At 47.8% G+C, this 241532-nt stretch overlaps 11 protein-coding genes across 21 annotated transcripts in view; 9 read left to right on the top strand and 2 right to left on the bottom strand.

Moving 5' to 3' along the window:
- Positions 1 to 3195: 3195 nt before the first annotated feature.
- On the top strand, positions 3196 to 28490 carry FBXO31 (F-box protein 31). Of its 2 annotated transcripts, XM_082229584.1 has the most exons (10): positions 3196 to 3600; positions 14980 to 15051; positions 15740 to 15826; positions 21074 to 21150; positions 21258 to 21425; positions 21578 to 21652; positions 23463 to 23572; positions 24464 to 24617; positions 25149 to 25519; positions 26296 to 28490. In XM_082229584.1, exons 1-10 carry the CDS (start codon positions 3228 to 3230, stop codon positions 26516 to 26518), a joined length of 1710 nt encoding a protein of 569 aa, XP_082085710.1. In that variant the 5' UTR covers positions 3196 to 3227; the 3' UTR covers positions 26519 to 28490. The 2 variants fall into 2 exon arrangements, with proteins under 2 accessions (XP_082085710.1, XP_082085711.1); XM_082229585.1 differs by lacking the exon at positions 15740 to 15826.
- Positions 28491 to 32850: 4360 nt separating this feature from the next.
- On the top strand, positions 32851 to 40161 carry LOC309535788 (farnesol dehydrogenase-like). Its single transcript, XM_082229171.1, has 6 exons — positions 32851 to 33651; positions 34162 to 34269; positions 35746 to 35885; positions 36943 to 37039; positions 37794 to 37918; positions 39095 to 40161. Exons 1-6 carry the CDS (start codon positions 33567 to 33569, stop codon positions 39269 to 39271), a joined length of 732 nt encoding a protein of 243 aa, XP_082085297.1. The 5' UTR covers positions 32851 to 33566; the 3' UTR covers positions 39272 to 40161.
- Positions 40162 to 42348: 2187 nt separating this feature from the next.
- On the bottom strand, positions 42349 to 66108 carry VPS9D1 (VPS9 domain containing 1). The gene is made up of 15 exons (XM_082229235.1): positions 65894 to 66108; positions 63812 to 63887; positions 63022 to 63114; positions 62583 to 62745; positions 62304 to 62415; positions 61198 to 61260; positions 58780 to 58832; positions 58570 to 58657; positions 57799 to 57884; positions 55160 to 55668; positions 48956 to 49085; positions 48541 to 48749; positions 47948 to 48032; positions 46331 to 46435; positions 42349 to 44057 (listed from the first exon to the last, which is right to left on the bottom strand). Exons 1-15 carry the CDS (start codon positions 66005 to 66007, stop codon positions 43964 to 43966), a joined length of 1980 nt encoding a protein of 659 aa, XP_082085361.1. The 5' UTR covers positions 66008 to 66108; the 3' UTR covers positions 42349 to 43963.
- Positions 66109 to 67695: 1587 nt separating this feature from the next.
- On the top strand, positions 67696 to 81355 carry ZNF276 (zinc finger protein 276). 4 transcript variants are annotated; one of them, XM_082229195.1, is made up of 11 exons: positions 67696 to 68175; positions 71498 to 71807; positions 72170 to 72225; positions 73515 to 74024; positions 75153 to 75231; positions 76406 to 76483; positions 77117 to 77230; positions 77326 to 77401; positions 77899 to 78016; positions 78985 to 79084; positions 80555 to 81355. In XM_082229195.1, exons 1-11 carry the CDS (start codon positions 67797 to 67799, stop codon positions 80850 to 80852), a joined length of 2118 nt encoding a protein of 705 aa, XP_082085321.1. In that variant the 5' UTR covers positions 67696 to 67796; the 3' UTR covers positions 80853 to 81355. The 4 variants fall into 4 exon arrangements, with proteins under 4 accessions (XP_082085321.1, XP_082085322.1, XP_082085324.1 ...); XM_082229196.1 differs by having other exon boundaries at positions 67697 to 68175; positions 73518 to 74024; XM_082229198.1 differs by lacking the exon at positions 67696 to 68175 and adding an exon at positions 68733 to 68993.
- FANCA (FA complementation group A) lies at positions 81278 to 122066 on the bottom strand. Of its 3 annotated transcripts, none has more exons than XM_082229182.1 (43): positions 121497 to 121656; positions 120126 to 120235; positions 118982 to 119060; positions 117967 to 118100; positions 117104 to 117199; positions 116369 to 116442; positions 116002 to 116114; positions 115064 to 115146; positions 114263 to 114296; positions 113154 to 113220; positions 111202 to 111314; positions 109581 to 109657; positions 108545 to 108686; positions 107230 to 107363; positions 106170 to 106280; positions 105816 to 105911; positions 105491 to 105550; positions 102956 to 103044; positions 101900 to 101960; positions 101626 to 101675; positions 100887 to 100963; positions 98823 to 98933; positions 97824 to 97966; positions 97486 to 97556; positions 97277 to 97376; positions 95062 to 95261; positions 94804 to 94900; positions 94164 to 94340; positions 93649 to 93722; positions 92417 to 92545; positions 91818 to 91908; positions 90604 to 90776; positions 89474 to 89579; positions 88855 to 88914; positions 86517 to 86621; positions 85681 to 85793; positions 85267 to 85408; positions 85056 to 85118; positions 84469 to 84574; positions 84185 to 84260; positions 83678 to 83819; positions 82586 to 82678; positions 81278 to 81553 (listed from the first exon to the last, which is right to left on the bottom strand). In XM_082229182.1, exons 1-43 carry the CDS (start codon positions 121531 to 121533, stop codon positions 81452 to 81454), a joined length of 4311 nt encoding a protein of 1436 aa, XP_082085308.1. In that variant the 5' UTR covers positions 121534 to 121656; the 3' UTR covers positions 81278 to 81451. The 3 variants fall into 3 exon arrangements, with proteins under 3 accessions (XP_082085308.1, XP_082085309.1, XP_082085310.1); XM_082229183.1 differs by having other exon boundaries at positions 98823 to 98930; positions 121497 to 121654; XM_082229184.1 differs by lacking the exons at positions 81278 to 81553; positions 82586 to 82678; positions 84469 to 84574 and having other exon boundaries at positions 83697 to 83819; positions 121497 to 122066.
- A 12234-nt stretch (positions 122067 to 134300) lies between these two features.
- SPIRE2 (spire type actin nucleation factor 2) lies at positions 134301 to 162830 on the top strand. Of its 3 annotated transcripts, none has more exons than XM_082229165.1 (15): positions 134301 to 134864; positions 145871 to 145908; positions 147476 to 147838; positions 150656 to 150739; positions 151169 to 151333; positions 151930 to 152016; positions 152783 to 152906; positions 154141 to 154313; positions 155165 to 155378; positions 155650 to 155792; positions 157077 to 157214; positions 157343 to 157410; positions 157520 to 157547; positions 157920 to 158035; positions 159134 to 162830. In XM_082229165.1, exons 1-15 carry the CDS (start codon positions 134516 to 134518, stop codon positions 159336 to 159338), a joined length of 2295 nt encoding a protein of 764 aa, XP_082085291.1. In that variant the 5' UTR covers positions 134301 to 134515; the 3' UTR covers positions 159339 to 162830. The 3 variants fall into 3 exon arrangements, with proteins under 3 accessions (XP_082085291.1, XP_082085290.1, XP_082085289.1); XM_082229164.1 differs by having other exon boundaries at positions 134395 to 134864; positions 155165 to 155339; XM_082229163.1 differs by having other exon boundaries at positions 134395 to 134864; positions 157080 to 157214.
- A 1350-nt stretch (positions 162831 to 164180) lies between these two features.
- On the top strand, positions 164181 to 183818 carry TCF25 (TCF25 ribosome quality control complex subunit). The gene is made up of 18 exons (XM_082229170.1): positions 164181 to 164456; positions 165968 to 166117; positions 166560 to 166634; positions 167045 to 167178; positions 169724 to 169789; positions 171418 to 171500; positions 172776 to 172906; positions 175786 to 175885; positions 177172 to 177265; positions 177520 to 177612; positions 177906 to 178011; positions 178410 to 178569; positions 179245 to 179332; positions 179986 to 180144; positions 180579 to 180669; positions 181959 to 182038; positions 183039 to 183111; positions 183578 to 183818. The coding sequence occupies exons 1-18, from the start codon at positions 164238 to 164240 to the stop codon at positions 183740 to 183742; spliced, it is 2067 nt and encodes a 688-aa protein (XP_082085296.1). The 5' UTR covers positions 164181 to 164237; the 3' UTR covers positions 183743 to 183818.
- Positions 183819 to 192065: 8247 nt separating this feature from the next.
- MC1R (melanocortin 1 receptor) lies at positions 192066 to 198591 on the top strand. Its single transcript, XM_082232450.1, has 2 exons — positions 192066 to 192687; positions 192778 to 198591. Exon 2 carries the CDS (start codon positions 192799 to 192801, stop codon positions 193741 to 193743), a length of 945 nt encoding a protein of 314 aa, XP_082088576.1. The 5' UTR covers positions 192066 to 192687; positions 192778 to 192798; the 3' UTR covers positions 193744 to 198591.
- A 2297-nt stretch (positions 198592 to 200888) lies between these two features.
- On the top strand, positions 200889 to 208954 carry TUBB3 (tubulin beta 3 class III). Its single transcript, XM_082230809.1, has 4 exons — positions 200889 to 201044; positions 205632 to 205740; positions 206645 to 206755; positions 207502 to 208954. Exons 1-4 carry the CDS (start codon positions 200988 to 200990, stop codon positions 208575 to 208577), a joined length of 1353 nt encoding a protein of 450 aa, XP_082086935.1. The 5' UTR covers positions 200889 to 200987; the 3' UTR covers positions 208578 to 208954.
- Positions 208955 to 218575: 9621 nt separating this feature from the next.
- Positions 218576 to 230396, top strand: DEF8 (differentially expressed in FDCP 8 homolog). 2 transcript variants are annotated; one of them, XM_082233320.1, is made up of 12 exons: positions 218577 to 218712; positions 222123 to 222257; positions 223221 to 223321; positions 223650 to 223799; positions 224562 to 224703; positions 225498 to 225662; positions 226883 to 227010; positions 227156 to 227269; positions 227472 to 227552; positions 227988 to 228128; positions 229242 to 229351; positions 229482 to 230396. In XM_082233320.1, the coding sequence occupies exons 2-12, from the start codon at positions 222134 to 222136 to the stop codon at positions 229582 to 229584; spliced, it is 1359 nt and encodes a 452-aa protein (XP_082089446.1). In that variant the 5' UTR covers positions 218577 to 218712; positions 222123 to 222133; the 3' UTR covers positions 229585 to 230396. The 2 variants fall into 2 exon arrangements, with proteins under 2 accessions (XP_082089447.1, XP_082089446.1); XM_082233321.1 differs by lacking the exon at positions 227156 to 227269 and having other exon boundaries at positions 218576 to 218712.
- A 1927-nt stretch (positions 230397 to 232323) lies between these two features.
- LOC309538066 (mitochondrial inner membrane m-AAA protease component AFG3L1-like) overlaps positions 232324 to 241532 on the top strand; it is a 17901-nt gene continuing 8692 nt past the window's right edge. For both annotated transcript variants that reach the window (XM_082233315.1, XM_082233314.1), the window contains exons 1-12: positions 232324 to 232472; positions 233352 to 233418; positions 233885 to 233944; positions 234324 to 234439; positions 234586 to 234735; positions 235142 to 235210; positions 235602 to 235726; positions 235823 to 236093; positions 236418 to 236555; positions 236933 to 237086; positions 237771 to 237878; positions 240704 to 240829. In XM_082233315.1, coding sequence (XP_082089441.1) covers positions 232341 to 232472; positions 233352 to 233418; positions 233885 to 233944; positions 234324 to 234439; positions 234586 to 234735; positions 235142 to 235210; positions 235602 to 235726; positions 235823 to 236093; positions 236418 to 236555; positions 236933 to 237086; positions 237771 to 237878; positions 240704 to 240829 — 1516 coding nt within the window. In that variant the 5' untranslated portion in view covers positions 232324 to 232340. The remainder of the gene's footprint in view (positions 232473 to 233351; positions 233419 to 233884; positions 233945 to 234323; positions 234440 to 234585; positions 234736 to 235141; positions 235211 to 235601; positions 235727 to 235822; positions 236094 to 236417; positions 236556 to 236932; positions 237087 to 237770; positions 237879 to 240703; positions 240830 to 241532) is intronic.

Genomic DNA, 241532 nt, shown 5'->3' with positions numbered 1-241532 from the left:
GTGTCTTCGGACAGCGCTGGCCCCCGGCCAATAGATGTGAGATGGGCGCACAAACCCCAGAGTCTGTCAAGACTGGCCCGTTCGGGCAGGGGTACCTTTACCTTTAAGCAAGTAATGATGAGTAAAGCTACCATCCAAGAGAATGAGTGTGATTATGACTGTCTCCCATGTGGTAAATTTTTAAAGAATATTGATTTTTTAAATGCTTTGACTCAGAGCCATTGGCTTGTGGATTGCTGGCTGCTTGTGCAACTAGATAGTATCAGCAACATTGCAGTGCAATTTTACTCAGAAGTAAGTCCTACTGAATTCAGTGCAACATACTTTCAGGTAAATGTGCATAGGATTGCAGTGTTAGATATTTCCAATGTTGTACTCCTTTGCACTGATACCTAGGAACAAGCACCCTGGATTACAGTAGGACCTACTTCTGAGTATACAGTCATATAGAACCACACTGTATAATATTGTTGCCTGCCACTCAATCGCCAAGTGGTGCGATGTTCCAGGGTTTCCAGGCACAGTGTTTCCTTTTGGAAAGGTGACACAGTGGAGACTGTGGTGTTTTTATGATATATGGCTTATTTACACATATAACCTGAGCCTACAATGGAGTGGTTCACAACATTAACACTCCATGAGGGTCTTGCTTTTCCCATATGTGCAGCCCTGGATTCAAACAGACAATAGCCATGGCTCTGCCTGTTGCTTAGCATCTTGCTCACATAACTGCTAACTCTCTCTTAGCTGTGTGGCTTTATCTGTAGGGGGAGGGAGAGGCATCATTCATTTGCCTTTTTCTGTGGTCCTTTTTTGTTCTTAACGGCACATCCCCAGGCTATTGCCTCATGAGGAAGTTGTTGTTGTTGTTTAGTCGTGTCCAACTCTTTGTGACCCCATGGACCAGAGCACACCAGGCACTCCTGTCTTCCACTGCCTCCCACAGTGGAGGGGCTTGAATAACTCAGAGAAGCTATGAGCTATGCCGTGCAGGGCCACCCGAGATGGACAGGTCATAGTGGAGAGTTTTGACCAAATGTGATCCACCTAGAGCAGGAACCGGCAAATCACTCCAGTATCCCTGCCAAGAAAACTCCATCGACTAAGACAACAGGCATGAGGAAGTTAGCCTTGCTTAATTAGCTTTTAACACTTGCTGATTCAAAGTATTGTCTACCACACAGCTTAATACACATGGATCTGGCGTAATACGCATGAGTCCTGGTTTTAACACTCCAAGCATTGATTAATTTCTAACACTAGTTTATTCAAGAGATTATAATGGGCTAGCACCCACAAACTCATAACAATATCTCTGACAGGACACCTGCGCCTTGAACCTTAATAAATGACTGTTTAATTTTGTATCAGATATAGACAGACAGACAGACAGACATATGATAGAGATACAGTTATATATCAGAGATTAGATATATATCTATATAGTTTATTTTGTTTGTGTGTGTTCACACACACACACACACACACACACACAGTTTGCATTATTTATCGTGGTGTGCTGGTTCTTCCCAGAGGAAACCTGTTAGAATTGTACCGCACCAAGCTAGTCAATTTTTGAAAAGTCTTATAACTAATCTTTCTAAAGTGGAGGTTTTTTTAAAAAAAAGAAAAAATATATTATTTATATGCAGATATGTATTATAAATATAAACTTTTATAATTTACCATTGAGCCATGTCGCCATGTAAGAAGAAAATGGTGATTATTTGCCTGGTCAGGGATTTCGTAACGGTTTTCAAACCACAAAGTTATTTGCAATGACAACTGTTTTGTAGTGTAGAGCTGTGAATCCGGATACCGCTTTTACATGCCTTGGAGTTTCGGGGGAGAGGTTTGACGAAATCCATACGAGCTACACAAGGATTAAAACTCACCCATATTTTATTTTTGCTGGTGGCTATCAAGAAGGTTCTGCCGAGCCGCTTTTCGCAGGAGCCTCGTTGGCGCAGTAGGCAGCGCGTCAGTCTCATAATCTGAAGGTCGTGAGTTCGAGCCTCACACGGGGCAAGCCTACATTTTTATTCTCCCTTTATTTCTGCCCCGTAACATCTACTCGTTCAGTTTACCGTTAGCCACCAATGCTGGGGGTTTCGGGGGTGGCAAACGCTGCCGTCCATGCATGGTAAGAAGTAACTATGGAGGAGAGTCGTAAAAAGGAGAAGTATGCGACATTTTAACTGTTTGCCTCTATATTGCCCCACCCCTTGTAGCGCGCAACTGCAAAGGAGAATTTACTGTTCCACGAAGACAACAAGCACACATATCCTTAGCACGGATGCTTAACTCTAATTCCTGCTCCTCCCGATCAAGTAAATCAATAAAAATACATAACAGACGTTCTGGCCCCCACCCCCACCCCGCTACGCCCATCCTTCCAACTCGACAATTCGATGCGCCTATGATTCTATGTATACGATGTGGCGCAAAGGTGCAAAACAGGCTTCACTGGGGCTGTGCCATTTTGCGTAGAAAGATGCTACTCGGACATCAACTTATTTAACCATGCTCTGGATTTAGGTAAGTGCAGAAATATTAACTCCGAGTTTATTTTTAATTCCACCTCCCCCCGCCCTTCAACCATTTGGCCATCTTTTCCGCTTCAAAAACAGGCTAGCACTGGATCACTAAATGAAAGGTTTTAATGATCCAAAGTAGATTATTTACAGGGCCTTCTCTCCCTCTCGGCTTTTTCACTTTCTGCCTCTCGGGCAAAAAAATTAAAAAAACTCCACTGATGATAAGAACAGGACTAGCAGTATGAGTAAACAAAGAAGGCGGAGCTACAAGGCCAAAGAGGCGGGGCTTTTCGATTCCCTTCTTGCGGGCGTATTCTGCAGTGCATTCATCACGGCCGGGTGGGCGTAGCCAGGCGGGCCTACGTTTCATCCAATAGCAGCTCGGGAGGGCGTGGTCACCTTGACAGCCAACAACCGAGTAGGGAGGTTGAGGGAAAGGGAAAAGGGCTGGGACGGCCTTGTCCGGGCTGGAGCCTGAAGGATAGGGAAGAACGCGGCCCTGATTGGCGAAACGCCCCAGCCAATGAGGGCGCGGGGAGCGCGCGCTGGATTGGCGGAGGACTGCAGGCCACGGGGCGGATCCCGCCTGCGATTGGCCGGGAGGCGGGGCCCGACGCGTGCCGGCGACCCCCGACTGTCAGCGCGAGCGAGGAGAAAGCGCAGCTGAGGCGCTCGCCCCGTCGGTCCGTCATGGCGGTCTGCGCTCGGCTTTGCGGCGTGGGCCCGGCGCGGGGCTGCCGGCGGAGGGGGGCTCAGCAAAAGGGGACGGCGGGCGACAGCAGCGAGCCAGACACGGACCCTGAGGAGGGAGGCGGCGGCGGCTGCGGGGAGGCGGCGGCGGCGGACGACGACGCTGCCGAGGAGCGCATCGAGGGGGCGGCCTTGGCCGAGAGCAGCCCTCGCGGCCGGGCTCCGCTCTCGCTCCTCGACCTCCCTCCGGAGCTGCTGGTGCAGATATTCGGCTCGTTACCCGGCACCGACCTGCCCAACCTGGCCCTCGTCTGCAGCGCCTTCAGGCGCATCCTCCGCACCGACACCATCTGGCGCCGGAGGTGCAAAGAAGGTGAGCTTCCCTCCGTGTGTAGGTAGCAACCCATTTCTGAGGCGACCCGAAACCTCGCTCCCCATCTCTCCTCCCCCCCCCCAATATAGTACAGGAGTAGAAGGGGAGCTTTGTCCATGCCCACAGACAGATGCGCAGACCTGGCTCTCTGCAAGGCTTGGAATGAAGAAGTTTAAGGTGGGAGGAGGAAGCAGTAATGAAGAGAGCTGATTTGGGTGGAGGAGCTGCAGAAGGGGTGCAGGTTAAAGGAAGGAGGCAAAGCCTCAAAATATAGGAAAATAAGGCTCAAGTTGCAGAGAGTTGGAAGCCTTAAATCTGGTGAGTTCATTTATCTCGCTAAACAATGGTGGGGGTCATGGGTTGCATACACACTATGCCTTTAAAGCAAATTCCACCACTCCAGAGAATCCTGAGAAGTGTAGTTAACCCCTCACAGATCTTCAAATATCAATACCCGGCCTTAACAGTCCCCAGGATTCTTAGAGGGAGGAACTTTGAATGTGATTTAAATATATGGTATGTTCACAGCCTGGGTAGGTCAGATGATGCCAGCAGAAGAGGATACCATGTGGCACTGGTGTTTTTGCTTTGGAAATGAATGCTGGTAGTTCAGATGGAAAAAACAGCAAAGGGTTGGCTGGTGGCACCTTAAAGACAGATTTTTACTGTGGCAAAAGCTTTCATGGGCTACAGGTGAATTCATCAGATCAAAAGCCTGATACTCACAAATGCTTCTGCCACAGTAAATCTGTTAGTTTTTAAAGTACTGCCTCTTGCAGTGCAAACAACAGGCAGAGCTACTTTTTCTGAAGTTCTTACTATCCAGACAAAAAGGCATTCTGAAAGAAAGGGACTATCTGTATCTTGGGAAACCCATAAAATCAAAGCTTTAAAAACATCAGGGTAATTGAATTAGAAGCAGGGGAGCAGAAACTTGCTTAAAAGACTTGAGGCATAGGAGTGCCTTGCACTGTGACCTTTTATCTTTTAAAGTACCAGAGCTTTGTTTGTTTGTTTGTTTGTTTGTAGCCTAACTTGAAACTTGTGAAGGGATATTTAGAAATTTACTCCACCCCTTCAACAGAAGGTTGCAAGACAGTTTACAGCTGTGCAACACACAAACTTAAAAGGATAATGGAGCTGAGGCATGGAGGATTCTGCCTTGACATAGTAGATTGATTTATGACCTCCTGGTCTTTCCCTATCCTGTGATTCTGTAATTCTTGCAATACCATTCACATCTATGTTTCGAGATTGAGCATATCAGCAGCATGGCACATACCTAAAAATGGGCAGCCTAAATTAGACAAGAGCGAAGAGAGCAGGAATGGAAACATAGGTGGATTTGGGAAGATTTAGTGGAAGTACAGTTAAGACAGAATTCAGGAAGTTCAGGAGAAGCTCTTCTCAAAAACATGGATCTCAAATCCTATGAGCCACTGGGAAAGAAAGTAGTCTAGAAACTTAGGCTTCAGTACAAAGTGAAGTAGACCAGAGGAAGGCTCTGCTGTATCTAGCTTGTAAACTGAGGTACAAGAAAAATTGCTGATAAAAAAATACTGATAGAATACTGAGTTATCTAGAAAATAGGTAGAGACTAGTTTTGACATCAACTCTTTTATAGACTGCTCTATTAATGTAAAATGCTGGCATTTATAGAACTCCACTTCAGTCTTATGAGGTATAAAGGTAAAGGTAAAGGTACCCCTGCCCGAACGGGCCAGTCTTGACAGACTGTGGGGTTTGTGCGCCCATCTCACATTTATTGGCCGGGGGCCAGCGCTGTCCGGGGACACTTCCGGGTCACGTGGCCAGCGTGACATCGCTGCTCTGGCGAGCCAGAGCCGCACACGGAACGCCGTTTACCTTCCCGCTGGTAAGCGGTACCTATTTATCTACTTGCACCCGGGGGTGCTTTCGAACTGCTAGGTGGGCAGGCGCTGGGACCGAACAGCGGGAGCGCACCCCGTCGCGGGGATTCGAACCGCCGACCTTTCGATCGGCAAGCCCTAGGCGTTGAGGCTTTAGCCCACAGCGCCACCCGCGTCCCATTCTTATGAGGTATGAATACAAGTAAATCACAAACCAATGACATAAACTAGGTCTGTACAACTGTGTCGCAGCAAGCTAAGAACAGTCCAGCAACTATGTACTGTGAACTGTTGGGTACTTGTCCATCTCCCCAATTATAATTTTTTTTATTATAGGTGGCAAATAATAATAATAATAATAATAATTTATACCCCGCCCATCTGGCTGGGTTTCCCCAGCCACTCTGGGCGGCTTCCAAAAGAATATTAAAATACTATGATACATCAAACATTAAAAGCTTCCCTAAACAGGGCTGCCTTCAGATGTCTTCTAAAAGTCTGGTAGTTGTTGTTCTCTTTGACATCTGGTGGGAGGGCGTTCCACAGGGAGGGCGCCACTACCGAGAAGGCCCTCTGCCTGGTTCCCTGTAACTTGGCCTCTCGCAGTGAGGGAACCGCCAGAAGGCCCTCGGTGCTGGACCTCAGTGTCCGGGTAGAACGATGGAGGTGGAGACGCTCCTTCAGGTATACTGGACCGAGGCCGTTTAGGGCTTTAAAGGTCAGCACCAACACTTTGAATTGTGCTCGGAAACGTGCTGGGAGCCAATGTAGGTCTTTCAAGACCAGTGTTATATGGTCTCGGCGGCCATTCCCAGTCACCAGTCTGGCTGCTGCATTCTGGATTAGTTGTAGTTTCCGGGTCACCTTCAAAGGTAGCCCCACGTAGAGCGCATTGCAGTAGTCCAAGCGGGAGATAACCAGAGCATGCACCACTCTGGCGAGGCAGTCCGCGGGCAGATAGGGTCTCAGCCTACGTACCAGATGGAGCTGGTACACAGCTGCTCTGGACACGGATTTAACCTGTGCCTCCATGGACAGGTGTGAGTCCAAAATGACTCCCAGGCTGCGCACCTGGTCCTTCAGGGGCACGGTTACCCCATTCAGGACCAGGGAATCCTCCACACCTGCCCGCCTCCTGTCCCCCAGAAACAGTACTTCTGTCTTGTCAGGATTCAATCTCAATCTGTTTGCCGCCATCCATCCTCCAACCGCCTCCAGACACTCACACAGGACCGTCACTGCCTTCACTGGTTCTGATTTGAAAGAAAGGTAGAGCTGGGTATCATCTGCATACTGATGAACACCCAGCCCAAACCCCCTGATGATCCCTCCCAGCGGTTGCATGTAGATGATAAAAAGCATGGGGGAGAGGACAGAACCCTGAGGCACCCCACAAGTGAGAGCCCAGGGGTCTGAACACTCATCCCCCCCACCACTTTCTGAACACGGCCCAGGAGGAAGGAGCGGAACCACTGTATGACAGTACCCCCAGCTCCCAGCCCTCAAGACAGTCCAGAAGGATGTTATGGTCGATGGTATCAAATGCCGCTGAGAGATCCAGCAGAACTAGGAAACAGCTCTCACCTTTGTCCCTAGCCTGCCGGAGATCATCAACCAGTGCAAATAACACAAGGAAGCAACCCTTCAGTAGCTTCAGGGCCAACCTGCCCAAGAGGCAGTTTTCTCAGGGTGGCAAACTCCAGCTGCTGCCTCCTCCCCTGTGTGCCTGCTGCTGCACACCCACCCAGTGGCACAGGGTGGTAGTGGGTACTCAGGTGGGTCACAACAGGCATGCAGTGGAGAAGGTGAAGGTGGCAGCATTTTCTGTTTTGCCTCTAGTGGCAAAATGTCCTGGGCTGTCCCTGGATGGGAGTCATTTGGCTTGGTGAGTTGCAAGTTGGCAAAACATGAGGCAACTATACATGTTATTTACATGTTAAAGAGTCCATCCCATCAGCTTTTATTTATAAGATGATTAGCCAGCAATCTTAGCTTGCTATTGGATTGAGAGTGATGAACCCAGGCATGGAGGTATCCCTTAGTAGCTCCTGTTCCTCAGTTTTCTCAAATCAACCCTTGGGATGAAGAGTGCTGCTGTGCTCACCTGGGAAATATGAGGGCCAAGATGATATTGAGAGTTCAAAGAATAGGGTTTGTGGTATGAAGGATACATTGATGGCAGGTGTCATTCATGCATCTTGTACCCGCACTGCTAAATTTGGGAACCCCAACCACAATACATTTAAGGGGATTGCTTGCCTGCTTCAATTGGTGCGCTATTGAACATTTCCCAGCAAGATCACATCCTGCCATGCACTTTTCATTCCTCTTCTTCATATTGCAAATGGATTCATGCCCTCTGGCCCATTAGTGAGGACCCACACCAGCCGTATCTGTTGCCAGCTATGAAGTCATGCTTTTTGGCCTTGCCAAGAAGAACTTTGGGGTTGGACATCTGAGTGCAGCCAGCAACTGCATTTGGGTGAGCTGGAGACTTTGGGTACATTAAGAATGCTGTCTGCAGCTGCAAGAACTTATTTCTAATTTGTTTGATAGCCTCATTTGAGGATATTTGCCAACATTGACTCATCCTTGTGGATAGGCTTGGAACACACTTTAAATGGATTTTGCATCATGTTGCCTCAGCTTGCTGCATTCTTTCTTGCCTGGCATGATTTTGGGCAAGTGCCATCTTAGTTCCATCACAGTTATTGGGAAAAATAAAGGGGTGGCATCTTTCTTTGTGCCACTGAATGTCATGGCAGTTGTACACAGAGGCCTCATCAGTTTTCTAAATTGGGTACAAAGCTCTGTTTTCCTTAAGCCTTTTCTATAGCTGGAAGGGATATTCCTGGTTATCTAAATCTAATATAGCCCCCATCCATAAAATAGAATATCCGAATCTTCAAGGGTCTTAATGTCTGCCCTGCCAAGACAGATTATTATCTAATGACCTGCTTGTATGGAGCTAGGAAAAAAATAGATAACAAAAACCATAACCTAATTTATGGTTAAATATGGATTGTCTGTTCTTGGATATAATTTTATACCCTTTTTTGGAATTAATCAGCCATTTTCTTTTATGAGAAAGGCTTGGATCGTTGTATGTTTTTCCCAATGTAGAAAATAATGAAGAAAGCAGCAAATAAACATAAACAGACCATGCTTGGCAGACCCAAACCAGAGGTACAGCTAGAGAGTTTTGATATTGCACAGTTGTTGTTGGTAGTGGTGGAGTTGGTGTTTTTAACTTCTGGTTTGAGTTGATGTCAGAGCTAAGATGCCAGACAGTGGGATAATAGGTTTTGGGTTACTAGCATGCAAGCTGCTGGAGTCAGATAAGACATGGTTGCCATCCAGTGTGGTGCATGTTTATTTATTTGTTTATTTTCCATTCAGAAACACATATTTGAGTGTGAGATGATCAAACTCAATATTTTAGCCACAAAGAATGTGATTTTACCATCTTCACAGCCATTCAATACAGCATTTTGTATTGCTGTATTATGGCACTAATATAAGTGCTTATATAGAAGCAACATGTTGCAGTTGCTGCCTAATTCTGCTTCTTATGACAGAATCCCATTCATGCAGGTAGCATTGTCTCTGAAGCCCCCTAATTGCCTTGCAGTCAGGTTTGCAATCATCACCAAGACAGAAATATTTATTTCTTTTTCACCACCACCCACTATTAAATGTGCCAGCATCTTAAAGGTAAAGGTAAAGGTACCCCTGCCCGAACGGGCCAGTCTTGACAGACTCTGGGGTTTGTGCGCCCATCTCACATCTATTGGCCGGGGGCCAGCGCTGTCCGCAGACACTTCCGGGTCACGTGGCCAGCGTGACAACGCTGCTCTGGCGAGCCAGAGCCGCACACGGAACGCCGTTTACCTTCCCGCTGGTAAGCGGTACCTATTTATCTACTTGCACCCGGGGGTGCTTTCGAACTGCTAGGTGGGCAGGCGCTGGGACCGAGCAGCGGGAGCGCACCCCGCTGCGGGGATTCGAACCGCCGACCTTTCGATCGGCAAGCCCTAGGCGCTGAGGCTTTAGCCCACAGCGCCAGCATCTTATTATGGCCTTATTTTGTTCTCTCCTTAAAAACCCAAGCACTGCCGTGTGTCAGAAATTACAAGTTTTTTTAACGGCCTTTCTCTCTTTTAGATACAGTATCTGAAGAAGTGTGCATGCACACGAACGCTCATACCAATGACAAACTTAGTTGGCCTCTAAGGTGCTACTGGAAGGAATTTTTAAATTTTGTTTCTCTCTTGTAGTTCATCAAGAAGAGAGACATTTCCCCGAGCATGTCCAACTTAGCCTGCATAGCTCAGTTGGTTAGAGTATGATGCTGATAACCACCAAAGTTGCAGGTTTGATTTCCATATGGAACAGCTATCTATTCCTGCATTGCAGGGAATTGGACTAGATGATTCATAGCACATGTGGGCAACTAGACCATGGCAGTTGGCACTCAATGCAGCAATTCCAGAGCGGCTTGGAGTACACTTGTGGGTCATGCTGGTAACTGCCTACTTTGTGTTGTCTGTATGTTTGTTCCCTTTTACTTTTTTGGAGTTTGCGAGTAAGTAGATTCTGCGATTTTTGTGGAGCTGTGGATTTCAATTCACTTTTTGGGCAAAGTTATAAATAGGTGGTACTGACTGTTCCCCAGGCGTAGAAGCAAATTGGCACCTCTCTCTCCTCCCTGTAGCTCAGCTTACCTTGATTAATCAACAGTTTCCATGCTCCATTTGTTTGTTTTTAAATGCTAAGTGATTTGACCTTTGTCTTTAAAAGAAAGTGTCCAGGGTGTGGCAGTGAGCCCTCCTGGCAAAGTGAATAGTGGCTTGAGTTCAACAGAGGGCATGAATGGCTAACAAACAACTTGCTTTGCAGATTCCTGTAGCTTTAGAATGCAAGACAGGGTGACTGAAGCTATTAGGATTAGACTGCAGTTGAACCAGCTGTTCCACCCTGACCGCAAGCACTTTGCTGTTCATTGAAATGGAGGGAACAAGCCTGGCCCACACCTGATAGCTAATAGGGAAGTCCTAGTGCAGGGGTCAGCAAACTTTTTCAGCAGGGGGCCGGTCCACTGTCCCTCAGATCTTGTGGGGGACTGGACTATATTTTGGAAAAAATAATGAATGAATTCCTATGCCCCACAAATAACCCAGAGATGCATTTTAAATAAAAGCATTCTACTCATGTAAAAACACGCTGAATCCCGGATGATCCGTGGGCCAGATTTAGAAGGGATTGGGCCGGATCCGGCCTCCGGGCCTTAGTTTGCCTACCCATGCCCTAGTGAGTTAGACCTTTGCTCATGTAGAGTAGATAAGCAAAGGTGTTTCCTCACACCAAGAAGGAATTTACTCCAGATCAGACTAGCAGTGACTTTGGATGTGTTCTGCCCATCCCATCCAAGTATGCAGTGTTCACTTTGACTTATCTGGAGCTACTTGTTGAGCAAGTATCTCTGTTGGGCACCTGCTTGTGGCAGAGGAGGGTCCGGACTAGGGCAGGAGTAGTGGGTAACCTTGCCTTTGAACAGGGAGTTAAACTACATGGTGTTTTCAGCCTTTCCTGCTAGTACAGACTTAAAGCATGGCTATTTTCTCTAATTTTGTTAATTTAATCAGATTTTTGCCATCCAAGTTGCTCAGGAAGAGGGTATTTGTCTCCTCTCCAAGGTCACCCAGTGATCTTCTTTGCAAAACGGGGATTTGAACCCTAATCTCCCCGGAAGATGTCCAGATTATAGTATGTGGTTTCTGTTTGTTGCTAGGAGTATACATTTCTATCTGCATAGAACAGCTTTATTAATATTTAATTTTCTCTGGTGATTTGCAGCAGCGAGAGTGGTTGTTTGTGTGTTTTAATAGCCTTAAGGGTAACAGTGCAGTATTTCTCACAGAAAAAAGCAACAGCCTATTATAGGAAGCAAAAAGGATTTTGATTTTCTAGAGGTCTGTAGCTATATCAAATACACTGAGGTTTTTTACCCCAGTATCCAGTCCCCACCCCACCCCACCCCCGTATCCAGAATAAATGACTATTATACTTGGCTTTACAGTATTCAGAGCACTTAACATACATTATCTCACTAAAACCTTACAACAATCCTGCATAGCAGAAAAACAGTAATGGTCACCAGATTGGAAAGGGCTGCTTTAACATGTTTAAAACTGCTATGTGCCGTACATTGATTAAGGCTGCAATCCTGTACACACAGCTGGAAGCCGCATTGCTCAGTTAAACTTCTGACTACTCTAAAAATAAAATAGGGCTGGGTTAACAATACTGGTGGCCCTTGTAGCTATTGAATTATCAGAGCAAATCTGAATCATGAGAAAGCAAGACTGGCAAAGCCTGAGGACTGTTGTCTTGGTACTGGATAGCTTACTCTTACACAAGAGGCTTTGTTTTTTGTTCTTTTAATCTGGTGTGAGTTAAAGAAGTAACTTTTCATATATAAGGGTGATCTGTGTGCATTTGAGCCTATTGAGAGATCTTTGATTGGATCAGCTTCTTGGTACAATTTTTTAAAAATTGACCTTTTCCACTTCATATTGTTCCTCTCGCCAGCCATTGCTAAGGGACCTACTCACTAATGCCCAGAGTGCTTGCCTTAACCTGCACCCAGATCTAAAAGTCTTTTGCCCCTTATACTGGAAACCTATTTGTTGTGTTATAGTTCTGTTCAGTGTTTGAAACTCCCATTGTTCTAGGCGCATTTTGCGACAGGGAATTTCATTAGTGCGAGCAGTTTCTGAGCTCTGGGCACAGTACTGCCCCTATGATTTTAGATTAAAACTGCAGAGTGGAAGGAAAGGAGGACCTTTTTCTGCCTCCCCACTTCCAGCTACTCTCTCAAGACTGGAGAAGAGACCCCCCCTTAAGAATATTAGGGGGTGAGCAGGGGAAGGACTAGACCATGTGAAAAATGGACATAATATTTTAGCTGCAATTCATTCATTTTGAGCTTTGTATTACGAAGAGTCGGACACGACTAAACGACTAAACAACAACAACAACATTACAGGTATTGTTATAAAAAAGGTGCGCCTAGATATTCCGTTGTTGTTCCCATAACGTAGGTTTAAGGTGCCATTTAGCTCTTAGCTTTCATATCTCCGTTTCTAACCCAGGTTCTCTTTAAAATAGTGTGTGACAGTCTCTCTTAGAGGTATGTGCAAATAAACACATCATATGGTGTACCCTGAAATGGCTTCTGCAAGTCAGAGTCTATGATCACTAATTTAGAAATGGGTAAACCCTCAGCCGCTGTAGTTATGGATGAGCTTTGTGTCAGAAGATCTTTGGTGTCTGATGTCTAGCAGGTGCTAGAAGTGTAAAACTGCAGTTTAAATCTTCTACTTTAGAAAGCTGGTCTGATTTTAACTAGTACATCAAAGGCCTGGAACAAATAGAGTCTTGGTACTGGTAGACGGGCATGTGGTCTGTAGTGGCTGTGGGTGCCTTCCGTTTTGTCATTTATTTCCTCCCAAGGGTGGTTGTAGCAGTTTTGTAAATTGACCTAACTCCTGTGAATTGTTTTTCTTTTTCAAAATGTAGCAAAAGCCATTTGTGTGTGTTTATAGTTAGAAACATCCAGCAATACGCAGAGCAATGAACTGAGAGGGTGCCATTGCCGTGGCATCGATTGGCAAGGGAGCAGGCTGCACTGTGCCCATGTTCCAAAACACTCAGGGATCCCTTACATGGGATTGGTGGGGACCAATCCTGCTGAATGCTTAGAATTTTGATGCTGGGGGTTAGAAATGTGATCATGCACCCCCCGCAACAAGTTCTATTTAAATTTGTAGTAAAGAGCAGCTGCCACAATGTGTTACCTTGGAAGTCAACTGCAGCTCACTAGCCATGTGTTGTGGCCTAACATTCTCATCCGCTGCTATGCCATGATTTTGTTTTGTTTTTTGCAAATCTTGGCAGCCATAGTAAAACAAGACATATTAAGCCATATAAACGTGGAGTCAGTAGCATGGCGAGGTAGGCGGGTGGGCGGGCAGAGTCTCTACCAAATGCACTGGTATGCCATTAATGTCATTTTATAGAAGTGGAAATGGAAGCTGAATAACCCAGTTTTAAAAGCTTTTTCCCCCAATGAGTTTTATTAAGTTACAATATTTTTAATCTATAAAATCAAGATGCAATTTATTTTTCTCTTTATTTTTATCAACATCCCACCCCGTTTTCCTTTTCCTTTTTGTTTCCTTTTCTTATTAGTTTCCCCAATTTTTAATAAATCAGTGCCAAATTACATCAAATTTAATTCAATTTCCCCAAAAACTTGACTTCCCACTCTTTGTCCTAGGTGTGACCTCTTCCCCCCCCATTGCTGCTTGTGTGTTTTTTTTCTTTCCTGTGAAGGCTTCAAGTGGAGATAACCACCAGGGTTATCCCATATTTATCCCATACACCATATAGTGATTTCCTTAACACGTGATTCAAAAAACCATTGTGAACCCTTACTTTCTCATAACAACAAAGACAAGCCGCTTTCCTTTCTTTTCATCTTGCGTGTGCTGCCATCTGTGTCTATCTTCTCCACCATCCATCACCTTTCAGTCATTATTCATCTTCACTTTTCCAGTCTACACTCCTCTAAGCCAGTGTCCATTTCTTGTTCGGTTCCATATTGATTTCCTGTTCGGTTCCATATTGTTTTGCAATTCATGTTGTCTCCACAGCATTTGCACCACCCCGTTTTCCATGGAGTTGTTGTTTCTCCCCTTCTGCTGCACCCTATCTTCTATATATTAAATCACAATATTATAATCTAATTACTTCTGTTGCTTATAGCTCAAATCCTACTCGCAAGTTCATCATATTATAATATTTATTTAAATAGTCCAAAAAAGGCATCCATTCTTCCATAGAACACTCATCATTAGATTCTCTTAATTTTGCTGTTAATTTTACCGGTTCTGCATGGTCCGTTATCTTACTTATCCATTCTTCTTTGGTTGGAACGTCTTCTGTTTCTGCACATATAGAATCCTAGCTGCTGATAAACAACTTTAACATTTTTTGGGATTTCTGCCCCTATGATTCCTGACAGAAATGTTTTGGGCTTTTTATATATATATATACTCATTTTAAACATCTTTTTAATTTTGTCATGTATCACTTCCCAATATACCCTCGCTTTCTTGCAAGTGCCTCACATATGAAAAAAAATCCATCTACCTGTTTACACTTTCAGCAATTATTAGGAAACATTTTTAAAAGTGGAATTTATATTCTGGACTTAAAACAACAAATATGACTTCTAGGACAGAGAAAAACACATGGAGATGATGGGCTTTTTGTTGCTTTTTGACTGTATTCTAGAGCTGATAGTGCCAGTGTGATTAAAAATCAAGGTGGAAGCTTGCAAGGGCTTTCTTAAGTGGAAGCTCCAAGGATTCTAATGGAAAAGGCTGCTGGACATCCTTACCTCTGGACAGCAGATGGTATGACCTGACCTATTTAATTGCAGAATATGGTGTCTGCGAGAACCTGCGAAAGATGGAGATCACAGGAGTGTCCTGTCGAGATGTATATGCCAAACGTAAGTGTCAAGCGCTTGGGATCCTTTTTGAGTTTCATTGTTGAAAGTGAATTTGTAAGTGAATTTTTAACTTGAGCAACTCAATAGTCTAGACCGCAGCAGAGCTGTGTGTCAACAGCAATGTTTCTCTTATCTGTAAATCCATATTGAGATTAGTTCATTTAGCACTTACATGCACTCCAGAAATGTCAAGATTTAGAACAGCATTACCTCTATTTCCCATCTCTCTAAACTTAAATACATTTTTAAAAGGCATCAGCACTCTGTGTGACTCTTTTATATATAAGTGTTTATGATTAGCAGGCTTAGCAGCTCCCCATTTCCCAGTGATGTATAAGTCTGGTGCTTCTATTGTAGGGACACACACTGAATTTACTGTCTGGAGGATAGATCCTTGAATATCCCCAACCCTTCAACTGGCAGCATGAGCTGAAGGAGTCAATCCCATGAGCCATATTTTGCTTATTTAAAGAGAATTCCTTAAAAGTATTTCCTGTTATTTCATTTTAAAAAAAACAACAACCCTGCAAGAGATCATCCCTGATGCCCCTTATTTCAGACCAGCCTCTCCCACCCTCCATTTCTACAATAGTATGCCAAGTTTGAAAACATCTGGTGGTGTGGTGGTAAGAAGAGGTGGTAAAAAGAGGACCAGAGTTCTCATACTCACCCTGCTGTGTCTGCTCAGGTATAAACCCACGAGTGAAATCAGGGCGTTTTATGAAAATCCTTCCCGACTACGAGCACATGGAATACAGAGATGTTTACACCTGCCGTATGTACCTTCCATTGGCAAATGTTTTTTGCGTTGTGTTAGCATGGAGTGTGCCTGCTTCACCACTTAATTGACAAGCTAAGCTTCCCAGGGCCATTTGGGGGACGGATATGTTTTGAGAGCAGCGGGTGCCAAATCCAGCAGACTAAGAAAGAATGCTAACCACCACTGCTATGTCAAGGTATAGGAGTAAGCAGTGCTACAAACAAATAAGGTAGCAGTAGCTGTGGGTCTCTAGAGCTATAAAAGTGCATTGAGGAGCAGATGGGACCGTCTTGAGGGTGGATAGAGTTTGGGTAGAGCCTTGTAGTCCCACTCACAGAGTTTTGTATCAACACTAGGGGAAGGGGATGAGACCCAGGAAGATGAACTGTTGGCATCTCAAAAGAAACTGCTGGAAAGTTGAAGTTTTCAGGAAGCATCAAGTCAGAAGCTGTTTGATAGAATTACATGCCAGGTTATTGCAGGGAAAGGCATCCACAAATCTACTCACGAGGGGCAAGGTTGCCCACCTCTCTGGCAAGGTGGACACCTAACATCCTGTAGATCCCTACCTCAGAGAGCTCACTCCATTGCATTTTTCAAGCAGGTAAGATATAGTAGGAGCCTTTTCTGAGCAGTGAAAAAGGAGTCTTGCTGCTGATTTTGACCTTCTCCCTACCTTGCACAATTGAGAGAAGACCTGGCCTGTCTCCCAAACCCCCTTTCCTTGCCAGGGGATGGGACCAGAAGTAAGAGCCTACCTAAGTAAGCTAAGCCAGTATCTGAGGACCCCTGACTGGGAAGTCCCTCCCAGTTGCTTCCTGGCTGTAGCAAGAATACTGCTGTCTTTAAGCCAAGTGAGAAAACTTCTTGCCTCTGATCAGGTCTCCAATACAGTGGTACCTCGGGTTGCAGATGCTTCAGGTTACAGACTCCACTAATCCAGAAATAGTACCTCGGGTTAAGAACTTTGCTTCAGGATGAGAACAGAAATCACGCAGCAGCGGTGCGGCGGCAGTGGAAGGCCCCATTAGCTAAAGTGGTACCTCAGGTTAAGAACAGTTTCAGGTTAAGAACAGACCTCCAGAACGAAGTTCTTAACCCGAGGTACCACTGTAGTTCAGAGGAAAGAGCCATTGCCTCTAGCGTGATACCCTTTTGAATTGGGTCCCAAAGCAGTTCCTTTCTGACAAAGCATCTCTGCCATCCCAAAAAGAGATTCAAGGGAATGTAGATCAGTAACTCAGGATCCTCTAGAGCAGCAGAGAAAGCTCTGGGAAATTGTGACATCCATGCTGGGAAGCCAGAAACCTATGGTCTTCCCATGTAAGTGTGTGCTTTTTTCCATTTCAGCAAGGGTAGCAGTCCCTAAAACATAAACTGGAATTCTGAATTTGAATCCCAATCTGCTAATTGGCCACCCCTGTTCTAGTGGAAATAATGTAGCTTTTTTTTTTTTAACCAAAGAACAGAAGGAAAAAAATATTGAGCAGCAACTCTGTATTCCTAGCCCTTGGTAAGCTGCTTTCATTCAGTGAGTTCTTCATTGAGTCATCTGGTTCTTGTGTGAGTTTGATTGGAAAATAAATCAGTGGGTTTTTGAGAGTCACTGCTGGTGCATTCATTTTGGTCCAAAATGGATCTTGAGGCTGCTTATTACATATTCAGCTCTGTAAAATAATAGTGAAAGGAAAGAAGCACAGTCTAAACAGTCTGAAGATTTTAGACACTGTGAAATAGGAACTTTATTTTATGAAAACAAGTCTTTCTGTCTGAGCTCAGAAATCCACATTATATTCACACTGCTCCATCCATGTGATGCTCACATGCTTCTAGGTCATGGGTTCCTCAAAATGCCAATTAACCCTCAGGATGAATAGTCTGTGGTTTTGCTTTGGGTAACGACGAGCTGCAAGCCAGGCAACCATTTAACATACACAGCTGCCCCCAGATTGGAAATGCAGTGTTGGAAAAGGCTGCATCTCTGGAATTGTTGCCTCTTAAAGAAATAAACACTGCCAGTAAGATTGAAATGCATCAGAGCTGTGCAGAGGGACAGATGTGCTCTTGTAAAAAGTCCCATTTAGAAGCGCACACGCTCCTAAACCTTTATTCTGCCATTTATCCCCCTGACCACATTATTTTATTTTATTTTGCCTTCCCTTGTCTTATTTATTAAATTTGTATGCCGCCCTATACTCGTAGGTCTCAGGGCAGTTACAACATGAAATCACAATATAAAAACACGAAATATATAATAAAAACAAAAACAACCCAATAACACTCCCACTCCGCAACACATTTTAAAAGGGCATTGGATGTCAGTCAGCTCTAAAGGCCTGGTTAAAGAGGAACGTTTTTGGCTGGTGCCTAAAAGTGTATAATGAAGACGCCAGACAAACCTTCCTGGGGAGAGCATTCCATAAATGAGAAGCAACTGCAGAAAAGGCCCATTCTCGTGCTGCCACCCGCTGGACCTCTTGTGGAGGAGGCACACAAAGAAGGGCTTCAGAAGATGATCTCAGAGTCCAGGTAGGTTCATATGGAAATAGGCGATCCTTGAGGTACTGCGGTCCTGAGCTGTTTAAGGCTCTACAGGTATAATTGCAAAAGTATATCTGAAACTTGGGTTGCTCAGTGCATTAGTTCTGTGTGAAGCAGATTCCTGACATTGGCTGAGCCTAAAGCTTTGTTTCAGGGTACCACCTTTGCATGCCAAAGAGCCCAGGTTCAAACCCTGCCATATTCAGTAAAAAAAAAAAAGATTAGGAAAGCAGATGAGGGCAAGACCTCTGCCAGAGGCAGCTGCCAGTCAGAGTGGACAACAGTGAGCTAGATGGAAAAACAGTTTGACCTGGTATAAGGCAACTTCCTATGTTTCTAGAATGGGAGCTATTCCAATGGCACAGTGGGCTTTTTACTTTATGACATAAGCTAAACTGCTGTGTGCATGACAGGAACATATTTGGAATGCTGTTTTCTGAGGTGAGCCTGCTTTTGGCTTGATGATAGCCTCTGAACTGGGCTGTAAAGCAGGTGGGCTTTACTGGGAACCTGTGGCAACCTTGTCCTGTGAGGGCCTTGAGAAGCAATGGGATGGATGAGCTTGGGTGTGCTACAGGAGACTCTCTTTGGTGTTCCTTTTGCTTAGTGACTGGTTTACGTGGGTAGTTTTTGATTTCTTTAAAAGTGCTAAGGCTCAGTCTTGCTTAGTTCCCCCTGATCCCAGTCGTATGGGGATATGAACTATGCTGACTCAGTGGGTAGCATCCAGTAGTAACTCTGCCGAGAATAGGCCAGTTGAAGTTAATAGACATGACTAACTTAGGTTCATTAGTTTCAGTGGGTCTTCTCTGAATAGACTTACATTCCAGTGACTCTTCAGTCACACTTCCTGCAAGGAATTGGAAAGTGAGGCTAGTCACCATTCAGAAATATAGAAAGCTGCCTTATACCAAATCAGATCATTAGTCTCACTTATTACTGTCTACACCAATTGGCAGTGGTTCTTCAGGGTTTCCCAGCTCTACCTGGAGATGAACCTAGGATCTTTTGCATGCAAAGTGGATGCTTTGTAGCAGTTGGGGCCTGCCTCTGTTTGACCAATGAGCATTACAGATGCTAGAAGCAAAGCTTTTAGTATTTGACAGCTGCTTCTTCCAGGTTGGGAATCCCAAATAAAAACAGAAAGAAGAGCCTTGCCCAGATGATTGCTGACCTATTGAAACAGAGTGCTCATCAAAATAATGCATTGTCTCATTCACTTTATTATTTTTATTTTGAAATTGTGCTTCTGATTTCCACAGCTACAACTGTGTTCTGTCCTGTGTTCAGCTGCCTCTCATTCCTCCCTAACTTTAGGCAGAATAGCCCCAGATAACCCCTTCCTTCTTAACTCCATTCTGCTGTGAGAGGGAGAGTTTCAGTGAAGTGTCTCAAAAGTTCAGGGGGACCTTGATACTCACAGTGGTATGTTTGCATGACTTAACGTATTGTCTTGAGCAAACCCTCTCTATGAGGATTGTCAGTTTTCTTAGAAAGCAGCTCATAAACATCCCTTTGGTGACAGCCTTTTCCTTTGCAGAGGCCTCCCTTGCAAAGGGCATGGTGGCATTAAGTGTCCCTTATTTTGACCAAGGCACTGCTTTAACTGGCGTCTCCCTTGAGTAGTATAATGTTAACACCCTGACTTCTTTAATGCAGAATATGTTTCTGATGACTGCAGTGGTGGTGAAAGAGCCTTCTCTACTTTTTAACTTTTACTTTAGTTAGAGATTTCTCCCTTGGGGGTGGAAGCATAGTTTGAAGGCCCTTTAAACTCCTAGGGGAGGAGCCCATTTCCTCTTCTCAGTGTTGGCTCTCTGTGGAGCCTCCCCCAGCTTGCAGGACAGGCAGGCAAGAGATGATTTGGACAAGGATCAAGTGCCAGCACCCTTCTCCCCGCCTGAGACATGGCTGAGGGCGAAAGAGCAGCAGTCAGCACCACTGAAGAGGGCAGTGCTATAAGCTGTGAATTTGGGGCAAAGAGGGAAAAGCAGGAAGGTTCCCTGGTGCAACATTTCTCTCCCATTGCCAGAGCTGAAGAAGCCAAAGGAGGGGCTAAAAAAAGAAAAGCGTGAAGTTGGGAAATCCAGGACCATATCTTTGGATGGCTTTTCTCAAAGCTTAAAAGCAGTGGTAGGGGAAGGGGCTTAGTTAGGTAAAGGCAGGAGCACAGTGGGGGGGGGGATGTTCCCTGATCAAACACACACACCCAACTGCTATTTACCATACTGAAGAGAAATCTGTATTTTTCTCTTACACACCCAGCAAAATTATTAGCAGAGGGAAGGGTTAACCAGGGAAATGACATAGAGGGATGGGCTTTAAGAAATCATCTTCCCCACCACTACACTACACTCTGCTGCTCTGATCCAGTTTGTTCCCCAAGCTGCTTCTCAGTTCTCATTTTAAATTGAGAGATATGGCTTTTTTATCTCTGAGATTCCCATTAATGTTGAAGGGAGGTCTTGACTGTCCTGCAGTCCTTCCTCTTCCCTGTGTTTTGCAGAAGTAGAATAAATTGTACAAAATAAGTAGAATAGGTGCATGATACACCCAGGGCATAGAATCTTGGTGTCTGGATTTATTGCCAAGTACACACAGCCCTGCTGTACAGGGAGCTCTTTGACACCACTGAAACTCTCCCTTTGCTTCAGTATTTCCCCTCCCTTTAGCTTTCTGTGTACCATTTGATTATCTCTTGCTTTTTCCTCAATTCTCCAGTTCTCCACAGATACCGGCACATCTTGGGACTCTGGCAGCCAGACATCGGACCGTATGGGGGGCTGTTGAACGTAGTGGTGAGTATAGAGGCTTTGCCATGTTGCATAGAGCAGGGGTTTGTTCAAGGTGCTACAGTGACTGAAAAGAAAGCAGGTTTTTACTCTCCTTACTTTGTCTGGGACAGGTAGATGGCTTGTTCATTATTGGCTGGATGTACTTGCCCCCACATGACCCTCATGTGGATGATCCAATGAGAGTCAAGCCGCTCTTCAGGATCCACTTAATGGAAAGAAAGAGTGCCACAGTGGAGTGCATGTATGGCCACAAGGGACCCCACAGTGGGCATATTCAGGTGAGCTACCTATCCACTCTGCCGCAGATGCAAAATAAACACTTGTTTTTTAAGGCCTTCTGTGCCAGGGTAATTTTTAGCCTGTTTGTGGGTCTGTTTTCATTGAGGATTTATGCCCTGTAATGCTTAATACTGCTGTTTAATATCTACAGATTGTGAAAAAGGATGAGTTTTCAACAAAGTGCAACCAGACGGATCACCACCGAATGTCAGGAGGAAGGCAAGAGGTAGGCCCTGTGTAATGAAGATACCCTGAGCTGCTTTTCAGCCTGTTGGATGATTACTACTTTAAAGCAGGGGTTGTCAACTTGTTGTGCCCCCCCCCATATAGTGTTCTCTAATGCCCATTAGCCCCAGCAGGGATAGGATTCAGGGTTTCTTGTGTAAACTTCCCATGGCTTAGATTTCTTCCCCCAGCACCTGGAAGCCAAAGGTCACTTTTTGGTTCAACTGTCAGCTGCTGTCCAGGTGCTTCAGTGCCATTCAGTGTGGTCTATGCTTTGCATTGCTAGCCAGGGAGTGACTTATAGCTTCCTTGAGTTGGGCTCTTAAAGAACTGAAACTTGTATTGCTCTGGACACGATCCAAATGATTGTGCAGCTAACAGAAAGCTATGTTCCATGTGCATTTCTCCCCATACTGCCTGGCAAACAACTTTCAAAGCTTATGGGAGAAACGCACATGGAACATAACTATCTGTTTGCAAGGAGTGGTGGTGGTATGCCTTGACCCCACCTCATTTAATAATATAAGGCTGCTTCTGAAAATGGAGCAGAGGAATGAGAGAGAGATTGCATACAACCTCTGGTGTGACCTTTGGGCACTCCTGTTTAAAATAGAGAAGACAGGAAAATGCTGTTCCGCCTTTCCCAGGAAAACCTTGAGACGAAGGTTCCAAGAAAAGGGAGACCTGCTCTAAGACCAGTTTCCGATGTTGTCTTTGTATAAACATTGTTGATGTAAGCACTGAAAACTTGGCCTTTAGCAAAGGTTACCACCAGCAACTGTTAATCTGAGATAGTGCTTTTTCAACATATGTGGTAATTTAGTGCCACTGGGAATGAAGTTAGCTCACAGAATGTTTTATTTCAGTCTTTATAGCACATGTGCAGGCCTAGGCATGTTCACAGGCACACAGAGAGGCTTGATGAATTAGGCTCTGTTGCCCTGTATTGACTAGGGAGGAAGAGACAGTTATCTGCGGTTGGGGATTAAAGTCACAGTTGGCAATGCAGAGTTAAGGCTGAAATGCTGCTGCTGTGCTCTGGCACGAATATGCCTCATGATCGAGCAGCTCATTGTCAAGAAGCAAGCAGGGCTGGGAATTTGTGGGGGTGGGATGATAAATACTTTTCCACGGCTGACAAGTAATCATGCTGTCTGCAGCAAGATCATTAGGATGAATTAGGCTATCTGTATCCTCTGAGGGTTCAATGTATATTGTAACACTAAAGCGACACCATCCTTGCAGAAGCAGATTCTTTTTTATTCTTCCATCTTAAAGCAAATGCTTGAAACAAAGCTTTGGAAATGTGTGTAAGAGATGGCTTCTCCACAGTTCAGTGTTTTCTACTGCGACTCCACATGATGGTGTCATTCTTTTGAAAATACTGTGTGCCTTTTCCTCTACCTGTCTGTTCCACCACCTGAAACATAGAAAATCTAACAAACAAACGAAACAGTTGTTGGGGGCAAGGGATTCATTTACAATAGTCTGGAAGATCTGTGGTTTCACAGTCAACAAACAATGGCATTAAGAGGGCTTGTGTCTGGAAGTACCCAGTTATTGTGTTTAAATGAGTGAAATCATTCTGCCTTTGGCTCTGCAAGCAGATCAGTTTATGGATCATCTGTTTGGAATTCTAGAATTTGTAGTCCAGTAACAGGAAGGGGCATTTAATGCGTGAGCAGCTTGATGAAAGCAGAGGAAAGCAATTGCCTCTTGTCCATATCTACCTGTGCTTTCTTATTGGAGGAAGGGGTCCCAGGCAATTGCAACTCATTGACTTTGCTTCTCTCTTTGGGGTGCTGTTGTAGGAGTTCCGGACATGGCTGCGAGAGGAGTGGGGGCGGACTCTGGAAGACATCTTCCATGAGCACATGCAAGAGCTCATCTTGATGAAGTTCATCTATACCAGTCAATATGAGTAAGGGGCGGGGAAGGACCCTTCTTTCATCCTCCTGCTTCTGCAGTCAGAAAGAGAGAGAAAAATCAGTATTTTTAGAATAACTTGTTCAAGTAAAGTAGTACAGTTGCAAACTCCCCAAACAGTGATAACATTTGAAAGGGAAGGGGTGCACTATCTAGGTGTGGTTGCTTTTTGCTTCAGAGAACAGTGGAGACTTACGATGCCTTTGTAATCATCGTAATTCCTTCTAGTTCCAATGTTCTGGTTTACGTGCCATTGTTTATGTACCCTAAACCGTACCATCCATTCACAAGATTAGGAGGTATCAGCAGACTTGGGCAAGCCCAAATGTTTGCAGAAGTATTCATATTATTATTATCATTATTATTACCTCACCTTTTTACCTAGTGGGACTCAAGGCAGCTTACAAATAAATAAATGCTAGAACCATGAATTGGTTTGTTTTGGCAAATTCTGTTCCCCATCTTCAAAAAGCTGTAGATGCCTTTGGCAAGAACTGGAATGGTGCAAGGGAATGACAGTGAATGGAGACCATAACAATGAGGAATGGAGGGAGCAGATGGGTCTTGAGTCTAAGAAATAGTAGCTATGGTGGGTACAGAGGGAAGGCCAAAGGTGCACAGCAACATGGTTTTCAATCATCTCCCTACCAGAAACTCACTCTGCTAATTTGAGTCCCTTTCAGATTCTGCTCATGCATGGCAAAGCTGCATTCAACATGCAAGAGAGCTAGAGTTTTGATTTTTGAAGGCATCATTGCTTTTAAAACAGGGAAGGTGATCTAGTCAGATGCCAAACTGTATGCCTTGTCAGTGATTCAGAGATTGCACCAAACAGGTTGTGGCCTACCTGCATTATATCAAGCTGTGGTTCTTTTTAATATTCCAGCAACTGCTTGACATACAGACGCATCTACCTCCCTCCACGGAGTGCCATTGATCTCATCAAGCCAGGCCTTTTCAAGGGGACATATGGGAGCCATGGTCTTGAAATAGTCATGCTCAGCTTCCATGGAAAAAAGGCCAAAGGAACTAAAATCACAGTGAGCATCTGGCTTTCTCTGTTCAAGTATGTATTGTCACTGTTGCCATGCCAAACAAAATGATCAAGGGAATGGAGCAACTCCCATTTGAGGAAAAGGGTTGCATCGTTTGGGACTTTTTAGTTGAGGGAAAAGTGAGTAAGAGGTGGCAAGATAGAAATTTATAAAATTATGTACAGCATGGCTCCCCAAGTTCTAGATCATAACTAAACACTACTTCACACCAGCTCTCAATGAGTAAACAAATAGTACAGCTACTTAGACTAGCAGGGCAAAGGAAGTGGGCAAGACCTACTGAAAGTGATGAACAGAGTGGAGAAGAGAGATTTGCTAGTACCACAATATACAGGCAAGGCACAGTAGTTCAGGGTGTGTTCTGTTTCAAATAAGGGTCTGGGGAAGGGAACGAGGAGAAACTGGTTTGGCAAGGATGAGGAGGCTGTTCGAGGCACTGGAATGGGATGGAGTCAGTGGCCATTAGCATTCATAGCAAAGTCATTCCGCTCTCTTTCCTTCCTGCCTATCCTCCAGGGTGACCCTAACATCCCAGCAGGCCAGCAGACAGTGGAGATTGACCTGGCGCATCCCATCCAGCTGCCTGATATTGAAAACCTGAGCAATTTCAGCGAACTCTCCCGCATTGTCCTGGAAGTGCAGGAGCAGGTGCGGCGAGAGCAGCAGCAGCAGGAGGAGGGTAGCCTTGAAAAGGAGCACCAGCCGCAGGCCCAGGAAGAGGAAGAGGAGGAGGAGGAGCCACAGCCAGGCCCCTCTCAGCAGGAAGCAGGCAGAGGAGCAGAAGAGGAAGCCGTGGCCCAGGGCTCTCCCCCAGCCTCACGCCCCTTTGTGCTGCCTGGTGGCATTGCATCCAGGAATGAGGATTACCCTCGGACCTGCAGAGCATGGTAAATATGAAAAGCCAAGAGTTGTGTTTCAAGGGGCATCGCTGGAGGGTTTGGAGCAAATTGCCCATGAATATCCTTTGGGCTTCTGTCCAGTTCAACCACACCCAATATTTTATGAAGTATTTGCTCCCAGAAAAGAAAATATTCTCTCCCCCCCCCCTCATTTATTTAATTCAATGTATGGCAGTAGCCCCAATTATTATGATTTCTGTTCTTCCCTTTAAAAAGAAATTTTACCCAAGGTGACTTAATAATGCATTTATAAGACAATTCCTAAACTCTGCCAGTTCATAAAATACGATGAAAGCATTACCAGATCATAACATTATAACACAAGAAAATAACAAAGCAATAATAAAGCACAATTTAAAATATATATATTTTTAAAAAAATCTGGTGGAAATAAAAACTGTTTAATGCAGCAAATACAATATTATTGAAAAGAGAGAAAGAGAAACACAAAATAACCCCACCTCCAGCCCTTTCCAGGAGATCCAATCTTTCCAAGAAAAGAGCTGCTGCTCTATCAGGGTGTGAAGCAGGGAGGAGCTTCTGGTTGGAGCTATTAGCATATATTGGATTAATGCTTTTTAGAGGAGACAGGGAGCTTGAAACTCTGGAAGTCACATAGCATAGGACATGTTAATTCTTGGAAATCTCTGTCAACATGAAAGCCAGGTAACCTGGCAGTTCTGTTTGATGGGGCAAGGTGTGGGATGCCTGGATTTTCCTGTGGAAGGTATATCACTGCATCCTTTATTTTCTTTTGTTCTTAGTTTCTACGGCACAGGGCTCATAGCTGGCCATGGCTTCACCAGCCCTGAGCGAACACCTGGCGTCTTTGTTTTGTTTGATGACGACCGTTTTGGCTTCATCTGGCTGGAGCTGCAGTCTTTTAGTCTCTACAGCCGCATCAAGGACTCCTTCCAGAACGCAGATGCTCCCTCGCAGGAGGCTTTCGATGAAATGTTGAAGAACATCCAGTTACTTACATCATGATGGCGGCTTCTTCTGGCAGCTGGAAGGGGGAGGGATTCACGTTTTCCATCTTGAGGGGCAAAGCACTCATCCTTGGAGCCACGAGAGCTCCAGACGGCATGCACTTATCAAGGAGGCCTTTTTACCAAAATGAACACACACACACACACACACACACACACACACACACACTGCTTAACACACAAATGAAACTTCCACAGTATGTTATGCATAGTTTGAAACATAGGTCTGTATATTTGGAGGACAGCTGGCCAAGGTAGTAGCAGCTTAGCATGCTTGCTTTTCCTTCCCTGCCCCCCTGAAGTTTAGTGTTTGAGTGGGGACAAACCAAAACCAGCACTTTGCAGACAGTGTAAATAATTGTGTGTGTGTGTGTGTGTGTGTGTGTGTGACACGAGCAGCAGCCACTCGGTATCCTCCATGAGCCAGGAAGCTGTTCTCCAACACGGCTCTGTTGCCCTGGGCTTATTTTCTGAACATGCCTCTCTCACTTAAGAATCATGTTAAAAATTGTGATCTGTGGCTAACTGCCATGAGATTCAGATCCAGGAAGCTTTCCTTTAAATGTGAGAGTTCTGACTGGGCAACTCTGTCTGTGGAGTATGCGGGGAAAGGGAGAGAGACCATGCAACAAACACAGCCTGGTTGCCTCTTTCCTAACCTTTTCACAGGCTCCTTTGCATTCTTTTCTTTTCCACCTGCTGTAGCAGGAAATTAGGGTACGCAAAGAGACCTCTGGAGCAGTTGAGTAGGAGGTACCCTTGCTGTATATTCTCTTATTTCCCCCCATGTCTCTGAGCCCATCATGTGACTTGGATAAGAACTTTATAGCATTATGTGGCTGCAGGTTCAGGCCTGTTGATATGATGATGATTATTTATTTTATTTCTTGAAAAATTGTAAGTTCCACAACACACTAGATGCTCTCTCCTGTTCTCTCCCTTTCCATGCCGTTCAGCCACTGTGCCTCTTGTGTGAGGGTTTGAAACTGGTGCCCTGGCCTCCTTCTCCTGCTGCTCAGCATTTGCTTAAGGAGTAGATCCTGTTGACAGAAATCAAGATTGCTGCCACCTTTGGGCACTTTAAGTGGGTCTTGCCAAGTTCTGGCCTTACTTGGGCCCAAGCCACCTATTCTTGGGAGCTGTAACGTTTTCCCCTTCATGCCATGTATGCACTACAAAATGCAACTAATACCCGGTGCCCTCATTCCGGTTTGCACCCTCTACAAGCCTTATGAGAAGCTGTGTGATTCTCGTGCAATTCTAGGATTTGTTCTGTAATTTCCCTTTACTCTACCTAGGGATCCTTCATGGGAACAACCTCCTTTTAAGCAGCTGGAGCTTGCAAATATATGTCTAATTTGCAGAATCTTTGTATTTCTTGCTTTCTTTCTCCTTTGCCCTCTGCCCCACCACTACAGTTTTGGAAAGCTTTTCAGCTCTTCTTAACACCCATCCTCTGCAAAATATTCAAGTCCTTCAGCCGCCTGGAAGGGAAGCTGAGAAAGAAGAATGACCAACCACCATATTCCCATGAAATCACCACTGAGAGTGTCCAAAACGGACAACTCAGACCTTGAAGGAGCAATACATCAACCACTGCACTCTCTTACCATACCACTTATTCTGGAGTCCTCTTGGGTATCTTTGGAAGATGCTCCAGCAGAAATCCCTTGGGTATCCCTAATCATAGGATTACAGGAACTATAACATGAACAACAAAAACTATCTTTCCATGCCCATTGTTGAGGTTTATCCACTGGGAGGGAAGAATCTGCTCTTAGCTTTTTTTGCAGCATTGTAATCACTGTATATAATGCATGTCTAATTGCTGTAGCATTACAAAGGGAGAATTGTAATCTTTCTGTATGAGCAAGGAGAGTGCTTGGGCAGGTCTAACATAGCCCTTTCTCGGGGGAGATGCGTCTTCATTTCCTACAGCACCAACAGCAATAAATCCATTATTTGTAGTATCAGGGTCTCAAAGCTACACTGGAGCCATATTTAAACTCATGAATTCAATCCACTGATGAGAAGAGGATGAAAGGGATGTTGAGGTCTGGACCGTGGGGGGGGGGGGGTCGCAAGTGGTAAGGAGAGAAGAGAAAGCCAGATCTTGCTGGAAACAGGTAAAAGCTTTCATGGACAATGCATGAAGCAGGTAGCCAGGTCTGGGGAAACACAAGAGGAAGGTGAAAGCCTCAAGGGACAAGGCTAGAATTCTTGAGATCTTCATATCAGTGCAGAAGGGAATCTGCATGCAGATTAGAGACCGCTGAACATGCAGGTTGGCTGCAAGAGGTTTTTATATACTTTGTGCAGGCTTGGTAGGGAGCAGGCATTGGCTGTAGAGACAGAAACATGTGCTCTGCGAGGGCGTGGGGGGAAAAACCTCTGTCTTCTTCCATAGGCCGAATTGCCCATGAGTCCTGGTTTCTTGTAAACTTTCTTCACTCCTTTTCAACATTCTGTCCTCTGCACTTCTTTAGAGGTTTGCTTGTGCAAAAGGAACAGGACTGGGTAATGTGAAGCACAAGACGAGATTACTGGGAGGTGTGAAAATGATTTGCTTGAAACCAGAAAGTGTCTTCCAAACTTTGTAGCAGAAATACAAATTGGTTGAATTTCAGCAAGTTGTACAAGTGGTGAGGAAGGTGTGGGTGTGTTTGCTTGCCTCCCGTAGCTGCCCTGTTAATTCACATTATAAATGAGCACCAATCCTGATTAAGGATTGTTAATGATGTGTTGCAGTTGTGTTGTTATTGATCAACCCAGGCATGACTACTAAGATGCTCTTACAGTATGTGTGCAGTTGGCGTCGACTCTTCAGTCCTTGCCTGAACCTTTTGCAAATGGAGCATTTTACGTAGCTTGGTCTTTCTGTGAGAGCTGATGTGTGGATAAAGGAGGCTGATTCTGCAGTTTCACATGTCAGGAAATGGGAGGAGCATACAGCTCCATATATCTAGGCCCACAGGTGGGTCAGGTAGGACCATGAGCTAGCAACAATAAAGTGAAATTCAGATGTAATGTTTATCTTTGTTAAATGGGTACAATGAGAGCAGGGGGTGCTAAATCCTTTCTCTTCATTGTTTTTTTGGAAAGTAACTGTCACTTCTATAGCCCACCCCTGATTATCACCTCTGGATTTGGCCACAGGTGGGAGTAGGTAAGTTACTGGAGGAAAGGGGTAACTTTGGACTCTGCCACTCCTGCTCCTCCTGCTCCCATTTGACTATTTTGTTCTAGCAGGGCAATGGCCACACTCACATGTGGGTTTTGGGGCCCAGGGTGCTCAGCTGGCTGTGACTGATGTCAAAATAGGGAAATATTCCTCAAACTGGCCTTAGTTGTGGGAATCTGCCTTAAGTGGAATCTGACCATTGATCTTCTGAACCCAGTAATATGAATTTTCTTCAAGCATTTGGGCAGAAGGAAAGGCATTTCCCAGCCCTCCTACCTGAAGTCATTTTACTGGAGGTGCCAGAGAGTGTAGCCACGCTATCTGAGTGCAGAGCAGGCACCTTTCCCCCTAAATCATGGCCAGTTTCCCTTTTAATTACTATTTTTATTCACTTACCACATTAGTATGGTAGGGGCAGTTTATGAGAGGGCTAAGTGTGTAGGTTTACAGCTGTGTGTAGACACGTGTGCATGCTTGCAACTCTGTGGTGCAGCATCGACAGGAGTTAGGTCTGGATTTGCCCACACCATTACAGGTCCTCCAGGTACAACACTCTCTTTTGCACTGACATGGGCTGGAGACTGAATCTGCTCCCTGCCCCCAGCTGATTGCAGCCATGCAGAATCTTGCCCGTTTCTCCCTGCCCAGGCCCGGCCTGTGTTTTGTTTCCGGGTCACAACAGAACATTGGCAGCTGCCTCTTCTGCAGAGTGCCCACCTGTGTCCTTGGCCCATTGCAGAGTACCGTAATAGGAGTGACAAGACACAGGTCCCTGCCCCAAGGACCTCACAGTTATGCTTCGGTAGGCAAGGAAGTGACACACAAATGAGGTACAAGCGCAGCAAGAGAGGAATACAGTAGATGCCATGATGCAGTTAGGTAACTTCAGACTCTGGACTTTGTGGGGGCACTTTAGATAGCAGGGTATATTATTCCACTCAGCCCTTCTGCATTTGGGGGTCCTCCTGCCCCGAGAGCATTACTGAACACATGCACAATTACAGTCCTGGATGTTTAGGCTTTGTTTCAGTTACTAATGAGTTCTGGATCTTCTTTCAGGCACTATTCTGTGTCCTTCAGCTGCCTGTACTAATAGATGCTGTTGTTTTATCCCCTTTGGAAAATGGCCATTGCTCTAAAGCAGTTGGTCCTTCAACCTCCTGAGGCCACAGCTGTTTCTGTGCTGAATGTGTGTGGGGGGATTCATTTTGCCATAGGCTGTGGCATGGCGTAGTATGCCTGCTGGAGTTAGCGGGGCCTTGTGTGTGTGTGACCCATGCCCTTGGTACTTCTTGGGCAGGCTGGAGGATTCTGCAGCTGTCTGTGCAGAGGTTGATGTGCCAAGGAGCCTCCCTGCTCTGGGCGGGTGAATGGAAGAATAATGAAAACTTCTTTTTCATCCCTTCCAGCCATGTACAAAAAGTTGGGCCTGGCACCTTATCCTCTAGGGGTGGCATCCCACTTTTATTTCCCATCCCTTCCATGCTGTGGGGATGAAGCTTCAGTGGCACAGCCTGCACTGCTTTCTGGGTGGCAGATATGCAAGCTCCATGTCTACATATTCCTTTTCAACCTCCTTATTGTTTCCCAAGGAGCCTTTTCCAATTTCAGATGGCAATAAAAAGAGATTTTGCGAATGTGAGACTCGTGTTCTCTGATACTGCGAATTCAAAACCTCAGGCCAGGTCAAACCATTTCTCCATTCAGACCAATATTGTGTACTTTTGACAGGCACCACCAGCTCTGCCAGGGCTTTAGCTGAGACTTTTCCCATCACTCCATCCCTGAAGCCAGCAGGACCTGCCAGGATTTTAGGTGTGATATTCTGCCTGCAAAGCATGACTATATGGAAACCCACTGTGTTCGATTAGGCAGTGCAACTCCCTAGCAACTCTGCATTTAAACCCTATCTAGTTACTGAGATCCAACAGCAGGTCACCTGTTAATAGGAGCAAAACCTCCACACTTGTTTCCCATTGGCTTCAGTCTAATTTAAGGAACCTACAGCAGGAGCCCCACCCCACCCAGTGACATTAAGAAATGTGCCCCCCTTGCTTTTGCAAACTCCAAAACAAGGAACAAAGGAACCTTTTTTTTTTTTTTACAATTCAGGCTGTAGAGAGGTGGGTGTGGCCAGTGATTTGATGGTTTTGGAGATTTGGTTTTAATTTCCTGGATCCAACTTTTACCCTCTTTCTGGCACCTCTAGCCGGCAGCCTCTGCCTCCCTCTTCTTCCCCCTACAATGACTCCTCACCTTCCCTACAGTCTTGTCCTGCAGTTCTGGCCCCCACAGTGGTGTTGCTTCAAACTAAGAACACAAGGTGGCACTCTTGAGCCACAGGCCCAGGGAGGGAAGCAGGGATGCTGCCACCAGATTACGTTGCCCAACCAGGAACTTCCCATCCCAGGAAACGGGAACACAGGAAATTGCTTTATACTGAGTCAGGCCGCTGGTCAGTCTAGCTCAGTTTGTCAACAATAATTGGCAGCACCTCTCCAGGGTTTCAGCCGTGGGTCTCTCCCAGGTCTACCTGAAGAGGATTGAACCTGAGACCTTCTGCATGCAAAGCAGCTGCTCTGCCACGGATACCTTTCCCAGCTCACATTTCCTGTCGCTCCACTGCAGTTCAACTCAAACCACAAAAACATCTGGCCAGGCCAGGACTGGTGCTCTTCATTTTGCGAATCCTCATGAGCAAAGTGCTTTCTTCCAATGTACCCCAACCTTACCCCATACCTCTTCTGGTCAGCCCCTCAGAGAGAGGCTGTTCTGTGCATTCACTTATAAGCTTATCTTCATTTACTGCAATACACGTGGCCTGGTGCTTCGCTTTGGGCCAATAATTCAGCGTCTGCAATGCTTAGCTTGGTTCCACTCTGCCAGAGGGCCAGCAGGAATGAGGGGTGTCTAGTGCAATGAATAGCCTCTGCATGCACTGCAGAACCATGGAGTTTCCCAAATCATGAGCGAGCTGGAGTTAGAGGGAAGGATCAAAACTCCTTCCTCCCTGCAATAAACACAGTGGTACCTTGGGTTACATACACTTCAGGTTACATACGCTTCAGGTTACAGACTCCGCTAACCCAGAAATAGTGCTTCAGGTTAAGAATTTTGCTTCAGGATGAGAACAGAAATTGTTCTCCAGCGGTGCGGCAGCAGCAGGAGGTCCCCATTAGCTAAAGTGGTGCATCAGGTTGAGAACAGTTTCAGGTTAAGTACGGACCTCCGGAACGAATTAAGTACTTAATCCGAGGTACCACTGTATCTGGATGGTTATTGAACACAATCTGTGGCTCTCTTCACTGCGTAGATTGACACTGCAAGAGGGCAGTGATGTACTTGTCTGTTTTGTAGCATGTCTCTCCACTGATATCAACATTTGCCTGTCCACATGGTCCCCATTCTCTTCCATTCTTTGAACTCAAGTCAAAGACGACATATGTAGCCAGCTGAGCCCTCCATCAGAGACTCAGGAAAGTTCGTTGCACCTTAGCTTGCCATAATCTTGAGGACGGAGACCACAGCACCCCACAAGCCACGTGCTGAGCCCATCACCTACGTAACAAGCCAAGACTGCAGCCAAAGGGACTTCAGTTTACGCGGGGCATTGGGAGGCCGGCAATCACTTTCATCAAGACCATCTCGGGGAAGGATCTATTGCCTGCCAGGTTGTGGGACCCGAGGCTCAAGATGTGCAGCATGAACAGGACCAGGAGGTGGAGATACAGGGTGGTGGGCTGGGCTCTGCTTCCTTGGAGGTGGGACTCTTAGGTGCTGCTTTCCCTGCTTATTCTCCTGCGTGGAAACCGCAGCCCCACTTGTCGTTTGGCGACTCTCCTCTGAACAGCCTCTCGTTGCCAGGATGTCTGCATCGGACCGGGTAGTGGTGGTGCTTGGCGGAGCTGGCACGGTGGGCTCTGGCATTGTCAAGGCGCTGCTGGAGAAAGGTAAGGCTTACATTGACGTGCCTTCCATCTTGCAGGAGCCTGGGTCAAGATTCATTGACTGTGTCTGTGTGTGTCTGCCTGAATGCATATACTTGGGGCTGTCTGAGTCCAGCAGCTGCACATTCAACTATCTTTCCATAGTGTTCTGATCTGTTTGACTCCTGCTACCAATTGTTTGTTTCTACCAAGCGGTGATGAGCCCCAAATATACCACGGAAGTTCTAATATTCTAATATCAGGCATGTGTGTGTGTTGAGGGGGACAGTATCTGTGACTACTGTGCTTTTTGGAAGCACTTTGCACACACCCAGAAGCCACTTGTGTCTCTCTCATTAACTCATGTACCTGAGGCCTGAGCTCTGGCATTAAAAACAGTTGCCAAGACCAGGCTGAGCTCCGTTTCATCAGCTGTTCCGCCATCAATCAAACCTAGGAACTGATACAATGGCATCCATGCCCCCTCCTTGTGCCCAGGGCGTTGCCTCCTCTGATCCTTTGTCATCTGTGCAGGCTTCCAGGTTGCTGTCATTTCTCGAGACAGAAGCAGATTGGAGAAGCTGAAACAGTTTCTGCCTCCATCAGCCTGCCAGCGGCTGCACACCCTAGTTGGGGACGTAGGTAAGACTTTGTGTGAGAGACCTCGGCTGCAGTGCTTCTGAGGGCCATGAGTGTGGGGCTGCTGTGGGGAAATACTGGGCAGGGGGAGTGGGGGCTGAAATGTATGGATGGTGGAGAAATTCATTTTAGTTTGTATCTAAAGGTGATTTTTGTCAAATCTGCACTTTCCAAACTAATATGCGAACCAAAACACAACTGTTCTTCGAAGCTGATATTTATCCAAATGCAGCTCTCCAACCACCTGTGTTTACAAAAATGCATATATGAGGGGAAAGTGTGCATTAGAATGCAGAAAACAAGATGCTAAAAATAAATTATATTGAGGGGAAACTGCTTGCAAAAAAAGTGTACATTATTCAAAACTGCGTATAAAAATGTGTTTATTAGGAGAACTTAACACTAAAATGCTGGTGAATTTTCATAAGGGTTTTTTAAAAACCCTCAAATTTCTGCAAAAATGTGGAGAATTGAATTTAAGTTTAGACAAATGAGAAACTGAGAGAAGCGAAACAGACAGGTCCTTCCATCCCTGCTGGAACGGTATCTCCATACCGCTGGGTATGAATGGTGGAGGGGGCACAAATTTATTGAGGTGTCCAGAGCTAGGAAAAGGGAAGGCAGAAGGCGCCCAGCAGACAGGCGGCCTTCAAGCTGCAGGCGGTTGTACGGCCCCCTCCAGCAAAGAGCTGATCGAGGCTGCCTTCAGAAAAGCAGAGCCAAAGGCAGCCTTTGCGTGAATCTGGGAAAGTATTTCATGATTTGCATTTTGACTGCCAGCATCGAAAGATATTGTGATAAAATTAAGGCAGCAATGAGCACCACTGCAGTAAACACCCTCATACAATCCTATAGCCTTTAGAATTCAAGGTACTTTATAAATAAAAAGAGGAAGGTGATGGTCCATAACTGGGAGCATTGAAGAAGAAGAAAAGAAATAGGAGAAAGTACCTGAATTCTCTTGGGAAAATACAAATTCAAATTGTTGCAAGGAAACTCAAGCCTACTTTTTCTTTTCTTTTTAAGGAAGCCCTGACAGTTGAGGGCAATTCTCTCTCTTTTTTGAGGTTTGAAGATGAATCCCCAGCATGCTCAGTGGAGCTTTAGTTGAGCCAAGTATGCTGTCATTTTGCCACCAAATAACTGGGGTCCGTTGGCCAACTGCACCTGCACAGGATGTCACAGTTGCCGTGGGATGCACCAGCCTGTAATCTGGGTCACTGATGCTGCAATCCTTATGGACCATTTACACCTGCAAGGCAGCCATAGCATCCTATCTGCAGGATACAGGCATCATGCTGTTATTGGCAGGCCACCTGTAGGTGAAGACCCTTCGGTGGCCTTGCTTTTTTTCTTCCTCCATGAGTTTGGCAGGAGGGGAAAGGCTCTGGGCTGTTTGGGAGTACAGATTGATAATGCTGGGGGATGCAGCCACCTGGTCTCACTATCTCTGCTCCTAAATTTATCCCATCCATCCAGGTTCTGAGGAAGGTGCAGAGGCAGCCAAGGAGGCTCTGCTGAAGAGCATTGGGAAGGTGACGGACGTGGTGTCCTCCTTGGGCTTCAGCTGGTGGCAAGGGGGTCCCCCTCTCACTCAGACCCTGAAGGAGCTGCACCGGGTGAGCAGGGAAATAGATCAGAAACAGGGGTGCCCCTAGATTGTCTCTGTTTTGCAGGAAGGATTCTAGTGCATACCAGGAATGTAGGTTTGTGCAATTGGCTCTGTCACCCTAAGACAACAAATCCACTTTTTTAAATTTAGAAAACTGGCTTTTTTTGCAGTAAATTAAGTGATGGGGAAATGCATTCAAAAGTGTGGGATGAACAAATCATTAATGGGAACAGGGGTACCAACTTGAATGAAATATTGTAGGGGCCCAAGTAAGCCCCTGCCCTGCATAATTAATCACATGATGCAGTGTACACACCATTTGAAAGGGAATGCCCATCAACTTTGTGGGGGCCTGGCCCCCTCAAATATTTTATTGTGGGGACCAAAGCCCCCATGGCCCCTAGGAGTTGGCTCCTATGAATGGGAAGATGCATAAAGACCCCACAAGGACATCAAGTTCAATGCTCATATATGACCTGTCTGCAAGAAAATCAGATAGGACACTGTATAACTTCTGTGTAAGCTTTGTGCAAGCAAAACAGATTGTCTGGAGGAACCCAAAGTTATCCAGATCAACCCTCTCCCATTCTCTTTCCTTCTCCCTCTCTCTGATGGATAGATTCTGTTTGCTGGCTTTTGGGGCCATTTCTATGATAATGGTACTCTTCCCCTGAGTTGGTCTTGTTGCCACTCTGCAATTATATACTGGAAAGTGCTATAGCATTTTTAATAAAAACACATCTCTGCCCATTGAAGCAGCACTTCCTCCTTGATGCTGGCCAAGCCAGGGTTGAGGGCTTTGGGGTAAGGCCAGCCATCAGGTAGAATGTTGATAGAAACACCGGAAGTGGCAGCGGTGCTTTTAAGCAATGCAAAAAGCTGGGACAGGAATAACTGGCCCACAGATCATGGTTTGTAGTGGCAGAGAGGCGGATTCCTAATTTTAAGAAAACTGTAACTGGATCACATTTGCAGAAGAGGTGTGATTGTGTGGATCTCGAGACTCTTGGGATACTTCAGCTGGGACAATGAACACGGGTGTCCCTCTGTTTCCTCTCCCACAGGTCCTGGACACCCTCCTTCTCAGCACCTTCACTGCCTGGAAGGCCTTCTTCCCCCTCGTGAAGGACAACGCAGATGGGACCTACACTTTCATCACTGGTGAGATGAGCTGGGTTGGTCTGCAGAAGATAACTTTGGGGAGAGAACTTTTACTGGGGCTTCAGCCAGCCTCTCTTGCCCAGTAGCAATAGAAATGCACCTTTCGTTTGAGTTCGCAGGCCCTCATTGCTTTTCTACCCTTCCATACCCTCTCTCCAATTAAGTCCTGCATGCCTGAGCATGTGGGCAGATGACCAGCATTTGTGGGGCAGCAGCTTGTGCCTTGTGGGGCTAGGTTGACAGGGACTGAGCCATCATTGGCAAAAAAGCTGCCCTATTGAGAGCTACCCAGGCACATGGGAAGAAGACGACTTGTTAGCTCAGTGTTGCCTTCTCAGGCTAGCAGTTGCTGGAGTCTCAAGGCGCTTCCAGGCTGTTTCCAGGTGGGATTCAATCACATACCAACAAATTCAGGCTGCACAATTATAGTTGGCCAGGAAGTCTTGCACAACAAACCTGCTCCGCCCACAAAGACTGGACTTTCTGCAATAAGGGAATTGATGGGGAAATGCACTGGAAAATGTCTCATCAAAGCATATATTTGATGATGTAGACATCATCAAAGTTCCCTACAAACAAATCGGGATGAATATTCAAAAAGCAGGTTGTCTGGGAGGTCTCCCATTGGCTGCAAACATATCCTCTTAGATGGAAAGAGTGAGGACTGAACCCTGGACCTTCTGACTCAGCCACTGGTGGTGATGGCAGCTCCTTCCTTCCTTCCGTCCTGGCTAAACCAGCTTCTCTGTTTCAGGAGGGGCTGGGGAGCGCCTCCTCATGCCAGGCACAGGCTTCCTGACACTGGGGGCAGCGGGGGCCTTGGCCTTTTCCCTCATGGTCCGTGAGGAGTACCCAGACGTTCCCTGCAAGCTGAATGAGGTCAGTGCTGGGTTTGTTGGTGGGTCAGCCAGCTCCCTACCCACGTGGGGAGTAATTTTGCCCTCCCAGGGCTGTAATTAGTGGGGTGTTCAGCATCTAAGAACATAAGAAGAGCCTGCTGGATCAGGCCCACCGGCCCACCTAGTCCAGCATCCTGTTCTCACAGCTGCCCCAATTGGAAACCCACAAGCAGCAGCTGAGCACAAGAGCACACTCCTGTCCTGTGGTTGCCATTCAGAAGGATACTGCCTCCAGCCATAGAGGCAGAGCATAGCCAGCATGGCTAGTAGCCAGATCAACAGCAGGAGTAGCCATTGTGGCACCCAGGAGATGCTGTTGGGTCCTGACTCCCATCAGTCCCAGCATGGCTCAGTAATAAGGGAAGATGGGGATGTAGTCCATGTTGGCTACTGATCTGTGGGGTTGGTTTTCCTTGCTGGAGAGAGAGCTCCTTCTTTGGAGGTCTTTAAGCAGAGGCTTGACAACCATATGTCAGGAGTGCTCTGATGGTGTTTCCTGCTTGGCAGGGGGTTGGACTCGATGGCCCTTGTGGTCTCTTCCAACTCTATGATTCTATGATTCTATGACTTTGAGGTTTCTCTGTGAAATGTGTGTGTGTGAGGAGAATAGTCCCCAGGCAGACTCAACCCTGATGCTCAGCGCTCCCCCTACAGCTCCTTCCAAGCCTCTTCCTAGTACCAAACCCAGCAGATCTTCCGCGGAACCTTTAACTCACGCAGAACTTTGGGAAAAACCTTCTGAATGACTGAGATCAAAGCAATCCATTAGGCAGGGTGTTGCTGGCATCCGTCTGCCTCAGTAGACAATGGTGGACTGCAAGTGGGGCAGTTGAAGGTGCCCAGTTGTGCTGCTAGAGGTTCACCATGGGTCTGGGATAAATAAAATGGCCACTGTGCTGACTTTAATTGATCCCAGTGAGCCGCAAGTCTCTGACGGGCAGGGTCCATCCAGCAGGGATGGGGAAATCAGTCGCCCTCCAAATGTGGCTGCGCTACAACTCCCATCATCCCTGACCACTGGCTGTGTTGGGTGCTGGGAGTCTGAATCCAACAATGTCTGGGGGGCTTCCCAATTGTGTGTGGATCAGTGGATGGCTGGCGCAGCCTCCCCCCCTCCCAATGTCTCTTCTGGCACTGTCTTGGCTTTCCCTGGCAGGTGAAAATCAACATGGGTGTGACGACGCCAGAGCGCCTGGGCCCCGGGTATGTGAGCCACCTGGAGGTGGGAGAGGCCGTCGCTTCCCTGGTGGACAAGAGGATCGTCTCACATACGGTGTTGAGCGCCAGCTTGCCTGCTGACCTTAAGACCCTGGCGCTGGAAGGGAAGCTTTGAGGCGCCGGCTAGGAGACTTGCCAGCCATACCCACCCATAGTCCCTCCCCTTTGCCACCTCCCGTGTCTCTCCTTGGTGCCTGACTGGTAGGGAAAGGGTGCTTTTCAGCCCTGAGGCTCCTTCTCTCCTGCTCTGGCCCTTCTTCAGAGCCAGATGGGCACAGAAAGGGAGCATCAACATCACACATAGAAACTGGCATGAGCCACTTCAGGGAGGTAGTGGATCATCTGGTGGTGGATCTGGCTGAGAGAGGGAGAAGCTCCTCTGAGCAACCAAACCTGACCTTGTCCAGGGAAGCTTTGGTCCTCTAGCTGGTTGCACATCAACAGCCTGCCCAGGAGTCTTGTGGTGGGTGGGCTTGCAAGATTGGGCAGGGATAAGGAGAAACATCAAGTCCCAGTGGTCGCGAAAGAGGGTTTAAGGAGGCCAGCGGGGATGCTGGGCATTTGTGGCTTGGTTCAGAGGGGCCCCTCTTATTCCAGAAACAATATGGGTTGTGTTAGATTTGCCTTTAAAGAAAACAACCATTGCAAAATTATGAGCAGCTTTGGGAGTTGCCTACCAAGCAACCCCTGCTTTGGGGACTCGCTGTGTGTCCCACCCAACCCTTTTGGACTACCTTGACGATATCCTGTCTTCCAGGCAGATGGTTCCAGCCTCCAAGGCACCAGTTTCCTTGCTCTAAAGACACCCTGCCCTTGAGTCTCTCTATCTCCCCCACCACCCCATCCTAAGTGCAGCCCAGCATTTGGAAATGGCCTGTGGCCCACCTAGCCTGGAGAGGAGGGTGCAGGAGAGAGACAGAGATGCCAACAGCCAAGCACTTGCCGCACATTCCTGTCCCCGTCTTGCCATGTTCATTTGCGCCTTCCACTAAACATTGTATTATATTTAATAAACCCTTAATACTGTCTATTGTGCTTTCCTTTCCTTTCTCTCGCTCTCCCTCTTTAAGTGCCTTTTGGAGGAGGTCTTTTTGGGGGGGGTTGCTGGTTGGGCATCTGCCTTCTGGGGTGGATGACTACAGGGTAGCAATGAACAGCAGCCCCAGTTGATATTTGCAAGGGTTAACACTGAGGAGAAGGGGGTGTTGCAAGGACCCTTTTGAATTTGGGCAGAAATCAGGCACCATTTCAGACCCCTCCCCTAGATGAAGGAAAGCACGTTTTCAATCCACACGAACCAACCCATTCCAAAGCAAGGATTTTGCAGCAATGCAATCATATTTGGGATAGCTCAGCACCGAAGGTCCCTGCCTGGCTCCCACTAGCTGTTTTCCAAGGCCCCCTCCTTTCCAGAGAAAGTACGTGCCTTTCTGCAAGGAAAGAAAAAAGAATGAGAAGCATCTCATCTCCCTTTCTGGTGGGCAGGAGTTTTTGTGTTAAACGATTTCTATCGAAGAACAAAGGGACCATACATGCAGAAGTTGGAGGGGAGTGGGGAAAACCCCACCCAGAGGGCAGATTGTTGTCTTTGAAAACACATTCCTCTTGTTAAGATACCACAAGATGTTTGTTAAAGTCCTTCTCACAGGCCTGGGAAGAGATAGATCTTAAATGAATATAAACTTCTCTTTGAGACTCACTGTAAATTGCCTCTATCCCCTGCCCTGGTCCAGCTCAATGGTAGCAGAACCATTCAAATCACACTTACATTCAAGAGGACCATGTGGCTTTGTTTCAGTTGCTGCAAAAAAGAACTCTTATAGGGTTTTTTTTTGGGGGGGTTCAGTCTGAATGACACCCATGGGTCCATTCCAAACCTGTGATTCTGTGTCTGTGGGGTAAGAGAAAGGTGACAGCTCCTTCATTAAGGCAATGGCCTTAACTGGCTAGTTAAGTACTGCCATTTACATGCCCAAATTGGTTGTCTTGATGCCATAGAGTCAAATGGGTGGGCTTTTTCTCACCTCACCTGGCTGGATGCCAAGTCATCCTAGGAGGGAGAAAGGTGTGGGGTGGGGCTGGGTGTGTGTTTCGGCTGATATTGGAAGCTGGAGACATAGAGGCTTGTCTTGCTCTGTGTTGGACCCAAAGTTGTGGTTTGGGGCTTCTCTGGAAACCAAATGGGGAAGAAAGACCTGCTGGAGTGTTAAATAAAACCACATTTCCTGAAAAACACTGCAGCCTCCACTGACCTTCATTCAAAGGAAACAGAACCCTAGGTAAGCACAGGAACCCCCTGGAGTCTTTTGCTGCTTGGAGATTTGGGCGCATGCAACAGAACTTTTGTTACCATTTTAACTCAGTGGGTTTTAACTCTCTTTTGGCCCATTTTTCATCTCTGAACCCCCAAACACACCTCGCCTACACCTCCTCTTCCTCTAGACCAGTGCTCTTCAAACTTGAGTCCCCAGCTTTTGTTGCACTACAACACCCATCATCCCCTGCCGGCTTAGTCAGGGATGATGGGAATTGTAGTTCAACACCTGAGGGAGGACCCAAGGTTGATGAACACTGCCCTTTCTCCTTGCATATTCTCTCTCAGCCCTGCTGGGCTCCCTCTCCCCAACAACTCAGGGCTGAAGCCAGGACCATCCTCTGATCTCTCCACATGCCCTAATTCAGTTTTCTCCCCACTCTTTGCTGGGTTCCACAGAAATGGCATATCCTCACGACAACTCTCACATGGAAGAGGAAGTGGTTAGCATAGCATGGTTGCATGGGCAGCTGCAACAGGCTTGGGAGATTGGCACCAACCCCTGCCCCAACCCAGTGCTATTTAATCCAGGGAGAGGGAGAGCAGTACAGAAGATAAAAGTTGCACACTGTTGACGAGCCTGGGATTGGTCTTCACATCTTCCTGCAAAGAGGTGGGAGGGGGTGAAAATAGGCCCTGCTTAGAATACCTCCAGTGAGCCACAAACAGCCCATCACCCCTCCGCTCCTCTGTAGGTCTGGTCTATTGCCGTCTCCCCAAAGTGCGTGGCCAACTAAATTCATCCGATGATCAGGCAAGCTGGCTTTATGATTCCCCAAACTGATGCTATGTTGAGTGGAGGGGAAGAACTCATAAAAGCATGTCTTCACCCAACCATTAATGCTCCCTCCCCGCTTTAAAAAAAAAACACGACTTGCTGAGCAGCCAGAAGACAGTGTGTTTATTACAGCCCACCAAGAGCAAAGCTGGACAAGTGGAAAGGGAAGGAACCAGCAATTTAGGCTCAAGGAGTCATGGCTGGCCAGGCAGGGGCACTGCAGGAGGAGGCAGCGCTGAGCATGAACAGCAGCAGCTGGACCCCCGTTGCTTTACAATGTTCGCTGCTCCTTGCCTTTAACAGCAGCCAATGTGTCTTTGCAGCAGAGGGGCTAGCCAACCTCGCAGGGCTGTTGTGAGGCTCACATGGAAGAAGCATGTAAGCCAGCTTGAGCTCCTTGGAGGAAAGAGTGAGGAGTGTGATCATAAATAAATATTCACAATAATAATAACAGTAGGAGGAAGGAGGAAGATCACCCCCATCAGACCCGTTGCTCCCCATTCTGCTCTTTGAAACCTCCCCCCAGCTTGGAAGGGCTTACAGCGCAGGTGTGGCTCAGGCAGGTATCACAGGGCCTCCCTTCTCAAAGTCCCGTTTGACTCCTCCGGAAAATGTAGCAGAGGGAAGTCCTGCCAGTGCGTGGCTCAACTGCAACTCAGGCAACACACCTGCAGGGGCTTTGTGCAAATTCATCCAGAGGCCTCAAAATGCTCATGGTCCAGGGCTTTGCTTCCACTCTGGCCCAAAGCTTATCTTCAGTAGATCGTGCAAATTCTGACACACGCACACACAAACACTCTCTCACACACAATCACTCCTTTCTGAAATCCATGCACTTGGGAGGCAGTGCAAACAGCCTCTAAAAACTGCACCGATCCCATGATTTCAGTGAGTGGGAGTGGATAAGAACCAGTCTTACCCTGCTTCACCAAGCATACATGCACGTAACATCCATACGCCTCTCTCTCTCTCTCACACACACACACAACATCAGACTCCCCTCTCTTACCTCACAGTATGAATCCCAGCAGGATCTCTGCCCCCTGCCCCCTTTTTCCTGATTCCCCACCGCAGACCACCCATGTAGCAAAAGCAAGGACGCAAGAGGGAGCATGCAGGCCGGGTGGTGGTGGAAGTAGTGGCAGGAGATGCTGGCCTAGGCAGGTGCCCATCACTGCTCTTGCAGATGCTAAAAGGAGTTCCTGCATTGCGATGGGCAGAGGGGCTTGGCTTCCTTGGACCCAGCAGCACATACAATGGATCTGGGGAGGGACAGGGACAGAGGATTCTCCTTAGCCAAGGGAAACAGCCTGATTCTCGTTGTCCCCCCCCCCCCCCAGTGCATCCAGGCAGAAAGTCAGCAGCAAATTGAGGCTCGGGAGAGGCACCCCCCCCCACAAAGCCAGGGTAGTGTCAGATACCACCCCCTTCCCACATCCAGTCCACGCTGCAAGGCAGGGACCCCCTTCCAACATTTCAGGCTAATACAAAAGGCTATGAAGACGTCCCCTGCCAATATTGCACAGAGTCCAGGGAGGGGCAGGGGTCCTCCTCAGCAGGTTTGTTTTCTGCAGGCAGGGGGGAAGTTGGGCCCCTCTGGAGAACACCGCAAGCTGTCACCTCACAGAGTGGAGGAGGAGGGCAGGAGTGTCCCCACCCGAGGGAGAAGGAAAGAGGGGGAGGCCGTCGCCTTGGCACCCCAGGGCAGAGCTCAGCTACTTCTGCAGGATGGGACGGCGAAGGGATTCCACGTAGGAGAGGGCGCTCTGCAGGGAGGTCAGGCAGTACCCCTCCTCACCAATCAGATACCTGGCAAGGAAACGAGAGGGTCAGAGAAAGATCTGCTCAGCATCGGCAGGGAGAGACATTAGGCAGATGGCAATGTCCAAGTGAGAAGCTGAAACTCTCAGGGCCTTAAAGCCAACAGGCAACACCTGTAGTAGAGGGTATGCAAGCAAGAAAATGAGATGTAATTTTTCCCTCTCCCATCATATTAGAACTCAGGACGGGGAAGAACCCTGCATTAATGTATGGAATTGGGCGACTTTAAATGAACATATGAAGAGAACCAAACTATGCATGTTTTGTTTTTATATTCTTGTTGCAGTCTGTTACGTTTCTTGACTAAATAAGGTAATATGAGAAAAGACAATGAAAGTGTCAACAACAACAAAAAAAGAGCCTTGTTGCTGGATCAGGCTAATGGCCCATCGGGTACAGCATCCTGTTCTCACAGTGACCCCCAGGCCACCCAATGGGAAGCCTGCAACCTGAACCTGAGCACAACAGCCCTCTCCTCTCCTGGGGTTCTGGCAACTGGCATTCAGAGGCAGATGGCTCTGACGGTGGAGGGAGAGGATAGCCATCGTGTGGAGAAGCCGCATCCTTTATGAATTGGTCTATTCCTCTTTTGGAGCCCCACAACGTGGTGGCCATCACTGCCTCATGTGGGAGCAAATATAATCATGCACTGCATGGAGAGGTACTTTCGTTTGTCTGTCCTGAATGTACTGCCCAATTTCATGGAGGATGCTGTGTCAACGCTGGCCAGGTGGAGCCTCCAGGTTCAGAGGCAGTCTGACTCTGAATGATGGATGCTGGAAATGCTCAGGGAAGAAGGCCTACTGTCCTCCTCTCTGTGTGGGCTTCCCATGGGGACGTCTGGCTGGCCACTGCAGGACAGGGTACGATGAACTAGATGGCGATCTTAGTCTCAGCCACCTGCAGGACTCGTCTACTGAAGGCAGCAGGAAAGAGCAAAGCTTTTTTAAGGAGTGGAAAAAAGATGGAAGATGGATTCATAATTAAGATGCTTGGAGGAAGCTTTGGAGTCAGCCAGATCTCTTTTGCACTCAGGGCAAATGTTCAAAGCTTAAACAGAGCAGAAATGAGACAATGGCGGTAAAGTTATGCTGGCTGGGTGCTGTTCTCAGTGCTCATCCCTGCAGTCTTTTGAGACAAAACAGCATAAACCAAAAAGACAGTCAATCAGATAATGAACAAGCTCAGCTAGAAAGGCTTTGGGTCCCTCCAGGGACAAAAAACAAGTCACAGAAGTATCTACTGAAAACAGAGAAGTTAGAAAAACAAAGAGAGCTTTTTGGAGTTTGCAATTGGCTGCATGCCTGGCTGTGACCGGGCCACTAGGCAGCTTCTGGGTTATCTGTGGAGGCCTCCGGGCTCGAAATGGGGACATTTCCCAGTCAAAACAGAGCAAGGTTGGAGAGGAGAGGCTCCAGAGCCGAGCCGCGATCCCCATGCGCCTGTCCAGTCTGATTATGCCTTGGCTGCTTCACCCACATGCTGGCTGCGTCTTGCTCAGACTCCAAAGCTGGCAGGCCATGTAAGCAGAGCTGACAGCCTGAGGTGGTGGTGGAGGGACTCCTTCCCCATGCGGAGGCGGGCGGCACAGAGATTGTGGGTGGGCAGAGCTAGACTCGGCCAGATTTAGGCAATGGTGTCTGTGTCTGTCGCCAGCCAGATTGTATTGCCTTGGGTGGGCCTGTGGGTGAAGGCTCATGGCTCCAGAAATTTGGAGAAGGGGATGGAGTGAGGCACTAGATCCCCTCTGGAGCAAAGGAATCCATCCCAAACCACCCAGGAAATGCCCTCAACTATTCTCAGTGGCTGAGCACTCACTCTGCATGCAGCTTTAGTCCTCAACATCTGCAGGATGGGCTGAGAAAATATTTATACAAACACGCATGATCTGAAACCTGTAGAGAACTGCCCTGCCAGTCTGTGCAGACAACACTGAGCTAGCTGGACCAGTGGTCTGGCTTGCAGAGTATGCATTTAGCACCTAAAAACATACAGGAACGGACATGACTTCTGAATCAGCCAACCATTAAATTACACCCCAAACCACATCTTTTCTGGTTACAAAGCCTGATGCAGAAAGTTCCAACGGGGATTTTGTCCAGGAGAGCTCCAAACTTGGTTCTCTGGCTCTTAAGATTTAAGTGCAGGTTTCAACTGGGATATGCTTTTGATATGCTTGCCTGCCTGCCTTCTCTTCAAGAGAGAGGTCGGCCCCTGCTTGTCACAGTGGCCAACAGAGGCGCTTCTTCCCTGCTGCCTACCCTTCGTGGATGAACTCCTCCAGCGCAGCACACTCCGAGACCAGCTGAGGCAGGTTGCTCTTGAGGACCACGTAGGAAAGGATGGGAAGGAGATCATCAGCACCACTGCAAGACAAAATTCCACATCAGCTTTGTGGCCCACACTGCAGGGAGGGCTGGCTCAGGGGTCCCACAGGTGGCAGTTTTAGCACAAGAAGTGCCCAGAGGTGCTTGGTCTGGCTCAGCAAGAGGCAGCTAGGGAGTACCCAGCACACTAGTGATGGCCAAAGCATTGCGGGGGGGGGGGGAGTGCATTTCCAAAATGCATGAGAGTCCCCTGAAATGCACTGCAAGTCCATAGTTGTCTGGCCTTGGCTGTGTCGAAAGACACCTGTCAGGGAATGGATAAGGCAGCCCTTCTTGCTGGGGGCCTCTGCAGAGAAGGCTCTGCTCATGGGCACAGCTTCTCCTTGCTAAAGGTGGACAGAATGCATTTGGCACAACTTAAGGGATGCAATCCGACCTCACATCTTTGGAAAGCGTGGAAAGTTGGGCTTTTGTTCTACTACTGCTTCTTGCTTTGCCATTTTAGCTGGGATTCCTGCATGGAAGGCGGCTGGACTAGGGTCCCTTCCAACTCTACAATTCTATAAAAATTCTATAAGAAAACAATAAAGCAAACTTTTAAAAAAAACTAGAATGCATTTTAGCAAACAACACCGTGGGGTGGAAATGAGGAAGGGTGTGACCAAGAGGGCAAGGAAGCAAGCCAACCCAACAAGCTACTCATACAACCTAAGAAGACTTTTTTTTTTTTTGCACAATTGTAACTCTTGTGGGAGAGAGAGAGGCTGGTCACTTTGCCAGCTGTTCCCCAGATGCCAGGCCCTTTCCCCAGCAGCCGGTGGTCGGAGGCGCTCTGACGCAAGTCAGCCAGGGGAGAGGAAGCAGCTCCCCACTTGTCTAGCCCTGGAATGTGGGGAACAGGCGAGACAAAGCATCCCTGGAGGCAGGCCCCAGCCTCCCTTGCATTCCTTCTCCTTGCTCAGCGGGGAGCCTGGCAGATTTGTCCCAAGACTCAGGGCCCCTCCTGCCTGGCCTGGAGCTCTGCCTCTGAAGCCCTTGGGCTGCCTTGCCCTCGCCCACTTTAATTCTTTTGACAGTCCTCCCTCCCCCTTTGCCTGGCTAAGCGCTGCTTGGCTGGGAAGCCGCTCCCCCCTCCCTCCCTCCCCGCTGCCCTTCTGCAGCTCGCGGTCTAAGTCCCTCTGACAGATCCAAGCTCCTTAATTGGCAGACTCGGGCTCGGTCCACAGGCGCGGGGACCGGCACTCAGGCTGGGCACAGCGGGGAGCCCCGCTGTCGGAAGGGATCCATCACGGCCGAGCCCCCTTGCTGGGTGCGTGTCTGGGCAGCGGAAAGCCTGGAGCCAGCGAGAGTGAGTCAATGGCAGCGCCGGGAGCTCCAGACAGCAGAGGAGGGGAGGGCCTGTGCAAAGGAACGAAGGAAGAAGCAGCAGCCCACACCTCGAGGAAGGGGCAGGCTCCAAGACAGAGGAAGCCTCTTGCAACCCAGGGCCAACCCAGGGCTCGGTTTCTGCCTGCTTCTCCCCACAGGAAGGACTTGGGCTGCAGTACTTACATGGCAGACGATGCCGGCTGGGGCCGGCCCTCCCGGCCCCCACAGTACTCCTCAGCACATTCACAGATGACACGCAACGTCCGCACTGTGCAGGGAACGGCAGCCAAAAGACAGTGGGCGTGTTAAAAAGCGGTGCCATAGGAACACAATACAAAGTCAGTTATCAAGTCCATGCAGCTCACCAACTTAGATGGCTTTAAAAAGAGGAATGGACTGATTCGTAGAGGAGAGGGCTCTCAGTGGCTACTAGCCACAAAAGCTGTGCTCTGTCTCCACGGCTGGAGGCAGGGATGCTTCCGCAGGCCAGTCACTGGAAACCACAGGAGGGGAGAGTGCTGTGATACTCGGATTCAGACCCCAGTGGGGGAGTATTCCCTTCCTAAAACTCTGGAGAACTGTTGCCAGTCAGTGTAAGACAGCATGAAGCTGGATGGGCCAAAGGCCCGTCTCTGTTCCTAGGTTTCTTCCCCACCAGCACTCTAGATAGACAGACATGTAGTCTGCCAAGTGTTTAATGAACCAATGGTTCTGGATTCTGCACAGGTCTCCAGTGCTTGGGTGCTCAGCACCTCACTTGCATCAGGTAGCCTCACCTATGCATTCCAGCTTCTTCTGAGGGCAGCTGCCCAGTGGAATCAGCATCAGCTCCTGCACAGCGGCGCAGTATGGGTAGGATCCAATGCCCCAGGTGGTGTTCCCCTGGGGGAGCAGCTTGGAAGAGATCCCCATTTCAGAGGGGGGCGTATTTCTCTGCAGCTCCATGATCTTGGAAAGGGCTGATTCCCGGGCTTTGTAGACATTCCTGTGTGGATGTGGGGTGGGGGGCAAAGGGAGAGAGAAAGGAACAGCCTGAATGGATGTTGTGGGGTTTCCCAAACTCACAGGCCCCCGAGTGGAAGCAACTGTCCACAAGGCAGGGCTTTTCAACTGGTGGCTCTCGCCCCACCTGCTGTGCTGCAAAAAGTCCCGCCACGAGGATCTCTGCCAGAAAAGGCATGGCCCCCTTACCTGTACACAGCCAGGAGAGGCCCCCAGAGTGGGGCAAAGAAGGCCTCCTCCAAACGTGCCACACACTGGTCCTTGGAGGCTGCTGTGTTCAGGCCCTCAAAGGCCAGCAAAGTCAGGGAGAGCAGCCTGTCTGGGGAGAGAAACAATTCAGGCAGAGCAAGCCAGAAAGGCTCCAGAGAGCGACTGGCGCAGGACACTTCCAGAAGGCAGCCCAGGAGGTGGACTGACAGGGTGGTGAGCAAATGAAACCAACACAGTGAAGGCCGGTCCTGTAAGGAAGCGCTCAATTAGCCAATAAGGCAGACTGAGCACACCCTTGGGACACCAGCAAAGCAGGGACACTAAAAATAATGATTTTTCTTTAAAAAATTGACATTTGGTAATAATAATAATAATAATAATAATAATAATAATAATAATAATAATAGCACTCATGGGGAAAGTCAGAACTTTCTTACACTGCACTCCACACTCTCCTATTTTATTGTTCTCTTTTTGCTAACTTAGATTACAGGAACGCAAGAAGCTGCCTTATACCAAGTCAGACCATTGGTCCATGTAGCTCAGTATCCTACAGACTGATTGGCTCTCCATGATTTCAGGCAGGGGTCTCTCCCAGCCCTAGCTGGAGATGATACTGGGGATTGAACCTGTGACCTTCTGCTTTCAAGGCAAATATCAAATATCAGAATAATGCAAGGAAATGAGATCCTGTTATGTGTAGCAGCAAATCCATGTTATTCTATATATATATATATATATGCAGGTTTTGGTGTCTTCGGGTGTCTTCCCGTGTAAGAGTCGGGGTGTCTGTGCGACGTTTCGACGAGGTCTCACTCGTCATCTTCAGGCTGGTGCTTTCGGCTTCTTGTTACTGGAACAGAGCAGAGTCTGGTGTTTGAGTTCCTATAAATACTGTTGAGGGGTGTGGTGTATAGCCTCCAACGTTCTGGGCAGAGAGGAAGTTCCTAGATTAGTGTGCCTTTTCTTCTTTTGTTCCTTAATTACTTGAGGGATATCTTGAGTGATTTCATGAGTGATATTCTGAATACCACTGGGTGGGTCATTAAGTGTAGATTAGTTGCTAAAGCTTTTGTGTCTTGACCTCTTGAGCTTGTGAAGAGTTTTTCTGAGAAGATGGCTGTGCTGCATTTAGTTGTGCTCTGGCTTGGCTTCGTGTATAGGGGCGAGCTGTGGTTTTGTGCCTTGTGCCAGCCAGATCTGTGTAGGGATTGCAGGGGGGTGCAGCATCCGGAGGTGCCACTATAGTTTGGCTACTGGATGGAGTCTGTAATATGTCTGTGGAGAGGGTCTGGGTTTGGGTCTGGTGTGGTTGATTGGTGACGGCGTTCTGTGTGCCTCTGGTTCTGGTGTCGGTTTTTGTGGGGAGGGCTAATTTCCAGATGTCTGGCAGGCGGGACGTGTCGTCACGCTTGTTCATGTTGTGAGGGTGTTTCTCTATCTCGATGGCTTCCATGATTATTCTCTTGTGGTGATGTTCCATGTTAAAGAGCAATTTGGAATCTGCAAAATTAATTTCGTGTCCTGTTTCTTTCATGTGTTGGAAAAGAGAGGAAGTTTTTTCTTCTTTTTTGACGGCATTCTTGTGTTCTGCGATACGTGCATTTATTCGTCTGTTTGTTTGTCCAATGTACGTGGCTGGGCAGACTTTGCAGGGTATTTCATAGACCCCTTGGTTTTCCAGCTGGATTTTGTCTTTTGGGTTTCTGAGGATATTGGCTATTTTTTGGTTGGTGCAGAAGGCTGTTTTGATATTGTGTTTATGGAGGATTTTGCTGATTTTGTCTGTAGTGCCCTTGATATAAGGAAGGAGGGCCATGCCATTGTTTTCTTCTGTGTCTTGGTTTTTGGGGGGTGTTTCTTTTTGGATTAGCTTCGTAACCCTGTTTTTCTGGTATCCATTGGCGATTAACACATTTGAGAGATTCTGTAACTCAGTTGTCAAGTGGTCTTTGTCAGCCAGGCGTTTGGTTCTGGAGATGAGAGTCTTGGCTACGGAGTTTATTTGTGCAGGGTGGTGGTGTGATTGTGCATGTAAGTAGCGGTTGGTGTGTGTTTTTTTCCGGTAGATAGTGTGTCCTAGGGAGCCATCAGGTTTTTTGTAGATTAGGACGTCAAGAAAGGGGAGTTGGTTGTTGTCTTCTATTTCCATAGTGAATTGTATTTTGGGGTGTAGGCTGTTGAGATGTTTGAGGAAGCTATCTAGTTTTTCTTTCCCGTGTGGCCAAATTACAAAGGTGTCGTCAACATATCTGAGCCAAAGTTTGGGTTTGTGTTCTGACTTGTCTAAAGCATTGGTTTCAAAGTGTTCCATGTACAAATTTGCGATGACCGGTGAGAGGGGTGATCCCATGGGTGCTCCTTCTATCTGTTTGTATCTTTGTCCATTGTGGATGAAGTACGTGTTGGTTAGGCAGTGGTTGGTCAGGTCCAGGATGTATTTGGGGGGGTTGTATTTGTTTTGAATGGCTGTCAAGGCTTCATTAATGGGCACTTGAGTGAAGAGAGATACAACATCGAAGCTCACAAGTAGGTCATCGGGATGTAGGTATTGTTTCTTTATTGTTTCTATGAACTGGAAGGAGTTAGTAACGTGTGAAGCGATGGATTCTGCATAGGGCTGAAGTTGCTTAGCGAGAAATTTAGCGAGATTTTGTAGAGGTGAGCCTATGGAGCTGACTATTGGTCTGAGTGGTGTTCCTTCTTTGTGTATCTTGGGGAGACCGTAGAGTTTGGGGCATCTGGATGATTTTTCTCTGGGGATGATTCTTAGCTGGATTTCTTCACTGATAGGAGAGGCTTTTATTTTGGATTTGGTGGTTTTTTCCAGATAGGTGGTGGGATCTGTTTTTATAGGTTGGTAGGTAGGGTCTTGGAGTAGATTTGATAGTTTTGCTTGGTAGTCCGATGTGTTCATCACAACAGTGGCGTTGCCTTTGTCTGCTGGGAGAATGATTATGTTGTTGTCTTTCCTCAGGTTGGTGAGTGCTTTCTGTTCTTCTTTGTGTAAATTGCTTCTGGGTGGTTTGCTGGAGCAGAGGATGTTGGTGACTTCAAGTCTGATTTTATTGGCTTCATCTGGGTCGATTTTGGTCAGGCTAGCTTCGACTCCGCATATGATGTTTTCCGTGGGGATGCGTCTCGGGGCGACTGCAAAGTTGAAACCTTTGGAGAGTACTTTGGTTTCAGTTGGTTTCAGTTGGGGTGAGGATCCTGTTTGATATGTTATGTACTGTTTGTTTCATGGGTTGTTGTGGAGGGTGGCTGGGCTTCTGGCGTTTCTCTAGTTTGTAGAGTTTGTTGGTGTGAAAGAAAAACTAGATAGCTTCCTCAAACATCTCAACAGCCTACACCCCAAAATACAATTCACTATGGAAATAGAAGACAACAACCAACTCCCCTTTCTTGACGTCCTAATCTACAAAAAACCTGATGGCTCCCTAGGACACACTATCTACCGGAAAAAAACACACACCAACCGCTACTTACATGCACAATCACACCACCACCCTGCACAAATAAACTCCGTAGCCAAGACTCTCATCTCCAGAACCAAACGCCTGGCTGACAAAGACCACTTGACAACTGAGTTACAGAATCTCTCAAATGTGTTAATCGCCAATGGATACCAGAAAAACAGGGTTACGAAGCTAATCCAAAAAGAAACACCCCCCAAAAACCAAGACACAGAAGAAAACAATGGCATGGCCCTCCTTCCTTATATCAAGGGCACTACAGACAAAATCAGCAAAATCCTCCATAAACACAATATCAAAACAGCCTTCTGCACCAACCAAAAAATAGCCAATATCCTCAGAAACCCAAAAGACAAAATCCAGCTGGAAAACCAAGGGGTCTATGAAATACCCTGCAAAGTCTGCCCAGCCACGTACATTGGACAAACAAACAGACGAATAAATGCACGTATCGCAGAACACAAGAATGCCGTCAAAAAAGAAGAAAAAACTTCCTCTCTTTTCCAACACATGAAAGAAACAGGACACGAAATTAATTTTGCAGATTCCAAATTGCTCTTTAACATGGAACATCACCACAAGAGAATAATCATGGAAGCCATCGAGATAGAGAAACACCCTCACAACATGAACAAGCGTGACGACACGTCCCGCCTGCCAGACATCTGGAAATTAGCCCTCCCCACAAAAACCGACACCAGAACCAGAGGCACACAGAACGCCGTCACCAATCAACCACACCAGACCCAAACCCAGACCCTCTCCACAGACATATTACAGACTCCATCCAGTAGCCAAACTATAGTGGCACCTCCGGATGCTGCACCCCCCTGCAATCCCTACACAGATCTGGCTGGCACAAGGCACAAAACCACAGCTCGCCCCTATACACGAAGCCAAGCCAGAGCACAACTAAATGCAGCACAGCCATCTTCTCAGAAAAACTCTTCACAAGCTCAAGAGGTCAAGACACAAAAGCTTTAGCAACTAATCTACACTTAATGACCCACCCAGTGGTATTCAGAATATCACTCATGAAATCACTCAAGATATCCCTCAAGTAATTAAGGAACAAAAGAAGAAAAGGCACACTAATCTAGGAACTTCCTCTCTGCCCAGAACGTTGGAGGCTATACACCACACCCCTCAACAGTATTTATAGGAACTCAAACACCAGACTCTGCTCTGTTCCAGTAACAAGAAGCCGAAAGCACCAGCCTGAAGATGACGAGTGAGACCTCGTCGAAACGTCGCACAGACACCCCGACTCTTACACGGGAAGACACCCGAAGACACCAAAACCTGCATTCCTGTACCCGTGAAAATCTACGAAAGCAAATATATATATATATATATATATATATATATATATATTGCTGAGCTCTAAAAAAACCCAAAACATTGGGGGGCACCATATGGGGCACTGCCCCAAAAACCTCTGTCTGCCCTCAGCCAGCTCCTGCCTGTGTGAACTGGCTGGCAGGTTCCTCCTGCTCCATCTCAAGTCTTGCCTGTGTAGAAGGAGGAAGCTTCCTGGCTCTGGCATTCTATCGGTCTCCCTGCCTCCCGTCCCAATGGGCAACAGCCACCAGTGAACCAACATTTTCAGCACATGTGTGTGGATTTTTCTCTATTCTCCCACCCAAGACTGTAGGTTCTGTGTACCAGTAAGCTAATGAAAGCGAGATGGTGGAGGTCAAGACTGCAGGAAGCCCCTTTTAAGGGGAAAGGTACAGAGTCAGCAACCTTACAGCCTTCGGAGACAAGGATTCCAAGGAGGCAGTGCTGCCCCCTTCTGGTGGTGCCCAGGGAGCCACAGAAGATGAATCTTTCAAAGCAGCCTTCGACAACTCAGTGCCCTTCATCTGTTTTGGACTACGACTCCCATCAGCCCCTGTCAGTATGGTCATATGATGCTGGGGCTGATGGGAGTTTTAGTCCAAAACAACTGGAAGGCAATAGGCCGCTAGGCAGAGCGGGGAGGCTGATTGATGGAATCTGCCAACACAGGACGTGGGGATGGTGCCTGCTTGCTTGGACGGTTTCAGAAGAGGACTTGCGGGGCTCTGCTGATGTTCTCGGCAGAGACGGGATAGCGTCCCAAGGTTCGCTTGCTGGTTTTGATTTTTAAAAAATCAAAAGAGCATGATGAAGCGGGTGGGTGAAGCTGAAGGCAAATCCTCGACTTTGAATTCTCACATACTTGTCCACTGCAACTTTGTAGGATTTGACACATCTTTACTACTTTCACAGCACTCCTCCCCCCCCCCCAGGTCAGTGGTCACCCCTCCCTGCCATGGCCGCCTGCCCTGTGTCCGATGCAAAAGACTTGGTGGTGGTTTTTATTGTGAAAATCTTTTGTAAGCTGCTCTGAGCTTATAGATAGAAGGTATTCTACGTTAAAAAAAAACCTGAACCAAGAGACAGGATTTATTTATTTTTAAAGTTATGAGTGTTAACTGGTGTACTGATGCCAGGATGTCTGCATCGTCCAAAACAGATTTGTGAACCACCACTGCTGATTTGCTCTGTGTTTCATTTCCCTCTTACTTTGCTTTTTACAGCCTCAATCTATATAATATGTGTTCGCAACACGAGACAAAACTGCATGCATTGGACGAAACGGACACCTAACGCACAAAAGCCTTACTCCATAATAAATGCAAAAGGCTCTTTCGTTCTTGCAAACAAATTAAGCTGCTCTCACCAATGGAGTTGTGAATGTCCTTCACGACTGCTTTGAGCTGCTCTTGCTGGCTCGACAGCTTCCTCCCGGCCGGCGGGCCCTGGGGCTCTCTCAGGGGCCCTGAAGGCCAGGCTTCGGAGGCAGACAAGAACTGCTCCAGGTCTTCGAAGGAACTCTCCTTCTCTGCCAGGGCAGGTGCTGGCTCCTCACGGGGCAGGCTCCGCTCCGGGGTGCTCAGGCTGGGGTCCTCGATGAGGGGGCTGCTGGAAACGCTGTGCCGCAGGTTGAGCTTGTTGTTTTCCTGGACGGAGAACATGGAGTGCATGCTTTGGGAGGACCGCAGCCTCCGTCCCTCGGGGGCTGGCGAGAGGAAGGCCTCGGCGTCCAGAGAGGAGGAGAGGGAAAGGCCTCGGGAGACCTTCCCAGCGGCTCGAGCATCTGCTCTGCCCCAGCTCACAAGTGGATAGACGCGGCTGTAGGCCGAGCACTGCAGCTTCCGCAGCAGCTGGCAGATGGGGTGATCCGCAAAGCTGGAGGCAAGGAAACGAGGGACTTGTTAGAGAATCATGGCAGGAAGGACCCGCACCCACGGACCCACTCCCTTTGGGGACTGCACCACTTTCTCTCTCGCTCTCTTGGGGCAGAACAAAACAAGGAGGCCACCTTTGACCAACAGGTGCAGCGACATCAGCTGCCCAAGAGCTGACATGGACTATAACTGAGAAGGGTTTAAGGTTCCTAGATCTCATGACAGCATAAAATGAACACAAGACCCTCAGGCGAGAGGAGGGATGACCTCAGGGGAGTCTGTGCAGGGTCACGTCCTTACCTTTGTTTATCTAAGCTTTGCAGCAGCTGCCTCCTGAAAGGTTTGGGGTCTGTTGGTGTAAGAGATTTGCAGCAGCACCCTTGACACAGCAGGGGCAGGGAAGATCTGTGGGGGCCTCCAGATGTTGCTGGACTCCAGTTCCATTCAGTCCTGACCATTGGCCATGCCAGATGCTGGGGCAGAGGGGAGTGGGAGCCCACCAACCTCTGGGGGCCCCCCCAGATGCTCTTCCACCACTGTTGGCAAGTTCATTTGGAAGCAAGTAAGCATGCACAGCCAACCAAAATGATTTGTGTTGTATCTACTGTTAGCGAAGCTCAGTGCAGATCCACTGAAATTAATGGGCATTACTGTGTTAGGTCTTTTAATTTCAGTGGGTCTACTCTCGGTAGAAGTTAGGTGGTGACAACTCTGCCTATATTTCTCCAGCTTTCCTCCAAGGAGCTCAGGGTGCCCCTGGTTTATTTCCACAACGATTCTGTAAGGCATATTGGGAGGAGAGCAGATGTCTGATTATCTGCTAGAAGCCAAAATATTAGCTGACTGAAAATCCAGGCGACACAACAACTTAACTATGCACCTCATAAGTCATTCCTGAAAAGTCCTTCCAAAGCTTCTGACAGATGCTCAGGCAATGACTTGTCTGAAGACAGTCACAGGGCAGGGAGTTCCCCAGCAGCTGGTGAATGTTTTTCCCTTGTCGTCTCTTATGGCAGGAGCATGGGCAATGCTGAGAAGGGCACTCACAGGCAGCCTCAAGGCCACCACCCCTACTTGGGCCACAATAACCTACCACCATTTAAAAAAGATCATTTATTAAATTTCTATACCACCTTTCATCAGAGGGTCACAGAGCAGTTTACAATGTAAATATTGCAGTTGTTGTATAAGGGATTATTATGACCAGAATGTAATTGAAATTAATAAGATTTTGGAACACACACAAAAAAAATATCATCAAACCATCAATTCTAGTATGAAGGGGGCCCCCTTATCTAAATTATATAATTCAGTATTTGAACAATTGGCATTAGTAATTATATTATAAATTGATATTGTTATAATGAGGCTATTATTGGATTGTAATTGAAAACTAATAAAACTATCATCCAAAAATGCAATGTAAAAACACAGGAATACAGACATAGTGACAAATGAAAACAATACCCCCCCCACCTGCCAAACACAGTTTAAAAGGCCACAGATTGTTTAATTAGCCAAAGACCTGAGAGAAAAGGAATGTTTTTGCCTGGCGCCTAAAGGTGTAAAATGAAGACGCCAGGCAAACCTCCCTGGGGGAGAGTATTCCATAGACGGGGAGCCACTGCAGAGAAGGCCCGTTCTTGTGTTGCCACCCCGGCACCTAAAGATATGTAATGGAGTTGTCAGGTGAATCTCCCTGAGGAGAATACTCCACAAGCACGGAGCCACTGCAGAGAAGGCCCGTTCTCGTGTTGCCACCCTCTGGACCTCTCAGAGAGGATGTACACGAAGGGCCTAAGAAGGTGATCTTGGGGTCTGGGTAGGTTCATATGGAGAGAGGTAGTCCTTGAGGTATTGTGGTCCTGAGCTGTTTAAGGTTTTATAGGTCAAAACCAGCACTTTGAATTAGGCCTGGAAACTGACTGGCAGCCAGTGTAGTTGGGTCAGGATTGGCATTATATGCTCAAACCATGTTGTCCCAGTGAGCAACCTGCCCACCAAATTCTGCACCAGCTGAAGTTTCTGTACCATCTTCAGAAGCAGTCTCACATATTACACGCTGCAGTAATTTATCCTGCCCAAGGCCTCCTAGCAAGGCCCACACAGGTTACAGCCATTTGCTCCTTACCTGAGGAGGTGGGAGATGAGCTTGGGCACCAGGGACAGATCGTTGGGGCTCTTCCTCAGCTGGGCTTTCCACAATCTTGGCCACTCCTGTGGGAGCAGAGAACACCATTGCCTTGTGTCAGCCACCCTTTCCACTTGCAGAACAGTCCCCAATTCCCATCTGGCAAACACCAAAAGCTGCAAACATGGTGCTGGTTGATGCCTCCATTCCCCCCCCCCTCTGCTGTGTGTGTGCTGGGGGGGGTGTCCCTCAGGGGCCTGACCCGCCTAGGCAAGGGGATAAGTAGTCTAGCCTTCAGCCAGGGTGAGGGGGGAGACTTCCCATTAAGGGACCTTAGATTCCCTTCCTGTTATGATTCTGGATTTGCAAAGAGAAGGCTTAGCACAGAGCACAGGAAGGTGCCTTTGGCCAAGTCAACCCGGCTCAGTATTGCCAACACTGACCAGAAGCAGCTCTCCAGGTTTTTCCAGGCAGTGGATCCTTTCCCAGCCCCAAATACAACCCCAGGAGCTGAACCTGGGCCCTTCTGCATGCCAAGCTGCAGCTCTCCCCTTTAAATCCCCCCAAGCACAACCAAGGATGCTGGTGGATTTAGCCTCTCCGCCCCATTTCCAGGCTCAGGCCCCCCACGGTGGCTCTCTGTCACCCCTGCCCTTTCCAGTAAAGGACCAGATCCTTTCAGAGCTGGACCTTGAGAGGCACCAGGTAGAGGACACTCGGTTTTGTGCTGTCGCAACCAACTGCACCACCCATTGCTGGCCTCGCACGTACATGGTCCTGCTCGTACTCCAGGATCGCGGCGTAAATGGCCCTCTGCTCCTGCTCTTCTGGGGTCAGCACCGCATTGCTTGAAAACCTCCTAAGGAGATGCAAGCACAAGGCTCAGAGTCAGTGGGGGAGCAGAGCACCCAGGCCTCCCTTTCCAAGCCACGATCTGGGGGCACAAGGAGGCTTTGCTTGGCCCCCACAGGGCAGACTCGCCTGTTGGCTGCTTCCTGCAGCCGCAGCCGACGCTCCTCCATCTTCCTCTGGAGCTGGAGGGAAGCAGAGTTAAGGTTTCACAATGCAACACTCCCTCCTCCTCTGCCTCTGCCAGAGTGACCACATCTCCCCAGAGGCCAACAGGGGGCCTGTTCCTCCATTTGCAAGCATCACAAGCTCACGGGCAGGTAAACATAGAAGGCATCCGGTAACTCCAGTCCTCCTGGTCAGTTGGGGGGAGAAGGGAGCCACTGGAGGGGAAGAGAGGAGCCCAGCCACCAGCATCTGACCTCACAGACATCCATACAAAGTGCCCCGGGGGGGGGGGGGGAGATTCCAAAGTCTACCAAGAGAAGGAAACAGTGTTGGGGTAAATCCAAGGAGGGGAGTCTGGGTGAAGTGTGCATGCCTAGCCTGGAACAGGGGGCAGGGAAAGACACGAGGACAATGGCAGGATTGTCCAACTGCTTTCAGTTTTAAAAAAAGAAGACCAGGGGCAGAGGTTTGCAACCCACTAGCAAGACAAATCCATGGAGGAGAATGTGATGGTCTGTCCCTGGTTATTAACAGAAGGGTGGGATTTGACCTACAGGGTCAGAGCCACTAAATCTCAGTTGCTGGGTATGAAGAAGAAGAGGAGTTTGGATTTGATATCCCGCTTTATCACTACCTGAAGGAGTCTCAAAGTGGCTAACAATCCCCTTTCCCTTCCTCCCCCCCCAACAAACACTCTGTGAGGTGAGTGAGGCTGAAAGACTTCAGAGAAGTGTGACTGGCTCAGGGCCACCCAGCAGCTGCATGTGGAGGAGCGGGGAATCAAACCCGGTTCACCAGATTACTAGTCCACCACTCTTAACCACTACACAAAGAAACAGGCGAGGCTGCTGCTTCTGGGTCCTGACTGTGATCTTCCCAGAGGCATCTGCCTGGCTCACTGCGGGAGATGTGACACTAGACTTGGCCAGCCTTTGGTGCCCTCCAGCTGTTTTGGACTACAACTCCCATCAGGCCTGTCACTGTACGGCCATGCTAGCTGGGCAACCTGGCTCCCCCACAACATATGCAGGCAGAGGTTCTTCCCTGAACGTAAGAAAGAGAGCTTTGTTCAGGCAGGTGGCGGGAAAGGCTCAGCAGGAGAATGAGGGCTCATAAGTAATGATTCAGGAGTTCAGGAGCAAGGCAAGAAGTTCAGCAGCAAGTGTAAGCAGCAAAGATGTCCCAACGAGTTTGCCCGCCCCTCTTGCCACACTTTTAAAGCCAAGGCATGCGCACTCAGGAGATGCTCTCGCCTCAAGGGAAGGTCAAGAATGCAAGTGCATGCTCCGAGGGGCAGCTGGGTCTGCTCTCATCTGCGTAGGAGGGGCCTGGTTCTGACTCCTGTTCAGTCATTCTGCCCCCTTCCTTGGCTGATTAAAGCCCTTCCCAGCTTCCACTGAGGCTCTCTGCTTCGCAGGAAGGTCAAGAGAGAAGAGATGGCATCCCTGCTCTCCCTTCCAATGTGACTGAAATCGGGGTGGAAAGGGAAGGTTCCTGCCTCCTCCAACCCATTCCCACAATTCAGCTCTCCACCCTTTACTTCCCCTTTCTTCCTTCCCCGATCCCAACAGTGCTGTGGCGTCCATGACCTCAGGCTTCATGCGAGTTGTAGTCCAAAGCAGCTGGAGGGCACCAAGTTGGTGAGAGCTGGCCAGCCCTGCTTCCTGGCTTGCTCTCTGGCCATTCTGCTCAAGAAGTGGCTCACCTTCCCAATTCCTTTTTCAAGGCTTGGACTATTCTGCGTACCCTTAGGCCCAGGAACAGCCACCTCCTCCTTCTCTGCACCCAGACTTCTCCAGCTAGTTGTCATTTTACAGTTTGCCCTGCAGCTCGCTCCTGGAGGCATTCCAGTTTGCCAGCATTCTTCTCCCACCTTGACAATCTCAGTAAAGCAGAGATGCAAAAGCTGATCTCCCAGTAATAATCATCATCTCCCGCACAAAAACCCAGAGTAGAGCCACAGAATAAGTAGGGCAGGGGAAGTCTAGACAGTGCCCTCCATGTATTGTGGACTCAGCTCCAGCCAACACGGACAGCAGTTAGGAGTGATGAGGGAGGCAATGCATCTTTGCATGCAGAAGGTGTCCCAGGGTTAATTCCCAGTGGCTTCTCCAGGTAGGGCTGGGAGAGTCTTCCTGCCTGAAATCCTGGAGAACCATTGCTGTCAGTCATCTGTTTCTATGAGAGTTGTAGTCAACACCTGGAGGGAATCAGGGTTGGCTACCCCTGAAAAATTAGGCAGGTATGATTTAATCCCATTCACAGATCTGAGAACCTGCAAGGACCTGTCCCTGCCAAACTTCTTAATGTCATGGCCTCCTGAGTTGGTCATCTCCAAGGATGGTTGAAGAGCAATCAAGCATCTTCCCCAGAAAAGGATACTGTCTCTTCTCGTGCTTTTGCAATCACCAAGTTCTCCATCATCTGGCGCTGAAGGGAAAGCGTCTGTAGGGTAAAGAAATGGCACTGAGGCTACACTTCACAGAACTGTTTGGACCAGGAGTGGGGAAAGAAGAAGGACAAGGACACCAAAAACATTTCTTCCACAAAGCAAGCACAGAAACTGTGGGGGCCCGAATCCCCCACCTCTGTAGCCTGGAGCTTCACATGAATGTTGTCACTGCTGGTACAATTTGTCAATGGATGGTGTTGTGTACTCATTATGTACAACTGCACCACCATCACTACTTTTAGGAAATTGCTATGGTGGCAGGTGGGTCGTTCCCTTGAAATTAGCTTCTTAAAAAACAGGAGATGGCAGAGGCACAGCCTGCTGGATACCAGAAGACAACTAAGCACCTCCAGGGGAGTAGCCCACAGTCATGGCCAGAGTGGGGGAGCCAGACGGACAATGTAGGGGTCTGCTCTGCATTGTGCTGCACTTAGGGATCAGCCAGGAAGAGGAGCTGCAACTTCCCCTTCCACCACCAACCCAGTGCTACATTTTCAAGGCTGTGCAAGGAGGTCCCCACTCCCCAAATCTCTATGCTGCTCCATTCCCAGGGCTCTTGAAAAGCAAGCAGTTGGGCAGTGGGGAGCAGGGAGGAGAGGCAGGCTGCCCCTTCAAGGTTTGCTTTTCCAACACTTTCCCCGCAGGGAATCCCCTTGCAAAGCAGCACCCAGCAGGGCTGAACTCTCCACTGACCAGCTGGTGAGCAGAAGGTTCAGTCCTGCTCTCTGCAGGAGTCTGCTTCACCAGCACTTCCCTGCAGGGAACACTCTGGCGAAGCAGCCCCCAGCAGGACTGAAGGAAGCGCCTCCTTTTTCCTCTTTCAGACCACATGTTTAATTAAACATGTGGGCTGACCCCCAAATCAATTCAGGGCCCAGATGTGGGTCAGCTTGGCCCCAGATTGTCCTGGGCAGGACCAGGATGGATTCAAAGTGCCAGAAGGGGCCCCAGATCGGATTGTGGCGTGGGGTGTTGCACTCAGCCCTACTGGGACCCATCCTCCAGGCCACCCACTGCACCCACAAGCCCCACTTGCCAGCGATGTCTTCTGCATGGTTTGACTGGGGTTGAGGCGGGCCAGCCGAGCCTCGTAGGTGGCCTTCAGCTTCTGGTTCTGCAGCGATGCCTCCTCCAGAGGGGTGAGCTCCCTGCATAGGAAGCAGAAATGCTTCAAAGGGTCAGCAGAAACAGAGGAAACTCTCAGCCCAGAACCGGTTATCCCAGGAACCTCCAGCAGAAGGCTGGGAGCTTCAGCCACCACCCTTCTCTTACCCCCCAAGTCAAGCCACCAGCCCATCAAGAAGGCTCCCCTTACTTTTTCGCACACTGCACTTCCGTAATTTGCAGCTTCTGGAACATCTCGGGCGGCAGGAAAGGTGACAGCTTCCCGCCTTCATCCGAGAAGACCCTGCGGTGGCGGGAGACAGGAGCAGGGCCCAAAATCCTCTCCGCTGCTGCCAGCTTCAGCTTAGTTTTTCCTGGTGTTGGGGAGAAAAGACAACAGCTGAGCATTGGGCAAAGCAAGGAACCACAGAGTCTCCCTGGCCCATCCCTGGAAGGATTTGTGATGAGCTGTTATAACTTGTTATGCAATTTACGAACAATTCACTGATGTGAATATTAAACATGCAGCCCCCTCCTTAGCTTTCATCCTGGAATTTCAGCCCAAAGTCACATTTTAACAACAACAAAATTAATAACAGAAATGAAGCAAGAGAGAGAGAGAGAGAGAGAGAGAGAGGAACATCCTTCACCGATTTTGGCAATGCTGCTTTTGGCTCTTTCCAGGCACTGCTCTGCCACTTTCAGCATCTTGGGAGTGTCGGGTGTCATGTCGTTTCCATCCGCTGTAAGGGAAGAACAGAAAAAGTGCAATGCCTCAGCCCCGTCACATTTGGAAGTCAAATATCCTCAGGCTCGCTATCATCAACCACAAGGTCACCTTCCCTACCCCCATCTTGCCAGAAAGTCTACGTTCTCCAAACTTGCTCCACAACAACTGGCCCATCTTGCAGGAACCGCATCAGGAAAGAGCAGCCCCAAAGCCTTCCACAAACACACTCAAGAACTGCAGCAATTGGCAATGTGCCTCCAGCCAACAGCAGCTTAACAAAGGGCCTTCTCAGGAGTCCCCCCACTTTGACATTCTGAAGGCTCCATGCCAGATGGAGCCATAAAATCTGCCCAGTTTTGTCCAGCCAGCTTCACTATCCAGGAGAGGAAGGATGTTATTGACTAGTAGGAAAACTTGGTGGGGTGGGGCACAGCAGAGTTCACAACTCCCTAAGCAAATACACTGTTTGTTGCCTCTGACCTCTACAAATATTTGTTATGGTCCCGAGTATCCAGACATGTTTGCTTATTTCTAACAGTCCTCCTAGTCTCCTGTAGAACCCATTCTTAAGAGCCACGGAGGCAGCCTAAGGGCTCAGCAATCCACACGAGCCCATCGCCACCTCGGGAAGTGGCACCTTCTAGCCACGAGAAACATAAACCAGCCAGCAGAGCAACCACTTAAGCTGCAAAGCAAAACCCTAGACACACCATTGCCTGCTGCCGCCTCTTCCAACAGGACCTGGGAAATGTAGCTGATGCTCTTCAGATATTCCACGTAGGCTTCCTGCCAAACAGAGGGAGACAGGAGAGAAATTCAGTTCAGCAGGGCATGTCCCCAGTATCGGTACACAGCTCCTCCTCTTCCTATCCTCAAGACCAGTCCCAGATGCTTGGCTGCAGTGCAACAATTTGGGAAGCATAAGTCAGAATCCTGTCCCAGAGGATGTTGTGACAGCTCTCTCAGGCAGTGTGCTATTTGCATTGTCAGCCCTGAAAATATTGCCACTTGGGGTGCTATAGAGCAGAGGTAATAATATAAGAAGAGCCTGCTGGATCAGGCCAAAGATCCATCTAGATTAGCATCCGATTCTCACAGTGGCCAACCAGATGCCTATGGAAACCTGCAAGCAGGATTCAAACGCAATAATTTTTATTTTGTCTCTTAGGCCTACAAGTTCATCTCTTGTCACCGGTATCTGCCTCAGCTTCTCATACTCCCCTCTTACAGAAGTTAGTTCAGGCCATGGGGTCTGCCCTATATCTTCCATAGTGAAGACAAGACCCACATCTCATTTGCTTTCTCTGCAATTTCTTCTCCTTTAGCACACCTTTGACTTCCTCGTGTGCCAAAGGGACCAACCACCTACTAAGAAAGTCTCCTGCTACTAATGCATTTAAAGAACTACTTTGTAGTTGTCTTAATGTTTTTAGCAATGTGCTCAATATATATTTTTAGCATTCCTTGCTGTCTGCAGCCACTTTTTGTGCAAAGGTTTGTGCTTTTTTTTGTTCCCTTCATTTGGACAAGACTTCCACTTTTTAAAGGAAGCCTCCTTGCCTGTAACAGCACTGGCATCTTCTTGGAACTCGTGGTACCTTCCTGATCTGCAGCATACACTCCAGTGGAATTTCTAATATTATGTTTTTAAACATCTCCCAAGCGTTTTGGAATGATTTGAATCTTTGAATTGAATTTGAATTGAATCTTGACTTTGCCTTTCAAATTTCTTTTTACCAATCCCATTTGGGGGAAGTTTCCTTTTTTGAAATAAAATGTGGCCATGTCGGCTTTTCTTGGCAATTGGCCATTTACAGGAACATTTAATGTAATTACGCCACATCTGTTGCTCTGCTCAGTTTTGCCTCTGGCCATGCCCACCTCTGACATGCAACCCCTGAAAAGTTGGCCACAAATAAATGCTACTCTTGGCCCTGAAAGGGGTGCGGCAGGCTCTAATCCTAACTTGAAGCCAAATAAATGAGTGTTCGTGAAAGGGCAAGGCCTAGCTTGATCCAACATGGTACCCACGGTTGGAGGCAGCTATGTTCTTGAATAGTAGTTGCTAGAAAACACTTTGCTGAGAGTGTTCTTGAACTCAGACTCTGCTTTCCCACAGGCATCTGGTTGGCCACAGGATGCTGGACTAGATGGGTCATTGGTCTGATCCAGCAGGATAGTCTTATGAACTACAGCTCCCATCAGCCCCTAACAAAGGCTGATGGGAGTTGTAGTCCAAAACATCTGGAGGGCACCAGCCTAGTGCATTTAAATCCTCCTAAGGAAACCAGTAAAGGAAACCCACTGAAGGCACCACATGAATAATCGTTTTTGTGTTGTTGTTTTTTAAGACAGCAATCTAGTCGTGGAACAAAGCAACGGCCGCAGACGGCATTTGCATTACGGAGCTTGAAGCGATGCGAGGCGTGTGCAAGGGCGCTTCCGAAGCAAGGGTAGGGGGCCGGACGCCAAGGCCGAGGAAAGTGGGGAGCTGGGCAGCGCTGACCACTGGATGGGCCGCTGGCGCAGAAGGAGCGGGATGCCCCGCAGGGTCTTTGTCCGCCGCAGAGGAAAGAGCCCCACCCCACCCGGGCCCGTGGACGTCGGGCAGAGAGGGGCTTGGGGAATCCAAAGGCACCTCAATTCCTCCCCTCTCTTCAAAGCCACGCCAAACCCCCAGCAGCAGCTAACACGGAATGCGCATCCACACGTACTCCGACCCGAGCAAAACCTCCCCTCTCCTGTAAAGCCGGAGGGGAGCTGTTCGCCGCCCCTCCCCCATCCCGTCTCACCCGCGGCCGGTCTCCGGCGTCCAGCTCGAGGGCGCCCCTGGCCAGCTTCATGGCGCCCTGTAGCGGCTTCGCCGCTGGCTCCGGGGTTGCCGGGGCGGGTGCCGAGGCGGCCATGGCTGGGCCGGAACCTTTCCTCTAGGGAGCACCGCCCGGACGGGAAAAATAGAGAGCGGGCAGAACCGGATGAGTTAGAGCACCGGAGCCGGGGCAGATGAGGTCAGAAGTGGGCGGAGCTGCTGCCAGCAGCTCTCTCCGTCTGCTTTGCCATTGGCCGGCAGCGCGCAGGGAGGCTCGTCGCTTTTCCCGAGCGCGACCTTTGGGCTCGCAAGACGCTCCGAAAGACCCTTTGGGGCCTTGGTTGTTAACGATTTTGCTAGGGTTGCCATATTTCAAAAAGTAAAATTCCTGACACCCGCAAAGTTGAACCCCAACATTGCTGAGCTTTTGAAACTGTTTCCGCTGTTTTTTTCCATCGCGTTGCCATACATCTAGGTTTTCCCTGACATTTTGCCGATTCGGCAAAATTCCCCCATAATACCATTTTTACACCCGAACACTAGGACATGTCAGGAATTTTCCTGACGTATGGCAAGCCTAATTTTGCATTGGCTCACCACATTAGCATTATGGTCATTTGAGCAAGAATATCGCAGGCTGGTCCCCTTGCAGTGGGGGTGCTACATGAGAATATTTGGGAGGAGAGCACAAAAGGAGCAAAGGGTATTTTGGGGGTAGTAGCGTACTTTTTGGCTGCATACACAAGATACATTTTAAAAATATAGTTTCCCCCAAGGAATCCTGGAAACTAGTTTGTTAAGGGTGCTGGGAATTGAAGCTTTGCAAGGAGTAAACTACAGTTCCCAGGATTCTTTGTGAGAAGTCATGCGTAATGTTTGGTGTGTGCAGCCTTAGTCTTACAAGTACTGTAACACACATGCAAGCCCATAGCAAATGTGCTTATGCACCTACAAAACACACAATTTTCGCAATATGTTCGAAAATTATCCTTTGCACTTCTCAGGTTCCTTATTACCCCCTAAGCATGCATAGAACACACTCCGAGGCACCTTTATTATGCCACCAATGCTTTAATCCCCCCCCCCCGGATTTGGGGGCAAAATTGCCCAGTTTAGAAGGTACACTATTTATGTAGTAAATTAAATATTTATTATACAGTGGTGATAATAAACAACATTACCTATGCAAAGAGGCTTTTCTTCAAGTAACAGCGGGGGTCTAGTGGTAAAGGATGGGTTGCTTGTCTTGAGGAGTGTCTGTCAGTCTGTTTGTTTGTTTGTTTGTTTGTTTGTTTGTTTCCTTTCCAGCACCACAAAGGCATCTACTTTCTGTAGATCCAAGATCTACTCTCTACACAGGACTCTGCCCGTCTTCAGAGCCTCCTCACCTCATGTGCTCACTGTCGTAAGTGAACTACAGTAGGTGCTGAACACCATCTTTCTCTCTGGAATGCTCTCCTCAGGAAAGCTCAGAAAGTGGATAGAGAAAACTTTTTGTCCCTCTTTCATAACACCAGAACTTTGCGCCCATCGCAGGAGCCAACTGGGGTCCCCCAAAGTTGATGGGCACTGCTATTCAAATGGTGTGCGCGTGCCATGTCGTGTGATCAGTTGTGCGGGATAGGTCCTACCTGCCCCAACCCCAATATTTTAATCAAGTTGGCGCTCGTTATTTGCCCTGATGCCAAACAGCCTTTTGACTTAAAAGGCAAAACTCTTCCGGTGCCCGCCCCTGCCAGCAGTCTTTCTCCAGCCGCACCGGCGCCCTCCCTACCCTGCGGACGCATCCGTCCAAGGGCAGCGGAGACGGCGCGGCTCCGACTAAGCGGCTTTCAGCCCGTCTCTAGGCCCGCGGCAGACCCGTTCCGGGCGAGAAGAGGCGGCTCATGCAGCAGGTCCGCCACCCGCTGGCAGGCGAGCGGGAGCCCCTCGCCGGGCGGAGCTCCTGCCCGGGCAGGCTCCTCCGTCCGCCAGGGGCGCTGCGGGCCGGAACCGAGCCAAGGCGCTGCCGGAGCCGCAGCCAGAGCCTGCCGAGCGGGGGCCGGGCCGGGCTCTGCACGGCCATGAAGCGGGATCGGCGCGGCCGGTTCTTACCCGCGGGCGCGGCGGCCAGGGGCGCTCCAGAACCGCCGCCGCCACCAGCCGAGGCCAAGAGTGTTCGGGCCCGCCGGGGGCGCCCCACCGCCACCTCCCGGGAGCAGGAACAGCAGCCCGAGCCGGAGCCCGAGCAGTGGGCCTCGCCAGCCTCGGAGGCGGCGGCAGCGGGTGAGCGCAGGCGGACAGGGGCACCCCGGCAGCGCGCTCTTCCGGGGACCCGGCGGGCGGCGGCGGGCGGCCCGATCCTCCGCGTGCGCGCTCGGAAGGAAGCCGCGCTCCCCCGCGGGAAGTGCGCCGGGCAGGGATCGGACGGGGCGCGCGCGCTCGGGAGGCGTCTTGGCACCGGGGCTGGACTGGCCAGCGGGTGGCGGCGGAGCTGGGCTAGGCTGGCCCTGTTTCCAGTGCCGGGGCTGGGCCTTAAGATGTGAAAAGCAGTGAACAGAGCGCGTGCAGAATGCCTTTTCCTGTTCGTTGGGTCAGCACATCCGTCGCTGATGTGCGCCAAGCAGGCAGGCAGGCAGGCGCGAGCGCGCAAACAGCCAACGCTCTCCTCTCCCAATCGGTCACGTTTGAAATGCTAACTGCAGGAGCCCGTGCCTTTTGCCACCCGGAGCTCTCCAGTGGGCAGCTTTGGAGTCCAGTCACGTGGGTTTCTTGTAGAGCTTCCATGCACAGCCTAGGTTAGCTGCTCCGCCACCCAAAACTTTTCACCATCCCGGGTAGCTGTAGTCGCAAGCATCGTGCAACTGCCGAGATGTAGAGGGCGCTGGGGCAGCTGGTTGAGCTGGGCCTCCTTAAATCTCATTGCTTAGGCTGTCCGTGAAGTGGGTATGCCCTGGCCATTGAGCTGACAAGTACCTAGCAGGGGTAACAGAGGCTCTGGCCTCCCACTTTGAAGCCATCAGTGCCCATCAGAGGCATGGAGAGGTGCCAGTTGGATGAACCAGGAAGAGGACTTGACACGAACCTCTGGCCTTCCTCCAGAGGTTGATGGACTTCAGCTCCCAGATTCCTTAGCAGCAAATGGTTGCTCATCCATTTTCATATATTGTTCCTCCCTGTATCATGATTTAGTTGTACGGGGTTCACTCACAATTTTGCAGTCTTAGAACAGGAACTTGCATTTTTTATATTTATCTTTTGCTGATAATTCTGTGGAAGACGATACATAGTTGATGCTGCTAGATAGACAACGATGGTGTTGCTCCCCAACACCAGGGAAGCAAGGAATCAACCAGCTTTTCCCTACCTAGTAGCCACATGCTCTGGTCTTCCCCACCCCCTTGCAGAGGAGTGCAACCTGAGGCCTTATGGGGAGCTATAAATCATAGATCTGTCCTGTTACATTCTTATACCAGGTGTGATGTGGGGTAATAGTTTCTACAGATGTAATAACCTGGGCACCATCATGTTCCACATTTGCTGAACTGATTTGGCATGGAGATAGTCCCACACTCACTGACAGTTCATATGCCAACATGTGGGTCATGGGTTGCAATTGCACCTCCATAACCATAGCAAAAACACCTGTGTACTTAATGTACTTGTTGAAACGTTGGACGGTTTTGTGTCGTGTTAATCTGTAACCCTTGTTCTTGGCCTCAGATCAGGTAAATGTACCTGTTTAAATTTTCCATTGCCTTCATTAACCGGGCACAGCCTAGCTGTCTTTTGACTCCAGTTCCCAGCAGTCTCAAGCTGCCAGCATGGCCAGTAGTCAGGGATGATGGGAGTGGTAGTCTAAGCAACATCTGGAGAACTGCAGGCTCCCCTACTTTCCTTATTGTTATTGAGGGAAGGAATTCTGGGCACTGTTGTCTACCCTCCCAGAGTTACAATTCCCAGCAACCCTTAAACTACAATGCCTGGAAAGATGTTTTGAATGTGCTTTGAAAGTATAGTGTGTTTACTATTACATGGGAAAGCTGATTGGTGAATGGATTTTTTTATGTAGCTTAGCAGAGACGGTTCTGGGGAAGTCTAGGCTGAGGGTTTGAGGAGAAAACCTTTGTGCTGCTTGGAGGGCTTTTTGCAGGGATAAAAAGAAATCACAGGTAGCTTGGTACCCTGGAAAATATGCAGAATAGCGCCAAAACAGAAAGCTGATGCTTTATGTTTTCTAGGCCTGATTTGCGGCACCTTAGTTTCATTTGTCTGCCTTCTCTACTTTAAAATATTCAGCTCTGCTCTCTCATAGAATTGGTAGCGGGGGAGGGAGGAGTCCTGGATGAGAAAGGGTCCTGGGTGCTAAGCTGGGGCCACCACCCATGATCAAGAGGAGACTTGCTATGCCTCTGAGACAATGAGTCGCCTGATTGGCCAGTGCCACAGTAAAGACTGCTGACATCATCTCTGCGGCTCCTCCAAGTCAGGAAGTGCTGCAGAGGGGCTGTGGGCAGTTTGCAAACCAGGTCCCTGCACAGACAGCAGAACTTGCTTGAAAGCAAACAGGAAAACAAAAGAAATTGGTTCCTGTTTCTCTCACAGTTCTTGGCAAAGCAGGAGCTGGATGGTTCAAAGCAAGGACTGCTCTCTGAGCCGAAGACAAAAAAGGCGAAGGGATCCCAGAAGGTAGGGCTGGAGTGGGGGGCAGTGACAATATGACCAGGGCTGCCTTTCTTGGTTGCAACAGCAGGGGTGAACACTCAGCTTGATGCTTTACTCCAGCTCAGGTTGCTCCTGTGTTCACTAACACAGTTTATGTTTTCATCCATGAGGACTAGGACCTTGGGTGTGTTTGAAGAAACTCCTAATTTTTAGGATGCTGAGTTATGCATTTGATGCAGAATGCCACGCTTTTACGTGTTGTGATTATGGAAAGTTTTATTGATGGAATTGGAAGACAAATACATTAAATTCAACCCCCCATGCCCCAAAAGGATGTTCCTGGGTGTTTGGCAAGGACCATTTAATAGTGTTTCTCTGGTTGCCACCCACTTATATGCTCTGGGAGTTAGTTCACACAACGGTTGGGCTTGTTTCTCCTCTGTCCTGCCTCCTGCCATCCTGCTCTGCCCAGGAGTCTTTTAAGGGCTGTAGTTCAGTGGCAGGACACCTGATTTGCATGCAGAAGGCACCTGGTTCAATCCCCAATGCATCTCCAGTCAAGCCTGGGAAAGCTGCCTGCCCAATACCCCAGAGGTCTGCTGCCAGTTACTGTAGATGATACAGAGGCAGGTAGACCAATGGTAGTAGTAAAAATAATAATATTGATTCCCCTGCCCATCTGGCTGGGTTTCCTCAGCCACTCTGGGCGACTTACAGCATATCTAAAAACATCAAACATTAAAAACTTCCCTAAACAGGGCTGCCTTCAGATGTCTTCTAAAAGTTTGGTAATTCTTTATCTCCTTGCCATGTGGAGGGAGGACATTCCTCAGGGAGGACGCCACTACCGAGAACGCCCTCTGCCTGCCTTGTACCTTCATTATGCTTCTAAAGGCAATGCTAGTCTCCGAGTGACCTCCTTTCTTTCCTGAAATCCTTGCAGGATTCGGCCGGGGTGTGAGCACCGCTTACTGCCGGCTTTGCCACGGGAAGTTTTCCTCTCGGAGCCTGCGGAACGCCTTTGGAAAGGTCCCTGTGGTGGGGGAGAGCTCCGAGAAGCAGCGGCGCATGGACCAGGTCTTCTTCACGGACTTCCAGCGGCTGGTGGGGGTGGCTGTCCGGCAAGACCCGGCCCTCCCCCAGTTTGTCTGCAAGAAGTGCCACGCCCAGTTTTACAAGTGCCGCAGCATCCTCAAGGCCTTCATCCAGAAGGTGAACCTGTCTCCCACTGGCCACCTCAAGCCACACGGAAAGTAGGTTGATCGGATTTCTCCACTCGCGGGAGGCTGGGCTGCTTGTGGCTTGTCTCAGTAGCCACCAAGACTTGGCCCCCAAGCAGGGAAACATTTATGAGCTGCATACATAATACTTTGTTAGGCTGCTGATGTCCCACTAATGACTTGCACTTCGTACAGAGGGCTAGGGAAATACTTTATGGGTTCGTAATGTATGTGGCCTTATTTGCAAGGCCAAAAGTCCAGTTTCCAGCAGCTGGAAATGGCCTGTGCACGTTTTTTGTTTGTGAAACTGCCACTATGAGACCAGAGCACGTGCTGCCTGGGTCTGTCCTCCCTAGAAGGCATCTGATTTGCTCTGCCGTCTGTTTTGTGTACAGGGACAACCTTGCCCAACCTCCTCTTCCTGCTGCAAAAGGAGATGCTCCCTCTCTAGGTAAGTAGGATTGTTTTGGCTCCTCTGAATTTTCTCCTTGGTGTCAGTTGTGGCTGCCCTGTTGCTTCCGCAGATTAAGGGCAGTTTCCACTTTGCCTATGCTTATAGCTGATGTGGGGCTCAGTCTCTGGCAATTTCCCTATGACTAGTGGGGACCAGGGTGGACTCTGCACTCTAGGGCCAGCTCCAGCGTCCGCCTGGGAAGGCCGTATTTTTATTTATCTAAAACATCTGTTAGCAGCCCTTCATGAGAAGTCCCAAGGCAGGATACAATCAGTATGAAAGCACAAAGATATCTAAAATAAAAACAGTGCAAAACACCGATCCAAAAATAAAATAACTCAGCATCAGCTACAGAAAGGGAAAACTCAACTTTTGAGTGCCAACGAGCCAGCCATGTGCAATTCTAGCTAGGGCTTCCCAGCTTCTTTTGCCAGATCACAGATTCAGGCAAACTCTTTTTCTCTTTCTTGAATTTTATTTCCAAGATACAAAGACAAAATCGACAAAAAAAAATAATAATAGACACTGTTGCATCTTGCAATTACTAACCGAAAACAATGTGTGCAACATTCAAGAGGAAGGGTGGAATATGAATAAACAAAGTAAATAATGTTTTTCCTTTTTAAGTGTAGGCAAGCATATTTCTAAGATCTGTTGGGAACATGGATCTTTTCTGTATACTTTAAAATAATATGACAGTTTGTACTTGGTCTCTGATCCATCATCTGAAGAAAGGCTTTGATCAACGTTGCAGTACACACCCCTGATTTGTGTATGAGACAAAGTCACGGCACAGTAAATAATCCCTTCTGCACAAGGAGCCCCACACAACTGTTTGCCACTGTCAGTCTCTCTGCAAACCAAGTATAAGGCAGGATGATACTCAAGTGGGTTTTCCTTCTTCCAAGCTCAGTATAAAGAAGCAGTAGCTCATCATTCCATGCCTTCAGCAGATGCAAAGCTGCATGTATTTAGCATGGCTTTATTGTTTATCTATTACACTTCTTTCCTCCAAGGAGCTGAAGGTGGTGTAATTTCAAGAGGTAACTCTGCCTAACAGAAAGCATTGTGTTCAGGAGGAGGGGTGGACTATAAATTCCATAAATAAAATACAACAACCTTGATTGATTGATTGATTGATTGTGTGTGTGTGTGTGTGTGTGTTACCACCTAGCACAGGTGCCATAGTCCATGCCAGCCAGTTATTCTGGGGCTTATGGTGTGGGGCAGGGGTTTCAGTGTCATGCCTGGTCTCTGCTACCCTCTGTCTTTCTCCCTGCCAACAGCAGACCTGATCACATCCAGCCCCCAGTGCCTCCACAGCTTAGTGATGTGGACCCACAACCACGCCGAAAGCTGCCAGATTGCTCCGAGCCTGCAAGGCGTCTTGTCCTCAGAGTACTGCGGGATCATCCAGGCCGTGTGGGGCTGCGAAGAGGGTCATGATTATGTCATGAGCACAGATTCAGACTGCAGCACCTTGCTGGTGGACAACGCCCTGTCCGTCAAGTGGGAACTGAACAAGGACCCTGCCCCACAACAGACGCACGTGACGGGCAACGGGGTGGGGGCTGACTGTACTGTGGCTGCGGCAGCACCGCCGGAACCCCAGTGTGGCGCCACTCATACGGCAGCCAGCCAGCAACCTGCAAAAAGTGGGACTCCTCCGCCTGTGCTTAGCACAGAAAGCTGGGTGTCGGAGAGCCAGGATTTGCCTTCCTTCCAAGATGCCTCGGAAGCTCCTTTGCAGGAGGAAAGCCTGCCGCAGCCAGACTGCCCTCTGAATGGCAGTCCAGGTAAGTGGCATGCCAAGGATGTATCTCCAGGATGTTGTGGGGGTGCGGGTCACAACTCCACAGGTCTTTGCACATTTCTTTGCACAATATACACATACACATATACACAATATACACATAAATGGCCTGGGCCCAGTATACCTGAAGAAGCGTCTCCACCCCCATCATTCTGCCCGGACACTGAGGTTCAGCGCCCAGGGCCTTCTGGCAGTTCCCTCACTGTGAGAAGTGAGGTTACAGGGAACCAGGCAGAGGGCCTTCTCAGTAGTGGCGCCTGCCCTGTGGAACGCCCTCTCACCAGATGTTAAAGAGATAAGCAACTACCTGACATTTAGAAGACATCTGCCAGATTGCTCCGAGCCTGCAAGGCGTCTTGTCCTCAGAGTACTGCGGGATCATCCAGGCCGTGTGGGGCTGCGAAGAGGGTCATGATTATGTCATGAGCACAGATTCAGACTGCAGCACCTTGCTGGTGGACAACGCCCTGTCCGTCAAGTGGGAACTGAACAAGGACCCTGCCCCACAACAGACGCACGTGACGGGCAACGGGGTGGGGGCTGACTGTACTGACTGTTCAGGGCAGTTTTTAATGTGTGACATTTTAATTATTTTTAATCTTTGTTGGAAGCCACCCAGAATGGCTGGGGAAATGCAGCCAGATGGGCGGGGTACAAATAAATAATAATAATAATAATAATAATAATTATTATTATTATTATTATTATTATTTCTGAGTGTTCAGCTGTTGAAGCCTGTGTGGAAGCAGTGCGTTCACAGAGCTGAGTGCCAGCATTTCTGATTTGTAGCTCAGCTGTCTGGGACCAGGCGTGCCCTTTGCATTCTTGTTGCTTTTTAATTTCCGCCCCGTTAACTTGGCTTTCCCTCCAGCCAGTGTGCCCAGACACTCACATCTTCTCATAGTGAAGCAGGCTCTTGCCAAGGTGAGCTCAGGCCCACATCCTTTGGCTGACCACCGCGAGAAGTGGATGCTGGGCTGGGTGGGCCTGACCCGGCAGACAGGCTCTCCTTATGTTCTGTTGGGTCGGGTGCCGCAGGACTGTTGTGCCTTGACGACTGTTGTGCCTTCCTTTGCGCCCTTTGCAACATGCATTATTCTCCGTCTTCTAGGGCCACTGAGTGAGAAGCCGGTTCCCTCTGCAGCCTCGGATGAGCGGGTAAAAGACGAGTTCAGTGACCTTTTTGAGGGGTGAGAGAAGAAGAGCGGGATTCAAATGTCACCTTTGCAAACATGAACAATGATTGTGGGGCGGGAGTGGATCTCATTCCTCACTGGAGGGTCCAGTCACTGGAGACGGCTTTTTTAGGGGGTGGAGGAAGGGGTCAGGACAGCACAAAGAGTGGTTTTTGTGGCCTTTATTAGAAGCAATGCAGTCCAATAGTAAAAATACAAAATTATTAACTGTAACAACAACTCCTTAATACTACCTTAAGTTTAGTTCAAATTAATTGTTGCAGTTACTATCTCTGTTTATAACCTTTGTTCTTCACAAAGGTTATAAATAATGTCCAAGTATTGAAGGTTTTTGTTATGATACTGGATATATTATTCTCACTGATGGGCCAGAACGTGAACAGATACAAATCCATACTGCCTATGGCAGTGATTCCAAAGGATGTCACTTGGGGCAGTCTTATGATTTTACTTATTTAATAGAATGTATATACCACTTGATGGTTTTGGGGTTTTTTGTTTTTTTAAAAAAAGCACCTCTAAATGATTTACAAAAATGTAGCTGGCAAAAAAGTGGGCAGGTAAGGTGCCTAGACAGAGAACTGGGGGGAGTCTTAGCAAGTGATCTTGTGGGGGAAGGCTATAGCTCAGTGGTAGAGCCTCTGCCTTGCATTCAGAAGGTCCCAGGTTCAATGCTCAGCACCTCCTGGTAGGGCTGGGAATGCCCCCTGCCTAAAACTCTGCAGAGCTGCTACTGCCAGTCAGTGTATAATACCAACCTGGATGGATCATTGGTCTGACTTGGTGTAAGGCAGCTCCCTACATTACTTTGGTCTGAAACCTTTTGCAGGCACCAGCTTCAGCTTTTAAGCATGGAATTGGTTGGAGCTGGACACTTGTTTTTCAAAAGACTCCAAAGGCTGGGCTTCCAATTATTTGATGCCCAGGAACCCACATGGCAGGGCAGTTTCTCTGCTCGCCTTTTTGTAGCATAGCGGCCTTTACATTGAGTGGTTCTGGGCCACTGTCTGGAGTGTGTTGTTTTCTTGAAGAAGGAAAGGTCACTTTGGGGCAGCCGGACTTGCAGCAGTTTTCTTGAGCTTCCCCCCCACCCCCGCTGTCAACATAAAGGCCCAATGAGGCTTCACCTGCCTTCTGCTTTAGTGAAAGGGCCTGTTTACTTTCTCAGGTACTCCTTGAGTGACGACGAGAACGACAAGAGAGCGCAGTCTTCAGACGACTACTTTGAGCCTTACCCAGAAAAGAGGTGAGGGCTTTTTCTTGTCCTTTTGCTGCGGCAAAAGACAGGAGTGGTAGCTTCTTTCTCTTGAAGGCATTTTACCTTTTGCAACCTCTTCCACTCTCAGTGGGCAAAGTCCCACATCCATTCTTCGCACATTCTCTCTTTTCTTAGGAGTGAGCAGGTTTCTTTTCAGCCTCCTCACAAATGCGTTCATTTGTTTAGGATTGTATTTTAAGTAGAGCTATGCAAACGCTCTGTCAGTGCAAGGGTTTGTACAATGGAATATTCTCCTGACCCCTAAAAGCCCCTTCAATCTGTTTTAGGGGCTCCCTCAACCCTCCGAACAGATTTGTGGAGAGCGCAGGGGAAGGATAGGGTGGGAATATTCCATTGTGCAAATCCTTGTGCTGTTGAAACGAGTGATGTGTATACTTCCCTTTATTTCAGCAATTTAGTCTCTATGTAAGGCTTTCAAATGTTTGCGTTTATTAATGGGTGGCCAGCCTGAGAGCCTTGCACTGGCCTAATTTCATGTAGGCATTGGGGAGGGGGGCAGAAATAGGGAGATGCAGCCCTCAACAGGGGTAGGGAGGTCGTTCACCCATTTTATAACCTCAGTTGACATGTAGCAACAGTTCCCTGTTCCTCCTCTGTTAGGGTATCCAACAACAGGAAAGTTGAAAGCAGAGAAGCAAAGAAGCTTGAAGAGCCCAAAATAAGGAAGAAGCCAGGACCCAAACCTGGCTGGAAAAAGAAAATAAAATGTGAAAGGTATCATATACCCAAAGCTTCCAAGGTGTGAGATTCCCACCCGCAAGAATGGACCAACCTACTCACCAGTTACTCTTTCCTCTGCTTTTTTTAAGGGAAGAGCTGCCCACTATTTACAAGTGTCCTTATCAGGGCTGTACAGCTGTGTACAGAGGTGCAGATGGCATGAAGGTATGTGGATAATTACTAGCTACGGCGGGACTTTCTGGAACAAGTGTCTCTCTCTCCCTGCCACCACCTTCCCCCAGTTCCTTTGGGTGGAAGCGAACCAATCAAAAGCCAGATTGTAATGATTGACAGCCCTGCTTAACGGGAGGGAGTAACCCTAGCTTACAAGAGAAAAACAAGGAGAAAAGCTTATGACTTTAAAAGTGTTTAATCCAGATTTTGCTGCCAGTTTGAGGAAATGGATGCAGCGTCCTCCTTTCTCATTCTGTTCACGTGATCGCTGCCATGGAGTAGCTTTGGCCAACCAGTTGCCCTTAGGACGTTTTGGACTACAATCCCCATCAGCCTCAGCCAGCACATGGACTTGTACTTCAAAACCTCTGGAGGGCCCCCAGTTAGCCAAGCCTGCCATAGGTGATCAGATTGTCACTGCCTGCAAACCTGCATGGACTGAAAGGGTGGCTCTGTGTGAAGATCTTGCTCTCTCTTCTTTCATTTAGAAGCACATCAAAGAGCATCATGAGGAGGTCAGAGAAAGGCCCTGCCCGCATCCAGGTTGCAACAAGGTGTTCATGATTGACCGGTACCTTCAGCGCCATGTGAAGCTCATTCATACAGGTATGTTGTGCTTATGAGAGAATGACGGAGGATTTGCATGGAAGAGAAAGAAATGCCCTGGGCAGAATCAGGCATCACACACGGCACAGGAGAACAGGCTTTTTCAGTGGTGGCCCCCCATCTGGAATGCTCTCCCCAGGGAGACATGCCTGGCACCATCATTGTAAGACGTTTTTATTTACCCCAGGCTTCTGGTGGTTAAGTTAGCCTCTACTCTGGTGCTCATCTTTTAGCTGGATAGGACAAAAATTGTCCTTCTTCCTGTATTGCTGGAATAAATGTTTAGGAATTTTGAAATGCAGATTTGTTGTTTTTAATTTGACTGTTAATTAATTTTATCTGTTTTTTATTTTGTTAAGTTAGGTCGTTTGCAGGCTGTTCTGTATGAAGCAACTTAAGAAACTAAAAAATAAAAATAATGTTGATATTCATGGATCTGCGGTTAACCTGCCCACAAACTGTGCAGACCTCTGTATCATCACAGAGAAAGCACTGGAAAAGTGCTCTAGTTCCTTTTGGGGGGAAACATTGCCATCTTATTCCCCTCCGCCGCCGCCATTCTTCTCATTCATTTCATTTTCATTACTTATTTACTGCTTAATGTAATAAAGTCTCTTTAAGAGGTTCACACAAAATGCAATCATAAACCCCTAAGCAAAGTCTTCCAAGAGTGTCAATGATGGAGACAGTCCCAGTAACATAAGAAGAGGCTGGGTTGCTGGTGTCAGGCCAGAGGGGCATCCCCACCTCGCAGCTCCCACAATGGCCAGCCAGATACCTAGGGGAAGCCTGCATCAGACTTCTCCAGCTGCTAGTATTGAGGTAGACTGCCTTTGATGCTGGGGCTGGGGGGTTAGTACTGCACTCGCTGTTGATAGCCTTTTCCTCCATGAATTCTCCTAAACCCCTTTTTTTACAGCTACCCAAGTCATTGTGATTTTCAACCCTGTTCCCTTCTCCCATTGCAGAGGTGCGGAACTATATCTGTGACGAATGTGGCCAGACATTCAAGCAACGCAAACACCTCTCCGTTCACCAGATGCGCCACTCAGGAGCAAAGCCTCTCCAGTAAGCACACTTTTCGCCTATGGCCTTTTAGAGATAAGCTTGTGTTGCCTTTAGGGGGCATCTTAAGATTACTCAAAGATGAATTTGAAAACTAGTATGCCCTAACTGGACGCGGGTGGTACTGTGGGTTAAACCACTGAGCCTAGGACTTGCTGATCAGAAGGTTGGCAGTTCGAATCTCCGTGACAGGGTAAGCTCCCGTTGCTCGGTCCCTGCTCCTGCCAACCTAGCAGTTTGAAAGCACGTCAAAGTGCAAGTAGATAAATAGGTACCGCTCCGGCGGGAAGGTAAACAGCGTTTGCGTGCGCTGCTCTGGTTCACCAGAAGTGGCTTAGTCATGCTGGCCACATGACCTGGAAGCTGTACGCCGGCTCCCTTGGCCAATAAAGCGAGATGAGCGCTGCAACCCCAGAGTCGTCCACGACTGGACCTAATGGTCAGGGGTCCCTTTACCTTTACTATTCCCTAACTAACAAGGTTGAAGAAAGGTCATCTCCCTTGCAGATGTGCCAATAATGACACTTCCAAATTAAGATGTGGCACACAAGCACACACACACATTTTGGGTCCTCGGATTGGTTTTTTGGTTCATACGTCCAGTAGTGTGGGAAATGATGATTTTAGGGCTGGTTTGGGAAACATTTCCTGCAAAACCATCTTGTCTCAATGCAGAATTACAGTCGTACCTTGGAAGCCAAATGGAATCCGTTCCGGAAGTTCATTTGCCTTCCAGTGCACAGCTTCTGATTGGCTGCAGGAGCTTTCTGCAGCCAATTGGAAGCCCTGTCGGACATTCAGCTTCCAAAAGAATGTTCACAAACTGGAACACTCGCTTCTGGGTTTGCGGTGTTTGGGAGCCAAAAAGTTTGACTGCTAAGGTGTTCATCAACCAAGGTACGACTGTACATGTGACTGATCATTTTGCCATAGTGGAGAGCAGCACTCAGATTTCTTTTGGTGGACTGTGGCCTCTCCTGCAGTTCAGAATGAAGGAGTGCTGCTGCTGGTGAGATGTTCAAAAACACCTATGCAGGTTAGTGATGGAGAAAAATGCCATACAAGTCTGTCTTGTTAAAGCACCAGTCCCTAACAGAGGGCTGACCGCTCTGTAAGAGGAACAAGGTTGCAGTGTCTGACTAGCGAGAGCTAAGCTTCCACTTCTCCTATAGGATATTCCATTCCCACAGAGAGCGAGGACACAGTGCCCACCAGCATCCTGGATTTTTGATCGGGACATCCAAACTAAAATCTGGAAGCATGTTTCCCGCCCCAGCAATAGTCTCAAGTACAGCTCGGTATTCAGGGTTCTTGGTAGATAAAATACATATGGTTATTGGAAGCATCCTCTCACCTGTCTGAGAGCAGCTGATATATTTCTTCCAAGGCTGAGCTGTGCTGCTGCTCCCCCTCCTTCATGGGGATGAGACCGTGTGGCTGGTCTGAGGTCCGCTTTCTGCTTTCTCCCTGCAGGTGTGAAATCTGTGGCTTCCAGTGCAGGCAGCGAGCATCCCTCAAGTACCACATGACCAAACACAAAGCAGAGACTGAGCTGGAGTTTGCCTGCGACCAATGTGGGAAGCGCTTTGAAAAGGCCCACAACCTCAACGTCCACATGTCCATGGTGCATCCCCTCACCCAGACTCAGGACAAAGCCAAGGCTGCTGAGCTGGAGCAAGAGGCTCTGCCAGAGGCTCTGTCGGAGGCTTCAGAGACTGCGGAGAACCATCCTGTGAAATTGGAACCGAGTGTGCAGCAGGAGCCCACCTGAAAGAGCCCTGGATGGGAGCCCTGATCCAGCTTTGCATAAAGCAACACTGAGTGGGAGTTTTAAACGTACGTTTTAACGGATCCTCCAAAAAACAGAAAGGGGTGGGGACTCGCTTCTGCTTGCTGGTGAAAAGCTTTCCATTGCTGTGACTATTCTCCGTATGTGTGTTTGTGTCCAAGACCGTAGCAGTGTCTTACAGAGCCATATCCATCTCGCCAAAGGAAGCAGGCTGTCCTGCCTTCCCTCTGATGTGGCGATTGGTTGAGCTCAGAAAAGGTATCGCACCTGTTATAAAGGTGTGTCGGCCATAGGCACAGGCTCATTTTTAGAGGCTCTCAAGCTGACGGAAAGCCCAGTTTAAGCCCGAGACAACTTGTTTTAAATTAAATTCCAAAGCCAATCTGAAAAAGAAAGACGAACCAGAATATTTGTAACATGGTTTTTATTGTTACAAAGTCATGGTCATGCTTGTAATAAATTATTTACACCGTACTTTGAACAGATTAAGCCTTTGCAGGTCTGTCCACTTTTTCCTATCCGTGCATTTTGTCTGGGTGGGCAGGGAATCACCCCATGCCTGCCTGCCTGGACTTCCGCTGTCAGAAAAGGAGAAGTTCTTCATCAAGCAGATCCCCATCATCACTGGAGTTCACAAGGGCAGCCTTCATCTCTGGGTCCAAGTCTTCACAGAGACTCATCAACTAAGAAGGAAAAGAGTCTGGTGTCAAGTGTTGCTACCTCTCTGAAGCTAAATCCTTGGGCAGACTGTCCACAGACAGCACGATGACATCAAGTTTGTAAAGAAAGGCTGCCACCGGTTCAGCCTCGCTGCAGTCAGCCAGCAGCACTCTGAAAAGACAGATCTCTGGCCTGGCCATGTCATTTCTAGGAGTGCACAGGTCACAGTACTTGGTAATCCACCACACCTGTGGACAGCAGGAGCCAAAGGTGTGCAAAGAGTCAAGGCACAGCTGCTTCCTGCTTGGAGCGCACGGGCGGCAAGGCTAGGAGCAGAGGAAGCTGCCGGATACCAGGTCAGACTGGCTGGCAGTTCTTGGGCAGAAAAGGGCCTTTCTCAGCTCTATTCTTGGGAGTTGCCAAGGATGCAAAGCATGTGCTCTACCACTGAGCTAGGGTTCCTACCCACTACAACTGTTAAGTTTTAAAAGGCACAGTCTTCCTTGCCCTTCTTTTGCCAGTTACACGAGGTTGGAAGCAACCACAGGACTGGAGAATGGGAAATAACTGCTCGAGAGCCTTGGAGGATCCTACTCAGGGGCTTGTGCTTCAGGTATAGAGCCAGACATACAAAGCATTAAGGCCTGGGTTCAATCACAGCATTTCCAGTGAATGGAACCCACAGACAGGCTGGAAAACACCTCCACTTTAAGTAGGCCTTTAGGAGATACAGAGCAAGGGCCAGACTTCGGGTGCAGCCAGACCAATATTGGGCACATTTCAGCTTTTCCTTCCCCTAAACTGGCAAAGTTGAGTTTCTGTCCCCTTCTCCTAGAATAAATGCTGGATATGACCTCTGTACAAAGCCATATCCAAATAAAATAAAATAGGAAGAGCTTTGCAAAGGAAGTGTGAAGTAGAGGGCTGAAAGACTGAGCCAGTCGCCATTGTCTTTGTTGAACTGATTGCTGGATGGATCAACAGGACAATCCACAGTGTTGCCAGCAGCCCTGGATTTCCCAAGTTTTGAGGTAGCAGAAAGACCTTTCACCCACCTGCTGGAGGCTGGAAAAGCTCCCTTGAGGACACTGGGGGACTGCACGTAGCAGGAACTGCCGTGCTCTTCTTATCAGCGCCAGTGACTCCTCCTGGGGAAGACAGGCACCGTTCAAATAATGTTGCAACTAAGCCACAGCTTAAGAGTTGCAGGAACCAGAAGGGATGCAGCTGGCGACTCATCTCATCCAAGGGCAGGGAAGTCAGCCCCAGCTAGCATGGCATGGGATGAGGGGAGCTGGAATTCAACCACATCTTGAGGACTACAGAGATCTAGATTAAATATTTGTATTCTGCTTTCCCAACAACAGGGTTGAGCTCAAAACAGCTGAGAGATGTTCCCCATCCCTGTTCTAACCTCTGGTTGGTGTAGCTTTTCTCAAATGGATTCTCGCCCATGGGCAGTTTTCGCTGGTACTGAAATGCATCAGCTGTTAGAAACATCTTCCTGGTATCTAAGCTAAATCTGCTTCTACTTTGAACACATTTTCAGAATGGAAACAGTGAATAATACTTCTGTAGACTGATCTTACTCAGACTTTTATTTATTGCATTTATATCCCACCTTTTTTCTCCAAGGGGTGCAAGGTGGTATCGGTGGTTCCCCAACTCATTTAATCCCCACCATAAGCCTGTGAAGTAGGTTGGGCTTAGAGGCAGTGACTGGCCCGAGGTCACCCAGTGTGCTTCATGGCAGATTGGGGATTTGAATCCTGGTTTTTCCAGGTTCCAGTCCGACGCACTAACCGCTACACCACACTGGTTTTCCTTGAGTGACTTTGCTTGGAGGTAAAACTATATATACTGCAAGAAGCCAGCAAAGACAGAAATGCAAAGCTGACTGACATGGCTGTTTATCCGAACTGCAGTCTCTCTCTCACATACATCCCCCTTTCATCACTGAGCCCTAATCTGTTCCAGGTGCTCCCAGGTACGAGGTGGGTGCTGCCCAAATAATGACTCATAGAGTCAACACAATATGCAAATAAAGGCTGTGGCTAGCCAAAAAGGGAACAGGATGGTTCTGTACTTTGGAAGGAAGCAGAGGGGCTGATCTAAACAAATGGAAGGGAAGGGGATGAGATGCTCACAGGCTCAGTGGAATGCAGGCTTGGTCCCACTGCTGTTGTTCCATCCATGAAGAGCTGCAGCAACTGTGTGTACATGTCAATGGCAACATACAGGAATGTTTGCTCCTTAACCAGGTGTCCTGGTTCAAAGGTGACGACGAGGCTACAGAAGAAAGAACAAGTTAGCAGACCAAGCAAGCAACAAGTGTGACCAGGTCAGGCTCCCTCCTCGCTTTGCATAGATGTACGTCTGCAGGCAGACTTGCAGCCGAGTCACTCGGCCGTGTCTTTTGACTTGAAAATTCAAAACAAGTTTAGAAGGGTTTTGTGGTAATGATGATTTATCTACATGTATCAAGTCACTTCAACACAATGAAAACTCTGGTGCTTCTTTCTTAACTTGGGGTTACTGGGTGGCTGGATGTATCAGTTAAGCAAGTGCATAAAGTGGCCCTGTCAAGTTTCTGGTACCCTTGATTTTCTCAGCAAGTATATACATTACACGCAGAATACATTTGTGAAATTTACCTATAGAAAGCAACTGGCAACAGCCTCAAGTGTTGATGTGATACAGTACCATGCAGGATTTGGTAAGGGTTGTGGTCTGCAATGCCAAAAGAGACAGATCTTAGCTGGGCTCCAGCTTTCAATCAAACATTTCTCACAGTTGTTTTCTTGGGGGTTGTATCCAACTCATTTCCACTAGATCCATTGAAAGTAACGGAAGTTCTGTCTGTTAATGGTCTAGCCTGAGCAGTACTTAGCTGGCTACAACCCTCAGATGGCTGCAGCTTATGAAGGAGCGTTCGTACCTTTCACTGCTGAACTGAAGATGGCCAGCCAGGATGCACCTCGTTCTTCCAAACCCTGAAGCAGCTTTGAGCTCCAATCCAAGGCTTTGTGAGCATCCATGCCCTCCTGCAAGTTACAGGGGAAAAGCACACACGTACCTCCCCTCTTTGGTACACCCTGGAGGCATTACCAGAGCCACTGGGAACAGCCATTGGGTCACTTTGAGCAAACCCCACTACCTTTCTCCATGAGTTTACCCATCTATACAGAACAGGTTTATAGGAGCTTCCTACTTCTCAGGCTTCCTTTCAGGATAAGCAGCAGACAGGCAAAGGTTGTAACAATCATCACATACTTAAAAGTACAGGAATTTTATGACTTGTAGAATCAGAGTTGGAAGGGACCCTGAGGATCATCTAGTCCCACCCCCTGCAATACAGGCATACGCAGCTGTCCCTTGCGGGTATCGAACCTGCAACCTTGGCATTGTCAGCACCATGCTCTAACCAACTGAGCTACCCACTCCACCTTTGCAAGTTTATGTGACAGTTGAACAGTGACAAATGAAGGCCCTGGGTCTACCAGGCAGTTTGAGAAATCTACTTACCTGTGGGGTTACTCTCGCTGAGATGAAATCCACGACTGAAAAGAAGAAGAGGTTCACCAAGAGCTGTCAGGTAAAAGAAAAAAAATAAATGCATGTATCGCACAAAGTGAGTTTCTCAAGCCTGACGTCGACCCACTGGTCTAGTCTGCAGAAGCCAGTGTCACCCTCTATGCCATCATGGTAAAGCAAAATGCAAAATGTAATCTCTTACTTGCTCTGCTTCAGACCCCAGCCTTTTCAGCCCTTCAGCCATCTTTTCATGCACCATTTGCCGTTGCACAGTGAAATGTAGAAAGGCAGCAGAGATCCATGGAATGTCAGAGACCAGGGAAGCTGCTTCCAGTGAGAGGAACCTAAGTGGTAAAGACAAAACAGTTGTCAGTTAAAAGGCCAGGGGGCTCCTTTTCATAAGATGACAGCCCTCCTTAATCAGGTGTGTGACATGGCTGAGAAGAGATGATGCAGAGACACCTGGAAGCCCAAAACCAAGTTTTTCAAGGTGAGAGCTAAAAAGGTAATAGGAATGCAACCCCTCCCCATCTCTTCTCATGGCTGGAGTGGGAGACAGGAAGGGAACACAGAAGCTCAACAGCTTCTCAGGTGTGAGCTGCTTCCTTGGAATTACCTGCTGACAGAGGTCTGCAACTCCTTGAGGCTCTGCAATCCCGGTGCGACTGGAGCGCTGAAGAGTCTGTTCCACTCCGAGAAAAGCACGGGCTCCAGCCTCTGCCACCAGCACTTCATGGAGTCGAGACAGAGAGCACAAATCAGCCACTTCTTAAAACTGCATCAATGCCATGTGTTTACATGCCACTCTTACATAGGGTTTCCTCACCGACTTTATTTGAGCAGTGTTGCAGAATCAAGTGTCGTCGTCCCCCCGCCCCATACTCTGGGCCCCAACTAGCTACTTTTCTAAGGATGCATCTGAAGTCATTAGAATCATCAAGTGGAATATTCATGAGGCATAACAGAAAAAACTTTATTGTTATTAATACAGAAAGCTCTTGTGTGACCTAAATATCTGCAGGCAGAATTAGGACTGATGCTTTAAAAAACCAAACACACCTGTTTACCTGTTTTAATATGGCTATTTTAAACCAAGAATTTATTTTGAGTAGTTCGGCATAATATTTGCTCAGGATGGGCTATTATGGTGTTAGAAACGCCCCACCTTCCCCCAAAAAGTGTACCTCTATGATCCCCAAAACCACCCTGATCAAGCTCCTGCTTAAGAGAACTTGCATCATATTATCATAGAATCATAGAATTGTATGTAGAGTTGGAAGGGACCCATGAGGGTTATCTGGTCCCCCTGCAATGCAGGAATCTTTTGCCCAACGTGAGACTCGAACACATGACCCTGAGATTAAGAGTCTTGTGCTCTACCAGCTGAGCTAAGAGCTTTTGGAACTGCAAGGAGACATATAGAAAGGTAAATCAACAGCACGGGCCTCTTACCGCTGCAGAACACAGGATTATAGGGCACGTGGTTTGACACAAGGTGAGAACGGCAGTCACCTCCTGCGCAGGTTTGTGACACTCCAAACTGGCGCTCAGCAAGCCCTGAAGGACAGCAAGGACAGTCACTAAGGCAGATTTCAGAGCACTAAGGCAGTGTTTCCCAACCTTTTTTGGGCAAAGGCACACTTGTTTCATGAAAAAAATCTCGAGGCACACCACCATTACAGCCCTGTGATGTCAGCGCGCAGTGTCACGCCGGGAGGGACATGAATTGCTAGCAAATTACATAATCACCTCCTTGAGGGCTGGCTCATCTTCTCCGAAGGCAGAACCCCATTAATTAACAGCACAGACTCACACCATAGCCAAGACGATTGTGGAAACCTCAGTCATGCACAGTCATGCACATGTGGGGGCTAAATGAGGACGAAGACCGGGCAGAGAGCAGGGTTCAAATCACCCCACCTGGCCAGGACAATCCCTGGGTGCTCCCTTGGGCCACTCGCCTGACCCACCTCGCAGGGCTGTTGTTGCGAGGATAACACGGGGAGAATCACGCGCGCCCCCGGGAGCTCCTTGGAGGAGAAAGCGGGCGATGAATGCAATGCACGAAATATATGAGAGGCGACCAGGTTTTGCAGGTGAGGGGCCCCCGCCAGCCTCCGCTTCCAACACCCGGCGCAACGACGCCGAAGTTTCCCCCCGGGCTCGGCTCGGGGAGCAGCACTGCTCCCCCCGGCTCCCCTTCGCCCTCCCGGCTCTCTCTGCCGCCCACTGGGGACCCCCCTCACCTGCCAAGTCCGGAGCGCCGGTGGAAGTTGCATGCATGCATGCAGGGCGCCGCGTTGCCATTGCATTGCACTGCACTCCATGCAACGTCTGCACGCATGCATTGCCTTGCACACCCACCAAGGGGTCTCCCCGCGGTCCGATGCGTCCCCTCCGGCGCGGATGCAGCATTGCAAAAATAAACACCCCCCCGACGCAGCCCTACCTGGGGGGCAGCCTCCGCCGCTCCGCCTCCGCGGAGATCCCCGGGCTCCATCCTGCCGCCCAATCTCCGCGGGGGCGCAGGCAGCCTGCGCGGGGTCTGCGCGGAAGAGCCCCTGCCCGCCCGGCCGCCGCTGCTGCGCTCATTCCATGGCCGGGAGAAGAGCGCTTCAAACAAAACGCCCGCCCCGCCAGGCCATGCTGGGAAACGTAGTCCGCGCACCCCGCGCGGGCGCGGAGCCCAAGGGCGAGGGGACTACGGATCCCGGCAGCCCCCGCGCCGGGGACGGAGGGGGAGCGGCTGGGTGCAGGGATGGAGGGACGGGTGGGCGAGCGAGTGAGTGAGTGGCAGCCGCCAAGCCTTGGCCGAGAGCCAGGAAGGGCCTCCCCGGAGGAGGAGGAGGAGGGAGGCGCAGAGCGGGAGGGAGGGAACCCCAGGGGTCATCTAGTGACGGCGCCCCAATCGAAAATTTGACTTTAAAAAAAATATCTTTCAAATTTTTTAATTTTTCCCGCGACACACCAGGCAACATCTCGCGACACACTAGTGTGCCGCGGAACAGTGGTTGGGAAACACTGCACTAAGGTAGCAAAGGGGCGCGGGTGGCGCTGTGGGTTAAACCACAGAGCCTAGGACTTGCCGATCAGAAGGTTGGCGGTTCGAATCCCTGCGACGGGGCGAGCTCCCATTGCTCGGTCCCTGCTCCTGCCAACCTAGCAGTTCGAAAGCACGTCAAAGTGCAAGTAGATAAATAGGTACCGCTCCAGCAGGAAGGTAAACGGCGTTTCCATGCGCTGCTCTGGTTCGTCAGAAGCAGCTTTGTCATGCTGGCCACATGACCTGGAAGCTGTACGCCGGCTCCCTCGGCCAATAAAGCGAGATGAGCCCCGCAACCCCAGAGTCAGTCACGACTGGACCTAATGGTCAGAGGTCCCTTTACCTTTAAGGTAGCAAAGGCACGTCACTAAGGCAGCCTAAGCCAACCTGGTCCCCTGCTTTGGACTACAGCTCTCATCAGCCTGATACAGAGGGCTGCTGTGAAAAACCACTGGGGGGGGGGAATCAGGCTGTGGTAGGCAGCACAAAGGCCATGTCCCTCAGGTGTTCCACTGGCATGAGTGGGAGCAGTGGAGAAACAACACTTGGGAGGATTTTTAAAAATGTACTCCAAGCCGACATTCAGCCCTCATAGGAAACTGTCTCGTTACCCATTCTAAATGGATCACACAGCACTCACACACAGAGAGACTACATAAGATGGCCAGGGGACTAAATTCCTTCCCTGCAACCCCAAATTGTCGGGGGAAATTCAGAAGACAAGAGGTGAGTTTGCAGTTACATTACCCTGAAGAAATGAGATGTGATGTCGTAGGAGAGCACACAACCTCTGGAGCAGATATTCCTCTGTAAAAATGTGAGTAAGGAATTTCAGAGAGTGAGGAAAGCATTCCCAAGAAATCTGGATAATAACTCCAAAATCAGCACATAAATGTAGGTGTGCCCTGACTCAATGGTGCCCCCCACCCAAGACTGTGATGGTTTTATTCTGGCTGCTGGCGGCACAGGTTGTTTGGGGTTTGCTCCTCCTCTCAAGTTAGCAGGCAGGAGATCAGAGTGATATCACAGAGAGAGGGGATCAGGTCCCTTTCCAAGGGAAGCGATCTTCCCCAAAACAACAAGCGAGCATAAGGGCCGCATTCTTTAAAAAGCGGTAGACCAGCCTTCTCTAATGTGGTTCAATCCGAAGTTTTGGGCGCAGCTCCTATCATCATGAAACTGTGCTGTGTAGTCAAAAAAACATCTGGCGAGTAGCAGGCTGAGGATGGCTGAAGCAGACTGCTCTCTCACTGAGGCTGCTTTAAGCCCCAGAAGGAAGATTCAGCAACAGCACACCCAGAGAGCAAAACACACAGCCAGGAACAGTTATCAAGAGCACTGCAGTTCTTTGGGACAGGATACACACCAGTTCTGTGTTTGCAAAACAGAAGAAGTCTTCGCAATCCAGAGCAATTTTATTTCCTCTCTTCTGTGTTGCTATGAGAACCGATGGAGGGAGACCTAAAAGAATCCTGAACAAGAAGCAGTTTGTTTCAGGGTAAAAACCATATCCATTCTGGCTTTAAGAATAGTGTCTGATTTGCTGTGGACAGAAGAAGAAGAAGAAGAAGAAGAAGAAGAGTTTGGATTTGATATCCCGCCTTTCACTCCCCTTCAGGAGTCTCAAAGCGGCTAACATTCTCCTTTCCCTTCCTCCCCCACAACAAACACTCTGTGAGGTGAGTGGGGCTGAGAGACTTCACAGAAGTGTGACTGGCCCAAGGTCACCCAGCAGCTGCATGTGGAGGAGCGGAGACGCGAACCCGGTTTCCCAGATTACGTGACTACCGCTCTTAACCACTACACCACACTGGCTCTCAATTTCAGATTGCCAATGAAAGCAATGAACAGAAGCGTTAGCAAAACTGGGGCCAAGATCAGCCTATTCCTAGCCCTCCCTCTGCCCCTCACGAGAGCAGAGAAGGCTGTAGCTCTGTGACAGAACACCAGCTCTGCATGCAAAATGCCCGAGGTTCATTCCCCACTGACATCACCAGGGAGGCCTGAAAACACCACCACCCCCACTCCAAAACCCCCGGAGAGCCACTGCCAGTCACTTTCAACAATGCTGAGACAGATGGAGCAATGGCCTCACTCCGTATCTTTATTATTTTGAATGTTTGGCCAACGTTCCTTCCCAAAGGGAGCCTAGAGGGTCTCAAAACATAGTAAAATTAGATACAAACCCATTTAAAAACACCACTGTAACATATTGAGGCAACAGTTAAAACCAGCAGTGTGAAAAATCTGATAGCCAGAGGCCTGGAAACAGTGTCTTTCCAAGCTTCCTGAATGCAAGTCTTCCTTCGGAGGGACTTTCGTAGCTGGGGTGCCACCACTGGGAATGCCCTGTCTTGGGTATCTACAGCTTCCTATGTCCCATAACCCAGGAGGAAGCAGGAAGGGAAAATCTTGCCTTCCATTGGCCTCTATGCAGCTGTGTTTTTAATTATCCCCAAAGCCACTTGGACTCATTGGCAGCCATGGTGCATTTACCTGGTTTGAAGCAGCAGCTCCTGCTGCCGAAGTAGCCTTTCACCCACAGAGGACCCATTGCCCAGAGCTTTTTGCCGCTCCTGGAAAACCCTGAATAGGAAGTGCTCCTCCCTTCTGGGGCAGGAGTCAGGTGGGGCTTTCTTGCGCTCCAGCTCCAGCTCCAGTAGCATCTCCTGAAATTGAGACAGCAGCCAGTTAGTAGAGGGCAGGAGATGGCGTTTCAACTCCTGTTTGTTTATTCATTTATTAAATTTCCATCCCACTCTTCTTCCCAAAGGAGCCCTGGGCAGAAAACATCAAAAATTTAAAACAATTACATTCAAAACAACAACAACAACATATTTTTAAAAAATTCTAAACCACCTAAAACATTTCAAACTGTTCAGAATGTATAAAAACATATTGCAGTAACCTGCAGTTTTATAAGAGTATATATTTAAAGTAGGTGAATAAACAGGTAAGTTAAGTTAATTTGGAATATACAGAAAATATTAAAAATAAATTTAAGGAAAGAGGGGGAAGAAAGTTGAGTTTCGAAATGTTGAAATGATTGAAGTGTATAAATTTGAAAATAATAAATAAAATTTAAAAAAGAATGTCTGAAAACATGAATATCTTCATAGCAGTGGATCAAAGATCAAAATAGTGGTATTCCATAGCAATAAATGTCCAGCACTTATTATATAGTCATTTTCCCTCACAAGCATTTGACATACGTCCCTTATCCTTAAAACAGCTTTGCAGATAGGCAGGCCACTATCATAAAGCTACCATAAGCTCAGTCTAGAGCAGTCTTCTCCAACTCAGTGCCCTCCATATGCTTAGGTCTACAATTCCCACCTGCCCTTGAAGACCATTATACTAAGTGCAGAATGCAGTGGCCTGTGGCGGCCTCAAGCATTCAGGCCCAAGCAGCGGTATTTAGCAACAATGCTGTACAGGAGAACATCCATGTGCATGTTCTATTATCAGCATGGTACCTAAGACTGGGTCATCGTTAGCCATCACTACAAGCCAATGCACAAGACGGCCAGCCACAAGACCGGCTGACTCTCCAGCAATTTAACTGAATGTTGCTTTACGGGTTAGAAAGCACCTTTGCACTTGTCATATCATTCCTAGCATCAGAAGACCAACCCCAGCAAGCGGCAAAATCTTTGAGCAAAAGAAGACAAGTACAAACAGAAAACACATAACATGCACATTTGCATCACCTGCAACCGGCAGTAGATATCGGGGCTTCCTCTCCCATGGGATATGGAGCATTTCGAATCATTTGGGTGGTTGGGCTTGTCCAGCTCAGACCTGGAACCAAAAGCAGTGGAGGAGCAGCTACTGCAGGACCCAGAAATATCTGAACACACAGAGAAGCATTTGCCAGAGAAACTGGGAGAGGGGAACGTGAAAGTCCTAAAGCTGCTAATTTTGCATCTTTACCTGCTTTAACATGCCATGGAAACACACTATTGATAAACCAGAACTATTTTAATAGAGTGCATTCCTGGGCAGGGGGAAGGAACAATCTCAATTAAGGCAGATGTTTATCAGCATTGCGTAGGTTATAGGAGCAACACACCCTTTCACCCAGCTGATCACAGGCAGAGGGAAAAGGCAGAATTTGGGTGGGAAAGATAATGGGTGTTTTGTTCATCTGTAGAAGCAATTTAACCAGCACCTTTAATCAAAGGGAACCAGCCGTTGTGCTCAGGTTCTGGTAGCAGGCTTCCCAGAAGGAGTACCTGGCTGGCAGGAAAAGGACAGTGGACTAGACGGGCCTTGGCTTGATCCAGTAAGGCTCTTCTGACGTTCTTACCTCTGGCGGAAATCCAGGATGGTGCCAATAAGAACAGCACACATCTCTCTCAGGTCTCCATCACAGCCTCCAGCAGCAGCAGGCACAGGAAGAAAGTGCTGATACAAAGCCCAGTAATGGAATTCCTGCCTGCATGTAGGAGAGACAGGCAGAAAAAGCTCAGATCTTCTGCCAGCAAATCAAAAGGCAAAAGAGAGAAGGGGGGGTGAAAGACCTTGGGCCAAATCTTCTTACGGTTATCATCAGTGCGCAAGGCTGGACATAGAAGTGAAGGCTTTTACGCTCAGACTCAAAGGGACAGACAGAGGGTGAGAGTTTTGCAAGACCATTTCAGAGACTAAACCATGAATTGTTTTAGTTAATTATCCTTCTCTGGACTTTAGCTTTAGGAACGAGGGTGTCAGGATCTTGTGCTCTGCCTTTGGAAGGATTAAGGGGCTATTTTATTTATTTATTAAAATATTTCTATAATGCTTTTCAGAAAACGTAGCTACACACATCACACAGTAGACCAAGAATAAGCAACAAAAGGTGCTTGAGAAAGGATGATTTTTCACACACAAATCACTGTTTTTCACATCATAAACACCTGCACTATGATTCTTTAAAAAAAAACCCTTCTAAAACAACTGCCTCCCCCGCCTAAAGTTCCAACTTGTGAAAAACCAGCCTCAGTGCTTCATTTTCACTTTCTGGGCTCATTTGCAGGGGACCCAAAGTACTTCTTCACATGGATGGAAATCAGCCTTAGCCATGTTCAAATATATAAAAGGATGTCACATAGAGGAGGGAGAAAGGTTGTTTTCTGCTGCTCCAGAGAAGCGGACAGGGAGCAATGGATCCAAACTACAAGAAAGAAGATTCCACCTGAACATTAGGAAGAACTTCCTGACAGTAAGAGCTGTTCAACAGTGGAATTTGCTGCCAAGGAGTGTGGTGGAGTCTCCTCTTTTGGAGGTCTTTAAGCAGAGGCTTGACAACCATATGTCAGGAGTGCTCTGATGGTGTTTCCTGCTTGGCAGGGGGTTGGACTCGATGGCCCTTGTGGTCTCTTCCAACTCTATGATTCTATGATTCTATGATCTTGGTGCCCTCCAGATGTTTCGGACTACAATTGCCATCAGCACAGCCACATGAGGCTGCTGGAGGTTGTAGTCCAAAACATCTGATGAGCATCAGGTGGGTGAAGGCTGAACCTTGAACTAAAGTTAAAGCCAGCCTGCAGCACTCACCTCTCACAAGGAGAAAGAACGTCTTCATCAGGCTGGACGCCTAACTCCATCAGCAGCCACTCTTGGAGGGTCAGCTACAAGAAAGATAAATTTTTGTGCGGGAGACACAAAACAGCAACAGGAGCTCCCCAGACACCTTAGCCTGTTCCTCCGTGCTAAGCATTAGGTCATTTGCTCTGGCCCTCAGGCATAAACTGAAGTGCTAATAGCATTGAATTTCTTAAATCAGGGCGAAATCAGGATTTACCAGCAGAGCTCTCAATGATTTGAAGTAGACTGGCAAGGATTTTTGACTCCCCGTTGCTTAACAGCAGCAACAATAACCTATCCTACCACTACCACAAGGCCTTCATGCGTAATGGACTAAGAGCTCTTCTACACTGGCTGAACGGAGCCCAGCAGCTTATGCCTGCTTAACTGGCACCCCAATAGTGAAGCCTCAACCTGCTACAGATAACCTTGAGACATGGTTGCCAGAGGGCAAGGGAAGAACCTGGCACAGTCACTGAATTTACCTGGAACTCTTTCTCCTGCAAGAGCTCTTTGAGCTGGGTTTGCTTCCACAAGCAGAGGGCAGCTTTCTGGTAACAGATAGCGGGGTGAGATAAAGTTTTCCAAGGAATCTCAGCTGGGTCTCCGTCATAGCCTCTTCCTCGAGCCTCTAAGCTGAGCCGTGGAACAACATATTGAAGCTACAAAACAGGGGGGGGGGAAACACCTGTTAATATAAATAGCACTGAGCTAGATGGACTACTGGTCTGACTCTGTATAAGGCAAATTTCTATATTCCATATACAAATCCACAAGTTGACTTTATAGAATAACAAGCTTTTCATATTTGCTGACATTATTGATTTCATCACAAATATGACCCCAAATTATTAAACATCCCCCCCCCCAAAAAAAATATGTTGGAGCATAACAATAATAAAATCTGGAACCACAAGTTTTGAGAAAAGCAGGCTGGAAAACGCTGCACTCACAGAATGCTGAGCAATCAATCTAGAGAGAATCCTGGACAAACATGCAGGTTAGCACACTATGGAGTAACTGAGCAGAAATAACTGCAGTGGAAAGATGCATTCGTGTTCGGATTTTGACTTCTGAGTGCAGGATAACTGTCGTTTGCTTTAAATATATATTTTATAAAGTTACCTTTTTTACAAAACCAGAATGAAGTAAGGAGCACAGACAAGCACGGGAAAGGGAAGTAAACTTGCAGAAGTAGTAAGAGAGAGCAGCTGTACAAAACCTACAGAGAGAGAGATAAAAAGTATTATTTTGTTTGGCCATTCACTGGTCCCCTTTCAAATACTATCTATTGTATTTTTATCCCACCCTCCAAGAGAAATATACCCACCACCTATTTTACTCTCACAACAGATGAAACCTTTGATGGAGAAAGAAGTTTACCTCATGCAGAAGACAATGGACTCTCCTGTCCGGCACACCAATAAATAATCCCAGAGCTCAGTTATTGAAAGACATCTTTTGGATACAGAGTGAGGAAGCCAAGAGCAGATGTCCACCTCAGGAATTAAGGACTTGGCTTCATTTAAGTGGACTGCAAAGACAGCCAGGCCAATGATATGAGCATCACTCAGAGAAGGCCCCTGCAAACAGACAAAACATACCCCAATCAAAACACATGAAAATACATTTTGTATACATTCATTGCAATGGTAAAAATGAGTATGCTCCCAAAAATGTTGTTTTTATTTCAATCAATACCAATAATTAAAGGTGTTACGATATTTAAAGAATGGCAAAGAGCATTATCAAGGTATGTCTGGCAGGGCAAGAAGCCTAGAATAAAATTTAAGATTTTAACAGATGCAAAAGATAGAGGAGGCTTTGCCCTGCCAGACCTAAAGTTATATTTCGAGGCTGCATGTCTTTGCTGGGTGAAAGAATGGATAAAGTTGGAAAACTCAGAACTTCTGGATTTAGAAGGATATGATAATAGATTTGGTTGGCACGCATATTTATGGTATGAAAAAAAAGAGTGCATAAAGGTTTTGAAAATCACATTTTCCGAGGTCCCCTGATTGAAGTATGGAATAGGTACAAAAATTTATTAGAGTTTAAAACCCCACTCTGGCTGTCGCCATTGGAGGTAATGAGTGTCAAGAAGATCAATATGATGGGGAGTTGGATTACATATGAGAACTTAATTATAAAAGAAGGAAATAAATGGAAACTGAAACCATATGACGAAGTTAAAGAATATGTGTTTGATTGGTTACACTATTTCCAACTGAATGCGATGTTTAAAAAAGAGATGCTGGAAAGAGGTTTTCAAGATGAAAAATCTAGATTTCAAAAAGAAATAGTGAATAATGATGTTAAAATTTTATAAAAATGTATAAATTACTACTTGAGTGGCATACTAAGGATGAAGAGGTTAAAGTTGTAATGATTCAGTGGGCCAAAGACTTTGGTTATAATATTCAATTTGATGATTGGATAAGATTGTGGAAAGAAGGAATGAAATTTACTGCATGTACTACAATAAAAGAAAATGTTATGAAAATGTTATATAGGTGGTATGTTACACCAGTAAAACTTGGAAAGATGTATAAAGTGAGTAATAAATGTTGGAAATGTCAGGAGAAAGAAGGAACATTCTACCATATGTGGTGGGAATGTAAAAAAATGAAAGGTTTCTGGGAAATGATTTATAATGAATTGAAAAAAATGTTGAACTATACCTTTGTTTAAAAACCAGAAACTTTTCTGTTAGGAATACTAAGAAATGACATAAAAAAGAAGGATGAGAAGTTGTTTTTATATGCAATAACAGCGGCAAGAATTTTGGTGGCACAAAAATGGAAACAGGAAGAAATCCCGACGAAAGAAGAATGGAGAATGAAGTTGATGGAATACGAAGAATTAGACAAGCTAACGGGGAGAATTCGGAACCGGCGAGACCAGAGATTTACCGAGGACTGGAATAAATTTACAGAGTATATTAAGAATATATGTGAAGGTCAATTAACGTTTGTAGGTTTTCAAGAAGCTCTGTGATAATAATGGAAAGAAACATTGTTTTATAATAATTGTTAAGATCAATTTGGTTAAAAAAAACCAAAACAATATAGATCCAAGAAATGTGAATAACTGTGATAACATGAAAATTTCCAGATAGACTGAAGGAAGTCCGAAAGTGGAAAAAATAGAATTGGATGTATAATTCTAATGGAATGTTTTTTTGTGTGTGTGTGTGTTTTTACTGTTAAATTTGAAAATTTTAAAAATAAAAAAATTGAAAAAAAGAAAAAAAGAAAATACATTTTGTATCCATGGCTACCAGTTTCAGTAAACCAGGAGTGGCTAACTTGCAGGCCATCAGTTGTTGGACTACAGTTCCCATAATCCCATTGGAATACAGTTCCTATAATCCCTGACCATTGGGCCATTCTGGTTGTGTCTGATGGGAGCTGGAATTTAGCAGCATCTGACAGGTCACAGGTTATCCCTGCAGTAAAGCCCATAACTCCAAGGAGCCTATCTCAGGACCTCAAGCAGACCGACACTCTGTGATGGCAACAGAAGGAGCCAGTTCAATTCCGGTTCTTCAGAGGGGTGCATGCATTAAGACATCAGCTCATCGCATTGGGAAACCCACCTGATGGTAGATAAGCTGGCAGAGCCTGCCCAACAAGGATGGCAAGAGTCGGCGGTGCCCACAAACCATTTTCACAAAGAGGGAGGGCCAGGCCCCTTGTCTGTAAGGAATACAAGCCATGCCATCATATTGCTGCCAGGATGAAAAATTATTTATCCCTGTTTAACTACATTCCAGAAACTTTAAGAACCTAGCAATGGTATTTTTACCTGTCTGGAGGGAGGGAGGAGGAGGCAGCCATTACACTCTGGCAGAACGATGTCAGAAGAAGATCGATAGCCTGAAAGAGAGAGGCTGGCTGTTGATTTCTACCCCAGGGCCTTTGTATCTGGTGTTGGTATCTAGCAGGCAGAGATACAAGCTCCTACCACGCAATTATGAAGAACTGAGAACTACAATTCTCATATTTTGTCTGACAGGACCGCAACAAATACTGAAAATATGGCTTATTGGTTGGATGGGTTCCCAACATTTTATCTCTGTAAAATGATTCTGTCTCAGGGATGTTTCAGTGCAACAACTTAGAGCAAAGCACCTCTGTACACACCCCTTGATCCCGCTGTTCAACTTCAGGAATGGAAAGGTTTAGCTTGATCCTAAGACTCAGGGATGCGGCTTCATCCTCGTCTTTCATACGTCCCAGAACGCCCACCAGTTTATCAGAGACCACAGCAATCTGAGCTGGCACCTCTGCAACAGAGAACAACATGACAGAACAGCCAACAAAGGAGGCAAGGGTATATCCAGCTGCTGAAGTTCCTTAGGAATTTATTTGAAAACCTCATACGCAAATTGTTCTGCCACCCTGAACACACAGTGCCACCGGCATATGTGGCGTTTGATTCCATCTGAAGGAAGCAGGAAGTTTTAACAAGCAATAATGTTAACAAGGGAGCAACCAGGTTTAAGTGATGCACTTGAGAACTAGAAACAGACCTCAAGCCATCTAAAGCAGATTAGGCCAGGCTTGCATCTAGCAAGCCAAAAAAGTGGGCGGGTCTTTTTCAGCCAAGAAAAAGCACAACATTTGCCAAATACTAGATGCTCGAAATTAAAGTGAATCAGACAACTTATGTGCGCACACACACACCCCGGTCCAAGATGCAACTCCAACCTGCTTCTCCCAATGGCTTTGCTTTGGCCCACTGACCAAAACAAGCCATGTTAAGTCGAAGGGGATGACATAATATCCTGCTGGAGCCCTCACACCACCTCTTCCCACTGTGGCCACTTGGAGCTGCGTGACAGTTTCCACCACAGCAGTTCCATTTGCCCTTTGGCCACCCCCTGAGTAGGCCAGGTTGCACCTGCTGGACTGTCATGCCTGGTTCATCTCCCCTTGCCCAACCAGCTACCCCAGGGATCTGCAGTCTCCCCCTTGGGGTTGTCTTTTACCCCTGAAGTTGGCTGATGATGCGTGAGGCCCACAAACATATCACACGTCTGACACAGGCTCAAGTCATCTGCCAAAGCAGCTTTGCAGACACGTTCTGTGCTGTTTCGTCCCCATTCTCTCCCCGTTTGCCACCCGATTGCCTTCACTTACCATCATGCTTATTCTGGTCTGTAATAAGCAGCCTCAGTGTGTCAAGTTCAGCTTTTAGAAGTTCCAAGGGCTCTCTGAGATCACTTGCCTCAATTTCCATTGATTCATCTGCTGAACACAAGAAGCTGCTGCTGTCTTATGCCAGGATCAAGCTATTTGTAAAGTTAGCCCAGAATGTTCTATTGTGTTTAAAATGTTTCTTACCTGCCCTTCAGAAGGTTCTAGGGCAGCGTACAAAATGGTGCAAGCTATTTACCCAACATACAAACTGCTATATATGAATGGCCAAGACTGCTTACAGGAGCAGGCTGACGGGAACTCCTCTGCTGAGAGAGCTACACTGGTTGCCAATTTGCTGCAGGACCAGGTTCATGGTTCTTGTGCTAATTCACAAAGTCCTGAAGAACTTGGGCCCCAAGTACCTTAAGAACAATCTGATCCCTTATGCTCCACCTCAGTCACAGAGATCTTCTGATGGGCCACTTCCTGGGGTTCCCCACACCCCAGAGGTTTGGTCAGCCTCTGTTAGGGACTGAGCCTTTAGTGCAGCAAGCCCTGCCTTTGTGGAACTCCTTGCCACTAGAGGTTTGGCAGGAATCATTCCTGCCAACTTACAGAGATCTCCTAAAAATTATGTTATTCGGACAAGCCATGTGAATTTCTTTTTGCCAACCAGTATTTTAGTGATGTTTTTATTATTCTTACTATAATTTTGAATGGTGTTTGCCACCTGGCTGTAATTTTATGCAAGTTGAGTTTTAAAATGTTTAAATAAATATAAATGCAATATAAAAGCAACAGCAAAATGAAAAAGCAGATTAAAAACTCATGTTTACAAACTATGGACAACAAGAAGAAAGCAGCAGCTCCAATTACAATTCCATCCAAAATGCCTGGGCCAATATAAAAGTCCTTAGCCTTACACACCCCTAGGGTCCCAGGCAGATAAATGTCTTTCATCAGCATTTGCAAACAGATCCCATTTTAACCACAGATGCCTGGGAGTTGAACCTGGGATGTTCTGTATGCAAAGTGTGTGCTCTCCACCAATGAGTTATAGTCTCGCTACCCCTCCTCCCAATGGGAAGTGCATTTTAGTTCAGCCTGTAATATAAACACTGTCAACTTGAAGCCCCACTAATTTGATGGAGCAACCTCAAAAGATCATTTGCAAGAGTAACAGCCCACATTTTTAACGAGGTTCTTAGACAGTATGCAGACTATTGACCTACAGCGACTCACAGCACCACCTCTCTAGGTCTGGTTTAGGGCACTCAACCTAAAGAATGGACTGGAATTTGTTCAATTGAACAAATTTATCTCCACATACGTATCAGTATTAAGCCAGCTCAGCACATCGAAGTCTCCAGGCTAATTTAGCAGCACCGTTCATTAATCCTGCTTCACTGGCGTGATGCCCCAAGGCTACATATAACAGACAGTGATCGTTTTAGAGCTAACAGGCAATGCAATTCCATCGATATCAAGCCAGCTGCATTAAAGGACAAAAGCAGGCTAAATCGTTTTATTCACTTCTGCTACAGCACCAGAAATTTAATGGAAAAGCCACTAGGGGCCAGTGTCCCCACTTTATCTGGAACACAAATCATTCCTTTTGATTGCTGCAAGCTGCTAAAAATCTTCACTTCACCCTAGATTTCTGGCACTCAGGACCTCAAGCTGCCCAAGCCTGAGAGCAGCATCTGAGTTTTCACATTAAGTAGAAAGGTCCAGAGTTCTTTAGAGGCAGCAGCAGGACGCATCAGCTCCAGTTCATCTTTTGTCAGAATTGTACCAGAAAACACAGGGAGCTTCTTGCACAGCCCACATTGCAGATTAACAGGCATGGAAGCTCCACACTGAATCACTTTTGTGGTTCAGCAGCAGTATTCCCCCCTTTCTCTTTGCAGCAAGGAAAATGCCAGCACCTCCATAATGCATTTCCCCATTACACAACCACAAAAGAGGCACTATCGTATTTGTTTTAATACCTGGGAGGAGGTGAGCAAAGAAGCAGCATTTGTTTTGCTTCATTCTTACCACTAGCAAATAGATCTTTCTCACCCTGCAAGAGCTTCTCTTTAACAGCTTTGCATTCTTCAATATAAGTGGTGTACATGTTCACGGGAATTTTCTCAGCCCTGTTTTAGGAGACAGAAACGTTTTTATGCCACCACCGAACCAGCCTCCAGTTACCATCATGACGCAGTTGGCATGTCACATGCAAACTATGTTTTAAAGTGAGCCAGGGCATGCAGGTGGCGGCCCCTTTTACTGGCTGACCAAGTAAGCAATAGAATGGGCCAGAGCTGCAAACAGGAAGCTTTCAATTAACATCGGGGGGGGGGGGACTTTTTGTTGAACAGAACTTAATCATGATTATGTAAACGGATGTTGGCCATAGGAAAAGGCATTGCTGGTTATAAAGCACTGTCTGGAACCTCTCCTGTCACCCCACTTCTCAATAAGTGCAGAAAAGAACAGCCGAAAAGAAGTGTAAAACAGCTCCAGTATGGAAGCAACCAAAGAGATAAAGACCATTTTGTGCCACACGGGAATATTTTTTTGCACATGCAGTTAATCAAAGGAAACCTGGAGACCAGGAACAGTGGACCCAAGAGGCAGAGAGGTCTGTGGGGTATTCAGAAGTGTGGTAAGACCATAACACCACTGCATTACGTGGCTGCAGGCGCAGAGATAACGCAGCATCGTGGAAAGTCGCATCAGGTGATGTCAAACGTCCCCCGTATGAAGCCTCTAATATCAGAAAGCAATTGCAGCTTTTCAGAATCCACTTCCTTACCTCTTAAGGGAGTCTATCAAAGCCATGCGGGAGTCGGGTGTTTCAGGAAGCTGCAATTAAAATTTTTTTTAAAAAAAAGTGTTTTAATATCTGTTTCGACATTGATGATTTAGATGCACATTTTTTTATGCTGCAGCTCATTCTGAGTGTTAATGTGCTTAATAGAACAGTAACCTAAAAGTTTAGGAATACATAAAACAGAAAAGCAACCAAAACTTTCAAAAAATTTCATTCGCCGCCCAAAATTGGAGGAAACAAAAAGAAGGATGCTCACCACACGGGGCGCAAGTAAAGCAGGAATAAAACGCGATGTGTAATAGGACCGTCTGAAGATGCTGAAACACAGGAAGGCAGATGCGGTAGAAATTAATCACATCTGGAACACAAAGTGCATCTTGACATTTTTAGGAATGCCTTAAAACAAACCTACTGGTTTTTATTTCAAAAAATCAGACAGAAAAACAGTACTTCAAAAACGCAGCATGTGGGCCTGTCGTTATGATAACCCATTGATATGATTAGCTATAGGGCAGTTCCACCACAGGAAGGACTACACAACACAAAGCAGCCTTTGCAGAACCCAGTGAATAAGAATCTAAGAAGAGCCCAGCAGCAGCTGGATCAAACTAAAAAGGGTCCATCTTACTCCAGCAACCTGCTCTCACAGTGGGCAGCCAGGAGCCCCCAAGGGAGACTACAACCAGGACCCGAGAGCAACAACATTTTTTACTTTATTGGGACATTCACAGGGAGCCAGGCACCCCCTCAGCTGCAGCCCATGGCAGCTTCCTCAAGGCAAGAGGACAACAAGGGCAACAGAACAAGCAAGTTCTGGGCTGAAATCTGAGGGCCACATGCCCCACAATTTCCCCCCTGCCCTGAGCGAGCTACACTGAAACAAAAGAGGAAATGCACAAGAGGGGGACTGTGCCAGACCAATTGCTGGAAACTTCAAGAGAGGAGAATCCTGCTTGCGGGTTTCCCCACAGGCATCTGGTTGGCCACTGTGAGAACAGGATGCTGGACTAGATGGGCCACTGGCCTCATCCTGCAGGGCTCTTCTTATGTTCCTGGGGGGATGTTTCCAAAGGATGCCTTTTTAACCGGAGTTGGGGAACCACCATTCATGGGTGTTCGGCTCTTTTCCTCCTTCCACATTCTTTCCACATGCAGCCGCAAACACTAGACAAACAGCTACCAACAGGTTTTATTATTATTTTAGACAGCAATTCCGGCTCTTCTTCTTCTAAAGCCTTTTTTCCTGACTATATTGTTTGATATGTTCCTGGAACAGAATATTTGGGGGAGCTGGGAGATGAAGATATCATACCTGGCTTCCATCACACTAGTTGGGATCTTTCCGGTGTTTTCAAATATCTGAATGGCCTTTTCAACATCATGAAGTGCCTGGCAGTGTGGCTGGCATACACAGAGAGAGAGAGGCAACAGAGGAGAGAAGAAATGTTTTTTATCTCTTTTTGCACAACTGATCCAAGTCTTCCTTTCCTGCTCTATTGTGCTTTGTGACTGCTTTTTCTGTCCCATGGGAGATATGGCCAGTTCAGCTGCATAACAAATACTTGGTGATGGGGAACTAAGACAGCATAACAGGAGCAGAATAAGATCACAGTCAGGTAAAAGATACTCAAGTGTATCTTCCAAATTTCATATATTTTATGCCTTGGGACTTAAAGATTCTGCTGTTAAGTGTAAATGGCTGCTCTGGGTAAAGTCAGGCAGAAATAATGCTGTTTTGGGTCTGGTACAAATAAGCAGCCACAATAAAAACTGCAAACAGCAAGAGCCAAGGAAATCAATTCTGTGACATTCAACAGGGCCCAACAGAGACATAAGAGGAATGAAAAGCAACCTTTCCTGCAGGATACACTGATAAATTGAAATAAGAACTCCCTGAAAACAAACATAGCTATAGCAAACAGCTTTTATGTATCACACTTAAAAGAAAAAGACCAAATTTGTTATGCTGCATTTCCACCAGCAAGTTCCAGCATCTCTGATCAGACTGCAGACAAAGTTGTAGAAATAAATGAATAGAATAATGCTGGTCCAAACTAAACGAACCGGAATGTCATGGTTCGTTTTTGTCATGGAGATTAAAATTGGACCCACTTACATTTTTCTGTCTGCCTTGTACATAACTGCGCAAAAGTTACCAGTCTGCAAACATTTTACATGCCTCATTCATCTGCCAGCTGTATTTCCATACTAGGTTTCCTTCCTCTGTTTCAATGCTGAGTGCTGAGGAAGTGCTGAGCACTGCAGATCACCTGCATGCAGAGCCTACCCACCTACAGCTACCAAGCAAATGCTCAAACACAAGGCTGTTTTTTCCCCCTGACCGTGTGTAATTAAAGCTTTTAAAACAAACAAACCCTGAGCTCTGATTAGTAAAAGGGTTTGCCTGCTTCAACATTTGGTAATTGCTCATCAGATATGAAGCTGAAGAAGGGCATTGATAATGCAAGGTAGTTTTCATGGTGCTCAGAGAGACCCCATTCTTGGCTTAGCTCCCGGCTACCTGAAGGGCCGCCTCACTCCCTCTGAGCAACTTCTTTCTGACCACATTTAAATCGTGCAATTCCCTTCCTCTTCAGGAGGACTGCTGGCCCCTCTCACTCTCTCAATTTTCTGCTCCCAAGTTAAGACCTTCCTTTTTCAGATAGGCTTTTAATTTGCCTGGTTAGTGCAAAATGGCTGATCCTGCTGCTTTGTGCCAGTCCTATCTACAGCAATGCATAATTTGTTTGTGTTTGATGTCATTTAAACACCAGCCAAAGTCCTTTTTCTTTTCTCAGGCCTTTTAATCCTTGACTCATTTATGTTTTTGTGCTGCTTCGTGTCTGTTTTAAATTACACTGGCTCCTTTTATATTACGGTGCCCTAATGTTTTTGCTTTAATTTTTATCTAAATTGCAATTTTAACTTTTTTTAAGCTGCCCCAAGAACCCATGAAAGTGCAGGGTTACAGAGCAACCAAGCAATAATATAAATAAAATGATAATAGAACTTGAGGTAAGCCACCCTGAATATCAGCTTTTAAAATAGTGGAAGGGTGGAACAGAAATTCTCCAAGTCAATACATGCCCACTTTACCCTTCAACAGAGCCTTTTTACTCCCCTCTCCACCCCCAAGTCCAGCATGCATGTTGCAGTGCTAGTGTTGCAGTTCAGAAGCAACCAATGTGGTGCCTTTCAGATGCTACCCAATTCCAACTACCATCAGTCCCAGCCAGCATGGCCAATAGCCAGGGAGGATGATGGGAGTTGTAGTCCAGCAACATCTGCCTACCCTCACATTGGTTCTCCATGTTATAACCTTAAGATGCATCACGGTAGCAGCTGTAAGCCTTAAGAAACATTGTACAGTGGTGCCCCGCAAGACGAATGCCTCGCAAGACGAAAAACTCGCTAGACGAAAGGGTTTTGCGTTTTTTGAGCTGCTTCGCAAGACGAATTTCCCTATGGGCTTGCTTCGCAAGACGAAAACGTCTTGCAAGTTTGTTTCCTTTTTCTTAACACCGTTAATACAGTTGCGACTTGACTTCGAGGAACAACTCATAGAACGTGGTGTGGTAGCCTTTTTTGAGGTTTTTGAAGACTTTGGTATTTTTGCTTTTCCAAAACTTTCCCGACACCGTGCTTTGCAAGATGAAAAATTCGCTAGACGAAAAAACTCGCGGAACGAATTAATTTCGTCTTGCGAGGCACGACTGTAAAGTCATATTGTTAATGTTCTCCCCATGTAACCAATTATTAAGGTCAAGTCTACACTTGAGAGAAGTTACCACAGCAGCAAGTCATAGAAATTATACTTATGGGGTCAGTCCAGGTGGTTCTTGTGTACCTGCACAGCTTCCTTGACAGAAGACAAATCCTCATAGAGACCCATGTCTTCTATTGCTACCTGGAAAGAGTTGAAAGAAAAAGGAGCACAGCTGAAGGCATGGTGGTGGAAAAGGGCAGGGAGCTTAGTGCAAAACAAGACTCATCCCTAGAACTGGTTTCCGACAGCTCCGGGGCTAATCTTACCTTTCGTACCCTGCACAAATGCTGCCAGCATCCCCTGCACATCTGCAAGCAAGGAGGCAGGTTCCAGGTAGCTGACTGAGCCCCTGCACCTCCCTCTTTAAGAGGCTGAGCCCCAGAAATGGAAGAAGCCCTTCACTGACCTTGAAATCAGCCAGTCGGGTTTTCGCGAGAGTGATATATTCCAGAAGAAAGGGGCGGTATTTGATGGGTACGAACGGCGGGTGCATGATGTGGACCTAGAGAGACAGTTCAAATCAAGGTTAGGCCAACAGTCATCATGCCCATTGGATGCCCCTAGCAGTTTTGCACATTCCCTCCCAAGGTATGGGCTACAGAGAACAGATGCAAGATTTATTGTACACATGTACACTGATGCTGCCTTTTTGTATGAATATGAACAAAACAAAAAAAGCATAGAGCACTTTACACTTCCTAGAAGTTCAAGCTTCAGTTAAAATCTAAAAATAGGTGGCAAGATCCTGTCCATGTCTCACCTTCAGGTATTGAGGGGCTTCCAAGGGCACCAGCTCCGACAGGAACTTGAAGAGGAAGACTAAGGCCTTCTTACTGCTACTGTGGAAGCCACTGCTGCTCCCAAAGGCAGTCTGGAAAGCAACAGCAACACACAGAAGACTGTTAAACTATGCCCATCACTGAGACAAGGGAATTCATTACTGCAAGATGTAGTGACGGTCACCAACTTAGACAGCTTTAAAAGGAGAAAAGGCAAATGCATGGCGGAAAAGGTGTCGATGACTCTGTTACCTGTAGGACTAGAGCTACTGCACACCACCTAGGAAACTGCCTTATACCAAGTCACCCCGTTGGTCCATCTTGCTCAGCATTGTCTACACTGACTGGCAGAGGCTCTCCAGGATTTCAGGCGGGAGTCTCTTCCAGCCCTAACCTGGAGATGCTGGGAACTGAACCTGGAACCTTCTGCTTGCAAGGCAGATACTTTACCACTGAGCTATGGCCCTTCTCCAACTGGATGGGGAGAGAGCAAGAGAGGGCTTGTGCTCTTATGCCCTGTTTGTGGGCTTAAAAATAATCTGGAGGGCCATTGTAGGAAACTTGCAATCGGCTATAGCGGGGGGTGTGAACCTGTGGCCCACCAGATGTTGCTGGACTCAAAATGCATCATAGTCCAAGAAGAGTTAGAGCCCAACATCTTCTGTGGGGCCACAGGTCCGTCCCCCCCCCCCCAGCACTCTTGGGATTCTTCTATGGAGCTGGTCCAGCCACTTTTCACTCCAAGTTTGATTTATAATGTTTTTACATTTTGAGTTTTCTGTTCCGCATTCCCTTTGCCATTTGGATAAATGAAGGTGTGGGTTGAACAGCAATGCCAAATTCCTGCTGTGCTAATGCAGCCTTGCTCCGTTTTGATTTCAGACCCATCCCAGCCAAATGCAAAGCACCTTCAAATCCTAGTTTCTGGTACAGTAGCTCACTCCTGTAGAAGCTTGGATACCCTTCAAGACACACACTCACACCGTCCTTGTGTCTGGCATTAACAAGTTTATTTGGGAAGTGTCTTCCATTTGCTCTTACCTTAAACCATTCTGCATAAGACATGAATATTGCAGGGCCTTCCAAGGCTGCTTGGCGGACTATTATGAATGCAGTGATCATGTTTTCCAGGTCATAGTCCTCAAAGGCTTTTCTCAACAGGCGGTCCAGGAGGTCTAGAAGAAGCACAACAAGATCTCCAAAATATTACATACCTATGGGGAAACCTGGATGCTAATAAAAAAAAACAAAAAGGCAACCCTCTGTTAAAAGATCAAACAAGACATTGAATACCCTTGTATTATAATTTTTTTGCAATTAAAAAATGCCAAGGAAATTGCTGTAGACAATAACAGACAACCCTGTTGTCTCAGTTCACAGGCCACAGTAGCAAATGTGCTACTCTTTCCCACTGGCCCAAAACAACCCAATGAGCTTCATGGTTGTATGGGGATCTGAAGGTAGGTCTCCCTTCTAGTCCAATGATCAACACCAGAGCTCCTGTGTCATATCCCTCAGCTGACAGATGTGTGGAGGGTGTGTAAGAAAGGTCATTTTTTTGCTGTGATATGGCTATTGTGGAATAATTGCTTATCACCATCATTAAACACGTTTAGCTGCCTGGTAAAAATGCAGCTCTCTCAGGAGAGTAGTTACTGATTTCTGCTGATGCTGCTACTACAATATGGGGAAGTCCTTTTCTTCTTCTTCTTGCAGACTCCTATTGCATCTACTGCTACAGTGTTGTTGCTTTTTAGTTTAAATCTTCACTGAGCATTTTGATTTGATTGTTTTTACTGTTTGCTAACTTTAGTTTGGGATCGGTTTTCAGAAGAAGAGCCGGATATGTGTATTTTCTTTAAAAGTAAGCAAACACATACAGTACTGATCTCATAACCACTTAAAGGGTTTTAAAGCTCCAACATTATACAACCACATTTAAATCTCTATATATTAATGCTCATACCTGAGCATGCACTTCCAGCCTTCCAAAGGTAATGGAAAAAAGCCGTTTTCTGCAGAATGGGGCCTGGCACAGTACTGCAAACATATGAGCATATGCCCCCTCCAGGTGGCAGTTTAAGCCGCAATAAATAGCACTTTAAATAGTCTCAACATAATGACCCACAGCTAAATTAAAAATTCAGAGAGAGAGAAAGAGAGAGAAGAGACTTGGCAAAGCCATCCAAGTCAAACTGATAATATTTGGCAGAGAAGGCAATATTATTTGCGAATAATTCTAAAACACCAAACAAGCAGCTGTGAGCATTGGATCACACCAGCCATTTTCCTCTCATGTCTGTTGGTTCTGCGCTTGAAAGACCAGCAGCAGCCCAGACATCTTCTCCAAACATACCTTTAATCAAGTGTTGTGCTTGAGGATGACAGACTAACAATGTAGAGACACAGGAAAGGACATGGTGCCAATTCACTTCGCTTGTCTCTAAGACCAACTGCAAATGATGCGTCAGCTCCTCTGCTTTGAACACCACAAACAACTAGAAGGGAAGGAAGCGAAAATCCTTTTGGAATCAAAGGACGCTGGGGCAGAGCACCCAAGAACACATTCATGGTTCCCTCCTGACCATCACACTGCTGATCAGTGTTAGACAGTATTAAACAAAGTGGAATAATTGGCTCATCCTAAGGCAGCTTCCTATATTTCAGACCTGAAACCCAACCCAGAGGAGCAGGGGAGACAGGAACTCCCACTTCCACCAAGAGATCTCTATACTGCCAGTGCCCCTGAAGAGCCACTGGATCCAGACTTCCCTGCCCAGGACTGTAATTCTCCACACCAACCGCCTGGTTTCCTGGTCAGTGTCACTCTGCATCTCTCCCATAAGATGGTGAGTCAGGCAGGACCTTCAAAGCTAGCTGCCCGTGAGGCTATTTAGCAGAAGGGAAGTGTCTATATATAAGCAGAACTGAGAAAAGAACTCTTATCCAAGCTTTCTGCCCTGGAGAGATGAATCCTCTCTAAGGCCAGAGCCAAATGGCTTCCCTTCCTTGCAAGCAAGCAAGCAAACACAGATGAACACCCTGGATGCTTCTCCTTGCTTGCACATTCCCTTTTGATATCCCCATTCTGTTTTGCAAGCCTCTTGGCACAAACAGCATTTCCCCAATGCATTGTTTGGTTTCCTGGCCTCAGCTTACAAAGCTATTGGCTTTTATTTTTTTTGTTCCGTGAAAGAGAGCAGGCTCCAATTTTGCTATAATTGAAGCATGCTACTTCTGAAAAGCCCAGACGCAGCACATATCATGTTACAGGGACTGTACCAAAGAGTACAGTTCCAGTAAGCTGCACGAGCTTCAGGAAATAATAATAAACAAGAGTTGTGCTAAAATGTGTGGTATTCCTGGTCAGATCCCACAAGGAAGAGACATACTTTGCGGTACAGCATGGTGAGCACCGAGCTGGTTCTTGCAAAGCTCCAGTCTCTCTGTAGATGAATGGCTTCGAAAGCTGTGTTCAGAGAAGACAAAGGGAAGGGGGGAAATCTAACTTTACAAACCAGTAAGAGCAATTCTGCCAAAGGATAACAAAATATGAAAGGCTTCCCTTGCTTATGCCTCACCAAATAGGTCAATTGTTTCTAGCAACTCCTAAAACCATCAAGCCCAGGGCCTCTTTCACTTGTTCCCCTTCACACGCTGCTCGCTGCATTGCTAAGGCACTGAGTGAAAAGCTGTGAGTTCACGGTGATGGAGGTGTTTGCATTCCCATAGGGCAATGCAGGGTTGCCTTTCAGGAAATACATGACATAGGATGAGTGAAAAGCAAGTTATCCGCAGGATGCTCCGAGGGCAGACTTGTGGCTTAGTAAACGTTCAGGTGACTCCTGAAATTCTCCTATCTTCCAGAAGAGCTAAATGGTGACAACCTCCCTGGCTGATTAATAGCCAGCTATTCTACTGGAGGCTGTAACATACTGTAACATTTACAGTATGTGAAAAGTAATTGTTAGCATGAGAGCAATGTGCATTTTGCTTTTGGCAGCCAGTTGGTTATAAGCTTATTTAGCTGAAAAGTGGTTTTAAAAAAAGAAGTCTGAAATACAATTTTTAAAGACTAAGGAGCAGGAGTGAGAGCATTCAAGCCTAAGCTGTTCTTTTTCCAACTTCCACCGGAGTCCCGACTTCTCCCACGTGCCCCTGGCTTCATGTTTTCTGGCCTGGACCTCTCCACTTCCAAGGGCTACACTGCCTTTAGGACAATTTGTCAGGGGATGAAAGCTGGCAGTGGGTGGGGTCAGAGCCCAAAGTGGAGGGAGCCAGCCTTCCTTTTCGCTCTCTCCTCCTTCCCCCGCCCAATGAGCTTGGGCAGAGGGGTTCTGAAACCAAGCTGAGGGCCACATGAACTTAGGCAAGGAGCGGCATGGCCACCCCTGCCTTAAGCCTATCTCTGAAGGCCACATTAAATAGGGGTGGCATTTTAGAGACAGTAGCAGGACCTGGGTCAAAGAGTGGGGGCTTTTCAGGAGTTGCTGTTTGCATGGCAGGAAGGAAAAGCAGACCCTCCTGAAATCACCACCCAGCTCTACATCAGGTATATAAAGAGTTATGCCCAGTATAATTAACTCCTCTCTTATCCCTGGAGTCCTAGCATTTTTTATTAAAAAAAAAAAACTAAACTAAAATCATTCTAAAACCAGTAATACATCACCAAACACATCAACAATACATATTATCATTACATCATTTAATTATTACTCCCAACATACATAATATGTAACCAGTCATATATTGTATACTGGTCAACATTAACTTCCAGTATTCCCTAATTTTGTGGCATTTCTAACAAATGAGACAGACAAAATTACAATGCCAGTACTACTGCCATTAACTCATGGAGAAATCTGGCGTAATCTTAAGGGAAGGGTGCGTGTCTAAACATCCATTTATAAAAGCTTTGATTTAAATTCACACTCAGTGCTAACTGGGGCACTGACTTCCAAACCCATCTTCTCTACAGGTCTGTTTCCCATTTCCCTTGATAGGAAACCCCACCTGTTAGCTGAGCGTTGTAAGTAAGAACCTGGGTCAAGGTGTGACTAAAGAACTGATGCAGAGACTCCGGAGGGACTGTGCCTTGGGATGCCGTCATGCCAAATACGCAGAGCCTGGAAATGGAAAGGGTACCTCTAAGTCTCAGTGCTCAAGAACAATGACTCATCAGAGGTGAACTGCTGATAATGGCTCCAATTTTCTCAGTATAAAGACATTCACTAGGAGGGCTGTCAAAATGAATGTAAATATTTATCCATTTTAACATATGCAGAAAAAATACACTAGATTCCCCCCTTGTGAGAGTTCAATCCAAACCCCTTAGAGCTCTCCTACAAGTCCCCAGATGCATTTCAAACGCATGGGTTAGACTAGAAACGGGGATGATGAAAGTGGAGACTTATATCTACAAGTGGCTGACATTGAATCTGCTCCCCCGAGGAATAGCCCCACTGATCCTCTGTGACCAGTTCCAGTAAGGCTGGCAGACAGCAGTCCTGAACACCCTTCAGAAACTGGGTTTTGCCCCTCAAGCCCTTCTAAGTCTGGGGTTGGGCCAAGCAAAAGCTATGGTTAGGCAAAGAATCATAGACACCAAGAGACAACAGGACTGCTCAAGGTGCCCCGACTATAAAATTGGAGAAATCGAGAGAGATATAGCCGCACCAGCAGCATATCTCTTCTTTCTCATACCCAAAAATGCAAGAAGGGCTTTTACACTCTCCAGAAGCTTGGCTCTGCCCTTGCCGGTCCTGGAAGGATCCTTTTAAAAAGTCCCATATGCTCAGAGACTTTGCACCTGTTCATTGGGGGATATAGGAAGCCCAGAGCACTTATTCTTTAGATGTCCCTTTTATGAAGAGGCACATAGTGAGACCATTGATCCCCTGCTGGTGAGCCTCGCTGACCTCCCAGAAAAGCAAAAATTCGACCTTTTCCTGTTAGGCAAAGATCGTAAGATGACCTAGATGGTCGTCAGATTCTGTGTACAGATCTGTAGGCGCAGACCATCCCCCAATTCAAACTAGTTTGTTAAGAAAATCCGCAAACTCGATTCTGTGGGTGTATTCTGGGTCATCTCTCTGCGGTAGCTTATCTTAAAGTTTTATCGCATTTATAATATAAATTTTAAATTTACTATTGTACATTGTTTTAAATGTTTGTTTTCCTTCTGGGATTGTACCCCCAAGTGTGTTTTATAAGCTGGTCTCTGACCGTAATAAATTATCTTTCTATCTACACTAGATTCCCTCACCACATACACACAAACCCTGTTGCACAAAAGCAAGCAATGGGTGTTGGGGGAGGAACTCAGAAGGAATGCAGATGACCAGGAAAAGGTTTAAACATACCAACTTCCAGGAACTGAACTAATTGGGTGCTATAAATAGGCAGATAAGGAGAGAAAGCAGGTGGCATCTGCAGTTTGCATCCTGCAGAGTAACTCTGGCATAGGAAGCTCAAGGTAAAACATCACCAGTCACAACTGCTTCAATGATTTGTGGACTTTAAAAACAATGCCTAGGATTTCCTTTGCAAGTTGCACATTGGCCAGGACTGACAGATAAAGAACATAAGCACTAGGACACTGCACCAAAACAGTGGACCATCTATGGAGTTTACAGAGAATGGCTGCTGGACACTGAGGTTATCACACAACACAAATGACTTCTGTATCTTTAGGGTGAGAAGGGAACTGAAACTGCAGGCCACATTCCAGGAAACCTAGGGTGGGGGACCTCTGGCCTTCCAGATATTGTTGGAGTACAAAACCCACCATCCCCGACCACTTGCCATGGTGTCTGGGGCTTCTGGACCACCAGTTCCCTAGCCCTGTATTAAACGATGTGCTTGCATAGTTAAGAAGTGCTCCCCCTGACCATTTCACCGCTCTCATAGCCATGCATAACCCGCTGTTCTTTGCAAAACCTCTAGAGTGGGGCATGGCCCCTTACCAGCACTTCACTGCCTTCAGTGTGGAGGCCTCTTCCTGCTTTTTTTCAGCCGCAGCATCGAGCACCCCTAAAGAGAAACAAAAACAAAGTAGCCTCAGTGGGAAACACAGCTGGAAAGGACCACCCACAATATGGAAGAAGCCGTTTGGGAGGCACACATTTAAGGAGATGACCTCATTAGGAGAGTGGTGGAAAGGAACAATTCTTCTCACGTTGAAGCTATTATGAACAATTTCTTAAGAGGCAAAGACTTGGAAACAATTAACCCTGACCTTGAACCACTCTAAAAGGTTTGACGTGCACAGATTTAGCTCTGAAAGGTTGCCCTAATGTTTATACTCCAGAAGTAACTGGGGCAGGAAGATTTGTTGTGCCAAGCGCCTCTAAAATGAACATGGGCTGCACATGAACAGAGGGGGAAAGGCAATCAGAACAAACAAAAGCACCAGGTGACCTGGAACCCAAAGATTTACAGGTTTTCCTGCCTTCCTGTTGCCGTGCAAAGAAACAGCTAAAGCACATGGCAACAAATAACAGATGCAGTGTAGTCGCTAACTTAAAACTCACTTAGTGGTACACCTGCTCAGGTAGCCAAATGTTTCATACCAGCAAAACATTGTTGCACAAGAAAATTGCTGGTAATTTCATTGCACAACAGATTGTGCAACGAGTTTCCGCCAGCACAAATGCTGCATTGGATTACCCTGTTGCAGGACATTGGAATTCACCTCCATCCACAAGCACATGAAACCCTGGTCCCAGGGGTGTTACTACAGCTCAGAGAAATGTGCAACATGATGATTTGCGGTTCATTCTCAAACTCCAGCAGATAATAAATGCTCATTTAGAAAAGAATTAGTGCCAACTACGAGGCAGCAGTCAAAACATGAGATCATTCCAGCTACTCCTCTTTCACATTACAGCTCGTTTTTATTAGCAATCCCCAGCTCTCTTCAAATGCAGTGGTATCTGGAAAGGGTAATTACATACACAGCACATTCCAGCATGTCAACAACACCCCCAGCCGTCAGAACAAGGAGAAGTATCTCTACTGAGGTGTAATTATAATTTAGATCCCAATGCAATTTACTTCTACAGGCACCACTTACATGTCAACATTCTCTCAAGTACAGCACAGCAGACCTGTTTTTTTTAAAAAAAAAAAACACAACACAAAAATATAATAATATAATTATTAGCTTTTCATCAGATATGTTCACATAACAGACTCTAAGATGCTCTGGCTCTTTCAAATGTAAAGGGAAATAAATCTGTCAATCAGTTAAGTGCACAGGCTTCAATGCAGTGCTGCCCCCTTCCTTGATGGAAGGCATCAGTCAGTAGAACAGGGGATGAGGTCATTTTCCCCGTAGGCCCTCCTCCTTTCCCTAACGCTACTTGAGAGGTCTGGGGAACCCTCTTGGGAAGACATGGGGGCAGAGGCAGAGGAATTGCCAAAACTGACTTCCTCTCCTTTCCACCTCTTTGGTGGAAAGAAACAAGGATGAGGAAGCAAGTGCAGGCTTTTGAACAGAAGGCAGTGACTCTGGGAGAGCATCGTCTTGCATCCTGAGGCTTGCATGAGCTTTCAGAAAAATTCCCAAGGTCCACAGATTCACTGTTGAGGGCTAGGACTGCTGACTTGCCTTGTCTATGGGCTGCAAGCTAGCAACACAGGAAGCTGCCTCATATGTACCAATCAGAGCAGTGATCCACCCAGCTCAGTACTGTTTACACTGATTGGCAACCTATCTCCAGAAATTCAGACATGGGTGTGTCCCAGTCTTACCTGAAGATGAAGGGAGAACTAAGCTCTTGCTGCTGAGACTCTAGTTTCATTCATCTCACTGGTGTGCCAAAAACCATTTTATTAAGAGCCACAACACTTAGTGATTATGCACTATCCTTACTTTGGAGATTTTCTGCAACTGCAGCTTCTTTCCCATCTCAAATGTTTTCTGAAATCCATTATGAAGGAGCACAGTCACAAAGTCTACAAATTAAGAGCAAAGCCACTGTCAGCATACCAAAAGGGAAAGGAAGATAATCTAAAAGGGCAGCTCCTTGCCCATCTTCCCTGAGGGCTGCTGAAGACCTGCATGCCCTGAAGGAAGGCAAAAGCAAGGGAGCTCAGGCCAGGGAGCACATATACCATCAGTTCCCAGTTGGCAGGAGAGGACTCTCTTCATTTCACAAAATGCATTTGTTTTAGTGCTTAAATTGTAAACCACATTAAGTGCCTCGGCAGAAAGGTGGTGTATAAATCCAATGAATAAATAAATAGAGGGAAGTTAGGAGGGAACAAAGGAAGACTGAAGGCAACAAATGGTGTCTGGAAATCCCTTCTGTACAGAACAGGGTTCACCTTTGGTTTATTAGTTTAATCACTAAAGAAATAAAAATTAAATTGTTAATGAGGAGAATCATCAGACCCTGAATCGTCTTAGTCAGGATATTCTGGGTCAAAGACCAGCTGAGCTAGGGAAGGTTCTGTTTAATTCCCAGGCAATTAAAGGACTATGCAGGGAAGGAATGAAAATCAAGAATAGAGATGGGTAACTTTTCTCCCTCCAGATGTTGCTGGAGTACAACTCCCAACTACTGGCCATATTCCTGGGGCTGATGAGAGCTGGAATTCAACATCTCGAGGGCCACAAGCCATCCCAACCCTGACCTAGAACACCCAACAGAAGGCAGAGATGGACTGGCATCTTCCAGCCCTCAGAAGGATTCCTAGGCTTACCAATGTGCAATGGCCACTGCCTTCAATCCCCACAGAAGCCAACATCTAACAACCCCCCGCCCCACCAACTGCCCCATACCAACTGTGTTCCAAGTCAGAGCTTGCCTGTAAGCATGGACCCCAGTGTCTCTGTGTCCAAGGAAGGATCTTGTGTTTGATGGCAAAGACGACAGAGACAACTGCACAACCACTCCTCCAACGCAGGAGCATCTGGATTACTGAGAAGAGACAATACCAACTGCAGTTCCCAATATTATCTTTTTCTAGGGACTGTTTCCCTGACCCACAAGTCCCCCCCCCACCCTAAAGCTACAAATCTTTTGGGTCACTGCAAATCTTGCTTAGTGCTCTGTGTGCAGCCTTTATCTTATGAGTGTAAAATACAAGCTGCCACAGACGAGGAGGCCAAAGAGCTGACCATATTTCATTGTCAAGCCTGAAATCCTAGCGAGTCTTGGCAGCCTCTACTTACTTCTCCAGCAGCTCTTCCAGGCTGACAATGTTCTCTCTGTGTAACTGCCATGCAACTTCCAGAATGAGTGGGCTCTGGGGGAAATAACGGTACCATGAAGTTCAGGACCCACAAAGAAGTATGGCCAAGCACCCACAACCAAATAACTCAGCCACTTGGCTAAGGCTCAACAGCTGAATAGTGTGGCCCACGTAGTTGCTGAAGGCCCACATCTAACCACAACCCATTTGCTGCCTCAGCTGTGGCAAGCTATGAAGACATTGTCCTCGCATTTTGTGAGAGATCCGTATATAAATACTTTGCATGAATAAATAAAAATAAATAAAGCTCAGAGGCAATAGGATAGCTGGCAAGGGCCAAGTATTATTTAAGTACTACAATGCTAAGAGTTTATTAAGAGGCCTGCGCTCTTAAGTTTGCTACTTAAATTGTTTGCTGGCATCAGAAGAGGAATCCTGCATTTCTCCCCAACAATGTAAAGGCGCCTGTCAGCATTAAGGCATCAAAGAGGAGTGAAGCTATATGAGGAATGTTTTTTCCAGCACGTGTCTATAGATGGAGTGGGGAATCTGTGGCCCTCCCAGATGTGGCGGGGTTACAGCTCCCATCATTCCTGACCACTGGTTGGGGCTGATGGAAGTTGGAGTCCCACTAACGTCCAGAAGGTCGCAGGTTCCCCATCCCTGGTATGTAGCATTTCTCTCTCAACACCCCATATTTCTAAAGCATTCTTACTTGCAACTTCCAGGTTTCTTGAGCAAACCGCAAACGGCAGAAAGCATTGTGCGTTAACAAATCCTTCAGAGACTGAAGCAAGCATGACAACTTTTTCTGTAATTGAAGAAAAAAGTGCAGTTAACTTAAAAAATGATAATAAGTAGCCAGCAGCTTTCAAGGGTGTAGACTCTTTATCTCCCTCCTTCCCCTCTCCTTGCAGCAGCTTGTACCAGACAGGTAAAGTGAAGGGGAAAGGGATTTGGGGCAATGAAGTAAATGGACTATAAGAGGGCAGCGTACAAGGAAAGCAGTGCAGCGAGGCTCATGGAGGTTTCAGGACATTTGAAATGTCTTAGATATGAGCTGAGCTATTTCTCAATTTCAGGGAGGGGGTGAAATCCCATATAAACTGCAGGGAGAGCTCACCTACTGTAATTCCCAGAGGCCAATCAGACATCAGTAGGTCACAGAAACCTCAGAAGGAAGTTGCCAAGCTGCCCCCAACAGCCTTCCCCAACATGATACCCTCCAGATGTTTTAAACTACAGTTCACATCACCCCCAGGCAGCATAGATGTAAGATGCTGATGGGAGTTGTAGTCCAAAACATCTGGACATGACCACAGCAAATGAAGCATGAGCTAATATTTCACTTTCATCACAGAGGAACTGCAGGTAAACCCAAATGAATGCCATAATTCCTGTTTGCAGACCCTCTAATTGAGGTGGTATTCTGTGTAAGGGAATAGGTTACCAACCTCAGCCTTTAGTTCCTCTGATAAACATTTACTGTTTATACTTAGAGACAATAGCAGCAAGATGGGGGTGTGAACTTCTCTCCCACTCTTGCCATGCCCAGAAATTGAATTCCTTCCTGCTTACTCTCTGCTCTGCATTCAGCATCACAGCTGGACCAGACTCAGCAGAGATCTTCTCAATGTTTCCAGCAGCTATTCTGGCTGACAGGATTTCCACTGGCACACCCAACATGAAGGCCTGATCCTGCAATGCTGAGACTAGAATGTAATATCAGAGATAGAAATGTGAAAAGAGAGGGGAAACAGGGTTAGCAGGGACAGGTTGTGCAACATAAGCCTATCCATTCTTGCACCTGAACCTTAACAATAACACCCAAAACAGAAAGTGGGAGGGGATATATTTCAAGGGAGAAAACACATCTTGTTCTTAAAAGTTCCCAGGATAAATTTCCAGCATTTCTAGCTAAAAAAAAGAGGCTCAGGCTACAAGGTTAGGAAAGGTCATTGTCCCCAAACTTGGCAAATTGTTGCTCCCAGTTGCTGTTGATAGTACCAGACTAGACAGAATGTTGATCTGAATATTTTTATTTTTCTGAACGGATTACCATATTTTTCACTCTATAAGATGCACATTTCCCCGTCCAAAAATCAAGGGGAAATGTGTGTGCGTCTTATGGAGCAAATGCAGGCTTCTTGGCTTCAGTGATAGCAACGCGAAGCCTCCGAAGCGCAGTGGGAGAGGTCCTGCTGCGCTCCGGAGGCTTCGCGTTGCTTTTGCTGAAGCCTGGAGAGCAAGAGGGGTCAGTGCGCACTGACCCCTCTCGCTCTCCAAGCTTCAAATATAGCCGCCTGAAGCCTCCGGAGCGTGGCGGGAGCTCCCACCGCGCTCTGGAGACTTCGGGTTCCTTTCGCTCAAGGGTAGGTGCCCCTTCAGCTAAGGCACAGCGCCCCTTCAGCTAAGCGGGAGGAGATATGGAAGGGGCTCCGTTTCTCCTGCCGCTTCGCTGAAGGGGTGCTGCGCAGAGAGGGGGAGATTTTTTTTTCTTGTTCTCCCCCTCTAAAACAAGGTGCGTGAAAAATACGGTTAACTTGATTTTCAGCAGCTCCCTCTGGCAAAACAGATAATCTCTTGCACCCACCCACAAATTGTTCTGGAACGGAAGCTTCATTGGCTGGACTAAAGGAAAGTATCTGCTTGTTCCACTCTGAACTTTCCACCTGTAAAAATAACACACAGAGAGACATGTTCATCTTGTTTATTACTTATGCTATCAAATATAACCTAGCCTGTTCCAGATGCAACCGCAAAATGCTTCGGCATGCTTGCACAGCAAACATTTGGGAGTCCAGAAGGAAATGCCAAAATTCTCTGAAATGGAAGAAGGAAACCTTTACTCATCTGTTGCCCTCCAGGTGCCTTGGACTACAACTCCCATCAGCCCTAGCCAATGCTGGCCCGGGCTGATGGGAGTTGTAGTCCAAAACATTAGGAGGGCAAACAGGTCGGTGAAGAGAAAGGGAGAACATTCCATAGATAGGGGACTTACTCGGTCGACAAATCTGCACATTTCTTTATTCAAATAATTTCTCCCGTTTCATAGAATAAGATGATGTCCAAAGGAAGCAGAATGCAGGAACAACACCCAGTGGCCTCAGCAGGTTTCAGATATTTATCCACACATTTTCTTTTTTAAAGGACAATCATTTTATGATTAAAGGAAACTTAACAGGTAGTAGGGTAGAAAATGTTCATAAGAAATTAAGGCTGCAATCCTAAACATACTTTCCTCTAGGGAATTTATATTTTTACTACTGAGTTTAGAGAAGGTATCTTATGGAGCTGTTTTTTGTTTTTGTATCTGGCTTTTATGCAACCGTTTGTATTTTAAGATGATTGTAGGTTTTTATTGAAGTATGGTTTCATTGCTGTTTTTATTTCTTGTACAATGCCTAAAGAGTTTATTTTCTGAGGCATCTCATAAAATACAAACAATAAATAGGCAGTAAGCTCCACTCAGCTCAGTGGGACTTACTTCTGAGTAAGGATGCTTAGGCCTGCCACTGTAAGGCAATTTTGCTCCCCATGGACTTACTATTCTCTCTCCAATAAGAATCAACTCCAGATATTTATTTTTAGTCATCTGTATTTACCCCCCAGTGCATACTGAGGACTCCTGTCCAGAAGCACAATTTAAACCAGGAACATAAACACAACACGGAAGTTCAATGGGAGCAAAGCAGGCACCAGGAAGCTGTTGGAAGTCAACACTGCTACTTTCTTACCTCAAGCAACAGGTCACCCAAATTGTGATGGCAACTCAAAATATGAAGAGCTGCCTCCTTCAGCTTCTGTTCATTTTTACGTTCACATTTCTGTTTCTTGGATCTTCCAGCTTTTTTGGGAGGGGTAGGGAGGGTGGATTGAGAGAAACAAAGAAATCTTAGCCCAAGAAGGCATGCCACTAAATTTTGCTAAGGTGGTATGGTATGGTAATTGGTTCAAGCTGAGTTGAACTCTGTGCATCCTGATGGAGAATGGGAAAATATTTCCATTTCCAGTAGCCACTTTTAAATACGAGGGATGGGATCCTCAGATAACCTAAGGAAGTTCATAGAAGGAAAGTTTGCCATTCTCTCTTTCCCTCTGTAGTCCCCAATGCCCCCTGAAAAGCCTCTCCAGAGATCCAGGGGCCCTCCTGAACAACATGGGTGTTGTAGAAGCTGATGGAGCAAGGAAGAAACAGAGAACTTTTCATCTATAATTTTTTTAAAGTTAACTTTTCTGAGGATCCAAGTCCCATTTTGGGCAAGCCTCCCTCTTCCAGCACTCCCCTGACCTCTACTCAACATTGTTAGGACCTTAGAGATCAACTAAGTTTGTTCTGGGTATAAGCTTTCGTGTACATGCATTCTTCAGATACCTTTTCGTGCATGCACATGAAAGCTTATACCCAGAACAAATTTAGTTGGTCTCTAAGGTGCTACTGGACAATTTTTTAATTTTTTAATTTATTTTGACTGCTTCAGACCAACACAGCTACCTACCTGAATCCAACATTATTAGGGAGAGCCTTACTAACCCTGGGGAGGGCATTCCATAGGTGAGTAGCAATCACTGCAGAGGCATGTCCACAAAGAGCTTAGGATGCAGCATCAATGTAATGATCAGGGATGATGGATGATGGGATCTGTAGTCCAACTAACATCTGGAGAACCACACATTCCCTATTTTTGGAATAGACAGTACTGGGCTACATGAACAAACTGTCAAACCTTTTATAACGATACAGCTTCCTATGCTCACCTTACAGGTTAATACACCTCTCAGGGTGGCTGTGAGAAGACTCTGAGCTGTTGGAGGGTTGCATAACAAGCGTTAAACTTTAGTTTGCTCTCCGGTTCAGCCCCCAAATCAGCTTTCTGTGCCAGAGGCTCAACACAGTACCTCTTCTATAATAGTCAACAGAGCCCCTGAACATGCACAAAGTACTTCTCCCTACACAGAGCAGGGCTCATTCCACACTGCCGCCCTAGTAAAGAGAGCTTCTGGGCATATACAATGTACAACAAGAGAGACAAACACACTGGGCAAGAGCTGCACCCCTTCTAAGGAGAGCTTCTGAGCATACACAGAGTGCAACTACTACGACCTACCCAGGAGCGCAGAAAGGGCTCTCTCTCCCGCAGACATCGCTTCCTTCCCTTCGGCTCTCCGAGCGCGCGCGCGCGCACCAACCAACCAGCGCGCCCTATGCCCTCATTGGCCGCCAGCAGGGCGCCTTTGCCCAATAGGAAGAAGAACTGGAGGCATGCCCTTTGCCGTTTCCTAAAGCAGAGCTGCGGCCATTTTGAGAGTGGCGGTGAGGAAGGGAGGGGAGGGGAGCCGCCATCTTTGTGGTGGCGGCACAGAAGAGTTAGGCCGCGCCCGTCCCGCTGTCATTGCTGAGCGAGCCGTGGAAGGGGCGGGGCGGGTAGAAGACAGACGCCTTGGGATAGCAGAAGGCTCACTAATTCCGGCATGGGAGGAGGATTGCTCCTCTTCCCACCCACCCACCCCGGTTATGGTTTAGCTGAGAGTTCTGCCTATAAATCTGTTGCAAAGATCTGTTGCATCTTTGGGAATTGGAGCTGCATTTATCAAAAGGGCGGCCACCGCTGCGTTATTAGGGGTGGGTGCAAATATTTGAACGCCTTGCCTGAGAGGCTGCAGCTTGAGTGTGTTAGTTAATGAAAGGTGACTCCCTATAAGAGCCTGGACACTCAGAAGCACATAATATGTACGGGGGTGGAAGGAAAGCCCTTTGAGCGTATGCGGAACTGGCACGGTTGCAGGCACCACTCTTTCGCCCTTTGTAACAAATTGATCTTTAAGTGTGGCACCACCTACACTCCGGAACTCCCCTGCCCATTGACATGAGGCAGGCAGGCTCCATGACTGTTTTCAGTGCCTGCTAAAAACAATTTTGTGTAGGCAAGCCTATCCAGATAAGCAGAATGCTGATACGTGTTTTAATCTGATTTTTATCTTATTCCTAAATCTATTATTTTAATATCTTAAATAGTTGTACTTAACATTTTTTAAGAGTTCAATGTTTTATTTTTTAGTAGAATGATGGAGGTGGTTTTTTTTAGCAATCAAGCAGTATATATTGTTTCTTTTTTTAAAAAAGAAAATATGTGCAGTGTGTTAAAGGCAGGAGAAGAGAACGCAATTGCTGCAGTTTGGTTGGCCTAGAAGGGTCCCTTTACAATAGCTCAGCCAGACTGGCCCTTTCCAGATGTTTTGGACCACCATTCCCATTGCTGGCTGGGGGTGATGAGAATGGTAGTTCAAAAGATCTAGAGGGGGACAGCTTGGCAAAAACTGCAGTAGCTGGTTTCTTCTCTCCCCCCCCCCCCCACACACAAAAGAAAAAGCAGAAGCCTCTGGCACTTTGCCGAAGAGGCCATAAGGTAGTTAACTGCACAGTGTGCTGCTTTAGCAGGAATAACTTCTGTGGTTTTTCTCTCAGCAGGACTGGCTGGGTTCCCATCTGCAATGTGTTCAGGTTGGCCCAAGTGCCCATTAGCTGCTGCAGTTCCTCATTCCAAGTGCCGCGTCCTGCTAATTCATTTGGAGCCTGTGACCGGCCAAACAAGTGAAAAACCCAGTGACCATGTCCTGAGGAGCAAGCACAGGCTTGGTTTCGCTTTCCAAGAGACCAATTAAGAAAACTGGCTTCTGTTAGAACTGTCAGGAGATACTTTAATTGCCTTTCCCTGACTCTTCCCTTGTCCTATTTGCCTTGACCCTTTGCCATCTCCTGGCCCAGTCAAAGCATGCCTCGGGGAGCGCTGGGAGGAAACTTGATTTCTTGGGATGCCAACTTTGCCCCCTGAGTGTTATTCCTCCAGGGGAGCAAAACATGACCTTGCAGCTGGCAAGGGAAGGACAGGAGAAGCACATATTCTGCTACGGCTTGGGCCAGTCGTGAAATGTGCATGGATCAAATAGCTCCTTGCTGTTAAGGCTTTGAGAGGGTGAATAGGCAAGATCAAGAACCCCATTGGCTCAGCCTGGGGACATGTCCGCTACAAGGAGAAGAGCCCTGCTGGATTAGACCAAAGGGACATGAAGAATTGCTGTCAGTTATTTTGTTGTTGCTGTGCATTTAGAAAATAAAATATTTAAAAAGAATAATTGCTGTCAGCATCTGAGATTGAAGTGGCGGTTCCTTTCTGAAACTGGAAGCAAAGTTAACCTGGCGGCACAAACCTAACCATGTCTACTCAGAAGTAAGTCCTGTTGAATTCAGTGGGACTTACTCCTAGGTGCGTGAGGTTAGGATTGGAGATGGAGATTCTCTCCTGCTGTGCTTTCCGCTAACATATCAGAAACTGCCCAGGTCCATGTCATACAGGTGACAACCAGGTCGCCCCCCACCCTGAAATAAAAATGCTGCTACCACAAACTTGACAGCAAACTTTGACTTAGTAATAAAAGGTATCCATTTACTTCATTGTTCTTGTTCTTGCAGGAAGAATCTGTCTCACTTGGGTTTATAGCTGTTTATATGGTGTTATAGCTGTACATGGCGCTTTGGAGGATAAGCAAAAAAAGGTTGCTTCCTGCCCCAATAACTTACAACCGCAATGTGGCACAGGAGGCAACCTTGGGTCTCCAGATGTTGTTGGACTACAGCTCCCATCATCCCCGACCACTGGCCCCACTAGCTAGGGATGATGGGAGTTGTACTCCAACAACATCTGGAGACCCAAAGTTGATAAAGGCTGGACTAGAGGAAGGAGAGAGAAGGGCAAAAAGTGATGATGCACACAACTGCATTTGCAGCTACATAAGATTTTGTTGCAGTTTGGGGAAGGTCCATAGCTAAGTGGTATAGCATCTGTCTTGCAAGCAGAAGGTCCCAGGTTCAGTCCCCAGCATCTGCAGCTAAGGTTGGAACTGTTCCTTGTCTGAAACCCTGGAGAGCCACTGCCAGTCAGTGTAGGTAATACTGAGCTAGATGAAGAAGTTGCAGCTCCTTATGTACCTAGAGAACATAGTGATGGTAAAGAAACAAACCACGACTCTTGGAGCAACAAACCCAAATGGCTACTTGCTGAGTAGCTGCAGCAAGACCCTGGGTTTGGATGTACTCATTTAAAATAAAGTGGAAGAAAGATCTAGGGCAGAGGTGGATAGCCTCTGGCCCTTCAGATGTTGCTAGACTCCCTGCTTTTATCACCCCTGCCCATTGGCCATACAGGGAGGGGTTGATGGGGATCGGAGGCCAACAACACCTGGAGTGCCACCCCTAGTTCTCCTCCCTGCTCCAGGGAGAGTTCTGGAATCCCTGGACCTGACTCATAAAAGAAAATGCCCCCAATTTTGTGTAGGTTGGCAAAGCAATTATGTCAATGGTTGGGAGGAGATGATAAGTATTGGCAAATATTTAGCAGCTGCAAATAATGATGATGGAACAAGAAAGGAATTTCATCACATGGGCCAATGGGTAGAAGCAGCAAGGAGAAGGCAAGTTGGGCTGAGCGCTGCAGGAAAGCAAAGCAAGCTTTTGGGGATTGGGGCCGTGTGTCCTTGCCACATCAAACAGCACAGAGGCACTCCAGATAGACGGGAATGGCTGTTTATTGATCCCTATATCTAACAAGTCTGACCACTGGCTAGGATTATATTTGCCATGTCGTGGATTTGCACTGCTCCAACAATGGACAGGGTCTTCAATTTCAGGTGCCACTGTGGTGTAGGAGATGGAATACAGGATTTGAACCAGCCAGTTGCTATGGCAATGGCCCAGTGCCATCTATATAAGCGAGTAAGGCATGTCAGCTTATTAGTCATTCAGTGAGTCTGTCTGTTACATCCGTTATGTCTCGAGTCTTGAATTGCTGGAGCAACAGAAACACTTCCTACTTGTATATGTCTGTATCTGTATCTGCAGAGCCTAAAAGCTGTATGTATAGACCGATGTCTGGAACCATATTGCTGAAGCCTGATCTTCTGCAGCATTAAACTATTTTGGACCTTAAGTTGCCTCTGTGTGGTGACTGGAACCGCTGCATGGGTAGACTCATAGAACTGTGGAGTTGGAAGGGACCCTGAGGGTTATCTAGTTTGACCCCCTGCAGTGCAGGAATCTCAACTAAGTCATCCATGACAGGTGGCCATCCAACCTCTGCTTAAAAACCTCCATGGAAGGAGGGTCCACCACCTCTCATAGGAGTCTGTTCCACCGGTGAGCAGCTCTTACTATCTCACCTCAGATTCCTAGCAAGGTACCCATTTGTAGCCAGTTATACTACATTTGTCTTAACCCTCTTTTAAAGCAGTCCAAGTTGGTGGCCATCACTACATCTTGCGGGAGGGAATCCCACAGTCTCTCTGTGTGAAAAAGTGCTGAATTTTGTCTATTCTTAATCTTCCAACTTTCAGTTGTATTGGATGCTCCCAGGTTCTTCTAATAATATGAGAGGGGGTGAAAAACTTTTCTCTCTCTGATTTCTCCACACCATTTATAATGTTATACACCTCTCATCCTTTCATACAAGCCCTGTGCATGTTGCCCTGAAGAACAGGATGCAGATACAATTACGAATACAATAGTTTCTGCCTGAAGCAGGCCATAGGTCCTCTCTGGCAAAGGTAGAAGCGTGCAGCAGTGGGCTTTCCCCTTCTTTTTCTGGAGCTCAATCTCTCAGGAGAGACAGTGTTTAATAAACTGGATCCTGATCATCTGCCAGGCCAGAAAAGTGGAACGAAGTAGGTTGCTCCACTCTGATTTTCGCAGCAACCTCTTTTGCGCAATTCTGTGATGGATAATTATTTGGCTCTTGCTACTTACCTTTTCCGTGCGCTGCTCTGAAGCGGCTTAGTCATGCTGGCCACATGACCCAGAAGCTGTCTGTGGACAAATGCCGGCTCCCTCGGCCTATAGAGTGAGATGAGCACCACAACTCCAGAGTCATCCGCGACTGGACCTAATGGTCAGGAGTACCTTTACCTTTTACTTACCTTTTGCTGCTTACATGTGTCGCATCTGCTCCCTAGGTGACTGCTGTCCCCACTGAAGCAGCAACTGTTTCTTCTTGCTCTCTGTGCCACTAACAACAGGACATCTATTTTTAATTTTACTTGCAATTTTCCTCAGCCTGTTTGGTCAACGTGGTTGCTATTAGGCCATGAAGCATATGAAAGGCCAGCAACTCTTGAGTTAATGCATGCTGACATTAATAGCATGGATCGGGGGTTATTTTAACTGAAACATTAATGAAGAGAAAAAGGAACTTTTTGTTTCCCCCATTGCTCGAGAAATTAAGTATCTTGGCAGTCTGTTACTGAGGATACTAGTAAAACACATATGTGGATACACACAGCCCCGCAGCTAAGCTGCAAAAAGAAATAATCTGCTGAGCCGTTCTCCCATCTGCACTGCATCCTTTTTACAGGCTTTTACGCAAGGGCAAGGAGGATATAAAGCACAAGCCAATCAGAGAGGCCTGCAACATAATTTTCAGGCTGCCCTTGCAGGGTGGTGCAGGGGACTGAAGAAGAGGGCCCATTCTGCAGAGTTCTCAGTTTAGCCTTGAAGTAGTGACGCTAACTGGCAACTGTATGCTGCTTCCCCGTTTTCCAAGGGGCAGATTGGAGACACAAAAGCATGTCACTGATTGCTCTAATTTGCAAGCAGATCAATGGTCCTCCTGCTCTACTATTGTGTCGGTTCCTTCCCCAGAAGGCTTCAGACTGGGTGAGAATGAACCTCTGGTTTCTCCTTTAGCACACCAGGATGCATCATGGGGAGGCGTGGGGAGAAGAGTGAGCAGCAAGATTCCAATCAAGATGTGAGGGCCAACACTGGCAGGGGCTGATGGTCAGGAATCCCCCCAGTGGAAGTCTGGAGGGCTGGCAGTTGCGATGTGAAATCACAGATAGCTCATAGAAGCATTGGAAGGGAGCCTGAGGATCATCTAGTCCAAACCCATGCAATGCAAGAATAATCAGCTGCAAGGGGTCTGCCCCAAGCTGCAAACGCTGCTGGGTAAATGGAAGCCAGGACCCAAATCTGAAAGCTATTGATCAGCAAGGCAAAAAGGTGGCAGATTAGAAGCCCTGTCTGCTTCCTGGCAAACCTCATGCGTAACATCTGGGACTGAAGTTGACCTGATTTGAAGGCATCTGTATGCAGCTCCCAGCCAACTAAAAGGGAAGAAGGCAATCAGGACTGGGAAGGTCCCAGAGCCAGCAGAAGCAGGAGTTGGCAAAGTAGCTCAGTGACAAGGCATCTCTTTTGCATGCAAAAGGTCCAGGTTCAATCTAGCAGGGTGGAAGTTAGTAATAATGAATCAGTGGCAATATTAGGCAAGCTCAGTGATTTTTTTTCTGGGGGGACGCATACTCCTAAGCATTTTGTGAATCTAAGTTTGGCCTCATTGAGGGGCACTATTTCAGTATGAGTAGGAAAATGAGAGTACCCTGAAACATTTTTTGAGAAAAAAATCACTGGGCAAGCTTAACAGTTTTAATGTTTTTTGGCTTTGTTTACCAAATACAATTAAGCAAATAAGCATGCTTTATTAGATCACGTTGTAGGGCATCTGAAAGTTTGGAAGTTTCCCAATGCAAATGTCCCTAATTTGCATAAACATTGTTCCCAAAACCCCACCTCACTGGTTCAATCCCTGGCGTCTCCAGGTGCAACAGAAAACGACTCTTGCCTGAAGCCCTGGAGAGCTGCTGCCAATCACTCTAGGAGTGCTGAGCTAGATGGACCAAGGAACTGTCAGAATAAGGCAGCTCCCTGTGTTCAGTATGCAGTCAGCATGCAGCAGAATCCCCTGCCTGTTTACTTGGAAGTAATTCCCACTGGTTGTGCATTGGACTGGAGCTAGACAGCCTATACAGACCAACAGCACAACCACAATCCTAGCTCATATCTGCTCAGAAATAAATCCTGTTGAATTCATTGGAGCTTATACCCAGGTAAGTGGGATTAAGACTGCAGCTTCAGGTGCACTTAAACATTGACTTCAATGACCTTAGGCGCACCTAACTCTGCATGTGGATGGAATTTTTACTACTTGCAGCTTCCGTCTTTGTTTCTGGAGGATTCTTGGCCCAGCCCCGCAGAGGCCAGCAACTGACACAGGGCTATTTGTTAAAAGCCACATTTCTGGAGCAGAATCACCTGTCCCCTGTTGTTCTTTGCACCAGTCTCCCCCTTCTGATAAACATACATGTATCTGGGTGTTTGTCCATGCACCAAGACATCTATCACAGTTAGGCATGGGATTATTTTTGATTAAATTCACATTTAATGGCAAACTTACCAAATTCACACTTTCTGAAACAATACATAGCCATCCTTTGAAATTTATGCTTCTCCAAGTCTTGCAATGCTGTTCTCCAGCCAAGTAATGTGTCCAAAAATGCATATACCAATGTGCATATAAATGCATATGTTAGTGAAAATGACATACAAAAATGCATTATGTTAGAGAAATCAGCCCTACAAAAATGTGTATATTAAGAAAATGATATACAAAAATATGTAGGAGACATTCATACTAAAAAATCTCTTATAAATCTTAACGAGCATTTTTTTTATAAATGCAAGCACTTGTGGAAATGTGAACTTAAGATTGGAAAATGAGAAATTGAGAGACACTAAAATTCAAATATCCACCCATCTCTAATTGCAATATGAAGGTGGTGGTGTTTAACATTGCCCTATTATTATTTTTTCCTGAGCACAGCAGATGAGCTTTGCTTTTATTGTGGTTAATTATGTGGGAAAAGGTGGACGTGCCCTGTTATTTCTTGAGACCTGGCCTCTGTGAAAAGGAACCTGATGGCTGGCACCATTCACAGTATCCAGCAGACCACTGAGTGAGTCCTATCAACATGTTATTTCATTCTGCCATCTGTCACGTATTACTTCCAGCTCTGTAAATTTATGTGGCCATCATTCACACAGAACTTTGGATAAAAGCTCACGGCAAGATTTGCCGCTGTATACAAGGCCCTCCCAGCTCCAATATGCACACCATGCTCACCTTTGGTGTAGCATGTCATGCCGGAATTGGTTTAAAAAATAGAGCACAGTCCATCAGTGAACTATTGACCACTAGCCAATGGACCATTTGAAGCATGCTGGTTGTTGGGATTCTTGCAAAGAATGCTAGCCAGTCAGACTATCAACCTTTATTTATCATATTCAACAAACCACCTTCTCGTGTTCTTATTAAGCAAGACAACAGCAGACTCAGAATCAATCAACACAGGTGGGTTATGCATTAACTGTTAAAAAGATCCTGAGTATGTACTCTTCCTTTGTAAATCTAATACACAGAGAGAGACTGTGTGGTCTGTTTTGCCACAATAAATCTGCTAGCCTTTAAGGTGCCACAAAGCTCTTTGTTGTACTTATTTCAACAGACTAATGTAGGTACTCCTCTATAAAAGATTAGTTATTGGTCAATCACATTGGTATTTGCACATAGTGCCTGGATAGCTCAGTTGGTTATATGGTGGTGCTAATGATGCCAGGGTTGCAGGTTTGAACCCTGTATGCATATTCCTGAATTACAGGAGGTTGCACTAGATGATCCTCAGCGTCCCTTCCAACTCTGATTCTTTAACTCTATGTTTGCTGGCTAGGAGACCAAGGTTTGCTGGCAATGTACACCATGAAGCTCCCAGAACATCACCAGCCTAGCCCCACCCATAGGCTGGAGAAATAGCAGTTGCAGGGAGTCCCTATCCCCACCCTGCAACAGTCAGCTCCATGGCCCACAGCCCTAGCATTTCTACCATTACAATATATTGTCAACAGCTCTGATGGTCATTTGACTGCAAGGTGGAAAATAGGAACGCAGGAAGCTGCCTTATATGCCAAACCAGACCATTGGTCCACTAGCTCTACGTCTGGAAGCAGCAGCTTGTCATGGTTTCAGGCAGAGGTCTCTGGAGCTGCCAGATGTTGAACCTGGGACCTTCTGTGTGCAAAGCTGAACTGATGCTCTACCTGTGTGTCCGCTTCATACATTGTGGGGCACACCATGGGTAAACACGTGCACATTCAGTCATCTTATAATATGTGAAACAGCTCTGAGGCTAGACTTCACCCAAGTGGCCCCATAGCAAAAGGTTACTTGGGAGCAGATGCATGAGGTTTCCATCTGGTTCCTTGTCTTTCAAGGCAATTTGCCTTCCTTACAGGAGTGGCCACTTCCTATCTCCTCCCTGTCAGCACCACAAGTTCTCAGATGGGTGGATTTGGCACCATCTTTCTACCTTCCTTTTGTAGTGACCACCACCCAGAGCTTTCAAATTGGAGAGCTGTACAACTCTTGCTTCTTCTAACTTGCCCACCTTCACACTTCATGTCTGCCTGGTTCTTTAAAAATGGTGGCCTCATTCCAACCTGGCTACTGCTAACCAGCTGAACTTCATTTGCTCGTTAATATCCTACCTTCATTTTGATGGGAGGGATTAGCTGAGACAACTTGAGGTGGTGCTCCAAACCCTCCAGGAATGTTGGAGGGTATGGTGCTTATCTGCAAAACTGAGTTTGAATGGAGCAGTCTATAGGTATGTGCTGCTATTATGGTGGTTACTTTGCTGTGTTCCTTCCTACCCACAAAATATGTATGTATGATCACACTGTGTTTTCAGCTGAGCCCAGGAGAACCACCTGGTATGGAAAAGTGTTGCAATGCTGGCTTCCAAGTTCATCCTACTTTTATGTTTTACTGGGCCAATTTATCTAGACAAACTTTTGAGTTATGTAGCATCATTAGCAGTCTGTAATCATGCAGTTCTAGGCCAAAAGCTCTTTGGATAGCATGTTTGGCCATCATTACTTTTCCTCAACCTTTGCTTTACATAGAGAGTCAATGGTCTACTTCCTTATTCTGCCTGACAAAGGACTTTGCTTTTTGTTGGCTTATTCTAATTATTTATTTTCATATGCCTGTATTTCCCTGTGCTCCCAACTATTAATAGTCTGGTGCTATCAGTAAACCGTTTATGATTATTATCATCATTTCAATTTCTATCCCCCACTTTCTCCCAAAGAAGCCAAGGGCAGCAAACAAAATGGCAAACAGTACAGTTTTTGAAAAACAAATTAAAATTCTGAAAATTATTCCCAAGTGCTCTTAGAGGTTTATCAAAATCTCATGTGTATCTTGCAGACCATGGTGTGCTCTTGTTTTCCCTAATCAGTAAGTGCTGCAGCTCAGTGCAGTGGCAGAGCATCTGTTTTGCATGTAGAAGATCCTGGGTTCAATTCCCAGCATCTCCAGGCAGGTCTGGGAATTTGTCCCAGTCTGAAATCATGGAGAGCTGTCAGTGTGGACAATGCTGAGCCAGAGAGCCCAATGGTCTGACTCAGTATGATGCAGCTTCCTAATCTCCTAAAACTGCATATGAATATCTATGGCTGGAGTGAGGAATGTCTATGGCCTTCAGGCCTCCCTCTCCCTCTCTGGTCCTGGACCCTCCCCAAACCGTGCGCCCCCAAGTGCTATTCTGTGCCCTCCTACTATGTGCTTTTGCCTAGTCAGAATGTGCCATTGAACTGCAGGAATGCCTTTTGCATTTGTGGCTAGAGAGACACATAAGAGGGGTGTAGAAATCTGGCTTTTGCATAGCTGGCATGTAACCCACTGTGCGAAGATGAGTCACACAACACATCTCCTGGCCCTCTTTTGCCCCTGGCCCCACCAACTATTAACATAGTTGGCCCTTGGGAGGTTGCCTGGCAAGGGAATGGGTCCCTCTGGCTGAAGAAGTGTGCCCCACTCTAACCTAAGGGGATGGTAGTTGGCAGCGCTCTCTTGGGCAAGTGCACAGCTTTCAGATAACTCTTAGTTGTTGAAGGGAAGCAAAAGGATCCTAAAGTAAAGGAACAGTTTTATAATGAGTGGAGACAGTTTTATAATGAGTGGAGTGCTTCTGGCCTCTAGAGCTCCACAACAACACTCCTGCTCTTAGGCTTCTTTTTAAAAACCACTCCTAAAAGTTACAAAATGACACAGGTGTGCCTGCACGCAGGAACTCACACAAACACACCCCACTGCTTGCTATTGATGTTGCCAGCTCTCAGGTATCATACAACTGCATTTTGCACAGCATGCAATTAAGATACTAGCAGCTTGAGTAAGAAATGTCTTTTCCCCTGAGGAACAAAAATATTAACGTTTGGAGTGCTGGGAAAAAATGGGGCATCCATGCAGTGAAGGGAAAGACCCTTGAACCCCCTACAACAAATTACTGCGTTTGCTGTATGGGGGCAGGGGGAGCTCCTCTGCTAAGGCTGTTGTAATGTGCCCTCCCTTTCGTGCACTGAATAAAAGAAAATAAAAAGATTTCCTGAAGGGTTGTTCAAGGGCACCTGCAAGAGCTGGATAGAGGAAAATGCAATTTATTTGGAGAGAGCCCTGCCTTCCCTGTGAATGCTTTAAGGGATTAACTAGGTTAGGATTAAATGACTATACTTGGTCATCAGGATCCTGTAGAGTTGCGTTGCTATGCGTGCCTTTGATGGCAGTTCTCTGTTTTGCCTCTCATTGTAAAAAGCAGCAGCCCCCAGTGGCTGGGAATTTGCAAGGGAAGGGTGATGGAAAGAAGGGCTTCCCGGAAGTCTTTGGTAAAGGCTCTAAAACCCCTTCTTTCAAACATGGGTAGATATACTAGTGCTTCAGAGCATGAGCAGAGTGTCTTTCCATCCCTACTTTTGAGGCAGGGGGACAGGCTATTGGCCCATGTGTGCACTTTATACTTTGGAGGGGAGTTGGGCTCTTCTTTTGCTAGAGACATTTGAGCAGAGGCTGGACAGCCACTTGTCAGGGGTGCTGTAGCAGCATCCTCTATGAGGGGCCTTCCACAGGGCAATGGGTTGAAGTAATGACCTCTGGAGGTCCCTTCAATCTCTGTGATTCTCCTGAGCTGCTGCAGCCAGCCGCCCCACATCTGTATGGCATCCAGGGATCCAAAGATGTGCTCTCTTCCTCCTCCTCCCCCCCCCTTTGAGTCTTGGCATTCCCTTTTCAACATATTGATTTCTTGGTGTTCCTCTCTCTTTATATGTAGAGCTCCACTCATGTACAAAATTATCAGTTTGTTCCTGATTGAACACTGAAGAGGGTGAAGGGGGCTCTCTAGCTATTTAAGAGCAGCCCCACTAGATCTCATCAAAGGTATACCTGGTCCCTCCCATCCCCTTCCACAGTGTGATTGGAAGGTCAGCAGTTCAAATCTGCACGATGGGGTGAGCTCCCATCGCTCTGTCCCAGCTTCTGCCAACCCAGCAGTTCGAATGCATGCCAGTGCAAGTAGATAAATAGGTACCACTGCAGCGGGAAGGTAAATGGTATTTCCGTGCGCTCTGGCACTCATCACGGTCCTCTGTGCTCCAGTAGCGGTTCAGTCATGCTGGCCACATGACCTGGAAAGCTGTCTGTGGACAAATGCAGGCTCCCTGGGCCTGAAAAGCGAGATGAACGCAGCACCCCATAGTCACCTTTGACTGGACCTAACTGTCCAGGGGTCGTTTACCTTTTTATCTTACCCACTGGCTTCCACAGTGACCAATTGGATGCATTTTGTTTTTTAAGTCGCTTTCTGCATGTGCTTAGTGACACTTTTTAAAATGGCACTCTCTGCATGCACCCAGAGGCATTTTTAAAAATAAAAGGCAACTTTCTGCACGCGCTCTGCGTGCTCTCAGGAGCACTTTTTAGTAGCCGCATGCGCTCAGAGGCCCCCCCCTTTTTTTTTTACAAAGCCACTCTCTGCATGCGCTCAGAAACACTGCTTCGAAGCACTTCAGGACAGAGGCTTGGCGCTGAACCTCTGTGCCGGAGCTGAGCCTAGCGTGGGAGAGAGCGCCCTCGGCTTTTTTTGTCCTCCGCAGGGCGGAGCCGGGCGCGGGCCCGCGGGGCGTGTCTCCCCACCTCCTGGCGGCACCTGGACCCTCCATAGGCTGCGGCTGCGTGGCTCCCTCCTCGGCGGGCTGGGCTGGAGGGATGACAAAGCAGCCGTGGCGGCGGCCAGCCCAGCTCAGCCCTCCCCTTCCTTGTCCTCCTCCTCTTCCTCAGGCTGCCCAGCAGCGCCGCTGTTATGGCAACCAGCCCGCCTCGCCGGAGGAGCCGATGATGGAGCAGCGGCCATGGCCCGAGCGGCGGCAGGAGCAGCGGCAGCGGCGGGAACCGAGGGCGGCGGCGGGAGCGGCGCGGGGGCCGCGGTGGCGGCGTCCGAGGAGCGGCCGTCGGGGGAGCCGGCGGAGCTGTCCCTGGAGGAGGTGCTGAAGTCTTACGAGCAGCCCATCAACGAGGAGCAGGCCTGGGCCGTGTGCTTCCAGTGCTGCCGCGGGCTGCTGCAGCCCGGCCCCGTCGAGGAAGGCGCGCCCGAGCAGGAGGCGCGCCGCTGGGGGCCCGCCGGGCGCATCCGCGACACCGCCGACATCCGCCTGCACCGGGACGGCGCCGTCTCCGCCTGCGGCGAGTACGGCGTGGCCGGTGAGTGGGGCACGAGCAGGGCGGCACCACGGAGCCGGGCCGAACGACCCACAAGGGCGGCGGCGGGGCTGGAGCGAGGGGAGCACACACCCCCCCCCCCGGACTCGGGCAAAGCAACCTTCTCGTCGGTTTTTGCTGAGCTTCAGGGACGGAGGCGCTTTGGAGGGACTGCGGCTGAGCGCTCGGCCCCTCCCCCGTCTTCTCAGCCCGCAGGGATTAAGTTGGGGGGGAGCTTTTAGCTAAGAGCTAAGCGCACCGCGAGTGCTGGGGGGGAAGCAAAGAGGGCTTCTGTGTCCCGCAGTACCGTAGCCACCCCCACTCACCTGCTGGTCCCTACCTGAGAGGCTAGTGGGCGGGTGTGTCCAGAGCTCTAGACATAAGGGGGAGGTGGGGGGACGATTCCTTGGCAAGGGAAGAGCCAACTGCCGGGCTAATACCCTCCTTTCCTTTCACCCTCATTTCCTTTTTTTTTTAAAAAGTCTGGAAGTATTCATTGGTGATTTGCTTTTGTGATTCCTGTTTTAGAATCTACTAATATAATAGTGAAGCCCTCCAAGTACATCTAAGCATGTATGTGTGTGTGGTCCCCCCCCCCTTTCTGAGCCTGAGATGTGTTCCAGAAGTAAACAAAAAAGTGTTATGGTGGGAAGTGAAATCTTGCTTCGGCAAGATAAGGGGCATGTAAAGACTCTCCATTAAAAAACAACAACCTGGACTTGTTGTTTCTGAAGGGCAAAAGGTTTTAACAATTTGGTAGGTTCTGAATATCTCAAGGGAAGAACTGGAGGTGAATTGTGGCTGGGGCCAGCCTCTCCCCATGTGCTAACTTAAAGCTGTTTTCTTGGAGCCTGAAAGCAGCCTGTTCCCAAGTAGGCAGAGGGAATCCCAAAGGCATCAATCTGTCAGATGTGATGGCATTTGAGGACGTCCTGTTTTGTAGGAGTTGGTCTCTGTGCATTTTGTGTTCCTGCTGATCCTTGCTTATAAACAGACAAAACTTAATTCTTTGGAAAGGAAATTGAGAAGCAGAGAAGAATTAATTCAGATTAAGTAAGCTGAAGGGACTGTTTTCTACATGCTCTCACTTCTATGAATCAAAAGATTGTGTGTGGGGTCTCCACTTGAAGGTGAAAGGCACTTAAACTGCAGGAAAGTAGATACAATATCATCATGCTTTAAAACCAAACCAAACAAGCCTCCTAATGGAAGACCCGCCAGGTATGTTGCGATTGCCTTAAGCACTGAAAGGCTGTCCCAGGGCCAGTGCTAACATGAGGGAAGCTGAAGCAACTACCGCAGGTGGCAAATGCTATGGAGTGGGTGGGGAGTGGGCAGAACTGTGTGTGCCCTACAGCCTGCTTAAACTAACTTGCTCCCTTGAGTGCAATTGTGGAAAAAGAAAGCTGTCAGTCTGGTTGACTTTTGTACGCGGGGGCAGGGAGGTGCAATCCTGGCCACCTCAGGCAGCAAAATGTCTTGGGACCGCCCACACGTTGCTGTAGAAGAACATTTTCCTTTCTAAAAGTTTTAACACTGTTTTATTTGGAAATTAAAGCTATACATATTGTGATAACATGACAATATAGCAGCATATTAACAAATCCTTATCCAAATTAATTATATCATTTTATTATGTGTTACCCAACCTCTTTGCATGCTTTTCTTTTAAAGCAAACCTCTTCCCTGCCCCACCCCTCCCCCACTTGCCTGCTGTCACGCAAGTCCAAAGTCTAAGCTTCCCTGTGCACCTGCAAACTGGGTGGGGATCCTGGATTGTAGTAAGTCCTGGATTATCTTTCATGTGTGAGCAAAGAGATCAAAGTATCTCCCAAGGACACACTTCACATCCTTGGTATGTTTATGATGTGTGTAATTACAGCAACGGCCAACACAAATCTGCTGCAATTTGCGGAGTGTTCTCATGTGCTAGCATAAACACAAGCCATTCAGTGCTTGAGTCACGCTGCTTGCCTTCATCATTTAGTACATCCATGCAAGGCGGGTGTAGATGTTTAAGAGCTATAGATTCTGCCTTGTTATCTGTCTCCAGGGTAGGGAAGTGTTTTGGCCCCACGGGGTGAGCCAGGCGCTGTGTGGCCTCAGGGACATCAATGTTTGGGTGCTTAGCATCTCACAGTCACCAGCCACACAGCAGGTGATGAGAGAATTGTGTATTGAATCACTGCAAAGCTGCTCCCTTTGTGGCTTCTCTGAAATGCAGCAGAGGATACGTTCCCACCAGCGACGCACATAACTAATGCACACACACATTCATTTATGCTCTTGCATGCATCTCAAGGCTTGGGGCAGGCAGGAAGAGCTGCAGAAGACATTTTACCTAGAAACCCATTGAAGGGTTTTGGGAATCAAATGTGAAAGCTACAATATGTATAAAACATCAAAAACGCCACAATATGAAAGCTATCAGCAGAACTAAAAGAGACAGGATGTGTGTGACATGAAAGCGGCATGAAAGGGAATTAAAAAGCCCAGGAGGAAAGGGGGGGCTTTGACTGGCAGCACTGAAATGACGTCAGTGAAGCCTGTGGAGAGCATTGCACAGTCAGGAGGCCACCAGCAAGAAGGCCCTTTCCCCTGCAGCCTGTTGACACACCTTAGATGATGGGGCAGCCAAAGGACAGCCTCTGCTGAAGGTCTTAGAGTGGGGTATCTAGTGTGCTGTCCTCCAAATGTTGTCGGACTTAAACTCTAAGCAGCCAGCATGACCATTGATCAGAGCTGATGGGAACTGTAGTCCAACATCTGGAGGACCACAGGTTCCCAATTCCTGTCTTGGAATATGGGCAGGTAGGTGTTGAGATGAGGTTTTAGACTACAACTCCCATCACCCTGTCCATTGTCTGCTGACTGAGGTTGATAACAGTTGCAGTCCAAAAATTCTGGAGGGCACCAGGTTAGCGATGGATGATGTTGGATTTACCAGTGAAATGAATGGAGGAAACTGACATGCATGTACCCTGGGTTCTCTTTCAGCTGCTTATCTCTCTCAATGGAAAAAAATGCACTTCTTGCCTAGTTCAAACAGGTTCTGGGCAGGTTGGCATATTGCCATGTTTCCTGTTGGAGGCAAATTGCTACTTGAATATGAAATTCAACAAAACCAAGGAGGTTCCATCTCCTCAAACAGCTACTGCTCTTTATCTCAGCCATGCCAGTAATTATTTATATTTTTGAAGAAAGTGTCCTGAAGTTAGGCTCCAGCTATCAGGCAGCGACTTGTTCCTTTGGGCATCCTGAGTTCTTACGTTGTTAACTTGGTGTTCTCAGCCCATAAGCAGAGGGTCTCTAATGAAGCTGAATGTTGGAAGATTCGAAACAGACAAAAGGAAGAGCCTCTTCACACAGCACATGGTTAAATAATGGAAATTGCTCCCACCAAGGGCAGCAATGGCCACCAACTTGGATGACTTTGAAAGAGAATTAGACAAATTCACAGATGTAAAGACTATCAATGCCTGTTAGTCACGATGGCTATGTTCTGCTTGCACTATTGGTGGGTGCAGTATTGCTCTGGATACCAGTTGTTGGGAATCACAAGTTGTGAGGGTGTTGTTGCACTCAGGTCCTGCTTACAAGCTTCCAGAGGCATCAGCCTGGCCACTGTGAGAACAGGATACTGGATTAGGCGGGCTATTGCCCTGATCCAGCAGGATCTTATTATGTTCTTATGTGTGTGCTGCACACATATATATACTTACCACCTCCTCAGTTCCCTTTATGCATCGGATGAATCCTTTTGTCCACAAAAGCTCTTGACTTCACAGCTTTATTCTGTGCTCTGTCCCCCGAAGCCCCATTCCCCACTTAAGGTAGGTCTGTGGTGGATGGAAACGAAGCAGGATGAGCATGTCTGTCTGACACTCATGTGCTTTGTACGGCACTTGTTTCAAGAGGGAAGGGCCATGGCTCAGTGGAAGAACATCTGCCTTGCATGCAGAAGGCCCCAGGTCCCATCCTCTCCCCACCATCTCCAGGTAATAATAATAATAATAATAAATTTTATTTATATCCCGCCCTCCCCAGCCGAAGCCGGGCTCAGGGCGGCTAACAACAATAAAACAGTACAAAGGTACAACATAAACAACATTCTAAAATCATTCATTATAAAAATTAATTAATTCAAGCCACTAGCAACCATTGGGCCAGAGCTCTGCGAAGATTGCCGAGGGAGGGAGTCAGGCTGTGCCCTGGCCAAAGGCCTGGTGGAACAGCTCTGTCTTGCAGGCCCTGCGGAAGGATGTCAAGTCCCGCAGGGCCCTGGTCTCTTGTGACAGAGTGTTCCACCAGATCGGAGCCACAGCCGAAAAAGCCCTGGCTCTAGTTGAGGCCAGCCTAACTTCTCTGTGGCCTGGGACCTTCAAGATGTTTTTATTTGAAGACCGTAGGTTTCTCTGTGGGGCATACCAGGAGAGGCGGTCCCGTAGGTACGAGGGTCCTAGGCCATATAGGGCTTTAAAGGTTAAAACCAGCACCTTAAACCTGATCCTGTACTCCACCGGGAGCCAGTGCAGCTGGTATAGCACCGGGTGAATGTGATCTCGCAGTGAAGACCTCGTAAGGAGTCTCGCTGCAGCATTCTGCACCCGCTGGAGTTTCTGGGTCAGTCTCAAGGGCAGCCCCACGTAGAGCGAGTTACAATAATCCAGTCTGGAGGTGACCGTCGCGTGGATCACAGTGGCTAGGTCAGGGCGAGAGAGGTAAGGAGCCAACTGCTTAGCTTGGCGGAGATGGAAAAATGCCGCCTTTGTTATAGCTGCAATCTGCGCCTCCATGGAAAGGGAGGTGTCGAAGATTACACCCAAACTCTTAACGGACGGTGCTGGCACTAATTGCGCCCCCGCAAGAGATGGGAGTTGCCCCCCCAATCCCATATCGCCCCGTCCCAGCCACAGGACCTCTGTCTTCGAAGGATTTAGCTTCAACCGGCTCCCACGTAACCATCCAGCCACAGCTTCCAAACATCTGGTCAGTGTGTCTGGGGCCGAGTCAGGATGGCCATCCATCAACAGATAGAGTTGGGTGTCATCGGCATACTGATGACAACCCAGCCCAAAACTCCGAACAAGCTGGGCGAGGGGGCGCATAAAGATGTTGAAAAGCATCGGGGAGAGTATCGCGCCCTGAGGTACTCCACACACCAAGGAGTGGCGCGATGACAATTCCCCCCCAAGCGCCACCCTCTGTCCCCGACCAGAGAGAAACGAGCGCAGCCATTGAAGGACTGTGCCCTGGATCCCCACGTCGGTAAGGCGGTGGTCCAAAAGTTCGTGATCGACCATGTCGAAAGCTGCTGATAGATCTAAAAGAATCAGCAGCCCTGACCCGCCTCGATCCAGCTGTCTACGAAGGTCATCTGTTAGGGCGACCAGAGCCGTCTCGGTCCCATGACCAGCGCGGAAGCCAGACTGGAATGGATCCAGAGCCAGGTAGGGCTGGGAATGTCGTCTGCCTGAAACCCCGGAGAACCAGGTCTATGTAGATTATCCTGAGCTAGATGGACCAATGCCATGGTCTGATTCAGCATAAGGCAGCTTCCTAAGAGTAATTCACAAAGAATTGAGGCAGCAATATCATGACTTCCTCTGTGTGTATGTGTGCGCTTGTGTGTGTGTATGTCCCTTTTGTGTGTGACTCTCCTGTTGCGCAGCTGAAGAAATGAGGTTGTGCCTACATGCAAAGAATTGAGATGTTCTCAACTTCAAAGCCACTGTCCTGTTGTCTAAATTTGACGACCTTATTGTCCTAAGCTTCATATATCTGAATCAGTTTGGCTGCTGCTACTTTACCAATCCTCACCAACAGGCACTGAAATCCTTTCCATTGTGCTCATCCCCCAGAAAGCACTTCACAATCCCCCATGTTTTGACATCTCTCTGGTGTCTGCAAAGGCAGGTAGCAATTCTATTTCAAAATTCTAACTCTTTCCTGCTAATCCCAAGAGAACGAAATACAGGAAGGAATGCATGGGGAAGGTAATTGTTTTCTGTTTTGATGTTCTTTGTCATGTATGAAAACTCTGAAAGAATAAGAGAAGCCTGGAGGGACAAAGCAGAATGGAACCTTTTGCCTTTGTCCTTGCAGGGGCTGCAGCTGGTTGCATTGGAGTCTTTGCAGGAGTAGCTATTGCTGATCTGCTTGTTCTGATAATATTTACTTAGAAGCATTGCAGAGAGTGCCTTAAAAACTGGTCTGCCCGGTTCTGGGCTATACATAGCCTAGCCTATGATTGTCAGCAGCTACTAAAGGGTCACTGACTTCTTGACCTTCAACCAACGATGCAAAGCGAAGGTGACTCTTTTGGTGCATTTAAATCATTCCAGCCCAAGAGCTCTCTCTCTCTGCCCACAGGCACCACTGATGTTTTAGTGGGGAGGAGGCCAAGAATTGCATCAGTTTAATGGTCCCTGAAGGAACACGGTGATGAACAGTAGCAGTATATAGCAAGGAATCTTTGCTGCAGTAGAGAGAAGCTCAGTTCCTAGCATGTTACTTTCCAGCATCCATGGTATCCTGAAACACCTTGCTTTATATAGCTAGGGGTGCTTCCAGAAGGACACTTCTTAAAAATCATATATGGGGAGTTCAGATTTGATTTCTACGTGTGTGAGAGTCGCACATTGTTTCCCACTATTTCCCATCCACATTAGAGCATGATGGGATGTATCTGTGCTGAGCTGCTTTGCTCTTCCTCTCTGCCATGTCTCCCCTGCCCTCCTCTACCTTTTCTGTTCTGAACATAAGAAGAGCCTGCTGGATCAGCATCCTGTTCTCACAGTAGCCAACCTGATGCCTGCAGAAAACCTGCAAGCAGGAGCTGAGCAGAAGAGCATCTTCCCCTCCTGTGGTTTCTAGCAACTGTTACTTGGAAGCATTTCTGCCTCCAGCTGTGGAGGCAGAGCATAACCATCCTGGCTAGTATCCTCTGATAACCACCCTCCTCCATGAATTTGTCTAATACTATTTGAGAGCCATTCAAGCTGGTGGACAACATCGCTGCCTCCTGTGGGACCAAGTTCCTTAGTTTTAACTATGCACAGCATGAATAAGTCCTGACACTTTTGGACACACCTGCAGGTATTTTTGCATCTGTGTGCACTTCTGGGGGGAAAAACCCACTGGAAGTGTGCAAGACCAAATGTAACCTTCCTTTAGTTATCACGCTTAACAGTAGTTAAAATGCAGACTTGTGCTTTTGAGGAGGGTGCAATTTTTCCCATTATTTAAAAAATAATCTTAATGGTGAACCCTTGCACAAGAACAATGTTTAGCTACATCAGTCTGCAGTTTGATTTGGTGAAGGTGTGATGGGTAGCAATATCAAATAATAATAATAATACCCAGTAGGCCTCTGTAACCATTAACAACACAACCACCTGTCTTCCTCAGCCTACCCCAAAAGAGAGCAGCAATTAAATACTGGAACGAAGAGTCTTGTGCAAGACCAGCACATAATTTTGCGAAGTGTTTTTAAATCTTGATGTATGGCACTTTCTGCTGCCATCCCCTGCATGTTCTGTGTGGAGATTCTGAGAGGATTTCCTGTTGAAATCCAGATGTGCTTTCAGTCTGTGGAACGTAGGTATGCCTGCAGATTGTGCTCACGTAAGGAGCAAATGGAAATAGGGGCATGGCATTAGAAAAAGGCTACTCAAAGTGGTGGTCCACAAAATAGTGCCAGTCCACAAGCCATCAGCTGCCAGTCTGTGAAAACCTCATCACGACTCAAGTTGGGTGAGATGCCCCAGGGACCAATATGGTGCTGGTTCCTGACACATTGGAGCGGGGGGGTAGGAATTTCTGGTCTGCCACATCAGATAGTTTGAGAAGCAAGACTAAACTCTGTTACAAATGCCTGGGTTGGTTCCCCACCCCTTATATTTTTTCCTTTGTCCATCAGAGAGTTCTGTAAAGCTCTAAACCTTGCTTATATCTACTTCAACCTAATTTAAATATACTATTTACATGCTATCTCCTGCCCTTTTGAGACCAACAGAGAAACTGTAGTGACTGAATTTCCATGTTGGGGACATTTTAATGCCAAATGCAAAGAGAAATGTTTCCTGCTTAGCCTCTGCAGTTCCTCTTTCAGGGACCGGTTGATAATGGAACTGGAGTCAAGGGTGAATTGTGATACATGAGAGATACTAGGAACTGAGAGAGGGGCAAATCCATTCACCAGCTGACTTTGTGCCCCTTTTACAAGGATGCAAATCTGAGCTGCTGCTGCTACTTTGTTTCTTTGTGTGTCTGGGTTTTTTTTTTAAAAGTTCTTCTGTCACAGAATTGCTGTGTGGTGCTGCCTACGGAGATGTTTAGGAGATGCCTTAATTTCTCTGAAATGTCTCGGAGTTGCTGAGAATCTGCTGAGTCTGTTAGACTGCGCTTTGCTGATGTGGCTGCCCTAGCAAGTTATGCCTCTTTAACAGCTTTTGCTCCTGTTGTCCTGCTGATAAATGGGATACAGGACACTTGCTCCATTCATGTGGCTGTATGAAGCCATGCTCAGCTTTCTTCCAATGCAAGGCAGCTAGTCTGGTGCAGCTCCAGATATTTTGGAGTACGATTCCCGTCAGCCCCAAGGAGGCTGGGACCTGTGCAGTCCACATCTGGAGGGCAGCATGTTGCCTCCCCCCACCCATCCTAGAGGTAGGGCAACCTTCCCTAGGATATTTCAGGTGTTTCAGGCTACAGCTCCCACCTGCCCCAACCAGGACAGCCATTTCCTACTATAATACCTCTCAGCCGTGATGGGAGTTGTCCAAAATATTTAGAGGGCACCAGCTTGGGGAAGGTTGTAGTATTTGCAAAATTTTGAGAGCATTGATTGTTGGCTATGGAAGTACCTCTAAATAGAGATGGCTTATTTGAGCCTTCTTTCCCCAGCACCTCTTGGACAGAGCGATGATGGGAAGGCACTTAAACAGAAATAACAATAGGCTATATTGTTCTGATTTATATCCTCGGGCCTTTGCCCATAATATTCCTCAGAGCAGCTTACAATCATTTTCAGTATACAGTAAAAAAAACTTTTTGTTGTTGTAAGAAGCGCTGCCCCCACTGCCACCACCAGGACTACCCTTCCTCCACCACCTGCAAGCAAACAAACCCCAAACCAGTCTAAACAGCATTGGGCAGCCCTGCAGAACGCATCCTCGACCTCTGTGCTGTGCATGCTAAGAGAGAAGGAGAGCTTTATCCCTTCAGTGTCACTGGAGACAAGAGGCACTTGTGTGGGCCAGGTTGACCTTTCTGCAGGGCAGCCTATAAGTGGCTCATTGATTGGGGAAATGGCAGGAAATGGGGGTCTGAGCTCCCTTGGGTCACAGGGGGCATGACAGCAAAGTGGCTCTGAAGCGCTGCAGACAATTATGGAAAATGGAGCAGGGGGAGCCTGCCTTAACTGCTTTATCCCTGCCTGGGAATGAAAACCTGCTCCATTTAGTGCTCTTCTCTCCCCCCCCCCCAAAAAAATAAGGCTCTGCATTCATAAATGGCAGGTTCTCTGAGGACTATGGTCCCCAAGTGGGTGAATTTAATGGCCTGCCTTTTCAGGGCTAATTTCTGTCTTGCCAAAGATGCACTTGGAAAAAACACTTTTTGCCCCAGAGAGCCTTTTATTTGCCTTTTTGACTGTTGGTGCACCAGCTGCCACATGTCTTTTTTCTGTTTTGTTTCTTTTCCAAACTCCCACCACTCATGCATTTTTGCTTCTTCCCCTCCCACCTCTTGATATTTGGAGTTCACAGCCTGTCCCTTGCAGAAGAGGAGGAGGCTGCTGCTGCTGCTCTTTTAATGTTCACAGGCAAACCCTGATTGTTCATGTTTCATGCATGCACTTGAGCCTGATCTACAGGTGCAGCAGTCAGAGACTTTCAGCCATGCAGACTTACACCACCCCTTCTTTACCTGTGTGGCTCTCCATGTTGATTCACTGCCAGCCAACCAGGACTGAAGAAGGCAGTACTTAAATGACACATTTGGGCTTGGAGAAGGAGTAGTGTGTGCTGGTGTATAAAACAGAAAATCATCATTGGTACAATGACAAGCCATAGTTCGCCTTCACCATGGAGGGTAAAGCAATAATAAACAGGGGTTTGTAATTATTATAATACCTCAAGGTAGCTTACAAATAACATAGGAACAGCTAAAAACATAGCAGGGTGAGAGAGTCATTAAAAACATTTAAACACCAATAGAATAAAAACTATATATGAACATAAGATTCTAAAGGAACAGGAAAAGAAAGAATATTTTTTTTCCTGTCTGACCAATGAAAAGAGACTTGAGGGGAAACTGATGAAATCTCAAGTCCCCATAAAAATAGCTACTGGAAGTTAGTTTTTGTTTTAAAGAGTTTGGGGGGAGAGACAAGCATTACTGGGCAGTTGGCTTGGATAGGGTCTTAAATCAGCTTGCCTTGGGACAGAGAAACTGTGGCTGTGGGGAAAGGGGAATACTACTTGTTGCCCTCTGACCATAAGAGATGTGAGTGTTTTTTATGTCACTGTGGTTCAGTCTGGTCTGCATCAGGTAATGTGTTGCATGCATGCTGCTGAGTGGGCTTTCTGTGAGCACCCCAGTGCTGTAGCTGAGCCAGCCATTCATTTTCTTTGAGAGAGCTGTGGCTTTGGCACCACCTCCCTTAATGCATTGAAATATTAATCTCTTTCCCTTGGACTTAGTTCTTAAGCTGTCCTGTAGGCCTCTTTGGACAGTGTCTACCGGACACTTTGAATTTCTGTCTGGTCTGTAGTAGCAGGGAATATGGACTCCTGTTTTGATAAGGGAAGGAGGCTGGGTTGGAATCCTACAAAGGTGCCCAGGTGAATCTGGGTCCTTGTGTCTGGCCTGGCTCTTGTGGTTGGGAAGAGTGTGTGTGTAAGTGGGGCATGTGAAAAACAAGGTGGTATAACGACCCCAACTTGACAATATGGGATATGGTTCCAAAAGGCAGCAATCTTAATGGTGTCATTTTCCTCTTGCAGAGCTCCCATTGACTTTGACACCCTCTGCTGAAGCCCAGGTACGTTGTCGATTCCCTCCTAGGAAATAAGGGGTCACTGAAACTTGCCCCCGAAAGCCAGCATTATTGGATCATTCTGGTGACCTGCTAAAATGCTTTTGTCTCAGCATGTGGGTGAAGTCGTTCTGCCTTCAGCCAGTTGAAAGACAGCATAGATTTTAAGAGATCAGTGCAGAAAACCTCAGTCTGCTAAGAACATAAGAGCTCTGGAGCTGGATCAGGCGAAAGACCCCACCTTCTGGTATTATGAGAGAGGGAGAGATATGCCTTCTGCAGGCCATTTATTTTCTTTAAAAGCTCCTATCATGCTTTAAAGTGGTGCAAGCAGAACCCTTCTGATTCCGAGTGATTTCTGTGTGTCCTCCTCCTGAGAAGACCTCTGGGGGAGGCTCTTTCCTCTCCCTTCCTCCCCCCCCTTCCCAAACTCAAAGCAGCTGCAGCTCCACCATCAGCCCATCTCTCCTGGGTGCCTGTCGCCTTGGTAGCTAAGCCCAGGGACCAGTGCTCAGGCAATGAATAATTCACAAATGCTGAAGCATAACTATATTTAATGAGCTGTCCCAGGCCAAATGAAGTCCCTCCTTGATCCCATTAGAAATGGTCAAAATGGTAGCTGGGAGACTGGGGTAGTTTGGCTTCAGATGGGCCGGGAACCAAAAGCAGCCAGCAAGGGAGATCCTTCGGCAGGTGCCATGCACCTGCTGCATCTGGTTTGGAGATCTTACAAGGGTGGAGTTTAGGCCCTTTTTATCACTTTGCATACCCTGAACATGTGTATCTCCCTCTCCCTCTTTCCCCACGTTCCTCCTCTTGGCCTCCACAGCTGAGCTCAACTTGACATGACAGTATCTTTGTTTTTCTTCTATCAATGTACACCTCTTCCCTTTATTGCTGCCCACCCCCCACTCATGTTTCCCACAGGAGAAGGAAGCCAGCTAACAGTGCAGCTTCTGTTTCTGCTCGGAGACACTTGGCTCTCCACATCAACCCGGTTCCCTGCGGGGGGCTCATGTTCCCCTTGACTTCTAGATAATGGAGCCCTGGTGTTCATGGTGCAGAGAGCAAGGGGAAACAGGAGCAGGGACAGAATGCACACCTTTGTTTGGGAAATAAAATGAATTGTTTAAAAAAATCATTTCAGTAAATCTCCAATACAGTGGTACCTCGAGTTACATATGTTTCAGGTTACAGATGCTTCAGGTTACAGACTCCCCTAACCCAGAAATAGTACCTCGGGTTAAGAACTTTGCTTCAGGATGAGAACAGAACTAAGTGTTGCAGTATATCCTCCCTCTCAAAAGGAGTGCTCCTGTTCAGAGTTCTAGCCAGATACTGCCTCTGAGAAGGGCATCCCACTCCCTACCCCAGACATGGCACTCGGGGAGCACTGCCCCCCTCCCCCCCTTGCGACTCCACTGGCTACATGTAGCCACATCTTCTGTTGATTTGTCTAATCCGCTATGAAAGCCATTCAGGTTGGTGGCCATCACTTAATCTTGTATCCTAATGATACAGTCTCACCTAAACAACCTTTTTGCCTTAACCACCTGTGTCCGTTTGCTTGCAGATGGTGCAGTCTCTCGGCTTTGCGATCTACCGAGCGCTGGACTGGGGTCTGGATGAGAATGAGGAACGAGAGCTCAGCCCTGAACTGGAGCGGCTTATTGACTTGATGGCCAACAGCGATTCAGAGGACAGTGGCTGTGCCACGGCAGACGAAGGCTATGGCGGGCAGGAGGAGGAAGAGGAGGCTGTGGCGGAGGGCACCCTGAGGGCCGTGTGCACCTTCAGCCAAGCCATGCGGCTATGTGCTATGCGCCTCACACAGCCCCAGGAAGCTGAGGCCCACTACCAGGCTGTTTGCAGAGCCCTCTTCCTGGAGACGGTTGAACTGAAGGCTTTTCTGGCCAAGATTCGCGATGCCAAGGAGGTGAGCATTGCAGTGGGCTGTGTTGCCCTTGCCACATGGGCATTGATGGGAGGGCATGCATGGCAGCATCAGCGCTGCTTGGCCCCAAGAAGGAGCATGCGTGCGCTTGTGACATGTTGTCTGCTTGCTAGGTGTGTCAGAGATTTCCGTTGGAAACGGGAATGGAAACGGCTTCTGTTCTCTTGTTCATCCCATGCCCGGAGTGGAAATCATAGAGTCTATATTCACTACCGGCACTTCCAGTCCACAAATGATGTATAGTCGATTACTCTCCCCCACCCCAATTTACATTGCATTTCCTTTGCACTGAGATGAATAGGCTGGAATAATGAGACTACTATAGAGCTTATATATTTTATGTAATCAATTGCATAATTTACATGATCCTGCTACCACCGACAGTGAAACCCATGATGCAGTTTTCTGTAGAAAACAAACTGCAGCAGAAAGGAAGCAGTGCTGCTTGTGACGAATGTAGGGTGGAACGTAGCCCTCTTGCATCCCTACTATTCACATGGCAGCTTGGAGAGTTACACAGTGACATGTCTCTGCCTGCAAGGAACTAACAGTTTTAAAAATGCAGTAGGGAAAACAGAGAAAGGGAGAGTCAAGGGAGGAAAGGAAGATTTGGGGCAAACGGCAAACTACAAGCCTTTAGCTTGATTGGAGTTCAGGACATGCTCCGTACATGACAGCATTTCAGCTTTGTTGGAAGATGCACTCCATGGATGATGGCGTCACTGCTTTTTGCCTGAAGCTGCAACATGCATAAGCTTCCTACACAGCAGCTAGAGGAAGGATAAGGACGCTCCAGACCCTGCACCCACCTGTATCTGCAGAGCAGTGACCTTGTTGCTCTGGGAAGGGGAGGCATCAATTGTCTGTAGAGCTGCGGCTGTTGTTAAAGAGGCTGTTTTCTGCCTCATTGAGCTTATGAGGCTGCTCCTTCTGCCTGTCAGCCTGATGATGGCACCTGTGTGTCCCAGCTTGGTCTCTGTGCAGGCTGCCTAAGTTGCAATGTGTAAGATGAGAATAGGGGGCATTCTGGTGGCAGTTGCAGAACAGGGTAGGTAGGGATGATGATCCTGTGGGTGTCAGAGAAGGGAAGCTGTATCTGGGCTGGAGCACAAAGGAGGTGGCTGAGTAGTTAACGCCACCTGGGCTGGGGAAGACGGACTCAGTGGAGACTGACTTACCTACATCCTTTTGCATTGGTGATGCATGTTGCAATTCCTAGTTGCTGGCAAACGGCCAGTTTTCTTAAAATGTCTGGGGTTCCCTGGCTTTTGTTTTGTTGGGCTTTTTTAGTTTTTTAAAGCAATAGTATCCTGCATAAGTCCTTGGAATTTGATAGTTAACAATTTAAGGCTGTGATCATACCATACATTTAAAGCACACACCCCTTTTCAAAAAACCCCTGCCCAAATAACCCTGAAACGGTAGTTTATCCCTCAGAGAACTATAATTCCCAGCACCCTTAACAAACTACAACTCCCAGTATTCTTTGGTTGGGTAGGGGAACTGTGCTTTAAATGTATGCTGTGTACACAGCCTTAGTCACTAAGCTTGCTGATTAATGAACAGTGACATTTCCCACCTTGCGCAGACTTTGCAAGAATTCCAGGGGAGGGAGGGGAGATGGAGAGAGTAGGCAGTGGGCCACATCCTGATGCACCACCTGTCCTTCCTTCTCTACCCAGTTCCTGGTCTCTCACATGCAGCCCATCCCAGTTGTGTAAACACAGATCCTTCCATGAGAATTAGGCACCTTCCCTACTTCCTTCAGCTGTTTCCTTGTATAGACTCTAGCTGGGCTGTTGTAAAAAGCCAGCAGCAACAGCACCTCCTTCTGGCCAATATCTCTGATCAGCAGCAATCTCTAGCCTACTGACCTGCCCTGGTAGAATCTCAGGGAAGCTTTTCTTCTGGGAATGGGCAGAGCAGCAATTTGCATTCCTCTCATTCCAAAGGTTCTAAATGACACACCTGCAAAGAGACATCACCTGTCTCCTGGGAGGAATAAAGGAGGGCAGGTAGGCAATGCTTTCACCTGGCTCTTCCAGCACAAAATAATAAGTGACATCCTTCTGGGCTTGTCTCATGGGCGGAAACCTATTAACGCTAATTAACTTGTTGCTAATTAATAATTCTACAGCCAAACAGTTCAGAAGGGATCATGAGCTACTCTAGGAGACGATTTCATGGAGACCCAGAATTCCTCCTGGCACATTTTTGCCTCTCTGGAGGGGTGAAGTCTGGCCATACCTGCCCTTCCTGGGGATGAAATTTAACACAGCTCTTCACAGCCACTGTCCTTAAGTCAGGGATGGAGAACATGTGTGTCTGCCAGCTGCTGTTAGATGCCTAACTCCCATCAGCCCAGTGGGAGTTATTATTAATATGTTAGAGGACTTAGTGGTTAATAAGATAAATGCCTTGTTTACCACGGCCTCTGCCTGTTCCATCTGTCTGCAGTAGAAATATGATGTGGGTTTCTCTAGCGGGAGCTGACAAAAATACATTGCAGATTTGTTAAGTGGAAATAACTGTTTGTACGATCACATCCCAGTAAAGCAGCTTGGTGGCTGTAGGGCGCCAAAAATATGGCCCTGTGGCAATTAGTGTCTTTTTGGGTGGTGGATCTCAGTAGATTTCACATCCTGACAGAATCTAGAAAAACTAACAAGTCCCTCTGGGCTGTTGGTCAAAGGGCCTGTACTCTACTGCTACTCTCATTGGTGACATTCTCTGAGGAGATGGCTGAGTGGCCTGTGCAGAAGGAAAAGCTAGCCTGTTTTTGTTTCTTGTGGTGTGCAGATGCTGACGAAGCTGAAGGATGAGGATGAGAAGCTGACGGACCGATCAGCTGCAGATCTAGACAACCTGAGGAACACAGACTGGGTACAGAGTGATGGGGGTGGATGGGATGGGGGAGTGTCACCTGGATAAATGGCTGGTGGCTCTGGGCTAGCCCCAGTGGGCTAACCATGGCAAGAGCTTCAAAGCTGGCCAGTCAACTTCAGTTTCTTGGACTAATCCTGGGGCTGCCAGAAGAGGAGCCCTGCATGCTGGTCCTGCTAGGCGTGGCATCAATTGCTACTCCAGCTTCACCTGCTCCAAATTGGGGGAGATTGCAAGGAGGGAATGTATTGGCCGTGTGTGTGTCTGCGCGCGCTGGGGGGCTATGTGGCACAATGGCCTTAGGTAGAGTTCCCCAAGGTGGACCCAAAGATGGTTTACAGAGGCTCTTTCTGGAGGAGGATGGGGCACAAGGTTTATGCCAAGCCATTTCTCATCAGCAACTGATATTTCTCTGCCTGCCTGCTGCAGGCTCGGCTGTGGGTCCAGCTAATGAGGGAGCTCCGCAATGGAGTCAAGCTCAAGAAGGTCCAGGAGAAGCAGTTCAACCCCTTGCCCACTGAGTACCAGCTGACGCCCTTTGAGATGCTGATGCAGGACATCCGGGCCCGCAACTATAAGCTCCGCAAGGTCATGGTGAGTGAGGTGGGTGGATAGGTGTCCCTGGCTATTTTGATCACTGCAGCAATAGGGCCCCTTTTTCTTTTTCTTTTTGTCTCTACCCCTGCCTACACCTCCCAAAGCCTGGTCCCGCTGGACTGTGTAAAGTGACAGGGAAATGCCCTGAAAAGAGTGGGATAACACTTGCTTTGACATCAGTGCCATCTAACCTCCCCACAAAAAAATCAGAATGAATGCTCAATAAACAGGTTGTTCGGAAGCGCCTTCCCAGTTTGTGGCTCCTGGGAGTCAGCAGGTAACTGGCTCTGCCCCCTGAGCCACCTGTTTTGGTTCCTCCTGATGGACCCACTAACAGGGGGGATTCCCACAAGCCTCAAGTCTGCCCATGCTTGGGCCATAGACCGAGTCCATCCATCATGCTCGGAAATATTTCCAGAGACCCTCCTGGGAGGGAGCTAAAACTGGTAGGATCACACATGTAGCGGCTCACACTTTCAAAGCTTCTTAAGGCATTCACTAAAGGCAAAACTGGGGCCTGGACAGGTCCTGGGAAAGAGGGACACTTGGATAGCATCCAGCTGCTAATTCTTCCTCTTTGGGGCATCTACCAGGTGGACGGCGACATTCCTCCCAAGGTGAAGAAGGATGCGCATGAGCTTATCCTTGACTTCATAAGATCTCGGCCGCCCCTGAGACAGGTAGGTGAAAAAGGTTATCCTTAGGAAGAGGAAGTTTTGGGTTGGCCCTGTAGCCTGGCAGGGGTTTGCTTTTGGATCCAGGGAACCAAGCATTATGAACTTAAGAGGCTACTGATTCCCTAGCCAAGCAGATTGGCAGGGGACTCTCCCGGTTATTTACCTGCTGTTTTGCAATCTCCATCTAATTTGTGGGTGGCTCAACTATTGGGAAACCCTTTGAGAACCTCATGCCAATAAGGAGTGTGGTCAAGGTGGGCATGGCCACCTAAGGTGTATCTACACAGTGTCTGCAAGAGAGGAATGGGCATCTTAAGCCACACTCTGGGTCCCTCCAGTGTTTTCTTCTTAGGGGGACTGTGCTGTGCAGGGAAAGAGGATCCTCCTGTGAAACTATTTACTTTTTTCTTGCCACTGCTGTGTGACTGCCACTGGCAAAATCACGAGGTGTCTCAGGTTGGGCAGGCAAATGAATGCCTGTGGGGATGGGCAGACCTTGCCCACTGCCCAACAGTTTGCCACCTCTGTCTCAACTGGCTGTGCCAAGGCTTGATCCTGGGGCTCTTCTGTAAGCTGAGAGCATGTGCCCTGCAACTTGACCGATGGGGGTTATACTCGGACATGTGGAACTTCTTGTGCAGTTGCTGTATCTTGGTCACCCTGTCACCTTGGTTTTGTGGGATCAACGTGCCTTAGGGATCCTTAATGAGGAAAGTGGTAAATATAGCCCTTCTTAAAATGAAAAACTGTCCTCCCGACCTGGCTGCAGGCTTCAGAACGGAGGCTGCGCCCCATTCCTCAGAAACAGAGGACGCTCCATGAGAAAATCCTGGAGGAGATCAAGCAGGAAAGGAAGCTCCGACCTGTGGCATCCCGGCACCAGAATCAGAAAGGTAAGCCTGCGATGATGAGAAAGGCTAAGGGGAATCCTTAATGCTGTTGGGATACTGCCAGGGAGACAAAGGCCATCATGATTCCACGTCGCCTCCGGACGATCCATCGATCTCCCGTAAATACAGTATCATTCAATTAGTGACACGAGCCTCAGAAATAACATGCCACATTCCAAGGCTGGTGCACGCTCTTTCAGCAGAGTTTGCACAGCGAAAGATGCACTCAGGAGAGCATTATTTACAACTTTATTCAGCGTTGGTCAGAACAAAGGAAAAAACATGACTGCCTGCTTTGATGTCCAGGCGCAGAGAGAGGAAACAAAAGCTATATACAAAAACAGAAACATCCTGTGAACAGGAAATACGCAGGCTGTGACACAACAACCTGCTCCCTTCTTAAGGTGGAATGGAAATATCCTAACAAATGCTAGTGTGCAACATGTTCATCAGTAAGTACATGGGGCCATTCGGGCCATATTTGTATAAGGTATTTGTATGCCACTATCATTCACATTTCAATGCTGGGTCCAGAAATTACGTGGGAAATGGGAGGGGCAAAAGTTGGGACCTAAGTTATTGGGTTCAGTGGGAAACTCTGAACTCAAAGTGCAAATCTCAGAGATGTCAAGGTGATCAAAAAACCTGGAAAACTGAAGAGATTCCGTTTTGTGGAACCAGCTGTTACTGTGACTGGTGGAAGATGACTTTGAAGCTGTCTGAATGTCTTGGATCAGCCAAAACATGCAGAGGGCACCAGGTTAGGGAAGTAGAGTTAGTTACACAAAACACTCTCCAATGAGAGAAGAAATGTCAGTCATGTGCCCAGTGTATTCCAAGGATTGTACTCAATGCTAGTCCTGCTCAGAGTAATGAACATGACTAAGTAATTTCAATAGGTTTTCTAGTATTTGGTTAAATAGTTTTAATAAAAAGGAGAAGCAATGTCAAAATATTCAATATGTCCAGCAATTTATAGATAGAAAGGGGCTGTATCCAATGTTTGTCCTACTCAGAGTAGACCCATTGAAAGTAATGGACATTTTAAAGATGTTTCATCACTTGCTGTTTTCCACCCTGAGCTTCTTTGGGAGGAGAGGTGGGATATAAATAAATTGGGCACATTAATTTCAGTGGGTCTTATCTGAATACGATTTAGGTGGCCACAACTCTAGACGTTGTTGTGCTCCTACTGGGCCCTCATGGGGCTGCCATCCTTGTTCTTCTCCTCTTCCAGGGTTTGGCTCCCTCCCCTGCATCCTGAATGCCTGCTCCAGCAATGTGACCTCAACTTCCTGCATCAACCTCTCAGATGTCTCCGACGCCAATGCCCTGCCCCAGCGCCAGAGGCCGAGGGTCTTGCTGAAGGCTCCCACGCTGGCAGAGATGGAGGAGATGTTGACCTCGGAGGTGAGGACCAAGCTTTTTGCCTCTCTTGACACCTTCAGGAAGAAGAGTTCTTTAGCCTGCAGGAACTGGTGCTGTGCTTCAATGGAGACACTTTGCTACCCTACTGCTCCTTGGTCCCAGCCACCATGTTGCCTTGTACTGCACATGGCGCCCAGAGGTGTCTGGAAATGGTGGGGATGCACTTTGTGGTGGTGCCTGTGGAATCAGCCTTCAACTGCATTGCCTGATGTTACCAGTTGGCACTAGGGATGGAGGATAAATTAGATTTTGTTGGCATTTTAATGAGAAGTTACCTAATGCACACTTCCTGAACCGAAATAATTACCCTTATAAGTTTGTACTGCTACAAATTTTGCAATGCAGTTCTCCAGCCAAACAGTCATGCATATATGAAGGGGAAGTGAGCATTACAATACATAACATACAAAAATGCATTATGTTAGAGAAAATTGCTTGCAAAAGTGTACATATTAGTCAAAATGGCATACGAAAGTAAAGTCACACTAAAATGCTGATTTTTCAAGAGGATTAACAATATATATAATTTTAAAACCACAAACTGCTGCATAAATGTGGAAAAATTAGAAAACCGAAATGGGCAGATTCACCCATCTCTGCCAGTCTCTGGAATTACGAACTTAGAAGTGTTGTTGTTCTCATGTCCTGCTTGTGGGCTTCTCATTTGATTGGGTACTGTAAGAGCAGATACTGGAGTAGATGCCATGCCCGCACCCCAGCCTGGCCCAGCTGCTGCAGAGATTTCCTGATGTTCTTGGGCTCAAAAGCCATTCCCTCAAGTGTGACCTCTTGCATCCATGAAGACACCTATTCCTGCTCCCTTTTCTCTACAGGAGGAAGACTCTCCAAGCTCTGAGGCTGTACAGGAACCAGGTCCACTGATGCCCCTGAAGCGTGACCGCTCTTTCTCGGAGCAAGACTTGGCCCAGTTTCAGAGCGAAAGCAGTGGTGGCCAGCCTGACTCAGAGTATTTGGGACCCAGCGGGTCTGAACCGAGACCCCGCTCAGGTACCGAGAGCCCTGCATGGACCAGCATGGAAAATACGGGCAAGTGCACTCCCCACCCCCCTGCTTTCCAACTCCACCCAAGCCTTTCTTCCTAACTCTCCACACACTGACACTCTGGTTCTAAGTTGGTTAAATGCATGGTGTGTTTGCAGCCTAAGGGACCCAGCAGCTCTGCACTAAAATAGCATGAGTCCTGCACTGACCAGTGTGGAGGAAATGGGCAAGTCTGTCTCTCCCTGTCTCTCAACGTGCACATATACCAAGATGGCACTGACTCTGGTCTTGTTGGCATTCTGTCTTTGTCCTCCAGGTTCGGTTCCAGCCAGCTACCAGCAGGCTCCCTGTGGTGCCAGTCCTTTCCCCCCCAAGCATGGCGTCCTCAGCTCTGTGGACGAGAAGTCAGAGGCTGGATCCAGTACTGCCTCAGATGTCAACTTGAAATATTTGTGGCTGGTAAGTATCCGGTATGAATCAAACTCTCATGGAGTGTGGTGTTCCTGTGCATTGGGTGAACTCCCAGCCTGTGAGGATAGGCAGGGAAGGAGCATCCGTTCCCTGTCCCGGTCTTAGTCTGGCATGCCCCATAACATGCAGTAAGCTGGGATGTTGTCACAACCTGGAAGAAAACTTGTATAGAATGAATGGCATGGGTGGAAGGGAGGGAGAACTGCTAGGTATCTGTAAGGTTTGGAGCATGGGCCCAGAGACTCAGATTTGCCTAAAATACACTTATGCTAATTTATAAGTATAGATACAGATTTACAAGTTAAATATGTCACAAAAGGCAAACCAGGCAATATCTCTGCTCCAGATCGCTCCAAATAAGTTCTTCCTTTTCCTCCCACCCCAGACAGTCCCAAATTGGTTCCTCTTAAAGTCATCTGCCTTTAATTAATTTCCTTACGGACACTGCTCCAGATAGTCCCCTTCATTTAGTTCATTCATTAGCCCCAAAACATGAAGAGATAAAGTCATCTTAAATTAATGTATTCCTCCAATTAATATTACATCACCAAAATGTGCTTGTGGCACTCAGGAAAAAGGTTTGGGGCCTGAGCCCCTTTCCTCCACAGCCTTATCAACACCCCAGTGGGTGGTCTGAATACACACTATGGGGCATGGAAAGATCTGTCTGTTTCAGTTTCCTCAGGTTCCCATTTTTTCAGTCTGCTGGAAACAATTTTTTTTTTAAAAAAATATTTTATTAAGGATTTTCTTGTTTTACAGAAGTGTAGTGCCTCGTATTTTTTTTTCATGTAACATTTTTACAAATCTGTTTCATTTGTTGAGGCATTAGGGGGAGAAGGAAAAAAAAGAAAAAAGAAAGGGGGTGGAGAGAGGGAAGATGGATGGGGGTGGGGTCGGGTGGCGGTGTTTCTGTTATGTTTAATGTATGTAGAGTTTAGTGTCAGCATTGCTTGTGTTGTTCACTTGTGTTCCTTTGGTGGTGAGAGAGGTTGGGGTTGGCCTAGGGTGTGATTGTTTGCTTGTGATTGGCTGTGGTGATCTTTGTTTTCTGCTGGAAACCATTTAAAGAACAGCGTAACATACTGGGCTCTTCCACTGAAGTGATAGGTGCAGATCCGAGTTTTGCTGTCCTATTAAAAAGGAGCTAGCAGGGGAAGAAAGACTTGGGAGAGTTGCTGCTGGTCAGAGTGAACAATACTGGGCTAGCTGGACCAACAGCCTGGTGGTCAAAGGTGGCTCCTATGTCCTTCTGTTCTCTCCTCTCTCCAGCAGGAGTTCAGCCACCCTGTGGAGAGCCTGGCACTCACTGTGGAGGAGATGATCAATGTGCGGCGGGTGTTGGTGAAAGCAGAGATGGAGAAGTTCTTGCAGAGCAAGGAGCTGTACAGCAGCCTGAAGAAAGGGAAGGTGAGAGTTGGAGGATGTGGGATGGGGTGTCTGTGTGTGTGTGCTGCTGAGCAGGGGCCTCTTGCGTTGAGCAATAGTCCACTTGGAAGCTCAAGTGTCTCCTTTTCCCCTCCCCTCTCACCACTCAGATCTGCTGCTGCTGCAAAACCAAGTTTGCTCTGTTTTCCTGGCCCCCAACTTGCCTGTTCTGCAAGAGGTGAGCAAGCTCTGTTTGTGTGGTCTCGGCCCGGGAGTGTTGTTGGTTGATGGCTGCTGAAGGGGCTCCTTCTTTTGATCTGATGTTGGTTTCCCCTTTTTGGTTTTAGGTCTGTCTGCAGCTCCTGTAGTCTAAAGGTAAGAGACTCTTGGCTCTGTCCATGACATGAATATGCCCCTTGGTGCAAGAGCAAAAGGTGAGCCCACTTGTGGCTCAGAAGATGGTTTTCTCCCATCTTCTGAAGATCTACACCAGATAAGGGCCATCCAGGTGTCATTGGACTCCAACTCCCATCAGCCCCAGCCAGTGTTGTCCATGGCTAAGAATGATGGGAGCTGTAGACTGAAAACAGGTCCCCTATCCCTGACCTACAATAAACATCTCCTTCCCAATACAGTGGGATACAGTGCAGGCCCTTGCTGTGGTGATGACTCCCTGTGATGACAGTGATGTCCAGTGCTCCTGCTCTTCACCTTTGCTGAGAACCTTTCTTTCTTATGTCCTCCTAGATCAAGATGCCTTCAAAGAAGCTTGCCCATATCCCGGTCTATGCCCTGGGCTTTGAGACCCTTCCAGGCTCATTGGGTACAAGGGCACCTCCATTCCGGAGGAGGGAGGCTTTCCAGTAAGTAGGACCCCCGCGCACTCTCTGCATCTGTCTCCCCCACCCCCATTCGTTCATGATGGCACTGTGCTCTGTATGAGTCCTGGTAGAGTTAAGGGCCTTAAATAGAACAGTGCAACGTTTTTCCTACCCCTGTTCCTCTGTCATCCAGGATTGGAGACAACAGGCCTTACATCGTTGCAAATGCTTAGGGAGAGAAATTTGCCATTGCAAATTTTATGTGGTCTTAGCCAGGTCCAAGAAGGATATGAGGTGGCAAAGTTTTTCCCAGGGCACTTGTGTGCTCACAATTCTATGAATACATCACAAAAGACTGGATTAGTTTTCTTTTAAATAAGTTCTACTATTTATGGGGGTAAGCTTGTTTGCAGAGGTCTTACTTGAGCTACAGGGGGCTGAGAGTTCATACAGCTGAGCAGCAGAGCTCTGTGTAGAGTGGAGCTGGTACCATCACTCTGTCTTCTTGAAATCATGCAGACATTTGAAAGCTGAGGAAGCTGGGGTTGTTTGCAAGATGGGATTCAGGTGGCTTTAGAAATGAGTTACTACTACTACTATTAATGAACTAAATAGTTGCACTAGTGGGAGCCAGCACAGAGAGTCCCACTAGGGCAACTGGGCATTCCTTCCATTCTCCTCCCCCACAAATTAGCCATGGGGAGTTGAAAGTACCACCAGAATAGTGCATGATGGGAGGAGAGCAGAGTTCATTCCACCATGAAATTGGAAATGCTTACGCCAATGGAACTATTGCCTTAGCACAAATCCACCTAATAATAATAGTCATCAATATTATCATCATCACTCACCTTTCCTCCAGGGAGCTCAAATTGGGGCACTACATGTGTCTCCCCCTCCCATTTTATCCTCACAAACAACCCTATGAAGTAGACTAGGCTGAGAGGTAGTCTAGGCAGTGCACTTCATGCCTGAGTGGGGATTTGAACCCTTATCCTGCTGCCAGCCCAGTGTTCTAGCTGCTATGTCATCATCGTCATCCTAGCTGAGCCAGGGGGATGTCAGTAACCAGGCTTAGTTGTCTTTCTTGGGGCATTTGTGACAGATCCCCCTCTGCCCCCACCCCACTTGCCTTTCCAGCTCCTTGCAGGGCACGCGCTGGCGCAGCGTGGAGGAGGAATTCCCGTACATCTATGCGCATGGCTCTGTGCTCAAGGATGTTTGCAGCGACTGTTCCGGGTTCGTCACGGATGTCGTCAGCTCCAGCCGCAAGAGCATGGACATCCTGAACACCACCCCGTGCAGGAGCCGCAAGACCCAGTCCCTTTACATCCCTTCCAGTTAAATGACCCACCTCTGCTGCTGGTCTCCTCCACAACCCCCCTGCCCTCTGCACCCAACCTTCATTCTTTGATCCTCTGTATTTCCCAGCCCCCAGCAAGGAGGATGCAGGTGCTCTCTGGCCAAGGAAGCTTCAGCTGGCTTTGTCTGGACTTGTTGCCTCCTGGCTTCCTTGCTTCTCTGTCCAGCCCATCTCCTCCTTTCCCTCCATCCCAGCCTCCCGTGAACATCCCCTGCCTGGCCTGCGTGCGTGTGTACATATATACATAACCTTATAGAGACACTATATTTATATCTGTCGATCAGCTGCTGTGGTCCATGGGCTACGTTTGGGCTGGGAATGCCCCTGCTTGGCAAACGAGGACTCTGCTGAAGTCTTCCTAACCACCCACCTTTTTTGGATTGTAAGAAAGATGGATTTGAGGCAGGATAATTCCAGAGAGTTTGGAAGCCTGGCCATCTCAGTTGCTGCAAATGCAACCTAGAAATCCCAGATGCAGCCGCCCCAGAGGTTGACCTTCTTCCCTTGAGGGGTCTGCCCTTTCAGTCATACTAGTAAGAGAAGCTCTCTCTGAGATGTCTTACTTGTGCAGCTTCTAGTCTTATGGGAAGCAGGCCCATTGTGCCATGACCTGTCTGCTGCTTTCCAATATCTTCCTCCAAGCAGTTTCTCCCCCCGCCCTTCTTGGTGATGTCTTGATTATCGGCTCCCTCCCAGCACCAAGCAGCAGGAGGTGCTTTTTAAAATGTGTTCAGACTATCATTTTCTGTTTTCTAATCCCTGGTTTTTTTGGGCTCCTTGGGTTTAGGAGGCAAGGGGTAATTTTTGTAATCATTTAGACAAAGGCTGAACATTTCCCACACAGTGGGTTTTGTGTGGCTGTCAGAACTACAGTTGGGGGGTTGCATGGCTGCTAGGGATGAGCCAGGCACTGACAAGACTATCAGCTGTGTGTGGCAGGATCCCGATGGCAATGTCTCCTCGTGCAGAACAGGACTCTGGCTCTCCAAAGGCTGATAAGATGAGCAGTCTATTTCCACATGTCCCATTCCCCCACTCCATTCAGGATTGCCTTGAAAATAGAAAACAGAGGTGCACAAAGGAGCTCTCCCTGTGAGGACAGAATGAAAGCCCGATCCAGCCCATTCCAGGCCTGGGCTAGGGTCTCGCTTCTGCCCTTAAGAGAATTTGGAGAGAGGAGATTGGGATATGCAGGGCTGCTCCAGAGTCTTTCAACCACCTTCCCTGTCAAGCCTGCTGCTGTGGTGGCCAGCACATGTAAATTGGCTGTGCCATGGCATCCTGAGCTCATCTTCCCTTGATAGCTAATTTCCAAACCCTGGAAGCACCCTAAAAACAGAGGCTGTAAATACAAAATCCACAGCCCTAATATGCCAAATTAGCACATCAGCACTATACATTTAAAGCACTATGATACTACTTTAAATAGTCTTGGCTTCCCCCAGTGGCATAGCGTGGGTTGTCAGCACCCGGGGCAAGGCAAGTAATTTGCGCCCCCTAACCCGTGGTAGCCAGGTAGGGGCAGAGAGCTGCAAGTGCGAGCGCCCCCCCCCCGATGTTGCGGCTGGTGCGGCCGGCCCCCCCTGCACCCCCCACGCTACGCCACTGGCTTCCCCCAAGGAATCCTGGGGCATGTAGTTTGTTAAAAGAGTTCTGAAGAGACTCCCATTCCCCTCACAGAGCCACAATTCCCAGCATTGTTTAACAATCAATCCTTTGCAGGGAATTCTGGGAACTGTAGCTGGGGGGTGGGATACAGGTCATCTTATACCGCTCAGCACCCTTGACAAACTACACTTCCCAGGGTCCTTTAGGAGAAGCCATAATTGTTTAAAGCAGTATGATACTGTTTCATATGTATAGTGCAGATGGGGCCTGAGACTATTGAGTGTGACTAGCGGAATGGGGAGTAGATCAATTTATCTTTGACAGATGGATAGAAAAGGGTCTTGCTTCTCCTACCCTTTTGTCTTTTCCCTGGATCAGTTTTATTCAACCTGGATGGCAGCACTTCTGCCGTCTCTGGTCTGCTTATTTCTGCCAGGGATGATGACAGATCTGCCTTTGAATGTTCAAGTGTGAGACCAGGCTGGGATAAGCTAAGTTCCTCGCTAGCAATGGCAGCCCAGTCTTCTTCCACCAGTGAACCATTCAGTCTTCCGAGCAACAAAGACAGCCAATACCCTGTGGCTCCCTAAGGATGCAATTTATTATGGTATAAGCCAAAGGTAGACAACATGGTGTCCTCTGGGAGTGGTGGACCACAACTCCCATCAGCCCTATCCAGCATGGCTAATGGACAGAAATGATAAGAACTGTAGTCTACCACATATGAAAGGCACCCCAACATACGCTTTCATGGACTAGTGGACCACTGCATCTGACATAGTGGATTTCTAGACCCCAAAAGCTGATGCCATAATGAATGAAGTCTTTAAAGTGCCACAGGACACTATTTTTTATTTTTTTGGTTATATTTAGCCTTGTAGCTCTGGGCTTTATTCTGTGGCATGAGCCATGGGCTGCAAGGTGCCAGCCTGGTGTTACCCATTTGTCCTGTTGAGAAAGTGGGCTTCAGCACGGCCACTTGGGTTTGGCAAGAGCCTCCATGGCTCCATTCCTGCATGTCGCCTACCCACAGTGGCTCCGCTGCTCAGGATCTCAACTGGCCACTTAAGACACCCTTGGACCACTTCTGTGGCTCAGAACTAGCACCATCTCCTGCCAAGCCTGCACACAGTCTCAAAAGCTGCACTCTCTCTCCCCCCCCTTCCTGCCCCAGGGAACGTAACTGCTTCCTAAAGTGCCACTAGTTTTGTGTATAGCACCATAGAGCTCCACATTTTGTATCTTGCCAATACTTGCAAACGCCAAATATACAGTTCATGCAGTCGGTGCTTTATAGTGGAACAGACCGTGTACCTGCAGGTGCACAGCTGGATGTGCAAATACCTACTTGTACAACCAGTCAGTTATGGGGTGAGGATTAAGTGCTTGTCACTTTGCACATGATGCAAGTGGAAAAAGAAAGGACTGAGTTACACAGGGGACTGAGAGAGGACATTGTAGAAACAAATCAGGTGGAGTGTTATGAGGGTCAAAGAGGAAGCCAGGTGTTTGCAGTGAGTGCTCAAGCCTGTTTTTCCTCGGTGCTGAGAAAGGAAGGTAATCCAGCTATAGGAACAGCTAGTGCTTTTCACTGCCACTGCTACTTCTATTGCTGTTTGTGCCAATCTGCTTGCTTGGAGTCTTGCCTTGGCTGCATCGTGCTGGCTGCTGCCTCTGGAGTTCAACATGCCTTATCACCCTGCTCACCTTCTTTGCAATAATTCATTGCACTCTGTGTCAAAAGGGGTGTGTGTGCTCCCTCCTTTTTCTTGTATGTTCTGCCTGCACTTACTCTCCCCCTCAACCAATGTTTTATACGCAGCCTGTATTGTAAAGAGTTGTAAATAAAATGTAAAGTGAAACTGATCTGGTGGTGTGGCCTTGCTAATAAACACCTCTGGGCAGTGGGAGGTTTCAGATTCATCCAGCCCTAGTGGTGATTGATGGTGCTTTCCATGATATATATATTTGCACATATATAAGGGGTTGAGTGGGAGCATTAAGACTCCAAGAAATCCTGTTCCCCAATACCGTAACTTTATTCTCAGTGAGCAAGTCAGGTCTCTACACCTCTTCCCAGCTCCAGACCCAAGACTGCCAGATTCTGTTGTTCTCTTTCACACCTTCATGATGTCAGAGGCTGAGATCTCCTACCTGAGTGACAGCTTTTTCTCTAGAAACTGAAGTGGCTTCCAGGTATGCATATACTGTATATGCAACAACGTCCAGGATGAATAACAGAGCAATAATCCAAACAGATAATTTCTATTCTCTTAGTCCTAAATATTTTTATTGCCATTTTCCTTTTTACAGTGTCTCCCAATTACAAGGAGTGTGATAGCAAAAATCTGAAATAGCATTTTGATAAAATAGAAATCACTGTTAGGCACTGTTACTTCATTTAGAAGTGTAAGAGATTGCCTATCGCCCAATTTACTGCACTCTGTAGCTCAGGGGGCAAAAACAAGAGCAGCAACAACGGAATATGCATGACCACTGTGGTATTTATACATGCTGCTACATTTCCCAAGCTTGAATGGGCAGTTTCTTTGGAAAGCCAACTAAATCAATAAAAGGCCAAATGAAAGTATATAGAGTCTAGTTTTGTTTGACCTTGCCTGCGTTTCAGTTGATGAGTAATCTTTTCCACAATGGCAGTTCTAACCATATTAAAGCAAGCAGTCAAAGGCCCAGATACAAGAGAACGATGCTCCTTTCTTCTCCTCAATCTCAATATCCACCCCAACTTGGGTGGCTTTAAAAGAGAATTAGGCACATTCATGGAGGGCGCGGCTATCGACGGCTACGAGCCACGACGACTAGGCTCCCTATCCGTAGTCGGAGGCAGCGATGTTTCTGAATACCAGTTGCTGGAGACCACAGGAGGGGAGAGCGCTCTGGTGCTCGGGTCCCGCTTGCGGGTCTCCCTCAGGCAACTGGTCGGCCGCTGCGAGAGCTTGGATGAGGGATGGCCGGATCCAAGAGGCTCTTCCTTCGCTCTTAATTCCAGCTGGAATCGAGGACCTGCGCACACGCAGCCCGAGGGGAAGGCTTTGCTCTGCAGCCGCGACTTATGCCGCACGCTCCTGGTGGCATCAAATATAACGACCGCGCAGGCAAGCGAGGCATGCGCAGAGCCGTCCGGCTCGTCAGAGGCGTCCTCTCGGGCAGCGGCGCGCACACGTCACGAAGAAGCGCCTCTGCTCTCTTTCGGGTCCTCCAGGCGGCTTCCGGTCCGTCGGCTTCTCTTGCCCGGGGTGCTACGGTTCTATTATGTCGCGACGGGCCTTGAGGAGGCTGAGGGGGGAGTCGCGGGGGCAGTCGCCTCTGGGAGGCCTCGATGTGGGAGGCGGCGGCGAGGAGGAGGAGGAGGAAGAGGACGGAGGAGGTGGAGGAGGAGGCGGCGAGGTGCCGTCGTTGTCGGGGGCTGGAGGCAGCAGGAGGCGGCCCCGGCAGGAGCCGGCGGGTCGGGTCACCAACCTCTTCGAGCTGGTGAGGGTCGGGTCTGCCGAGCTGCCGCCAGTGTGGCCCTGAAGCGGGAGGAGGCTTGCCATAATGGCTCAGGAAGAAGGAGAAGAAGAGGCAAAGGCCCGCCGCCCGCTTCAGCTTCCGCTGCTTTCCCGTAGTAGCCTGGCAGATGTTTCCAAGAAGCTCAGAAGCAGCAGGGCGTGATGGCAGGCAGCAGGCATTTTATTTATCCTCCACGGTTGGAGGCAGTTTATGCTTCTGAATGCCAATTGAGAGAGTTGCTGTTAAGCTCAGGTCCTACTTGCATGCTTCCCATAGGCCTCTTGATGGCCATCGTGAAAAGAGAAATGTTGGACTAGATGGCCCTTTGGCCTGATCCAGCAGTTAGGCACTTCTTATGTTCTCCCTGCCCCAGCAAATGGTATTCAGTTGAATACCCTCACAGTATATGGAGGTTCCACTGCTAGCTGTCATAAAGGTAGACCCCTGACCATTAGGTCCAGTCATGGCCGACTCTGGGGTTGCAGCGCTCATCTCACTTTATTGGCCAAGGGAGCCGGTGTACAGCTTCTGGGTCATGTGACCAGCATGACTAAGCCGCTTCTGGCGAACCAGAGCAGCGCACAGAAAAGCTGTTTACCTTCCCACCAGAGCGGTACCTATTTATCTACTTGCACTTCGACGTGCTTTCGAACTGCTAGGTTGGCAGGAGCAGGGACCGAGCAACGGGAGCTCACCCCGTCACGGGGATTCGAACTGCCGACGTTCTGATCGGCAAGCCCTAGGCTCTGTGGTTTAACTCACAGTGCCACCCGCGTCCCTAGCTGTCATAGCAAATCAGAATTTCCTGACTGATCAGCCCTAAGGTCATGTAGTCCAGCATCCTGTTCCCCATAGTGACCAAGCAAATGCTTTTGGGAAGCTTAGAAGTAGGACCTGAAGGCAACAGTCCCCCTCCCACCCCCCAAAAAATGACTTTGTATTGGGAAGCTCTATGTGCCATGAAGTTGCTTTCTTAAAGCAAATATTGTGTGGTGACATGAAGTTAATTTCTCCATTGCATGAAATGCACTTTCCTGTGACTGCTGCTAGTCAGCTTTGTTTCCTGGCCCTGCATTCTAATATTATAAGGGAGAGAGAAAGAAATGGGCCCATTTAATCTCTTTTCTTCTCCTTCCCCCTGTTTTATAAACTTGGAAAGCCATCATATATAGAATCAGGCCATTGGTCTGTCTAGCCCAGTAATATCTACTCTGAGTGATAGTGGCTCTCTGAAGCATCAAACCAGAGGGCTTTCTTGGCCCTGCTTTCTAAGTGTGTTTTACAAGAAATTGAACTTGTGGTTTTCTCTATCAAAGCATGACTTATCACCAGGCTGTGGTGTTTCCCTTTTATATGATAAGTGAAAGAATCCATACCTCTGCATTATTCTGCTATTCTGCAAAATGAAACAAACATAACCTGTGCTTTTATTTCACGGAATGATTAGGGAATGTGTCCTGTTTGTTCAACTGGACTAATTTTTACCTGCACAGATAACCAATGAAGAAGCAGAGGATGATGTAGTATCTAAAGAGGACAAAGATGATTCCAGGCTGCAGGAGGAGGGTGACACAGGGAACAAAGAAGGTCTCAAGACTGACAGGCGGAGAGAAGGAGACGAGACAGAGCAACCGGACCAGATGGCAAGTACCCTGTAGGCAGCTGGGACAGTAACACACATAACTGTGTAAAAGAGTAGTGAGTGCCCCAGATGTATCCCTGGAAAAGGCAGGGTGCTCTTTCCTTGGGAAACCCTTATACATATAATGTGAGGCTGTATAGATTCTGCTTCCTGGAAGCAGAAGCAGTGACAGCAGGAAGACTGCTGTGACATAAACTCCTGACAAACTTTACTTTCAGGAGTCAGATGTGCTACATGATTGCATCTAATTCCTAGGATAGCCATTATGCAAATGTGTCCTGTGTGTTAGAATGTGTGAATCAAGAGATGATTTATTTAAAAAGAAATGCTGAAGTAATGCTGAAGTTTTTCTCAGGACTAGATCCCTTAGTTATGTTTCTGCTTCTGGTTTGATGCTGCAATATATATATCTTAATTGTACCATTCACTTCTATTTTTAAAAGCCTATTTCAAATAACAAATCACGAAAGAAAAAGAAGAAAAGAAAGAATAAGAAGAATGCATCTGGCGAGTCTCTGGTAAATATGAACTAGGTTTGTGGGTTTAGCACCCAGAGGGGGATGCCAAGTGAGGCTGGCTAATGCATATAGGAAGGATAAGACAGGGCTGGATGAATCCCACCCTCCTGGCCCCCTTGGGATTTGAAATATTTATATACCCTTGTGTAGAATTGGCTCTTTAAAATGTGGTGGGAACGTAATTCCAGCCCCAGTGAAAGGTGACCAGCTAGATGTAGTGAACAGAGACTAGATTTCATGACAGCCACACAGCCATACCATATTAGTAGAAAAGGGTGAAGAAATTTGTGCTAGGACAAGTTAAAGCAGTATGTTTGGGTACGTGGAAGGCATTACAGACAGCTCCTTTATCAGGGGCTGAATCTCAGAATATTGCAGCTTTCCTTGTAAGCTTTCATGTTTCTTAACAGTGCCCTGGAGATGAGGACGATGCAGAAGACATTGAAAGCATCCTTGTGAGGATTGAGAACTCCAATGGGCCACCTTGCCAGAGCCAGAGCACAGTTATCATGGACCATCGGCCTTTGCTCTACATAGAGCACAGGTAAGAAGCCGAGTCTTACGAAGGCGTTTTCCTAACCTAGGGACACTTGGGACTGGGAGCATGTTGACCAAATGAAGTCTGTGGCTTGTGGAATGTTTGTGGGAGGAACCAAAATTCCTGCACAAAAGTACTTTTGCTTTAGAACGGAGGTGGCTAAGCTGCAGCCTTCCATATGTTGCTGGCCTACTGCTCTCAGCATCCCTGACCATTGGCCATGCTTAGTGGTCACAGGTTTCCTCCTCTGCTTTAGAGAGTGCTGTTAGAGCTTTTGTTGCTTCCTTTTTTCCATTTGTTTTGCATTTAGACACCATTCACAGAAGTCCTTTATCTTCCTAATGAAGTCCCTGTTTTATATTGTCACATCCACATGTATTCTGCGTGCTGTGGAGGTTTTGATATCTGGAGTTTCTGGAACTTGCTCTTTATTTGCCAACAAAGTACCTTCCAGCATGCAGACTGTATGTCTTCCCCAAAGATGAATGGGGAAAACAATCAGGCTCAGTGAGCAACTCGTGTCTGGGAGTTGAGCATGTTTTGCCACCTACCTTAGATTTTCCCATTTGCTGCTTTGTAAACTATTAAAGAGATTGGAGAAGGACCTGGTTGCTGCTGTGGGGAGTAGGAGTCCATGCTAGATGGCAGCATATTATAGTCAAGGTAGTACCCGTCAGATGTTGTGGACTGCAGCATCTCAATGAGTATTGGCCATACTATCTGGGGCTGATGGGAACTGTGGTCTGCAGCATTTGGAGGGCACCATGTTGCATATTCTTGACTTAAGGGCGTGTCCTCCAGCTATACCAACCAGCACTTCTTGCACCTCCTGTGCTGCTGCTACAACAGTGTCTCCAAATCCTTGGCCTGTCAAGTTACACCTGGGAAGGGAGAGCTGAAACAGCTCAGTAGATGTTCCGTGTTTGTGTGTGTGTGTTTGTCCCTTCCAGAAAATAAGGCATGCCTCACAGGAAGCTCAATGCAAATACAATGAATTGTTGTCTTTTAAAATCATACATGTGTGGTGTATCCTCAAAAAGTGGAAGTGGTTGTGGTAGGCAATAATTGAACAATGGAACTTGAGCATCTCTTCTTCACCTTCTCTGGTGGCTAAATTGTCTTGCCTCTTCCTATTTCAGCTTTTGCTTCTCCCCAGACTCCATGCACTTCTCAATAGTCCCCCCACTAGTTTTTGGTAAAACTTCTCAAAAGTCTGTGGAAAAACTGAACTTTTTAAAAAACAAACAAACATATTTTTATTAAGGATTTCTTGGTTTACAAAAGTTATGTGCAATGTCTCTTTTTTCCAGTTACATTGTCTACAGACCAGTTTCATTTGCTGAGACACTAGTGTAACATTAGGAAGAAAAGGGGGAAAGAGGTGGAGGTGGCATGATGAGTGGGGGTGGGATCAGGTGGAAATGCTTCTCTTCTACTTAGTGTATGAAAAGCTGAAAAGCATGCGTTATGTAGAAGGGCAGATCAAATTACAAGCTTCCCTCAGTTTATTATTACTGCAGCATTTTACATGAATGACGCACCATTTTCACTCTGACCATTGAAATGTCTGCCTTAAGCCCTCCTTTCACTTGGGGGGCGGGGGTAGTGGACCTGCCTGCGTATTTCAAACCTTTCTCCACAACAGGGGTCAGAAATATATTTGGATCAAAACAGAGGGTTGCATTCTGAGAGATCAGAATTCTGCACCGTATTTCAGAGTGCAACTGAGTTCCAGCCCTGTTTACAGTTGCTTGTAGGATTGCTGGCAGTTTAGTGGTGTGTTAGATGTCTTGCACTGTTTGATCAAGAGAGGGCAGTATTGGCACTTTCAGTTTCAAAGCTATTTTGTAGCAATACTGAAAGGGCAAGGAGTGGTGAGATGAAAATGCTGTATTAAGCTGCCCTGCTTCTTGCTGTGTTTGTTTACTGTGGTCCTTATTGCTTCTGCCCTTTTAAATATAGCCTCTGCTCCTCCAGTAGTAGAGATAAGTGAAACACTCAGAAGAGGTATGGAAAGAAATGTAAGGCTAGGTAGGGTGTTTCAGCAAAGGGGTTGCTGAATATACCTTTTGGGAAGGGCCTCTGCCACGTCTCCCTTCCTGTAAGCGTGAATCTGTCTCCCAGAACATCTTCATCAGGGATAGGAGAATTTGTGGCCCTCCAGATGTTGCTGGACTCCAGCTTCCATCATCCATGACCATTGGCCAGCAATCTGGAGAGCCATGGGTTTCCTGTCCCTGACTTACGCCTAAGCAAACTGAAACAAATTGGTGTTTGTCACCCGGCTGCCTCTGGCTCCATCTCTGCTCCTTCTCTTGTTGCATAAGAAGAGCCCTCTTGGAGCAGGCCAAAGGCCTGTCTGGTTCTCAAAGTGGCCAGTCAGATGCCCAGGGGAAGCCCAGAAGCAGGACCTGAGCACAACAGCGCTCTCCCCACCTGCTGCTGAATTTTAGATTGTAAGCTTCTCAGGGCACAGACCTGTTTCTTGTTCTTTGTATATAATTAATACAAATAAATAAATAGGTTGATTTGTATTACAATTTTTTTACAGGAACTTGAATCCAGAAACAGAGCTGAAGAGATATTTTGGGGCCCGAGCAGTTCTTGGTGATCAGAGGTAAGTTCAAACTCTAGAAGTGTGAAGCATGTGCTTAGTTAGGTCCTGTGGGAGATTAAAGCATCTGCTAGTTGTCCTATAAAAACATACTTTTTGCTTAAGCCTTTTAGGCTGAGGAACTTTGAATGCCTCTTGCTTAACACTCCACTTTTAGACTGTCTCTGAGACAAGGGATGTTGTGGAGATCTCAGACATGCTGAAGATGAGGGAAATGGAACCTCAGCACAATAGCTTCAGTGTTTCCTTAGAGATAGTGTCAGTTTTTAACCCTTTGTGCTAATCTAAACAATCTCTTTAAAGCCCAGCCTACAAGTGTGAGGGGCCCGGATGCGGACGAGTACTTGTAGGTCATTCGGATGTGGTAGGAAGGAGGACATGGTGGTGACTTTGAACCATGATTATGCTGCTGTTCCAAGTGCAGGAAGCAGCCTATAATTTCTTCAGGAGGGCAGGGAGCCAACACAGATATCTGAAGGTTCAGGAGCCATGGTCCCAGTATGACTCTCTGATTTGTTTACAAAGAGCGCGTGAGCAGCTTGCAGCGTCAGACTTAAACAAGTTTCCTCTACGTGGGAGATCCTGTGGGTGTTTGCTTCGTTTTGGTGCATTTTGTAATTTTTTGTGCTGTGCTAGTAGTTGGTGCTTATAGTGCTGTTTGCTTCAGCAAGATAGCGGCAACTACTGGCAGAGCACAGCAAAGTGTAGAGCAACCTTCACTAACCTGGTGCCCTGGTTTGGACTACAGTTCTCATCAGCCCCAGTCAGCAAACTTGTACTGACTGGGGCTGATGGGGGTTGTGGGAGGCAACAGGTGGGGAAAGGCAGAAACAGAGAGAAGTCTGCTAATGAAAAAGATGGCTTTCTAGTTAGGTGGGAAGGAGATGATATCTGACCTTCCTAATTCTGAGAGACCAGATTGCATTTTTTCCCTTCTCATGTTATTTGTATATCACAAAAATAGCATTAAAAAATTGCAGTAATATCTATAATGTATGGTTCATTATTAGTGACCGGTACCAGAATATATTTATGATACACATTAGGTAACCACAGGAGGAAGCCAGGGCAGGTCAGTCACATGGACAGAGTCCTTTCATGGTAAAAGAATGCTCCAAATGAAGCCATCAGCCATGTGGACTAGAAGACCAATCTGAAAATTAGATAAGGGCTCAGGTAAATAAATGCCCCTTAAGACAGGGCTCATTGGAAATCTGGATAGGAGATGAAATGCTGAGCCATCATATGAAGCAGATTGAAAATTGCATTTTTTGTTCTGTTTTTAATGTTTTATTGTGGGGGGATTACTGTGTGTATTTTTATTGTTTTATTGGAATGTGGCCACCCTGAGATTGTTTGCATTAAAGAATGGGATATAAATTTTATAAATAAAATAAATATCAAAAGTAATTTTCATCAGTTTGTTCAGCTAAAATAACATTGTATTTTAATATTTTGCTGGAAGCCGCCTAGAGTGGCTGGGGAAACCCAGCGGAGTATAATTATTATTAATATTTTGCCTGAGTGTTTCTGCTTGTTTGTGTATGTGTCTCTCTCTGTGTGTCACTGTGGTAAACCTTGTGGTATTCATTGGTCTTGCATTCAGTCTCCAAGTTCTGTTTCTTCTGCAGGCCACGGCAGAGGCAGCGCCAGTATGTCCGCAGCACGTGGCTGACAGTGCCTAAGAACACTTGGCCACGCCATAGCAAAACAGGTGAGAGGCTTTCCCTGCTTCCCTCAGGTGCTCTGTGCACTCCCACTGGCTTTACACCTGTGTTGGAAACACATGCCTGGTTGCTGATTACATCTTCATAGCTGTGACTTTAGTGCAATCTTCCCCTTCCACTTAGTTTCCTCCAGATGTTTTGGACTAGAACTCCCGTCATTCCCAGCCAATTTGGGGCAGGCTGCTTTATTTTGTGTGTGAGGAAGTACATCTTCACATGTCAAGTAGCAGGACCGCATGTGCTGAGCTGACATGTAGGAGCAGTGTTTGTATGTCACTCCACCCACCACGCGGGTGGCGCTGTGGGTAAAACCTCAGTGCCTAGGACTTGCTGATCGTAAAGTCGGTGGTTCGAATCCCCGCGGCAGGGTGAGCTCCCGTCGTTCGGTCCCAGCTCCTGCCCACCTAGCAGTTCAAAAGCACCCCTAAGTGCAAGTAGATAAATAGGTACCGCTTTATAGCGGGAAGGTAAACGGCGTTTCCGTGTGCGGCACTGGTGCTGGCTTGCCAGTTGCAGCTTCGTCACGCTGGCTACGTGACCCGGAAGTGTCTTCGGACGGCGCTGGCTCCCGGCCTCTTGAGCGAGATGAGCGCGCAACCCTAGAGTCGGACACGACTGGCCCGTACGGGCAGGGGTACCTTTACCTTTTACCACCCACCTTTCTCTTTATGTGACCAAAAGGAGGTCTCTTCCTCTGTGCCTGGAATCATTGCGCAGTCTAGCTTTCTGGAAGATGTCGGAAAGGAAAATTTATCTCCTTAACCAAGTATCTATAACCCTGACTGCCCACACTTCTTTGCCTGTGTGCTTGCTTGGAGCCTCAATTTGTTTTTAAGCCTGGAGAAAGCAAGAATCCTTGCTTTGGCGCAAGAGCAGGAAACCTTTGACCTTCCAGGTGTTGCTGAACTACCACTCCCATCAGCCCCAGCAAGCATGGCCAGTAGCCAGGAATGATGGGAGTTGTGGTTCAGCAACATCTAGAACAGCCTTCCTAAACCTTGGGTTCTCAGATGTTGTTGGACTCCAACTCCCCCTAGCTAGTGGGAGCAGTGGTCAGCGATGATGAGAGTTGAAGTCCAACAACATTTGGGGACCCAAGGTTGAGAAAGGCTGATCTAAAGGTTTCCCACACTTGCTTTAGGGAGTCAACTAACAGAACTAGTTAAGTTGGGTTGGGCATGCTCCCTTAGGTGCTGTAAATATATTGCATCGTGCATTAACAGCCCTCTTTCTCTCCCCTCTTCGTCCCCAATTCTGCCTAGGCATATCCATGGCGCTGCTAGAAACAAAGCGAGGGGTACAACACTTTGCATTTGAGCACCATCGAGAATACCAGCAGGTGCAGTTCAAGTTCTTGGATGCCGTGGAGTCCATGGATCCAAACAATCTGGTGGTAGGTTCTCAATCGGACAAGGCCCTGCTGCGATGATCAGAACCCACTTGTAAGAATGGCAGCCATTTTTGCTGTTGCCAGTACCTGGTCTCTGAATATCCAGCAGTCTGCCAACCTGTATTGTATCAGGCGATTGCATGTTGAATGTTTTACAAGAAGGACCCTCCTGTGTCAGAGCAATGGTCCAGGTAGATCAACATTCCATCTGTGGAATTGCTCTGACCCAAGGCTGGCAGTGGCCACTGTAGGAGGTTCACAAGCAGGGCATGTATACTGTGATGTCCTTACACTCTAGTGGTCAGAGGTGGACAGCTGGAAAAAGTGGTTGCAGCCAGCGTGGGCAAGAAGTGCCATGTCTTGGGACCAAATGAGATGTGTCTTTGCTCATGTAGTTTGCCATGGCTTGCAGGGGCAGGGAGCCAAATCAGATTGCATCCCTTTGCCCCATAGCCACAGTCATGATCAGAATTTCTCCTCTCCCTGCACAACCTGAAGGGGAGCTTCCTTTGATATTCCCCATCAGCAAACAGAATAATTGAATTGTAGGCATGGGTGGGTGAGCGATTCTGGTTGTGAATGTGCCAGGGGGAAATGGTTAAGAAGGCTCCTTCCCCTTCTGTTTTTAAACTCAAACACAGCAGAAAACAAACTGCATGACAAATGTCTTGTCTAGTTTGGCCTTCAGAGTACAGGACAATGAGTTTGTCATTACATGGAGCTATATGACAAAAGATGGCAAACCCTGCTGCATTCTGGGCTCTAGTCCTTCACAGTACATAGCATAGTCACAGATCCTGCATCCTTTTGCCCAGATCTTATGCACAATGTTTGCCCATGTTTGTAAGATTTGGACTGAAGGGTTCAGTGACTAAAGAGACCCTTGATGATGGTGGGTTTCTAAAGCATTATCTGCTGCCACATTTTTGTATCTTGGAAGATTTTGCTACTAGTGACTGATGTTTTCACCTAATCCTTTTCCAAAAGCAAGCTATATTGGTAGCGTCACAACAGCCTGAGGCAGTGAATTCCAAAGGCTGAGTCTGTATTTTGTGGGAGGGTAGCTGGAAGTTCCTCCTTTGTATCTCTCTTTCTGAAAATTCAAAAATCACTTTTGGGATTGCGATATAATTATGTTCGTTGATGCTTTGGTCTGTACTCCTGGTCCTGTGGGGAATCATAGAGTTGGAACGAAAGCCCAAGGGTCATCTAGTCCAGTCCTCTGCAATGCAGGAATCTCAGCTAAAGCATTCATGACAGATGGTCATCCAACCTCTGCTTAAACACCTCCATTGAAGGAGAGTCCACACCTCCCAAGGGAGTCTGCTCCACTCTCAAACAGCTCTTACTGTCAGAAAGTTCTTGCTGGTGTTTAGTCTCAATCTACTTTCTTGTAACTTGAAGTCATTGGTTCAGGAAGAGGCAGTCTGTTCTGTTACTCTATGGAGCAGAAATCTGATGTGGAACAAGGCTCTCCTGTAGCACAGAGGTTGCCCTGCCTGTCATAAAGGAACTTGATTTCCACATTGGGCTGGCAGCCATTGTTGTTGACCTGGATGAACTCATCCATAAAGCAAGCCCCTGGCTGAGGACGCCCCTCCTGTCTGGGACAGAAGGTGGGGGTGAGCAAAGAGAGCGCTGAGTGGATTCTAACAAGCAAGATTTGAATAGGCAGCTGTGCTATTTTTAAACTTCTTTTTCCAGATTTGAAGAAAGGAGTGCCTAATTTCTCTTGGTACTTTAGCAGAACAGGCTCTGCTTTGAGACTTTACTGACCATATCCTGGTGAATTAAGTTGGGCAACAACTTTGATGGTACACACAAAGCAGGCAAATCATTCTTGGCCTAATATTAGCATAATCAGGACATTGAGCTTGGAGAGCCCCCAGCCTCCCCCCCCCCTTCCCCTTCCCCGATGAGGGCAAACACGGCTCTTTGAAACTTCACTGTTCTGTTTTTTAGATAGAAGACCCTTTGTCTGGGGAAGACTCACGCTTTGCACTCTCACCACTCATTGCTTGGGCATGGGATCTGTGCTTGATGGGCGTCTTTGGCTTGGGGAGAAACAGAAGGGAGCAGCTAGAAGCTGCAGCTTTGCAAATTCAGATGACACTCAGTTGTCGCAATCCAAGCCTTGGCACAGTGGGTTATGGTCAGACCAAATGTCTGCTGAGTTCAGCATTCTGTGGCCTACAAGTGGTCAGACAGATACCCCACAACTAGAGCTGGGTGGTCCTGTTATTTCCCAGCTAATAGTGATTGGGATAGGGGTGGGTTGGGGTTGCGATTTGCAGGCATCAAAGCTTGTGGTGTGTGCAGCCCCTTAGGCATGGTACGACCCTGTCCTGTCCTGTCCCACCAGCATGTGCCTCCCCCACACCACACTGCAGCTGCCTTTGCTTCCTTCAACTCCAAGGGGTTAGGCCCTTGTTGACCAATTGACTAGTCAAGATGTCCTAGTGTGACTCCTCAGGTCATCAACTGTCTCACAGTACAAGTTCTGAAATTCGTTGTCTTGTATGTATATGGTGGTGCCTAATCAGGCTGACTGAAAACTTTGTAGTGATTCTGGTCAGCCCCACCCCCACCCCGGAGATCCCTCTCTAATCTTAGATCTGTTTTCTTGCACCATTCACAGTTGATGGGCTTGGGAGTTCATTCAAGGTGAAGTGCAGCCCATTGGAATTTCACTTAATACACCACTTCGGAGCAATCAAAGAACTGAATGTTTCACATCTTGGAGTAATTGTTTGTTCCCTAGCCTGTTATTATGTAGCCGGCTGTTTTCATGAAAAGTCATCCTCCGGATCAATAAAATATGAAGAGAAGGAAATGGCCATATCATAGATTTCAAAATGCTTGCTTCATCTGTCTGCTTGCAGCTTTTGCTCCAGATGAACCCTTCGCATGTAGACTCACTCTTACAGCTCAGTGACGTCTGTCGGATGCAGGAGGACCAGGAGATGGCCAGAGACCTTGTTGGTAAGAAGCTGAGGGCAGCCAAAGTAGAAGCTGGGAGGGCTGTGCTGTATTGCTTGAGCTGCTCATGGAATTATGGTTCTCCCCAAAACAGAGGATGGAGTCTAGAAGGATGCATGTGTTCTAAAGAGGGCCATGCCTTCCAGAATAGGGGATTGTGGGAGCCATATGTGTCACCAGCTAGTAATCCAGAGCATTGCTCTTCACCCCCTGGGATGCAACTGTTTCATAGGAACCTGGATTAGGAAGCACCTTCCACTTCCTCTTTAGAGTCAGCCTTGAAGGGAACAGGGCCTTCTCAGCTGTGGCACCTCATCTATGAAGTCCCCTTTCAGTTCATCATGTTTCCACTCTAGCTATTTCAACAACAGTAGAATACTAATTTTAGTATTTCTGGCATTTAGTGGAACCTGGGTTTAATGCTGATTTGACAGAGAAATGGAATGACAATATTTTAACAATAAAAAAACCAACTCCAAAGATGAGTGGTGTCTCCTGCCTCCAGGACAGGGGTAACCAATATAGTGTCCTCCAGATGTTATTGATCCACAACTCCCAGCATCACCAATGGTCAGAGATGATGGAAGTTGCAGCCTACAACATCCAGGTGGCATCATGTTAGCTACCGCTGCTCTGGTGCTACAGGAGGGAACACACACACACACCAATTTCCCAGGTAGCTTGGACCAGAGTGGGATTGCTCTTGTGGCTACCTCTGCCTGACCTTTTTGCTGCCACCTAAACATGATACTCACAACAGCAAAAACCAACACTAAAACTTGCTTACTGTGTGTTATTAAATCTGTATTGCATAGTTTGTTTACATTACATAGTGTATATATTAGATTTCTGTTCTAATACTTCAAATGCATTTGCATCACTCAGGCAGGTTGCAACAGTTCAAATCACAGTATCATTAAAAATCTACAATATTGCTAGGAATGGAGGAAGGCCTGTCCACCACAGCTGAATACCAGTTGCAGAAAACCACAGAAGTGGGGACTGCACTTGTACTTGAGCCCTGCTTGCTGATTTCCCGTAGGCTGGCCCTGTGAGAAGAGGATGCTGGGCTAGATGGGCCATCGGTCTGATCCGGCAGGCTCTTCTTAAGTTATTACGATCTAAGGCAGCATGCAAGTTGGTAGGGAGGTGGTATCCTGCACCCAAGCCATATGGGCTTAAAGTATTAAAATGTAATACCTCGCCTTGTTTTTGAAGAATATAATCAGTACATGAAAGGCTACAGAAGGTGACTCAGCCATGCCCCACTCTTGGTGCCTCTTTTGCAGAAAGAGCCCTCTACACCCTGGAGTGCGCCTTTCACCCAATGTTCAGCCTCACCAGCGGGACCTGCAGACTGGACTACCGGAGGCCAGAGAACAGGTAAGAGTCCCATTGACAGTGCCGAATGGGAGTTTGCTTGCTCAGTCAGGGCTTCTCACTCTAAAGATAGATGACTTCTTTGCACAAGCCAGGAAAGGAGTCGAACCAGAATGTGCTGCCCTTCATGGCTGATCAAGCCTGTTGAATCTGCCTTGAGCTGCATTACTGTTTATGCCCTTTTCCATGCCCAGACTGAATTGTTGTTGTTATATTGTTAATTATTAATCTTTGCTTTTTTTTGCTGTTCCTCTCAGAGCCTTCTATCTGGCTCTGTTCAAGCATATGATTTTCCTAGAGAGGAGAGGTTGTCCTCGCACCGCCCTGGAGTTCTGCAAACTTATTCTGAGGTAACTACTGGTTCTTATAAGGCAGCTTGAGGCCTCTGGTCTGTCTTTTAGACTTGGTGGGAGGACTGAGCAGCACACCCGTCTCCCACCTCTACCCTGAGCAGGTGTGTGTTTACATAACTGAGCCCTTAATTTCTCTAAAAGTTTTTAAGGGGGCAGTTAACTCCCTTATGTAGACATGGAGAAGGGTTGGTTAATTTGCTGGTTGGTCTTGACTATTGCTGGTTGGTTTTGCAATAGACTCACATGGTTTTTAATCTCCCCACCCTTGAATTCCACTCCCATCTCCAAAGCCTTGATCCAGAGAATGACCCGCTGTGCATACTGCTGATAATTGATTTGCTGTCGCTACGAGCAAGAGAGTACGCCTTCCTGACACGCATGTTTCAGGAGTGGGAGGTGAGTTGCTAGTGGGTGGCCCTGGCAGGAAGTGTGCTGAGAACGGAAGAGTCTGGCTGAGTTGCCAGAAGGTCACCCCACCACCTGCAGAAGAATTAGGTGTGAGTCACTCTGGCCACAGCCTGTGGTGCTTCCGATTCCTCTGGAGCTGGTCGTAACTGCAGCCTGTTCATGAGCAACTCTTATAATGCAATTTACCACTAGAGTTACTGTTGACTTTCTGTGTTTGGTTTTATGGACTGTTAATGTGTTGCATTTAACTGGTAATTTTCTTTGTGGCCCCATTTAGGGTCAAAAAATGGGATACAAGCTTCTTAAAAATCAGCTCAGCTGTCAACCAGATACTTACATAGCTTCTCTTCCTCTTCTCCCCCCCCCTTCCTGCCCCCCACCTTTAGGGTCATCGGAACCTGTCTCAACTCCCAAACTTTGCCTTCTCAGTCCCTCTGGCATATTTCTTTCTGAGCCAGCAGGAAGACCTCCCAGAGTCGGAGATCAACCAAGCCCACGAAAGAGCTGCCAGCCTCATTCGGCAGTCACTGGTCATGTTCCCAAATGGTGAGTCTGTCTGTGTAAAATGTTCCAAGATGGGTGTACAGAAGGCCGCAGCTGTGAATAAAGCCCTTCATATTCCCTCAGCAGTGGTGGCTCAGGGAGGGCAGTAATGCTAAACCTCAGAGGGGGGTTGGGTTGCTTTAATCAAGATTTCCCGTGACTGGTCGTCTCCTCTTTGTCCACGCTTTCCCTTCAAGACACTGTCACGCTTTAGCCAGGAGCAGCACATGGGTCCTGCCTTTCATCATGCTGTGACTGCCTCGTCCCTGGGAGGGGCCTGCCCAGTTTCCCCTTCCAGCCCCAGGCTCCAAAGGAATATAAGGTCTGCCAAGACAGCCTTGCATGGCTGAGCAGGGAATGTCTTCTGCTCCAAACAAAGGGAGTCCAGTTTGGGCTGCTGACCCATGACAAGGCACGCCCTTTCTGCTCCTTCACAGCGACTTCAAACAAAACCCCTTAAAAATAATAATCAGGGGCCAGGAAAAGTTCTGTTGTGTGGTTTTAATGGCACCTCACTCCTTGCAAGTCCATTTCATTCAGAACTTGTTTCTGTGGTGGGAAGAGTAAAAGAACAACAGGCAGAGCAATATTGTGACCCATTTTCAGTACCCGTGCAGCAGCATTTGTGGCGGTTGGAGGTCTTTCCCTCTCATTTCTTTCTCTTCATGCCTCTTCCAGTTCTTATGCCTTTGTTGGATCGCTGTAGTGTGCAGCCAGATTCCACAGTAGCATCCCATGCATTCTTTGGACTGGACGCCCAGTTGAGGTAAGGAGTGTGTGAAAATGCTCTTTGCAGTCCAAGAACATGCAAGTCTTACAGGAATGGAGTGAGGCGTTTTGTGGTGTCAGCAGCTGAATCTTCTTATTGAGTACTAGCAAGATTGGGGGGAGGTTTTTCAGAATACCAAGGGAAGCATCAGAACCAGAGGATTGCATGTCAGCAACGTCAGGTCAAACTGAGAATCAGTTGCTTACATGGGTGCTCGTGTTGTCAGTTTCTGGGGCCAATGGCAGTCAGCAGGAGAGCAGAAGCTTCTTCTAATGCTTTCAGCAAGCATCAAGGGATCTCTACAGCAAAGAGGCTGGGCACGTTTCTGGTTCAAGACTGGTCTGTTGTTGCTACAGTGTCGGAGGGGCAGGTCACAGTCTATGGAATGGACATAAGGATGACTTCTGACTCTGGCCTTTCCCCCAGGACAAGGGCAGAATAAAAGTGTAATGTGCCCTGCTAAAAGTGAAAATGCCTTATTGGGTGGCTCAGCTCCGCTGTCTTCATCAGCCTTGATGCCTAGTAGTGGAACTGAGGCCTTCTGCTCTCGTTTCTCCTCCTGTGAGGACTTGCCCTCAGCAAGTCTACCTCTAAGGCAGCAACATGCTTTAAGCTGCCATGTTTAAAGGTGTCTCGTTTTCCCTCTGCAGTTCGCCCCCTGTGCTGAACCAGCTGGTTGCCCTCTATCTTGGGAGGACCCATTCCCTCTGGAAGGACCCGGCTGTCATGGCCTGGCTCGAAACAAACGTGCATGAGGTGTTGCGGATGGTGGATGCCAAGGACCCAATGTTGGAGGAGGCTGAGCAGAAGTGAGTCTCTGCACCTGCTCCAGGATGATGGCGGGCAGAATTCATTCCCGCTCTGGCTCCAAGCATTCCCTGCCATATTCTGCTGGCTCCTGCATGCTGTTACCCTCCTGTTGAGAGAAGAGAGCGTTCAACAACCAGGGGGTGGGGGAGAGACATAGCTGGGCAGTGGGCTGTGCTTGGTGCCTGCTTAGATGTGCCAGCTAATTTGAGGGTGGCCGGGAAAGAAACCTTTTTGAAGCTATCATGTCAAGAACTGCTAACTGGGCTGACTGAATGCAGCTACTTTTGGGGGATTCTGGCAATCTGTGAGCAGCCCTGGGTGCCAATGTGTTTCTGCAGAGGAGGCCTTTGCTTACGTGTGGCTGGGAAAGAGAGCTCCGAGGGATGCATATAGCAAATTAGAGCCACTTCTCTGAAATATTTTTGGCCCTTAGGCGAAAGGCAAGGTACCAGAACGCTCCCAGAAATGTCTACCGCCATGTGATCCTCTCGGAGATAAGGGAAGCCACAGCAGCATTGCCTCCGGTGAGAGAATGGATGGGGCAGGGGCATAGCTGCACCTCACAAACCTATTTTTTATGGGGAGCATATCCTGTCGGTATCTCTTCCTTCTTCTGATTCTGCTCAATATGGCCTTTCTGGGCTCCCATATCACAGTTCTTTGGGCATAAGGAGCTGGCTGGTATTGAGCTGGCAATAGCCCATCCTGCACAGTGTTGTTAGCTGGAGAGCAGAGGCTTCTCCCAGCACTGTTGCCTGATACCATTTAATGGGAATGTCTGGGACCTTCTGCATGGCAAGTGTGCACTGTGCCTCTCGTCAGTATAGCAAGCTTATCAGCTCTACTGCCATTTAGGCCCCTCCCACCCACAAGGGGCCTTGCTAGCCATCCCAGGGCTGCATCTGCCACCACCTTGAGAGCAGCCACATTTTTTCTTTCACAGCTCTCCCAGCTTGTACAAAGTTCCCTTCTTCTTTTGTCTCATATTTCTAGATTGTAAGCCTACAGGCAGGAACCCGTTTTTGTATGTTTTTTTGTGCAGCACCTAGTGCATATTTGGCACTTTATAAGTAATCCAGTAAAAGGTAAAGGTACCCCTGCCTGTACGGGCCAGTCTTGACAGACTCTAGGGTTGCACACTCATCTCACTCTAGAGGCCGGGAGCCAGTGCCGTCCACAGACACTTCCGGGTCACGTGGCCAGCGTGACGAAGCTGCTGCGGCGAACCGGCACCAGAGCAACACACGGAAACGCCATTTACCTTCCCGCTATAAAGCGGTACCTATTTATCTACTTGCACTTAAGGGTGCTTTCGAACTGCTAGGTTGGCAGGCGCTGGGACCGAACGACGGGAGCGCACCCCGCCGCGGGGATTCGAACCGCCGACCATGCAATCGGCAAGTCCTAGGCGCTGAGGTTTTACCCACAGCGCCACCCGCGTCCCCAGTAGGAAGTAATCCAGTAGGAAGCAGCAAAGGGAGGGAAGCAAAGCAGGGCCACTCCATCGGCTCTGCCCAGAGATCAGCTACATCAGGCGTCTCTCCCTGAACTGTTTCCACTCAAGCTGGAACAAATATGGGAACAAATATTTTAATTTTAAGAAGGGGTGCCTGAATTTGCTTCTCTTTTCCCTTTGGGTACATGTATTTTAGACCGTAAGCCTACTGACAAGGATTGTCTTGTTAGTTACTGCTCTTCTGTAAGCTGCTCTAGGAGCCTATTTGCTGAAAAGCAGGGTAAAAAAAATGCTACAACTAAATACAAAGATGGTGATGAGTTCTGACCTGGATTCCATTTCCCTCCCTCTCTCAAGGAAGTGACCTCCCAGCCGATAATGGGGTTTGACCCCCTGCCGCCTCTGGACTCCATTGTTTCGTACACAAGGCCAGAAAGGTACCACCTGTTGCTGCTTCCTGCACACCTCCATCCAATTCAGTAGCTTGGATATTTACTTAGATCTGTGTCAGCCTGGGGTAGACAAAAAACCCCAGGAAGGACCAGAAGTGGTCCAGTTCTCTGAATCTTTTACACATGCATTGTGTTTATGAGTTTTTATACAGGCAGTGGAAACTGGTCCGTTAGGGCAAATGGGGCACTGCTCCACCATTCTCGGTTTTCCCTCAGTAATCTCCCCCGTTTACTTACAACCAGTCCAACAGGTGTCACTGCCTGTCAGCTTTCTCCTCCTCAGCCTCAATGCTGCCCTTGTAGAACTCAGCAAGGAGAAGGATGGGGACAAAACTAAAAAGCTAGAATTAGTTGGCTCCACCTCTCCCTTAACTCTGGCTCCTCTTGGTCTCCCTGCTTTCTAGTCCCAATGGACACCAGTCAGCTGCCTTATTCCAGGCCAGCCTACCTGCCCATCACACTCATTATTGTCTTCTCTGAGTAGCAGAGGTGCTCTGGGGAATCAGGTAGAGAATGTTCTTTCCCATCACCTCCTATTGGAGATAACAGGGATGGAACCTGGGGCCTTTTGCCTGCAGAGTACATACTTTGCTCATAAGTTGTGGTCCATCTCCTCCTCAGTGCATCAAAGACCCACCCACCCTTCCCCATCTCACTTTGTTCTTCCCACGCAGGGGGCCAACTATTTATTCTTTTTACATTGCCTTTTGTATCCCACCGGTCCTCCAAACAGTTCAGATGACATAAAATCGGCCTCTTGCCCCTGTGATTGGTTGAAGTTTACCCAGTGAGTTTCATAGCTGAGTGGGGACTGGAACCAGAGTCTTAGCTTAGCCCAGCATTAAGATCCGTTGCACCAGACTGTCTTTCTGGATAGTAGTTCAAAATTGCACGCTCCCTGGCTCATGAAGTGCCATGACGTTCCCGCTCTCCTAGGAAAGAGGAGGAGGTCCATTTGTGACCAGACTTTCTCTTTTTTTTCCAGGGCAACCCATCCAGCCAATGAAAGCACTTTATCTCTCTTCTTTCGCTCACTCTTGCCAAACTTCAACTTGCAGGTATGTTGAGTGTGAAATGACTGGCCAAGGTAAGGCAGGTGTGTTGAGTGGCTGCATGCTTCTGAGTACTAGGTGCTGGGAACGGGAGGAGGGGAGGGTGCTCTTGCACTTGGGTCCTGCCTGCAGGTTTCCCATAATGGGCACCAAGTTGGCAACTGTGAGAACAGGAGGCTGGACTAGATGGTCCCTCTTTTGCTTGATCCAACTCCCATCAGCCCCATCTAGTGTGCTTCTACAATCCAGTCTGCCAGGTTCTCCCACTGAGAAGACTGGAGTGTCCAGGCCTTCCTCCCTAAGTGTATGAGGAGCAGAAGAGGTGGAGAATTTTCAGCAAAGAGACCGAGATAAGCTTCTTTCTAGCATTTCTTCTGAGGACCCCAAAGACTGGGCTGGTTCTCCTTCAGTGCCCAGCACCTCTTCCAGTCAAGCTGCCTTGTATAACTCCCTGACCTGTGCTGTGTTTCAGGGAGAAGTCAGAGCTGGTGGAGAGGAAGAGCCGGGTGCAGGACAGAATCTGAACCAAGGTGTGAACAGACTGATGGCAGCCATGCGGGACATGCTGGCAAATATCCAGTTCCAGGAGCCACCACGGGACGACAACCCCGAGGGGGATGGGGGAGAGTGGGACTAGGCCCTTGCACCCCAGAACTTCCTTTCCGCCCCTTCTGTAACTTCCCTTGCCGCAAAATAAACAATCATAAGCCAAAGGGGTAGAGTGTCTCTGTGCCTTAAACATGCACACACCAGAAAAAAGGGCATGGTTATCATCTTGGCACAACTGATAGGGAAGAAATGGCCCTTTGCTCTGAAAGCTGCACACAGTTGCTTTCATGAGATCCAGGTTTCGCTAACATGCAACTGTCCTGCCTAAGGACAGAGAGATTTTTTGTGTCAGTTGCCTGCCTTTTCTCAGTGGCTCCTGCCACTGAAACCACATAGGCTAGAGCACCAGTCTTCAACTATTGGATCAAGACCCACTACCAGGTCATGGCCTGATCCAAGGTGGGATAGTGCAACAGCAGCAACATCACCATATAACTATATGGTGAGAGAGAGAGAGAGAGGAAAAATTGTGTTACCAAATGCATGTTCTGGTTAAAGACGAATCCTGGATTTGGAAAGGTTGAAGGCCACGGGGCTAGTGGATGTGTTTTAAAGTCTCTTGGAGGTGTTCTGCTAATTAGAGAGGATCTTTAGTGCAATTCAGATATGCTTTGTGGGTGGGAGGGAGGATATAGAAATTCTTTGTCAGTGACTTGCTCTATCAAAGTAAGCAAGATATAGAAGATCTCTGTCTCTTCATGTTGTTATTCAAGGTTTAAAAATAGCTGCCTGAAGCAAACTTGATGTTGGGGGAGGAAGTGTTTAAACGTTTTCACTTCCTGACCTTTTTCATGAACATATTGTCCACCCCAGAGCTGTTATTAGTTCCTTTGGGAAAAGACGGGTACCCAGATTGTAGCTGTCTTGTTTCCCCACTACATGACACCCCAGGTTTATTAATAAGTGTATTTGTCAGGGGGAAGGAGAGGATTGTGAAAATGGGGGCGGGTTAGGCCTTTCTCAAGCACTGTGCCCTTGATCCAATGTGTCCTCATACCTGCTCTTAACATGCTTTTGGGACATCTGCTGACATCTTTTGTCATTTGGCTCTTTCTGGGCACCTGTGCTTGTGACCTGTGGGATTGGCAGAAGGGATGTTAGCACCCAGACTCTTACTCTTACGCCTTCAAAGTGTACATCACAAATCACCTGGATAATGTAATTTACACGAGCAGGAGCGGCTGCCATGCTCTGAGTTTGACCAAATAATACAAGATTCTACTGAACATAATGAGGATAAAGTTGTTGTTGCTGCTGCTGCCGCTGCCGCTACCCTCAGAGAATGTCCACAGACTTGCCCTGGAGCTTAATCAGTGTGAGCCCCTCAATATTTTCCTGCAGCAGAGTGGGTGACTGGCAGCCCCCTCTAGTGGGTGCAAACCCCAAGTCTCTTCCTTCTTCAAGGGACCAGCACCCACAGTCCCACCCAAACCTCACTCTGGAGCTATCCTGCATTATTTCTGCTCCCCTAGTAGTTGTAGCAGAAACAAAAGTGTCTGCTGCATTCTGACTGAGTTCTGCTGTAGCAACCAAACCTTCCAGCAGGCTGGCCTCTGCACTGGGCATGCTTGACTATTGGCCCTGGCTTTGCAGCCTCGGATCAGACGCCTCCTGAACAGGAGCGGCAGGGGCTGGGACTGTGTTTTGCCTGCCTCTCTTGGCATCAAGGCAGACATGGTGCATCTGCTCCTCTCTTCACACTTTGAAGTGCTGCCTCTGGCTTGACTCTCAAAGGCCTCATTGATAAAGCTGTAAATAGAACTCTTGGCCGGTTGCTGGCTTAGAGGCATGAAGACATCCGCCAAAAAGAGGATGGTTATAAAACGTATTTTCTCTCCCAGCTCAGCCACCAGGCTCTGCTCCCAGCCAGGCAACCCCATGCCAGTGTTTTAGGGCTGCACCGAGTGGTTGATTAGCTGATTAAAAACCTTTTGATTGACTGAAAACACGGCACCTGATTAATTAGGCAAAGTATTTTTTAAAATGTTAATTATTCATGATAAAGATACTTCTTTTCATTGCAGACATTCAGAGGTTGGTTTTCAGTATGACTCATTCCGGAGTGCCTGGCAGATACCCTCTCTATTTAAGAGCACATCAAGCCCCTGCTATGAATAGTGACTTCAGGGGGGGGGGGCTGACACTGGAAGGGCGAGAGCAATGAAATGACTCTAACTGGCAGCTGCAGCCTCTTTGGTTTGGGGAAGAATTGGGATCAGAATCCTCTTGCATCAACATTTCATTTGGCTTGGCCTTTTGTGGGCTGATAGAGGAGGTTAGCTTGGACTGTTTAATTGAAACTTGGGAGCTGGTCTAGTGTGCCACTGCTTTGCTAGTGTCTGTAGGGAGAGGTGAGTTACAGAGCAGGCCATGTTTATGGGGATATAGTGTCTGTACAGCTTCCAAAGGGCAGGACGCCAGCCTCACGCCTCAACCAACTGAACCCATGGGAGTCCAAGGGCCTGCTTAAATTGCAGCTGTTTCTTACACACACACACCACATGCCTGGTTAGGGATTCTCCTTGCAAAGACTGAAAACAAGAAGTGGGAGGAGCATAAAACCTCCCATGTCTTTATTCTACCCCTCCACCTTGCACAGGACTGGAGTAGTTTGGTTAGTGCTACAGCTTGATCCAGATGATTGCTCTCACATTTTCAGAGGGACAGTGGCTGTTGCTGCTTTGTCCCTGTGTGCCCTGCTTCAACCTGGGGTCATTTTCATGTTTCCTGGGCAGCTTCTCTCTCTGGAAGAATACCAGCTTGTCAGGGGAGAATATCGACTGGGACTGTGATACAGGGGTGAAAATGTTAAACCTGTGTGCTGCAATCCTGATCCTCATTCCCGGTGACCTTTATTATAAAAGTAAAAGCAAGACCTCTTCAGTGTTCCCCATGCATTTAATGTCTGCAGCTGGTTCTCTGAATTAGCATCTTAAGAACATCACCACGTACTTTGGGCAGGCTAAAAATGCTTCTGCCCTAATTCAAAACCCAGAGTCATTAAAGGAAACTACCCCGCTCACCCTGAAATGCTGCAGCTTATCTCCAGTACGAAGTGGTTAGCAGAATAGGGGTCAGCATGAGCTGGGATCTGTCTGGAAACGGGATGTTAGAGCAGATGGGACATTCGTCTGAGCCAGCAGGAGTATATGATTGCTTGCTTACCTCCCCGCCCTTCTCTCTAAAGTCCCTGGGCAAGTTGAAACACTTTAAAATGTCAGACATTGGTTAAGAAAGTGAAATATTTAGGGGTTAATATGACTGCTAAGAATGTGAATTTATTTAAGGATAACTATGAAAAATGTTGGACTGAAGTGAAAAAAGATTTAGAAATATGGTCAAATTTGAAGTTATCGCTGCTAGGCCGAATTGCTGTGATAAAAATGAATGTATTGCCAAGAATGTTATTTCTGTTCCAATCACAGCAAATTTTGGACAAAATGGACTGTTTCAAGAAGTGGCAGAGAGATATTTCAAGATTTGTCTGGCAGGGCAAGAAGCCCCGTATAAATTTTAAGATTTTAACTGATGCTAAAGAAAGAGGTGGATTTGCCCTGCCAGACTTAAAACTTTATTATGAATCAGCCGCCTTTTGTTGGCTGAGAGAATGGATGCTTCTTGAAAATACGGACGTTTTGGATCTGGAAGGTTTCAACAATGTATTTGGTTGGCATGCATATCTGTGGTATGATAAGGTCAAAGCACACAAAGCATTCAAAAACCATATTGTAAGAAAAGCACTGTTTAATGTCTGGATAAGATATAAGGATTTGTTAGAAAATAAAACCCCAAGATGGCTGTCACCTATGGAGGCAAAGGCCCAGAAAAAACTCAATATGGAGGCCAAATGGCCGAAGTATTGGGAAATCTTGGAACAAGAGGGTGACAGATTAAAATTACAGAGTTTTGAAAAATTAAAAAACAGAGTGCGAGATTGGCTCCATTATTATCAAATAATGGAGGCATATAATCAGGACAAAAAACTAGGTTTTCAAGTGGAAAAATCAAAGCTGGAAACAGAATTGTTAGACTCTAAAGTTAAGAATTTGTCAAGAATGTATAACTTGCTATTGAAATGGAATACTCAGGATGAAATGGTGAAATCTGCTATGATTAAATGGGCATAGGATGTTGGACATAATATTATGATGGCTGACTGGGAACAGTTATGGACCACTGGTATGAAGTTTACGGCATGCAATGCCTTAAAAGAGAATTTAATGAAAATGATTTACAGGTGGTACATAACACCAGTCAAGCTTGCAAAAATTTATCATTTGCCTGATAACAAATGTTGGAAATGCAATGAAACTGAAGGTACTTTCTTTCACCTTTGGTGGACATGCCCAAAGATTAAGGCATTCTGGGAGATGATCTATAATGAAATGAAAAAGGTATTTAAATATACCTTCTTAAAGAAACCAGAGGCCTTTCTCCTGGGCATGGTGGGCCAATTGGTGCCAAAGAAGGACAGAGTTTTTTTCATGTATGCTACAACAGCAGCAAGAATACTCATTGCAAAGCACTGGAAGACACAAGACTTACCTACCAGGGAAGAATGGCAGATGAAGCTGATGGACTACATGGAATTGGCGGAAATGACTGGCAGAATCCGAGACCAGGGAGTCGGTGGAAGAAGATTGGAAAAAATTCAAAGCTTATTTACAGAAATATTCCAAAATTAATGAATGTTAGAAAGATGCTGGAAAGAAGTTATATGACTTTAGTAGAAATATTATAAAGAATTAAGTATGAATAGATTGACATTGGGTAAAGAGGTAAATTTAAGTTTAAAATTGCGTTAAGTTAAACTATGGAACTAAATTTGTGAAAGAGGGAAAGGACTTGCTGGAACATTTAATTGAACTAGAATACAAAAAAGGAGGTGTGAGGAAGTTGAGGAAATAAGCAAATGAAAGATAAGGATATGAAAATATGTGGTTCTTTTGTATGTTTGTTTGTTCTTTTGGGGGGTTTTCTTTTTCTTTTTAATGCTTTTTTTTCTTTTTGTATTGTTGATGTTTTGTATTTCTGTATCTATTTTTGTTTTTGAGGTTTTGTAATTGTTTATTGCTCATATTTTTCTCTTGTTTTGTTTCTGTCTTTTTCTAATGTTTAAACTTTAATAAATATTTTTTAAAAAAGAAACTTCAAAATGGCAGATACACTATAAGGATCAGCTTGTCTATTAATTGTCCACAAAATATGAAATGACTTCAAGTTATTCTCAAGCCATTTTTACACGAAAGTGTGTGTTTGCATTAATAGGTAAAAAGTAGAGTTTGCTGTCCAGGTAGTTCCCACGTGGTTTCAGTTTTCCCATCATGAGGGCTGTCACAAGGGTTTGCCTGTTCTTGTACCCAAAGTTCACCCATATTTATTAAAGAGGAAAACCTGCCTCATACTTTAGGAAAATAAGAAGAATGGCTCATCTTATCAGCATCCTGCTCTTACCCTGGCTATCCAGATATCAGGGGTGGGGGGTGGGGAGTAAAGGTAAAGGACCCCTGGATGCTTAAGTCCAGTCAAAGGCAACTATGGGGTTGCGGCACTCATTTCGCTTTCCAGGAGCTGGGATAGCAACGGGAGCTCAGCCCATCGCAGGGATTCAAACCGCCAACCTTCTGACCGGCAAGCCCAAGAGGCTCAGTGGTTTAGACCACTGCGCCATCTGCATCCCTACCAGAGGGAAACCCACAAGCAGGACCTGAGTTCAGCAGTCTCAGCTCACTGGTGGTTCCCAGTGAGTAGTATTCAGACGCCTACCACCTCCAAGATGGGAGGTAACACACAGCCATCATGACTAGTAGCCATAGATAGTCTTATCCTCCATGAACTTGTCTAACTCTCAGGGCCATCCCCGGGTGTTTTGCCGCCAGAGGCAAAAGAGAAAACACTGCCCTGTCACCACCTCTTCCTCTGTTGCCCACCCACCGCTGTGCACCCACAAGGCATCGCATGTCTCCCTACTGCCACCTGCCAGCCACTGGGCAGTACACAGACACACAGTGGAAGAGGCTGACAAGTGCAGGGCAAGCTCCATGGAGGCTGGATCGGCCGCTCTCCCAGCTTTCTGGAACCTGCCACCCTGAGGGAACTGCCTCACCTCATGGGTGGGCCAGCCCTGCTAACTCCAGGTTGGTGGCCATCATTGCATCTTGCGATAGCCCTTGTATCTACGAGTGAAGGGTGGTATACAAATTTAATGCTAAATAAATAAATAAATAAATAAAGCAAGCAAATTCCAGACTTTAACAACAGTAAGCGCTGGGTGGATAAGTATTTTCTTTGTCTGCACGGAATCCTCCAACACTGAGTTTCCTTCAATGGACCTGTATTATAAGAAAAGGAGAAATACTTCTCTCTATCAACATTCTCTACCTCCAAAAATTTTAAACGCTTCTCTTCTGTCCTCCCCTTACTCGCCTTGCATCTAAAAACCTCCAACTGTTGTAAAGGTAACTGGAAAAAAGTGATCTTGAACATAGTGACTGGTTTTGTTTTGAGCAAATGAAATAACTATGACCCCTTTAGGGTCATAAATTCTCTGTCTTGCAAAACAAAGAGCCCATCTTTTCCTAGCGAGGAGAAGCAGGCCCCTCTTCATGATGTACCAACGCTGCTTTGAATTACGTAGGCTGTATCTTGTGAAATCAGCCAGTGAAACATGCAATGCTCTCTCCACAGAGTGAGTTGTTTGTGTCTCGCACGGCATGTCACGTAAATAGTTGCATAAGAAGTCACACTTGCATGCCAAACTGTGCTGCTCACAGGGCAAGCTTGACTGCCTTTTGCATGCTCTGCCCTACTAGGAATTGCTAACCCAGAGCTGGGGGAAACGGGAGCAAGGCAAGGAAGTATTAGCACAAATGTTGTAGTGTCATGGAAATGTGATGCTTACACATCATCTAATAGGAAGAACTTCCTGACAGTAAGAGCTGTTCGACAGTGGAATTTGCTGCCAAGGAGTGTGGTGGAGTCTCCTTCTTTGGAGGTCTTTAAGCAGAGGCTTGACAACCATATGTCAGGAGTGCTCTGATGGTGTTTCCTGCTTGGCAGGGGGTTGGACTCGATGGCCCTTGTGGTCTCTTCCAACTCTATGATTCTATGATTCTATGATTCTATGAAATGAGGAAAGTTCTGAAATGGAACTTATCTGTGCTGACTCAGAGCCAGGTTTCGCATTTGCCTCCGAGTGGCCACTGTGAGAATGGGATGCTGGGCTGTTTCAACCATTTGCTTAATCCATCAGACTCATTTTACATTCTTGCATCAACATTTTAGGGAACTTACTGGACTCTGAAGCTTTGATTTGGAGGGAACTGTACAACCCTACGTTTTAAGATTTTCAGGAGAGGCCATTCTTTCTGCCCTGCCAATATCTGTAGCATGTATGGCAGAACTTAAGGCGGGGCCTTCCAAGTGGCTTCCCCCAAACTCTAGAGTTCCTTGCAAGGGAGGCCCATGTAGCCTCTGATTACCTTCTGTCAGTAGGAAGAACATAGGAAGTTGCCTTCTGCTGAGCCAGACCCTTGGCCCCTCTAGCCTAGTATAGTCTGCACTCTGGCTGGCAACAGCTCTCCAGGGTTTCATGCAAAGGACCTTCCCAGTTCAGCTACCTGGAGATACTGTCAAGGATGGAACCTGGGACCTTCTGCATGCAAAGCAGATGCTCCACCACTGACCTATGACCCTCTCCTAAAGGGGAATATTTTTAGTCAAACGAGGCTCCAAGTAACTCCTCTTGTTTTATGGCCACTGCAGTGCTGCCATGTGTTCTACTGGCTGTTGCTGTTTGTATTGGTTGCACAGGAAAGTTGCCATTCCTCTAAATTCCTCAAGGCAGACGCTTTTTGCCAGACCATATTCACAGAGTAAAGTTTGCACTGGCTGCCTATATGCCACTTAGCCAGGTCAGGCAGAGAAATGAGAGATCACGTGGTCCCTGAGATATCCTGGACTCAAGTTGTTAAAGGGCCTTGAAAATAAGAACAATGAACCTGGCTGGGTAGCATATGGACAACCAGCACAAGCTTTCCATCGCTAGTCTTATGTGCTAGCAATAGTCTATCCCAATCAACAGTCTAGCTGCTGCATTTTGCATAAGCTGGAGCCTCCAGACCAGGCCAACAGAGAGAGCATTGCAATAACTGAGTCTTGTCAATCAAGCTGGGCAATTTCCTCCAGTAGAAGTTGGTGGGGAATCTTCCGCAGCAGGGGGAAAAACCCGGAGTGTGTCAAACATGGGTGAAGCCATATTTGGGAAAACTTGACTCTTCTTCCGCCTATATGCAACCCTTCTCCTTTGTACTTGCATAAATATAAGTTGAAGACGTCACTGAGATGGTGAGTAATGCTTCACTGCTGGACCCCCTTTTGCTTGGCATGGGGGGGGGGCATCATGCCACCAGGATGTTAATGAAGAGGAAAACTCAGCCAGGCTTTAAGGGCAGTTTCATAAGTTCTCCCTGCCATTCAGCGCCCTCGCCTCCTGGGCTGTTATCATGTGGATCACCCTCCGCCCCTCTGCTGATGGGAAAGCTGGGCATATTCCTTTAAAAGTAAGGGAGATAAAGGGTTCTTTCTTTGCTGTGAACTCCTGCTAATCAGTTTACTTTGGGGAAGAGGCAAATCAAGCAACGGCACCCTTGGAAGGAAAATAGGACTTGGGAATTCAGAGCCGGGAGAGGCGGAAAGAAAAGCTGGCAAGTTCTCCCCTTTTCTTTTTCTGGGACAGAGACCCAAAGGAAGAAACCAGGAGCAAGAGAGCAGAAGCCAAGAAGACACGGGAGTTGGGCTCTCCAGCGTATTGTGCCAAAGAAGGGTCACTGGAAGCGTGTTGCTGACTCTGCCACCCCAAAACTTTGTGTGGAGCATGTCTGGTCTCACAGCTCCGTTCTGAGACATCTATCCATCTATTCCCTTGGAGGAAGAGGGGCCACAGAAGTTTCTTTCAGGTTCCGCAACCTACAGGTGAGTTCCTGGACCATGCTAACTATATACTTCTCGCCCAAGAGAAAACTCTGTTGCAAAATCCTGCGGGTCTCCTTTGTCTTTCTGTAGCATTCCCACCAAGGTGCCACCATGTCTGTGCCATCACCCCTGAGGGTGCTGCCCAGCCCCCCGAATGCCACTGCAGGCATTCCCGTGAGCAACCAGACCAATGAGACATTCTGCACAAGCAGCCAGCAGGTGGTGATCCCTGGCGAACTCTTCCTGACCCTGGGGATCCTGAGCTTTGTGGAGAACTTGTTAGTAGTGGCCGCCATTGTCAAAAACCGGAACCTGCATTCGCCCATGTACTATTTCATCTGCTGCCTGGCTGTGTCAGACATGCTGGTGAGCGTCAGCAACCTAGTGGAGACCCTCTTCATGCTTCTGCTGGAGCATGAGATGATGGTTGTGCAGCCCACCACCGTGATGCACCTGGATAACGCCATGGACATGCTGATCTGCAGCTCCCTGATGTCCTCGCTCTCCTTCCTCGGCGTCATCGCCATTGACCGCTACATCACCATCTTCTACGCCTTGCGGTATCACAGCATCATGACCATCCAGAGGGCCGTCACCATCATCGTGGTTGTCTGGGTGGTCAGCAGCATCTCCAGCACCATCTTCATTGCCTACGATGGCAAGGCGGTCATCCTCTGCCTGGTCATCTTCTTCCTCTCCATGATCACCCTGATCATGGGCCTCTACATCCACATGTTCAGCCTGGCTCACCAACACGCCCGCAGAATCTCCAGCCTGCAAAGGAAGCAGTCAGCACCCCACTTCACTAGCATGAGAGGGGCCATCACCCTCACCATCCTGCTGGGCGTCTTCTTCATCTGCTGGGGGCCCTTCTTCCTTCACCTGATCCTCATCCTCACCTGCCCCGAGAAGCCCGCCTGCAACTGCTACTTCAGATACTTCAACCTCTATCTCATCCTCCTCATTTGCAACTCTGTGGTGGACCCCATAATTTACGCCTTCCGGAGCCAGGAGCTCAGGAGGACTTTGAAAGAGGTGGTCTTATGCTTTTGGTAAGGAGCAGGCGGCACTGGGGGTCTGAGGGTGCAAGTAGCCGCTGGGGCTCTCCTGCCCTCCCCAGAGGCAGCAGAGGCAGCCACTTTGCAATTGGGAGCTCAGCGCCCCCTGGTGGCACTGGGGATGGGCAAGCAGAGGAAGCCTCTGGGAGGAGATGCCAGGCAGTGTTCTCCACATCCCATGGCCAGAAGGAGGAAACAAAGTGTGTGTGTGTGTGTGTGTGTGTGTGTGGGTGGGGAGGAATGTTCTTTTGCTTCCTGACTGCCGCCAGCCTAGAGGCATGACTGAGATGCTGTATAACTCTCTGCAATTTCCTTGCTAGTTATCTAGGGAAGCCATTCGTTCTTCCTCTGTGAGGACTCCAGGCTGTTCCCGTCAAGGTGTGCAGAGCAGAGGGTGAGGATGACAATGGCAGGTGCAGCAACATTTTCCCAATGCAGAAGAAGGAAGAGTATGTGTGCGTGTGGCTGGGTACACACTCCCAACTGCGCTGCATCTAGTACACAACAACCTTTGGTTTGGGAAGTGGCATACAAGTGATGTTAACCACAACCAATATTGCTCCTCTCCTTTCTGAGGAAATGCTGTGTTTTGATGCATTCCCCACCCCGCCCCCCAAACCAGCTCCGATTTTACTTGTGTAAAGATACGGCCTCACTGTGTTTTAAGCCAGTTATGTGTGCACAGCCTAAATATGTGTTTTGTATGTCAAGGAGTTTTGCAGGGTAATAAAGAGGAATGTTTCAGAGTACCGGAATGTGTGAACTGAGCAACTCCAGGAGGGCTCTACCTGTCTAGGAGTACAGGGTGGGTGGTCCAGTTTAGAGATGTGGACGTCTTTTCCTAAATCTATTTCAGCACTGGGAAGGAAACGCCCTAAAATTTCAGATGCTGCAAATCTCCCCCCCCCCATTCTCGTAAGACCTGACTGGCAGTCTCTGACTGTGCTTCAGAGGACTTCCCTCCCTCCGTCTTCTGACTTCATGTTTGCAGTCTCTACAAATCAATGCAACTCAATAAGTTGCAAAATGGTACCTCTGCCCGTATCTCAACCCTTTGTCCAGAATTCTTACAACATTGTCCTTTCACTGAAAAATAGGCCTGAGTGATGCTCTGTGCTTATGTGAGATTATCTCTCTGAGTAGATCCCCAGAGAGATCCCTGCTTTTTCCAGTTTCCAGGTCCTCCAATAGATGGTTGTGGCATCCCTTACCTGGTGGCTGGGCTACCTTGGGCCAAGCCTGGAGGAAGCATCAGGGACTCACAATCCTATCTAAGTTACTGGTAGTTCCTTTTCAGAACATGCTATTAGAAGTAGGAGTCAGTCTTCGGATTCATGGTGCCCAAAGCACAGGAGCCTCCTTAGTGCTGCATCATATGTCACAGATGGGAGTTGCCTGTAAGGAACCTCTCACACATATCCCTGTCCGGACCTGTGCCATAGTGATGCTTCCATGCAAAACAAGACAAGCAATAGCTCGTTCCAGGCATCACCCCTAGTAGATTGGACAGTAGCATAGCCCTGCTAAAGAAATGACTCTAAATCCAGAAAAGAGCCTTGCTATTTACATCCAGAGCTTTACCAACTGGGCAAACTCTTATTCCGTGCCACGTAATAACAAACTTCAGTGGCATTGCCGATTTTGATCTTAAGGTTTGCTCTTAAAAGCATACTGTAGGTCTGAGCTGAGGCTCTTTCCTAAGATAGCAGGAGCAAACCCCTAAAAGCACAAGGAGAGCCCTGCTGGGAACCCAACAGGCCCTGTATTCTAACATCCCGCCTCCCATAGTGGCCAAGCAGATGGCAATGACTTTATGGGCAGGGAAGCTACACACAGCCTACATTGGCTAACAGCTGTTGGTTGGACTTCCCTCCCTTCAGGAATGTGTATTCTGAAGTATGCACAGGTGTACCTAGGGGTTGGTGAAACTGACCGCCTCTGGGGCACAGGCCTGGGCAGGTGCCCAAAAATCACCTATCTGGCAATGGAGTGTATGACATGCATGTGTGTGGTGATGCAACACCATTGTTACAGTGAGATCAAACATGGGAGAAGCTTCCCATCCGTCTCACACCATGGCACAAAGATGTGCAATGAAGTGATGGGGGCGGCATCAATACAGCTCCTTGCCAAGGGTGCAAGGGACCCCACAAATGCCTCTGGGAGCATGCCCACCAGAAGTGGGTGACCAGGAAATCCAAGTCCGATGAAGGACAATTGTCTCCCATTCACATGATGGGCTGTCCCACACAGAAGATAGTTCTTCTCTGCTGCTCCAGAATCAGTGGCTGGAAAAGGCAGAGAAGTAGACTTCAATGAAACATGAGGAAGGCCTTCCAAATAGTGGCAGCTGTTCAGCAGTGGTTTGGGAGCTGGTGGGCTCTCCTTCCCTCAATAAGAGGTTGAGCAACCATCTCGCAGGGTTGTTGTAATTATATTCTGCATTGCAGGCCCCGTATGGAGGAGGAGGTGGGGCTAAGTAGCCTTCAAAGTCCTGTCTGATGCTGTGATTCTAAAAGCATCTGAGCCAAGAGTTCCCAAACTGGTTTATGGCATTTCTGTGGATTTGTGGTTAAAGGCAGGAGACAGCACATCTATTGCATAGAAGATTCATACTGCATTTTAATTGCTTCTTTTGTTTATAATGTTGTATTACAATTTGAATTCAGTGGAATACAAGGATGTGATTTTAAAATGCAATTAAAAATCACACAGCATCTAGTACAGCACAACAACACAATTGCTTCAACAGACAGACAACACCATTAACCATTTTCTGAGGGCCTGAGTGGTTTGGGAACCACTGCTCTGAGCCACATTGTGTAGAATACAAATCATGGGTCAGGATGAGGGAGACAGGAGGAGAGATGAACGGCTTGTTAGTAGAAAGTGTATTCCAGAGAGCATAACAACTCACTTGCAACACTGTATAAGAAGCAAGTTCAGTAGGTGTTTTTGTGGGGTGTTGTCTTTCTCATATGCACCAACTGTGTGCATTCTCAGACACAAACACACAAATACAGAATGCTGGAGGAGAAGCACACAGCACTTTTATTCCACCTTCTTATTATCTGATACACAATATTTTGTAGGTTTTTGTGGTGCATGTGGCATAAATGTGCAGCTAGCAGGTTCTGTGTGGGAGAGGAAGTTGTGAGGGGGCTGCAACTATTTCTAAGAAGTGAGAGCTCCATCTGACCAGGGGCTTTTGTTTTGTTTGAGCTCTGCCACAATGAGTCATGCCTATAGAAATATTGGGGGGGGGGGTCTATTCCCAGCCATTCAGTAATCTGACTAGTCTCTGACACGCCACTCCCCCTGGGAGGGAAAAGGGCCTTGCGCCCCATCCTCTCTCCTGTCAATGGGCTGCAGCTGAGGCACCAGAACAAAATCACAGGGTCCTTTGCATGCCCACCTCTGCCTCACATGCCTAAGGCAGCTTCATATTATTCTGGCAGGGTGGCTAACCTTTTTGTTAGGGAAGGACCTAAGTTCAGTGCTAAAATAACAGCAGCTTTGCATGCAGAAAGGCCTGGGTTCAAGTATGGCTGAGAAAAGACTCCTACCTTGATGAGCCGCTGCTGCCTGTTAGTGCAGACAATACTAAGGCTAGATGGTTTTCAGTGCATCCATTCCTTGCCAAGGCAGGTGCTTTACCTGAGAAAGAGGGTGAACTGGCTGTTTGCTCACTGCACAGTCACACTCACTCCTGAGTTCCTTTGTTTCTCTCCAAGGCCTGATGTGATTCTCCTTCAGGCAAGCCCTTTCTCCAAGCTCTGTCATCTCTGATTACTGCTCCCTGCTGCTCACTCTGCAAAAAAAGAGAGACCTCTTTCTGGGCAAGGCTACTCCCCAGGGCAGCAGCCCCATCCACCATTCTGGGAATTCAGCTGCTGTGGGGAATGATCTCAGAGTGCTTTTCCTTGCTAGGAACTTGGCTGCATTTTACTGCCACTACAGATGTAGGAGGGACTGCGCAGGCAGGAAGCCTGGCAGAGAGGCTGGCATGGGATGACCATGAACAGGCCCTGAAGAATAGGCGGAGAAGGGCTTAGAGGCCAGCAGAATTTAACCTAACCTGCAGCTAGAAATGTTTTCATAGAATCATAGACTTGTAGAGTTAGAAGGGGTCCTGAGAGTCATCTCTTCCAACCCCCTGTAATGCAGGGATCTCAACTAAAGCACCCATGGCAGATGGCCATCCAAGCTCTGCCTAAAAATCTTCAAGGAAGGAGAGTCCACCAAGCACTGCTGGATTACCAAATAGGCAGAGGAGGCACCGGTCTATGGGACCCATGCCTTTTAGGGGCCCAACGACAATAGGTAAAATAATATTGATTTGATCTTGAAAGAAAATTGCAATCAGGACTTCTTAGTTCAATGCTACTAGATTGGGGGGAGGGTGAGATTTCAACAGCCTAGGGGCTTCCACAGGATTTAATCCGGCACTGCTTCCAAAGGAGTCTGTTCTCTTAGTACCATCAGAAAGTTCTTCCTGATGTTTAGTTGGATATTGGAATATCCTTTCTTGTATCTTGAAGCCATTGGTTCTGGTCCTACCCTCTGGAGCTGGAGAAAACAACCTGGCTCCATCCTCCAGGTGACAGCCCTTTAGATATTTGAAAATGGCTATCATATCTCTTCTCAGTCTCCTCTTTAGCAGGTTAAACATACCCAGCTCCCTCCATCGTTCCTCATAAGGCTTGGTTTCCTGACCCTTTGTGCATTTGGTGGAAAAATTGTCCAGTGGGAACTATTTGTGTGCGTGCAGTTTGAGAATAAGGGATTATCAGTAAGGAGCTAGATTGTTCTTTGAAAAAGAAATAAATGAGATTTCTCCCTCTTCCCTGGACCCTGTCTCTTCCTGCTTTCTGAAATAATAATTCTGGGGTGGAGACGCTTGTGGATTGGGAGGGCCATCAATACAGATGGGAAGCTTAGACCAGACACTGGGGGGCGCTGGTGTCCAGCAACAGGAAAGAGAGAAGCAGCTTTGCCTTGGTGGACAGCAAGACTTAACCCTGAGCCAGTGACAGAGCCCACGTGAAATCCTCTCAAAGAAGCGTTGGGTGCCCTTGAGCACATACAGAGTCCTGCCAAGAGGTCCCAGCCAAGCACCCGGCATCCCTCTGTGATTTAAGGGTTGGGCTTGAAGATAGGAAGATCTCATCAGGCCTAGGCTGGCTGCTGGCGACCAGTCCCCTCTCCTTGTATTATACTGGCTACGGGAAGGGGGAGGACGCTGAACCACTGCAAGCACCGACATATTCCTCAGGCAGGGGAAATGAGTGAGCGGCTGTGGGCCTTTCTGCCTTCAGTTGTGTACAGGTGAAGCAGACCTTGGTGGGGGACAGGGCCGGATTTAGGTTTGATGAGGCCCTAAGCTACTGAATGTAATGGGACCCTTTATATGTCCAGCTGTCCTTTGTCAACAACAAATTGTCATTGTTTTTTGTGTTGAATATATGCTTTTTATGGGGTCCATTACTTACATCATACACAACACAAACACTGTTGCTGTATGCAGGTTTTATTTTATTTTATTTATTTTTTATCTTATATTTTGGAAATGTACATCCAGGGTTTTTTCCTTTAATTTTTTTGGGGGGCCCCCAAGAGTGGGGCCCTAAGCTATAGCTTGTTTAGCTTATATCTAAATCCGGCACTGGTGGAGGAGCCAGGAGAGCGTTGCCTCCGAAGGGACCCACCCGTTCCCTTGGCAAGGAGCTCCTGCTTTTTGCAGCCTGCTGTTCTTCCTGCTGCGGTTCTCGCCTGTCAGAGAGGGGGCAGCCTTTCCTCCCCCACACACTTAGGGAAAAGGTCAGCACAGTCTCCCTCCACAGGCCTTTGTTCTCCCCCAGGAATTGCAACGACAACCCAGACACAAAGGAGGGCGTAGGGGGGAAATGACAGGAAACAGATCTGTGGGGCCCCTCCCCATCTCCCCACCCAGGAAAAGGGGGAGAGTAGGGAGAGGCAGCTTCCTGCCCGAGCTGGCTGAACAAAGGGGAGGCGGGCGGGGAGCCTCCTCGCTCCTCTCCTCCTGCGCACCTGGGACCGCGAAGGGGCTTTTGTTCTGCCGACTTTCCCCACCACCACCCGCAGCATCTCCCCCAACTTAGGCGATGGCCCATCGCCCGTAGCCCCCAAAGCTCTCCGCCCTTGTTCCCGGTTGGATGGCCTTCAGTTGCCCCTTGCAAATTGCAAGCAGCCAAGGAAGAGAGACCCACGGCGAGGCCCCACCCAGCGGGCAGGGGCGGGCTGGGCACTGCTGAGTCAGGGGGGTTCGCCCAGCTGGCAGTTAGTCAGCAGCAGGAGAGCACAGAGGCTGCGGGCAAAGTTTTGGCTAAGCGGCGAAAGGTTCGAAGGAAGCGCCCATCATCAGAGCATCACTGGAAGGAAACACGCGTATTCAAAACCGATTGTTAAAAGCACCCCAACCTCAGCAAAATACACAGAGCTTCAATGCAGGATGGCCCCTCGAAAAAATATATATCTTTGTCTTCAAAGGGCTGGGTGGGGGGCGTGATATCAAGACAAGCGGAGAAGCCCCCAGTCACAAAGCAGAGCGCAGCTGTCTGGCTGGGTAATAAGGAAAGAGGCGCACCAAGGAAGGATGCTTTGGCAACCCCGTCTGAGGCCATCAAAGGCAAATCCAGGACTTGGGCGAGGCTGAAACTTGAGACTTGATAACAAAGATGCCCCCACCCAAGAGACATCCCAGAAAAGTGGCTGTCCCCCTCTCGCACCCCGAGGTACCGCAGCGGCCCACGAACGCAGGCCCCACCCGCCCCACTCTGGGATGTGAGCCTCCAAGTCGCTTCAGGCAACAGCCTGGGATGCCTCCTGCATCAGCCGCCTCCCCTGGGCCTTTTCTTTTGCCCGGGCCTTTACCTCTATGCCGGCTTGCGGGCGGGGCGGGGCGGAGGGAGCGCGGGCCTTTCTCTGCCCCAGCCTGGCCGCCCGCTTTGTGCCAGGCAGCGCGGCTCTTACCGGCGCCGAGGGATGCGCTGCTGGTGCTGATGCTGCAGGGATGTTGCAGTATTTTGCGGCGGCGCCTCCTGATTGGCCGCGGCGTCGGCGCTGACGTCAGCGCCCCGGCCTGGGTGCAGCGGGAGGCGCCTATAAAACCCGCCGGCAGCAGCCTGGACGCCTCCGCCAGCCGCTCCGCCAGCTGCAGCCGCCGCCCACCTACCCGCCTGCCTGCCCGCAGCCGCCCCCCGTAGCACCAGCCGCAGCAGCATGAGGGAGATTGTGCACATCCAGGCGGGCCAGTGCGGCAACCAGATCGGAGCCAAGGTAAAGACATGGGGAGGCGGAGACGCGCGCTGCTGGGACTGCGGAGCTCCCCGCCGCCCCCCGACGGCTCTTCCAGCGGGACTTGGGGGCTCCCTGGCTGATCCTGCCCGGCATGTTGCGGGCCCCCTGGAAAAGAGCCAAGCGTTGCGCCGACGAGGCGCCCGGCTGCTCTGCCGCTCCCCTTGCCCTAGATCCGGGCGAGGTAGCCAGGTGTCATCTCGCCAAGGCGGTGGGGCCGGTTCCCTGGCTTGGCACCGGGGTGGGGCGTGCCCTGCGCTGGCGGCGGCGGCGGCGCCTGTGTTGTGGCCTCGTCTTTCCCCGCCCGGCTGTGGGCGTGGAGGCACCCCAGGGCTGCGGGGCAGAGCCTCCTGCAGGAGGTGAAAGTGCCCTCCGGCTCCCTAGGAAGGCGCTCCTTTGCCTTCTTGCCGGCTAGCCAGTGGGTGGCCCAGGCCAGCGTCTCCTAAAAAGTCCATCCTGGGCATCCTGACGCGGCTGTCAGAGGCCCGTGGTCACCCTTTGTTGTTGGCGCTTCTGACAAAAGGAAGGAGTGGTCTTCCTCCCGCCCCCTCCGCCACGCCCATCCAGGCAAGGGGGCTGCCACACCCAGGAAGCAGGGGACCCTCCTGATTCTCTTAGAACAAAGAAACCCTTCCCTCTGCCTGTGACCTTGCAAGTTCCTGCTGTAACCTTGGTGAGGTCAGGAGGCAACTTGGGCGATCTGGCTATTTGTTTACACTCCTTTCCCACCTTTTCTCTATGGGGAGTGGTAATGCTTCTCTCCCCTACTTCAGCCTGCTATGGGGCAACATTTCAGCCCTGCTTCTGCAGGGGAAGGGTGGGGCCACCTTTTTTTGCCCTGTCTCCTTGTCCCATGGGGTTCAGGGGAATGGCTATTCCTAAAGACTTTCAGGAGCCTTTTCCTCCCTTTGCCAAGTGCTTCTGTGGATGACAGATGGAAGGTAAACAGATTTCAGCCTGTGGTGTCCCCACCCCTGGACAAAGCATCTTTGCCTCCCCTCCCCCTTGCAGCTTCAGGTAATGCAGGACACAATGGTGAAGAGTTGTCCACTACTGGAGACAAAGAGGTGTGGGGATTCTGAGCATCCTGTGGCATCTTCTGATATATGAAACAAACAGAATGTTTGATGTCCTGACAGGATCTCCTCCTGTTTCTTGATGGGGCAGTTTTTTCTAGCTATTTGTTAAGTGAAATGACAGCTCTTGGCTGGCGCAATTGGGCCACGGAGAGAAGCAGGGAGCACCCTCTCTCTGGGCAGCAAGGGATGGTCTTATTTTTGTTTGTTAGGGGAAATGTCCAAAGGGAAATGAACAAACCTGCAAAAATAGGGGGTTTCTCAAATGGGTTTTCAGTTTCTGCTTTCTCAGGAGACACCTGCTGCCATGACTTAGTGTCACAAAGACAGCTAATAATCCATTAAGTCAACCCCCCCCTCTCCCTGCTCTTCTCTCCTCCACCCTTCAAAACCAGACATCTGTGCCTGCTCTGAATAAAAAGGAAGGCCAGCCTGCTGCAGTGTGATTGTACCACTTAATGCTCTATCCCCGTGGGGCAGGGTAGCAGCACAGCAGGCTGAAATCAAATCAGCCCTCTGGAGCTCTTCTGCAGCTGGGGCTGGGAGCTCCCCTGCCTCTCCCCCGCCCCACTTAGGAAAGAGGGATAGTCTGGTCATTATGCTGGATGCAGGGAGGTGGGCGAGGGGTATGAAGAGCACCTGCTACTCACCCACAGCCAGTAAGCTATTTAAGAAGCTGAATAATGAACCTTGAAAGACTGCCAGTCTCTTCCCAGCACCACTCAGAGCTCCAAGTCTGTGGCTGCTTCACCACATCTCCTGAGGAATAGGTGGGTTTGCCACACCTTTTGCAGCAAGGAAGTCAAAATGCCCAGGATTGTACTTGAGATTTTCAGAAAGGAACATTCTCCTCTTTAAAGAAAAAGAAAAAAGACACAGGGTGTTTTCTACCCTCCACCCTCAAATGCTGAACGTAAAATCCTGTGGGAAACCAAAGGAAGTTGAATGGATTTCACATGATCTGAGACAACCTTGGGTTCCGTTGCAATCTTCCCTGAAACTGGGTTACTAAGGCAAGGGAATAGGGTTCTCCACTATCTTGCTGCTCCTGAGTCAGGGATTTGGGGGCAGGCAGTCATCAGTTGGGGTAGTGATGCTGGAGGCTAGCTTTCTGCATAGTTTACCTAAGCAGACTCATGCATATGCTAATCTGCATGAATAATTCATTGTAAACTCACAGGTTCTGTAATTGACACATCTGATCAGCACAGGATAGAAGCTGGCTTTGGTATGGAAGCCTGGCTTGGCAGCCCCTGAGATATTTAAGGATTGTTCTTTTTCTCTTTCTAAAATAAGAACAACTTTATTTAACCTGTTTGGATTCCTGCATCACTCTAGATACTCTAGAGAATTCTGCTGCCAAATCCAGGGTGTTGATTTCAGAAGCCTTCTCTGAAGCAGTGCCTGTGCCACGACAAAGAACTATGCTTTATTCATGCCTTAAGATGGACAGTTCACTTAATTATGCATTGGTGTTCCTTTGAAACCTCTCAGAATATGGGCAGGAGTTAATTTGAAAAAAAGAGATGACAGTCACTTTTTCACATCCGAGTCTTCCCTTCCATGGAGCTAAGGGCAGAGTACGGCAGATTGTTATCCATATCATTCTCCCAGCAAATTTGTATGGAAGGCTTGGGGGGGACCCCTGTAAGACCCATGCAGTGAGCTTTATGGCTGAGCCAGGGATTTGAATTTGACTCAGCCTGTTCTAAGTCAAATGAGACCAAATGAATTGACAAGAGGGCTTGACCCTTGCATCTGTTTGCAGTCCTAGGGCTTAGTCTCACTTCCGTCACTGAGTAACCTTGGGCCACCTCTGCATATATAGGATTATATCACTTTCCAGATCTGCTTCATTTTTAGAAACAATTTATTGATGAAGAGGCCTTCTCAAGGCAGATCTTTTTGCATTGGGTGCTCAGGGGGGATCAGCCTTGTGGCATGTGGCTGACGCCATTGTGTTTACAGTCTTTCTGACCTTGCCATCAATTTCAATTTGTCCTCTTAGTAGTGGGAGCTCCCTGGTAATTAAAGCTCTGTCCACTGGAGATGGTTAGCATTCATGACATGCATCTTCCTTTCTCTCCCCCCGCCCCCTGCATTGTTCACACTAATTTAGCAAGGACTGAGCAGTCTCCTATAGATTGCTGTAAACAAGCCTTTTTCTCCTGTCCTCCTCACTGCCTTGTTAAAACAGAAAGTCCTTCCGTTAGTGAAAAGCTCCACCAAAAGAAGCCCTCTCTGTTGTGCTTTAGGAATACAGCTTAGCCTTTGCTTGCAAGAACAATTATTCCCAAGGTAAAAGGTTCTGGAAAATGCATCATTAGCAGCTGTCCCTCCTGAGGGAGATAGAGTGCTCTTGCTGCAGTCTGCGTAGTGCTGTGGCTCGTAATAAGTTTGCGCCAATAACCAGCAGTGCGAAGTCATGTGCTTATTTGCCGGTGAGATGACTCTGCACAAATTTAGCTGCTTTTCCTTGTAGCTTATTCCCAAAGCAAAATGCTGTGTTGCTTGTCAAAATGTGTACAACAGCCTGATCAACTCTTGCCCCTACCCTTGTCTTCATGGCTAAACACTGCAGATGAGGGCAGGAGTTTTGACGCGTGGCAATACCCCATCTGAATGTTCTCACTTTCAGCAGCCTTAAAATACTGAAAGCTCAGCCAAATGGCTGCTTCTCTGTCTCCTTTACTGCGGTGTAGATTCTGCTTCAAAACAAAGCTAGGAAAGCAGTATCTTTAAGGTAGCAAGAGGTCATGGTTTCAGCACCATGGCCAGATCCCTAGAACAGCACACAGCGCTTGCAAGAACGAAGCGTTTCTGCTCTGGGTCTCACTGTAGGCTGGTGAGAGAGCCCTCTCAAGGATGGCTTTGCAGAAAGGGCTCTTAGCAACCTTCAACTACCAAACGCAGCTACAGCTGCTGATGCAGTGCTACTTGGCAGTTGCGAGTAGCAAATCAAATTTATTTGTGTATTTATTTCTATTCCATCTTTGTGTTGTTCAAAGGGATGTACTTGGCTCTCCTCCTCTCCATTTTATCCTCACAACAACCGTGTGAGGTAGCTTAGGCTGAGATGTGATGACCCAAGATCACCCAGTGAGCTTCCTGACTGAGCAGAGATTTGAACCCTGGTCTCCCATGTCCCAGTCCAATACTCTTAACAGCTACACCACACTGGCTCTCTATATGTCACTCACCACCCCCACACACATTCAAAAGAACTGCTTGGACTCGCACAAGGAGTGGCATACTGGATAAGATTTACAGGATAAGGTTGGTGCTCCACTTAGACCAGTCTGGTGTCTCCAGCAGCAGATCAACTCAGAATGCTTTCCCCCAGTGTGGATAATGAAAAAGCTAAACAGCCCGATGCGGGTGGGAATTTCCTTTGTTTCTAATGGTATAAACCAAAAAATGTCCAATTCTTTAGCTGACTTAACATGTAGAAATGTTAATTCTTTCTATCTCCCCCTCTCCACTCTTCTTTCAGTTCTGGGAGGTGATCAGTGATGAGCATGGTATAGACCCCAGTGGGAACTATGTCGGTGACTCTGACCTGCAGCTGGAAAGGATCAGCGTTTATTACAATGAAGCCTCTTGTAAGTTGTGCTCCTACCCCAGACCTGACTGCTCTTCCTGATAGGTAGGGATATTCTGGTATACCAAGAAACTTCCGCCTGGCCTCCTCTCAGAAATGAAACTGGAAGGTTTTCACCATTCCAAGCAGATGACAATGGCCCTTCCCCTAAGCACTTGCAGCGGCATAGAGTATGCCATTCATCCTGCCACCTCCTTCCGAGTGAGGAAAAAGCATCCCAGGACTGCCACTCTCACCCTGGATAGCACCCAGTTTTGCAGCAACATTGCAAAAGATATTCTTCCTTGTCGCCTTTGTTGACCAGCCTAGTCCTCTTTTGAGGCAGAACGCTACAGATTTGAATAGCAGTTCTGGAAATTTCATGGCTGGTACTGAGTACTGCTATGGGGGACATGGGTCTCTCTAGTCATGGGTCAAGGGCAGGCTGCTTTGAGCATGCATCCTTTAATGAGTTAAGGCAGCAATGATGGTGGGGAAGCCTGTGACGTTCCAGATACTCCACAATGCTCATTGTCTCTGACAACTGACTACCCTGGTTGTGGCTGATGGGAGTTGGAGTTCAACAACCTCCGGAGGGTTGCTACAGATTCCCCATCCCTAGTTTAGAGGAAGAGATAAAGAAGCTCAGCCCCACAGTATATTCTCCTTGGTAAAGGATTCCCTGGATTGTTGGGCAAGAACATCTGAAAAGGCTAGGTGGGAGCCTGATGTTGGGGAGTGCCCAATTTTGGCTTTGGTGAGCATCCTGCCAAATGGGTACAAAGAAAGGAGATGATGTGGGAGATCAGGAATCTTAAAATCACCTCCCTGCCCCCCCCCCAACACAATAACTCCTGCTGTAAATCAGCAAGGTTGTCTCTCTGACTGATTGCAATGAAGACAAATCTTCCTTTGTTTTTTTCCAGCTCACAAATATGTTCCTCGTGCTATCCTGGTAGACCTGGAGCCTGGCACCATGGACAGTGTTCGTTCAGGTGCTTTTGGGCACCTCTTCAGACCAGACAACTTCATCTTTGGTATTGTTTCTCTGCTTTCTTCTGCTGCCTGGCTCTCTTCCCTTTTCTCTCTATCATAGCTTCTCTCAGATGTCATCCAGTTTTAAGCCAAAGAAATAGCACAGTTCGACCTCAGACTTGCATAACTAATTCTAAGCTGTAGCATTTTGAGGTTTTTGGAGCTGCAGGCAAGGAAGGCTGGAAATCTTGGGATGGGGCAGCTGGCTTTTAAGGAAAGGGTTAGGTCAGATTCTTTTTAGGGTAGAGAATCTCCACTCCTTGATCACAGCTTGCTGCTGCCTAATACATCTTTATTTCTAAAGGCTCATACAGGTGCTTCAAACATATAAGCTAAAATCAAAAGGCAAACATCTTCAGCAGACTCCATGCCCACCTAATTTGTATGCTTGGCCTCTAACCTCTGTGCTCCCCACACAACCCCTGCTTTATAGGCCATTCCCGTGCCAGTCACTGTCCGATTTCTCTGGGCATTTTAAGTCTCCAATTAATGAGAATCTTACAAGAGCTACAAATGAAGGAAGTTAAAAGTGGCACAGCAAGCTATTGTTGCGTACTTTTCTTTTTTTTACTTAAGTCTGGTGGGCTTTCAAAAATTTCAAACTCTGGTTGGTCAAAAGGTAACAGGTGTCCCTGAATGTTATGCCATAGGGATGAGTAGATCTGTACCTTCCCCAGTTGACAGGACAGGGCACACAGATCAGTGCTGGTTGCTACACAAGATGGTGTTGGTGTCTCTTCCTTCACAGGTCAAAGTGGCGCTGGGAACAACTGGGCAAAGGGTCATTACACAGAAGGCGCTGAGCTGGTGGATTCCGTCTTGGATGTAGTGCGAAAAGAGTGTGAGAACTGTGACTGTCTACAGGGCTTCCAGCTCACTCATTCCCTGGGTGGGGGTACGGGGTCTGGCATGGGGACTCTCCTCATTAGCAAAGTCCGTGAAGAATACCCAGACCGGATCATGAACACTTTTAGTGTGGTGCCTTCCCCCAAAGTGTCTGACACTGTGGTGGAACCCTACAATGCTACCTTGTCCATCCACCAGCTGGTGGAAAACACAGACGAGACCTACTGCATTGACAATGAAGCCCTCTATGACATCTGCTTCAGGACCCTCAAGCTGGCCACGCCCACCTACGGAGACCTCAACCACCTCGTTTCTGCCACCATGAGCGGCGTCACCACCTCCCTGAGATTCCCAGGCCAGCTCAATGCCGACCTCCGCAAACTGGCCGTCAACATGGTGCCCTTCCCTCGCCTCCATTTCTTCATGCCGGGCTTTGCTCCGCTGACGGCCCGCGGGAGCCAGCAGTACCGAGCCCTCACTGTCCCCGAGCTCACCCAGCAGATGTTTGACGCCAAGAACATGATGGCTGCTTGCGACCCCCGCCACGGCCGCTACCTCACGGTGGCCACCGTCTTCCGAGGCCGCATGTCCATGAAGGAGGTCGATGAGCAGATGCTGGCTATCCAGAGCAAGAACAGCAGCTATTTCGTGGAGTGGATCCCCAACAACGTCAAGGTGGCTGTGTGCGACATCCCTCCCCGGGGCCTCAAGATGTCCTCCACCTTCATTGGCAACAGCACAGCCATCCAGGAGCTCTTCAAGCGCATCTCAGAGCAGTTCACGGCCATGTTCCGGCGCAAGGCCTTCCTCCACTGGTACACTGGTGAGGGCATGGATGAGATGGAGTTCACAGAGGCAGAGAGCAACATGAACGACCTCGTCTCCGAGTACCAGCAGTACCAGGATGCGACAGCTGAAGAGGAAGGAGAGATGTATGAAGATGACGAGGAGGAATCGGAAGCCCAGGGTGCCAAGTGAAGGGCTGGGGCCACAGGCAGCGCTTGGGTTCCTCCCAGTGAGGGCCAAGCAGTGACATGGGCCTGTCGTTCATCGCCGTCCATCTTTGCTACTCATTTGCTGAGTTGTAGACAACCAGCTTCTAGTTGCTTCTGATTCAAGGGTTCCAAAACTTAAACGCTGTTCAGTATTTAACCCCCTTCCTCCTCCTCCTCCTCCTCCTCTCCCCCCCCCCGCCCGCCCTATAGTCCCTCTCCTTTGCCTCCAAGTCTTATAAGTTAGTGCAGCTCCCTCTGTCCATGACTTTGATAACTTCAAGGGCCCTGGTCTTTATTTTTTACTGGTCTGTGTCTATTTTTATGTTTTGGAATACTTAATAAATCTATTGCTGTCCAGCACCTCGGGTGTCCCCTTTCTCTCATTTGGGATAGGGGAGCATGTTTGTGAAGTGAGAAGGGGTTGGAGTGCTGGGCAAAGGAACTGAATGAATGTTGTGGTGTGGCACAACCACTCCCTTGGAGAGTGTTGGTGTGTGTCTGTCTAGTGCAAGCTGGTGTCTTCCTGGTGCTTTGGACTACACCTTCCCTCAGCCCCAGCTAGCACAGTCACAGGTCAGGGGTGATGTGGGTAGGAATCTAAAACATCTAGAGGGCACCAGATTGAAGAACACTGGACTAGAAGGCAAACACCAGCTGGAAGTCAATCACACACAGTGTTGCTTGGCAACTGAGGGCAAGCATCAAGGTCCAGGCTTGGCTTTTGAACTATGCACCTTGCAGTGTTTCCAACCAGAGAAATTCAGCAATTGCACTAAGGGTGGTCACTTTAAAACACCCACACACTTTAGACAATTTCATGCAGGCCAATCAGTGGTTACTAATGAAAAGAGCTTCATAGTCAAAGAGGGGTGCACTATGGGATAGAAATTCAGGCCTCCCCTCTTATCAGCAGAATGAGTGGGAGGTCCCCTACATGCAACAGAATGGCCTTGCCATAATTGGAAAGTAAGTAACACATTCCTCTATGAGCAGGAGGGCCATGAAGTCCAGCATCTAAAATGATTTAACAGCAGTGCTATGCTTAGAACAGTTGCCTCCCAGATCCTGGGGTCAAGCTGGGAGGAGCTATGAAATGGCCTCTGCTGCAGGAGGTCACTGCGCATCTGGCTCTGCTTAAGAACTGATTTACTCACAGGACTGGCTTCAGAACATAGTGAGCCTTTGGCCAAGAACCCCCCTCTCACCTGAATGTGCTTGTATAGGCCGTAAGTTGTGCCACAGAATTTGTGGGACTGGGTCAAGAGAGAGAGAATGTGCAGCTTCCCACTTGGGTGGCAGATGGTTAGGAATGAGCACTTGCCTGTGGGTGTTGTGACACTGGTGTGGCTCCTTTCAATGGGCCCCTCAGTTAGCTGAGCCTCAAGAAATGCCTAGTGAGAAGGCTGGCTCTTGGCAGCAGCTGTGATCTGCAGGGCGAATCCTAAAGTGAGGATTGGCTCAGTGATGTGTGCAGCACACCAGATGTCTTCAGGGTGGTGGAACAGCTTTTCTAACACCCCACCTACATGGCTGATGGGAATGACACCGGGCAGAATGCAGACCTTACTCCAAAAATAGTAAGAGAGAGTTTTGCACTGGAAAGAAACACTCCTGCCTCTAATGACAACTGCTAAGATTCAAATGTTTGCTGCAACAGTGGACCACCTATGTAACTTACCACAGAATAACCCGAAGCTATGATCACTCTTGGAATCCAGTTGAACCAACCTTCACCAACCTGGTGATCTCCAGACATTATTGGACTACAACTCCCATCAGTGCTGATGGGAGCTTTAGTCCAACGACATCTGGAGACCACCAGGTTGAAGACTCTAGGATAGCAGTCCATCTTTTCTACCTTACTATGGTCCTGCTGCTGCAGACTAGGGCAGTCTTTCTGGAAGTTCCTTCTGAGCAGTGTCCTGCAGGATGGCCCTCAGCAGCAACATATCAAAGATGCCTCCTGGGACCCACCCAAAATTGCTGAGGTCCAATGGTGTATTCTGGACCCTTTAACCTGCCACACTGGCATTTTCAGGAAGGCGCCTTATTCTGAGTCATTCTGCCATCTAGCTCAGCACTGTAGACTCTACAGCTCCCAAGGTTTTCAGATGCAAGGGGTTTATTTCCTGCCAGACACCAAGATGCTTCTGATTGAACCTCAGGATGTGTGATGGCTTGGAACCTGGAGCCAGAGGAGTCTCAGTTCACACCAGATCCTTTGCCTCAGGTGGCATCTGAACCAAGTCTGGGGCCTGTATAGCCCCAGTCTGCACAGGTTCCCCTGCAACAAGCACCAGCTGGGCCGATTCAGGGGCCCTCATTGCCTTCAGCTGGGCAATCACTTACAGCTGCTCCACTACCAGTTGGGTCAGGAGAGGCTGAGGCGGCCTCTGGGTCTAGTAAGCCACTGACGTCTCCTGAGCTGCAGAGGCTGAGGTCTGAGAAAAGGAGAGACCTGAGCACTCACAGGAGGAGTGTGCACCTTTGGGCGAGACAGGGAGGTGAGTCACTGGGGGATCAGGACCCCGACAGAGATAAAAGGCTGCTGGACCCCGCCCCAGGTTGAGGGAGCAACGTTGCTGTTTGCCAGAACCTGCCTGTGATCCTGTGCCTTGCCTGGTTTCCTGCCTCGTGTCCTGCCTTGACCCTGTCAAACTGACTCCTCGCGGAACCCTTGGATTCGGGACCAGACCTGGACCGCGTTACTTGGCTTACTCCTGGGCTTAGCACAGGCTGCCTGCCTGCAAAACGTATGCTCTACCACTAAGTTTATGACACTTCCCCAGGGAACACAAGAAGCCACCATATACCGAGTCAGGACATTGATCCATCTAGCTCAATATTGCTTACACTGATTCACAGCTCTCTGGGATTTCAGGCAGAAATCTCTCTCCCATACCTGCAGACACCAGGGATTGAACCTGTTACCTTCCTCATGCATGGAGGTTTTAGCCCCAACTCGAAATGTAAAGGGGAACTTTCTACCTACCACTTTAGGTTATTTTTCTATACATATATAATTTGTGTATTATAAATGCACTGCAACAGGATGGGCTTATATAGTGAAATCTTACTACTTAACATGAATAGAAACAAAAGAAAGCAAAATGAGAAACCCTTTCTCAAAGCCGTAACAGATATCTGGTGTAACCACAAGTGCCCCCACAGCTATGCAAGCTGTTCACCAATGTAACGACGGCCTGGTAGGCTGACTTTTGAGCAGAGAGTGTGACATGTTCCCTGCCCTTTACCGGTCGCAAGAAGCACCAGGACCTTTCAGGAGCCTCGCCTTGTTTCTTGGCATTTGCACCCTGCCTTTTGTGGGCCCTGCCTGGCGTGGACCACCTTCAAGGTTTGCCGGGGGGGTCATGCTCCAGCCACAAAGACCATCCCATCCTCCTCTCTCCTTGTCCTTGCATATCCTTGGGAAGGGCTCTCTCGGGCCTCTCTTGCGAGACAGACACAGACTCCTTACACATCTAGAACTTTTATTCACTCCCTTTTTTCAGGACCTCGCAAGAAAAGTCAGACGGGATCCCATCGTGCAAATCAATTAAATGAAATGGGGCGGTGGCCGCGGACAAGGGCTCCCAGTACTTCTGCCCTGATGTTTTTACATTAGTCAAAGACTGTCCGTAGTCTGTGGGAAAATGATTGCTTGTACATGAGAGCATGAGCAAAGTTCTTATTGTTGCAGGGTGATTTCATAGCTAGAAGCATCCTTGGAGCATGAACAGCGCGTGAATAGCTCGTGCTGTCCCAAATGATTGGTCAACTAGCATGGCCTGATCGCTCGCATGGTCTAGTGTGATGGTCCTTATCTGCTGGCTGAGAACAAATTGCTTTGCTTGTATTTTGTATCTTTCTGACTTCACACAAAAAAGGCTGTGCTGCAGTAGCTCTAAGAGAGCCGGAGCCAGAGCAGCCATATTTCTTCAACCTATCTTGGTGTGAGACTGATTTCTTCAGATGTCGAGCTGGCACTCGACATTTGGTGCCCCGTGTGACTACCTTCGGACTCCACGTTGTTTCTCATCGTTCAGCGCTCACCACACGTCTTTCATCCGCTATGGATCCCGGTGAGTGCTCCCTTGGTACCCCGTGTGTTTGATTCTGGACTTCGCGACGTTACGGTCTTATCAGCGCTCATCTCGCCCGGCAAGGGCTGCAGACGCGTCGTTCATCCACGTAGTGGATCCCTGGTGAGTGCTCCCACGTGTGTGTGTGATTCTGGACTACGTTATGGACTTATCAGCACCTACCTCGCCCGGAAAGGGTTAAGGCGCCTACTCATCCTTTGTGGATCCCTCGGTAAGTGCTCCCTGCTCTTTTTGCAACTCTTGCAATCATGGGGACGTCTCTATCAGCACCACAGAAAAAGTTTTCTGAAGACCTTAAATCTCTTTTGGCCAGCAACAGCCTTCTCGTCTCAGATGCTGACCTTCAGTCTCAACAGCAAAGTTTGACTCCAGCCAATCTTCTTTTGGCTGCGGCATCGGCTCCTTTGCCCCCCCTCCCAGTCCTCATGCTGCCTTCAGAAGCACCGTTTTATCAGCCTCCTAAACAGGCAGACATTTTTTCTCCTTCGGCTCCTGTCGTCCCTTCTCTGCATTCTTCGCTTCCTGCACCTCCCGTTACTACTCCTCTCCAAGAATCTTCGCATTCAGCACCCCCCGCTCTTCCACCTCCTCCACCCAAGGCATCTGGCACCGCTCCTACCATTTCTCTTCAAAGATCTCTCAGTGCTGCCGTTCCGTTGCTGCCTTTTGATTCTGATACTCCAAATCTCTTTCCTGTGATTGCTCCTGCACTCCCAGCCCCCGTCATGCTGACCAAAACTGATGTTCTCGATGGGCTGACGGGAGAAGGCAATTCTCTTACTGTTGCCCAACAGCTAACTCTCCATCCTCAGTATTGGGAGGCCACTACAACTGCTGCCCAAGAGGCTCTGGCCTCTGTCCCTGATGACAAGAATGAGCGCAATGGCCGATGGGGGAGCGTCAGAGAGGGCCCTGCAAAGCCCTATGGACAATTTGTTGATCGCTTGTACAATACCTTCAAGCGGCAAGTTCAGGACCTGACAGCACAAGAACTGATTGTACGCCAGCTTGTGTTTGATAATTCAAATGAGGACTGTAAGCAAGCGCTGCGCCTTCTAATGGCAACATCAAATATAGCCATTGCTGATATGCTTACAGCCTGCCAGTCAGTGGGCACTGCTAGCCACGGCCTGCTAGCCATGGCCTGGTCCTCCTCCGTGTCCCAAAATCCTGCAAAGGCTACAACCTGTTGGCTTGACAGTGGCTAAAGAAAAATCCAGCGGACTTTACCCATTACGTACCTGGGACACAAGCTGACACCATCTGCAGCCATTCCAGTTACGCCTCAACTACAGTTTCCTGGTTATCTTAGATTGGTGGATTTACAACAAATTCTTGGACAGCTGAATTGGATAAAGAGTTATTTGGACCTGCCCACCTCCACTTTGTCTCCACTATTTTCTGCTCTTAAAGAACATAAGAATCCAGCGGACAAGATCACAATCACCTCTGCAATGGAAGAGGCTCTTCCACAGCTGTTCCAGTGTTTCCTGGCACGCTGAAAGGCCATCTTCACCCCTACTGCATTGGCCCCCCTTTTTCCCTGGGAAGAAACAGCCATTGGACTAATTTACCATTCTCATCCTTATTGGCATCACTTGGATTTTACCCCCCATATTTTTTTTTATTTTCTCTTCCCTCAAGAGTCCTGCCTTATGATGTGTTCCCCTGAGCATGTACAGAGGGCTGTCTTGGAACTATTGTGGACTCTTGGCAAGGGAGGGGGTGAGATTTTAGTGTGTTCCAGTTGTTTCATTTTTGTGCTTTGGCATGGTTCCCGGACAGAAAGCAAGTTGCAATATGGTTCTTTAGCAAGGCTTGCAAAGACAATGGGCTCTGTTCTCGACCTTGTTGCAATCTTTTTAGTTACAGCAAGCGGAATATGCTTGGCTATTGCCTTTTAGCTGCTGAGAAAAATGATTTTGAAAAGCTTTAAAAAGCTTTGAGCTTTTTTTTTTTGGTGGTGGTATTCTAGCATTCCAGTAAATGCTTCATATAAGATTAGCAATAATATGAAGGATAATCGTATAAGTTCACCCCCAGTTTTTTTTATCGCTTGTAAAAATAGTGCCTTATTGTTTTCGTTTTAATCATAATAGCAAAAAAAAATTTAGGTCATTATCCATATTGTAATTGGACCTATGAGTATGTTAATGGATCTTCTTGTTTTCTTAATGTTACAGCTATGAGTGATAGGCCAAAAGTCTTAGTTAATAATGTCACAACCTACATGACCTATGAACAACAAGCTGCGTGTAGAGACTTTTATGTTTGGTTCAACTGGATGAGAAAGAGCAGCAGAACTACATGTTTGCTTCAATCTGATTTATGGTTATTCAGTGGCAAATTGGACCAAAGTTTTGTTTAATTCTACCATCTTTGTTTTAAAAATAATTAACAAACAAACAAACAAACAAAAGTCAGAAATAAGAGAAGTTGTTTTATAAACTTTTTATGCTTTAGATGTAATCTTTGCCTCTAAAGGTGGAATTTATGCCTTAATTCATTCTCATTGTTGTATGTATATAACTGATCAATCAACCAATATTTCTGCTATTATTGATTATATGGAACAAATGATAACCCATAATCCTTTGAATCCACCTGAAGGTTTTGATCCATGGGATTGGTTATCTTCTTGGTTACCTAATGGATTATGGTTAAGAAATTTATTATTGATTGTAATTGCATGTATTGTTGGTTTTATTATTCAATGCTTGCTTTTTTTTAATTTCCCAATGTACTGCATGGTGGTTTCAACCACGGCCCACCACAGGGATTACAAGGGGAATTTATGTTGCAAAATATAGACGCTTAGGCAATGAAGTGTACGATTCGGACTAATGGTCCCTCTTTTCCTCTTATAATATAACAAGAAAAGAGGGCATGTGGGAAAATGATTGCTTGTACATGAGAGCATGAGCAAAGTTCTTATTGTTGCAGGGTGATTTCATAGCTAGAAGCATCCTTGGAGCATGAACAGCGCGTGAATAGCTCGTGCTGTCCCAAATGATTGGTCAACTAGCATGGCCTGATCGCTCGCATGGTCTAGTGTGATGGTCCTTATCTGCTGGCTGAGAACAAATTGCTTTGCTTGTATTTTGTACATAGGCGCCGACTCCATGGGGCTTGAGGGGGCCCGAGCCCCCTCAAAAATTCGTTTGGGGGGGCTCAGCCCCCCCAATAATCTCAGGCGGCGGTGGGCGCGTCCGCGGCTTTTATAGGGCGCCCGGCGCGCACCAGCTCGATAACGGGCACCGGCGCGGCGGGGGGCGCCGGGCCGGGGGAGGGGGGCGGCCGGCCTGTCTCCTTGGCAACCCCATTGAGCAGCGCCGGCTCCCCCGGGAGGGCCATCCCCCCGCGCCGCCCATCGCCAACACCGCCGACGCTGTGGCTGCCCGAGCCCGAGCCGAAGCCCGAGCCTGAGCCGAAGCCCGAACCCGAGCCCGTCAGTCAGTCAGGAAGGAGAAATGGGGAGGGAGACGAGGGAGGAAAATTGCGCGCAGGGTGAAGAAAGGAGAAGGGCGAACGAGACGAGCTTCCAACCCAAAAAAGGGCTGGAAGACTGGGAGGATGAAGGATCGGGAAAGAAAGCGACGCCTTCCCCGCCCGCGACGTCGCCCGCTTGTCATTGGCAGCGCAGCGGGCGCCCAGAGGGGCTGGGCACCGGCGCAGGGCTGCTCCACAGCCACGGAGGACAGCTGCGCGGCTAGCAAGGTGCGCCGCGTAGAGCGCGGCCCTTGTGTGGCCCGGTGGCCAGGCAAGCTCGGGCGGGGACCCCCATGCGAATCTAAGACGGGAGAAGAGGGCAGAGCAAAGGGGGTCCCTTCCCCAACCTCCGGCTCTGAGACTTCCCAGCGCCCCAGAAAAGCGAAAGGATTTTCTCTTCTTCTTTTTTTATAAATATTTTATTAAGTTTTCAAATACAAAGTTAGAAACATACACTGAAGAAAAAAGTAAAAGAACAAGAAAAAGAAAAAAAAGAAAAAGAAGAAAAGAAAACCAACCATTCAACACATTTTTTATATAACTAACTGGACTTCCTCGCATCTCCCTTACCCTGCATTCTTTATAATAAAGATATCAGCAAATTATTACCTTGTTTCGTACCTTATTTTGTACTTTTCAAATACTATACCTCTAAATTTAACATACTTTTCATCAGTTACTTATATCTTAAGTTAAACATAGTATTACCTTAGATTTTGACCTTTTCTTACTTAAAATATAATTTCCTGTTTCCCAAATCTAATTGCTGAAGCTATAGTTTCCGAATCGTGTAAATTTTTAACATTCATACAACTTATATTGTTTTTGTAAATAGTCCTTAAATTTTTTCCAGTCCTCTTCCGTTGTTTCTTCTCCCAAATCTCGGATTCTGCCAGTCATTTCAGCCAGTTCCATGTAGTCCATCAATTGCGTCTGCCACTCTTCCAGTGTGGGCAAATCTTGTGTCTTTCAATATTTTGCGATAAGTATTCTTGCTGCTGTAGTTGCATACATAAAGAAAGTTCTATCCTTCTTTAACACTTTCTGGCCAACAATGCCCAAGAGGAAGGCCTCTGGTTTCTTGGGAAAGGTATACTTAAATACCTTTTTTAACTCATTATAGATCATTTCCCAGAAGGCCTTCACTTTTGGAAAAGTCCACCAGAGGTGAAAGAATGTCCCTTCAGCCTCCTTACATTTCCAACATTTATTATCAGACAGGTGATATATTTTTGCAAGCTTGACTGGGGTCATGTACCACCTATAAATCATTTTCATAATATTTTCCTTCAAGGCATTACATGCCGTGAATTTCATTCCGGTGGTCCATAACCTTTCCCAGTCCTCAAACATGATGTTATACCCAATATCCTGAGCCCATTTTATCATGGCTGATTTGACTGTCTCATCCTGAGTGATTTTCTCTTCAACCTGCCCTCCATCCTCTTGCAGAAAACTCTTTGCCTGCCCTGCCCGTATCTCGTTTTTGCTTTTTAATTCCACACACGCACCCTTCGGACTTCGTGGCAATCGGGCACGCGGGTGCGTTTCCTAAGAGAGTGAGGACCCCCGCCTCCTCCCCACCTGCTCCCTCGCCAGCCAGCCAGCCGCGCGCCCTAGCCGGAGAGCCCCGGCCGTCCCCGTCGCGCAATCGGCTGGATCTCCCTTCAGCAGGCCGTGCTCACAACTCGGCCCAGGGACCCCCAGCAGCGGATCTCCGGCTCAGCTGAAGAATCCGGCAACAAGCCCCCTCCTCCCCAATCGCTCCGCCGAAATACGCTCCAAAACCCCCCAGATAGGCCGCCGGCCGCCAAGTCTAGTGGCGCCCTGAGCGAGGGTCTCTCCCCAACACCGCCACCTCGAACTGCGTTCTCCCGGCTACCCGAGTGAACCAGCGGCAGGACCCCGGTATGGGCCCCCCCAATATTTTTTATAAGTCGGCGCCCCTGATTTTGTATCTTTCTGACTTCACACAATAAAGGCTGTGCTGCAGTAGCTCTAAGGCGGCCAGAGGAGCCGGAGCCAGAGCAGCCATATTTCTTCAACCTATCTTGGTGTGAGACTGATTTCTTCAGATGTCGAGCTGGCACTTGACAGTAGTCGTGGTCTTGTTTGAGGGAGGACTGACAGCTGTCTTTGCTCAGGGCTTGCGCGGGCTGCACTGCAGGGAAGCGGGCTGCTCCGAGCCAGGATGCCGAACCCCCTTCCCTCTGCGAAGCGTATCTCCTTTTCAATTTGCAAGGGCCCTGCAAAGGGACACGCGGGCCTTTCTGCAGCGGCGCCCCCTCCCGGGCCTTGGGGGCGCCGCCGCGCCGCGGCTCCTCCAGGCCGCGCGGGGGCAGCAGCGGGCCGGTCTGCGCGGGCCTGTTTAGGCGGCGCTCGTCGCTGGCCAAGGCTTGGCTGGGGGCGCCCCGCCGAGTTGCCATGTAGCAAGGCGAAGAAACGGCGCGTCCGGGCCGGGCAGAGGCGCGGGCAGCCGGGCCGGGCCAGGCCGCATCCCCCCCACCCACCCCCATGGGCGCGCAGGTAAGGGCCGCGGAGCGCAGGGGGCTCTTCCGGGCTTCTCCCACTCGGGAAAGGGGGTCCCTGGGGTCGCGGAGTGGGGGGGGGTGTTAGGCGCTCCCCTCTCTCGCTGCGCCCCTCGCCGCCGCCTCGGGTCTCCGGGGAGCCTCGGTTTCCCCGTCTGCCAACCTTTCAGGTCAATTGAGGCGGGGTAGGAAGCGGCTCGGGGTTACTTGAGGACGCGGCTCCCCGCCCCCACCCTCGAAAGTGGGAGAAAAAGCCCTGCACCTCCTTCCCCTCCCGCGCCTCGAGCTCTGGCTCTTCTGCTCCCCACGCAGGACCCTCTTCCCTCCTTCGACCCGGCAAGAGACTCCGCCGCCCGGTGGGACACAGCAGGGCTTGAGCGTGCAGCCTGGCTCACTTGCTGAAGCCCTCTGGCTTCGCTCCTGGTCGTGCCCTCCCTCTGGGACCGCCCTTCGCGCCTCTCTCTCTCTCTCTCTCTCCCTCTCCCCCCCCCCAATAATAATAATTCAGTTGTGGGCCACTTCTGATCTAGGGATCCCCTCCCAGGGATCTCTGCGTTTGTTTTCGTTGTTTTCACCCGCCCGAGGCCTCTCGCAGCCTCTTCCAAAAAAGCACGGATCTGAAAGGCAAAGCCTGTGAAAACCCGTTTCAGAACGTACGCCACACGAAAGAGAAAGGACGTGGAAGGCCATTTAGGGTTGAGAAACCTCATTCTCCCTGCCTTGAAAGTGTGGTTTAATATCCAGATACACTCTGTTCCCAGGTGGCAGTAGGGGGTTGCCTTTGGGGCTCCTCTCTTGGCTCTGCAGGTCCCCATTTCTGCTCCCCTGATTCTCACAGCCCACCAGCAACGCCAAGACACTCAGTCCCGGGCACTTCCTCAGTGGCCTCTCTGCCTTCTGCATCTGTTCTTTCATGCTGCTTTGGGTGCCTGGAAATGCCCTCTGTGCCAGCTTTTGCTGCTGCACCAAGCATACATGTGTGCATGTGGTGAGCACCTTGGACACTAACAGCCTCATGTGATCGGTAGGTGCAGAATGTGGGACAAAGGATGCTTTCTAGCTATGGTAATGGGTTTGCTGGTACACTGGCCTTGCCATCTGATTATTTACAGAAAAGTAGGCTAAGGCAAGAGCCCACCAGTTGCTTTGGCAGGAAAGGTCATTGCTCAGTGGTTAGAGCATCTGCTTTTCATGCAGAAGACCCCAGGTCCAATCCCTGATGGTATCTCTAGGGAGGGATGCAAAAGGCTCCTTAATCTGAGCCCTTGGGTAGCAGCTGCCAGTCAGTGTAGACAGTACTGAGCCAGATGTACCAATGGTCTTACTCCTTTGTATATTCCTATAAGCGTGCAACCAACAGTGCCATACCAGGTGTTTTGCACTACAACTTTATTAGCCTCAGTGAGCACTGCTGTTGCTGGCATCTGGAGGGCTGGTTTAATGTGTTCTTCAAAGTATAATGTTATATGTAGCACAAATTGAGGTATTTCATCAGGTTTACTCATTTTTCAAAAAGAAAAAGATTTTAAAGTCAGCCAGATTTTTTTCTCCTGCTGCCTATATTTTATTTTGTTTATTTCACTATTTATAGATTGCCTTTCAAGCTGTTCACATCATATTAAAGACACTAAATTATACAACCCTGAGGTTGTAAATGTTAAATTATGTACACCTAGAAAACTAAAACAGCAGCACCTAAAAAAACAACCAGCAGAATAAAGCTGAGCTGGAAGCAGGAGGTTTTTCTTTTTTAAAAAAAACACCTTAGAACAAAGCAAACATCACCTTTCTAAAGTGATGTGGACAGCCTTAGAGCTCAATTATCAATGTCTTCATAGTGAAAAAATGGTTTCTTGGATTCTATTTGAGTTGTTTCCGGTGGTTAGTAAAGGGAAGGTGCTAATAGCCCAACAAAGTGGAGATGATGTCATTTTAAAGGCTCCTTAGAGCATGAGACAGAAGGGAAGAGCAGCTAATGGAAGGTTCTCATATATGCACTTAAATCTCAGTAGAGAAGTTGGAACAGAATGGTAAAGAGAGATTTGTACAATAACATGCTTGGAAATCTATTTCTTTGATAATAGTTATCCTAATAATGATAATAATTTTTGTGTGGCTGTCACCCTACCAACTGATTCCTTGCCATCAAGGGACAATGAGACAGGGCTGATTGATGTCATGCTGGTTTCAAATTCATTTAGCTGGCTTTCTTACTAGCCCTTCTCTGAGGGTCCCTAGATAACCATCAGTGGTCATGTGATGTTATGGACAACTCCATTGTTGGAGGCTCCAATTCCCAAAGAGAATAGTTACATATAAAAAGTAGTCTCTCAAGCAAGTGTGGTTGTATGCAGCCCGGGTGGTCTTGGCCATGTGAACCACTCTTCATCAACAGTGTTAGAAAATGGGATAGAAAACCTAGGAGCCAAATGGCTTTTGGGTTGTGGGCACTTTTAATTTATTATTTTGATAAGCATGAACTAATATGCAATTCATATAAGTGACACATGGTTAATATAACATTTTAGCAGAAATTGTTAATACACGTTTAATTTGGGGTTTACAATAAAATAATTGTACCATACTTCAGTTTTCAAAATATTCCACTCTTTATTGTTAAACTCCTTAACATATTGTCTATTCTTAACATATATTTCAAGGCTTCAAAGCACATACATTTCAGTAATCCTTGAGTGTCAGCCAGGCGCAAAAAATGGCACCCAGACTTTTTGAGGTGCTCGCAAATGGGAAATCTTTAGGTGCAAAATGCGCCTGGTACCCTGCTAATTTTAAACCCTGTTCATCAACCTGGTGGCGTCTGGGTGTTTTGAATTACAACTACCATCATTCCCAGCCAGCACAGCACAAAGGATTGTATTCAAAACTAAGTCCTACTCAGAGTACACCCATTATATTTGGTGGTCATGTCCATTAACTTTGAGGGGCCTACTGTGAGTAGGAGTGGTAGCAAATAAGACCACAAATGTCTGAAGGGCACCAGGTTGAGACTCAAAGTGGCCAAAGTTTGCCTAGCTGTGCTGTCCACTGGAGTTCTTGGGGATTCCAGGAAGGAACTGGCAGTGACATCATTGTGCAGGAAGGGATGACACCTGACTGATGCACAGGAGCTGCCCGGCTGGATGCCTGCATGACTCTGCACAGTTATTGTGTAGCCATCAAAGGCTGCAGAACCGGCTTTACTACCATCTGGGGGACAAACAAGCCTGAGAAGGTGCCTATGAAGGCAGGAGCCATATGGGAGACACCATCCTGAGTGGCTTCTGGCTGGGCAGGGCCCTTATGAGGAGCAGACAAGCCAACTTGTCTACACCAGGAGTGGGGTCTGCCTAGTCGTAACGTGTAACACCTCTAGCCCCTCAACTTGGCTTCTGTGTGTGGCTTTGGCAGGTCAGACTGCTATGGAATATGACGAGAAGCTGGCTCGTTTCCGGCAGGGCCACCTCAACCCGTTCAACAAGGCCCCGCTGCAAAGCCAGCATGACCAGAAGACTGGGGAGACTGGAGAGGAGTTTCAGCAGAAAGGTGAGTAAGGCAGCTGAGTTCTCCCCTTGGGTCGGCTCATAAGGACATAATATTGAAGCTTGAAGTTAGACCCACTTAAGGAGAGAGGGCATCTGTGTATGTGCAGAGCGTCTTTTGGGCCAGTGTCATCTGCTCAGGCTTACAGATGCTGTCCAAAGTCTCTGGCCTTGTCTGCTCCTGCTTCCTACAATCCTTTAAAAAATGCAGGTACTAAGAATTGTACCTAAAGCCCTTTGGCATGTAAATATCTGGTACTTTTCATATATATATATTTTAAGTGAAGCCCTGTATAACCTCAGAATCAACACCAGAGTCATCAAGACTCCTTTTGACTCGTGGGCATGGAGGAAGACAGGAGACTGTGGCATTTCAAATTCAATGAGTAGGAGGGGATACGGTTCACCCTCCAGATAACTTCTATGAAAGCTGACCTGCTACTTCCTTCCCTTGGTGGAGAAATGAGGTGACCCCTTTCCGACATGGACCTCCTAGCCACAGAAAAAGAGGAGCTGGAGGAAAGGCAGGGGGCAAGAACAGATTTGGACCTAGGCAGGTAGTTCTGATCCCTACATAAGAAGAACCTCCTGAGTCAGGCCAGTGGCTCATCTAGTCCAGCATCCTGTTCTCACGGGGCCAACCAGATGCAAGCAGGATCTGTGTACAAGAGCAACACACACACACACACATCCCAGGGGTTTTCAGCAACTGGCATTCAGAAGCATTGCTGCCTCTGGCTGTGGAGGCAGAGCATGACCACCATGGCTAGAGACATGGCTGTGCGTAGCAGCTCCTCATACATTCTTTCAAGAAACTGGACACAGAGTTTCCCTTACACAGCTTTGGGTGGCTTCTTATTGTGGGGAAGGAGACCCAGGCAAGCCGGTGTTTGTGTGTGAGAGGGAGGGAGGGAATGTTGCAATTCTCTTCCCTCCTGACACTTTTGCTTCTCTTTGCTCCTTGTAGGCTTGAGGCTGGGCTTGTCCCCCGAGGAGGAGGCTGAGTTCCAGTGTTCGGAGCGCACCATGGACTTGGGTCTGGCAGAGGATCACTTCTCGCGCCCAGTGGTGAGGAGGAAGGAGGGGCACTTCTGCATTCTGGTCTTGGGCTTGCTGCCCCCCCCCAATTGTACCTAAAGACTTTTACATATCTGTAGAAAAGCAGCACTTAAAATCCCTGACGCCAATCCAAAATCCCCACCCTTAACACCAAACATTAAGCAGCCAGCCCACCATTCCCGGCCTTGCAGAGCAGGCCACCTCTCTGGCTCCACCAGATCACTGGGGCCACAAGGATATGGCCTGCCTAGACCGCTTGGCTATGGGGGCGGGCAGTCAAGGTTGTCCCTCTGCCTCTGCACTGAGAGCCCCTTGGTGATCTGCTCTTCCTTTGCAGGGCTTGTTCCTGGCCTCTGATGTCGAGCAGCTGCGGCAGGCAATTGAAGAGTGCAAGCAGAGGATTTTGGAGCTCCCTGATAACTCGGAGAAGCAAAAAGATGCTGTAGTGCGGCTCATCCATCTGCGGCTCAAACTCCAGGAGCTGAAGGTGCACAGACAGGCTTGTAGAGGGGCATGTCCTAACCATAGGGTGGGCTTGAGGGATAGAGCTCTGGTGTCTTCTTGCTGCCAGAGGAGTGACAAATCCAAGACTTCTTTCTTGCTTTAGTTCAAGGTGCAAAATTTGTAGTGGGTGTCAAACTTGCACGTGCACCGTATGATCATGAAAGCCAGCATGCTGGACTGGATGTAAGATTGCTGTGGATCTCAGATGCACCAGCTGAATCTCTGCTCAGCTATGAATTGCTCAAAAGCCTCAGTCTGAGATGAGACAATCCCCCACCCTGCATCTCTGGGCTTCTATATCAGAGGGCATAGCCCCCAGCAAGGTTGAGCACATCTCAACTTAGCCATTATACCATACTGTTAAGATCCAGCTGTTTTAAAGATACCTTTATTGCTATCTACAGAGTGAGCCCAGGGTGGAACACCTATGGGGGTCATCCAGCTGTTGTTGTTGGACTCCAACTCTGATCAGCCCTATAAACTGATATGGCCAAAGCTCAAGGGTGGTGGGAGCTGGAGTTCAGCAATGCTTAAATGGCCACTGGCTCCCCCCCCCCCAATTGCTTTAAATAATTCACCTATTAAGTAGGTTTTTTCCCAGCCCTTTGGGCAGTGGGGAGGGGCACAGCTTTAGGGCCATGGCTTGGACTTCCAGAACTGGGGAGAGAGGGCAGATAAAATCACAAGGCCCTTGTTGGGGGACGTGATTGAACATCCCTACATGGCCTGCCTTTCCCTGTTGCAGGATCCCAGTGAGGATGAGCCCAACATCCGGGTGATTCTGGAGCATCGCTTCTACAAGGAGAAGAGCAAGAGCGTGAAGCAGACCTGTGACAAGTGCAGCACCATCATCTGGGGACTCCTCCAGACCTGGTATACCTGCACAGGTGAGAAGCCACACACCCACATCCCCTCCCCTGGGGACCAGGAGTAGGAGGAGCTCCAGTGGGAGATCAATTGCTGTTACTCCTTCCAGAGCAGCGGTGGGGAACGTCTGGCCTAGTAGCAGAGGTCCTATGAGGCCATTTCCCCCAAGCCACACCCAAATATAGGACAGGTGAAGACACAGCTGAAAAGGACCAAGTGGCCCTCTCAGATATTGCTAGACTACAGCTCCCATGATGCCTGATCATTGGCCATGCTGACCAGGGCTGATAGGAGTTGAAGTCCCGCAATACCTGGAAGGCTACCTGCTTTGAGGCTCTGTTGCCAGAATTAAGTTGTCTGCATGAACTGGATAGAAATTCAAAGACAGATGCTTTCTGGATGCAGCATGGCCTGGATTCTGCAGTGCAATGAAAAAATACCTACCAACGAGTGTTCTGGCCTCATCCTTTTAGGAGGGCACAAATATTACACTCCTCATTCCTGTTGGCCTCCTCATTGTTCTGCCAATCAGGAAGCAGAAGCATTGTGAGTTCTTCCTAGGCTAAGTGGGGAATATCCTGTAGGGCCTAAATCTTATTCTACCTGCCATGGGTATTGTCTCTTTTTATGCAGTACTGTCTTTTTATGTCCTGTGGAACTCCCCAGCACACAACTTTTCAAGCCCTCTGTGAATTAGCTTGAGGTCCTGTTGTGAGGTGTCCCTGGAGAGACCTTTAGAGAGGAGATACAGGGGGAGGACTGCTGCTGTTGGGACCCTGTGGCTTCCTCATGCTTTCATCTTTTTCCTCCCCAGGTTGTTCCTATCGCTGCCATAGCAAGTGCCTGAACCTCATCACCAAGCCATGTGTCCGCTCCAAGGTCAGCCACCAGGCTGAGTATGAGCTCAGCATCTGCCCAGAGACAGGGTTGGATAGCCAGGACTACCGCTGTGCTGAGTGCCGAGTGCCTATCTCGCTCAGTAAGTGTTGGGGTGGGACTGGCTGGGGCTAGCCAGACCAGGGGAAGGGGAAACCCTTGGCTTGCCAGGCTTAATTTGGCCCAACTAGGCTGTGGCTGGTCCAGAGGGGTTTTGTGGGCCAAACAGCTGGCCAGCAGCACCTGCAAAGCCCTCTTAATGGTATTTTGCAGCTGCCCACAAGCAGCTGATTGTTGGGCTTTGCATAACTCCATGTGCATTACTGTGCAAGCTCCAACAATCAGCTGCTTGGCCATGCAGGCAAAAAGGGCCACCTGACATCATTGTTATGCTGGATGATTGATGGGTGAGTGGCCTTGCCCACCCTTTCAAACTTTGCCGTGAGAGAGCAGGGGATATAAAGGGTCTGGTTTGCTGGCCAGATCCAGTGCCCCAGCTCTGACCTAAACCTTCTGGAGCCTGTAGGGTACCTTCTCTGCCCCTTCCATATGCCTACATGGACCGAGGGAAAGTGCCATGAGTCATGGTCAGATACCCGCCACCCCACTTCTGGAACCTCTCCAGGCACTAGCTGTGAGGACTTAAACCAGCCTTGGACTAAAACTCCCATGAGACTCAGCCAGCTTTGCCGTCTGATGCTGGGACAGAGGGTAGTTGTTGTCAAACAGTAAACGGAGATCAATCTGACCCATGTTTTCCCACAATTATTTTGTAAGTTGGTGAATTCTCCAGTTGAGATTTGGCATGCATTTTAGTGGCAACTGCTTGTTGCCCTCCCTTCCCTTCTCGCCTAGAAAACTTTTACAGTGATCTGTAAGTCCGTGGTACGACCTGTGCACATTCATGCAGGGTTGTTTTTGTTTTTAAATGAATGCTGCGATCTTACACTTTTGCTGGTTCATGCAGACATGGCTTAGTCGTTTTGCTCAGAGCTCTGCGGCTTGGACAAGGACTCCAAAGGGGCAGGATTTAGTGGGTTGGAAGTGCAGCTCAGGAGCAGAGTGAATCCTTTGCCTGTCAGGAGTCCCACCTGTGAGCCAAGGCACCTCCAGTCAAAGGATCCCAGCAGCAGAAAGCTTGGAAAGCCCCCTCCCTATAGCTGTGAGCTGCATTGCTGCCAGTCAGGGTAGACTGGACTGCTTTTAGTGGCTCGAAACCTTATTGGCCATTTGTTGCCAGAGTTCTGCCCAGCCTCTTGGGAATTTTGAAGGTAGTGCTGCTTACCTCAACTGACCTGCCTCTTTCCCTCTGTCCCGCTGCAGGGGGAGTTCCAAGCGAGGCCCGGCAGTGTGACTACACTGGCCTCTATTACTGTAGCAACTGCCACTGGAACGACCAAGCTGTCATCCCTGCCAGGGTCATCCACAACTGGGACTTTGAACCCCGCAAGGTCTGTGCTCAAGTTTCCCAATATCAAAGGCCTTCTGTTGTCAGAAGTTGTGGCGAGTGGCATTAGAAGAGGACAGAGCAGGGATGGGGAACCCCATTGCTGTTGCCACTGTTGTCCATCCTTAATTGGTGACTGTGATTTCCAGGTATCTCGGTGCAGCATGCGCTACCTTGCCCTGATGGTGTCACGGCCGGTACTCAAACTGCGTGAGATTAACCCTCTTCTGTTCAACTATGTTGAGGAGCTGGTGGAGATCCGGGTGAGCATAGGAGGAGTCTGAGAGGGTACACTTGGCCTGAAACCTCTTACTGATTTGTGCATGGGGAAGTATTTGGGGTTCAAATGTGATGTGTCCTGTACTGATATTCTAGCACCCAAAAGAGAGGTTCACATTACTGGGGAAAGACTGCCTGCCTGGCCAAGTGTTTCAACTGAGTCTTTCTCTTCCTCTCCCTTTGCAGAAGCTGCGCCAGGACATTCTCCTTATGAAACCGTACTTCATCACCTGCAAGGAAGCTATGGAGGCTCGGCTCTTGCTCCAGGTCAGGAGGAGAGATGGACCAGCCAGCAGCAGTTTTCTCTTATGTCCATTTTAAACCCAGTATAGGGAACCACTTACAAAACGTTGGGCGTTTATGTGCTCAGCCTCCCTTACACATAAAACCAGGTGGCTTGAGGATTTCATTTGTTTGTTTATAAGCATATTTCTAAATGGCCTGCTCATTCAAAAAATATTGATCAGTGGTATATGATAAATCTCAAAAAAATGGTAAAGCCTTAAAATACAGAACAAATGACCAAAACTGAATCACGTTAACTCTAAAAATGCTTGGGGAAGCTGGGATGTTTTCAGCAGGCATTCAAGGGACAACCATTAAACAGAGGAGCCATTATTTACACATACCCCACTTGCAGTTCCATGCTTTCCAAATTCATCCTGTTGTGGCAGACAATAAGCAATCGTGCTCTCCCTTCAGTTGCAGGATCGGCAACACTTTGTGGAGAACGACGACATGTACTCGCTGCAAGACCTGATTGACATCAATGCTGGGCGCCTCAGCTGCTCCCTTACTGAGACCCACACGCTCTTTGCCAAACACATCAAACTGGATTGTGAGGTGAGGGTTCAGCAATTGGCATTCAGAAGTACTGGTATTGCTTTATACTGTGCATTATTAAACTCTGAAATTTACTGCTACAGGATAATGGCAATGGCCACCAATTGAAGTAGTGATAAAAGGGAATCGGGCAAATTCATGGACAAAGCTAGCAGTGGCCAGTAGCAGGATGGTCAGGTGCAAAAAGGGTCATCCCTCAGCAGTTTTAACATTATGTAGGACAACATACATCTCCTAAAATGCCCAGTGAAGGAGCCCTGTCCTCTTTCACTTCAAGCCACATCTAGCTACTAGTTAGGGTGGCTCTATGCTATCTCCAGGATCAGAGGAACCATGCCTCTGAAGGCATGTTGCTGAGGAACAAGAGTTGGAGAGTGCTGTGTTGTGCTCCTGACCTGTCTGTGGGCTTCCTTGAGCCATCTGATTGATTTCTAGTAAAAGGGGTGCTAGACTAGTTACACTTTTGGTCTGATCCAGCAGAGCTGTTCTTATGTTACTGTGATTCTTAGCAATTGACAGGCCCGTTTTCCACCTCTGTGAATTTATCTAAACCCTCTTTAAAGCCCTCTAAACTGATAGCCATCATCACCCATCTTGTGGTAGTGGAGTTCCTTACAGCATATGCTGTATGATGGTGGACCATATTTTGTCTGCCCTGAATCAATTTCATCACATGATCCCAAGTTCTAATATTCTGAGACATTGTACTGACCTTTGGCATTACACAAATACATTACTGACAGGTAGTCTATAAGAGGAAGGAAAACTTGTTTCTTTCATGTATAATCTTATAATTTTATTTATTTAAGAATATTTATAATTTGCTTAATCTTAAAGGCAAATCTTTACCCCCACCATGTCTTCTTCATTCAATGCAGCACTTTATAGTACATGGCATTTCCCCAGAATATGTTGGTGTTGGGGAAAATGCAGTTCCCCCTCTGCAAGATTAGCACACCCATGTGGTTGTATTAGTGTTGTAGGCACCCAGTAGCAAGCAGGAAACCTCTATGGTGTCATTATGAGCCCAGCAACTCCACCCAACCTCTGTTCACTGGCAGTGGAAGTAGAAGCTGAAACTGACTCACTGGCCTTCCTTTCTCATTCTTACAGCGGTGCCAAGCAAAGGGTTTTGTGTGTGAGCTCTGCAAAGAGGGGGATGTGCTCTTTCCCTTTGACAGCCACACCTCCATGTGCATGGACTGCTCAGCTGTCTTCCACAGGTGAGCCCCAGAGCTATGATCTGGCTTGCGCCAGTGCTAAATGTGTGGGTTCAAGTCAGGCAGTGAGAGGTAGCTCCTGCCTCTCATCCAGATGAACGAAACTGACGAGCCTTTGTGTCTCCTTTTGCAGGGACTGTTATTATGACAACTCCACAACGTGTCCCAAGTGTGCTCGGCTAAATCTGAGAAAGCAGTCGCTGCTCAGAGACCCCAGTGTGGAGCTGCAGGCTTAGAGGTGCCTTTCCTTGGCTGGAGGGAGATGTCACAAAGGAACATGGCAAGCCCAGGATGCTGGGTTTCACCTGTACTTGCCTGGGAGGAGATCAGCCCAGATTGGCAAGGAGGAGAACCTTCACAGGAGTGCAGCTGGGAATTGCTTCTCTAAAGATGATGCTGCAGGACAAGTGTCCTAGACTCTCTCTCACTAGAAGAGCCTTTGAGACTGCTCAGCACATCAGACGTTGCAGACTCTCCCTACCTGAAATCATGAGACTGGGTTAAAGAGAGCACTGTCCTCACAGGACACAGGGTTTTGGGTGTGAGGAGGACAAGCTTTTGGGCCGGGGTTTATTCATGGCAGAGCCTGCTAGGCTGAAAAACATTGGAGAAAGGGCCGACTGACTGTGATGTGAAACACTTGCTAGCAGCTTTCCTGGGCTGTTGCTTATTAACGCCACTGCTCTATGCTGGCACATGACATTGAGAGTGCCCCTGTGGCTTCCGTTTTGACAGTGATACATCAGCATGGAAGATGATCCGAGGCAGGTGGGCTTAGGGATGATATGATATCTAGAATTCATTCCCTCTAACTTAGATGCATAAAGTATCTGTGCTGGAGATCGGGTATGTGGGAGAGAAGAGAAGATGCCCTTTTCTTCTTCACCATCCCCATGGCTTTTGGTGATGGCAACACAAGGTCTGGATGGATGATGAACTTGGAACAGGCCCCAACAGCCAGTGAGAAGAGACTGGAGTGGGGCACTTCAACCACAGTAATTTATCACGAGCACTAAAATCACTTTAAATAAAGCCGTGTGAAACTCTGGCTGCGTTACTATGATTTTAAGTTCTGCCTGCACAGACCTTGTCTTCTGCAAATATGTTACCTTCCTTTTCCTCTCCTGGAAGGCTTCAATGTTGCATCCTCTGGAGATATTCAAGACAGTTTGTGGCCAAACATAATGTGAGGGCAGATAGCTAGTGCTATTAATTATTAAGATAAATTAACTTGAGATCACATGTCCAAGTAACAGAGACCATGTTGTAAAATGTGATGCATATGTGGTAGTTATCTGCTTTTCATTCTTGGGGTGCCCTTAGCCCCTTTGTCTCTATCTGAACTAAGGAGCTTCAGGTGCAAGGAAGTTGCAAATACAACGGGTTCATCTTTGGTATGTGTGCAGCTCAGTAACTTGCAATTGAGCCTGTAAATTGTGTTAACTGTAACATGATTTTATTCAGTGGTCTGAAAGCTGCAAGTGATCTGTTATAGTTGTTTCATAAATGTAAGTCCATAGCTGGTAAGTAGGCATGTGCAAGTTCAGATGGATTGTAGAGGGATGTGGGAAGAGGAAACATGGGTTTCAACTTCTATCAGCTGGTTGAACAGAGAGTTATTTTAACATCACAAAGCTGCTATTATCCTAGGCTCAGCCAAGCAGGTACCACAATAGTCCTGCTCCCTTTGGCTTGATACCACAACACAGTGTTACCAAAAAAGCTTTCCTTGCCCTACCACAACCTATTGGGCATACTAGGGCAGAAGGGACGAGGTACATATGAGATTTAGCAGCCAGGTAAGAACCAAAGAGTCCTGTTCTCAACTGACAAAATGGCTATCTAGACTATCATATAGTTTCTCACAGTAACTAACTCCATGCTTCTTGAAAGCCCACAAGCAGGAAATAAGCACAAGAGCACTCTCCCTACTTGTGCTCCCCAGCAACTGGTGTTCAGAGGCTGAGCACTTCCAGTATTGGGCTAGCCCCCAGGCATAATGGTTGGTAGCCACTGGTAGCCTTATTCTCCATCAATTTGTCTAATCTGCTTTCAAAGCCATCTTGGTTGGTGGCCATTGCTACCATCTTGTGCTAGCAGATTCTATAGTATTAAAGTACACTGAATTGTGAACAGTGAGAGCTTTTGTAACACGAGGCAGAAGATCTTAATTCTATATATCTCTGAGAAAGTCCTATGTACTGGATTCCTAGTTCATAGCATTCTTGACACAACCTCCCTCATATTCTGGGGGTTGTACCATCTCTGGCTGACATTGTGAGGGTAAAATGTGGGTGCTGCTATATCTCCAGTTGATACAGGAAAAAGAAGATGGAAAGACATACTGGACTGAGAAGCCAAGCAGTGGGATTCCTGAGCAAGGGCTGATGGTTAGGGAATGCTCGTTATGCCTTGGATATTTTCTGTTTCAAGGCTGGCCCTGGACCATTTGAATTAATGAAAAAAATCTGCCTCTGCATAGCTGCAGAGTAAATTTCCCTGAATACTGAGTAGTCATAATTAGAAAGGTTGCCATGTCAGATCTTCAGGTATCTGAAGAAGTGTGCATGCACACGAAAGCTCATACCAAGAACAAACTTAGTTGGTCTCTAAGGTGCTACTGGACATTTTTTTTAAAAAAAATTACATATATTTCTACTGCGTCAGACCAACACTGATACCTACCTGAATCCACATCTGCATAAATAGGTTTGGGGTGGGGAGATGTACTCCTCACCCCAGTAAAATGCCTCAAGTAATTTGCATTTCACGTGTACTAAAGCCATTATTTCGCCTTTCATCCGCTGGGCTCTGACAACATTTTCTGGAGTACGCGGCCAAATTCAATCCCGGAACTACATGTCGCCACATCAGGGTGCTGCAGCCTGTTTTCCTGGTTACACAAGTTGGTTCACATACCTCCTATACGGTAGTGAGAAACGAGAACTATAGCGCCTGCGCAGTGCAAGCCCGTAAGATAAACAAAAAGCGCATGCGCTTAGGGAGCCTGAGTGATAGGACAATAATGGCTCATCGGCTGGCGGCGGCGGTTTTATCGCCCCCTTTGGCCGCCTTGTGGAGAGGCCACAGCCGCGGACTTGCGAAGTTGGTACCGGTCCGGCAGGTGAGGAAAAGGCGGGTGCTGTTTTGTGTGTTGCACTGTCGTAAATACAACGGCGCCCTCCCTCTGTTCCCCAGAATGGTCTGAGATAGGAATGGTGGTCGCTGGTTATGTCATCGCCGCGCGCCAGCGCTTCCATGACAGGTATAGGCCATATTCAGTGGGCGTGGTCATTTAACCCGGGCTCTGGATTGGCAGAGGAGGAGAAGCGTGATTTGTATAGTGACATTAGAGTTGCGGATTGGCTAGAGATGTGTGCAACTGCTTTGGATAGCAGTCAGTGGGCTACACTGCAGGGTTGCTGTAAAGCTGCTCAGCGAAGTAGGGTTGATTTCTAAGCGCGCAGGATCCCGAGGTTAGCCGTGCGCTTCTGCGTGCGCAATATGCCGATGTTTAAGTATGGACCACGCGCCCTTGCTGAGCTCCCCTCTGCTCAGCAATAGCAGGCCACATAGCAAGGAGAATATCTTATGCCTGTTAATACATGCCCCTATCTCAACCGTAGCTGTCTTCCTTCTTCGACATGGGAATAATTATCCTTTAATGCCCCTGAACTATGGGGATCACAGCACAAAGCCTTCCCTATAGGACTAGCACAAGCCACTCTCACCTTCACCCTAGGCTGCACACTGGCAGAGAAGGGCATTAAACTGACCCTCCCATGGGCCGTGTTAAGTTCTTTTCCTGGGATAATGCTAGTTTTCAGCTTCTGGTTTTAGAACTCCTGGTGCACAAACTATTCTGCATACAGAGCAGATACTTGGTTTTGAGGCCTTTCTGGCCACTGTGTTGCATATTTGTACCTTTGACCTTGCTCAAAAGAAAGGGGGAGGGACCCTTGCTGGCCCTCAGGAAACCAATGCCGCCCTTTGCTCTTTTCAGTGGTGTGAGAGAGTCCATCCAGGATGTGGCATGTCCTTCCATCACTGGCTGTGCTCCAAGCCTGAAGGTATGTGACTCCAGCAGAAAAGGGCTGGCGCTTCTTGTTTGTGGCTGTGTTGAGAAGAAGAATGTCCTGAGATTTTTTTCCTGCTTAATTGTAGAGCATGTTATTTGCATATAGTAGGTCCCAACTTCCATTTCTGGTACATCCCTTTAAAATAATCTCAGGCAGCAAGGCTGGCAAAAACATTTGTTGGTGCCCTTGAAGCCTGCTGTCAATCATGATAGACAGCCTCAGCCGTCATCGCTGAAGCTTTTCTTCAGGCAGCTTTATACTTATTGACCTACCAGCCTCCTATCAAGCTTTAAGTGTATTGTGTGGGCATAGAAGGTTGATGTTGAGGCACTTCTGGTCATTTCAGCGTTAGGGAAGTAGAGCATTGTGGCAGCGGTGGGGACCTTGTCGTGTAATATAGAGGCTGGAAAGAACAAGACTGAAGCTGTCAACAGTAAGATCTGTTTTTGTCCTGCAGGCTTTGAGAAGAAAGATGAAAAGAGACAGGGTCCAACAGAGGCAGCCCCTGATAATAAAGGTAAACACCTTCTTTTCCATGGCTCGGTTATAGAGCATCTGCTCTTCACGCAGAAAATCCCAGGTTTGATTCCTGGCATTATTCTCCATGTAGGGTGGGAGACACTCTCTGCACAAAACCAGAGTGCCGCTGTCTAGTGGTGCAAACAATCCTGAGTGAGATGGACCTTCACTGGTCTGACTCAGTACAAGGCAGCTTCCTTTGTTCCTATGTTCTTCCCCCTCATTTACTTCCCTAAAGTTGTTTAATGCCTCCCATTCCGAAAACTGGTCCATATCTCATAACTCTCCCCAACCTGTTCTGCTCCCCCTCTACAATGCAGCCAGAAGCCTTTTAAAGCCTAACGTATAAGCATTTCTATTTTTTCTCTTCTTCCTAGAGCCTGTTGGCTCCAAAAATCCCAGTCTTTCCAAAAATACCTGGGGAAGCAGTGGTGGAGAAGGCAAGAGAGGACGGAAAGATGAGGATTTGGGGTGGTGGAATCACATGCAGAAGGTATGTGACCATTTTCTCTGTTGCATTTATGTCACTGAAATGTCCTATTAGCCACCTAAAGCTGCTGGAATCAGGAATGGCTAAAGCAGAAAAGAAAAATGAGACGATGATAGCAGCCATATTGATTACCTACTTTTTGCCCCCAGGGAGAGTTTCCTTGGGATAATAAGGACTCCCGGTACCTGATTGTCATGGGAGCTGGCATCCTCACAGGATTCTTCTACCTCTACTACCGAGATCCAGGCAGAGAAATCAGCTGGAAGCACTTTGTGCATTACTACCTGGCTAAAGGAATGGTGAGGCAATATGCGGCAGGCCATCCTCTTGCTGGGGGTGGAGGGCAGCTCATGTATGTATTCTATTCTATTCTAGCAGTAAAGTGTAGGCACCTGGAGTATGCATTAGGAGCAGGAGAGTGAATAGGGGGTGATTGCCCTTTGCTAGGAGTTCTCTGTGGCCACAACATACCATTTTGTACTCAAGTGAAGCTCCACCCAGAAAGATTCACTCTCACTCTTTCTGGCCCTATCCACACCATAGATTTAAAGCACTCTTATACCACTTTAACAGTCACAGCTCTCCCCCCCCCCCGCCCCAATATATGGTGTAGATGTGACCTCTCCTTCCTTCCTTCCTTCCTTCCTTCCTTCCTTCCTTCCTTCCTTCCTTCCTTCCTTCCTTTCTTCCTTCCTTCCTCTTAAGGTGGATCGACTGGAAGTGGTGAACAAGCAGTTTGTCCGGGTGTTCCCAATCCCTGGCGCCACCTCAGAGGTAAATAATTCCAGGGGACAGAGGGATGAGGTGGAGAAAGACAGGGGAGGCCCACAATCACTGCTCTAGTCTGACACACAGTGGCGTAGCGTGGGGGGTGCAGGGGGGGCCGGCCGCACCGGGCGCAACATCTGGGGGTTAGGGTTAGGGGGCGCAAATCCACGGGTTAGGGGGCGCAAATTACTTGCCTTGCCCCGGATGCTGACAACCCACGCTACGCCACTGCTGACACAGTTAGACCTTTGGAAGAAAAGCTGTGTGTGTGTAAGGCACAGCAGTCTGGTGGCAAGGGGGTTGGGTCCATAGAGGTCCCTTTCACACCTGAAACAAGAGAAGGCTCTGTATATGCCAGGGGGCGTGAAAAATCAACACCTGTCCTTGGTTGCCACAGAAGCACATCTGGTTCAATATTGGCAGTGTGGATACCTTTGAACGAAACCTAGAGGCTGCTCAGCTGGAGCTGGGGATCAGCAGCGCCCAACAAGTGTCTGTGGTCTACAGCACCGAGAGTGATGGGTGAGTGACATGCCCCAGAACAGAAGCAGCTGTGCTAAAACTGCCCAGGTGCCACCTGCTGTAGCTCATGGGCCTTCTGACCTTCTCCTCTTTCAGCTCCTTTCTCCTGAGCATGGTGCCTAGCCTTCTGCTGTTGGGCTTCCTGCTGTTCACTCTGAGACGTGGACCAATGGGAAGTGGGCGAGGAGGGCGAGGAGGTGGGATCTTCAGTGTTGCAGAGACGACAGCAAAAGTCCTGAAGGACAACATTGAAGTGCAGTTCAAGGATGTGGCCGGCTGCGAAGAGGCCAAGCTGGAGATCATGGAGTTTGTGAATTTCCTGAAGAATCCGAAGCAGTACCAAGATCTCGGGGCCAAGATTCCAAAGGTGCCCACTTTTGATTTGTAGCCAATTCATCAGGTTACACAGACAAGTCCAAATGGCCAGTGCCTTTGGAGGAGAGGTGAAGGCAGCAGTTGGCTGTCCAAGACCACCATAAATGAAGCCCATCAGAATAGTGTCAGCTTGGAGGGTTGTAAGTGAATCTTCCTGAAACGAGGGACCTCTGAGCCCCAGCAATGTTGTGCCATTCCAGGCTTTGAGGTGCTGCTGATGTGGGTTAGCTGACCAGTTAAGGGAGGGACTGCTTGTCATTGGGCCGTATTGCTGCCCCACCTTCCCTCGTGTTGGCCAGCCTCTTCTCTCTTCCAGGGAGCGATGCTCACGGGGCCCCCGGGCACAGGCAAAACCCTCTTGGCCAAAGCTACTGCAGGAGAAGCCAACGTCCCTTTCATCACTGTGAACGGCTCTGAGTTCCTGGAAATGTTTGTCGGAGTTGGGCCTGCAAGGGTGAGATTCTCGCAAAACGTTCTGCATTGGCAAGCTTCTTAAACAGAAAGGGTGGTTATCCAAAATCAGGAACTCACCTTGTAACTATACCTTCTGGGAGATAATAGAAAGGAGTCTAGGAGGCTTTGCCCATTTGATGCTCCAAACAGATGCTCAGTGTTTGGGCAGGTGCCTGAGCAGGGGAGTCTCTTGTTCCTTGCACCTGCTTGCATATCTCCCTCAGATGCTCAGCTGAGCCTGCCCTTTCTCCTCCAAAAGGGGCGGGAATCTTTCACCTTGAGTCCCATCATCAGCACCCTGCCCCAGCTGCTCACCAAACCAGACAGCTTTCTTCCCAGTGGGTGGCTCAACTCTGTGGGGAAACCTCTTTGTTTCAGGTTCGGGATATGTTTGCCTTGGCACGGAAGAATGCCCCTTGCATCCTCTTCATTGATGAGATTGATGCAGTCGGGAGGAAGCGGGGCCACGGGAACTTTGGGGGCCAGAGCGAGCAGGAGAACACACTCAACCAGCTGCTGGTAGAGATGGATGGTGAGATGGAGCAGAGGCATCTTGAGGAGGGAAGGAGCTGGCATGCTCTTGTCTCCCTGGAGAAACAAGCAATCTGAAGTTCTTGCCCCTGTTCCTTAGCATTAACAGAGGCTTCTGTGTTAATGTTTCCAGACCTTTAATATGGTTCCTGCCTGGGATAGCTTGGCTGTTCCCAGCTGTGCCCCCTGCTCCTTTTGCCCCATCACCATCTTTAAGATCAAGTGAGAGCACCCCTCATACACAGCCCTCCCCTCAACTTGGTGCCCCAACCAAATGTGGCTGGACTCTGAACACACACCTTCCCCATCCAGTGGTTAGTGGTGATGAGACCACCTGGAGGGTACCAGCCCTGGGACAAGGCTGCTTTAACGTGTCCAATGGTTGGGGATAAGGGAGAGTTTGTGTTAGCAGAATGGAAGGGGCATTAAATTGGGTTCTAAACTGGATCTTTTTAGTTTACTTTTAAACCATTCTGAAGGTGGGCTTAACTAGTGACCTAGTTTCATAACTACAGAAGGTTACATTCTGAATTTTGTTGCAAAGCACTGTATTTCAATCCGAATATGTTAGCTCCCCTCCCCTCCACTAGAAGGCTTGGAAGATGTTTGGGGAATGTGTTCTGTGCACAAAATTGCAAGAGGCATCCCCCCCCCGGGAGCTGATCTCCTCTCATTTCCTGTGCAGGGTTCAACAGCAGCACAAACGTCGTAGTGCTTGCAGGCACAAACCGACCCGATGTCTTGGACCCGGCGCTGACGAGACCTGGACGCTTTGATCGGCAGATTTATATTGGTAACAGATGCCATGTCTAGTCTTAGTTGTGCTCACTGCTTTTGCCTGTCTCCCTGCCTGCTACTGGAAGGTTGCCCCTGGAAGGTTGCTCAGAAGGGAATGTAACCCATGGTTTGAAAAGGGTTGCCTATCACTGCCTTAGATAGCCCCAGCTCTTCAATGAAACAACATCCTCCTGTTGCTCAATCAGCAGGACCTACTGGGAGGTACCCAGAGTCTTGATGAGCTTCAGAGAGACTTGCCTTGACTTTTCCTGACCTGACGTGACCTGCTTGGAAGAGGCTCCAAGGAGCAGAGGGGATTTCTTTCTGCCCCTTGCTTTTCTCTCTCATTCTGATCGTTATGAGATATTTTTGAGTCAGGAGAGGTTTCCTGGGATATTAAAGCGGCGATCTCTCAAGAATTGGGAAATTTCAAACAGATTAAAATTATTTGACTTTTATTTATTTTTTTATAATCATATTTATTAAAATTTCCAATAATAACAGAATAGGAAAATAAGAAAGATAAAGGAAAGAAAGAAAAAGAGAAACTAATTTAGACCCTTCTTTTCATAACCTTCTTTCTGGGACTTCCTCCTTCCCCTCCCGATTGTATTCCCCTTTATCTAAGTTGATTCCACAAGTTCTCATCCCCAATTAAACCTAATATATTATACTCATAAACCAATTTAAATTTACACCATCTTAGCATCACTCCTCGTCTTATAATAGAACAAAATTTTCCCCAAGATCCGCTCTCATTCCTTCCACGAGTTCCCCCTTTCTAAAAAAAAGAAAAAACAGAAACGTAAAATATCAAAGTTATAAAGAATATAAGATAGAAAGTATAGAGAAATTCAAAAAGTTGGTTACAAAGCCTTTGGATTCTAATGTTCCCCCTCCCTTCCCCGGTTTTGATTCCCCATGTCCATTTGTCTGTATGTTGTCGGCCTGGAGATCTTAAGTCCACAGCCAAATTTATCTCAGTCCATCATGCTGTTTTCTTCGGATTTGGTTGTCTTAATGATGTTTAACTTCGAAAATCCAATCTAATAGAGGCCTTTAATTTTCTTTAATCTTTTGTTGCTCCTCCCATTATTCTTTCCGTGTCGTATTCAGTCATCTACTCTTTTATTTCTTGGTTTCTCAGGTTTCTGTCTTGTTCAGCTGTCAAAACATTCTTGTTCCAAAATTTAACGTCTCTACAGAGGTTTGTTATTCAGGGACACAGACTTACGTCCAGTTCCTTTCTTGCTTCAATAGAAGATTCTATTGTGTTATAGTCACCTCTGTAGACAAAATAATATTTCAGTTCTGCAGCTTTCCCAGGAGATAAGACCTTTGCACATCCCAGAGTAGTTTTCCACATACGACACTTGTAATGTCCCGAATCCCCTCTAGAGGGATTACAATAACTTTGTATCCTCTAATCCAAAAGTCAATTTGTTGTTTCTTTTTCCCAACAGTTTATATCCATATTTATATCGAATTGTAACAAAATTAACCAACAAAGAACTTGTAGCAAAGTCCTCTTTATAATTTCCAGTTTTGACAGCTCCTTTGACAGCTGTCAAAATCTCCATCTCTCTTCGCCAGGCTGTCCGAATCGCCCCGGTTCCCAGGGGGGGGGTTGCTTTTTCCTCACCCTCGACTCCTCTCCTCCAGCACAGTTCTTATAATTCACATCGTGGAGTTGGTAATTTTTATCATCAATAAGCTTCTGAATAGATCTTGGTTTCTCAGTCCTTGTTTTAGCATGTTTACAATCAGGGAGGGGACTGACTTCCTTTTTTGGATCCCCTCCCGCTCGTGCCAAATCCGGAAAAAAATTTCTTTTTTCCTCCTTTTAAACCCGGTTGCCCAATTACTCACGGGTTGTTGATCAATTGTCCGAATTTCCTTTGGAAGAAGCCAGCGCTCTCCGCCGAATGGCATGCGGCTGCGCCCGGCAGGGGAAGCGGAGGACTCAAAGCACCACGCTACTCCCCGGCGCCCGATCCGTAGCCTTTAAAAAGGCTCTTTCACAAGCCGGGAGAGCGATAACGGTGCCAGCCGAGTCACCATGTCCACGGGATCCGTTCCCGTGGTTTCTAAGGGTCCCCGCGTCGCCGGCGCGGTAGGACCCAGCCCCTGCCGAGCAGACTCCCTCCGGAGCTCGGAGGGAGTCCGCCATTCGGCGATGGCGCCAACCCGGAAGTCCTAAAAATTATTTGACTTTTAGAAGACATCTGAAGGCACCCCTGTTCAGGAAAGTTTTTAATGGTTGATGTTTTATTGTGTTTTTAATGTTTTGTTGGGAGCTGCCCAGAGTAGCTGGGGCAACCCATTCAGATGGCCGGCATATAAATTTATTTTGCCCTCGGTCCAGTATACCTGAAGGAGCGTCTCCACCCCCATCGTTCTACCCGGACACTGAGGTCCAGCACCGAGGGCCTTCTGGCGGTTCCCTCACTGCGAGAAGCCAAGTTACAGGGAACCAGGCAGAGGGCCTTTTCGGTGGTGGCGCCCTCCCTGTGGAACGCCCTCCCACCAGATGTCAAGGAGAACAACAACTACCAGACTTTCAGAAGACATCTGAAGGCAGCCCTGTTTAGGGAGGCTTTTAATGTTTGATGTATCATAGTATTTTAATAGCCTTTTGGAAGCCTCCCAGAGTGGCTGGGGAAGCCCAGCCAGATGGGCGGGGTATAAATAATACATCATCATCATCATTCTTCTTCTTCTTCTTCTTCTTATTATTATTATTATTATTATTATTACTAAATAATTATTATGGAGCATGACCAGCCTCTTTTAACTCCTCATTTCTGAGGACTGCGTCTTTAACTCTCTTTCCCCAACCAGGTCCACCGGACATCAAAGGCAGAGCATCCATCTTCAAAGTCCACCTCCGGCCTCTCAAACTGGATGCAGATATCAGCAGAGATACTCTGGCTCGGAAGATGGCAGCCCGGACCCCAGGATTCACAGGTGAGATGTGGGCAGAATGCCAGCATGTGGACGGGGGAGAGCAGGAGCGCTATTGGTCAGAGGGGGCACCTGAGCGGGAACCTGTAGGGCAGGCTACCCCAACCTGGCGCCCTCCGGATGTTTCGGACTACAACTCCCATAAGCCCAGCACATGGCAGAGGCTGTTGTGGGGCTTGGCATGACTTCCTTGTTTGACTCATTTGGCTGTGTTGTTTCTTTGGAAGCAGAGGTTGCAACAGAAAGGCAGGAGCAGGAGCCCCAGTTCTGACACAGTCAGGTGCTATTTGTTACTTTGTGGGCCTCTGCCATCTTGTCAGAGGAGCCTTCCTGCCCCACCCTGCTGCTTGGCCTGGGGTCTAAGTGGAACTGGGTAGCCTGAGGTGAATGGTCCTTCCCCACAGAACAGTCTCTGGCAGCTGTGGAGGAGCACATCTGCTTTGGGAAAGAGCTTGCAGAGTCTGCGGCAACAAGCTTCAGTGAGAAAGAAAAAGGCACAGGGATATGGACACCCCTACCCCTCCTTGAGTTAAAACAGAAAAGGGCATTGCCCTGCCACACTGGATTAGGAATGCCAAGGAAAGAGTTGTTCCTTCCCCCTGCTTTTCATGATTTGTTCTCATGAGAGCCAGTGTGGTATAATTGTTATCGAGTGTCAGACTAGAACCTGGGAGACCAGGGTTCGTATCCCCCACTCAGCCAGGAA

Source organism: Podarcis vaucheri, assembly GCF_965113315.1.
Source record: "Podarcis vaucheri genome assembly, chromosome: 7".
Lineage (NCBI taxonomy): Eukaryota > Metazoa > Chordata > Lepidosauria > Squamata > Lacertidae > Podarcis > Podarcis vaucheri.
The sequence above is the reverse complement of the archived record's forward strand: the minus strand, read 5'-3'. Positions and strand labels throughout refer to the sequence as shown.

Bases quoted from the DNA above. Each gene is read 5' to 3' on its own strand.
- SPIRE2 (XM_082229165.1), top strand. From the start codon at position 134,516: ATGGCCCGAGCGGCGGCAGGAGCAGCGGCAGCGGCGGGAACCGAGGGC. The intron at 152,017-152,782 runs GTAGGTGAAAAA...ACCTGGCTGCAG, and splicing joins CTCGGCCGCCCCTGAGACAG to GCTTCAGAACGGAGGCTGCG. The intron at 158,036-159,133 runs GTAAGTAGGACC...TTGCCTTTCCAG, and splicing joins CGGAGGAGGGAGGCTTTCCA to CTCCTTGCAGGGCACGCGCT.
- ZNF276 (XM_082229195.1), top strand. From the start codon at position 67,797: ATGCAGCAGGTCCGCCACCCGCTGGCAGGCGAGCGGGAGCCCCTCGCC. The intron at 68,176-71,497 runs GTGAGCGCAGGC...AAATCCTTGCAG, and splicing joins CTCGGAGGCGGCGGCAGCGG to GATTCGGCCGGGGTGTGAGC. The intron at 77,231-77,325 runs GTATCATATACC...GCTTTTTTTAAG, and splicing joins AAGAAAATAAAATGTGAAAG to GGAAGAGCTGCCCACTATTT.
- FBXO31 (XM_082229584.1), top strand. From the start codon at position 3,228: ATGGCGGTCTGCGCTCGGCTTTGCGGCGTGGGCCCGGCGCGGGGCTGC. The intron at 21,151-21,257 runs GTGAGTATAGAG...TGTCTGGGACAG, and splicing joins GGGGGCTGTTGAACGTAGTG to GTAGATGGCTTGTTCATTAT. The intron at 21,426-21,577 runs GTGAGCTACCTA...TAATATCTACAG, and splicing joins CCCACAGTGGGCATATTCAG to ATTGTGAAAAAGGATGAGTT.
- DEF8 (XM_082233320.1), top strand. From the start codon at position 222,134: ATGGAATATGACGAGAAGCTGGCTCGTTTCCGGCAGGGCCACCTCAAC. The intron at 228,129-229,241 runs GTGAGGGTTCAG...TCATTCTTACAG, and splicing joins ACATCAAACTGGATTGTGAG to CGGTGCCAAGCAAAGGGTTT. The intron at 229,352-229,481 runs GTGAGCCCCAGA...CTCCTTTTGCAG, and splicing joins TGCTCAGCTGTCTTCCACAG to GGACTGTTATTATGACAACT.
- TUBB3 (XM_082230809.1), top strand. From the start codon at position 200,988: ATGAGGGAGATTGTGCACATCCAGGCGGGCCAGTGCGGCAACCAGATC. The intron at 201,045-205,631 runs GTAAAGACATGG...CTCTTCTTTCAG, and splicing joins GCAACCAGATCGGAGCCAAG to TTCTGGGAGGTGATCAGTGA. The intron at 206,756-207,501 runs GTATTGTTTCTC...CTTCCTTCACAG, and splicing joins ACCAGACAACTTCATCTTTG to GTCAAAGTGGCGCTGGGAAC.
- MC1R (XM_082232450.1), top strand. From the start codon at position 192,799: ATGTCTGTGCCATCACCCCTGAGGGTGCTGCCCAGCCCCCCGAATGCC.
- VPS9D1 (XM_082229235.1), bottom strand. From the start codon at position 66,007: ATGGCCGCCTCGGCACCCGCCCCGGCAACCCCGGAGCCAGCGGCGAAG. The intron at 49,086-55,159 runs GTGAGAGCAGCT...TTCTCTCCCCAG, and splicing joins GGACATTCACAACTCCATTG to ACAGGCTGCTCTCCCTGACT. The intron at 48,033-48,540 runs GTGAGGCTACCT...TTCCCTGCACAG, and splicing joins GAAGAAGCTGGAATGCATAG to TGCGGACGTTGCGTGTCATC.
- TCF25 (XM_082229170.1), top strand. From the start codon at position 164,238: ATGTCGCGACGGGCCTTGAGGAGGCTGAGGGGGGAGTCGCGGGGGCAG. The intron at 167,179-169,723 runs GTAAGAAGCCGA...ATTTTTTTACAG, and splicing joins TTGCTCTACATAGAGCACAG to GAACTTGAATCCAGAAACAG. The intron at 177,613-177,905 runs GTAACTACTGGT...CCATCTCCAAAG, and splicing joins TTCTGCAAACTTATTCTGAG to CCTTGATCCAGAGAATGACC.
- LOC309535788 (XM_082229171.1), top strand. From the start codon at position 33,567: ATGTCTGCATCGGACCGGGTAGTGGTGGTGCTTGGCGGAGCTGGCACG. The intron at 34,270-35,745 runs GTAAGACTTTGT...CCATCCATCCAG, and splicing joins CACCCTAGTTGGGGACGTAG to GTTCTGAGGAAGGTGCAGAG. The intron at 37,919-39,094 runs GTCAGTGCTGGG...TTTCCCTGGCAG, and splicing joins TTCCCTGCAAGCTGAATGAG to GTGAAAATCAACATGGGTGT.
- FANCA (XM_082229182.1), bottom strand. From the start codon at position 121,533: ATGTCTGCGGGAGAGAGAGCCCTTTCTGCGCTCCTGG. The intron at 115,147-116,001 runs GCAAGCTCTGAC...CTTAATTTGTAG, and splicing joins ACTGGGGTCCATGCTTACAG to ACTTTGTGACTGTGCTCCTT. The intron at 100,964-101,625 runs GTAAGGAAGTGG...CTCCTAAAACAG, and splicing joins TTGATAGACTCCCTTAAGAG to GGCTGAGAAAATTCCCGTGA.